Consider the following 231,099-nt stretch of genomic DNA (forward strand, 5'->3'; position numbering starts at 1 on the left):
TTATAGGCGGTATACTTACAGTTTAAATAATTTTATCCTCCGCTTTCACCGAAACGGGGATATTGATTTGGATTTGTCCGTCCGTCCGTAACAGCAACAAATATTATCAGATTTTATTGAAACCTGATAACAACATTAAATGCCTAAATGGCTCGGCCAAGTTTGACCGCGAATTTTCGCGGATGTTTGACTGAGTTATGGCCTCTTGATTAACAAAAAATGTATTTTTTAGAGGTTTCCGTGCAATAACGGCGAACACATATCATCAGATTACCACCTCACGAAAGGGGGGAAAGCGGGGGATATAAATTCTACGAATTAGCTTGTTGTATCTAGTTTATGGTTCAAATTTTCCTATTTTGTTAAAATAGATAATTACTTTTACTTCTGCTTTGTGACAATCTGCGTTCTTACTTTAGTAATTTAGTTACGTACAGTGTAATAATTAATTAGGTATGTGCATCATCGATTAATTTGGGTTAAATGTATAGCCTGGGGAACCAACTTTGATGGCGCAAAGCAATGTATCGGGGAGTTGTCACTAAGTGAAAAAAAAACAACAACATTCAGGCCGACCTCTTTGGGAAATTAACATTGCTGGAAATCCCGCCTTTAGGAAAATTCTTCATGGGATGGCAGTTTGACGGTGTACCCGTATCATACAGCCCTGACTGACCCTTGGGGGCTAATGAGTTGGGACTAAAAGTTTTCGGTTTAATCCTGTTTCTCCCAAAACTGAAAATCCAGGTAAAACTTTTTTGGGAGAAACAGGATTTGTTTACACAGGGGTCTAATTATTAAGTAAACACAGAAGGTAATTATCTCTCTCATTCATTTATTGCAAAATCCAGGTAAATACAGGTAGATAGGTGATAGGACCATAAAAATTTCAATTTAATGTTATACTTTGAGATGTGAAATTATATATTAAATTTCATTGACATAATCATATACATTTTGTATATGTGAATATATATTTCAAAACATATTCTACACTTTGAAAAGTTAAAAATAATGCATATACAAACTGTATATGTAATTTTTACTGATGATATAATACTTGTACAATGGATAACTAATATGCACAATGTATCTTCAAAATACAATAATAAGCGCCACATATACATTCATACATACATTACAAATTAGCACTATTTATATCATAAATAAACCAATAGTTTACTTTCTCTGTACACTATTTGTACTGTATTACAAAAGATGAATTTATATTTAGGATGATACATTGTTAACAGAACTATATGTAACTACATATATGTAGTATGTTTTATTTCACTCCATATGTAATAAATATGTTGCTCGGTCGCCATAGTAGATGTAGTCGATGTCGCCGTTGCGTAGAAGGGTTTTCAGTTTGGTCAGACGGTTGTTTAGTTGTCGGTATCTGCGTCTCTTGGGCATTGGCAGTCCTCCGGGAGCAAGCTGAAGTCGGGTGATGTCGTTTGTAGCCTGGATTTCTTTGAGTACACGAATGAAGATGTAAATGTTTGGGTGTGCGTGTGGGATCCTCTTGGTTGCTGGTAGTGGCAAAAGCTAGCATGCGTTGGTTGTCTGTGTTGTCATCAAAGAGAAGTAAGTCTTCACCGTTATTGGTTCGAGTTCATTCATCTTCCAAAATGATGTCTGCCAAGGGTGTCGGTAGCTTTGGTAGTAGTTTGCTTCTGGAGTGGTAAAGGGATGTCTTACAGGTTGCATAGGTGGGAATCTGCTGAAGTAGTGGTCTGTCAGCTGCCCAGTCCTGTGTCTGTAGTTTGGATACTTCTTCGTCGTAGATGTCGGGTATGGGTTTGAGATCCTTCCTACACCTCTTCTTGATGCTGTTCATTATCTTCTGAACTTCCCCCTGGAAATGGTTGGGTGGGTGGTTGGGTGGGTGGTTGTGTTAATGACCGAATTGTACAGGAATATCGTTGGTAGTGTTGATGGTTGAAGGGCAGTCTTTATCACAACATCTCCAGTAGGTATAGTGTCTCTGTAGTTGTTCTTCGCCATGTACGGTATCCAGCCTGGAGTAGAGTCCTACCACCATGTTTGTTTGCAGTAAACTGGACGTGTACTTGATAGTTAGCCATACTGAGAATGCTGCATTTTCTGGTGATAGACTGCTATATATACTTATTTTTAAACTTGGGTGTTCAGTGCATGGCATGTAGCTTGGGTGTTCAATTTTCTTCATTAGCTTAAATTAGTTACAACATCTCTCCTGAAGATGAACATAGCCTAATTAGTGACACCTCTCCTGAAGTTGATGATTTGTAATATGGGGGATACATATAAAAATAAGTCAATTATATCAAAAATGTTAAAATATAAATAACTTTAAACAATTTATCATCTTATTAAAGTGCACGTTTTATTTTTAAATTCAAACCATCTGTGAATATATGGATAAATCTATTATTTTTTTTATCTATTTGTCAACTGATACATTCAGTAATAGACACCTTAATTTACCTGTACAGGTAACTGGAAAGTTGATTTACCTGTACAGGTAGCAGTTAACTTAAATGTTAAAACAACACTCCTCCTAAATTGTTTACATAAGTTTTTGGGAGAACCAGGATATATATTTTTCAGTTTTGGGAGAAACAGGATGACACCAAGTTTTCATGACCCTGTGTTCTCACGCTTTCCCCGGGGAGTGGGTAAATCACTCTAATCACTGGTTGACATCAAATTAAGTCGTTCAATGTTCAATGTTTATTCACTTTAAGCCTTACGGCTCATAAGCATACTAAAAGATTACATTATATAATTTACAATCCTTAATATATAATACAAATTAACGAAATATGGACAGAATTGATATAATTACTTTACATATACAATAGATCTATCAAAATATATCATATTGAAAATAAATATTAAAGTAAGGTTACAGATGTTTGACATTTCTGAGCGGCAATATCGAGATAAGTGAGTGGAGTATACAATAGTGTAGTCAGGGGATAGACGGCTATAATGCTGGTAAACTGATATGAGTGAAAACAATATAAGCTAAAACACAATTTCAAGTACTTCACTAAATTACAAAGCTCTTTCCTGTTACGTACAGACAACAGCTGGATAAGTTTATTTGATGATGGGCGATTCCAGTAATGACTTTTGTGAAGTATCTTGGGTTACGCGATGATCTTGTGGCGGTACAAATATATTGACTATAGTTTATATCAGAATCACATTTCAAGTACCATTTTCTTAATACCCACTGTAATTAATTCAAACTTTGTTAAAGTTATAAGTATCACCATTCGGATTGCACTTTGATTTAAATGCACACAACAGCCCTGTCAGACTCCGAGGGGCTGATGGGCGGGTCCAAAACGAGCCTGTTTCAGTCAGACCAGAGTCTAAATAACTAGTAGTCAGAGACATATATAGAATATATAGATCTCTGCGTCAGGGAATTTAATTTTAACAATTTTCTTCTCCAGACTCAAATAATTACACTGGACACAAGTATTTTTTTTAATGTTGGAAGGGTATATAAAGATATCACTCCCTGAGTAGAAAGGAGTAATTAAGGTAGTACAGAGAGCAGGAAGACGTACGTTAGGATGCGGAGTAGAAAGGGGTATGTAAAAAAATGAATCGAAATTAAAATATCAGAAATGTCCCTGAAATTTATATATATGAATGCAGAGCTAACTATCGAAAAGGTTGTGTATGGGACGGCACCATCTAGATTGAAGTTACTATCAGTCCCAAAATAGTTAATTATTATTATCTTGGAGAATTTAAATGTTTGAAATTGGGGGGAAAGTAAAGACTTTTCTAATTGGGATAGGCCTTTATCCGGCCACAATTTCTGCCTTCACGGAAAAGGGCACTATTTTTAACAAAAACGCGAAAAAATATAAGCTAACAATGCTTGAAATATAATAATGTTACATTTTTTTAATAAGAGTTGTCTCCCTTAGGATACGTCACATACATTGTGTAAATATTTCTATAAATTTGTCATTAACTCCGACATTTTGCAAATCCAATGTTATTCAATTAAACGAGAATTTTTATTATGTTTTTTCAAATCGAAAATTGTAAGTTAACAAAATATCTAATATATATATTATTATCAATATCTATCTTTCCCCAGTGACATGCAAATATTATTCACCAAATCATAACGAAATAAAAAAGGTTAAATAGATTTCTGAAACAAACCATTAGTAAGATCATACTTTTAGGGATCATTTCTATAGTATGCATCGCCGGGATGTCAGGTAAAACTGACCAGACCGTAAACCACGATGACGAGTCAGAGCGTCCCCTTCTGAGCGTGAAGCGGACAGGGATTGTCTGCAGCACCGCGGACAATGCCCCGTTGTCATTGATGACCGTTCCTCTCTTCCTTCGCGGGGAGTTGGAGGAAGGGGACGCATTCTGAGTGGTTCAATTTCATAAAATAATATAAATGACTATCCTCAGCAAGCCATGTCAGCAAAGGCTGCTCAGACCCGTAGTTATCAACACAGGGAAGTATAGGTCTACATAGTGTTTGTACGTTTTATGGTAACAGTCCATCAGTGATTTATTAATCTTAACGAATAGATTTATAAATATTAGATACGCTAATGGAAAATACCGATACTAAGAATTTTTTAAATCTAATTTTGCTTTGAATTTCATTTATTTATACATAATATTTATATTTCTTATATAATTCAGCATATGCTGATAACAAAATCCGGCTATAAGTCACATACTAGAGTGGAGACAATGGATCCGGAACCAAGAGGCATAACAACAAGCCTAATATGTCCATGTACACGATTGTTTTACACACTTATCCTGGTATATTACAATAGACACAGTTTGCCAGGCTATCCCCTATCACTAGCGATTAAACACCAGCAGCAATGTACTTGAGTATACTGCTATACATGTATAACTTTGGTAGGGGTAATTGATTGGGTTCTGAATGATTCTGGCTTTCTATACATCTTAAATTGTCGCAATCAAATTAAGCACATTTCGAAATTTCAACAAATTAGCATATTTATGATTTAACATATCCAAATATCCTTTACTGTAGATAAACAACAGTATAAAGAAAGCGCAATTATTGCAATCATAATTCAGCTCTCGGCATGAAAAGCGATAAAATAAGATTTCTGCTCAAAATATTTTGTATTTCAGTTGTCAATGTGTGGATCATTTATACTCCTATAACATAAGAGGCCGCTGCATGGTCAGCTCTTTTTTATCGGATATGATTTTGCGTTACACGGCACCTGTCAAAAGTATCTCGCCGGTGTGAAACCTCTAACATTGTTGGAGTAGATCATTTATTGCTTTGTCTCTTCAGATAATGTACCTCAATCCCTCACTTTCAAGGGTTAAAGGTTCTGTATATCTCTTCACATCCACATGATGGTTACTTCAATGCATAAAATATCTGAAATATGCAAGAATACTCAACTATTTCGAACAGAATACTATTTTATTGAATTGAAAATTGACAGGTATGATAAACCAAATACATTCAACAACAACCATATTTATAACAATTGTCCTATTACCAGTAAATAGTATATTCAGCATTAAAATGCTTTCAGAAAAATTAATAAAGTTTGGTGTTGTTTTGGGCGCAGGGACTTTTACATGAATTTTTAATCCTATCATCGGGTCCATTAATCCATTACCAGTATATCAATATTGTATAAATTTGAGATTTCTTCAAATGAACATAAGTTGAAAAGATTAACATTTGTCTTTTAATGTTAGAAAATCAAGCTCACAATCAAAAACCATATATAAAATAACTAATTTAAACAAATTATTTGTTTAGGTATACATCCTTGCTACATAACTAATTTAAACAAATTATTTTTTAAGGTATCCTTTTTACATCTAATTGTACTAAAAGTCCATGTAATCTATCTGACATTTTCACAAAGAAAAAACAATTTTCATATCTGCTCTGTCCAGATTCAAAACTCAAGATGAATGGCATTCAATCATCACTTCACATCCAGGTTTTGTCAGTATACGTATTATATCAATCAATCAACAATCAACCAATTTGTTTATTTAAGTGTCATATATCACAATTACATTGTACAAGTATATAGTTACAAAGTATAAAACATAGTTTTAATATCCGGGATTAGTCATCTTAACCATAATAAAATATAAAATATTGATATTCTGAAAAGAACTGTTACAATAAGTTATTTTTAGATAAATAAAACCAATCACAAAATCACAAATTCCATTCCAGAGAGTAGGTGATTGGGACAGTCCCTACTTACCAAACTCTCTGAAATCGCTCTTACATATAAATAATGATTAAGATTTTTATACCTAGGTACATATAACAAGATGATACGGTGAACTACAGTCCCCCATGCCAGCAGATGTTGAATTTTATGTCAAGGATGCACAGATGATGAATTTGTGTAGGAAATTTGACAGACACTGTATTCAATAATTGCATTTTGTGGTATCAATGTGAATAAATTCAGGAATATCATTTTAGTGGGCGATACCAAAAGTTCCATTCAAGTGTACCAATCCCTCCAAGTCAGTGTGAGGTTCCATTGACAAGTACATTTAGTGTAGGGATACGACCTGCACAAATTGTCTCCGAGTCAGTATGAAGTTTCATTGACATGTAGTGTAGGGATACGGCCTGTACAAATTGTCTCCGAGTCAGTATGAAGTTCCATTGACATGTAGTGTAGGGATACGGCCTGGACAAACTGTCTCCGAGTCAGTATGAAGTTCCATTGACATGTTGTGTAGGGATACGGCCTGGACAAACTGTCTCCGAGTCAGTATGAAGTTCCATTGACATGTAGTGTAGGGATACGGCCTGGACAAACTGTCTCCGAGTCAGTATGAAGTTTCATTTACATGTAGTGTAGGGGTACAGTCTTGACAAACCTTTCTGACCTACTCCTGGTACTTGACAAACACTGCCTCTTGACACATAGGTGATGCCATGCCCCAAGTAGGAAGTTTGAGTTACAAGTAGTGTAAGATATAGAACATGCACCAACTTATGCCTTTATGCAGGTCAAAGTTTAAAAATTAGGTCAGAGTGGCATACTTTTGATACATAACACCACCTCATCTAGATGAACATATGCCCAAAGAATGAAGATCCAGTAACAAGTAGTGTTGAAGACATACTTTTCTTTTCTGTAGGCCAAAGGTCAAAATGTAGGTCAGAGTGAGACAGAGCGACCTACTTTTGGTACATGACACACAGCATCTCATGATCACCTAACTATATATAGCTAGGTGAACCTACATTTTTGTATGCGCCAAGTAGGAAGGTCCAGTGACAAGTAATGTAGGAGCCCGGACAAAATGATCAAGTGTGAAAGGACACAAGGATGGATGGACACAATGCAAAAATATATCCTCCCAGGTTCTTTGTGTGGGACTATGAAAATCAATTCACTATAACAGAAACTTGTTTAAGCCAGCACTATCAGTACATTTAACTATAAAATGTTTCCAGTCCAACAAACTTTTTATATCCCACACAATCTATACCCATTGAAATTTTATATCCTCATTTTGATCGAGATTTGTTCAATATTGAAAATTATATTAGCAATGACCATGGACTTAGATTATAAATAAGCCTGCATGCACTTTGACCAAACATGTTTAAGCAGCATGAATTCTGTATATTTATAAACTAAAAAAGGTACGTGTCTTTGCTGTTAATTATGATTAGTGTATATAGTTTTTGTCTTTTGAGGATCCCTGTTGACTGTATCGCTTGTCTATACATTTAGTCAAATTTCAATGATTTTATGTCAACGCTTTTGATGTCAATTTTTTGGTTACCAGGCAGAGCAAGTCTTAATTGTTACTAAGTAATGTCTGGTTAAAGTTAGTGTGTTCATTGGGATCGATTGTTATTTCTCTGCTTAATTAACAAATTATGTGTGGGAGGATTTTTCACAAAATATACTTAACATGCGAATGACAATACACTATTTATATAAAACATAAGCCAAACAGCACTACAACTGTATATTTTGTACACATGTCCTATTATTAAAAGTAAGAATTTAAAACATATTTATTTATTTATTTTAAAATCCAAGTAGCTTTATATAAAAGACACCTACAAAATTTAATATTCATTCTTTCCACTCACAATAACATTATGGAATCCCTTCCCATAGCAGCAGTACTATTGCACAACACAAGACTGCAGGACAAAAATACCCTAAACCGCCCTTAAAGCCCTCATCACACACTAAAACATACGGCTGTTTTTACCATTTATATACCCTCGCAAAAAAATCACTGTAAATTGCCCCTTTTTTCACGCCTATGCATCAGACCCCCCCCCGAGGGCATAATTGCCAATATATTGAAGGAGCCAACAAAAGAAGAAGAAGAAGGATTTTTATCTTAGATATCAATATAACTGTACATGTATATATATATCTATAACCCTGATTTCTTACAAACATGGACAGATCTTCGTCAAATCAAAGGCCCAGTTGTATTTGTGTTAATTACTACATACATATAGTGAGGTAGACACACATTCAGACCCACTTTATGTTTTGGATCATTCAACATCAGATGGATTTTCATATTCATCACTATCAGTCGCGTTATAATCATCGTCAATCTCGTCGTCAAAATCACCAAAATCACTATGTGGCCTAAGTCTCATGTTTTTATAGAGATCAGTCATGTCAAGCTCCTCCTCTGCATCATCTAGCGTTGCCCAACCCAGACGGACTCTGTGAACAGCTGAACTGCCACCAGAATTTATGTCAATACCAGCAAAACTGTGCAAGTATCCAACTGTTCCATTCGGTGCGACACAGGTGCGTTCTCCTCCACCTGATCCTCCCCAGGGGCCATAACTCTTGCCAAAATTTGTCTCAAATTTGATGCTGTCCATCATCCATCCACTCTTTACGACAACCCTGGTGATGTACTCAGAATCCTGTAGTGCAAAGCTCTCAACCTTAGTGCAATAGTGTGAATCAGCTTCCAAACCACCTTGTAAGACTGTATTGTCGGAGTATTTGAAGGTTAGGCCTCCGACAATAGGGTCTTTATTTGGGTGCTGAGACCAGTATCTCAGATGAACATCCACGGAGGTGACTAAGGCATCTTTACTTGGTCTTGGTATTCCAAAGTTGCTTCTCAGGAAGAAGTGTACCCCATCCTCGCCACCTACTCCATATGACATCTGGCTGTACACATACCCATTGATCTTTGGTCTCCGTGGTGATAGCCAGTTTTTGTTGATTTCCTGATGTTCTGAACTCTCCCGAAAGGTTTTTACAGCATCCAAGAGATTTTCCACAGCTTTGTCTTGGCACAGTTTAGGATACTTTGACAGGTGCTCTGTGATAAGTATATAATCTATGAGGGGAAGTCGGACTGCCTTAAGTAAAGATATGGCAGCCTCAATACTACACATGGTCCTGTCGATGTAGTGTAGTACTCCTTTCAGCAGACTGATTTCTTGTTCTACAGGTGGCAAAATGACCCCATCTCTTGAAATGACCAGTCCCTCCTTTTCCAACATCCTTAACAACATTTTCACTGTTAGCATGGAAATAAAATCCTCTGTGCTACTGATGTATTCAAATTCCTGTGTAAATACTTGCACAGCTTTGTTGTCGAGTGCCATGGCAGTGTACTGGTCAGCGAGACACCAAGCTCTGACGCAGTTATCTTTGTCCATATTGTTCAATAAGAACTTCTCGCAGGAGTCCTTCACAAAAACTACCTGTAGGTAAGATGAGGCTATGAATAAAGAAGCAACATTTTCCATGGATATATCAATCTTTCCAGTATAGCCAAATGACAGGAGTTGACACAATGAATCAAATTCCACTTCATGCAGCTCTGCTTCATCTTTTTTGCCATTCACATCCATCTGTAGAAGGGTTTTGAAATACTGAGAGAGTGAAGTCAGTATCAGTCGATGGGTCTGAATACTGTCCTTACCAACTCGCAGCGTGATGTCACAATATTCCTTATTGGTCCAAGCTGTATAAAATGCTTTCTGGAGAGAACTTCCATGCTCAGCACATACATATTCTGTTGTTTTCTCGGAATCTGGACATGTACTAGTATCCATACTTGGATGTATTTCCGGATCCATTTCACCTGTAAAAATATCAAAGAACTAATAATTTCTCCTTCAAGTAAAAAATCAGTTCCAACATTAAAAATTCTATAAAATATACTCATTTTGAGGTGGTTGCATACTCTGGATCCAGATATATCTCATAGATTTTTCATGATCCCAAGGTTCAACTGTATAATATGTAAAGCACAGCAATATAATCAACAGACATTTACTTGAATTATGGGCTAAAAGTGAAAGAATAATTAAATGTAACAAAAATGTACAAAAGAGGTACATGTACATGTGTATGTTTATATTGTATGTGACACCAGTTTGAATATTATAATTTGTATATATAGATACATAACCCAGTGTTTATTCAAATGAAATGGTTTAATCAATTGGTTCTGTAGCAAGTACAATGTATATATAGAGTTTCTTCCCTTCTTTTCACTCTACATTAGATGGTAATTATAAGCTTGACAGTCACTTGGGGATGAGAATGAAGTTTGGAACTATTGATGGAAAATCTGACAGCTAATTAGCAGGAGATGGGAAGGACTATCAACGCTACCAAAGTCCAGTCTTAACCCTTGGACTAAACACAGGGACATATGTACTGTGAATGTATATAGTCTTTTACAATATTCGATTAAATTAGCCAGAAATACCTATATCTTTATATCAGTATTTTGTTTATTTTATTACTAGGGTAAACAAGACTTTACATGTCCCTGCAGTATCAACCTAAATGACCGATACAGCTTGCTCACAGGTGGTTGTATCTGATCAAGAGTCATGTTGATACCATTGTCTGCGGTTGCTAATATTTTCTACAATGTTTTGATGATGTACTACCAGTTTTAGTGGTGTGATACCGTTTTGCTGCTGTAATAGTAACAGTCCCAGAAAATTGCCAATTTTTTGTTCCATTTACTTATAGCTCTGGCAATTCAATTGGGGTATACAAGTACCGGTGTGACAGCTAGGCTCTTTACATGTATAAAATAAACCTTGTGATTTTTGATCAGACACAACCACCTGTGAACCAGCTGGTTTGGTCACCTAGGTTGGTACTGCAGGGACATGTATAGTCTTGTGTAATAAAATTACGCCTGTTTCTTAACTAACTTCCTCAGATGATGTCAGAATCTATACTTGTTGTTATCACATGATCTCCATCTTTACTCCTATTAACTACATGTACTATACCATGTAACCTGTGCCCTGATGATGGCCAGCTGCCTAAGGCTGAAACATATATCGGCAAGCTACAGTGTATTACAGAAGAAAAATATTAATACTCTTTGGAAACTGGATTCATCAGTTGTTCCTCTTATTTTCATATCTTTAATTTAATGACAACATTGTTGGAGTGCAGGCTTTTCCTGACTAGGATTAGATACTGTAGATTGCATGTAAAACCGGAGCACAACTTTAGTAAACGTAACTACATTGTCTTCCTTTAATATGTCGTTTTTGTGACTATGGTCTTATATATACGGTATTTATAACGAAACAACAATTTAGATATAAATATACAGTGGCTGTTAATAAATTTTAAACAACAACCCAATTTTAAATTCAATATCCATGATTTTTTTTGTTTTCAGTGTGTATCGGGAAATTATTCTTTCTACTGAAGGTGACAATGTTTAATTCTATCTATGTATACATGTATGTTGTGTCTAGAATGTTAACCTGACATTTGTTGTTGTTTAGATTTCCTGTTTGAGGTCAATGTTTTATCTTTCTGAAATCAGTTGCAATTTGAACTTGAATGTTAGATAAAATCGGGGCGTTAATGTTGATACTGGGAAGACCGAGGGATTTATTTCCTGTGTGCCGTCACATATTCACCATGTACTTAAATACTAGCCATCTTGCTATATATATGTCACAGGAAGAAAATGCGGGACATAATAACAAACTCCCAAATTCCTGCTGGTTCTTTATTTATTCACTAACCGGAGACATTTGCAGACGTACAAACATAAAAACCCCTGAAACATAAAAACAGCCGGACTAAGTACAACGTATATATATGGTATATATCAATATATACCGGCTAATACTACGTGTATACGAATACGCGCTTAATGTTGATATTCAATAAATATCTATTACACGGTAAATACGTATTCTGTATAGTATATATTCCTTCCAAGACTTCAGCAGTCTGGTGAAATAGTGTCACATCGTATAATACATCGTAAGGTAGTAGTTGCTGGACCCCGGAGGATACGTCTCAGCCAACGGTTAAATGGCAACTGCGATGATTCGCGCGAGTTATGGAGTTTTATCTAACGTTCTCTCACTCTTGCACGCTTTTTCACACTTTCACACCCTAATTTACATATAAGACATAAACAAGACTAAATAAGGACAATCACGAGACGACCACCTGAACTACAGACAAGATACAGACGTTACTATAAATAGACAAGGTACTTTCCACAATACAAGTAACTCGACGACACATACATATTTGTAAATCATATACACAAATATTTAATTAGTCCCATACTTGTACCGGTGACATATATATTAGAACGATCGAATATTCATACCCTGCCTACATTGCTCTCTGACAACGACCATCTGTCAGAAATTGTCCGTCCGTCGTCCAGAGCTACATTATCGCAGCTATATAGAGAATACATGGTCAGTGTCTAAAAATATAAGCTGTATTTTGGGGAGGGTAAAGAAAGACAAAAGTGGCGAGCCTTGGTGAGCCACTTTTGTCTTTCTGTCCCAAGCCAAAAATACAGCTTATATTTTAAGACACTGACTATGTATTCTATTTATCCTGCAACAGTCATGAAAATAATCATCAAAAATAATCATTTTGAAGTGAAAGTGTCAAATATCACAGAAATATGTTTATCTTTTAAACATAGTTTCACTTTGAAGTAGGTCAGTCGAACTGACGCACGTGCTAAGATTCCAAAATACAGCTGTTTTCCGTCACTGCCGTATACAGCAAAAATATATACGGTGGGTGTATTCCGACAATGCGGTGGCAGTTGCAGGATAAATATATATATATGTGTTTATCCTGTAACTGCCACTGCATTGTCGGAATACACTCACCGTACATTGTATATATTATTGCTGTATACGGCAGTGACGGAAAACAGCTGTATTTTGGAATCTTAGCACGTGCGTCAGTTCGACTGACCTACTTCAAAGCGAAACTACGTTTAAAAGGCGAACATATTTCTGTAATTTTTGACACCGTTTCACTTCAAAATGATCATTTTTATGTCTGTTGCAGGATAAATAGAATACATGGTCAGTGTCTTAAAATATAAGCTGTATTTTTGGCTCGGACAGAAAGACAAAAGTGGCTCGCCACTTTTGTCTTTCTTTACCCTTGCCATAATATATTTTTTAGCCGAACAAAATCTTGTGACAGTTTGAAACTGCGTTTCAAACAGGCGCAACGCAAACCTTGAGAACATCCGGGTCGTATGCAGTCCTCGTTAAAGAAATAAAGAACTAATTATAAACGTACCTAATAATAAGTCCAGCCTTCTTCACCTTGTCAACAGTCCATAAAGAATGCTTGACCTACACATCTTAGTTTTTAGGCCTAACAGATCTATTCAGTATCAAACAGGAAGTGTGATATGGATCATTATCATACAAATGTTTAGAAATATACAGGCTTTACAAACATTTTAGCGAGTTAGAGCATTTGATGATTTTACTTTCGATTTCGCTTTTGCAAGACACGTGCATCTATAGGAGATTATCTCATTTAAAACTTGCAAACCTCTATCCGGGCAAACGACTGTTTGAAATATATATGTTTACGTAATTTGTTCCATAATTGTAATAAATCAAATATTTGACCTCTATATTATAACAACCAGAAACGTTTTTTTTTTTTTTTTTTAAAGCGCTTTATAATCGATTCCAATGTTGTATCGGTGCATAAATAGACAAGAAATGATGTTACAAATTAAAATTGGACAATTCCATTATAACTTTAGTTCCTGGCCCCAAGTACCTGTGGCTACAGTACAGTATAGACTGAAAGTGATGTTTCTTCTACAGCATCTTTGGGATGGGTATCAACTGCTTAATCATGATCTGAAGCATCATCATTCAATTGCTAGGTGTGATTCACACCTACAGTGGGTAGGGACTTTAGGAATATACAAATCGAGAAAATATTTTAAATTTCACAAATGGTGCATAGACGAGCTGAGTGATGGGCAGAGCAATTAATTCAGTTGTACTGCACTGGACTGGGATGAGCATCAGTGGCCAGGTAGCTCAAATGGTTAGAGCGACTGCCTAGAGTTTGTAGGTCCCTGGGGTTTGAGACTCCCGGTCTGGTAGCTGCGTTTTTCCTCTCCTATAGGTTACAGGGTAAGGCTTAACTTTAATTTGGGATAGCATTGGATGGAAACTAGCGAGTCTTGATTTCACTCCAAAACCATGTAACATAACAGGGCATATCTGTCCTGTCAGGAAGGGCTGCCCTCATCATAAATTTAACATGGCTCAAATATACAAACAATTGTATGGGTGAAAGTGACAGATTCTGGAAATAATGAAATTGCTGGTTTTACCGTACCAAAATTCGACTTGGTACATATATAGGGGGAAATACAGTATGTCACTTTTATTTGAATTAAGTGATCTCGGAATCAGACCCTGGGGTTAAATATTTCATTAAGGGTCATAAAAAGCTTCTTGTTAAGTACCATTGTAGTAGCTGGCATCATTGGAATGAACAGCTGTGTTTTCATTGCTGACAAAGTCTACATACTATTTGTTTGCTTCGATGTATCTGCCCAAAGACATCTATATTGCAGAGCTGGGAGACCTAGATCTTTTAACCTTTCCAGATGCGATAGGTTCTGAAGGATTTTAATTTCTTGGTTCAATCCTCAGCAAAGGCATTGAAATATAATTTTATGACCTCTGTTAAATTGGTTCCCACATAAGGACAACAATTCTGAGCCTTACTTTCACAAGTGTCACTTCTACCCCTAGAACATTTGGTAAGTTATTTCCCCCTGATAAGATACCATCTGCTTCCTACCAACTCTAGAAGGGAGAATTTCTCTGAAAGTTGATCAGTAGAGCTTCATAAGGACTAGTGTAGAAGGGATCCCAGGTTCAATTCCTCATCACATGATTATACGGTAGATGGAATAGATCGCAATAGCTCACTAGAGACTTCTGATAGAGTGACCTAAAAATGCTGATAGATGTTGTCTTGGATTTTGATAGTGTTCCCAAGTAAAAATGGTTATTATATTTCACTATTCTGATACATACATCAAAATAGTTAAAAGACTGATCCTTATATTAGAATGAGTCTGAAATGGATACACATACTGCAATACTGTATTTGAAAGTTTAGATTATTTCCCAAAGACATTCCATGCACTTTTGAAGTCTAAATTAGTCAATGAGCCAAACCTGAACTTCGAATGATTACTACAATTATATTCCACCATGAATTGGTACATAATATAGATGGCATGGTAAACATTGATTTATAACAAATCTGCTTCTATTATCCTACAGTGTCAAAAACCCAGAAGTCTGATAACTGATTGCAGTAGTGGTATGTTTGAAGCTACAATGTGTATACAGTCGAACCTGTCTATAAAGGACACCTAAGGGACAAGACAAAAGTGTCCTTTATAGAGAGGTGTCCTTTATATAGAGGTTCAACGAGTTATGTCCCTTATAAACGAAGAAACAAACCAAAGTCTGTTTATAGTACACTATATGTCTCCTGATTTATTATATTTAAACACTGAAACAAATGAATAATTGACAAATGATTAAAGATAAATGCTTAATTAATTAATTTTCAATCATTCATCTGACACAAAAAATTAAGTTGATATTTTAAATAATTTATATTAAGCCTATAGTTTCAAAACAAATCTTCACAATATCATACTATACTGAATATCTATTCAGACAAATACTCAACATAGTCAAAAAAGTAAAGGTAATTCTTATCATAGTATAACAATTTTCATTAATCCTCAATATTTTGGAAAATAAATATGTTTGAAATATCTTTTCTATTACAACATTAACTCTTTATAAATGAAAGTGCATTTTCCTCTGATAATTATAATCCCTAAGCATTTATTTTGAGACATATTTTCTGAAATCCATGTAGGGATTTAATTTAATAAATACCGTTTTCTGGTTCAGTCAATTAGTATAGTGTAAACAAAGACACTCGGAACTCTTCAGCTGTTCTTGATATGTTACGTAGTCGTATTCCGAGGAGTTCCGAGTGTGAGAAAATGGCGGCTGATAACCATGTGCCTGCCCTGTCAGATTTGCATACGGTTGATTTTGTAAGTAAAACAATTATGACAAACATAACTGTTGCTTTGTCCCTCTTTTGTTGGTCTTGATAATGATTTAATTACCCCCTGACCATTCTTGTTGTCTAGGCTATGGTTGAATGGCTAAGCTTAGCTGTCACCGGTGGGGTTGAGTAAACAAACACCTCTGCCGATGGCGATCGGTCACTCTCTTGTAATTACTGCCCATTGTTACAGCAACTTACAGGTAACAGGACAATTAGTGACTGATGAAGTGGCTTCCTAAGTTAGCATTGCTGCCAGGGGAGTTGAGTAATTAATGCTCTGCTTGTTATTTAGAAACGTTTTACACACAAATATCAACACGGTTATGGTTTCACGTATCCGTTATGCGGAATTTTTAACAACTTTACGGACAAAAATAAGTGTCCGCTGTCCGCATTAGGAAGGTGTCCGCTATATACATGATATTTATATAGTGATTTTCATTGGGGATTCCTGGAAGTGTCCGTTATGGACAGGTGTCCGCTATATAAGGGTGTCCGCTATTACAAGTTTGACTGTACTAGTATATTAACAAAACATTTTAATAAAGGGTAACAACACATTAGATTTAAACTTTTATTCCATTTGCATTCAAATCATTCAACCATATAAAAACATTTTCACAAACTTTCATATCCATATTTATAAACGGCTCCACATGGTGTGTAAAATGATAATGAAATGTATAATGAGTGTCAGGAATTGTATAACAATTCAAACTGAAGCAATGACACTGGCTGAGAGGCTGCAGCATTGTTTAGGAAATATAATGATGTGCTCAATGGCAATGAAATGTTAAGTTTGTGGAGAAATCAGTTCAGAATAATCATTTCAGTCTATCATAATGCCAATAGATTGTGGTTATCCACTTTAGCCAGTCCAAATCCTCATGATGCGATGTGTAGATAAAATATATTCAATCAGTCCTATGTCATGTAATCCAATTTCCTGTGAAAATAAAAAAAGTATTCATTGTATATATACCATGTAATACACTGTTCAAAACAGGATATAAGTGAAACATGCATACCCCACTAATAACATATAACAGTGAAATCTCTATCCAAACAAAGGATTTTAATGATTAATTTGATTCATTACTTTTGAAAAAATATTGAAGTCACAGCAGAATTGACATAAAATTGCTGTTGGTGTACCTACTCATTCCTACAGTACAGATCTAGAGCGGTCAGGTGACAAGACTCTCCTACCATAGACTACAGATCTAGAGTGGTCAGGTGACAAGATCCTCCTACCATAGAGTACAGATCTAGAGAGGTCAGGTGACAAGACTCTCCTACCATAGAGTACAGATCTAGAGTGGTCAGGTGACAAAGTTCTCCTATCATACAGTACAGATCTAGAGCGGTCAGGTAACAAGACCCTCCTACCATAGAGTACAGATCTAGAGTGGTCAGTTGACAAGACTCTCCTACCATACAGTACAGATCTAGAGTGGTCAGGTGACAAGACCCTCCTACCATAGAGTACAGATCTAGAATGGTCAGTTGACAAGACTCTCCTACCATACAGTACAGATCTAGAGTGGTCAGGTGACATGACCGTCCTATCATGGAGTACAGATCTAGAGTGGTCAGTTGACAAGACTCTCCTACCATACAGTACAGATCTAGAGCGGTCAGGTGACAAGACTCTCCTATCATACAGTACAGATCTAGAGTGGTCAGGTGACAAGACTCTTCTACCATAGAGTACAGATCTAGAGCGGTCAGGTGACAAGTCTCTCCTACCATAGAGTACAGATCTAGAGTGGTCAGGCGACAAGACTCTCCTACCATGGAGTACAGATCTAGAGTGGTCAGGTGACAAGACTCTTCTACCATAGAGTACAGATCTAGAGCGGTCAGGTGACAAGTCTCTCCTACCATAGAGTACAGATCTAGAGTGATCAGGTGACAAGACTCTCCTATTATAGAGTACAGATCTAGAGCGGTCAGGTGACAAGACCCTCCTACCATAGAGTACAGATCTAGAGTGGTCAGGTGACAAGACTCTCCCACCATGGAGTACAGATCTAGAGTGGTCAGTTGACAAGACTCTCCTATTATAGAGTACGGATCTAGAGCGGTCAGGTGACAAGACTCTCCTATCATAGAGTATGGATCTAGAGTGGTCACCTAGACTCTATAACTACATGTATTATTTAGATTTTTTCCTCCGCACTGATAGCTATTTTAGCTAAGGGTATATGAAACAGATCCTAGAGGGATCCTCTGTGCCCAACATCACTGTGATCTTTATTGTTCTATGTAAGATTGAATTTTTCTCTACTTTTACCTTCTTTCCCTCTTAGTGATTTGACAAAAGTGCATCCTTCATAGGAAATCTAAAAAAGATCTAACAAGAACTTTCTAAGAAATAGCGAAAACAAATTCTACTGTTAAAATCCAAGGTGAATGCCTGTCGAACATTTTGTTTTTCAAATAATTACTGAAATTGTAAGGACACATTTAGGGACTGAGGGTAAACAACATATCAAGCATGAGAGAAATCATCCCAGTACTTTCAAGGAAACAGAGATGACAAACTTCAATGTTTGGTTTGTTTTTGTTTAACGTCCTATTAACAGCCAGGGTCATTTAAGGACGTGCCAGGTTTTGGAGGTGGAGGAAAGCCAGAGTAACCGGAGAAAAACCACCGGCTTACAGTCTGTACCTGGCAAATGCCCCACGTAGGTTTCGAACTCGCAATGCAGGTGGAGGGCTAGTGATAAAGTGTCGGGACACCTTAACCACTCAGCCACTGTGGCTCCCAATATCACAATCAAAGAATATTAGATGGTCGCTCGTTGGCTATTTTGTTGAAACAATAAGACTCAAAGTTAAATGGGCACATGTTGCAACTAGGGACGAAGAGAAACCTACAAATCAAGTTTAAGAGATATTCTTCTAGTATTTCAAGAAATAGCTATGACAAGTACGGTTGACGGACAGATGATGGACCACAGATGCCCTTGAGAAGGGTGATTTGAATTTGATGATGGTAGACAAAAAACATACAAAATGGATTAATATATGGATTTTATATATATATATCTCATTTTCTTAACCAATATAAGTTTGGAAAGTCTAACATATGGTTTTTGAAAGTGTTAACATTTTTTCATTGAAAATAGATTTGATATTTAGTCATTTCCCTATCCTGTCAAAAGCCCTAAGAGATCTAGATAACAGAAACTATACTCACTGATGATCTGGTTTTGTTCTTATACGTCCAGCTACTATCTTTCCGTAGCCTCCCCGTCCTTCATCAAAGTCTGTTCTGTATTCATCTCGTACCTGAAAAATAAAGGAGAAAATCAATACTCAGGGGCGCATGCTTGCATTCCACATTTGAGAAAGGTTTCTTTGAGAAATAGAGAAGTCAATTTTTTAACAGGCAAAATCCAACATGGCCATGCACAACTAGGCTTCAAGGTGAACATACATCAAAACATTTGGAGAAAAATATATCCCGAGTTTAATAGCAATGATAAACTGTTTTATACATAGGTGTATCAGATGTAAGTACTGTCTGTCACTTAAACTGATAGTTAATGTTTTAGATCAGTTGTGAGCTTTTGACTCTTGTGCTTTCAATGACAGATATCTATTTGACCCTTCATATTTATGGTTTGACTCCAGAAATTGTCACATGACAACAAGAAACTGACAGCCTTACCAATGGGAATATTTATATTACAACTGGGAAAGAAGATGACCTCGTTTCAGCCATCTTGTTTATTTCCCTCAGACTCTCAAAAGTAAATGTGCCTAACTAGAGACAAAGGGTATAATCTGACATTTTAGAATGATATACAATGTATCCAGAACTTCTAGAGAAACATCACTTGTTTTAGGACCAACATGGCATGACCAAGACCATTCCAAACAAGCAGCTGATGATGGCCTGAAAATTGGTAATGCTCTGCTTCCACAGAACCAACAACAATCTTTAATGAAATTCTCAAAACCAATGGATGGTTATATCTCGTTATCATTACAAGAGGGTTAACAAATAGGGTTAACACACTTCAACTAATACAAGAGGAATCTAAATGAAATCCAAGAACACGCACAACTAGGGATCAAGGAACCTACAGGTGAAATTTGAGAGATCCGTGAAGAACTTTCTGAGAAATAGCAATTACAAAGATTGTCTACAGACGGAGGGACAATGGGCAACAAACCACAGGGAAAAAATGATTTAAATAGCCTACTTGATGATGGGCAGTGGTGGCCATGGGCTGAAAAGAAATGTTATTTTCAAATTTCTTTATCCACCCCTACGTGGTCAACCATGTCAATAAGAGATTATCTTGACACATGTAAACTAACCTGTCCTCCACTCTTTCCTCTTCCATACTGTCGTCCCTCTTTGAACCCAGCATCCCAATCTGTCCTCACAATTCGGTCATCTAGCCTTGTACCGTTGACGTATCTCAGAGCATTGGCGGCATCCTCACGTAAGTAATATCTTGACGTTGATTAAGGATTACAGGATAAAGACTTATGTACAGCTAATTATGACAGACCTAGCCGTGATAAAATACCAGAATGCTTGAAACCTAAAATCAATTATCATATTCCTTGTTGGTTAGAAATGAGTTTTCTAACTCTAAGCTACTGTATGAAAATAATCTATCGGTAATTTTATCTGATAATCAAAATCTATCCATGCTTTATCCTAGTAATACCTGTACACTATATCATGAGGACTGGTCATCCAGCAGTAACAAACATTAACAGACTCCTTATACCCACTATGTCACCAGGATTGCGGACTAATACATGTACACCCTTCCCAATCCACCCTGACTCTGACTATGTCACTAGAATGACTGACCAATGACCTTTTCCCAATTTATCCTGATCCCCACTCTGTCATCAGGATTGCTGACTAATACCTCCTCCCCAATCCACCCTAATTCTCACTCTGTCACCAGGATGGCTGACCAAACCCTCCTTCCCAAACCACCCTGATTCTGTCTCCATCCTGAACTCAACTTGTAACTGTCACCCAATCATCCCAGATTCCCACTCTCACAAAAAAGGGGAAAACAGCATGCAAAGATGCACAACTTCAATGCACATTGTGCTGCTTACGTATTTTGAGAAGTTTTCATGAAAAAGGGCCATAACTGCCATAAAAATAGCCAATCCAAAAAGTAAGCTAGCCCACATGCACATCTTCAGTGTGAGATGACTAAACAATCCACAAAGTGTACCTGATATGAATTTACATTATCTTTAAAATATGTAAATTTCAATAAGATGTAAGAAATTAAGTGGATATTTATGATGAACTATTAAAAAATAAACAAAAGTACTCTAGGGAGCTCCTGTCCCATGCAAAAATGAAATGCATTATTGCATCATGTGAACACAAATATTGAAAAGCAAAACCATTCATTGTCTAATCAAAATGCCACTAAGGAAGTATAATTTCATTTCATAGCAAAGTCTACAAAGATTGGAAAAAATGGTTGTAAACCAAGTGGGGATCTACAGATCTGTATACAAGCATGTAACTTTAGCAATAAAAGTTGAATCAAAAGGCTCCCCTAGGGAAACATATATAACTTCATGTCATAATTAAAAAGTTTACTTAGTTTCAAGACGACCAGTTGAAAAATGCAAGAGATCTTCAGAGAAAAATCAAATACTAAAACAAAGGGGCATAACTTTTGCAAAAATAGTTGAATCAAAGTGTCGTTCAGGATGTAGAATATCTCTGGACAAACGAAAGTGTACATCAGACAGAGCCATATATAACAAGAGGCCCAAAGGGCCTTAACGGTCACCTGAGATTTGAAATATTTCGGCCAACTAAATTGACCCTTTTTGGCCCCACCCATCAGTCCTAATGGGGTCAGTCTATGAAGAGTATTTGATTCTAACATATAGTAGATAAGAAGATTTTTGAAATTTCAGTCAATTTGACCCTTTTTGGCCCCGCCCACCAGCCCCTGGGGGTCAACTAGGGCCAACATGTACATAACATCAAACTGTAATCCCATGATGATAATTTGAACCAAGTTAGAATGAATTCCAATACAAATCCAACAAATAATAGTCAAAAATGTGATTTCCCTATATAAACTATAGTAAAGTTTACCCCCTCCCCAGGGGCAAACGTGAGACCCCAGGGTCATGAAATTCACAATTTTGGTAAAGCACCTTAAGACCCCTCCATCTATGAAGAGTATTTGATTCTACCATATCTGAGAGTAGGGAAGAAGGTTTTTGAAATTTTAGTCAATTTGACCCTTTTTGGCCCCGGCCACCAGCCCCTGGGGGTCAACTAGGGCCAACATGTACATACCATCAAAGTGTCATCCCATGCTGATAATTTGATACAAGTTAGAATGGATTCCAATACAAATCCAACAAATAATAGTCAAAAATGTGATTTCCCTATATAAACTATAGTAAAGTTTACCCCCTCCCCAGGGGCAAACATGAGACCCCAGGGTCATGAAATTCACAATTTTGGTAAAGCACCTTAAGACCCTTCCATCTATGAAGAGTATTTGATTCTACCATATCTGAGAGTAGGGAAGAAGATTTTTGAAATTTTAGTCAATTTGACCCTTTTTGGCCCCGGCCACCAGCCCCTGGGGGTCAACTAGGGCCAACATGTACATACCATCAAACTGTCATCCCATGCTGATAATTTGATACAAGTTAGAATGAATTCCAATACAAATCCAACAAATAATAGTCAAAAATGTGATTTCCCTATATAAACTATAGTAAAGTTTACCCCCTCCCCAGGGGCAAACGTGAGACCCCAGGGTCATGAAATTCACAATTTTGGTAAAGCACCTGAAGAGCCTTCCATCTATGAAGAGTATTTGATTCTAACATATCTGAGAGTAGAGAAGAAGATTTTTGAAATTTCAGTCAATTTGACCCTTTTTGGCCCCGCCCACCAGCCCCTGGGGGTCAACCAGGGCCAATATGTACATAACATCAAACTGTAATCCCATGCTGATAATTTGAACCAAGTTAGAATGAATTCCAATACAAATCCAACAAATAATAGTCAAAAATGTGATTTCCCTATATAAACTATAGTAAAGTTTACCCCCTCCCCAGGGGCAAACGTGAGACCCCAGGGTCATGAAATTCACAATTTTGGTAAAGCACCGTAAGACCCTTCCATCTATGAAGAGTATTTGATTCTACCATATCTGAGAGTAGAGAAGAAGATTTTTGAAGTTTTAGTCAATTTGACCCTTTTTGGCCCCACCCTCAGGCCCCTGGGGGCTGGGGACCATATAATTCACAATTTTGGTTGACCTTCAGCCATAGAAACTTTCTGCCAAATTTCATTGAAGTTTGTTAAGTGGTTTTGGAGAAGAAGTCGAAAATGTAAAAAGTTTACGGACGCACGACGCACGACAGACGACGACGGACAAAAGGCGATTAGAACAGGTCACTTGAGACTTCGTCTCAGGTGACCTAAAAATCTCGTCAAATTTTGAAAGGTGTATGAAAATAGATACGTTACAAAACAAGAGATCCCAGAGGGATCTTGGCGCCCACCATTGAATGTTCTTTATAGGTTCCATGTCAGATTGATCTTTTCTCTACTTTTCTCTTCTTCTAAGTCTTACTAATCTGTGTAAACTCAGAAGAAACCTCTAGTACTTTTCAAACAAGGGAAACCTATATATAAAATTTAAGATTTAGGCACCAAGGGGAACCTATATATATGGAATTTGAGAAAGATTCCTTCAGTGCTTTCTCAGAAACAGTGATAACAAACTTCAATTGTCAAAATCCAAGATGGCTGCTTGTCGGCCATGTTGTTTTCTGATTGGTCTCAAAATGCAATATGCATAACTAGGCACCTGGGGGAACCTACATATGAAATTTCAGGAAGATCCCTTCATTAGTTTCTTAGTAATAGTGATAACCAGTTTCAATTTTCGAAATCCAAGATGGCTGTCTGTTGGCCATGTTGTTTTCAGATCGGTCTCAAAATGCAATATGCATAACTAGGCACTAAGGGGAACCTACATATGAAATTTGAGAAAGATCCCTTCTGTGCTTTTTGAGAAATAGCGATAACAATCTTCAATTGTCAAAATCCAAGATGGCTGCCTGTCGGCCATGTTGTTTTCCGATTGGTCTCAAAATGCAATATGCATAACTAGGCACCAAGGGGAACCTACATATGAAATTTGAGAAAGATCCCTTCAGTACTTTCTTAGAAATAGCGATAACAAACTTCAATGGTCAAAATCCAAGATGGCTGCCCGTCGGCCATGTTGTTTTCCGATCGGTCCCAAAATGCAATATGCATAACTAGGCACCAAGGGAAACCTACATATCAAATTTGAGAAAGATCCCTTCAGTACTTTCTCAGAAATAGCGATAACAAACTTCAATGGTCAAAATCCAAGATGGCTGCCCGTCGGCCATGTTGTTTTCCGATCGGTCCCAAAATGCAATATGCATAACTAGGCACCAAGGGAAACCCACATATCAAATTTGAGAAAGATCCCTTCAGTACTTTCTTAGAAATAGCGATAACAAACTTCAATTGTCAAAATCCAAGATGGCTGCCTGTCGGCCATGTTGTTTTCCGATCTGTCCCAAAATGCAATATGCATAACTAGGCACCAAGGGAAACCAACATATGAAATTTGAGAAAGATCCCTTCAGCTCTTTCTCAGAAATAGCGATAACAAACTTCAATGGTCAAAATCCAAGATGGCTGCCTGTCGGCCATGTTGTTTTCCGATCGGTCCCAAAATGCAATATGCATAACTAGGCACCAAGGGGAACCTACATATGAAATTTGAGAAAGATCCCTTCAGTACTTTCTGAGGATTAGCGATAACAAGAATTGTTTACGGACGGACGGACGGCGGACGGAGGGACGGACGGACGGACGGACGGACCACGGACCACGGACGCAGGGCGATTTGAATAAGCCCACCATCTGATGATGGTGGGCTAAAAAATAAAAATTGGGATAGGGAAATTTCTGTGACCAAGTGACTTCTGCACATTTCTATGTTTACAGGTAATTAAAGGATACTCTAAAAAACAAAATCCACAAGGAGTTTTCTGAACTTTGTCCAGTCCCATTACGATCCTCTTGACATCTCCACATTTAGAGAAAAGTTCATGAATCTGTTCCTCTGTTGTATAAAAAGATAGATTGCCTACATACAGGGTAGAACTCGTTGCTAGCAATCTCTCTTGTTCTGCACGATTGCCCTGAAATTAAAGGACAGAAAAACATAAAATAATATATTTCAACTATGTCTTGACCTTCTTAAATACTGGTAGCAAAAACGAGAAATCCCAGAGAGATGTTGGTGCTCCTGCTGTATGATCTTTAGTTAATTAACGAAAGTCTCATAAAAGACAAAGATGAACCTACAAATGAAGTCTGAGAAATATCCCTCAAGTACTTCTGAAGAAAAACTAATAGCAGAAATCATTATTTTATTTACTTGCACGTCTAGATAACCACACCTTTTTGCGTCTTACTTGAACATGCAATACTGTACATGTGACTACCGTTTCTTAGTCAAGATGACAGAATGAGTCGTCATTTTCCAACCTTGCCAGATACTGATATTAAAAAGAATTTGATTAAATAGATTCTCTTGCTGACAACACAAGGAATTCAACGAAGTGAGATGGGAAAGTTGTCTTGTCCATCAATATCTGGATGAGACACATACATGTATCTAAACTGATATTGAGGCTTATAATTAAATGATTCCAAGCTTATACATTACAAACTTTTAATTTATTTTAAAAATGTATAGTTGATGTGGCGATGATCCTCTTTTTCCAATAAAATGCAGTCCTCTATTGAGTATTATTGAAGTATTGTCCATACATGCAAAGACAACAAAAGTGAAAATAATTACAAGCGCAGATTAAAAACAGGCTAATGGTGTGTTTATCTCAGCATGCAGACCAGTAACTCCTGCTTAAAAACATACATATAAATATATATTATTTCTTTCTCTAAAAAAATAAATGAATACAAACATAGATATGTAAATGTCAGTCATAATGATGTGTGTATATATACATGTATATACTTCTATACTATACAAATATTCAGGTATGATTACTTGAATACAGTATGTATGAAAGGAGAAGGGAGAAGGCCTTAGTAAGTTGCAATAACTTGTGCCTAATCCCTTTTCCTTAATTGAAATAAAATATGTTTAAAGTAAAGTAAGGAAATAGTATGCAATGGATACTTGTATGTATCAAGAGTGTTTGAATCTGTGTTATGAAAAAAATTGATATTGGAAAAAGGAACGAATGAATTGTCAAATTGTGTACATGTCATGTGTATGTTTTTTGAAAACTGAATAAAAATATAAGTTAAATTTTTTTTTTTAAATCCTGCTTAAATAGGTCCAGGGAGATACTATCCACTGCTCTCCATGGAAAACTGTCCCAGATCATGATAATGTCCAGAAAGAAGGACTGTGAATCTGTGTGTGGCCTCTGCATGGCTGCTGATGATGTTGGACGTAGCTCTAATGGTAGAACTGCTATAAGACCATGCACTATCTTGTACTTCGTATGACTTTACCAGGTGCTTGCAGCTTGCCACTCTAAAAGTGCCATTGATGTTAATTTGTGTGTAGATGTTGATCACAAATCAAGTCAATTGCAGTTGTACTGCCTCCAACTTCTGGAAGTTGTAAACTGTGTGGGGTCCAATACTATACATGCTTACTCCGACAAAGATCTTACTCTTGGGAAGCGGATATATTATGATTACCACTTTCTACCTTCAAAGACTCCAGGAAACTTATGCCTGGAAACTTACCACTGATATAAACTACTTCAAGATGTTTACAAGTGATAACCTCTACAACCGTGATTTATATATTTACCAGATTCATCCAGCACATTTACTTTACTTGTTTCCCTAATTGTGAACTCCACCAAATTGTTCTGGATATTCATTCTTTTATCTTGATGATAAGTATTACTAGCCAACAAACTAAGTAGTGCTTATATATGGACCCAGCATTACCAAAGGAAACTTCTATGGAAATCTACCAAATTAACCAATGATGAACACATATCCAAAACAGACTAACTCTACTGCCTGAAAGTTATTTTGTCACCACATGCCGGATCTCTGCTGCTTATGTACATGTCATTATGACGTGAACTTTACCACACTTCCCAGGATACCTACGGAACTTTCCGTTGCAAGGACTGTTCCTTCTTTGGGACATATCCTGACAGAACTTTCAGTACCTCCTGAAGCCGTCAGATGTCTGATCGATTGCTTTTTTACTTTTCGCAGTTGTCTTTTAACTTTATATCTCTAGAAATCACTTGAACATTTTCATACTTATCATGCATTTTAATACTTTGTATTGTATAATTATTGCTTTATTATTATTTTTCTTAACACATCTTGTAATTTAGGCTCTTATACTACTGAACAAGGACTTGAACTTTACTATTATCTACCTAATTTATGTAACAATCTTTATGCAATTTAGACCAATCATTACGTCAATGCTTTGTTGCTCCCTTACTACTTACTCTGTAACTTATGACGTCATCATGTTGTCCTTTGTTAGTCACATGACCTCTATTGTTATTCAGCTTCAAAATTTAACAGTCACACTAATAAATTGTGTCCTGATACCGGCCTGCCTAGCAGGCCGAAACATGTCGGCAGGATCATTTTCAAACCTGGACTCTGGAGTTGCTGCTCTTCGTTCATACCTTGATTTTTCTACTTTTTAAGAGCGCCCTGAATACCATGTGGTATCCTCCTGAGACCTAGAAGACAAACTTTCCCCTAAACTACACTGAATGAACATTGGTTCTTTCCCCACTTTAATTTATAAAGATCTAACTAGTTATGTTTAACATGTGGCCTTTGTGCTCTGTGTACAGTGTTGTTGGTTGCACACTATGCAAGTTCCGATAGAGTTTGCTTTCTTTGTAATGGTTCATTCCAACTAAGTCTTGGATCTATGGCAGATTCCACTAACGATGTTGTAGATGCTGGCCTTACGACTACATTTGATTGTTACTCTCAGTAGTTGGCATTTACTGGGGTTGAACTCCATCTGCCAGTCTGCATCCCATTGCAGAAGACTATAGTCTTGTGTGTCATTGCCTGATTGGATCTTTCAGTAGAGCAAACAGTCATCGCCAAAGAGTCTCATGACAACTTATGTACATACTGGCAGGTCATTGTTGAAAAGGAGAAACTGTCAGTAACTCGATGTCATGCTTCCCCGAGACATTCCATATTGGACGTAAGGCATTGCATGCTTCATCTCTTCCTGTCAGCTACAACCACAGGTGCCCGACTCGTTTTATAAAATAATAACACTCTCATTTATATGTACTCTATATGTTATTATTTTATAAAACGAGTCAGGCACCTGTGCTACAACCAGCTTCTGGTCTCCAGCACTCAGGAAGTCTCATTGTAGAGTAGACCTAGACTCCATAATGGTGTGCCTGGTAGATTAAGCTCTCCAAGATCCTTACTCTTTGCCCTGTATTGGACTGTCAGAATAAGCTGGGACTCACGGGACATGTTTTTACTGAAACCATGCATATGCTAGCTGTGCATCAATACGTTATAAATCAGAGTTTATTATACGTCAAAACAGGTTACACTCAAATTCTGGAGTATGAATCATAAGGCTATGTATAATATCGTCCCCGGGTCTTAAACATACGATGTTCGTGCTTTTCGATTCTGCGTAAGTAAAAAATGGTTTTGGACTGATGAATTGACAGTACAGTATACGGATACTTATGCGTCAAAACTGGTTACTTACAAATTCCCTTCAACTCGCCATACAGTAGAGACACGGACGCATTGGCTGTCTGTATGCTTACCTTGAAATGTTGATCTCTGTAGGAACTGATGGCGGCAGAGCCTGAAGGCACATACAGTTTTGTTGTCATATTGCCTGTTCCTCTGTCGACTCTAGGCCTAATCGACTTTCAGCTTGCTTTCTTTTTCTTCGTACCGATCGCACCGGATGTTTAAAGCGCCACCCAGTGGCAAATCTAATACCCTGAATATCCAGTCGTAGGTGAAGCTATCATAATGTCAGGAAATGTCAAGTACGTAAATTTTCGGTGTCAAAATGTAAAAAAATTGTAAAAATGGTGAGACGATGAAGCATAATCATCTGATGCATGTACAAGTGAGTATTAAACTTACACATTCTTCATATTTTATTGTCCATTATTTGATAAAGTAAATGATATCAGAGCTAGACAGAGAAAAACTCCTCTCAAGCTTCAGTGGAAGATAATGGAGATTAGTGATGAGCGACACTTTAGATTTTCGGGGGATTTTGACCAACTCGATACAAAATACAGGATCCACTAACGATAATGTAACGAGAAGCAATTATCAGGAAAATATTAAATTTAGGTCGCACGGCCGGAAATATGTTTTCTACAATCTTGCTATGGTTTTGCAGGTGTGACTCACCAGCTTCGAATCATTTAATGACGTCACTAGCAGACGACTCTTTGGTCGGTTGCATTGCCTATTCTATCGGTTTCTAGTGCAAGTTTATGCCAAAGAAGTTCAGGCTTCTAACTATGACAATAGGGCTAAAGAATGTTCTTGTTTTAGTGGATGATTTCAGACCACGATATACAAAATGTTTTCGTATAGGATGGTTTTATTTGTACATAAAACATAATTTGTATCCTTAAAAAGGCCCCATGGACCTGCATTACAGCACTAAGCTTATATCGCTAGTTTAGAAATGGAGTTGCACCATGGAAAATCTTATATTGTTGGAAAAAGAATTGGTGAAGTGCATAGGAAGAAAGTTATCCAGTTGAATGAATGAAATTAATAGTCTAGCCGAGTATTATGATAATAAAACATTTCAATTTTCATTCAATTATCTGCCTCAAAGCAATAAGGATACAAAACTGATTTATAGTTAATTATATAATAGTAAAATGCTACAAGAAAACATGTTTCCCTCAGTTGAAGTGTAGAGCAACTGTCGTAATTTATCACAGTACATAAATTAGTACACCTGACAAGTTTTTGCGTTTTCATCCAGGTGGCAGAGGCCTTTTTTGTTCATATTGTGACTGACCAATGCCAGACTTTTGTCATATTTTTGCCATAGATATATCGCTTCCAATAAAGTTCATTTGGAAAACAAAATCTGACTTGTACAGCTCTCTTCAAGGAAAATGGATAACGAGTAATTAAATATTTTATCAAAAAGATTATCCCAGTTGTTGATTGCAATTGGATGTGCAATTGCAAATATTTAGGGAAAATATCATTTGATCAGAATATAATGAAAACTGAATACGAATCTACCAAGTATAATTGATAACAGCGTTGATCTGCAGACACCCCGTTTACTTTCGTCGCCTTGTTTACATTACCTCCGTAGGGAAATCACATTTTTGACCATCGTTTGTTTGATTTCTATTGGAATTAATTCAAACTTGGTTAACATTATCAGAAGTGGATGACAGTTTGATGCTATGCACATGATGGCCCTGACTGAACCCCAGGGTCTGAGGTACTGGTGTGGGGCCAAAAAGGGTCAAATAACCGGTAACTGAAATTGAAAAAATCTTCTTCTCAACTTCAAGATATGAGAGAATCAAATACTTCACAGATATAAAGGTCTTAAGGTGTTTTACCAAAATTGTGAATTTCATGAAGACCCTGGAATCTCACATTTGACTATCATTTGTTTCATTTCTACCGGTATTACAATTCATTCTAACTTGGTAAACATTATCAGCATGGGATGACAGTTAATGGTATATGCACATGTACATGTTGGCCCTGACAGACCCCGAGGGGCTGATGGGTGGGACCAAAAATGGTCAAATTAGCTTAAATTTCAAAAAAACATCTTCTCGAGTCAAGGCCCAAATAAGGTAGAATTTTTTCTGTATAGATGGAAAGGGTCATAAGGTACTTTAACAAAATTGTGAATTTCATTACCCTGGGGTCTCACATTTAGTGCCCCTTGGGAGGAGTTATCCTTTATTGTACGTAATATAATTATAAGGAAATCACATTTTGACGATCATTTGTGTCATTCCTATTGGAATTAGCAGTTTTTGATGGATGGAGTCAAAATGGATAAAATTTAGAGATAGACTATATATTTCAAATACAGGTGACCTTTAAGGGCTTCTTGTTTTTTTGTCAGAAAAGTCTAAAAATTACTTAAATTTCAAGAATATTATGTAAATGATTAGCATGGAAAGGCATAGTAAGTAGCATCCTTTCATTTTCTATGTTTCAAATGGCTATGTGGACAACTTCAATGCAAACTTTGCAGGTTTTGAATATGTTTTTTTTTCAGTTATACACAATGCAGTTTTGTTGTGCATCACAAACATAGGAAAGTAACAAGATGAGAAAGTGCTATGCTGTGCTATGGCTGGTGCGAGTGGTGCTGGTGCTACTGCCACAGACTGCCTACATCCATCCCGATGAATTCTTCCAGACAGTAGAGGTTGTAGCAGGTAAACTTCACAGATGTAGAAAATAGATATTGACTAATGAACATGGAGGTCACTCAGGTCAGGACTAGAGCAGGTTCCATTGATATGTTTTAAAAAATGCATAATCCTGGCTTTGGGAAAGTGCTAGCTGAACTGTAGAGCAGATTGGCAGGATATACAGATAAAGTATAACTTGTCAAAACCGGTCCCCGGTCCCTGTCTTATCCAGATCCCTGTCTATTCTATCTAAAGTTTGGTCCCAGTGTTTTTGTTCCTAAGTTTTAATTGTTAAAACCTGCACAATCTGTATCCTGCCTATTCTGAAAATCAGCTTTGTTTAACTGACCATGCAGTGATCATAGCAAAAGTATCCTTTGTAAATAGATTTGACCAATTCATGAAGTCAAACTGACCATCAACAAGCAACAATCTAAACAACACTTTGAGGGTATTTACAATTATACTGTAATTACCCATTATTCAAAATCATGGCCAATTATTATATTGCTATTGATTGAGGCACCTACAGGTGATTTACTGGTAATTTTAATTGGCATCTTATAGTGGTCGATGACTTTATAGTGCTTGTAAACAAATTGCAGAAATATACTTACCTGGTATTTGTTATAAATTTTAGTGAAACTTTTCAGATGTGACAATTATAAATTTCTCTAAATGGTCCACCTGTTTAACTGGAAAAAATATGGCATGCTGGTCCTGGTGTCAACCAGTTTAGACTGGTTATAATTTACCTAAATGGAACTTAATTGGTCCCAAACTCCCTACTCAATTGTCTGCATGTGTATATTGATGTAGAGTGGGCTAGGAATTTGTACCAAGTCTTTGTGATAGAACTGTTTATGCCCTATCATTTGAGCTCTGGTTACTGAACTTACTGCAAATATATATAATAAATATTCTTTTTTTATTAAATATTATATATTAGGTATTTTTAAGAGGTATACATGTGACAATTTCCAAATTCTATTTCTTTAAGTTGGACCTCCATCCTATAGATGTGGTAGAGATATATTCAATGTTTGGTCATTTTTTTTCAGGTGACATCCTGGGCCTGGATACTTACACGCCATGGGAGTTCAATTCTACATCTCCAATTCGTAGTGTAACTCTGCCGTTCACAATCCTGGGGCCACCGCTACTCCTTTTCAACTTCCTTACACATCATTTCCCCAGACTCGAGACATCCTACTTCATCCTTGTGCTGCCGCGCCTAGTCATGGTCCTTCTAACTCTTGTCTTGGATCTTTCGGTGTATTACATGTGCCAATGTCTCAGTTTGAATGAGTGGATGGGTCTTATGTTTGTGTCATCCAGCTATGTAACACTGACTTACTTGACAAGGACATTCACAAACAGTTTTGAGACTGTCTTTTTTGCACTACTACTAGTGGTGTTGATAAGAGAATGGAAATCAACTAGAAGTTCAACAATTCTGAACTTTAAAGTCTTGAGTACAGATGTCAAGGACAGAAAGTTAAAGAAGAAGTTTAAACCGAAAAAGAAAATCAAAAGTACTTTCATTGCTGAAATTCCTAGATATAGACAATATGAATGCATCACTAGTAATTTCCTTCCCTTTTCAGCTTTTCTTGTAGGAATGATTGTTGTAGCGGGCATGTTTAACCGCCCAACATTCCTCATATTTTCTAGCGTGCCAATCTTTTTCTGGATTTTATCTTATCATTCCAAGACAAACAAATTCAATTCCATCATGACAATTGTGATATTTTCTGGTCTTGGATTCCTTTTATCGTTTGTTATTTTTGTGTTTGTAGATTCTGTGTACTTTAATCCTCAGATATTATCAACTGTTAAAAGTGATTTTGAAAATTGTCAGTCTTCACGAAAAGACTATATCATGTGCTTGAAAGACACAATAACAAAATATGTGATTGTTACTCCCTGGAACTTTATATCCTACAACACAAAACGTGATAATTTGGCGCAGCATGGCATACACCCATGGTATGTTCATCTGCTTGTCAACTTGCCGTTATTGTTTGGACCAATGTGCATTGTGATGTATTATTATATTGTTAAGTTTGTATCAGACATCTACAAAAGGACATGGAAGAGTCACAATCTTGCTTTGATATTTAGTAACTTTGTTCCATTGATTCTTCTGTCATATTTTCCTCACCAAGAGCCGAGGTTCCTCATTCCGTTATTACCTATTATGACATTGATCACAGTGAAAATCATTAGCACTGTGAACCACAAATCATTTCTTTGTACATGGTTTGTGTTTAACTTCTTGTTGACTTTATTATTTGGATTTCTACATCAGGGAAGTTTGACCTCATGTATACAATATCTTCAGCATAATTTTCATTCCAAATGCAAAACAAGAGAATCCTCTAAACATTGTTTTACTGATAAAGACAAGTTCATATTCTACCATACTTATATGCCTCCACGATATTTATTTTTAAATCAAAATGCAAACAATCAAATAGTTGATTTACAGGGACAGAACTGGTCAAGTCTTAACAATTACCAACCAAAAACAGTGAAACACCATGTGTATGTCATATTACCAGGATCTCTCATCCAGGAGGCCAAACATCATATCAAGTTTGATATCATTACCAGATTTTCATTACATTTAACAATGGAGGACCCACCAGATCTGTCAATATTGTCTAGTTTAAATGACGACTGGACAAGTCAAAATATTTACAAAGTATGGACAGAATTATCATCACAGTTGTCATTATTTGTAATTAAAATAAACAGGTAACATTCTCGTGTTTTTATTATTGTTTCTAGGTCATCTGCACCCAAAGAGTCAGGATGGCCTAACCTATAGCCATCATACTTTGTTGTCGAGTGCTCTGCATCGTGCATCAACTTTTACTTTAAAACACTGCTCCTCTTAAACCACAGAAGCAGATTTAATACAACTAAATTTGGAGTGAAATATCATTGCGGGAGGGTAGTCATAATTTATATAATCATCTGATAATCAACAAAGTTGGTAAAGCAAGGATGACAAAAATCTATTTATAGTAAAAGAGGGACCTAAAATTAGATCCCAGGAAATTAAAATGTAAATTTAGTCAAGAGATCACATAGTTGAAAGTGCATGAAATTTTAGGACAATCGGATATAATCAACAAGGCATCTCAAGCCTACAGATCTACTCCCCTCAACATTGATCAACATAGATGGTAAGAATAGTCTAATCACAATGTCGCTCTGGAAAAGTTGTGACTTTTAGTAACGGAACTATATATATCTGTATATCTGATAACCGATTTATTAATAACAAAATTGGTAGAGCAAGGTCATTGAAAAGGTATTTCTAGTTGATGAGTGTCATCAATGTGGATCCTTAGAAGTTTGAAAAGCAAATTCATGCACAATATCATTATTGTATGTTTTAGGACAATCGGATATAATTAATGAAGTTATGACATCGAATATCTTTTTTTTCCTTTTTTATACTAAACATTGAATATCTGTTGATAGTAGCAGACTGCTAGCAGTGACCTCGACTTTGACCCCAGGAGATTGAAACCAAAATTTACCCAAAAGATTATGGTTGAGCAAGTGTATTGAATTCCAGGTCTATGAGAAAATTAATGAAGTTGGTAGAGCAAGGACATTTAAATCTATTTTTAGTAACATTTGCCTTAATTTGAACCCCAGGTGGGTACAACTTAACGTGTGTAGCAGGCTGAGTTTTAATTGCAAATACTGTACATAGTTGTATGGTCGCCTTCTAGCTTCGGGCTAGGGGGAATTTCCCTTTAGCTCAGTCAGTAGAGTGGCGGACCAGTAAGCCGAGGGTCGCGGGTTCGATCCCGGCTGGCTGCACACTACCACCCCTTGCACTTTTACATTGGTGCCGCAGACCACACCAAGTGAAAGCAAGAGGCTTCCTTGGAGATAGAACCTGGGTTGGTGTGTTCGGGGGCAAACACGTTTGAAGGAGGGAGTAGTGTAGCAGGCCGGGTTTTAATTGTAAATACTGTACATAGTTGTAGTAAATAATTAAATATAAGAAGGAAGTAATAACTGCAACATACTCAAGTTTTCAATAATCTTTCAGTAATTTTAGTAATTTTTTTCACAACAGACGGTTAATCATAATCAACAATGAAATTACTTGCCCTTGAATACATTGTTATTATAACTATTACGTCATAATTAACAATTGAATGTTAACCTCCTGAAGAGTACTTCAGGGGGGATTTTACCTGTAAAAAATTGTCCTGATGAAGACCCTACGATAGGGTTGAAACTAGTAGACAATAAAGTTCCAACTTATTGGTAATACTTGAGTATGTTGCAGTTATTACTTCCTTCTTATATTTAATTATTTACTCTAACTGCCCGGCATACCTATAGGGTATCCATACTCAACGCGAAGTACCACACTTAGAAAACCCACTGATTTCCAGCTGACGTTGGCTCCTTTCTCCTCCTTTATAAGTTCTAATCTAGCTTCTTATATCATTCCAAAATTTAAAAATGAATTCTGTGGAATTAGATAGTGAATCACTTTTGGGCCAGGTGAGCTAAAAAATTGTTGATAATAATATTATTACAAAGGAAAATAACTCTGTAAGTTACTGTCGAATAATTCCTATTTTCGAACTTGTCTGAGATCTTGATGATAAATAGTGACAAACAAAGTTTCATTAAACTTGGTGAATATTTACTCCAGAAATCGCATTCACAAGGTCCAATAATTATATTATTACAAAGGGCAACAACTCTGTAAGTTACTGTTAAATAATTCACATTTTCCAGCTTGTACCAGATCTTGTTGATATCTGACTGCATACAAGGTTTCATCAAACATTGTCATTGTTGAGGGATGCACAGACAGACAGATGGACACTGGGGTATGGCATATGCTCATCTTTGTCCTTTGGACCAGGTGAGCTTATTATGTAATAACTTCCATTAGTTGTGAATGATTGAAAAGCATAAATTATGTTATATGTAAATATACATTGTTTATTGTTGATGTGTCCACAATTTAAAACACATTTGAAAAGCTCCTTGATTGACAATTCTCAAAATCCAACAAAGTTTAATGTTTTTAATCCAAAAAGTGAATCAAATGTCTATTTTCAGCCCAATTCAAGTTTTGCATTCTTTGTTTTAGCTACAGGCCTAGGGTATACACCAATTTTGGTAGACTCGCCATAAGCCTTAAAGTTTTTTTTATTAAACATTGCTCTGCCAAATTCCAATACAATATTATCTCCACAAGTTTGAAACTTAGAATCAGAAATTTTAAGGAAATCATAAAGCTTAATTCTATTTATAATTTCAATATTCTTGAGAAACAGGACCAGTCTACAATTTTGGTGGCTTTATAAGTTCTAGAGAAATTGGGTGTAACAGTGTTGTAGATATGTAGTGGTAATTTCTGAGGAGGCAGAATGTATCCAGCTACTGATTCTGATCATCTCCACTGTCTGTTGCAGTATTGACAAATGATGACAACATTGAAACCAGTTCAGTATCAGCCTGATCTTCCTTCTTCCCTTCCTGAAATATCAAGATGATTAAATATATTACCATGCAGCTTTGAAGTCACACAGTGATATTTTCATGATTCCATAAATAAGGATGTGGAAAATGGGTCAATCTAGGTTTTTATTTACACATGAATGATGGACAATCTGGGTCTGTATAAAATGTAATTTTTATTTATTTTATAGCAATTGTGAAATGAGTTATACCAACTTATATTCTTTTTTATTTAATCTCTTTTGTTGGTCTGGATGGTTAATTCCTTCTTACCTCTTTCCTATCACAGTTTTCTCTGATGTCCTTAAAAACTATGGTATCATGGGAATCTCCAGTCGGGTCTGGGACAGCCGTGTCCTTTTCCTTCTTGGTATCACTAGTGCACTCTTTGACCCCTGTCTCAGTGTCATCCTCCACCACACTAGTCCTACTGTTAGCACCAACCTCTACTACACTAGTACTGCTCTCAACACCAACCTCAACCACACTAGTTCTGTTGTCAATGCCAACCTCCACCACAGGAGTGCTGTTGTCAACGTTAACTTCCATTTCAGTGTACAACTCACTTTTTGAAGATTCATCATCCTCTTCCATCATCACCGAGTCTTGTATTGTGTATCCTTGACCTGAAGTTGATGCCTCCATTTCATCACTAGGACTTCTGAATGTGGAAGATGACCTCTCAGGTATTGTTGTTTTGGATACTATACTTTCTTTTTGAAGATTTGAAGATATATTATTATTTGTTTTCCTAGAAAATAAACTGCTACTCCCAGAGTCTCCTGTTTCAACATGGTTTACAGAATGAAGAAAAAGTGATGTTTGTTGATGAGATGATGCCGTCTTTTGGGAATCTGTTTGTTGCTTTGTTGGATGTAAAGTATCTAGAGATTTGTCATGATGACTATTAACATCCATTTCTGTGTCTGATCGTTGACCAGTCTGGTTGTCCTTACTGCTTCCAACAGCTAGAACCTGGGTCACCACTACTGGGGCTTTCATACACGGTGCACGAGGATGTATTAGTACTTCCAGAACTCTCTGGGCCTCCAAGCAAAACTTGTTCACCTGAAAGAGGAAACATATCTACTGCAAGGTTTTCATTTTTGACACAGTTTTCAGCATTTAAAAAAAATCACAGTGAAATTAAAATCATAGTCCATATCACTATTTCAGCAAAAATTGTGGAAATAGACTATTATTTTCTCTGATTTTTTATCATTAGTCATTTTATTTTTCACTAGTTTATTATATCCTTCAAAACTTAAGAAAGAAACAAAAACTCTGCTGAAAAGAATAGCATTTTAAAAACAAGAGATCCCAGAGGGATCTTGGCGCCCACCATTGAATGTTCTTTATAGGTTCCATGTCAGATTGATCTTTTCTCTACTTTTCTCTTCTTCTAAGTCTTACTAATCTGTGTAAACTCAGAAGAACCTCTAGTACTTTTCAAACAAGGGAAACCTATATATAAAATTTAAGATTTAGGCACCAAGGGGAACCTATATATATGGAATTTGAGAAAGATTCCTTCAGTGCTTTCTGAGAAATAGTGATAACAAACTTCAATTGTCAAAATCCAAGATGGCTGCTTGTTGGCCATGTTGTTTTCCGATTGGTCTCAAAATGCAATATGCATAACTAGGCACCTGGGGGAACCTACATATGAAATTTCAGGAAGATCCCTTCATTAGTTTCTTAGTAATAGTGATAACCAGTTTCAATTTTCGAAATCCAAGATGGCTGCCTGTCGGCCATGTTGTTTTCTGATTGGTCTCAAAATGCAATATGCATAACTAGGCACCAAGGGGAACCTACATATGAAATTTGAGAAAGATCCAATCAGAACTTTCTCAGAAATAGCGATAACAAACTTCTATGGTCAAAATCCAAGATGGCTGCCTGTCGGCCATGTTGTTTTCCGATCAGTCCCAAAATGCGATATGCATTACTAGGCACCAAGGGGAACCTACATATGAAATTTGAGAAAGATCCCTTCAGTACTTTCTCAGAAATGGCAATAACAAACTTTAATGGTCAAAATCCAAGATGGCTGCCTGTCGGCCATGTTGTTTTCCGATTGGTCTCAAAATGCTATATGCATAACTAAGCACCAAGGGGAACCTACATAACAAATATGAAAAAGATCCCTTTAGTACTTTCACAGAAATAGCGATAACAAACTTCAATTGTCAAAATCCAAGATGGCTGCCTGTCGGCCATGTTGTTTTCAGATCGGTCTCAAAATGCAATATGCATAACTAGGCACTAAGGGGAACCTACATATGAAATTTCAGGAAGATCCCTTCTGTACTTTTTGAGAAATAGCGATAACAATCTTCAATTGTCAAAATCCAAGATGGCTGCTTGTCGGCCATGTTGTTTTCCGATTGGTCTCAAAATGCAATATGCATAACTAGGCACCAAGGGGAACCTACACATGAAATTTGAGAAAGATCCCTTCAGTACTTTCTTAGAAATAGCGATAACAAACTTCAATGGTCAAAATCCAAGATGTCTGCCCGTCGGCCATGTTGTTTTCCGATCGGTCCCAAAATGCAATATGCATAACTAGGCACCAAGGGAAACCCACATATTAAATTGGAGAAAGATCCCTTCAGTACTTTCTTAGAAATAGCGATAACAAACTTCAATGGTCAAAATCCAAGATGGCTGCCTGTCGGCCATGTTGTTTTCCGATCGGTCCCAAAATGCAATATGCATAACTAGGCACCAAGGGGAACCTACATATGAAATTTGAGAAAGATCCCTTCAGTACTTTCTGAGGATTAGCGATAACAAGAATTGTTTACGGACGGACGGACGGACGGACGGACGGACGGACGGACGACGGACCACGGACGCAGGGCGATTTGAATAGCCCACCATCTGATGATGGTGGGCTAAAAAATCTACCGGTACTCAATTGGATGACTCTAGGTTCTTCTTTTGAGAGATGTGATTTATCCAAACAGCACCATGAAATACAATGTAATCCAGATTTGCTCTCGCACCTACATCAGTACTATGCATAGAATTTCATAATTTTTGGAGTTCTCCTGTGAGATACAAGTTTTACTGAAATGGCCAGTGTAGTATCCTGTACATTTCTTGATGAAGCCATAAGATATTCTAACATGTTTATCAACAGTAGTCTGATTAAACAAAGTTATTTACAAGTTATAGTTTTCATGTAAATCAGTTTTCTCTCTTCAAAATATCCAAGGATTACATTCTCATTTAGTGATCTAGTGCAGAGATTGTATTGATCAAAACCACTGCAATTAAGAGGATGCAGTTTTCAGTAACAAATTTACAAATATCCATACTAGGACCGAGGTGTCAGTTTCCCACTAATCTGTGACGTGGATGTATCGGATACTGTAGTGGATGGTAAGGGTGTTGACGAGTGTTTCCCACTAATCTGTGACGTGGATGTATCAGATACTGTAGTGGATGGTAAGGGAGTTGACGAGTGTTTCCCACTAATCTGTAACGTGGATGTATCAGATACTGTAGTGGTTGGTAAGGGAGTTGACGAGTGTTTCCCACTAATCTGTAACGTGGATGTATCGGATACTGTAGTGGATGGTAAGGGAGTTGACGAGTGTTTCCCACTAATCTGTAACGTGGATGTATCAGATACTGTAGTGGTTGGTAAGGGAGTTGACGAGTGTTTCCCACTAATCTGTAACGTGGATGTATCGGATACTGTAGTGGATGGTAAGGGAGTTGACGAGTGTTTCCCACTAATCTGTGACAACCGAGGTGTCAGTTTCCCACTAATCTGTGACGTGGATGTATCAGATACTGTAGTGGATGGTAAGGGAGTTGACGAGTGTTTCCCACTAATCTGTGACAACCGAGGTGTCAGTTTCCCACTAATCTGTGACGTGGATGTATCAGATACTGTAGTGGATGGTAAGGGTGTTGACCAGTGTTTCCCACTAATCTGTGACAACCGAGGTGTCAGTTTCCCACTAATATGTGACGTGGATGTATCGGATACTGTAGTGGATGGTAAGGGAGTTGAGGAGTGTTTCCCACTAATCTGTGACAACCAAGGTGTCAGTTTCCCACTAATCTGTGACGTGGATGTATGAGAAACTGTAGTGGATGGTAAGGGTGTTGAGTGTTTCCCACTAATCTGTAACGTGGATGTATCAGATACTGTAGTGGATGGTAAGGGTGTTGAGTGTTTCCCACTAATCTGTGATGTGGATGTATCGGATACTGAAGTTGATGGTAAGGGAGTTGAGGAGTGTTTCCCACTAATCTGTGACGTGGATATATCGGATACTGTAGTGGATGGTAAGGGGGTTGACGAGTGTTTCCCACTAATCTGTAACGTGGATGTATCAGATACTGTAGTGGATGGTAAGGGAGTTGAAGAGTGTTTCCCACTAATCTGTGACAACCAAGGTGTCAGTTTCCCACTAATCTGTGACATGGATGTATCAGATACTGTAGTGGATGGTAAGGGAGTTGACAAGTGTTTCCCACTAATCTGTGACGTTGATATATCTGATACTGTAGTGGATGGTAAGGGAGTTGATGAGTGTTTCCCACTAATCTGTAACGTGGATGTATCAGATACTGTAGTGGATGGTAAGGGAGTTGACGAGTGTTTCCCACTAATCTGTGACGTGGATGTATCAGATACTGTAGTGGATGGTAAGGGAGTTGAGGAGTGTTTCCCACTAATCTGTGACGTGGATGTATCGGATACTGTAGTGGATGGTAAGGGTGTTGAGTGTTTCCCACTAATCTGTGACGACCAAGGTGTCAGTTTCCCACTAATCTGTGACATGGATGTATCGGATACTGTAGTGGATGGTAAGGGAGTTGACAAGTGTTTCCCACTAATCTGTGACGTGGATGTATCTGATACTGTAGTGGATGGTAAGGGTGTTGAGGAGAGAGAACCAGACACTCTACTTACCATGCAGGATTGATCTTGGAGCCCCATCCTGAAGATCCCCAGAGAGCAGTGGAGGGGTGAGGGTGTTGAGGGGTGAGGTATCATACAACATGCCAGCAGCACCCTCAGTACCTGGTGTCTACAGCATGGGTCACTATATGGAATCTCCGAGTTTTTCTTCTTTTGGAACATTGCAAGGCATGTTGAAATAGCAAACTCCTGTATACTCTGCAAAACATTACAGTAGTTCTGATTGATAAAACAATGAAATTACTTGAAAACAACAAAGCTAACATACAATATATATTGTTGGAGGTTATTTAATATAGATAGGCTATTTCTTAAAACAAGAAAAGCTCACTTGGGAAAAAACCTTGAATATTTTCTAACCAGACATAATTGAAATTTTCTATAAATTCTCTTTGGTGATTGCTGCATAGGATTCACAGAACCATCTATCCTTAACAATTTTCTTCTGAGATCTTACCTGTAACAGTTTGTGTGTCACTGGAGATCTTACCTGTTACAGTTTGTGTGTCACTGGAGATCTTACCTGTAACAGTTTGTGTGTCACTGGAGATCTTACCTGTAACAGTTTGTGTATCACTGGAGATCTTACCTGTAACACTTTGTGTGTCACTGGAGATCTTACCTGTAACAGTTTGTGTATCACTGGGGATCTTACCTGTAACAGTTTGTGTATCACTGGAGATCTTACCTGTAACAGTTTGTGTGACAACTGAGGTCCGAGTGCTGTGAGCCACCAGTATAGAGCTGTATTAAGTAAAGAAATTCTGATGTGTTATAATGTACAGAACTACTTTTTTACATATCTCACATCTAGGTTTATGTCATCACAGGGATCTGTGAATTCATTAAAGTCAAGGTGAATATGGACACATCCTGATGTGTTCAAGTGATTATTAGATCCACATTCCATCAAAATGACACCCCTGCTTTGATGTCTAATAACGGTATTTGACAATTTTGACAGGATATTGCAAAATATGCCAACAGGACACATGTTAATTGCTTATGTCTATTGACACATAAAAGTATTGGAACAATTATATCTCGATCCTCATCGATCAACTTTGTTTGTGTCTGTGAATTGACCACTCCCTAAACAGGCCAAATGTTTCATGCATAGACAAAGTTCAGTCATATATAGAAATACTATTGACCGGGGGAAATATTACTGTGAATAAATAATAGAAATTCAATAAGGATACCTGAATGACCAAAACAGAAAGAATAGGTGTGTAATATAATCAACACAATGAACTAAATCTACCTGCTATAGGTAACACTGTATCACAGTAGTCTGAGGGCATACCTGTTTTTCTCTCACTCATTTGGAATGGGACTTTTTGTCTCATTTTGGGAATAAAATTGGTGAAACGGAGAGATTATTTTTAATTTCTAGGAGAAATCTACAAATTAGAGAATTTGGTTTAACTAAATATGAAATACTTTCAATTGGGAATGGGGCCCATTATCACCCTAAAACCCTCTGAAAGATCACTAACCCTCTAATGCTGTGGTGACAAGATCAGCCCCAGCCAACCTGTCAATCTTCCTCTGTGAGCTGATACCCTGTGATATCTCCTGGTAGCCTATCTTCTTTTTCTTGCGAGGAGGAGGTTGTGAGTCTGACTTACTGGTACCATCTCCAGCACCACTGGAAAGCTGATATCAAACCACAGGTTAATAACGACACACATTACAAATTACAAATTAATTCTTTAATTGTATTGCAGGTTCCTTGTCTTTGTGAAGAATTGTTTGTGAAAGAAGCAGCAAAGGATATTGTGATACCTTTTGCCTGTTATAGAGGTCTAAACTACAGACCTACGGCTTCTCTGACCCATCACTTCAACATATACCAGTAAGAAAATTTATATTTGTAAGAAAATAGACTCCATTCTAAAAATAGAAATATTCAAATCAATGGACAATATCATCCTTTGGTTTCGAAAAATTAAAATATGGTGTCAGTTGATTACATGTACCAAGACAAAATACAAGTGCAGCCAATGATTGTAAAGATCACCGACAGCAGCCACTGGAAAATGCTTACAAGATCACATGACCAATGATACAGTTAAGATTTGATCAGTCTCTGATTTAATGTCTTATCACATTTACAAGACGGATCATATCACTTTCATTAATTAGATACAAACTTCATGATCAAATGAAATGTGTAACTGTATACTGGACATCACAACAATGACTATAACATACAAAGTAGACTTATTCCAACTTATCAGTAGAAATATGTACACCCAACCAATAACAGATCAATATATATGTATTACCTTTAGTGTGTCAAATTGCATTCCAGCATCATGTAAAATTTCCTCACACAAGGCAGAGTCTTCCGTGGTCGTCTCTACGAAGGTGTATGACACTTGGAACCATTGAGTTAGACAGCTGTAAACAGTCTTCCTCAGCTCACTGTAATCATAGACAATTCAGTGTAAACAATGAGAGCTGTCTATGTGTTTACAATGAAACCATTAATACATGTTGTTTATTCCGGAACTTTATCCTACTCTTATATCAATTTCTTTGATTATCATACACATTAACACAACTCAACTAGGTGTTCAATATTTGCCTGAAACTCATGCTAGTTATATATACAAAGTGTATGTACAGGTGTGTGGTGTGTTACCTGTAGGGGCATGTCTGTCAGTAGTTAGGTGGGGTGTGTTACCTGTAGGGGCGTGTCTGTCAGTAGTTAGGTGTGGTGTGTTACCTGTAGGGGCATGTCTGTCAGTAGTTAGGTGTGGTGTGTTACCTGTAAGGGTGTGTCTGTCAGTAGTTAGGTGGGGTGTGTTACCTGTAGGGGCGTGTCTGTCAGTAGTTAGGTGTGGTGTGTTACCTGTAGGGGCATGTCTGTCAGTAGTTAGGTGTGGTGTGTTACCTGTAGGGGCGTGTCTGTCAGTAGTTAGGTGTGGTGTGTTACCTGTAGGGGCATGGCTGTCCGTAGTTAGGTGTGGCATGTTACCTGTAGGAGCGTGTCTGTCAGTAGTTAAGTGTGGTGTGTTACCTGTAGGGGCGTGTCTGTCAGTAGTTAGGTGTGGTGTGTTACCTGTAGGGGCATGTCTGTCAGTAGTTAGGTGTGGTGTGTTACCTGTAGGGGCATGTCTGTCAGTAGTTAGGAGTGGCATGTTACCTGTAGGGGCGTGGCTGTCCGTAGTTAGGTGTGGCGTGTTACCTGTAGGAGTGTGTCTGTCAGTAGTTAAGTGTGGCGTGTTACCTGTAGGGGCGTGTCTGTCAGTAGTTAGGTGTGGTGTGTTACCTGTAGGGGCGTGTCTGTCAGTAGTTAGGTGTGGTGTGTTACCTGTAGGGGCATGTCTGTCAGTAGTTAGGAGTGGCATGTTACCTGTAGGGGCATGTCTGTCAGTAGTTAGGAGTGGCATGTTACCTGTAGGGGCGTGGCTGTCCGTAGTTAAGTGTGGCATGTTACCTGTAGGGGCGTGTCTGTCCGTAGTTAGGAGTGGCATGTTACCTGTAGGGGCGTGTCTGTCCGTAGTTAGGTGTGGCATGTTACCTGTAGGGGCCTGTCTGTCCATAGTTAGGAGTGGTGTGTTACCTGTAGTGGGGGGGCGTGTCTGTCCGTAGTTAGGAGTGGTGTGTTACCTGTAGGGGCGTGTCTGTCCGTAGTTAGGAGTGGCATGTTACCTGTAGGGGCGTGTCTGTCCATAGTTAGGAGTGGCATGTTACCTGTAGGGGCGTGTCTGTCAGTAGTTAGGTGTGGTGTGTTACCTGTAGGGGCGTGTCTGTCCATAGTTAGGAGTGGCATGTTACCTGTAGGGGCGTAGCTGTCCATAGTTAGGAGTGGCATGTTACCTGTAGGGGCGTGTCTGTCCGTAGATAGGAGTGGCATGTTACCTGTAGGGGCGTGTCTGTCCGTAGATAGGAGTGGCATGTTACCTGTAGGGGCGTGTCTGTCCGTAGTTAGGTGTGGCATGTTACCTGTAGGGGCCTGTCTGTCCGTAGTTAGGTGTGGCATGGCTCCAGATTAGTTCCTGTACAAGAAGAGTCAGCACAAGCTTTGTGTGTGGCAGCAGGTGACGTTTACAGCTACAAAATAACAGTTTTGGATTTATTGTATCCTCAAATATTTACTATATTCAGCTGTTCCTTCTAATGTAATAACATTGTATGCGAATCAACAACAACCAATCACTGCAGTGTTTCCATATGACGGCGCATGTGTAAATGACGTCTAGTTAGTGTGATGGACAAAGTAGATCTGGTGGTTGAGTAATAGTCGACATCATCATATGCATCCTTACTTCTTGATTCTCTACATAACACAGATAACAAAGTGAATAATATGTAAAAATGAGTTTGTTTCTTGTAAGACCTTAGTCACATAACATATAGAGGATATAGAATGGTTTCCCGTTTAATATAACATATTTTTCAAGAGTATGACAGAATATCAATATTTTCACGAGTGCGATATATATATACTACATCCAGTGTCCAGTCAATTTCAAACAGAGTAAGCATTAAAATTTTGTCACGTATATCCTGTATGAAGCCTGGGATGATTAATATTTTTATGTTCATAGTTGTACGGACAGCGAAGGTCAGAGTCGCCTCAACACGTGTCAGTTCCCTTAAGGTCTCACACAACTAATTATTACACTATATGTTATGACCAATGATTCCATCCCCTCAATCGCTCATTTGAAGTTCAAATGTTGTGAAATTATATCAAAAATAATGTTTAAAAGATTTCCCTACCAGAAAAATGATATCATTACATAGGTTTAATAGCAAATAAGAGCACACCAGTACTTGGAAGACAGTGACCCCGATATTTACAGTGGACAGGGGAATCACCACCTGGGGAATTCCCGCCTTTTTACACCTGGAATCCTACATCTTTCTACATGTATTTATAACAGGAGTGTATATTTTTGATTTTCAAAATCTCATGACCCTACCCTTTATTCTCGTATATAGAAAGTACCTATTGATGTGTTATTTAGTCAGGAAATAGCTACAAACCTAAGAAACACATTTTCTTCAGGGACTTGGTTCAGGTGAAACACCAGCTGATTGGCTGATTTAGTTGTGCTAGACCTATACCGAGTCTGGTCCTATCAACACCAGAGCCCAGTTGTTCAAAAGGTGATTAGTTTAATCTCTTGATAAGTGAATAAGAAGTTCCCTGTTACTTCAAAACCTGTGTGTATGTTTTCATTGAAATGAGCAGATAGGAAGAGACAGATGAGTATTATAGTTTCATAAAATTTTGTCAAGTCAAATTTACCAGAAATGATTTTATCAGGGTTTTGAAATTGTTATTAAACTGTGATTATGCTAATCACCCTTTGAAAAACTGGGCCAAGAAGATTCAAAGACATTGCTTCATAGAATATGGTACAACAAACATGATCCTGACTATTACAACTTCCTTATCATTATAGCTTTCTAGAAGATAGTAATAACGAAAAGTTTTGAGACTTGTTTTGAATGTGTAACAGACAGTATATGGCATTATTACTATAAATAGTTACCATTTGATGAGGCTCTGGAGAAGAGAGATGGCCACCTTGTGTATTGATGGTATAAATCCGGCTAACAAAAGTTGCTGTGTAGAAGGTCTAGAGGTCTGAAGAAAGAAATATCAGATTAAACATATACATATCACTATTTTAAGAGTGTGTAAATACTTTCATTTGAAATTAGGGTACATTAAATTGTAAATGCTATTTTTGTATGAATCAAATAACTTTCTCTATTGATTTTATTTTCAAGGTACATGTGTATTTTTCTCTTTTTTTTTTGGTGTTTTTCCTGCCATATCCTTAAATATCTCAATAAGATATCCCAGAGGGATCCTAGCATCCTACATTAAATGATCTTTATTGAATCTATGTAAGATTTGACTTTCCTCATCTTTCTATTTTCTTTCTTGATTGAAACAAAGAATGGCTAACTGTTTTTTTTATCATTCTTAAAATTGAACATCTTGGGATGGAAGGGAACCTACATATAAAATTTAAGAAAGATCATTTTGGTATACTAATTCTAAAAGAAAAAGCAATAACAAGGATTGTCTATGGACAAATCACCAACGACAAACCACAGACAGGGTGATTTGAACAGCCCACCATTTGTTGAACCTGTTAAGAACACCAATATTAACAGTCTCCATGTTACATTAGTATTCCTTACCACTTTGGTTAGCCTGTTGTCAGACTAATGTGAGGTTACATCATGCTAGCTTTATATTTTTGTGTGATACTACCAGTAGTAAGGTCTTGGGAGGCCTCATTATCAGCAGGCATTATGCAACAGCTGTATGATGATAAAAGTGTGTAGATGGGGTTGTCTATTACTGGAACATTAATAAGAAAAGTCTGACATTTTACTTGATACATCTACCACTGATCTCATGATAAACATGTAGGTAACATGTGGTATCAGGAATGGATGTCAGATAACAATTAAGTATAGACTTACCAGTGTTTTACAATTAACAGACAAAATTCTACAGATGAGATTGAGGATTGCTTGGGATGGAACCTTCACCAGAGCTGGGAAACTCTCACTGTAAACACAAAAGATCAGTCATAGACAGGACAAATCTCAACACTCAATTAAATACACAGTATCACAATTTACAGGTAAATAAATATATTCACTTAGAATCAATTTCATTTTCTAGAAATAAACAAGAGGCCCAGAGGGCCTGCATTGACCACCAAATGTGGACCAAATCCTGTAATTCTTAAAGAAAAAGAAGGATTTTTTTTTTTTTTTAATATTTCCCTATGGGAACTCTTCATTTTATATAAAATTTGATCTCCTTTGCCAAATAATGCTCTTGACCAAATTTCATCAAAATGCATTCAGGGCCGTTTTTGTTTTTGCAGTCCAAATGGTTGGACCAGTGTTGATTGTTTATGAAATAAAGACTGACCTGATGATTTCATATTGTTTTCAACTGAGCCTTGAAAAAGACTTCCAAGGCCTGTATTAACATTTGCAGGTCCATCAAGATATATGTTTGAAATATCACATTTAAAAACTGACGCAACGGTTTGTCCACATAAACGAACAGGCCAGGACAAGTAGCGATTTAAACATTTACCTCAGTGTCCCCTATTGGATCCCTCCACTAGGGCCCCAAGGGAGCCACACCCTCTCTTTATACAACATTAGATCTCCTTTACCCAATATTGCTCCAGACCCAATTTCATTCCGGCCAGGTGAGCTAACAAGATACATACTCAACTGGCCTGTATCACTCACCTGCTACTAATGACTAAAGCAATTTCAAAGTTTATGTTTGTCATTTATGTGGCTGCTAATCTCAATACCTTTTCATTTCAATATGAGAGTAGGCTAAGTGTGCCATTTACTTTGCATTAACCCAAATCTTGCTTTATTTGAAAATTGTGACCATTGTCTCAGAATAATGTATTTTTCTAGACTTTTCTGATCTTCACTGGTAAAATAGGATAAATTTTCATTTTATTTAACCACGATATCAAAATCTAATGCTGGAAAATGTATTCTTGATAATTCTTTTAAGAAGTAAATTATTGCCACCCTTGTTATACAACAGATATATAGCTAACAGTAAGTATTACCTGAGTAAGGCTTGCAGACAGCTACAGTAGGCATGGTACCTGGAGACAAGGCTGTGGTACCTATCTGGGTACGATATTGGAACTTCCCCCAGGGGTAGGGCCCGAGAGCCATCCTCCTCCTTCCTTGGTGGTGCAACTGTAGGGTAGATAATGCATCAATACTTAATAGTTAGAGGCCAGGAGCTCACAAAGGTCAAACATGTCAGAGGTCACAGGTCAAACAAGGCATCACAAGTGATACAAAACCCCTTGATTGCCAAGTATACCTTCTGAAATACCCTGCAATAAACCCTGGTATGAACTGGTTTGAGTAAATTATCTGCATCTTTGACAAATCTGCATACTTGACAAATACAATTATGAAATTTGAACAAAGACTTTTCAGACAAAGATTGCTATAAATAGTAAGATTGACCTTGTTTTGACCTTGGGACCTTGAATCATGAACTCCTTTGAGGTATTCTCATACTTGACTAGTATATGAAGTTTGTCAAAATCCATTTAAAAATTCATTAGCTTTGTTTTTTAGAAACCATGCTACATAAATTTAAAATCCATGCTACAGGCAGCGAGTTTTCTTCAAGTATTACATGTATACCTGTGATGTACATGCCAGACTTAACATTGCCCATGGTTGTGATAACTGTAAAACTGACTTATTTTGTCCGTGCCAGACTTATCATTGCCCATGGTTGGGATAACTGTAAAACTGACTTATTTTGTTCATGCCAGACTTAACATTGCCCATGGTTGTGATAACTGTAAAACTGACTTATTTTGTTCATGCCAGACTTAACATTGCCCATGGTTGTGATAACTGTAAAACTGACCTATTTTGTTCATGCCAGACTTAGCATTGCCCATGGTTGTGATAACTGTAAAACTGACCTATTTTGTTCATGCCAGACTTAACATTGCCCATGGTTGTGATAACTGTAAAACTGACCTATTTTGTTCATGCCAGACTTAGCATTGCCCATGGTTGTGATAACTGTAAAACTGACTTATTTTGTTCATGCCAGACTTAACATTGCCCATGGTTGTGATAACTGTAAAACTGACCTATTTTGTTCATGCCAGACTTAGCATTGCCCATGGTTGTGATAACTGTAAAACTGACCTATTTTGTTCATGCCAGACTTAGCATTGCCCATGGTTGTGATAACTGTAAAACTGACTTATTTTGTTCATGCCAGACTTAACATTGCCCATGGTTGTGATAACTGTAAAACTGACTTATTTTGTTCATGCCAGACTTAACATTGCCCATGGTTGTGATAACTGTAAAACTGACCTATTTTGTTCATGCCAGACTTAGCATTGCCCATGGTTGTGATAACTGTAAAACTGACCTATTTTGTTCATGCCAGACTTAGCATTGCCCATGGTTGTGATAACTGTAAAACTGACCTATTTTGTTCATGCCAGACTTAGCATTGCCCATGGTTGGGATAACTGTAAAACTGACTTATTTTGTTCATGCCAGACTTAACATTGCCCATGGTTGTGATAACTGTAAAACTGACTTATTTTGTTCATGCCAGACTTAACATTGCCCATGGTTGTGATAACTGTAAAACTGACTTATTTTGTTCATGCCAGACTTAACATTGCCCATGGTTGTGATAACTGTAAAACTGACTTATTTTGTTCATGCCAGACTTAGCATTGCCCATGGTTGTGATAACTGTAAAACTGACTTATTTTGTTCATGCCAGACTTAGCATTGCCCATGGTTGTGATAACTGTAAAACTGACCACAGTTTGTACAGGTATGGTAAGTTTGAAATAATTTACTGTACGACACGATCTCCTACCTGTGTCCAGTTGTTCGTAGAGGAGATCAAGCACTGTGTGAAGACCGTTGACCACACGGTTAAGCTGGACACTCCAGCCCTCTGTGTGCTTCAGTCCCATGTTCCCTCCACCCCCGCACCGACTCAGCAAAGCAAAGCATCGTACCACTTCCTAATGGTAATAAAATGTGTGTCACCAAAATTACAATTCAACCTTGTGTACCATTGAGTACCCAGAAGTTTCTCAAATGTTACTCAATCTCATTTTGATGAAAATAATGTGTGCATCTTTAAAAATGGACTTCCTGTTCTTTTACTTTATCTGAAATCAATATATCCAACATTACATTTGTTTTAACTTTGACTTTGCATTATATGTGAAAAGGTGAAAACAAATCATACTTAACTGATGGAAACCTAACGTTACCATAGATACTAATGATGGAAATCTAACGTTACCTTAGATACTAATGATGGAAATCTAACGTTACCATAGATACTAATGATGGAAATCTAACGTTACCTTAGATACTAAGTCGGTAGAAAGCTCCTTCACCACAAATGTATCGATCTTACCCTAAAAACATAAAGAATAATAACGTTATCTTTAAGTACTGGTAAAGTTCAAATGATTTTATTGAATTTGTTTTCCACAAATTTTAATTACCAGATACATAAAATATAATTTTTAATTGTTAATTACTATCAACACACTCTTGTTAAACATGAGGAAATTCAGTAATATCACATTATAGAATTCATTTTTATTACAATATCTATACTATAATAACCCCTGGGACACAACACATGATAAACTCAAAGTACGGGGCTGATATAACATTTTTGAGTATTTTGATAAATTTTGCAATCTTGCATTTGCTTTGACAAGAATGGAAAATACCTCTATATATTAGATACAATTAATGTAACCTTACTTTCATGTCGCACAGGGACATGAGTAACCTACCTTGAATGTAGCACAGGGACCTGGATAGTTAAGTATACAACTGTTGATACAGAGGCATGCTTCATTTCTCCACTGTAACACCAATTATCAACACAAAATATTTAAACAGTTTTTATCAACAAAAGTTAAAACAATGAAAAATAATTAATAATATATACATTCTTATTAAGTCTCATTTCATATCAAAATCTCTTATTCATGTCATCAAAATAAAACAACTGAAAAAGCAATATCCTAATTCTGTTACAAGTCCACTATTTTTTCCACTGATCAACCACAAGAAACTGAAGTCACTGTAATAATCAATTGATATTAAATGATAATAATTTGAAGTTCATATAGACCACTTCATCACGTACAGCAAAACAGCTGTGTCAAAGTGTTTCACAAATTACCTGTGGATATCAGGTCTTTAGCTACCAACCATCATCATTCGTACCTCCCTGGGGAAGGATACAGACTAAGCTGCCATTTGGTGCTAATTATAATGGTTTGCATACATGTACTTATCTACAGCTGACTGGAACACAACAGAGTAAAGGATACAACACAGTGCCTGTGCTGGTACTTCTATTAACGATCCTTTGGTCACCAGTCAAGTATCTTATTAGACCACCATTATTTATTTGAAATACAAACAAGTTTTCAGTTTATATTTTATGTACAAGGTTTATATCATTCTACCAGAAATGACCTTAACCTTGGCCTAGACATGATATTAATAGCATCATGTATTTTTGTAGAGTTACCTCTGTGGGAGCCAGAAGCAGGGCAGAGATGATCTGTGGCACAAGGGAGGTAACCTCACGGCTCAAGGATGTAAAGTCACTGACAATGCCCAGAATTTTCCCACAAACATGACATGCCAGACGCTGTATACTTGGAGGGTCATGTGACTACAAACAAAAAACAATTATGATCAGTGTACAATATTAACCAATATCACCTTCAATTAATCATAGCCACTGGCAGTCACCCTATTCTAGGTTAGTGTTTTAATTGAAGACTCAAAGATTTTGATATGATAAAGAGCGTCCCTGCTTACATGGCTTTTATCCAGAGATACAGTTACATTTTAAACTAAAAGAGAATATATATAATGGTACATATATACAGTTATAAATCAATGCAATTATTTTATTTTGAAAATATAAATATGATTCTGTTACATGGCCTTGACTTCCTGAAGTTCAATTAACTGATAATTACTGATTTAAAATTTACAACAAACACATCTACCTGGGACATTATACACTTACCTGGAAAATCTGTATCATGAATCGAATCCAAGTAAGTGCATTCTGTGTGAAAACCCCGGTCACACATTGTTCCAATACCTTATCAAGCAACAACAATCCTTCCAATCTAAAATGAAATGAACAGATGTTTACATTTGAATCAAACCCATACTGATAATTTGTTTCAGTTTGAATAATTCTCAGATGCAGACAGATAACACAGGAAGGGGGAAACATCACCAGATGTAGAATGGTATTGATAGCTCAAGTCATTACAGCCAGAAACAAAATACAGGTAAATAAAATCTACTACATATGCATTATCTTTACTCAGTTTTATGAAATGTGGATGACACCAGTATTAACTTGTGATGATTATCACTGACAGCTGGGGAAACAAAGTGCTCCAAAATGGTAAGCTTTGAGAAGGGTTAAGACTTCTTTCCATCAACTTCTGCTTTCTATCATATCCATGAAGGAGTTGCAATTGGTTGTTTGAGATCAGACTCTGAGACCTTGTGAATATAGGTATTTACTTTTTTTCTGGCTATTTAGATAAATTACCACATGGAGATACAGATCAGATCCTGACTGTAGCTGTAGATGTTTTAATTGTTGTCCCAGAATAATGCAAAATGTCTCAGATGGTTTCACGTATGAAATATCTATCAGAGTTAGTTTATAGTAGGTAAAGAGTTCATCAATGAACATATTGAACACGAAAAAGTACTATCCAAGAATACTGTGCTTTTTCTGGCTATTTGGATAAATTGCCACATGGTGAAAATTTTAAAAAGGAAGTTCAATTCACAACTTGGAAATCTATATATCATTTTTTTATTAATAAGGGGAGGGTTTGTAATAATTTCATGTTTGATGTATTTTGTGTCTTACGGGGTGCAAAAATACAAGATGAAAAGATTTCTGTGAATTTTGATGACTTCCTTGGGAAAGAATAAAACACAACTGGGAAATGGGGCCTTAATCCGACCCAAACATATAGGCCCTAGACAGGAACAAGAGGCCCAATGGGCCTGTATCGCTCACCTGGCTCTACAGCAACTTTGAAGTTGATTGAGGTCATTTCTAGATACTATGCTGATTATCATAGTAAGCTAGGTTTATTCATATTAATAAATTTTTTAGTCCTTCATTCCAGCATTTTATTGGCCTAATATCTGGTCTAGGAGGCTCTTGGCTATCGCAAAATTATTTTTTACAGATTTAAGCCGATTTCACCCCTGTGACCTTAAATGTAGGTCAAGGGTCATTCATTTGAACAAACTTTGTAGCCCTTCACCCAAGCATGCTACAGGCCCAATATCAAGTCCCTGGGCCTCTTGGTTATTAAGAAGAAGTCATTTGAAGAATATAGCCTATTTGACCAATGTGACCTTAAGTGAAGGTCAAGGCAATTCATTTGAACAAACTTGGTAGCCCTTCACCCAAGCATGCTACAGACCCAATACCAAGTCCCTGGGCCTCTTGGTTATTGAGAAGAAGTCGTTTGAAGATTACAACCTATTTGACCAATGTGACCTTGAATGAAGGTCAAGGTCATTTATTTGAACAAACTTTGTAGCCCTTCACCCCAGCATGCTACATGCCCAATATCAAGTCCCTGGGCCTCTTGCTTATTGAGAAGAAGTTGTTTGAAGAATATAGCCCATTTGACCCATGTGACCTTGAATGAAGGTCAAGGTCATTTATTTGAACAAACTTTGTAGCCCTTTACCCTAGCATGCTACAGGCCAAATACCAAGTCCCTGGGCCTCTTGGTTATTGAGAAGAAGTTGTTTGAAGATTATAGCCTATTTGACCCATGTGACCTTGAATGAAGGTCAAGGTCATTTATTTGAACAAACTTGGTAGCCCCTCACCCCAGCATGCTACAGGCCCAATATCAAGTCCCTGGGCCTCTTGGTTATTGAGAAGAAGTTGTTTGAAGATTATAGCCTATTTGACCAATGTGACCTTGAATGAAGGTCAAGGTCATTTATTTGAACAAACTTTGTAGCCCTTCACCCAAACATGCTACAGGCCCAATATCAAGTTCCTGGGCCTCTTGGTTATTGAGAAGAAGTCGTTTGAAGATTATAGCCTATTTGACCAGTGTGACCTTGAATGAAGGTCAAGGTCATTTATTTGAACAAACTTGGTAGTCCTTCACCCCAGCAAGCTACAGGCTCAATATCAAGTCCCTTGGCATCTTGGTTATTGAGAAGAAGTCGTTTGAAGATTATAGCCTATTTGACAAATGTGACCTTGAATGAAGGTCACAGTCATTTATTTTAACAAACTTAGTAGCCCTTCATCCCAGCATGCTACAGACCCAATATCAAGTCCCTGGACCTCTTGGTTATTGAGAAGAAGTCGTTTGAAGATTATAGCCTATTTGACCCATGTGACCTTGAATGAAGGTCAAGGTCAATTATTTGAACAAACTTGGTAGCCCTTCACCCCAGTATGCTACAGGCCCAATATGAAGTTCCTGGGCCTCTTGGTTATTGAGAAGAAGTTGTTTAAATGAAAAAGTTGACGCCGGACGGCCGACGGCCGGACGGACGGCCGGACGGCCGGACGGACGGACGACGGACGCCGCACCATGGCATAAGCTCACTTGCCCTTCGGGCAGGTGAGCTAAAAACACTAGTATCAATCAGCATTTAATAAACCCTACCTTTGCTTTGTTGAGTTCAGACAAGTGTTGATATGACCAATAATTTCATGTAGTTTTCCTGGTTTCTGTCAAAAAATAATTAAGGTAACATATTAGAACTAGATAATTAAACAAGAGGCCCATGGGCCTTTACTGTCACCTGAGTTTTGAAATATTTCTGTAAATTTGACCCTTTTTGACCCCGCCAATCAGCCTCTTGGGGCCAATACCAGTTAATTACATACCAGCAAATTTAAAACTGCCTTCCAAAACGTTAACTGCTAATTCCAATAGCAATGACACAAATGAGAGTCAAAAATGTGATTTCCTTATATAAACTACAGTATTAAGGGCACCTCCTCCCCAAGGGCAAATATGAGATCCCAGGGTCATGAAATGGTAAAGCACTTAAGATCCATCCATCTATGAAAAGTATTTGATTCAATCTTATTTGGGTCTTGAGAAGAAGATTTCTGAAATTTAAGCTAAAAAATTGACCCCGCCAATCAGCACCTCAGGGTCTGTCAATCAGGGCTAAAGTGTATACCATCAAACTGTCATCCCATGCTGATAATATCAACCAAGTTAGAATAAATTCCAATAGAAATGAAAAAAGAGGCCCTATGGGCCTGTATCGCCTTCGTAGCCCTTCACCCCAGAATGACACAAGCCCCATATCAAGTCCCTGGGCCTCTTGGTTATTGAGAAGAAGTCATTTGAAGATTTTAGCCTATTTGACCCATGTGACCTTGAATGAAGGTCAAGGTCATTCATTTGAACAAACTTGGTAGCCCTTCAACCCAGCATGCTGCAGGCCCAATATCAAGTCACTGGGCCTCTTGGTTTAATATTAAGAAGAAGTTGTTCAAAGATTTCAGCATATTTGACCCCTGTGACCTTGAATGAGGGTCAAGGTCATGGTCAATCATCCCAGCGTAACACATGACCAATATCAGGTCTGAAGGCCTCTTGGATTTTGTGAAGTTGTTTAAAGGAAAAAGTTGACACCAAACGGCCAAATGCCGGACGCCGCATCACGGCATAAGCTCACTTGACCTTTGGGCAGGTGATCTAACAAATGATAGTCAAAAATGTGATTTTCCTATATAAATTATGGTAAAGTTTACCGGGTTCGAGGGACAAATTTGAGGCCTTATGGTCATGAAATTCACAATTTTGGTAAAGCACCTTAAAACCTTTCTACAATGTATCTGTGAAGAGTATTTGATTCCTGCCAAATTTCATTCAATTTGGTTCATTCAAGTGATTTTGGAGAAGTGGAAAATGCAAATTGTTTATGACACACAACACCAGACAAAAGGCAATCCCAACAGGTCAACTGAGACTTCCTCTCAGGTGACCTAAAAATTACTGTTTTCCATTGGATGTGAAATTATATTGGAAGAATGCATCAATGAGAAATTTGTAATAAACAAGGTTGTTCCATTTGACCGCCCAGACAACATTTTTCTCTGATGTTGGTCTGAGGTCAAAATATTGGTTAGCGTGAATATTAGTCTGAATTTTATGACGATCTTACTAAGTAAATCAGCTTTAAAGGCGATATTAAAATCAGAACCTTTTGGATTATGTGAATATATGATAGGGCTTGGATAATTTTCCCTCTGATGTTGCATTGGCGAAAGGACAAAATGTATGTCAGTCATGATTACCTACTTTTGAGTTTTGCCACACCTCAGTGAACCCAAGTCACAAGCATACGTTCTAGTACTGTATGAGGTAGAGCACAGACGATTTTTTCTTTGATACATGTATAGGTCAAAAGTCAAAATGTAGGTCAGAGTGACCTAATTTTGACACATGACACACCATCACACCTTAAGTCCCAAGTGTGAAGTTCCATTGTCAAACATATAGACACTGAGAACACCCAAGATGCAACATCATAGACCTGAACTGGCTTTCAACGATGCCAGCTCAGTGGTTCAGACGTCGTGTCGAGAGTACAGTTAAATGATAGACATCCGATAGAGGTGCCTGCTGATTAAAATAGACATCCAATTAAAATAAATAGTGATTGTATACTAACCTGCAAAGAAAATAGTTTGTTGTCTTCAGCAATATCAACAAGCTGTTTAAGACCCGATTTTGACGCCGAACCGCCGCAAAATGAGGGGACGAATGAGAAAAACACGTTTTCAATCATGGAGTCCGCCATTTTGTAGTTCCGCAGAAAATGTTTTTTAAATTTCTTTTAAGTGGCCTTTTTTGAAGGATATATCATCTCATTAAACAAACGTGTCGAATCTGACGTTAATTTGGCACATAAGTATAGTGAAATATTTAGATTTTAAAGTTTTGCATATTTAAAAAAAAATTCACTCCGTTACGACAATATGGCTGCCTCCATGCGTGCATGTTCAGTATACTTGTTTACGTTTGTGCTCTAACAAATGTGCAGCTTCTGGTACGTCCATCAATGTCAACCGACGAAACATGCTATTTAGTATTCCAATTTTTATATAATTGATATACGCGTGTATGCTAACTTTCCATTTCGTGATATTTGTGGGGGGGAAATGAACATTATTACTATTTGAATGGCTGCCTCCTCATTCTGTTATTGTAATTGTGTTAAAATCCTGTGTTTGCAATCAATGGACCGTGACTGATCACTGTGATCGTATAATCAACATATAGTATAAACAGCTAGCTCTCCTACAAGAGGAGGGATTTCCCACCACTACAACTACGTATATACTGTAATGTAGTAACAGGTGCTGATCTTTCAAAATGATTAATTTTGTAGCATATAGAATATATATATATAGTGGGATTTTAAAAAAAACCCACTTTAATCGGTATGTTTAATGTTGCAGAACCCAGGCACATGCAACCTAGAGTAGGTATAAATATAATTTGAAAATAGGCCTAGTGAGGATTAATTGTTTCTGTTGTATATGCAGATGAATGAATGGGGTTATGTACAGTGAGTGGTTTAAAGTGCAGCTACGGATAAAAGTAGAAAAACCTGATGTATTTAGAAAATAATGTGTAAAAGAAATAGGTCACTCAGCTTGATGACAAAATATATTACACTATCCGTTCTAACATGAGGGTCGGACAGGTATGTCTGGTCCCCTAAGTCTGCATGTCCTTAAAATTCATACTGCCAGTCTTGGTCCAGATCTGTACCTATCATTCTTGTTCCAGGCTCATACAGCTACAATTGTAGCTATTAGCCTATTAATGACTGTCTTGGCATCACACAGGCTCATATTATATGTCATATGTCTATGTAATAGGCAAACAGATTTTGATTCTCCAATCTGACATAAAAGGTATGGAGGTCAGCTGCCTGACCATGTGGGTTCAATCCCACCATACTACATAATAGAATCTTAACAATTACATTGCTACATGACAAAGCAATATTATGTGTCTATGCAATATTCTCTAGATTTTACATAAATAAAAACTGGAGTTTGTATGTCAGCATAATCTCTGATTATTTCCCTACATTTTATTTTCAGATGCACAAAATTACTTATCAACCGAACTAAAGGTTCATATGCTTCATATACAGACAGAGCATTGTGAAGCTAAGTTTTGACTTTTTGTTTTATGGAAGCTAAGATGAACTAGATGGAAACATTTTTAGAATAGTACCGACAGCAACAAAGTAACAACTGATCTGAAATGGAAGCTGACATACCTGGAAATCTAACTGACAATCAAACTGAAGCTAGAAATGAAAATGAAGATTCAACAAGTCAGGGATTTTCTGCAGATCCTGAAAGATTACAAGACCAGCCAGAAATACTTGATAAACAGCACCTGTCAGGTGAATTTTTTTCAAACAACCAAGGAAACTATGCAGTAGGCAGAGGTAACGAGGAAAGTTTTAACAAAGGTGATCATAATTTGGTAGAAGGTGCTAAAGGTCAGAAAGAGGAGGCAAGTGGTGTTACACATCAGAGGGAGGAATTAACTAACAAAGCAGAGGATTTGGAGACATCTAAGGAACAGATGTGTGGTGTAGACTTGATCAGTAATGAAGGAAATAAACTCTCAGCAACGGAATTGGGACAGCAGCAGCTACCGAGTGGACTAATGATAAAAAATAATTCTGAGGAGAGTTCAGGTGGCAGTATTCATACAGTGTTAACAAACTCTACATTACAAACCTGTTCTTTAAATTCAACTCCACAAGGATTGGGTTCTGAGGTAAACGACGATGGGATCAATATTTTATCTAGAAAAAAAACAAATCTTTCAGAAGGTGATTCCTCCCAACATGAAAGTACTGACATGCACAGTAAGGAACCTCCAAGTAAAAGGTTCAGAAGTGAAAATGCTTGTGTATCAAACTCAGAATCTATGACAGCAAAGATGTGTTTGACTCTGATAGAGAAACCAATGGAACAGAAATAACTGTTGGAAATTCTGACATGGATACAGGTTGTGTACAGCCTGAATCGATATGTTCCCAGACAGAAGTGCAGCAGACCTCTACAGCTGATGGTACTGATGGTGAAGAAATTAAAAGTGATGACAAAGTCGACATGTCAAGTGCCGGTCAGACAGATGATGCTTCTTACTACAGGTATAGGGGTTAAAACAACAGAACTGTTTATCACAGATAATATAGACATAGAATTACATAGGGGTTGTCAGTAAACAACAGAACTGTTTATCACAGATAATATAGACATAGAATTAAATAGGGGTTATCAGTAAACAACAGAGCTGTTTATCACAGATAATATAGACATAGAATTAAATAGAGGTTATCAGTAAACAACTGTTTATCACAATTAATATAGACATAGAATTAAATAGGGGTTATCAGTAAACAACTGTTTATCACAATTAATATAGACATAGAATTAAATAGGGGTTATCAGTAAACAACTGTTTATCACAATTAATATAGACATAGAATTAAATAGGGGTTATCAGTAAACAACTGTTTATCACAGATAATATAGACATAGAGAATTAAATCACAACATGTAACTGTGTGTTTGATTTTCTCTGTTAAATGACAAATTTATTCTATTTAAGTGTCTAGATATTTTTCTGTGACACAATGTCAGATTTTGTAAGCTATTTAATAATGTCTGTGTATTGTTTCTGTAAAACAAAAGGGATATATTTTATCGATAATTTCTTAATTTTATTGAAAACACTTATTATTATTGTTTCATCAGGGAAAATGTGACCCGAGGATTTAAATTCATGAAGTGAAGAGAGACCAGTTATACATCTTGCATTTATATACTGTCAGAATAATTTTGAATATTTGATTGACTCTTCATTAATTTAGATTAAAGATGTTACATTGCTGACAGCATATACATTGTATATACAAAATGCATAAAATAACATCCATATCCTCCAGAAAATGAAAAATGATAATAGGGTACCTGTAATGATCACTTATTGAGGCAGAGCATGATAGACTTTTGTTAGTGTGTAGTAGTTGATATTATTAGAAGCTCTAACATTTGAAGGTGGTAATATAGCAAAAAGTTTGTAACTTTTGGTATTGTATATATAGATAAACAATACCTATTCTTGTTTTCAATTGATAATAATCTTAACTTTATCTGAGATGTTGCACTTTTAAGGCACCATTTTCATTTGTAAAACTCACAAATGAACCAATTTAATGTTTGTAGCCAGGAGGGTATGGTGCTCACAGAGAAACCAGAGTATGTAACCGGGGCCAGTACAGAGTTTAACACTAGAGACGATCACTTTCTCAAAGGCTGCAAGTGGTGAGTGCATGGAAAACAAAACAATACATATACTGGTATGTATGTAATCAATCTTGATAGTGTTTAACATACTTTACTATATTATTTATTTGAACACGAGAGTTTTATAATTTCATTTGTAGGTTGTAAATATCTATAAGATTCTGTAAATAAGAGATAATACTTTTATAAAGGGAGGAAAAACAAAATACTTTGTACGCTATGTATTGTTATTTTGCCTTTTGAAATTGATTTATGGTATAAGTAACATATAACATTGTGGATGTTGTTATAAAGTATACGATAATGACATATGAGGTAATTTGGTTATATTTACTTTCTGTATTTTACACTGTTATATCAATTTGATAAGTTATTGATGTTGCCATTGAAAACATCTATTTCTTGAGTGGAATAGAATCCATTTTTTTTGTATATTTCTTTGGATATTAAGTGGATTGTACTCTAGGAAGACTTGTCTGATATTTTTTGTAGTTTTGTATAATATTGGTATTATTTGTGTTCCCCCTTTAGGGCCCCGGATGGGACGTGTCTCCTTACTAATAGTAATGATAACTGCCTGAGACTGTTCAACCTGCCACAACCTGTGTATGAGGCACAGTACAGGGATATCCCTGAAATGGTATTTTGTTACACATATTTAAGTGACCTGTAGTCTTATGTCATTGTCATTTATGCGCATCTGAAAACAATTTGACATTTTTGACGTTTCTCAAAATATATCCGTAACCATTTTTCAATGAAATTTTGCAGAAACCTCCCATAGCCAAAGGTCAACCAAAAAAACTCTTCTCAATACTCGGATTTGGTAGAATCAAATGCTTTTCATAGACAGAAGTTTCATAAGGTGGTTAATCGAAATTGGGTTTGAAGGTTGTATATATAAAAGCCTCCTTTTTTCTGTACTTCTGTAAATGGAATGGAATTACATTGTACAAATGAATTTTCTTAAAAAAGATTTCCTTGTTTGGATCCAGAGTTGATAGAATCAAATACATGTTCTTTTCAGTCTAAATCTGTACACGTATATACTTGATATTAGATAAGGAAGTTTTATTGTTTTTGGCACTTTGAATAATACTAATTTGTTCATGTTTTAAAAACAGCCAATCAGCTACGTATACCCTGTATCTGTATTAAGATATCCGAACTCAGGTGACCATTAAAACCTCCTGTCTTTGAAGTGATGAGATGGCACATTTTGACACATTTTGGAGTGTTTATCCTGAAATGTAGGGGAAAGTGTTGTATTGCTTCAGTTTATCATATATTGATTGTAAATTACCAATATTGGTATAGTGACAGATATTATTGACATGGGTACTAAGTTATACTGTAATTGTGTATTGTATAATACAGAATTAAATTGTAATGATAATATAGAAATACCAAATTGAAAACAAAACTGATATACCTAGGTAAGTCATGTGATATATACCATGTACTTCTTAATTTTAGAAAATTGAATGTAATTTGTATTTTTGTGAGGGAGTCTTTTAATATGAATTTTGGCAATTTATGGGACAAATTGTCTTTTTTGATAAAAAAAAAAAAATCATTAGAAATCATTGTAGAAAGCACTTCTTAATTTTAGAAAAATATTAATGTAATTTGATTTTTTATGATAGAATCTTTTAATATGAATTATGGCAATTTATGGGACAAATTGTCTTCTTTGATTAAAAAAAAATCATAAGAAATCATTGTATAAAGCAAATGAGGTAAAGCATATGTTTTTATTGTAGACATCAGCCTTGAAGTTAACAGAGACTGATACGATCTATGATTATTGCTGGTATCCCAAAATGGTGTTTGATGATGCAAATACCCAATGGTAAGGATTAACACGTATTTAGATAAGGGAAAGGACAAATCTGTAATTTGATATCAGAGACAAGAGATATGGGACAAGAAATGTAATAAATGCAGTGTAGAGACATGTCTGTTAGTTGGAGGAAAAAAATGGATAGAGTCTGGTTTATGGAAACTTTATGTAAGATAGTCTACCATATGTAGGTGTCTGAGTTATGGAAACTTTGTAGTCTACCATATGTAGATATATAGGTGTTTGGATTATGGAAACTTTGTGTAGGATAGAGTAGACCATATGTAGGTGTCTGAGTTATGGAAACTTTGTAGTCTACCATATGTAGATATATAGGTGTTTGGATTATGGAAACTTTGTGTAGGATAGAGTAGACCATATGTAGGTGTCTGAGTTATGGAAACTTTGTAGTCTACCATATGTAGATATGTAGGTGTCAGGGTTATGGAAACTTTGTGTAGGATAGTCGACCATATGTAGGTGTCGGGGTTATGGAAACTTTGTGTAGGATAGAGTAGACCATATGTAGGTGTCAGGGTTATGGAAACTTTGTGTAGGAAAGAGTAGACCATATGTAGGTGTTTGGGTTATGGAAACTTTGTGTAGGAAAGAGTAGACCATATGTAGGTGTTTGGATTATGGAAACTTTGTGTAGGATAGTCGACCATATGTAGGTGTCGGGGTTATGGAAACTTTGTGTAGGATAGTCGACCATATGTAGGTGTCGGGGTTATGGAAACTTTGTGTAGGAAAGAGTCTACCATATGTAGGTTTCAGGGTTATGGAAACTTTGTGTAGGAAAGAGTCTACCATATGTAGGTTTCAGGGTTATGGAAACTTTGTGTAGGATAGTCGACCATATGTAGGTGTCTGGGTTATGGAAAGTTTGTGTAGGATATATATATAGAGTCTACCATATGTAGGTGTCAGGGTTATGGGAACTTTGTGTAGGAGAGTCTTGCAAATTATTTAAGAAGCACATGTAGAAACAATATCTAGATTGAAGTTGTTGATGTTTGTTTTAGTCTGGTTTCTACATCAAAAGATAGCCCGATCCATCTGTGGGATGCCAACACTGGCCAGATAAGGTGTACCTACCGCCCTTATAACCACCTTGTAAGTCAACGGTTCTTAAAACGCTTGTTCAGTTCTTGTGTTATGAAACAGGATAATCAGTACTTTATGTATACATTATATTTTTGTGCTGCCAAATATTAACAAATCATCATCTTTCAACAGATTCACTTATTGATATGCATCTGTATTGCTGGGTTTACATTATGTGAAGTATAACTAAAGATAGGAAAGAACCCACACTCCAATCGTTTCGAATAGTGGTAATCTTCAAAGAAGGATATCTAATGGTGCTCAGTAGCATGTGGTGAACACAATGAATAAATAAAGGCAATGCGTAGAAATAAAGGCTTCTCAACATCCAGGAAAAAGTTGTCTTCTTTATTGTTGACTTCTAGACGACAATAAAAAAATAACTTTTCTTGGATGTTAAGAAGCCTTTATTTCTACGTATTATAAGAAGTAGAAAAACTATCTCTCTGCAATTAGTGCATTTCTAATTAGCTTAAGATAAAATTGTCATGGAAATATTAAAAATAGATAAATCGGGAACATCTTGTGTGTCATTTTATTGAGCAAAGGAAAAAAAGAATGATTAATTGTACCTTATTATTTTAGACCATGAAGTTACTAACGCAACGCAATTAGAGGTTTACAGATGTTTTAAATCCCCAGTAAATAATTAATGACTGGAATCATTCTAGGTGATAATAATTATACCCAATATACGTTTTCCTACCAGGATGAGATCACATCTGCCTACAGTCTAGCCTTCAACTGTGATGGGACCAAACTTTACTGCGGATTCAACAAGGTGATCCGGATATTTGATCTGGCAAGACCTGGTCGGGATTGTGTATCCAGGCCAACATACTACAGCACACAACATTCAAAAAGTAAATACATTATGTATTACTGGTGACGTAAAGAGATTAAATACATTATGTATTACTGGTGACGTAAAGAGATATGCTAGATTACAGTGACTTGTCTGATATTGGTCCAAACAAACAAATATGTAAATCTAACTGGTCATTAGGACTGACTTACAACTAAAATTAGACTGAATGTACAAGTTGTAAGAATACTTGTCATAATAAACGTTTATAGGGAACAACCAACCAATTGAAAAAATATATTTTTGAAACAGCCCCTGTGTATAGAACGTTGAGCCAAGGATAAAATGTCTGGCAGCCACTGATTGGCCAGTATGTTATGAAGTGAGAAAATAGATATGTAGCCTGATATGTAACTATCAATAAGAAATGTTGATATAAATTTCTTAAGTCCGATTGGTTTTTTCCCCAAAAGTTCACGTAAAAATAGTAAACAGGTAAACATTTACGATTTTTGAGAATTTTTACTGCGAAATTCACCTATTTTCAAAATGGCTACCCTGGAGAAATTTGAGCTGAAGGACCCAACTTTTTTTTTTGATTAGGTGTTATATCAGACCCTAAACTTTTGTTATAAACCATAATCGTCATATTCAATTCAAGAATTTGAATGAAATAATCCAAAACGTTAACACTAAGGTCTATGGGAAAACAATTGGTTGGTTGGTCTCTTATATGGCTTCTGTCGAACCTGCCTATAGAAACCTGTCCTGGCAATTGTGACAATCAAGCCTGCCCATGGATACCTGGAAATTGTGACAGTCAAACTTACCTGTAGAGACCTCCTGGCAATTGTGACAGTCAAACATACCTGTAGAGACCTCCATGCAATTATGACAGTCAAACCTGGCTGTAGAGACCTTATGGCAATTATGACAATCAAACCTGCGTGTAGAGACCTCCTGGCAATTGTGACAGTCAAACTTACCTGTAGAGACCTCCTGGCAATTATGACAGTCAAACCTACCTGTAGAGACCTCCTGGCAATTATGACAGTCAAACCTGGCTGTAGAGACCTTATGGCAATTATGACAATCAAACCTGCCTGTAGAGACCTCCTGGCAATTATGACAATCAAACCTGCCTGTAGAGACCTCCATGCAATCATGACTGTCAAACCTGCCTGTAGAGACCTCCATGCAATCGTGACTGTCAAACCTGCCTATAGAGACCTCCATGCAATCGTGACAGTCAAACCTGCATGTAGAGACCTCCTGGCAATTATGACAATCAAACCTGCCTGTAGAGACCTCCATGCAATCGTGACTGTCAAACCTGCCTGTAGAGACCTCCATGCAATCGTGACTGTCAAACCTGCCTATAGAGACCTCCATGCAATCGTGACTGTCAAACCTGCCTGTAGAGACCTCCTGGCAATTATGACAATCAAACCTGCCTGTAGAGACCTCAATGCAATCGTGACTGTCAAACCTGCCTGTAGAGACCTCCATGCAATCGTGACTGTCAAACCTGCCTATAGAGACCTCCATGCAATCGTGACTGTCAAACCTGCCTATAGAGACCTCCATGCAATCGTGACTGTCAAACCTGCCTATAGAGACCTCCTTTGAATCGTGACTGTCAAACCTGCCTATAGAGACCTACATGCAATCGTGTCTGTCAAACCTGCCTGTAGAGACCTCCATGCAATCGTGACAGTCAAACCTGCCTATAGAGAACTCCATGCAAAAGTGACTGTCAAACCTGCCTGTAGAGACCTCCATGCAATCGTGACTGTCAAACCTGCCTATAGAGACCTCCATGCAATCGTGACTGTCAAACCTGCCTATAGAGACCTCCTTGGAATCGTGACTGTCAAACCTGCCTATAGAGACCTACATGCAATCGTGTCTGTCAAACCTGCCTGTAGAGACCTCCATGCAATCGTGACAGTCAAACCTGCCTATAGAGAACTCCATGCAAAAGTGACTGTCAAACCTGCCTGTAGAGACCTCCATGCAATCGTGACAGTCAAACCTGCCCATAGAGACCTCCTGGCAATTATGACAGTCAAACCTGCCTGTAGAGACCTCCTGGCAATTGTGACAGTCAAACCTGGCTGTAGAGACCTCCTGGCAATTATGACAGGCACTATATAGATATCACAAGTCTATAATGATAATCTTTTTTACAGCTAAAACGGGTCAACCTGGTATAATATCCTGTATCGTCCCCAGTCCTCAGGACAACGGAATGTACGCTGCAGGATCCTACTCCAGGGCTAGTGAGTATCTACTGACACTTTACATTATAGTATGATGGTTATTTGTAAAACAATAAAAGGTTAACATGGGATATTTAATTGGACGTTTTAACACACCAGAAGTAATATAAAGTGCCTGTAACCTGATGGCAGAGTGTTACTAACAGCATCTGTTCATTGTTGTCAAACTAAATCATGACACCTGACTACAGTTAAAGCTTCCAGGAAAGGGATGGTTTAGTTTCATGCTGGATTGTTATTGAGAGATTTCAGAAATTTTACCGACCCCTCTTTATATTGTGAATGTAAAACAATAATTACGTAAATTAATACTGTTTAAACTTGAATATGGATTATTGTATGATAAATATATCCCTCATAGTCACTGTACATTTTTTGAGATAATAAAACAATGGAGGTTGTTGCAGATGTTTTACAAATGATGTGTACATTATACATGTAAAACAAAAGTAGATTTTTATGTTCTGTGTATGATGTGTACATTATACATGTAAAACAAAAGTAGATTTTGATGTTTGTATATAATGAACACATTATACATGTAAAATGTAAAAGTAGATTTCGATGTTTTGTAGTTGCTGTGTACTGTGAACCAAAAGGAGAAATGGCATGTATGTTTGATGGCCAGCAAGGGGGAGTAACTCATCTGGCCTTCTCGCCTGACGGAACCAAGCTTTATAGTGGGGGTCGCAAAGTATGTACTTAGCCTGATATCATATCTATAGTTTATTCTTATCATTCCCACTTGAAAAAAATGATACACAATAACTTAACATGTACATGTTTAATAACCTATAACATTTACCGAGGAGGGGGAGGTGTAGAGTCCTGCTGACTTTGTCTTTTCCTTCAAAACATGATTTTCATATCCAAATACACAGATGCTATGTATAATGAATATGATAGTTAAGGTTTTATTTATTGTACATGTATTTAATTGGTTAATTTCACTTTTAATTGATTGATTTTACATCGTGAAGTTTTTTAAACTTTCAGGATCCTGAAATTATTTGCTGGGATTTGCGTTATCCTGGACAGATTTTATTCGTAGCGTTAAGACAAGTGCAGACAAATCAGAGGATTTACTTTGAACTGGACAGGTGAGACAATGGTCCAGTTAATACTGGTTTAATTGAGATACACCAGCATTTATACCTCCAAATGGAAAACCTATGTAGTCACTGTATCGTAAGATCGGCTTTGTTTGTTTGAATATTACAAAATTGAAATATTCTTGACTTGTTTGAACAAGAGTACTTCAGGGCAGACCAATATAAATCCCCTGTATGTCCATCATAGAAGATCTGCATTCAGTATTGAAATATTGCAATCAACACAGAGCATTCACTCTTTCAAAAATCAAACTGTTGCTTTGAAGGAAAACATGGTTGTAAGATAAAGTTCATGCAGGAAAGTAAACTGTATTTTACTTTCCTGCATGAACTTTATGGAAAGTCCAGTGCAATATAGGGAATAGACATTGAAAAAAACAGGGTTACATTAATACTGTAAAAGACACCCTTCTTTCCTCAATAGAACTCTAGGTTCCTCCTCAAAAGGGAGGGTTGGTACAGTAAAACCCTGGGTCCCTCCTCAATAGGGAGGGTGGGTACTGTAAAACTCTGGGTCGCTCCTCAATAGGGTGGGTGGGTACAGTAAAACCCTGGGTCACTCCTCAATAAGGAGGGTGGGTACAGTAAAACCCTGGGTCACTCCTCAATAAGGAGGGTGGGTACAGTAAAACCCCGGGTCCCTCCTCAATAGGGAGGGTGGGTACAGTAAAACCCTGGGTCACTCCTCAATAAGGAGGGTGGGTACAGTAAAACCCTGGGTCCCCCCCCCCCCCCTCAATAAGGAGGGTGGATACAGTAAAACCCTGGGTCCCTCCTCAATAGGGAGGGTTGGTACAGTAAAACTCTGGGTCACTCCTCAATAGGGAGAGTTGGTACTGTATAACCCTGGGTCCCTCCTCAATAGGGAGGGTGGGTACAGTAAAACCCTGGGTCCCTCCTCAATAGGGACGGTTGGTACAGTAAAACCCTGGGTCACTCCTCAATAAGGAGGGTGGGTACAGTAAAACCCTGGGTCCCTCCTCAATAAGGAGGGTTGGTAGAGTAAAACCCTGGGTCCCTCCTCAATAGGGACGGTTGGTACAGTAAAACCCTGGGTCCCTCCTCAATAGGGACGGTTGGTACAGTAAAACCCTGGGTCACTCCTCAATAAGGAGGGTGGGTACAGTAAAACCCTGGGTCCCTCCTCAATAAGGAGGGTTGGTAGAGTAAAACCCTGGGTCACTCCTCAATAGGGAGGGTTGGTTCAGTAAAACCCTGGGTCCCTCCTCAATAAGGAGGGTGGGTACAGTAAAACCCTGGGTCCCTCCTCAATAGGGAGGGTTGATACAGTAAAACCCTGGGTCCCTCCTCAATAGGGAGGGTTGGTACAGTAAAACCCTGGGTCCCTCCTCAATAAGGAGGGTGGGTACAGTAAAACCCTGGGTCCCTCCTCAATAGGGAGGGTGGGTACAGTAAAACTCTTGGTCCCTTTTCAATAGTGATTTAGAAATGAATTATATCAATACAAAATATAGCAATTACCAAGAAGCTCCATTTCCTTAATAACCACAATAAATGTGTTCTAGTTGTATAATACCCATGTTGTGTTTTTAAAGGAGTGGGCAGTATCTGTTCTCTGGTAGCCATGACGGTACAGTGAATGTTTGGGACACAACTATCGCTCCAGAGGAGTTGTTCCCTGGACAGGACCCTGTCCTCAAGGTCATCAATAAATTCCAGGCCAACAAGGACACTGTCAATGGAGTGGGGTGAGTAATCCAGCGGTATGTTGTACCAAATAAATGTAGTTCAGAATCAGGGCACAGAAATACACTAAAAATAACTCTTATAGATGCGAAAATGTATTGAAAAATTACACCTTGTTTATTTAGCAACAATTTTGAAATTGATATGAGATTGGCAAACTTGCATTTGACTTGGTATTTGACTTTTTCAGTTTTAAAATCTTTTTATTCATCCTTTTGCATATTATAAGTACATGAAATACATAGAAAAAACATCAATTATAGACACAGTTTTACAGCAGCACAATATTATTTTTTGAGAAGAGCATCAAGGGCGACAATGATTTGGTATACATAATGTGACTTAATGGCATTAGTGTGGAAGAAAATGTTAGTACCTATGTTAGAGGAATTTTACATTGTTAAAAAGATGATCTGTGGGAAAACTTGCGTACCTAGAGGGAGTTTACACTGTTAAAAAGATGATGTGGTTCCTTTACAGTCATTAGCCATTTAACAAATTTTGTTTTTATTTTGTGAATGTTGAGTTTGGATAAAGCTTTATGTTATCTTTCTTCTTTTTCAGTTTACATCCATACTTACCCATCCTAGCCTCTTCCTCGGGTCAGAGACATTTCTCCTGTATGGATGATAGTGACAGCTCTGATGACGAGACGTCTGATGTCATTGAAAATAATCTCAAATTATGGGCATTTCCTAAACGCTAAATTTGTTATAATGGCAATTGTCATACAACATAGAAGATAGATAGTTTACAGAAGATGTATGAGGGATATTGTTTGCTCATAAATGAAGTATCTGATGTATGACTAAATATTTCATGAACTGCATTGTTGTTTTAAAAAGTCATTGTTAAATAATTAGCATATTTTTGATGTTTAATCTATCTGAAACATCTAGTCTACATGTCTCAGAAAAACATTAAAGGTTTCTTAAAATTCAAAATTGCTCAAATATTACTGAATAAGGTATAATTCAATGTGGTTTTAATGTTGATTCATAATTACAGGAATGATGAGAACAAAATGAGATTATCTAACTTTATAACGGTATCCACGTTCTGTATTCTCTAAACAACAGCTTTCTTCATTGATTTGTGTTATGTTTCTGTTACAACGATGCATTGTTTTAGTTTCTTTATTAGGTCATCTGACCCGAAGGGTCAGGATGACCTATAGTCATCATGTTTCGTCCGTCGTCGTGCGCCGTCCGCCGTCCGCCGTCCGCCGTGCGTAAACTTTTCACATTTCAAACTTCTTCTCAAGTTCCACCAGTGGGATTGAGCTGAAACTTGCCTGAAATGATGCTTGGATGGTCCTGACCAAGTGTTGTTATTTTTCGGGTCAGTCTGAAATCCAAGATGGCCACCATGGCCACCATTTTGAAAACACATTTGAAACTTCTTCTCAAGTTCCACTGGTGAGATTGAGCTGAAACTTGCCTGAAATGATGCTTGGATGGTCCTGACCAAGTGTTGTTATTTTTCGGGTCAGTCTGAAATCCAAGATGGCCGCCATGGCCACCATTTTGAAAACACATTTGAAACTTCTTCTCAAGTTCCACTGGTGAGATTGAGCTGGAAATTGGTGAGGATGTTAAGGAAGGAAAGCCAATAAAGTGTTGTTATTTTTCGGCTTCGTAAAAACTTCGACATTGCAGCCACGGCAGCCATTTTGTAACATGATTGCGCAATCATGGTTCTTCTGAGCAACACCTATTTCAAACTTCTTCTCAAATTCCACCAGTGGGATTCAGCTTTAACTTACCAGAAATGATCCTGAGATGTTCCTGGCCAAGTTTTGTTATTTATCGGGTCAGTCAGAAATCCAAGATGGCCGCCATGGCAGCCATCTTGAAAAACACATTTTAAACTTCTTCTCCAGTTCCACTGGTGCGATTGAGCTGGAAATTGGTGAGGATGTTAAGGAAGGGGAGCCAACAAAGTGTTGTTATTTTTCGGCCTCGTAAAAACTTTGAAAGGGCAGCCACGGCAGCCATTATGTAACATGATTGCGCAATCATGTTTTTCCTGAACAACACGTATTTCAAACTTCTTCTCAAATTCCACCCGTGGGATTTGGCTCTAACTTACCAGAAATGATCCTGAGATGGTCATGGCCAAGTGTTATTATTTTGAAGGTAGGTCAGAAATCCAAGATGGCCGCCATGGCCAACAGTGCCACTAAACCTGCAGAGAATGCATACTACAATATTATAAGGGTCTTTAATTTAGAGTCAGATGACCGTTAAGGCCCCTGGGCCTCTTGTTATGAATTTCATGCACATGAATGATACATTTTGTAATGAAAACAAACATAATTTACTTTAGATGAGGTTAACATCAGGATTTATCAACCCTAGAAGATTACCAATGGTCAAAGTGATTACCAGATTTCTAGGGTTGATAAGTCTTTTTTAACCAATATCCGAAGTTGACAATTGTTTTTATTAAAAGACTAAATAAATACTGTAAAAACAGTGAAAACATGCTTTATTTTGTTTGTTTGGGTTTTTTTGCTGTTATTTTTTTCTCCAATGAATATGGGGCTTTTTTACTTTGATATTCATTGAAGATCCTGACTATTGATAGCATATACCTAAATAGTTTGAGTAACTCAGGAAAATCATATAAAACCCATGTGAAAGGTCACCAGCATAGCATTCAACTGCTTAATTTTGTTTATTTTTTAAAAACATTTATTAAGACTGCATTAACATTTTTTATCTTCAAATCAATAAAAATAAGTGAAACTGAATGAATCAAATAAGTTTACATATGCTTTCAGATGAATACCTAAAAAAAACCCTGTGCACCATTAGATATAAACAAACCTTTAATATCTTTGTGACACCATATTTTATGTTATCTTATTGGATCACTACCTCAGGTTCAACATTATGTCAAAGTGCATGGTTTAACATCCAGAGTGTTGGAAATATGTGTGAATTCTCAAAAATCAAGTCATTTACATGCATGTACATCATACTCTGTTTGATTGGGGTAGGTAAAAAGCAATTATTTAATTAACTCATACTGACCTGAACACTGGATACATGTGGGTGAATTTTATTTACAGACACCAGTGAGGACCAATACAAGCCTGCATCCATTATTTATCATATTAAATTATAAAAATTCCTTGGACCAATCACACATGCAAGAAATTTATGAAAACATGAATATATTGTACATTGCTTATAATGGCATTAAAACAAAAAAGGTGTAGTATCAATAAATCTTCTTTTCTGTGATGCTTTGGACCTTGAATCACTCCAATGAAAAACATTGCAAGCAGAATTTAGTTATCATTCAAAACAGTTAGGGATTGCACATTTAAAACAGTTAGGGATTGCACATTTAAAACAGTTAGGGATTGTTCAGAATTTGGTAGAGTTAAGACACTGACTAACATTACAAATGTGCTAATTAAATTCTTCAAATTATTAATCACATATTAAAGGACAGGTTTATTTTTACATGTAGTGTACTGGGAAGTTATACATTCTTTTTTATCCATGTTAATGGCTTCATCGTAATTGTATAAGCTGCAGGTCATGTAAGTGACACAGGTCAATTAGACCTCTTGTTTATTTACCCTGATATTTAGTGTTGTGCAACCTCCATCACTGTTCCTACCCATAGAGGGCGGGACAAATGTCTATCAACCAGACCCTTGTTCACTGCGAATGTGAAGGAATATATCAAGCGTCTGGTTGAACAAGACTAAATTGTTTACATCCGCACGGCCCATTCTTGGAAACACGTCAAAAAGAAAGTAACATTATATTTATATATATATATACGTAGTACTGGAAAACCAGCCATGAGTAAAACATTCACCAGCAAATCATCTGTGTCATACGCTAGAGGACGTGGTGCGCGACAGACAAACGAGACAACTGGTAGACCCAGGCCTGTAAATAGGGAAACATCACCAGCTCGCGCTCCCCCTCAAGGACAGCCTCCTGCTTACAGAGGAAGAGGTCGGGGAGTCGCCACAAACGGACGTGGAGGAGCTTCAACCGTAAGAGGAAGAGGAATGGATGCCCCAAAGTCTTCCGCGGAACAGAGTGAACCGCCACCACAAGAACAACGAATGTCACAGTAAATTGATCAAGTTCACTGTTATCCACAGGGGTTTGTAACGAATGCTAATAATCCAAGATAGAGCCGAGAAAAATATCAACACAATATACAAGTAATATTTTGATCTCGACTCTATTTTGGATCATTATTATCATCATAACCATTCATTTCAAACCCCTGTGGTTTATCAATTGTCTGGCAGTAAAGTGAAAGTAGGATTTTTAATTCCCATCTTTTTTCCGTGTGTACAAAAATTAATGTAGCTATTTCATGGTCTCATTGATTACGTAATATGTGAATATTGTCGAATATTAATGGTAATGGTACAGGATAGCCCGAGTCTCCTCTGGCCCAGTGTAAACCTGACTTAGAAATTCTGACAGATAGTTCTTTAACATCCTGACAGATATATACCCAGTTATATGATAATGTGTACATAACCTCTTGGAGAGAATCTAAAAAGCACACATTGACAAGTGTTTTAACTTCCTTCTTGAATTTGGCAGGGGTTTTCAACTTCCTTGTAAGACCCCATTTAAAGTTAACTTCGGAAGGAGAACAAAATGGAGAAAATCAATACAATTACCCATATGGTCTGCAGAAAAAATATAGATACTTGCATTCATCTTTCTTTAATGTGCTGGGGAATACAGGGGTGGGGGGGTGGGGGGGTGGGTAAGGATTAACTAGGCCTATAGGGCAGGACTTTTTTGACTGGTTTGGCATGGGGCTGTAAGCTGCAATTGGTTAATCCTTTAAATCGCTACTAGTCATAAAGTTATGAATGAATTTGAACCAAATTTGGTCAGGAACATCCTTGGGGGAAGGGGAACAGAGTTTGTATACATTTTTACTCTGAACCCCCAGGGGCCTGAGGGGCGGGGCCAAATAGGGGAAATAGGGTTAATCCTTTAAATCGCTACTAGTCATAAAGTTATGAATGAATTTGAACCAAATTTGGTCAGGAACATCCTTGGCAGAAGGGGAACAGAGTTTGTATAAATTTTTACTCTGAACCCCCAGGGGCCTGAGGGGCAGGGCCAAATAGGGGAAATAGGGTTATTCCTTTAAATCGCTACTAGTCATAAAGTTATGAATGAATTTGAACCAAATTTGGTCAGGAACATCCTTGGCAGAAGGTGAACAGAGTTTGTATAAATTTTTACTCTGAACCCCCAGGGGCCTGAGGGGCGGGGCCAAATAGGGGAAATAGGGTTAATCATTTAAATCGCTACTTGTCATAAAGTTATGAATGAATTTGAACCAGATTTGGTCAGGAACATCCTTGGCAGAAGGGGAACAGAGTTTGTATACATTTTTACTCTGAACCCCCAGGGGCCTGAGGGGCGGGGCCAAATAGGGGAAATAGGGTTACTCCTTTAAATCGCTACTAGTCATAAAGTTATGAATGAATTTGAACTAGATTTAGTCAGGAATATTCTTGGCAGAAGGGGAACAGAGTTTGTATACATTTTTACTCTGAACCCCCAGGGGCCTGAGGGGCGGGGCCAAATAGGGGAAATAGGGTTAATCCTTTAAATCGCTACTAGTCATAAAGTTATGAATGAATTTGAACAAAATTTGGTCAGGAACATCCTTGGCAGAAGGGGAACAGAGTTTGTATAAATTTTTACTCTGAACCCCCAGGGGCCTGAGGGGCATAGCCAAATAGGGGAAATAGGGTTACTCCTTTAAATCGCTACTAGTCATAAAGTTATGAATGAATTTGAACCAGATTTGGTCAGGAACATCCTTGGCAGAAGGGGAACAGAGTTTGTATAAATTTTTACTCTGAACCCCCAGGGGCCTGAGGGGCGGGGCCAAATAGGGAAATAGAGTTACTCCTTTAAATCGATACTAGTCATAAAGTTATGAATGAATTTGAACCAAATTTGGTCAGGAACATCCTTGGCAGAAAGGGAACAGAGTTTGTATACATTTTTACTCTGAACCCGCAGGGGCCTGAGGGGCGGGGCCAAATAGGGGAAATACAGTTATTCCTTTAAGTTGTTACTAGTCATAAAGTTATGAATGAATTTGAACCAAATTTGGTCAGTAACATCCTTGGCAGAAAGGAAACAGAGTTTGTATAAATTTTTACTTTGAACCCCCAGGGGCCTGAGGGGCAGGGCCAAATAGGGGAAATAGGGTTAATCCTTTAAATCGTTACTAGTCATAAAGTTATGAATGAATTTGAACCAAATTTGGTCAGTAACATCCTTGGCAGAAAGGAAACAGAGTTTGTATAAATTTTTACTTTGAACCCCCAGGGGCCTGAGGGGCAGGGCCAAATAGGGGAAATAGGGTTAATCCTTTAAATCATTACTAGTCATAAAGTTATTAATGAATTTGAACCAGATTTGGTCAGGAACATCCTTGGAGGAAGAGGAACAGAGTTTGTTTAAATCTTTATTCTCAACCCCCAGGGGCCTGAGGGGCGGGGGGAAATAGGGTCACTCCTTTAAATCGCTACTACTCCTGAAGTATTGAATAGCTCTTCACCAAATTTGGTCAGGAACATCCTTGAGGGGAGGGGGAACAGAGTTTATATGAATTTTTACTCTGTACCCCTAGGGGCCTAAGGGGCGGGGCCAAGTAGGGGAAATAGAGATTAGTCTTTTAATTGCTACTAGTCATAAAGTTTTAAATGGACTTAAACCAAATATGGTCAGGAATATTCATTGGAGAAGGGGAACCGAGTTGGTATAATGTTTTACTCTGAATCTCCAGGGGACTGAGGAGTGGGGTCTGATAGGGAAAATAGGGGTTAATCCTTTAAATCGCTATTAATTATTAAGTTACGAATGGATTTTAAATAAATTTGGTCAGGAACATCCAGAGAGGAAGGGGGGAAAAGAGTTTGTATAAATATTGAGGGGCCTGAGGGGCTGGGCCAAATAGGGAAATAGGGGTTACTCCTTTAAATCGTTATTTTCATAAAGTTATGAATGGATTTGAACCAAATTTGGTCTGGAATATCCTTAGGGGAAGGGGGAAAGGGAGTTTATATAAATATTGACTCTGACCCCCAAGGGGCCTGAAGGGAGGGGCCAAATAGGGGAAATAGAGATTTGAGTTTTAAATGGATTTGAACCCAATTTGGTCAGAGACATCCCTGGTGATGGGGGAACAGATTTTGCATAAATGGTTACTGTGACCCTCAATCCCATAACTATGTATAGTATCGCTGGGCATTAACCCTTTCACCCCTACTGACCATATTGGACTTCAACTTATGAAGATTGTTTTATAAATTTTGCTTAAATATGAAATACTTGCAATTGGGAATAGGGCCCATTATTGGCCACCAAAAGCCATTAGGGAATGCCCTAAACTAAAATTGATATAAATAATTCTAAGTTTTTTTTTTCTTTAGTCAAGGAGGGTTTACAATGATTACACCAAATGAGAAGAAACGTCAAGCTGTGAGTGAACGTAAGTTATAATTAATCAAATGAGTTATTAGCTCACCGGTTATGAGTAACCGTGAGCTAATGTATGCTGTACCCCTGGCAATGGTATTGGCATTGGCGTCCCATCCCACTTTAAAGTTTTTAGGGTAAGTTTTTGGAAAACTTAATTTGATTGTAAGTCCAAAAGTATACACCTCACACCCTTATAATTTGGTTGATACATTCAAAAGAGGTCTAGGAGTGATGTTATAACAAAATCATGCTGGAAAAAATATTGTGATTTTTCGCATTTTACCATTTTGTGGACTTTGGTACCAAAAACCACTTTAAAGTTTTGGAAAGCTTGTAAGTCCATACCCTTCTAATTTGGTTTATGCATTCATAAGAGGTCTAATAGTGATATTATGTGACATACAATTTCAAAATGACATACGCTTATACATACCATATTTGACCTAATAAGGGCGCCCCTACCTTTTTTTAAGGAAATAAATCTTTGACTGAGTGTCAAAATGGTGTTCAAAGTAATAATGTGAAAAGTTTTGCTACTTTATGTGTTCAATTTTCTTCAGCAAATTAAGTAATTAGAACACAAGTTTTTGTCACATTTTGTCTATTTCTACAGATGACATGTCAGTGCAAAGAGCACCCGAAACTAAACATACATACAAATAATAGCTTACCATCTTTATTTGAAGATAAAGTAAAAGACTTCATTCTTGTTGATAAATAACTTTTATTCAGAACAGAAAGCTAGTAAAAAGACATTGTAAATCAATTATTAGGTCAAAGAAAACGATGTCTGATATGATCTGGGAAATCACCTGTGTCTATAAATAGAACACAAAAGAGTTCCATTTGAACATAGATGGTGGAACACACGTTCTCTGGTCTAAAGATCAGCTGGCATGGTTTACAAGTTTACAGGAATATGCAAGTGATGTTTAAGCTTAATATATGATAATGAATAGATGTCTTCATCTCAAATATTTTTATGACTGAATATTTTACCGTTTCCACAGCCTTGGGAATTCTGTTATAAGGTATAGTCTGTTTCATAAAACTTCAGAATAACCAATCTTAATAAGGGCGCCCCCACTGTCAATTACCCGCGCCCTGCGCCCTTATTAGGTCAAATACGGTACATAAACAAGTGCAATCAATGATTGTGGAAGCTCACCGGCAGAAGCAATCACACTGTGCATTCATTTTTTTACGTATGTATAAGCATGTCATTTTGAAATTGTACGTCACATAATATCACTGCTAGACCTCTAATTGATATATAACCCAAATAAGAACTTAAGGGTGTGGACTAACAAGCTTTCCAAAACTTACCCCCAAAATCCTTAAAGAGGGTTTTTGTGCCAAAAAAAAATTAAGTCCACTAAATGGTAAAATGCCAAAAAAAAATAACAATTTTTTTTTCTGCATGATTTGCCATAACATCACTCCTGGACCTCTAATGAATGTATAAACCAAATAAGAAGGGTGTGAGTTGTATACTTTTGGATTTACAAGCCTTCCAAAAACTTACCACAAAAACTTTAAAGTGGGTTTTGGTGCCAAAAAAGTTAAGTCCACTAAATGGTAAAATGCCAAAAAAAATAACAATTTTTTTCTGCATGATTTGCCATAACATCACTCCTGGACCTCTAATGAATGTATACACCCAATTAGATGGGTGTGAGGTGCATACTTTTGGACTTGCCCACAAAACTTTAAAGTGAGTTTTGGTCCCAAAAAAGTTAAGTCCACAAAATGGTAAAATGCGAAAAAAAAAAAAAAAAAAAAAAATTCTGCATGATTTTGCTATAAAATCACTCCTATACCTCTAATGAATGTATAAACCAAATAAGAAGGGTGTGAGGTGTATACTTTTGGATTTACAAGCTTTCCAAAAACTTACCCGAAAAACTTTAAAGTGGGTTTTGGTGCCAAAAAAGTTAAGTCCACAAAATGGTAAAATGCGAAAAAATCACAAATTTTTTCTGCATAATTTTGACATAACATCACTCCTAGACCTCTAATGAATGTAGACACTAAATTAGAAGGGCATGAGGTGTGTACTTTTGGACTTACAAGCTTTCCAAAAACTTACCCCAAAAACTTTGGGTGGGACGTGGACGCGGACACAGGGTGACAGCATTAGCTCACGTTGCGGTACTCAAAATCGGTGAGCTAAAAATGAGTGCATATAGCAGGATTGCTGCTGTCGGTGACCTTTGTAATCATTGATTGCACTTGTGATATCGACTGATGGCTATAGTAAGGGCTACAATGACAGTAATATCTTTTGAGCAATTACAAAAAAATATAAATGCCACAATGTTGACTTAACAACTGTACTGTAGCCATCTTGAACCTCAAAATTATACTTTAGGGCATTTGAGATTTAATTATAACAGTTATCCTGATGACGCAGTCTAGTGGTCGAAACATGTCAACGACATCTAGACCACAATAAGGAACTACTATTCTTGAATGTTGAGAAGCCATTGTATTATGCTTGAGTAATTTTTGTACAATACAAATCTAATAAATACTGATGACAGATCAATGTTGCTGACTTAGGTTAATATCTAGTAAAATACTCTAATAGTTTTGTCATTTTACAAAATATCAGATTTTTTTACTTGGAAATAACAGCAGTAAATTAACAGGTATACCAACTGAAAAGTTTTAGGCTCCTGTTTATAAGTAATATTTAGTCTTGCATTTCAAATTGTCACATATTCTGAATGGTTACATGGAAATTGTGTTCTATAAATCTTACCATGTTGAGGCCCAATTTTAGGTTAAAAGCTCTAAGACAAGTTTTATTTTCACTAATTAATAATTATAATCCTCAGCCTGTATATATACAATGTATTGTATTACTAACTAAAAATATTTAAAGGAGTCTTTTTTAATTTCATTTGTGTCTTTGGAACAATCGATGAGTCAAATCTGTCAATGTATGTTTCCTTTTGAGAGTATATTTAGTGATCAGAAATCACAGCTTTTTTTGTCCTCATTTTATATTGTGGCTTGGATGTCATTTAATCAAATTAAAGAATGTGGAAGTTTTAGTCATACAATTTTCTGATATGCAATTTTCTGCTAAAAAATTTGAGATAAATTAACCATACAGGTAATAGGTTCCATTATATATAGGAAATGTATTCAAACATCACATATTGATGCAATACAGGACATTTTGGTGAATTAAATTTGGCACTGCATCAGTGTACAAAAAAAAATGTATATCGACCAGTATAGATGAAACATGCTTATATTGGAGAATAATAAATTCAATACTGCTGTTTTTGTATGGCAGAGGCCAAGCGTGGGCTGGACCAGTACGACGCTCACAAACAGCAACAAAAGCTTGGTCATGTTAGCTATGTTGGGACAGCGGGAGGAGGCCAGATGACTATGGCCGAATCACGACAAAGAATGGTCGACGGAAACCGCTTTGGGAAGACGGACAGACTGGTAAATTTACATCACTGTAGCATGTATTTAGAAAGCATTTTATTTGAAATACACTATTACTAGTAACTCAAAACCCAGAGGGCCAGTATCGCTCATTTGGTTGGATTTATTCAATTTGTTAATATACATATAGCTGTATTTGTTGATGTAGAGCAATTCTATATATGGTTAAGGCTTGCGGATCTCCACTGCTTTAAAGATATAACCCAGAAGTGAAGTCCAGATTCCCTAGGGGTGTTGAAAGAACCCAGGGATTGTTTTTACAACATGATTGTGTTTAAAGGAACTAAGTCCCTTGGGTTGGGGAAAGACCCCTGGGCCTATTTTTACACCAGGATTGTGCTTATCTCTTAATGCTCAACAATGCTATATATTATTATATCCCCGCAACGAAGTTAGGGGGGTATACTGGAATCAGGTTGTCCATCCGTCTGACTGTAGACTGTTTATAGTGACCAGTTGCCATAGCAACCATAATTTTGAAAAAAAGAAAGAAAGTGGCATCCACATCTACACACGATCATTAATATTTGTGTGAAGTTTCATTGGAATCGGCCCAGCGGTTTAGGAGGAGTTGTCTGGACAAACTTAAAGTTATGGTTCTTATTAGAAAACCTGTTTATAGTGACCAGTTGCCATAGCAACCATAATTTTGAAAAAAAAAAAATAAAGTGGCATGCACATCTTACACATGGTCCTCTATATTTGTGTGAAGTTTTTTTGAAATTGGCCATTTAGTTTAGGAGGAGTTGTCCGGACAAACTTAAAGTTATGATTCTTATCGGAAAACCTGTTTATACCGAAGGGCCGATTTCAATAAAACTTCACACAAATATAGAGGACCATGTGTAGATGTGCATCTCAATTTCTTTTTCTCAAAATTATGGTTGTTATGGCAACTGGTCACTATATTACTCGGTTATCTTAGTTAGCCTGTAATTAACAGTTCCAATTCACCATTGACTCATGCAGATTGCAGGGGTATTAGTCAGCCATCCTGGCGACAGTTCTAGTTTATATTTTGGGATGGGGATCTCAACAATTTCAAATATATAACCAAGAAACTAAGTCCCTTGGGGTGGGGAAAGACTCCTAGGGACTATTTTTACATCATGATTGGTGTGTTTATTCTCTTGATGCCCAACAATGCTATATATGGGTATAGGGTGGAGATCTCAACAGTTTCAAAAACATAAATAAGAAACTAAGTCCCTAGGTATGGGGAAATACCCCAGGGCCTATATTTACAACAGGTTTGTGTTTATCCCTTGCTGCCAAGGGATGCTATATGGTTATATGGTGGGGATCTGCCCTTCTGGCCCCAGGGGGGGGTTAAAGGAATTTCTCTCTGTTTCCCCAATTGGGCCCCGGCCCTCTGGCCCCAAGGGGGTCAGTGTCACCATTTATACAAAATCTGTACCCTTTCCCCAAAGATGCTTCTGACTGAATTTCGTTCAAATCCATTAAGACTTCACTTGATGACTAGGAGCGATTTAAAGGAATTACCTCTATTTGGCTCCGCCCGTCTGGCCCCTTGGGGGTCAGAGTCACTGTTTATACAAAATCTGTTCCCCTTCCCCCAAGGATGTTTCTTACCAAATTGTGTTAAAATCCTTTAATAACTTTATGACTAGTAGTGATTTAAAGAAATTACCCCTATTTTCCCCGCCCCTCTGGCCCTGTGGGGGTCAGAATTGTCATTAATGCAAAATCTGTTCCCCTTCCCAAAAGGATTTTTCGACCAAATTTGGTTAAAATCCATCCTGTATTTTATGACTTGTAGAAATTTAAAGCAAATGTTGATCTACGCTACTCCATGGCATTGGCTCACCAGGCCTTAAGTCCAGATGAGCTAAAAATACCCTATCTGTGCTGAGTTTCGAGCTAGCAACCGGTCACTCTCAAGACAAACATCCTACTACAGTTCTAGGCTAAAAGGATGTTGCCGCTTGTCTGAGCTAGTATGATAACCAATACATTTACTCAACTTTTACAAATGTATATTATTCACAGACCCTGATCACAAGATTATTGAAGTTTCAAAATGTTTCGATGTTTTATGTCATATGGCTATATTTCAGATATGTAGGTATGTCATGTGATGTGATATTTGCAGATATTATTTGACGTGTATTTAAATATTTGATGTTGTATGTATTTATATATATCACAGCAAAAACAGCAGCAGTACAAAGATGAAAGAAAACAAAAAGAGGAAACAGAATTTGAGAAAAAGAAAATGCAACAAAGAATGAAGGTACATGCGTAGATTATCACTGAAAATAAAAGTATTATAAAAAAAATATGATTATATTATATATGCATTGTACATGTATTATGAAAATTATTGTATTATATTATGAATTATATTATATTATGAATATTATATTTTTCACTGAAAATGAAGTACATTATATTTATCACTGAAAATGAAGTACATTATATTTGTCACTGAAAATGAAGTACATTATATTTGTCACTAAAAATGAAAGAACACTATATTTGTCAATGAAAGTATTTGAAGAATATCATCAGTGTACAGTATTAGTGTTTCTGCCTATATGATAATTTGTATATAACTGCATGCAGACAGCCCAAGGAAGTATATATAGAATATCAACATAACTGTAATATAAGTTTGTCTTTTTTGTTTGCAGCAAAAAAAAAAATTGTACTTAACTTACAAGGGCTGACTGATATGTTGTGAGCCTCATATAGAAGATTTGAATTTTGCCGGACATATTATATTATTTGTTCAATATAATCCCCTTCAGTATCTATAAACTTTTGCCAGCGGTGTTTAAGGGCCTCAATGCCACTTTTATAGAACTCCTTTTCTTGGCTGTTCAGAAAGTCATCCACTGTATGTATCACGTCATCTAGCTGTTTTCAGTTTTGAAAATAGATGAAAGTCTGATGGAACAAGATCAGATGAATAATTTGGATGCTCAATCAATTTAAAGCCACAACCGTGAATGGTAATGACAGACTTGTGAACAGGAGCATTGTCCTGATGGAATAACACAACTTTAGTGGCCTTTTGTCCATTTTGCAAAAGCTGCTTGTCTTGTTTACTTTAGAGTGCTACCTCGTCGATATAAACTAACCAAATGAGACCAGTCCTTGTGGACACGGTCCTATATAGTCGGAGAATAGTAGGACTTAAAAAGAACATTCTTGAGTACCTCCTTCAATTAGAGGCTCATAATGTATAAATCATCCCTCCTATATCATAATTCTGCAACATGTTACAAATAATTCTTTTAAAAAATCTTCTTTTAGGCTGAGACTAACAAACAAAGGGAAGCAACTCGACAATCACAAGACCACATGAAATATGACGAAGACAGGAGGAGGTAAATCTGATTGATATACAATGTAATAAAAAACAAATTTATAACCCCTTGTTATCAAACTTACCTACTTCCAAAAAAGTCTGTAAATGAAGTATTTCTTACCTATTCCAATACACCGTGTCACATAATCTTGATACTTCTGTTGATTATGAATCGTTTAAAGCATATTGTAGTTAACAATTCATTGTAAACATTATTTTCTTGCATGCAAATGCAAATTTGTTATCACAGATAACATGATTATTAGTGTTCAAAACTGGTGTAGAAGATGTCATCATTAGCGTCTCACTCAGATAATGTTAACGATAACCATTAAAACCATACAAAGTTTTAGCAAAAAAAAATATAAGAAAATCAAAGTGTTAGGTTGGATGTTTAATTATATTATAATACAAATGATTGGTAAATTAAGATTTCATATAAAGGAAATAGCTTTGTTTCGTTAAAATTCCCAGTGATTTGGTGAAACTCCATCTCCCTGATCTATACAGGTATATGATCTTAGTGCCAGTATTGTATTTTGATACAAAAGTAACTCAGAAATCTGAAACAAAGTAACAATTCAACAAAGTCTGGTATTCAACACCATCCAATAATTTTTTTTCCTGAATCCAAAACTGATGATGTAGCTGACAAAAGTATAACCGTATCAAGATATACTGTATAAAGATGGTTCATGTCCTTACCTAAAGGGCTCTTATGTAGGACCTTTTGTAAGGACCTTATGTAGGACCGAACCCAGGTAGAAGTTCATTTACACTTGATACCATACAAAAGGTATTCTAAAAAAATCATTGTAATTGTCTTATTTTATTAGAAAAAATGAAGAATTCCTCAAGAAATTAGAGGGTCAAAGTAGACAGCCAGGTGTATCAACATCAGGTAAGATTTCAATGTTTAAATCTCGGTGTTGTTCCATTAATTAAATGCTTCTCGAATAAAACTTTGTAGTAAATTAGATTTCATAGTTATAATTAAATCAGATACATTTTCATTTAAAATGAGATTTGCAGGAGTTTAGAAAAGTCTTTTTTTCTAGGGTTCAGCTGAGCTAAAATCAATACAGTACATGTACACATAGACTCTTTAATTATCATTTTATTTGATGTAAACAAATATTCTTAAATCTTGTGCTTTATATTGGGTACTTGTATATTGGTGACTATGTAGACCTCTTTTATCTGTAATTTATGTCATGGAAGAATCAGTATACGATATTGTAGTGTGATTCAATAAAAAAATGCAAATTCTTAAACTTTCAGGAAATGTTGCCTCTACTGACAACTCTCCACTACGACTTGCTGCTCCTGCTATATCACCTGACAGTCAATGTCAAAGGTCATATGAACACGTCCAAAGTTCACCAGGAGGGCAAAGTTCATCACATTCCACTGAAAATGAGGCAACAGGAGGTCAAATTTCACAACTGGAGACATTAATGTCCATGTTCCCAATGTACAGTACCGACATTCTCTGTGACATTTTAAATCAGACGGACAACAATCTGGACCAAGCAGTACAACTTTTGACTCAATAGAAAGTGAAGTTGAAATAGAGTGTAAAGGGTTTTACCATGTAATAAAATTGTGAAACATTTGAATAGAAATGATTCATAAATGCTAGTAGTCCAATAAAGGGATTACTGGGAATTCTCGTAAAACAAAACTCCTTAAGATAAATTGGGTTAGTTTGAACCAGATTTATCATGGAGCATTCTTCAATGAAAGGAATTCATTGTAGACAACTCTAGTGATAATATGCTTTTATTGTGATTGGTCTGAAATCCATGTGATTGAGTTTTTTAAAAACAATTTTAAGTTAAAATAATGCTCATGTTGACCTTACTGTTGAAACATTATCATTTGAGATTTCAAATATATATGATAAGCATATAAATTTCTTGTTTAATGCAGATATCAAAGGGAAAATGTAATGGGGACCAATGGGCCTTTTGTTGTGAAGAGTTAACCTTGAAATTATATTCCTAATTTCCCTTGCCACATCGGTCAGCACATTTCAATGCTTCGTTTTATTTTTGTTATTCAATGAATTCAAATAGACTGTGATATATTTATTTAAGTTGGATATTCAGTGTGTTCAACTGGAGTTTTTTTTAGCTCACCTGCCCAAAGGGCAAGTGAGCTTATGCCGTGGTGGGGCGTCTGTCTGTCCAGTGTTAGGTTCTATTTTCAAACAATTTCTCAATAACCAAAATGCCCTGGATACTGATATTGGGTCATTAGCATGCTGGGATGAAGGGCTACCAGATTTGTTCAAATGAATCATATTGACCTACTTTCAAGATCACATGGGTCAAATGTGTCAAAATCTTCAAACTATTTTTCTCAATAACCAAGAGACCTGGGGTCAAGATATTAGGCCAGTAGCATACTGGAATGAAGGGCATTCATGTTTGTTGTAATAAGGTAAATCTTTGAATGAAGTAGTGAATAACTTTAATAGCATCCACATAAATAACCTACATTGTAGGTGAACTTTGAAGTTGTTTTAGAAGCAGGTGAGTGATACAGGCACATTGGGCCTCTTGTTTATGTATTTCCATTAATTTATCCCAAGGTTCTTGTATAACAAATGTTTTGCTGGACATGAGTTGCCACCATAATGTTTTACTGTACAAGTGTTGGCAGTATAATGAGTTTTACTAGATATTTGGTGGCATTATAACAAGGTTTTACTAGGCCTAATTACTTACTCTATTTGTTTAGCCTAATTACTTACTCTATTTGTTTAAAGTCTATGTTTGTACATGAACAGTGATATATGCATATTGAATAGGTTGTATTAATTATAGTTTATGATAAAGGAAATAAATATTTATCTAAAACAAAAGTTGTTGGTTGTATATTTATAAGGAATTATATGGTTTATCACAAGTAGAGAATAACTTACTGTAATGTTTGACAATATGCAGATACCAGTCAACTTTTCTGGAAACATTTGTGCATACCTCTAATATTTTTGAAGGTTATAAAAGGAATTGTGTGGCAATAAAAAACTGATTTTGATCGGTTTAAAGTTATTAGTTTTGACTGGTTTCGATTCTGATTGGTGTAAAGTACTCTAGTTCATATTGTTGTAAACAAATTCCGGATTTGATTTTTGCAATTCGTGTAAAGTTAAGTGTGAAATAACTGGTTGTGATTGGTGTAAGTTGACTGGTTTTGATTGGTGTAAAATAACCAGTTGTCTTCTTCTGTATACTAGTGGGCCATCAATGCTGATGATTCATCACTAGGCGTTCTTTAAAAGACTAAGGGCGAAGATTCCATAGGGCTATAGTTCTGGGATAGAGGGAGTATTCGTAGCAGTCTCTAGACCTTTGGAGATGTTCGAATGCATATAGATTGTGGTGAATTGCTTGAGTGCGGGTGTCGACAGGTGTGAGGAGAATTCTGAATTTCAAATAATAAGCAATCCTACATATTCAAATTGGGGATGGTCAGCTATTTTGGATACATCCAAGATGAATCTTCTTGGTTATTTGAGTAAGATCCAAGAAATACTGTATAATTTGTAACCACAATTAACTTCAGTTGTATAAATTCAAGATGGCCACCTGTCAGCCATTTATATGAATGCTTAATCATCAGGTCTGGAAAATGAACACAACAGACAAAGGACGAGTGAAAACCTACAAATGAAATTTGACAAAGATCAATGGAGTGCTTTCTTAGAAATAGCTTTAACTGTCAAAATCTAAGTTGGTTATATTCAACGATATATAAGGGACTCTGGTGAATATACAAATAAAATTTGACAAAGATCAATGCAGCACTTTCTGAGAAATGTTGATCACAATTTTTGTCAAAATCTAAAATGGCTGTCTTTGAAAACAAGACAACTGTTTAAAAGCCAAACAACAGTCCCTGGATGATTTAAACAGCTTGCCATCAGATGATTGTGGGGCAAAAAATCCTGCTTTTGGGGTACAGAAATATCTCAACTCATGGAAATCGGATTTCATTTTAATAAATTTGTTGTATAAATCTTTCACATTCTGTTATCATTGTCAGTTCTGTGTTATATTAATCACAATATAACACTAATGTCCTATTTTGTTTGTCCTTTGTCCATTTCTTCTGGAATGCATCATTTAAAGATCAGACCATAACACAACTTTCTTCTGTCTTTCCCCGCTGAGTACGTATGATCCAACAGGATGCCAAGAACAGGCAATCACAGCATGGCTGAAAATTAATAACAAAGAACCTATTTATAATGAAGTTTAAAGGTTTTAACCCGATACACAGACAGTACTTCTATCTACAAACAGATTTACCCTGGTCTGATACACAGACAGTACTTCTATCTACAAACAAATTTACCCTGGCCTGATACACAGACAGTACTTCTATCTACAAACAAATTTACTCTGGTCTGATACACGGACAGTACTTCTATCTACAAACAAATTTACCCTGGTCTGATACACAGACAGTACTTCTATCTACAAACAAATTTACTCTGGTCTGATACACAAACAGTACTTCTATCTACAAACAAATTTACTCTGGTCTGATACACAAACAGTACTTCTATCTACAAACAAATTTACTCTGGTCTGGTACACAGACAGTACTTCTATCTATAAACAAATTTACTCTGGTCTGATACACAAACAGTACTTCTATCTACAAACAAATTTACTCTGGTCTGATACACAAACAGTACTTCTATCTACAAACACATTTACTCTGGTCTGATACACAAACAGTACTTCTATCTACAAACAAATTTACTCTGGTCTGATACACAGACATGCAGTACTTCTATCTACAAACAAATTTACTCTGGTCTGGTACACAGACAGTACTTCTATCTACAAACAAATTTACTCTGGTCTGGTACACAGACAGTACTTCTATCTGCAAACAAATTTACTCTGGTCTGGTACACAGACAGTACTTCTATCTATAAACAAATTTACTCTGGTCTGAGTCATTAAGGAAGCCCCCCCCCAATAAATGTATATCTGTGATACATGTATGTACACTTATAATGTGATACTGCAACCTTTAGAAGAGAAAAAAGACCTTGAAAGCTACCATATTGAACTATATTTGTGCCTGATCATGAGTGCTGACCTTGAAAGCTATCATACTGTACTGTATTTGACCTTGAATGATGACCTAGAAAGCTATCATATTGTACTATTTTCGACCTTGAGTGATGACCTAGAAACCTACCTTACTGTACTATATTTGACCTAATACTCTAAAAGCTAGTGTACTACCTTTTTACTTATTGATATTTCATAACTACCATGAGAAATACTATAAATGAATTTGACCTATGACCTTCGAGATTTCAACAATTAACAGATCAGTAAATGTTTTCTACAAACTCAGTCTACTCACGTGTGTTCTTTGAGGACTTTCTCCACTTTGCTTTTTGCAAGGTTCCAGATAAAGAGGGCACCATCATTAGATCCAGCGAGGGCATAGCTACCATCAGGACTGGAACATACAATAACTTAATACAAAATATACTCAGCAATGACACAGCTACCATCAGGACTGGAACATACAATAACTTAATAAAAAAATACTCAGCGAGGATATAGCCACATCAGGACTGGAAACTACAGTTACTAAATACATAACAAACTTCAAAGTAATGATATTAATTTGATGCTTCTTCTTCTTGATTTTAAACATGATACATTGCACAAAATAATCTACTTAATAGAAAGCTATCTCAATTACCTATTTTTTTAAAATTAACCCCCTTAAAATTCCATTTAAGTGAGTCTATAATAAATCAAACTGTGTCAATGGCTGGATTAGTTACCTGAACACAGCTCTAGACCAGTCACAGCCGACCTTGAAATCTTCTGCACTGTAAAGGACAGAACCATGTATAAATAACATGAACCAGTAGGACAGAACACATACAATGTAATGAGATATCTGACAGGACACATACAATGTAATGAGATATCTAATAGAACACAGACAGTGTAATGAGAAATCTGACAGGACACATACAATGAAAATGTACAATGTAATGTGATATCTGACAGAACACATACAATGCAATGAGATATCTAATAGAACACATACAGTGTAATGAGATATCTGACAGAACACATACAGTGTAATGAGATATCTAATAGAACACATAAAATGTAATATGATATCTGACAGGACACATACAATGTAATGATGTATCTGACAGAACACATACAATATAATGAGGTATCTGACAGGACACATACAGTGTAATGAGATATCTGACAGCACACATACAATGTAATGAGATATCTGACAGAACACATACAATGTAATGAGGTATCTGACAGAACACATACAATGTAATGAGATATCTGACAGAACACATACAATGTAATGAGGTATCTGACAGAACACATACAGTGTAATGAGATATCGGACAGAACACATAAAATGTAATGAGATATCTGACAGAACACATACAATGTAATGAGGTATCTGACAGAACACATATGATGTAATGAAATATCTGACAGGACACATACAATGTAATGAGATATCTGACAGATCACATACAGTGTAATGAGATATCTGACAAAACACATACAGTGTAATGAGATATCTGACAGAACACATACAATGTAATGAGATATCTGACAGAACACATACAGTTGATGAGATATCTGACAGAACACATACAGTGTAATGAGATATCTGACAGAACACATACAATGTTATGAGATATCTGACAGAACACATACAATGTTATGAGATATCTGACAGGACACATACAGTGTAATGAGATATCTGACAGAACACATACAATGTAATGAGATATCTGACAGAACACATACAGTGTAATGAGATATCTGACAGTACACATACAGTCTAATGAGATATCTGACAGAACACATACAATGTAATGAGATATCTGACAGAACACATATAATGTAATGAGATATCTGACAGTACACATACAGTGTAATGAGATATCTGACAGAACACATACAATGTAATGAGATATCTGACAGAACACATACAATGTAATGAGATATCTGACAGAACACATACAATGTAATGAGATATCTGACAGAACACATACAATATTATGAGATATCTGACAGGACACATACAATGTAATGAGATATCTGACAGAACACATACAATGTAATGAGATATCTGACAGAACACATACAATGTCATTAATGAGATATCTGACAGAACACATACAATGTAATGAGATATCTGGCAGAACACATACAATGTAATGAGATATCTGACAGAACACATACAATGTCATTAATGAAGTATCTGACAGAACACATACAATGTAATGAGATATCTGACAGAACACATACAATGTAATGAGATATCTGACAGAACACATACAATGTAATGAGATATCTGACAGAACACATACAATGTCATTAATGAGATATCTGACAGAACACATACAATGTCATTAATGAAGTATCTGACAGAACATATACAATATAATGAGATATCTGATCACTTCACAAAATTTGTGATAGAAATTATTCTTTTTTAAGGTATTACATCTCCAATAAAAATAATTATATAATAATAATCAATTAAAAACAATAACTGTGTATTCCAATAGATTCTGAGTATCTATCCAATTAATATACTGAAGGTAATACATTATAGTCAGAATTTCTTCCTATGTCTAGACTTATAGAAGTTGGGGTGATCTAGCCAGGACACACACATCTCGGAATGTTTTCTACAATGTTTGACACAACACAGTCAAAAGAAGAGATAACCTACACAACCTTACATCTATATTTGGACTGTCAATGTCGTACGTTATATAAATACGTCCATCCACTTTCTCTGTTAACATGAGGTTTTCAGCAAGTTGTTTCTATTGCCAGCACATACCCTAATAAGGTCATGTGAGAGGTCATATTACCCACTCCCCACATCTGACAGTTGAAATCACTCTCAGACATGCGCCTCCATGTAGGGAAGGCTCAATTTCACATCTTGACAGTACATTAAAGCAGACAGCTAGTTAGACATTTGGACTAGATACTCTGTCTCTATGTGTTATCAGTACATAACTGTTAATCTTACTAGCAATGGTTTCTAGAAGGCTTTTATCATTTCATTCATTTGATGGTGTTGACAAGATATATATACATGTAATGACCTTAAATAAGGTAGGTCAAGATATCTATAGGGTGGGATGCTACTTAGGCATTTTTTGATAGTGAAGTGTCTTTAAGATTTTAAGTGTAGCGTCTTAAAGATTTTAATTGCAGCGTCATTAAGATTTAAACTTACTATAATGTTTTGGATACTTGGTTCATTCGGAGATCAATCACTTTCAGAGTGTCATCCCGGGTACTGCACAGCAAAGAACTTCGGTCTGTAAAACAGAGATTTAATAGTACATAGCACTTTGATATAACTGGGAAGATGTTCTTTCAACAAAGTTTGTTTTTCTTTTTGTTAATTTATCATTTAGTAAATTAAAAATGAAGGAATCGGAGAAATCTTCTATGTTACAATAAAAAGACATTTGTTCAGATTAGTCAAACTTCGTTAAGTCATAGTTTCTGGGATCTTAAAAAACGAGACTTCGAGTAATCAGAGCATTTGAGTTACACATGTTGCAGGGCTTGGTATACAAATGTATGTTATGCTTTATAATGTTTGAATTTTATAGGAACTAAAGATCTACAAGTTTGAGATGTTCATTTTCTGCTACATCAATTTCTAACAGCCAATAAAGAAATAGAAGAATAAGAGAAAAAAACAATCAATGTAAGCCATTCATTATAATTTTTTGACTTCCGAGTAAGCAGTACTTTTGAAATAAGATCTGTACTGTTAGGGTCAACATTTTACTTTGAGATATCAAAGTTTTTTGAGTTGTAGAGTTCAAAATATCCAATTTTGATTACTAACCTAAAGAGGAATTTTAGTTGAGACCAGAAAAATACTTAAAAGGTGTCTTCACATTATATGAGTTTGAATTAACAAAGTTTAATTGGCACTATATATTTGCGTACACATATTATGAACTCTACCGTATAAAGCATATGGTATTTATTTAAGTGATAATATATTTTTACCACGAAAAAAATATCCATGTAAGCTATGTACATGAAATGTTCTATATAAGGATGGTTGGTAATCAGGACCAAATAATAAACATATATTGTATTCCTTTGACAGAGGGAAATGTCAATTATAAATACCTGGAGAAAGGTCTAGTGATGTGAGTCTGCCTTGAAGGAGAATTTCGTTTGTACTACTGTCTGACCGGCTATCCCAGAATCGCACTCGTTTGTCAAAGTGGCCGCTCACCACGTTTGTTCCATGAAGTGTAACTAAATCATTGCAACTTGACCCAGCAAAAATTGTCTTGATACCTAAAATGAAATAGCAAATTGTTATGAGACATTGTAAACCTTTTACTAAGTCAATATATAACACACAGTCTTCAGTAAGAAACTCCTATTGCCTTACCTGCTGGACCTCAAACTTATAAAACTACATATCAGGTCGGTACACTTGACATGCTTCTGTGTAAAGCCTACTTCACTTTAATGTTTGTCTGGATATAATCTGCTTCACTTAAAAGCTCTGCTTTGTTAAAACTACTTTAATGAGTTACATGCTTGAATGAATATTATACTACATCACTTACAAGCTCTACTATGAAGGTCCCAGATTTTCAAAGTCCGGTCATGACTCCCCGAGACGACCTTACTGGAATCTCCTAAAAACTTGGCTGCCAGTACCTTGCCACTGTGGCCTGTCAACGTATGCTATTGAAATAAAGCAGAACTAGCTTTCATAAGGCCAGCTATATGGATATATGGAATAAACAACAACTTCTTCAGAGCCAAAGAAAAGCATGCTACAAGATATTGCTACTTTTCAAATTAATGTGGTGAAGTGAAAAATTGTGCATGAGTAAGATTTACCTGACCTTATGAATACATCCACTCCCAAAAGTGTATTGCCATGAGGATGGACTATTAAAGCATTAATGCTTACTTTACCATTCTGCATAAATGTCTGTACACTGACAATGGTTTTAAGTAATAAGCACTAATATATATCTCCAAATTACTACCACTTTATTTCATATTCTTTCCTAGAAAAGCCTTCTCACAATTTCCGGTAAAGTTCTTCTAAGGTTAATTAGAGTACAATGTAATCATTCAAGTGGGTTAGAATCAACTTACTCGAAGGCGTTGATCACTCAGTGACCACACTCGACTGGCAAAATCATTGGAGGCTCCGAGTATCAAGGACTCCTGAAATTAGGTCAAATATCACCATCAAACAAGGTCAAATATCAACATCAAACAAGGTCAAATACCAACATCAAACAAGGTCAAATATCACCATCAAACAAGGTCAAATACCAAAGTCAAACGAAGTCAAATATCAACATCACAAAAGGTCAAATATCAACATCAAACAAGGTCAAATATCAATAAGGTCAAATATCACCTTCAAACAAAGTCAAATATCACCATCAAACAAGGTCAAATATCACCATCAAACAAGGTCATACCTAGCTATGAAAGAAGTTCAGACATCAAATGAGCTCAATTAACAACTATTTTTCTGTGAAACATTGTAATGTGTTTTTTATCAAATGTCAAGAAAAAATCTAGCAATATGGCTCTCCTTTTTACAGTAACATTTTCTTCTTGTAACAAAGATATATACAACAAGTGTGTTTCTTTCTTTACATATATATATTTTAGATAAAATCTACGGTATTTGTTGAAATTACAAAACAGCTATACACTATCGCATTCTTAAAACATAAATCAAAAGTTGGTAACAATACTCACCTCAAGGTCAAAGTCCAATGAAGTGATACCTTGGTTACTGCCCATGAGAAACCCTTTACTTTCACATTTACCTATATGATGATAAAAATGACTTCACATCAATTCAGCAGTCAAACGTGCTTGTAGTCTACCTTATTTGTTTAATATTAAGGATCAATATCATACTGATTTTCACAGTCCTTACTTCAGTTTACTTAATCATTCCAAGGAAAATATAACTAAACAGTCTAAATTATTTCTACGCACAGCTATTTAATAGGTATTTACCTCCCATCACTTCCCATAGTTTGATTTTCCTGTCTGTGCCGCCTGTAGCAAAAATAGCCCCTGACGGACTCCATCGGATGGCATTTACTTCACTGTCGTGGGCATCCTAGTGGTAAAGGGAAAGTTATACAAAGCCTCAGTATCATATGTGTCATACATATCCCAATAATGTAATTTCTGAACAATTTCTTTTCATAATTTTCTCATAAATCCAATTTTTTTCAGGTTTTTCTCAATTCTCAATAATTAAATACAAATTATAGTGTCCTATATATTATCAAGACAATTATCATTTCAATTTATTTTTCATTTTAATTAATATTAGAGGTAGCACTGTTGGTCATTGCAAATCAAAATATATAATTTCTGACCATCTGACCACCATATGATGTCCACAATTTTTTCTTTTTCACATCGACTGTGTATGATTATTAGAATGGTCACCACTAAAAAGAATCTAACTGCAGTACAATCACAAAAAGTAAAACCTTTGTGGGAATATTTGTATCAGGATATTGTTTTAATAAATCCTGTGAAACTTCAATGTTACTGGGAAATTCTGACATACCAGTTAACTATACGGGACTAACTAGGTAAACTGCAGGGACTAACCAGGTAAACTGTCGGGGACTAAAAGGTAAACTGTCGGAGACTAACCAGGTAAATGGTTTGGGGACTTACCAGGTAAACTGTCAGGGACTTACATGGTAAACTGTCGGAGACTTACCAGTTAAACTGTCAGAGACTAATCAGGTAAACTGTCAGGGACTAATCAGGTAAACTGTCAGAGACTAATAAGGTAAACTGTTGGGGACTAATCAGGTAAACTGTGCGGGACTTACCAGGTAAACTGTCGGAGACTAACCAGGTAAACGGTTTGGGGACTTACCAGGTAAACTGTCAGGGACTTACATGGTAAACTGTCGGAGACTTACCAGGTAAACTGTCAGAGACTAATCAGGTAAACTGTTGGGCACTAACCAGGTAAACTGTTGGGGGACTAACCAGGTAAACTGTTAGGGGACTAACCAGGTAAACTGTTGGGGACTAATCAGGTAAAATGTTGGGGCCTAACCAGGTAAAATGTTGGGGGACTAACCAGGTAAACTGTTAGGGACTAATCAGGTAAACTGTTGGGGCCTAACCAGGTAAAATGTTGGGGGACTAACCAGGTAAACTGTTGGGGGACTAACCAGGTAAACTGTCAGGGACTTACCAGGTAAACTGTCAGGGACTTACATGGTAAACTGTCAGAGACTTACCAGGTAAACTGTCAGAGACTAATCAGGTAAACTGTTGGGGACTAACCAGGTAAACTGTTGGGGGACTAACCAGGTAAACTGTTGGGGACTAATCAGGTAAACTGTTGGGGCCTAACCAGGTAAAATGTTAGGGGACTAACCAGGTCATCAGATCCTCCACCAAGAGAGCCCAGACACGGGCATGATAACTCTCCCAGATTATATATCAGGATGTTTAGAGGTAATAATCACAATGGAAGTCAACACATTGGAGCTACAGGGAACATACCACTCAGCTGGTGTGTGTATAAAGTTTAGTGAATTTAATTCAAATGGTTTCAGAGATATGTTCTGGAAATGCTAGACATTGTTTCCATGATAACCGAGGAAAAACTAAACTGAAAATTCCTCTATAGAAGAAAATACTATGTTGTAGAGCACTCGATTGATGTATGTTTGAAGCTTTATGGAATAATTTGAAAGGTCTTAGAGACATGCTCTGGGAATGTTTAAATCAGTTATTCTCGCAATTTTATTCCATGGTAACCAAAGAATTATTTAACCTGGAAACTACTCAGACATTACTGGACCACTGGATTGATGTATGTAGAAAGTTTTGTTATCCTAAACAGTTTTGGATATATGCTCCTGAAACGTTACAGGACGGACAGAAGGAACCCGTTCGTTGGACAGGGGACATGTACTTACAAACTTATATTGAGCTTTTTCTGGTAAGGAAGCATGAAGACATATTGCAGTAGTTCCCATCAAGGTTGCCACCGTCCCTCTGTAATTCATACACATGGAGGTTACAGAAAGATTCAAGATAAAAATAGATACATGTCTCGTTCATAAGGACTCACGTATCAAATATGAATATTCCTTACTCAAATAAATCTAAATAAATGCTAACATTGCATGGTTGTGGACAATTGTCAATGTTTATCTCAAGTGAATGGATGATTTGATTTCTACTGTAGGTCAAAACATATAAACAGTACATTGAACAGGAACAGATACTGTAACAATTCTCATGGCAACAAACTTGATTTTCCCAAAGAATTCTTGATAAGTTATCCTTGAAAAAAATCTTAATTCACGATTATTTGGACATACTAAAGGACAATAAATTTTTGCTGGATAACTGAATGTGTTGACAACCCCAGATTGCATTCATTACCTGCTATCTATAGCGATGTTTTCTCTGGCAGCATCTTCTAAATCTTTTTGCAGCTTGGCTTGTCGCCGCCTGTAAGGAGAAATATTCAAGACTAAAAATCATTTTTGAGAACAAAAGCACGCCTTCTTATCTCCTTACTAGGTAGGGTTTTTTTTTTGCCTTCAATTGACTTAAGTCAAGGTCACAATGAACATAAAAGTATACAGCAACTTTCACCATGATCCATGATGCAGCACTGCACTTCACCAGTGGGTGATTAAGGTATACAGCATATCTTTAATGGTTTACAAGTTATGGCCCTGACAGGAAATCATTGTAAAATTTGTACTTATTTGACCCTTGAGGTCAAAGTCACAGTAAACTTATGGCAGTATTCTGCACCGCAGATTTAGGTGATGTAATAAGTATCTGCCAACTTTGTTCAACATATCTTCAATGGTTCAGAAGTTATGGCCTAGACTAGAAATTACTAGAAGAAGAAGACCTAAAAAAGGAATTTTTGGTTTGTATTTGTTTAAAGTCCATTAAACAGCCAGTGTCATTTAAGGACTTGTCAGGTTTTGGAGGTGGAGGAAAGCCGGAGTACCCGGAGAAAAACCACCGGCCTACGGTCTGTACCTGGCAACTGCCCCACGTAGGTTTCGAACTCGTAACCCAGAGGTGGAGGGCTAGTGATAAAGTGTTGGGACACCTTATCCATTCGGCCAAAGCGGCCCCCCCTAAAAAAGGAACCAGAGGAACCAGTACCAATAAAATATTTCTCCCTTCATTTGAAGGGGAAACATAATTAATGTTACTTGTAAATACCTGTGCTTGTACAGAGTTAAATCAAAGTACTGAAAGTACTGTAGGAGGCGTTAGTCAGATGTAAAAGGAGATATTTGAAATAAAGCAAGAATACAAATTAAACTGATATCAACATGACTAAACATTTCCACTTAAATGTGTCAAACCAACCGGACATAATGGTTTTCACAGTCCTGATGAATGTAATGGTTTAGACTGTTCCGATGTACATAATGGTTTTAACCATCTTAAAAGTTGCAAACCTACTTTTAAAAGAAGTTAAACATTTCTTATTTCAATCAAACCTTTACTTAAAAAGTCAAACATTTTAATTTTTTTCAAATCAACGTCTACTTAGGTACATGTCATTAACATTCATACTTTAAACCATCTTTTATACTTAAGTAGTTCAAAATTTGCATTTATGTGTTTAAAACAAACTTATATTTTATAGGCCTGGGTATTAGAAATGACGAAACAATAAGATATGCATTTCGATAAGTTATAGCAATACACGATATGTATTAAATTTGTCTGGGTCTTTCAATAAGCAGTACTTTACCTCATGACATAGTCATTTTCTGCGTTAAGTTTGTCTGCATCTTTTGATTTCTGGTCCATCCAGCGCTCCACCAGTTCACGATTATCTTCCTGTGCTTTACGGTACTTCTCTTCTAGAGCAGTGAATGCCAGCTGCAATGCTTGATGCTCATCCTTCAACATCTGAAGTAAACCATGATGAATTGTATGATCAATAATGTTTATGAATGATTGAAAAAAACAAGAGGAAGAACCTAAAATGACAATAATAACATTTTTCATGTGGAGAGTCCAAATTCGTAAAGACAGTAACACCTAAATTGGTTTTAGTTCCAGCTATACTTTCATGTTTTCAATTATTATTTGCACTTTATTGATAATTTTACACTTGAAAATACAGAAAAGAACTATTTTATTTGTTAAATCAATTTCAATATTGAAGATTATACAAAATCAAATTGATTAAACCCAGGTCTAACTGATGAATACTTCACTATATCACAACCAGTACTTGATTTGATGAAGTTTTGGTGACTATACTCTTATCGCAACAGCTTTTGACCTCTTTACCACAGCTTTTGAACTCTTTACCACAGTTTTGACCTCTTTACCACAACTTCTAACCTCTTTACCACAGCTTGTGACCTCCCTACCACAGTATGTGACCTCCTTACTACAGCCTCTGACCTTCTTACCACAGAGTCTGACCTTAGCACAGCCTTTGACCCCCTTACTACAGCTTGTGACCTCCTTACAACAGCTTGTGACCTCCTTACAACAGCTTGTGACCTCCTTACTACAGCTTGTGACCTCCTTACAACAGCTTGTGACCTCCTTACAACAGCTTGTGACCTCCTTACAACAGCTTGTGACCTCCTTACAACAGCTTGTGACCCCCTTACTACAGCTTGTGACCTCGTTACCACAGCTTGTGACCCCCTTACTACAGCTTGTGATATCGTTACCACAGCTTCTGACCTCCTTACCACAGCTTGTGACCTCCTTACCACAGCTTGTGACCTCCTTACAACAGCTTGTGACCCCCTTACAACAGCTTGTGACCTCCTTACAACAGCTTGTGATATCGTTACCACAGCTTGTGACCTCCTTACAACAGCTTGTGACCTCCTTACAACAGCTTGTGACCTCCTTACTACAGCTTGTGACCTCCTTACAACAGCTTGTGACCTCCTTACAACAGCTTGTGACCCCCTTACTACAGCTTGTGACCTCGTTACCACAGCTTGTGACCTCGTTACCACAGCTTGTGACCTCCTTACCACAGCTTGTGACCTCCTTACTACAGCTTCTGACCTCCTTACCACAGCTTGTGACCTCCTTACCACAGCTTGTGACCTCCTTACCACAGCTTGTGACCTCCTTACAACAGCTTGTGACCTCCTTACAACAGCTTGTGATATCGTTACCACAGCTTGTGACCCCCTTACCACAGCTTGTGACCTCCTTTCCACAGCTTGTGACCTCCTTACCGCAGCTTGTGACCACCTTACCACAGCTTGTGATATCGTTACCACAGCTTGTGACCTCCTTTCCACAGCTTGTGACCTCCTTACCACAGCCTTTGACCTCCTTACCACAGCCTTTGACCTCCTTACCACAGCTTGTGACCTCATTACAACAACTTGTGACCTCCTTACCATAGCTTGTGACCTCCTTAACACAGCTTGTGGCCTCCTTCCCACAGCTTCTGACCTAGTTCAGACTGAATGCTTGACAGACTAACCTTATCAAAGTTTTTGATCTACTAAGACAGATCTCCTTATCACAGCTTCTGACCTAATCAGACAACCTCCCTACCACAGCCTCTGAACTCCTTACCACAGAGTCTGACCTTACCACAGCCTTTGACCTCCTTACCGCAGCCATGCAGCTTCTGATTTTCTTACCACAGCTTGTGACCTTCTTACCACAGCTTGTGACCAAGTCAGACCAACCTCCTTACCACAGCTTGTGACCAAGTCAGACCAACCTCCTTACCACAGCTTGTGACCAAGTCAGACCAACCTCCTTACCACAGCCTTTGACCTCCTTACCACAGCTTGTGACCAAGTCAGACCAACCTCCTTACCACAGCTTGTGACCAAGTCAGACCAACCTCCTTACCACAGCCTTTGACCTCCTTACCACAGCTTGTGACCAAGTCAGACCAACCTCCTTACCACAGCTTGTGACCAAGTCAGACCAACCTCCTTACCACAGCTTCTGACCAAGTCAGACCAACCTCCTTACCACAGCTTCTGACATAGTCAGACGACTCCCTAATCACATCTTCTGACCTAGTCAGACAACTTCCTTACCAGAGCTTTTGACCTAGTCAGACTGACCACTTTACCACAACTTCTGACCTAGTCAGACCAACCTCCTTACCGCAGCTTCTGACCTAGTCAGACCAACCTCCTTACCACAGCTTCTGTCCTAGAGCTTCCTTACCTGGTTTGTTGCCTCTAGTTCCATAATTGTAAGTTCTAGGTTCTTGATTGCGTTCTTCATGGCCAACTCTGTGGCTGTTGCATCACTGAGCCTAGTGTTAAAAGAGAACATCAATTACCAATGATACATACACCAAATACAGGCAGAACTGGAGTGATTTATGGAACATGATGTACAACAAATATCACCATCATGTCTTTATAGCTTAAACAGCTAACACACAAAGAAACACTCTGTTTTTGAAAACTGTAATTGACAAAATTCCATAACTTTCATTTTGGTTCATTTTCAAATATAAATTCACAATGATGACATTGTTGTCTAGACAACTGCCAAACTCAATAATGTTGTGTAAATTAGAGTGTAGGAAATCTTTTTTTATTAGTTTAATCTAGGAAAAGAACTGTCTGTGTTCCGTTGTAATGAAGTCAGTTCTGAGTTCATCCTTGATCCTACTGAAATATAGCTCGGTCTGATTACCATTAAAAGTCTAGCACTGATTTTTCAACAAAGCTCCTTACATTAAAATGTTTATGCATGACAACACAAGTTTTTTTTTTCTTTTTTCTTTATTTACCTGTTGTCTTTGGCCTGAAGTTCCTTCTCCTTTTCTTGAAGTGATGTATTCAAATCTATAATTTGTTGAGCATTCTGGAATAGAAATGCATACATTTTAAAACATATCTATTAAATGTATCATGACCCTCAAAGTTAATTTCATATCTTGACTTTCTTTATCAGAAGTGCATGCATCAGAATACAAAGCTGGCAGTCACTGAATCTTGAGATATAAATGTTATGTATTGAAAGCCCTGATTATGGGTACAGTGTATTATAGTTAAAATATAAAATTTATTATTTTGTTTATGCACAACTATTTGGTGATTACCTATTTCATCGTTAGACGCCTTACTTATGGGTATTATAATGAAAATTTTAAAAATTTAAGATAGGAGGAAATAAAGTACCTTTTTTTTATCTCTTTGGAGAGATAAACTTTAACTCGTTTAAAGCCCAAACTGACACTATTATACTACATATTTTCTGATATCAGAAAATTGATTATTTGATATAACTATATTTGATAATATAATAAATGCTTAAATATCAGAAAATTCTTTTTAATATCAGAAAATGAATTTTTGATAAAAAATAGTGAATAAACACATGAACGGGCCAAATAGATAGGAGGGAAAGAATTGGTTAGTCAAAAGTTTCCCAACCATTGAGCTGGTAGGGGGTAAAGAAGTGGCTAGCCAATTCTTTCCCCCGGGGAAAGATTCAACTGAGGGGGGAAACAATTGGCTAGCTGATTCTTTCCCCAGGGAAACTTTCAGCAGAGTGGAAAGAATAGGCTGCTACACTGGTTATATATGTGTAAGCTATAGCGGCATGTTCATCAAATGGATGACAAATAAAAACAGCCTTATAAAATATCATGTGTCTGTATACAGCCTTATAAAATATCATGTGTCTGTATACAGCCTTATAAAATATCATGTGTCTGTATACAGCCTTATAAAATATCATGTGTCTGTATACAGCCTTATAAAATATCATGTGTCTGTATACAGCCTTATAAAATATCATGTGTCTGTAGCCTCTTCCTGATTTGTCTCTAGATGAATTGGTTAATTAGTCCAAATTCTATATTGGCCAAATTTGACAAACATACATGAGTTTTAATATGTCAAAGGTAATGATTAAAGTATAAGAAATATTTTGTTTACTCAGCAAAGTAAATTTAACAATGATACTTTTTAACCTACATACTGAGCTTGATGATACATATGTACATCATGCACATTTATAAGCTTCCCACTGTGATTGAAGAAAATAATGCTGGATGTCCAAAATGGACATCAGTACTAGTAGTAAAGGCGATTAATTATTCTAGGTACAGCAACTATAACAAAGAGTCAAGGTCAATTTACACCTGACAGTGACCTTGTAGGTCATGGAATTGTATTGGCACATGGGGTAAAATTAAGAATTCTTAAATACATGTACAGTAACACCTATAATGAATGGTCAAGGTCATTTTATACCTCACAGTGACCTTACATGTAAGGGTCCTGGATTGTATCAACATATCATGTATCAAATTATAAACATTTCGTGATTTATTTTCAGTGACAAGGAAGTAAAGAGGACATAAGGAAACAAGATGTACAAACTTGGGAAGTACTTGGGAAGTACTTGGGACATCATTACCCACATATATAGAGGAGTCAAACTCAGGGGTTCAGAACTGATATAAATTTGTAACAAGGAAGCTTTGTTAATATAAATTGTATCAGATAAGCTCATTGTTATTCACGTCAAAAGCAGGATGTTCTTTGGCCGTGCGTGGGCATAAAATACTCTTAATACTTATCAAATCAACATACATGTATACACAAATACATGGAGATTGTTAAGCTAAACAGAGAGTAATCAGGCATAACATATTATACCTCTGTATCACCAAAATCTTACGAATCAAAGTCACTGTATTGGAATTAAGTGGATACAGCCACGGTATAACATATCCTGAATGTTATAAGCATTCAACCATGATCATGTTAGTTAATAAATGTTATTTGTTTACCTTGACCTTTGGTCAACTGACTTACAGTTTGACTCCTAAAAACGTATTTTGCGTCAAAATGTCAGTAACAAATTTTGTACTACATGTAGTTAAACAAGAGGTCTAGAGGGCCTGCATCACTCACCTGCATACTTCAGTAATTTATATTATTGCAAAATACTCTAATTCAAGTGATATTTCAAATATTTTCCTTCTTTTGAACTGCCTCTTCCAACAATGGTTTTAACTACAGGTGAAACAAATCCTGTCATTCTTGAAAAATAATCAGGATTCTAAAGTTTTTTTTTGTTATATATCCCCTATTGCGCCCCTTTCCGCCTCCCCAGAGTGCTACATCCTCCATTTATACAACAATAGATCTCATTTAGCCAATAATACTCCAGATCAAATTTCATCAAAATCCATTCAGTGGTTCGATCAGGACTAGTAGAGATTTAAAAGATATACCTCTATTTCCCTTATTAGGCCCCAAACCTACAGCCCCAGGGGAGCCACACCCTCCATTTATACAATGTAAGATCTCCTTTACCCAATAATGATACGGACGAAATTTCATAAAAATCTATTCAGGCGTTCAGGACTAGTAGGGATTTAAAGGATTTACCTCAATTTCTCCTATGTTGCCCTGCCCATCCAGCCACACCCTATGTTTATACAATGTTAAATCTCCTTTCGCTAATATATATAATTCACACAGCATACACTTGCACCAGTCCACATATTTCATAAAATTGATACAGTACCACATTCAACTATATCTCATCATCATTTTAACATTTAATTAAACTCACATTAAAGAACATTTTCTCATGTGATTAAAAATGTAGGATATAAACAGAAATTAATTTTTTCAGAAATTCAATCCATTTTATTTATTTTTTTAATAAAGTTTAAGACTAATTTAACTCTTTATCTAGTAATTGTCTGGTCAGTACAGGGCTACATAATATGTCAGTGGATTTGGTTTACGTTTATTTTTGTTTAACATCCTATTAACAGCCAGGATCATTTAAGGATGTGCCTGGTTTTGCAGGTGGAGGAAAACCGGAGTACCCGGAGAAAAAATACTGACCTACAGTCAATACCAGGCAACTGCCCCACGTGGGTTTCGAACTCGCAACCCAGAGATTGAGGGCTAGTGGTAAAGTGTTGGAACACCTTAACCACTTGGCCAATGCAGCCCCTGGTCAGTGGAGGCAGACTTAGAAGTCAATCTACTAAATACATTGCCTTGGATAATGTTTTTTAAATAACTTAAAGTATTTAATGTAATTATCCTTGAATTACATTTAAGTGAAAGAAATGAAACAATTTGCTTGTGATACATTTCAATGGAGCTTTATTAATTTATTTCAAACCCCAAAACGACTGCAATATGGAAATACATGTACCACAGTTTGTACCTGTGAGTGCATGTTTAACAGTACAGGATACCCATAAAGTAAATGATGAGGAAGCAATTTAAAGCTTCACAAACTGAACCTTAAGCTCAACAGCTTATTCAATATATATACCAACAGGCAGTGAGCAAGTCTAGCCGATGGGAAAGCCGTTTCATGATTGCAACTTTATAGAGGGAGGATCAGAGTCACATAAAATCTGTACCAATTAATTCACAAACGATGTTTCTAGCCAAATTTTGTTCAAATCCATTCATTACTTAACGACTAGTACCGACTGAAAGGACTGATTTTATTTCCCCTATTGGGCCCCGCCCCTCCAGCACCAGGGTGTCAAAAGTCACCATTTATACAAACTGTGTTCCCCTTCCTCCAATGATGTTCCTGACCAAATTTGGTTCAAATCCATTCATAACTTTATGACTAGTAGCTATAGTGATCTAAATGACTAACCTCTATTTCCAATACTGGGCCCCGCCCCTCTGGCCCCTGGGGATGTCAGAATCAATATCTATACAAATTCTGTTCCCCTTCCTCCAAGGAACGATGTTCCTAACAAATTTGGTTCAAATACATTCATAACTTTATGACTAGTATGGTAGCTATAGTGATTTAAAGGACTAACCTCTACTTCCCCTATTGGGCCCCGCCCCTCGAGTCCCTTGGGGGTCAGAGTCAACATTGTCATTTATACAAACTCTGTTCCCCTTCCCCCAAGTATGTTCCTGACCAAATTTGCTTTAAATCGATCTGTAAAGTATTTTAGACTTGTAGCGATTAAAAGAAAATGTTACAACGGACCTTCGGTCAAGGTGAGCTAAAGATACTAGAAAGATCCATAAGAGTTGACTGATCCTGTTACACTGAAAAAACATTCTTATAAATCTACAGTTTGTGTGCTAACCTCACTCCTTTTTCTGTGAAGTTCTGTCAACTCCTCTTGTAGCTTGTAAAGTTTGTGTTCAAGGTTTGAATTTTTATCGCCTGCATTTCCTCCTCCGCCTCCACCTCTGCAAAAACCAGAAAAGCAAAATAAAATTCTCTACATCTTACACATCATTGTTCTCAGCTCCAATTTATATCTTTGACTTGGGTGCATGGCAGCTTATTTGTCACCACCACCATGGCCACCATCAAGTCAAGCATTGCATCAGAAGCCCTAATTACTGTATTTTTGTGACCATACTCACCCACTTTCCACTTTGATTTGTAAGCCAAGATTTTCTTCTTTCAGCTTCTCAGTCTCTAACGTAAGGTGGACATTCTTGGATTTTAGAAATGTAGCATTTTCAAATAACTTGTTATCTGTAAATAGAAACAAATGCGCACAGTAGATACACAACATTGAATATATCTGGGTTGACTCAAGGATATCTAACAATGTTTCATCTTCGAGTACTGCAGTACAGTTTGGGCAGAAGCTACTTCAACATTTGGTCATATAGCTGTACACCAGTCTATGTTTTATCCGTTTAACAGCAGATCTATGTTAAATATGTCAGATGATCCAGTTAACGTTGTATGCAATCATACAGTTAGACATACAAGGACTGACATTATACATCGCATTCATGTATAAAACCTAGGATGGATGCCAATGCATATGACTGGTGGCTATTTTACTTTTCCTGTCCGTTTCGTTATCCCCAATGTTGAATACTGACATTGACCTTAGACCTCTGACTAAATATCAACAAAGTAGTCCTTTTCTTGTTGGAACAAATACTGTATGTGAAGTTTGATATCTTCCATGACACAATTTTTCCTTATTGTGATATATATATATCGATATTATACCCAGTTTCATTTTAGCCTCAAAGTGACCTTGGCCTTATTAACTTTGATTCTAAAGAATTGTATATATGTGACACTTTCCTCTGATGGAGAGGAAGAACAACTGTTAAAGAAGCGAAATGCAATGTATGCTTTTTAGTTTTAATTATCCTCTATGACATGCTTTTCAGTTAGATCATACTGACAAATAATTTTGTTCAGAATTGTTTACATATATGTACATTGTAGATATATAGTTATCATGTTTAGATAAAACAAGGAAGTTTAGTATATGAGCAGTACCATTTAATTGTTGACATACAAAACCCCAGGTATATAAGTGCAACAGGAGAGGCAAAATGCCAAGCTCATGTTGAAAAATAAGAGGGCTCATGATCACCAACTGATAGTGATACCATCAAATGTGAAACTATCTGCTGACCCTATCGATGGAGACACCGACATAAATGATAACCCCTGTTACAAAGGTTGTTGACAAACTTGATCAGTAAAACGTTCATTAACCATTAATCATTTGATTATTACGCGTACTTAGCTAATAATAATCTATATAATTAGCATCTCGTTAACGTTGGTGTGATGGGAAAAATAAAAACAAAACAAAAACCTAGCAGACCGACAGAATATTCGATTATAATGTACATTATGATTTATACATGTATGTTGATTATTAACATTTTCACCATTTATGCTTTTATTCTTTTCTTATTATGATATAGCTTGCCTAATACCTAATCATGCTAATGGGACTCGGGATGTGTAAAAATGTAAACAAACTAAACCAGTGGTCGTCACAAAAAATGGTTGCCGTACGAAAGAGATCGGCAATGTCAACTTAACGAGGTTAACTGAAAGCTAGAAGTAAACATACGTGATTGAATTAATCCCTCGAAAGGCTGTTTCTGTTTCTTGTTGCGGCATTTTAACTGTAACAACAGGTTTTCCTTCCACGGAATCACTCCAGCAGTCGCCATCTCTTCCGCCTCATTAAAATCAACTTCATTAGTTTCGTATTTTTGTTAAGCAGTGGATTTTCAGTAAAGACAATAAGTGATTAACAAATTATCACAAATAAACACCTAACCAAACATAAATAATTACATTTAAATTGCATAATTATACATTTATGATGTAAACAAAAAAAAGTTTTTTTCGGAACTCTCGTACCATTGTAGAAAAGTAAGATGTATTCCGAACGAGCGAAATGAAAACAAAACAAAGTTGCATTGTGTGATGTTTTTTTAGTAGTAGGCCAGTATACTTCCTGGTTTGACTCAATTAGGAAGTGTGTTCTTGGAAGTCAGTGGCGTTTGAGGTGAGTTAACGCATTTTTGGGTATTTTCACAATTGGTATTACAAGTCTAAAATTACGTTTTTGATCGTTGATAATTATTTTCTAAATATCAGCATTAGCAATAGGCCAGTCTAGCTACTAGCTAGTACTAGCTCTCTCCATCACATGCTGGCATATACTATATACTAGTGTGGTTTGATTTGTTTGACAGAGATCATGATAAATTAATTTGATTTCATAGCCTCAGCTGACTATCAAACCACGGATCTCTGGCTAACTAGCCTTATACTCAACTGATTGAGCTAAAGAGAAGTTCTTAATAGCTGATGGTATATTAAATTGCAGCTTGCAGGGTTACATTTGTATTGTTTAACATCATATCAAACAGCTATGGTAATTTAATGATGGTCTCCCTTTTGTGCAAGATGCATGGATGCAGTTTAATTATGTGTGTGCTTGAGATGTTGCGGTATGTTCATGTTTCAAACATTGTTTGTCTCCTTGTGATAGCACAGAACTTTTTTTGCATTATGTCTTTATTAAGCTTAATAATTAGCTTAAAAGACTTTGACTTAAGATGAAGAGCTTTCAGCTTAAGTGAAAGAAATGTGAATTATTTAAGTGAAGCTGAAATCTTTTTTAACTAAAGTAAAAAAAAACTATTTACATTAGGTAATTTGATAGGCACAGTAACAAACATCAAAACGGCTTACAATACAGAACTGATGCCGACTTTATAGTGTTACCTCACTGGAACGTATTGCTGAAGTCATTGAGCAGGACACCACACCACACCTAGTCCCATTAAACTGACAAGAGGTAAACCAATTGTTCCATTCTCAAAAATGCTGAGCATTAATTATAAGCAGGAGTAGCAACTACCATTTTTATAGATTCAGTTATGTATTGGCCAGGGGACAGAATCCAAAGCCTTCCTCACAGGGGTGAACACTTGACTGAAAGTGAAGAATGAGGCAGTGTTGCCATAATATATTTACCAAACATATGTACATGTAAAGTAGAGTTGAAGATTTTGTGTATGTTAATGTGCATATTATTATATAAGATGAATTCCACTTTTATTTAAGATTTTGTGCATTTATAAATTTCACACATAAACTGTACAGACTATAGCTAGGCCACCATAAACTATATATATGGCAGTACTGTGTGTTACAGTGATTTGACTCATTGGTAGTATGTAACCATATAATATGAGTTACTCCCCTTGGATGCAAAAATCTTGTGGGCTCTTATAAATTTTGTAATAAAATGTGTAAAAGTGTTGTTTATGGAGATTATCTGGTGTGTGTCATCTTTAATACTGTCAATATATATAATTACATGTATAAAGCTATACTGTATGTAAGCATCATGCATTTTTCAGTTTTAATGTAGAATAATCATATACGTCAATGTACCAGTGCATGTCACGTGTTATTGATAAAATAAACTATGCATTTGTAGAAAAAAATATTTAGACTGATGTAATCTTATATATTATATATACATAATATCTATTTCTACATTTGTATATATAAAACGAGAAAAAAGTTTGTCCATGTAGAGTTGGATATATATAAAAAAAACATACAAAAACTTAATGGCAAACTTTCTAGTGCTTTCACAGCTAGTGCTGCTCCTTAGGAAAGTTTATTTTGGAGTTATATATATATAAGGGCTAGTGAAAAGTAGGGACAAGTCATCAAAAAATTTAGATGCTCATGTCAATGAGATCAAATCAGAGCCACTCTTTATCATTATCAATTAAGTTGCAAAGTACATTGTGTATTCTACATTATCATGTGCATTTAAAATGTATATTTGATTAGATTCATTTTATCTAACTGGTTGACCGACTTTTGTGATAATCTAAAAACATGTAATTGATCGCGTTATCTTTTTTAGCAGATACCAAATGTGTATATTTTTCAAAAAGTTACAGGTTATTTAATCACCACAACATGCCTCTGTGCTATAAATCTATGATACAGTTGTATATAAGCATGGCAAAGGTGTACAAATATTCTAAAATTTCAGGATTTTTCCCCAGATCGCTGATAATTGATTGGATATTGTATTTTTTCTGGCATCTAGCTGTCCTATAGAATTTGCTCACACAACTTTCCTAGGTTTTCCTTTGTGTGTCTACACACTTTTTGAGTTGACCAAAGTACATTACCGGTATGTATATGAACTGTCACAATGAAGATTCAACAACTTTATTTCATCTGGCCAGTTTCACATGTTCCAATGTGGAAACCTACTCATTTGCAGGGTTGTTTTTGTTTTAGAATTTTTGTGACAATATCATTATGGGTGCATTAACATCATACATAAGGTGAGTAAGGGAAAAATTGGAATGAACATATATTTCAGGCCATATGCCCTGACCTGGTGTGTCTTTTCTTGCTTTGAAAATACATGTATGTTAAAAGAGCTGCACAGATAAATAAGTTTTAGAAAAGGACAGCCACCTATATCCGATGAACCACTCTCACTTTCATTGTTGTTAGTTTTAGAGCCTTCTAAATCTGTATATCTTCAAGAGGTTGCACTTTTGATGATGTATATGAATGCTTATAAATAATCCTCTCTGAGTCTGAGCTATATGGTTTCGTAACATATAAATTATGACAAAATTACAAAAAAAAATATAGCCTAATATTGATATAATATGAGAAATTGCAAATCAATTCAATTTAATTCAATTTCATTCAGTTTAATTGTAGTTAAGACTGAGAAACTATAATGGGACATCTTTAATGTGTTACTCCACTCTCTATATGTATAAATGAGCTGCAGAAAATATGTCATGCACGCATGCATGTGCAAACCAGTTTGTTTTGAAGAATGGTGGACTGGCGATCAAAGCCACACATCAAAATTCAAAGCCCAAAGTCGATTAGGCATACTGGTGCTGCCGCAAAGGCAGACAAAAGCAGTGGGTAAAATCTCAACATTATCTAGGTGTCAGCGTGAGTCTGTTAGAAAAAAAAAGATAAGTTAAAAGTGAAAAGCCACCATATGATGCACGAATTAGTAGTGAATCCCAGGGGATAAACAAACCCATGCTTTTATTTTTATCATCCAGGAATGCAACTCCACGCACAAAGAGTGCATTTATGTAAATTTTATATTTATAAACAGAAACATATAGAGAGGCTGTAGAATATTAAAACTCATTGACTGAGTAGTGGGAATTTCTGGATTGGCTACTAATGAGTGACATTCTTGCCAAATAGTCTACACTTGTTGTCATGATTTTCTCTCGTGTATAAACCTACATGTATTTCTGTTCCTGTCATAACAAATGCACTATATATATATATACATGTATATGTTCGTTGATTGCTTCAGATACACCATATATAGCTTTTCCTGTTCTTTGTGCAATGTGTATTTTTGTCAAATAGTGCAACCCTGGTTGCATAGTACAAATTTGTACTTAATTATAGCATTTATACAAATTGTCCATATCTTAAGCATAAAATTCTATTACACAAGTTATATTTATATGTATTGAACTTTCAGCTACATATATATACTGTACACATACACCATATAGGTTTTCCCGTTCCTTGTACAAGGTTTATGTCTGTCAAGTGTAGTGCAACTCTAGATCTAGTTGCATAGTTGCTTATAGGGCTTATACAAATTGTCCATATCATAAGCATACAATTCTTTAAGTGATATATATGATATATATATATATATACAGTGTATATTGAATTTTCACCATTCATTGTTAAATCATTTATTTCTTCCGCTTCCACATTTTGGAAAAGGTTTGATATTTTGGAGTTACACAATGTATAAGGAATATCTTTTGCTAGAAGTATACTGCTTTTGGTAAACTCCTTTCAATATATGAATTTGAACTATTTGCATGGTGTCCACTTAAATTGTTTCTGCAAGTCTTGTAAATGTACTTACTCTGAAACTATTTAAAAATCATATATCTTTGAAAAGAAATTAATAAAACACTTGTTTATAGCTAGTTAATGTAGGCATTTAATGTAAAGTTGAAAACAGCATATTTTGAAAATATTAGAAAAACAAATCTAATTGAGCATTTCAGATTTGAACAATCATGAACTGAGCATATCAACATTTATAAGGCCTGCATGTCATTAGCCACAGATTAAAGTCCTACATTCTTACTGTCATATTTGTTACACATTATGTAGCTCACGAAGCCACAGGAGAGCGGAAACAATCTAATGAGATTTCGCTATGAAAAGGAAGTAAAGATTTACACTTTAATCTTCTGTTCTTTTTTTTTTTTAGTTTTATGAAGGACTGATAAATTGTATTAGTGAAACACAGAAAACACTGGTAAAAATCAAATTCAGTTCACGTTGAAGCCTGAACTTATACATATCGTTAACTGAAGATCTTGTCTGAGCAACACTATGTAATTAGGTAAGTCTTTAGAGGGATGAACACGCAGGCATAAAGTCTTATATAACAGTGGCGATGTAATAACTGAAGCCTTATTTAGAAAATCCAGGAAAAATATAGCATTACAGCATAGAAATACACAAGTCGTATTTAAAATAAGATAATGATTGATGGCCAATTGTAGGATATGTTAAATGAAGTAATTCGATCCCAGTAATGTTAGAACTAAATTATGTTATCTATTTGATCACATGTAACATATACTGTACATGTAGTCACCACTTTCCTGGTTGGAAGTATCTGTTTCTCTGTGTGGGTGTATGATAATCTAGGGATGTCACATGCAATGGAGTAGTGTCCCAGTAATTTGATATATGTTCTGGTCATTTGACAATTAAAATGCACACAGCATGTACAGTGGGCTCTTATGATTGTGTGGCTGAATGGATGGGTGATCATTCTAATGACTATCCTCTACATTATATATAGTGGTGTTAGAAGTATCCACTCGTGTGTCCTCTAAAGATGACAACTTTATATTATCAAGTGTTCATTTTATCACTTTAGTATGTGGGTCCTCTATATAGAGGTGTCCACTGTATCATGTGTCCTCTATATAGAGGTGTCCACTGTGTCATGTGTCCTCTATATAGAGGTGTCAACTGTATCATTTATCCTCTATATAAATATGTACACTGTGTCATGTGTCCTCTATATAGAGGTGTCCACTTTATCATGTGTCCTCTATATAGAGGTATCATGTGTCCTCTATATAGAGGTGTCCACTGTATCATGTGTCCTCTATATAGAGGTGTCCCACTTTGTCATGTGTCCTCTATATAGAGGTGTCCACTTTATCATGTCCTCTATATAGAGGTGTCCACTGTATCATGTGTCCTCTATAAAGAGGTGTCCACTTTATCATGTGTCCTCTATATAGAGGTGTCCACTGTATCATGTGTCCTCTATATAGAGGTGTCCACTGTATCATGTGTCCTCTATAAAGAGGTGTCCACTGTATCATGTGTCCTCTATATAGAGGTGTCCACTTGATCATGTGTTCTCTATATAGAGGTGTCCACTTTATCATGTGTCCTCTATATAGAGGTATCCACTTGATCATGTGTCCTCTATATAGAGGTGTCCACTTTATCATGTGTCCTCTATATAGAGGTATCATGTGTCCTCTATATAGAGGTGTCCACTGTATCATGTGTCCTCTATATAGAGGTGTCCCACTTTGTCATGTGTCCTCTATATAGAGGTGTCCACTTTATCATGTCCTCTATATAGAGGTGTCCACTGTATCACGTGTCCTCTATAAAGAGGTGTCCACTTTATCATGTGTCCTCTATATAGATGTGTCCACTGTATCATGTGTCCTCTATATAGAGGTGTCCACTGTATCATGTGTCCTCTATATAGAGGTGTCCACTGTATCATGTGTCCTCTATATAGAGGTGTCCACTTGATCATGTGTTCTCTATATAGAGGTGTCCACTTTATCATGTGTCCTCTATATAGAGGTGTCCACTTGATCATGTGTCCTCTATATAGAGGTGTCCACTTGATCATGTGTTCTCTATATAGAGGTGTCCACTTTATCATGTGTCCTCTATATAGAGGTGTCCACTTTATCATGTGTCCTCTATATAGAGGTGTCCACTGTATCATGTGTCCTCTATATAGAGGTGACCACTTGATCATGTGTCCTCTATATAGAGGTGTCCCACTTTGTCATGTGTCCTCTATATAGAGGTGTCCCACTTTGTCATGTGTCCTCTATATAGAGGTGTCCACTTTATCATGTCCTCTATATAGAGGTGTCCACTGTATCATGTGCCCTCTATATAGAGGTATCCACTTTATCATGTGTCCTCTATATAGAGGTGTCCACTTTATCATGTGTCCTCTTTATAGAGGTGTCCACTTGCTTATGTGGTCTCTATATAGCAGTGTCCACTGTATCATGTGTCCTCTATATAGAGGTGTCCACTTGATCATGTGTCCTCTATATAGAGGTGTCCACTGTATCATGTGTTCTCTATATAGAGGTGTCCACTGTATCATGTGTCCTGTATATAGAGGTGTCCACTTTATCATGTGTCCTCTATATAGAGGTGTCCACTGTATCATGTGTTCTCTATATAGAGGTGTCCACTGTATCATGTGTCCTCTATATAAAGGTGTCCACTTGCTTATGTGATCTCTATATAGAGGTGTCCACTTGTATCATGTGTATTCTATATAGAGGTGTCCACTGTATCATGTGTCCTCTATATAGAGGTGTCCACTTGCTTATGTGATCTCTATATAGAGGTGTCCACTTTATCATGTGTCCTCTATATAGAGGTGTCCACTTGCTATCATGTGTCCTCTATATAGAGGTGTCCACTGTATCATGTGTCCTCTATATAGAGGTGTCCACTTTGATCATGTGTCCTCTATATAGAAGGTGTCCACTGTATCATGTGTCCTCTATATAGAGGGGTCACTGTATCATGTGATCCTCTATATAGATGGTAGTCCACTTGTATCATATGGTCCTCTATATAGCGGTGGCCACTTGCTCATGTGGTCCTCTATATAGAGGTTGTCCACTTGCTTATGTGATCATCTATATAGAGGTGTCCACTTAATCATGTGTCCTCTATATAGGAGGTGTCCACTTGATCATGTGGTCCTCTATATAGAGGTTTCCACTGTATCATGTGTCCTCTATATAGAGGTGTCCACTTTATCATGTGTTCTCTATATAGAGGTGTCCACTGTATCATGTGTCCTCTATATAGAGGTATCCACTGTATCATGTGTCCTCTATATAGAGGTATCCACTTTATCATGTGTCGTCTATATAGAGGTGTCCACTGTATCATGTGTCCTCTATATAGAGGTGTCCACTTGATCATGTGTCCTCTATATAGAGGTGTCCACTTCATCATGTGTTCTCTATATAGAGGTATAAAATAAGGAGTTTGTTTTACCAGATTTCAGCTATGTTATAAAGCTCTGTTCTGAACATCTATATCTTAAATGATGGTCTGTAATATTTGTGTAAATTAGACAAGGAATTTAAGTGATGGTGAAGCTAAGGTCTACACTTTGGCAGTTGTTCAGGTACATAAATATATAGGTACATTTTACCAGACTGGCTGTGATGATCTGTTTAAAAAGTAATTATACAATGCACACCTACATTCCACTTAGACACTGGGAAACTGATGGCAACAGGGGGTACATAAATATATTCATGGAAGAGAATATTTGAACAGACTCCTTCACTCAAGTATAAGGATGGAGAAGATCTCGTTCAAGTACCCCATGTTTTGGTGAATGATAACACACAGCATTAGTGATCGAGCTTGAGGGTAGGTTTTGGAAGAAAGCAGTTCTCTGATAAACAGGTCAGGCCATACTGGAGAAGGAAGAGATTCAACATTACACTTCACACACCGAGATAACAACTTCCTCGAGATATCTAGTACATGTACTAACAATTATTCAAATCTGACGGACATCACCTTAAGTTTTTTATAATGATAAAAATCAGTGTTTATTTTTGAAGTTGATGTTTCTGTTGTGTTGTATCTATCATTCTCAGGCTCTTTGGAAGTTGCCGAGTTTTTTGTGTTTTTTTTTTTAAGTGACAGCTGTTGATAAGACATTGATGAGGTAGAAAGTTTCACTTCTTTTACTGATAATTTCATGACAGGTCATATACTTCATTTTCAATTTTGTTATAAAAAGAAATATGAACAATATGCACTTTATCAACATTTTATCACAACAACCTGCAAGTTTTTATCTTTTCACAGATTTCTAAAATTAGAATAAAGAACGTCAATGTCAGAATATCTCCCTGTTAAAATGGTTTTAAACTCAATATAATTTAAACATAAAAACATGATAGGTAAGGTATACTCTCTTGTTGAATTTTGCTTCTGAATTATTAAAGGCCTGAAGGCGTTAGCAAATTCTATTTACTGTGTTAATTTTCAGATGTACATTTATATGTACATTGCAGACTATTTCAATTAATATTTCAGTAATCCCTTGAAATCTGCTATACATCCATGTATGCTCTCTTCGTCAGTTTTAGTTTGAGAGTGTTAATATAGATATCAAGGCCTGTTTATTCAAAACTTGAACTTGGAAATTTCAAGATGGCCATTTTGAGAATAAACTGGATATTTATAAACACATCCTCTTGAATCCTTCTGATCGTAAGTTTGTAGTTTTGTATTCAGTAGTTTTATAATATAATTGTTAACACAAGCTATATATCTACATGTCTCATGTTTTTAATTATGTTAACACGTTAGATATAATTGGTGATTATGTAGTACCTGTACTGGTGTGTAGGGATAGACAGCACAGTTGCCGATGGCCAGAGCTATATAATTAGGTGTTTTAGCAGTTAAACAATAGTTTCGTACCTATCATTTCTCTACTTGCATGTCTTTGTTATCTTCATCAATGTAAGCTATAACCTGCTTGTCCATCTATCTGTACAACATGATTACTTGTCTTTATGACTTTTTTTACAATTTCACTCAGACTTTTTTAGATATAGTGTTACCCTTTTATGATGTCCCATCCTGATGCAATGTAACTAGCAATCCTCACCAAACTGTGTTTTTTTGGGTGTCAAGTGGCAATGGGGGCATTTATGTCTTACAGACATTTTCTAGTTACTATTTCTATATTCTGTCATAAGTGACCACCTCAGGAGTTATAATTAAAACTTTAACTTTATATATTTTACAAAAAAAAAACAAATATGAAACAGGCTGTATGGTTATATTAAACACTCTTGTTGGGCTAGATGGTAGGCCAAAGCTCAGTGAGATAGTCACCAACTACTACAAAAAGACCTGAGCTGACCCGACCTGACCCCGCCTGACCCTGGCTGTTCACAGGGCATTAATTAGCAAACCAGCAAACATTAATATGGAAGGAAAACGACTGGACGGCAATTTAGATTTTCTTAGTTCCTTGTACTTTTGGCTCCTAACATCAAATGATTAAACAACTATGTTGTGCAATTTGATCCTTTGTTGGATGCATATTTTTGTAAAGTCATCTGACAGCTATTTAAATATGCAAATGTACCAGCTTTAGTGTTAATGCAGGCTACAGTCAAATTACTAGACCTAACAACTATTTGATTAGTCAGGATTGAAGATCTGATATGCTATTGCCAAAGACTGGATATTATATCAGTTTTGTCAGATCTGAGTCTTCAGATATCAGTGCATGAAAGAGCAATATTATCTAAAGGGAGATAACTCTTACACATATCACAGATATATGTAGCATGCAGCCTTAAGATATCTGGCTGACCTAGCACTATAGGTTGCTGATGTCAATGAGGTCAGATTTTAGTCTGTTGATTTTAGTAAATCTAGAATGGAAGTGTCAAAACCATTTACAGATTCTTTTGAGTAGACAGCTACAACAGAATACATTAAGTTTTAAGGATGCTGCCTAAGAATTCACTAGGAGAGTTGTAGACTGGTGAGGAAGCTGGTGAGGGATGAGCTACATTGATTGTTGGGGACCTAGGATATGTATGTGTTGTGGTAGAGTAATATATATTGATTCAGGCCTGTGTGTAACAATCACATGTTTTAGCTGTAAGTAATGATAAACTCCCGACATTGATAACCAGTGTAGCCTTAGCAACAGACCTCAACATTTTTTGGAGATTGTATGGTTTAGTGTGCTAACAGTACTATATAGCTAGCGGATGATTTAAGTTCAGTGACTGTGTCTGAGTTTACTTGGCCATGTAAATGGATATGCTTTTCTGTGGATTTGCTGAGAGCGTTTGGCCATGGGATCGAAGGTAAGATGCTTTAAAAACCTTGTCAAGATGCCATGTATTCAGGTTTTGTTATATAGATATTTTTTTATATGTAAATAGATTCCTGTTTGTAGAAGCTACATATACATGTAGAATATATATTAATCTTCATGCTTTCCATACTTCTTCCCCTAGAGGATAGCACGGGGAACATTTGAAATAATGAGACATTGGTGGTATTAAATGGACATTCAACTTACCTTTCAGGCAGAGATTTCTAATTTCCTCCAAATAGGTTTCATAAATATTTTTTCTTACCCTAAAGGGATAAATTATTTTGCCACTTGATAGAAGCTATTATTTCAGTAAATTATAAAGCTATATATGTAACAGTTTATGGAATGTGTCAAGCCGAAGTTAAATGTCATGTGATTTTATAACCATATCTTTACCATTATGCATATGTAATTCTAACATATCGCATAAAACATGCTAGAGGTTACAGACTCTCTGATTGGTCATTAAAAATTCTCACATTCTTCACAGGGTAATATCCTTCGATTGCTAGGGAAAAGAGAAATTGATCTCACATAGGGAGGTAAAGACAGCTGGCATGCGCTGTATGACACTGCTCACATTAACGTAACGTCATCATTTTACGTCGAGTAAATGATGACGTCATCAAATTTGACCCACGTTCCAAGGAGCATTGCAGATGATGATGCGATGAAAAACTTCCGTAAAAAGTCTTATTTGCTTGCAAGTATGTGAGAAAATTAATCAAACATGGGTCTGTTCCGCGAACAATGATATCTCAACCCTTGTGTAAGAGTTTGGCTGGCCAACACTTGCCAAGCCTCGTATTGACCGGCCAAACTCTTAAAATCGGGTTGAGAAATCCTTGTCCACTAAGAACAGACCCATGATAGATTCAACGTCAAAATCATACATACCCTACCAATATTGTACCTGTCCACAAAACGTCATGTTTACTAATTCAAATATACCTATAGCTAAACTGACACTTCCAGAGTCTCAATTGTATAGCATAGTAAGATCTTGTATTTTTTTAAACTTTTTTTTAAACTTTTTTTTTAATTTCATGTTTTTAGCCCACCATCATCAGATGGTGGGCTATTCAAATCGCCCTGCGTCCGTGGTCCGTCCGTCCGTCCGTAAACAATTCTTGTTATCGCTATTTCTGAGAAAGTACTAAAGGGATCTTTCTCAAATTTCATATGTAGGTTCTCCTTGGTGCCTAGTTATGCATATTGCATTTTGGGACCGATCGGATTACAACATGGCCGACAGGCAGCCATCTTGGATTTTGTCAATTGAAGTTTGTTATCGCTATTTCTGAGAAAGTACTAAAGGGATCTTTCTCAAATTTCATATGTAGGTTTCCCTTGGTGCCTAGTTATGCATATTGCATTTTGGGACCGATCGGGAAACAACATGGCTGACAGGCAGCCATCTTGGATTTTGACAATTGAAGTTTGTTATCGCTATTTCTGAGAAAGAACTGAAGGGATCTTTCTCAAATTTCATATTAAGGTTCCCCTTTGTGCCTTGTTATGCATATTGCATTTTGGGACCGATCGGAAAACAAAATGGCCGACAGGCAGCCATCTTGGAATTTGACAATTGAAGTTTGTTATCGCTATTTCTGAGAAAGTACTAAAGGGATCTTTCTCAAATTTCATATGTAGGTTCCCCTTGGTGCCTAGTTATGCATATTGCATTTTGGGACCGATCGGGAAACAACATGGCTGACAGGCAGCCATCTTGGATTTTGACAATTGAAGTTTGTTATCGCTATTTCTGAGAAAGAACTGAAGGGATCTTTCTCAAATTTCATATTAAGGTTCCCCTTTGTGCCTTGTTATGCATATCGCATTTTGGGACCGATCGGAAAACAACATGGCCGACAGGCAGCCATCTTGGAATTTGACAATTGAAGTTTGTTATCAATATTTCTTAGAAAGTACTGAAGGGATCTTTCTCAAATTTTATATGTAGGTTCCCCTTGGTGCCTAGTTATGCATATTACATTTTGGGACCGATCGGAAAATAACATGGCCGACAGGCAGCCATCTTGGATTTTAACAATTGAAGTTTGTTATCGCTTTTTCTGAGGAAGTACTGAAGAGATCTTTCTCAAATTTCATATGTAGGTTCCCATTGGTGCTTAGTTATGCATATCGTATTTTGGAAACGATCAGAAAACAAGATGGCCGACAGGCAGCCATCTTGGATTTTGACAATTGAAGTTTGGTATCGCTATTTCTGAGAAAGTACTAAAGGGATCTTTCTCAAATTTCTTATGTAGGTTCCCCTTGGTGCCTAGTTATGCATATTACATTTTGGGACCGATCGGAAAACAACATGGCCGACAGGCAGCCATCTTGGTTTTTGACAATTGAAGTTTGGTATCGCTATTTCTGAGAAAGTACTGAAGGGATCTTTCTCAAATTTCATATGTAGGTTCCCCTTGGTGCCTTGTTATGCATATTGCATTTTGGGACCGATCACCAAATAACATGGCCGACAGGCAGCCATCTTGGATTTTAACAATTGAAGTTTGTTATCGCTTTTTCTGAGGAAGTACTGAAGAGATCTTTCTCAAATTTCATATGTAGGTTCCCCTTGGTGCTTAGTTATGCATATCGCATTTTGGAACCGATCAGAAAACAACATGGCCGACAGGCAGCCATCTTGGATTTTGACAATTGAAGTTTGTTATCGTTATTTCTGAGAAAGTACTAAAGGGATCTTTCTCAAATGTCGTATGTAGGTTCCCCTTGGTGCCTAGTTATGCATATCGCATTTTGGAACCGATCGGAAAGCAAGATGGCCGACAGGCAGCCATCTTGGATTTTGACAATTGAAGTTTGGTATCGAGATTTCTGAGAAAGTACTAAAGGGATCTTTCTCAAATGTCGTATGTAGGTTCCCCTTGGTGCCTAGTTATGCATATCGCATTTTGGAACCGATCGGAAAGCAAGATGGCCGACAGGCAGCCATCTTGGATTTTGACAATTGAAGTTTGGTATCGAGATTTCTCAGAAAGAACTGAAGGAATCTTTCTCAATTTTCATATGTAGGTTCTCCTTGGTCCGTCGTATTGCATTTTTGGACCAATCTGAAAACATTGTCGACAGACAACCATTATAGCCAAATCTCAAATTTCATATATAAGTTTCCCTTGTTTAAAAAGCACTGGAGGGATGTTTCTCAATTTATACAGATTAGTAAGAGGAAGGGAAAAAAAGAGAAAAGATCAATCTAACATGGAACCTATTAAGATCATTCAATGGTGGGCGCCAAGATCCCTCTGGGATCTCTTGTTAAACTAAAGTGCTGCAGCATCATCAAAATAATCGGTAACTGTAAAAGAATGGTGAAGATATATACTAAAAACTTTATCTTCTTCTGTTTAGCTGGTACAAAGCTGTTTTCTTAAGAAAAAGTTAACTAATAAAAATCATGGTCAACATTAAGCAGTGACATTAGACATGTTTCTAACACAGCTTTTATGTAAATGGGAGTTGTCAGACTTGTGTTGTGCTATATGGGAGTGTTAAAACTAGCAGATTGATTGTAAGATAATGTCACAATCTTGTGCTCAACACAATTTTCCTCCAACACAGACAATGTCAGATCCAGAAGATAGCTAAAAAGTTGATGTCACAATTTCTCCGAGAGCTGGTGTATAGTCCTCCTTCGGGAGATGAATCTGTTCACTAACAGTCATACTTCAGATTTATACCCTGGGAAACAGTTTTCGTAAGAGCTCGTCTTCAGTGTTTTATATTAATGGATCGCTCAACTTCTCATGAGAATTAGATTTTTTATAAAGTAAATATCTGACTTTGAATGTTTGATCACTTTCTCTGACAAGTCTCCTTCACTTACAGGTATAATTTATGATAACAGGTAAACGATTTTTAAGTCTTCTAGTGTGTAATTAGTTTACAGTGTAAAGGTACAGTAAATAATTGATCCTTTAAGACTCTGACTCTTTCATTTACAGGTAATAGATTTGAAGTCTTCTAGTGTTTAAGTTTACTGTGTAAAAGTATACAGAAAAATGGTGCTATATCATTTAAATGATTGGTTCTAATAGAACACAACAGAGACATTATATAAATGTGGTCCTAATAGAACGCAACAGAAACATTATATAAATGTGGTTCTAATAGAACACAACAGAGACATTATATAAATGTGGTCCTAATAGAACACAACAGAGACATTATATAAATGTGGTCCCAATAGAACACAACAGAGACATTATATAAATGTGGTCCCAATAGAACACAACAGAGACATTATATAAATGTGGTCCTAATAGAACACAACAGAGACATTATATAAATGTGGTCCTAATAGAACACAACAGAGACATTATATAAATGTGGTCCCAATAGAACACAACAGAGACATTATATAAATGTGGTCCCAATAGAACACAACAGAGACATTATATAAATGTGGTCCCAATAGAACACAACAGAGACATTATATAAATGTGGTCCTAATAGAACACAACAGAGACATTATATAAATGTGGTCCCAATAGAACACAACAGAGATATTATATAAATGTGGTCCCAATAGAACACAACAGAGACATTATATAAATGTGGTCCCAATAGAACACAACAGAGACATTATATAAATGTGGTCCCAATAGAACACAACAGAGACATTATATAAATGTGGTCCTAATAGAACACAACAGAGACATTATATAAATGTGGTCCCAATAGAACACAACAGAGACATTATATAAATGTGGTCCTAATAGAACACAACAGAGACATTATATAAATGTGGTCCTAATAGAACACAACAGAGACATTATATAAATGTGGTCCCAATAGAACACAACAGAGATATTATATAAATGTGGTCCCAATAGAACACAACAGAGACATTATATAAATGTGGTCCCAATAGAACACAACAGAGACATTATATAAATGTGGTCCCAATAGAACACAACAGAGACATTATATTAATGTGGTCCCAATAGAACACAACAGAGACATTATATAAATGTGGTCCCAATAGAACACAACAGAGACATTATATAAATGTGGTCCCAATAGAACACAACAGAGACATTATATAAATGTGGTCCCAATAGAACACAACAGAAACATTATATAAATGTGGTCCCAATAGAACACAACAGAGACATTATATAAATGTGGTCCCAACAGAACACAACAGAGACATTATATAAATGTGGTCCCAATAGAACACAACAGAGACATTATATAAATGTGGTCCCAATAGAACACAACAGAGACATTATATAAATGTGGTCCCAATAGAACACAATAGAGATATTATATAAATGTGGTCCCAATAGAACACAACAGAGACATTATATAAATGTGGTCCCAATAGAACACAACAGAGACATTATATAAATGTGGTCCCAATAGAACACAATAGAGATATTATATAAATGTGGTCCCAATAGAACACAATAGAGATATTATATAAATGTGGTCCCAATAGAACACAACAGAGACATTATATAAATGTGGTCCCAATAGAACACAACAGAGACATTATATAAATGTGGTCCTAATAGAACACAACAGAGACATTATATAAATGTGGTCCCAATAGAACACAACAGAGACATTATATAAATGTGGTCCCAATAGAACACAACAGAGACATTATATAAATGTGGTCCCAATAGAACACAACAGAGACATTATATAAATGTGGTCCTAATAGAACACAACAGAGACATTATATAAATGTATGAGCACTATAAGCTGAGGATATGATTACATTTTACTTGGGTCTGAAATGCTATGCTATCATGTAATAGTATCTACCTCCTTTTACAAGAGAGTTCCATGGTAAGAAGACTTAATTATTTATCAGGAGTAGTGACTTGGTGACACATACCTAAGGTATGTTATATATATACATAGGAATGAAGGTATCAAAGATTAACTCTAATTAGATATATTAAGGTGACATAAAACAAGAAATCCAAAGGATTGTTATACAAAATGTACACAATTGTGTGAATTTCAGGAATAAAGCAATATGTATAGGGTCAGCATTGCATGACCCGCCCTCGATGTGATTCACACAAAAGGAACACTGAGATGAGGTCAGAATTAGCATGTTGGTCCATGATTTAATTATTTGATCAGGTAGCTCAATTGGTCAATTGGCTAGTGTTTGGAGGTTCGAACCCCTGTCTGGCTGTGCATTTTCCCACTCCTCTGTCATTTGGTGCCTGTGACCTTGTAAACCTTGTTTCAAGTGAGAATACTTGACAATGGGATATCCGAACCCGAGTTATGAATTGTTTGGTCTTCGGGAACAAAGACTTCAAAAAGGAAGGGAAGGGTGTAGTGAAACTGGACCAGGTCGTCGGCAACCAGGTAGCTCAATTGGTAAAGCAATCGGCTAGTGTTCAGAGGTCCCGGGTTCGAACCCTGGTCTGGCCGTGCATTTGTCAAGCTTCTCATATATATTTAATGAGGTAGCCCAGGGCCCCCATCTACTAACTACAAGGATACCCCATCTCAAAATAGCAGTTGATGGGGCAATATGGCCAGCAAATAGAAAATAAGGAAACTCCCTTGTCTGTACTCCTTAATCTCCTTACACATCTGAAGTTAAGTTCGGTGTCAAAATAACATGTTGACACAGTGTTGTACTATACAATCATGATTGTAATATTTTGGTGTGATGGCACTTTCACATGGCCTCTTCTGTGGGCATCATTGTCACATAAACATGCAGATATATATACGTCCGTTTTTGAATGTTATTAGGGCAAAGATAGGGATTTGAAGACATTTTTTGAGACAAATTAAGAAGTTTCATTCATTTCAGAAGTATTTTTTAATCTTAAAAAGCGTCCGGTTTCTTCTTGATTATTACTTCTGCTTCCGTTTTAAAACTCAGAAAGTCACTGAAAAAAGTCGCTTTTCAGTATTTGGGACACGGAAATGATGGTCATTAGTTGCATCTGATAGCTATATATAGGTGGTCACTTAATTCAGGTCACTAGTATAGTAAATAACGTTGGGAGGAAAAAATACGGTCGCATATGAGAGGGAGTCGTTTAATTCAGGTTGTTGCTAAGGCAGGTTTGACTGTATTATATATATATTACCGAGATGTTAATGAAACTATGTTGTTGCTGAAATGTCATCATTCCTGACTTTGTAATAATTGAAAGATGGCTGTATATGTTAAAAGCTTTACTACACTGAACAGTATTTATTTTTAATGAGTGAGAGGACTTTGTTACATGTATGTATGGAGCTACATGTATATGTAAGTGTTATCACAAGAAAACTGTAAAATATATCATATTATGAGAGCATATTAAGTAAAATTGCTTAAAGCAGTGAGTGACATCACCATGGGAGATGAAGTATAATTATCACATACTTTACATGGTGATCATGTGGTGGCTAGGGGGATGGGATAATTGATCTCACACATGATAGGCAAAGACGACTGACATGCAATATGACGTTACCCACAATTCATTTTATGAAGCGTAACCATTATGTTGCTTATTTCATGGGACATTGCTAATGGTGCAATGAAGAAGGTTTGGCAACACCTTACATACCCATATACAAACATTATATAAACTGTACCAGTACAATACATATAACAGACCTATATATACAAACATTATATAAACTGTACCAGTACATATAACAGACCTATATATACAAACATTATATAAACTGTACCAGTACAATACATATAACAGACCTATATATACAAACATTATATAAACTGTACCAGTACATATAACAGACCTATATACAAACATTATATAAACTGTACCAGTACAATACATATAACAGACCTATATATACAAACATTATATAAACTGTACCAGTACATATAACAGACCTATATATACAAACATTATATAAACTGTACCAGTACATATAACAGACCTATATACAAACATTATATAAACTGTACCAGTACAACATTTATTACAAAGTTTCAACAACATCTATACGGTACAGTTCAAGTTATGCATGCTAAGCTTGTGCAATAGTGTATACGGTAAAATAACTTTTATATCAGCTATTCTGATAAGATAATCATGTATCATATTTAAATCTCAACTTGATATCGTCAGCTTAAATGTTTGTCAAAAGGGATATTATGCATGATAACAGGAAATAGGTGATGTCTGCTGCTGGGGGAAATAAAAAACAAACATTTTGATTGAAACATCTCCACATGACAGTGATCTAGTTAGCTGTTATCTCAGAAATAGTACATTGAGCAAATAATCAAGGTTACAATATTACCTTGTACATGTACATGTACACCACATTAGCATGGTATTGTCCTATGGTGTTGAGAAGTGTGTAATGCAAACTATTTTTTTATATAATTTAGAAAATTCCTTTGATTGTTTTAAGCAAACCAAGGGAAATTATACAGTCTTATAACCTTATTGTAAAATTTTCAAAAATTAAGGAGGGGGCTCAATATATATTCATTAGCATGTTCCCATTGATATTTTTAAATCTTAATGAGGTGAAATGTAAAATTTTAAGAAATTAAAGCTTATTTTGAAAACTAATATAACTTATTTTAGTAAGATTAACTTGAAAAACAGCAGTCACTTGTTTGGAAACCTATATCTAATTTCTCTCCTAATTATCAAGATAAAATTTTACTTTGAATACAGTAAGTCTACTTTCATTCCATTTATTGGGTTAGAGTTGATATTTTGAAATATGCTAGAGTGAATTCTACATGGACAAGCATCGTCTATAGGCTACACTGTGTTGTAGATGCAGCACAGAAACGACACACCAGCATGCAAAAAGTCCTGTGACATTTAAAATTGATTATTAACATGGAATAGACATGATTCACCAAAAATGATAATTTAACGCACACTCAAACACAAATCTATCCATACCCATGTTTATCACATGATTCGCCTGTTATCCAGTGAATTCGTCCATGTAATATTTTTGGCATATGTTACTGATGTAATATACATAATGTATATCCCTGAGCGGTTTTTTTGGCTGTGCCAGTCAGAAATTGACTGTGATGTCATAATATGGGCAATGATGTTACGTCATGATTTGAAAATGGCACAACAAAATGGATGCCTCATCAGTTTACTTTTGTCCTCAAAATTTTGACTGTAAAACCCAGGACAATTTCCATTTTCTGAATTATGTGATAAAAAATAACTTAATTTTGTTTTCATTTCATATAAGACTTGATGAAACTTACTTCAAAGTTTGAATTTTTGCTCATCTTATGATCCTAAAATGTAAGCCTTGGCAAAACATGTCAGATAAAATGTATTTCCTTTAAACATGAACTTTTGGAAATTCTCATATTTAACCACATGCAGCCAGAATTTTGTGTTTTCCTCATAACTTTCCTGAATTGTCTCCCATTTATCCCCTATCTTTGGCCGTTAATTTTACATCTAAACTAAATATAGAAGTGTGTTACAAATTATCTGTTCCAAATAATAACAACGAAAAAAAAAAATGCAAAATTGAGAAAACAGGTTTAATTTACACTAATTGCTTTTTAATTTAATAAGGCTGTAGGCAACCTCACTGTCTTGTTTAAGACTTTGACTTTATTGATATGATCTTACTGGCCAACTGACACAAACAAAGCCAGATGAGGACACGCAAACACAATTAATTTGTTTTATAGATAAAAGCTTGATGCAGGGAGTGACAAAAGAGAGCAAAAAATGTCAAAGAGAAAACAGAATAGATTAGATTCCGAAAGTTAAGTCATTTACGGTATGTGTAATTAGAATGTATTATTTTCCACTGAACCTGCAGAATGGATACATATCATTGAGTGCAGTAAATGTCCTTCAAATTTGACACACTATAAGATCATTTCATTGAGTCAGAGTGCAGTAAATGTCCTTCAAATTTGACACACTGTAAGATCATTTCATTGAGTCAGAGTGCAGTAAATGTCCTTCAAATTTGATACACTGTAGATTTGACATGCTTTTAAACACATTTCATTGACTGCTCTAAATGTCCTTCAAATTTGACACAATGTATGATCGTTTTACTGATGACAGTAAATATCCTTCAGATTTCCAATGCTTTAGAAAACCTTTCATTGATCACAGTAAATGTTCTTAAGACTTGACACACGGTAAAATAATTTCACAGACAGCAGTAAATGTCCTTCAGATTTGACATTGTCAAAATACATTTTGATGGCTGCATCTTAAGTGTCCTTCAGATTTGAGATGCTTGAAATTGCCTTTCATTGACTGCAGTAAATGTTCTTCAAATTTGACCTTTTTTATATACATGTATATATTTCATTGACTGCAGTAAATATAGGCAGCAAGTAATGGGATGGTTGTTAAAGTGTAATATATATGTTACCTGGTATATGATGGATGATAACAAATGTGTATTTCTATTTTGAAGTAATATATCATGAATTGTGCAAACCATTCCCTGCTCAAGGTGAAAATAACATCAAGGATTATTTATCTGTTGACAAGGATGTGGAAGTGTTTGATTGATAGTATTATTAAGATGGTATACACATTCAGTTTCATTGTTTAGAAAATGTTGTTGTATATATGGCTTCTATATTTAGAGGTTTTCATTATGTAAATTATAAAGTTGCTTTGATATGTTAGAAACAACAAGGTCTTTCTACAAAAGTAATTTTTCATAACACCAGAAAATAATTGGACGGAAACAATTTCTGAAAGGCTAACTTTATAAGATATTACAAGGGTTATGAAGGTCAAGAGACTTTAGAGAGGTAGTCTGTTTACAGAGGTGTCCTTATATAGAGGTAGATACGACCACAGAAGTGTGGCACTAAGCTGCTGACCTTTATGGCCGTTTATATATACAAACATTAATTCTGCCTGCTCTATATGCAGACAAGTCTATGAGCCTGTTGCAGGGCTGATTCCTTGAGCGGTTTGATTGTCTCAACTTTTATAGTGAATGTACACATGTTGTATTGGTGATACAGTATAGATTGGGGAGGCGTCTACAGCTGTGGCTGGCCAATGTTACGGTAATGGATAGGCTACAGCCATGTGTTGGGAGACATGCTGGAGTAATGATGTCATACTGTCTATTGTAGTCTATATGTATACTGGACATGCATGAATAATTAATGTACATAATTAACATTTCACTCTTTTTGTGTATTGTACTTAAGTATGAAATAATTTTGACCTGATCTGGAATTGCTCCACTATAGAGGTCAGACTTGTAGTGAGGTTGTCACTAGAATGACCACATATGTATCACCTTATTTTGTCCTCATATATGCCTTATTGCCATAATGTATGCCATATACAATGTATGTATATTATTGTCACAACATTTGCTATATTGTCCTTGTATATATATGCCTTATTATCCTTGTGAATGTCTTATTGTCTTCATGTATATATATATGCCTTCACTTACTGTCCTCATGTATGTTTGACCTAATTCCATGGTATTTATGACCTAATTTCATGGTATACATACCTGGATGTATGTAACCTAATTTGATATGTTTGACCTAATTTGATATGTTTGACCTAATTTGAGGGTATATTGGACCTAAGTTGATGATATGTTTGACCTAATTTGATGATAAGTTTGACTTAATTTGATATGTTTGACCTAATTCGGTGGAATGTTGGACCTAATTTGATATGTTTTACCTAATTTGATGATATGTTGAACCTAAATTAATGGTATGTTGAACCTAATTTAATGGTATGTTTGACCTACTTTATTGTATGTTTGACCTAATTTGATGATATCTTTGACATAATTTGATGATATGTTTGATCTAAATTGATGATATGGTTGACCTGTTTTATTATATGTGCAACCTAGATGATGTAAATGACAGTGTTTTAGCTGTAGGTTTATAGTTTGTGTTACAGTGACCTATATATATTTCAAGGTCATTTTGACCTTTGTAAAGTGGTGATCTTTTTATTACAAACTGATCTTGGAAGTGTTCAGTTTAGACAGGTTTTATTGTGGAATCACCTGTTATTAACTGTAATTCAACAATTTCTATTACCTGAATTACAGTTATTGGAAATGATGTGAATGAATCACTATTTTGGAAGCATGACTGTGGTGCTGTGATTAATTTCTGATTTAATTTCTTTTCATGTTTTGAGCAAATTAGTAAAAATGTGGGAAGATTCTGTTTTTAATATCTAAATTAAATTTAACGAGAAAGTAGACTGCTTTGTCGGCACAACAAATTGTCAGCATCAAACATATTCAGAAAAATGGAGTATGTTTTCATATATTGTATGTATTCATTTAGATTAAATATAAATATTATCTGATCCCCTTACAGACGTGACATCTATATAATTGTATGACTCCAGGTAGAAGATTTGGTCCTGTTGGTATTGAGTGCCAGCTGGTTTTATAGGCCCAGTGCTGGCACTCACTAATTACAATATACAACAGTAATGTGGTGTCATGCTTGAATAAGTTAAACTCATATTTCAGCACAGATTTGTTAAAATAATATTTTTTTAGAATCCTCCCTTGTTTGATGCAGACAGAGAAAACTCCAATCTTGATCAGGATAATGTTTTTCAATGTCTAGAATTCAGCAAAACCTCAATCTGAACAATAACCCTTAAGTTGAGATATAAACTTGATAAACTTGGCTGGAAAAGCCAAGAAATACTGTGTAAATGTATAGAGCTACCATTTAATGATCTGTATAACCATACATTACATAACTGTATGTCTGGTGTAGAGGATTTCCATCCTGCACAGGAATAAATCTTATCGAATCTAATATCTTCTGTGATCATATAATAAGGTTACCACAAAAAGGGATTATAATGATTCCATCAATGTTAAAATTGACCAGAAAACAAAGTGTTAGTTGACAAGGGATGTAAATCTCTAGACCATTAACGACCCCCTACTGTTACAGAATAAATAGATTTGTACATTTGTATGTTGGTGTCCAGATATTGAAAAATGAGGAAGAAAATAAGTGTACAAGGGAAGGAAATGATGAAATTGTTTATGTAATTTAATACTGCACATGTGACCTTATTTAATACTCTTTTGTAATATGCCTATTGCCAGATCATGTTGATGTTTTAAATCTGTAAGCATTAAGTTCCTGTTGATTTGTGGTGGGTGGGTGTACCAATTATTTTCATAGTTGTATTGTATTGTTGCTGTAGCTATATGTAGTTGTTACCATTGTTATATATTGCTATAGCTATATGTGGCTATGTTGATATATATCTAAAGTGATATATTTCTAGATCTATAGCTATTGTGATATATTGCTATGCTATTGTGATATATTGCTATGCTATAGTGATATATTGCTATGCTATAGTGATATATTGCTATATCTATATGTAGCTATAGTGATATATATATATATATTGCTATATCTATATGTAGCTATAGTGATATATTGCTTTAGCTATAGTGATATATTGCTATTATCTATATGTAGCTATAGTGATATATATATATATATTGCTATATCTATATGTAGCTATAGTGATATATTGCTATAGCTATCTGTAGCTATATTTATATTAGTTTTACACTATATGTATATTTCCATCTAGATAAATTGTTAACTTATAAACTTTCAAATCAATGGTTTTACAAGCTTACCTTCACCTGTACAGTCAATAATTGTACACATACAATTAGGTGAATCCATCTTTCATTTAAATTACTGAACTGTAATTTTTTCAGTTTCAAAATGGGAATTTCGGATAAACAAAAATGAGAAAAAAGATGTTTTGCATTAGGAGTGGGGCTGAATTTCGGCCCCAAAATCAGGATAAAAAAACTGTAGCGAGTCATGTTCAGTTTACCTAAATGCTTATAATTATGGTACAGCAAAATCTTACACGAATAAAAAAAGCATCACTGATATGCCTGTTCGGCTGTATATGCAAATTGAATGGACACATTTGAACGCTATCAAATCAGTATTGAAAACGTTAATAAGCCTCTGATCTATCCCTTGCTTTTGCTACTTTATCTAACAATAAAGAAAAATCCACAAACTATATATATGCATACTTTATTCACAAAACGGTTTTGGGAATGAAATGACTAACGATCGATGCAGCCATCTTAGTTTGGTGACACTTGGATATATTGATCAGTTCAGTAATGATAGTGGGTGCTGAGGGAAACACACTCTGGCTGGCAAAATTTTGTCATTTACACTTTGATTGGTTGGTTGAAAGGTCATCTGAAAATGACCCCTCAACGACCACAATCAGATCTTCATAATGTAGTGAATAATGATGATCAGTATTTTAATCAGATTGTCATTTGTGTAGGTTTGTATTCAAACAGCCTTTTTCTTACAACCAACTAACAACTAATTGCCTGAAAACTAATTAGTGAGAGCTGCTGTTAGCTTGGAAAATTATCCTTATTCAATGGCTTTAATTACATTGTTTCACGTATAGTGACTGTTTTATGTATCACATCACATTCTATATTGCTGAGGCCAAGTGACATGTATTACATGGATATGACATCCATGTAATACATTTATCTGTATCTGTGTTGGTAAACTGAAGTAGTATCAAAACTAAGGTGTAGATAAACTCAGGAAATATCAAAACTGAAGTAGTATCAAAACTAAGGTCTAGGTAAACTTGGGTAATATCAAAACTTAGGTAGTATCAAAACTAAGGTCTAGGTAAACTTGGGTAATATCAAAACTTAGGTAGTATCAAAACTAAGGTCTAGGTAAACTTGGGTAATATCAAAACTTAGGTAGTATCAAAACTAAGGTCTAGGTAAACTTGGGTAGTATCAAAACTCAGGTCTAGGTAAACTGAAGTAGTATCAAAACTCAGGTCTAGGTAAACTCAGGTAATATCAAAACTGAAGTAGTATCAAAATTAAGGTGTAGATACACTCAGGTAGTATCAAAACTCAGGTGTAGGTAAATTTAACTCAGGTAGTATCAAAACTCATGTGTAGGTAAACTCAGGTAGTATCAAAACTCAGGTGTAGGTAAACTCAGGTAATATTAAAACTAAGGTGTAGGTAAACTCATAATCAGGTAGTATCAAAACTCAGGTGTAGGTAAACTCAGGTAGTATCAAATCTCAGGTGTAGGTAAACCCAGGTAGTATCAAAACTCAGGTGTAGGTAAACCCAGGTAGTATCAAAACTCAGGTGATATCAAATATCAGGTGTAGGTAAACCCAGGTAGTATCAAAACTCAGGTAGTATCAAAACTCAGGTGTAGGTAAACTCATAATCAGGTAGTATCAAAACTCAGGTGTAGGTAAACTCAGGTAGTATCAAATCTCAGGTGTAGGTAAACCCAGGTAGTATCAAAACTCAGGTGATATCAAATATCAGGTGTAGGTAAACCCAGGTAGTATCTAAACTCAGGTAGTATCAAAACTCAGGTGTAGGTAAACTCATAATCAGGTAGTATCAAAACTCAGGTGTAGGTAAACTCAGGTAGTATCAAATCTCAGGTGTAGGTAAACCCAGGTAGTATCAAAACTCAGGTGATATCAAATATCAGGTGTTGCTAAACTAAGATAGTATAAAAACTCAGGTGTAGGTAAACTATGGTGGAACCCAATCTCAGTTAATCGTTAACTCAGGTAGTAACAAAACTCAGGTGATGGTAAAGTAAATTGCCACTGTGTTTGTGTACTTGTAGGTGGACAAAAGGGGCTCGGCCTCGCCTGAGACAGATCCACACAAGGATGTCCGGGGCCTACTTTCATCGGGGAATTACCAGATTACGGGCCGAGGAACTTCTGCTCGGGGCCAAGGAGGACGGAAGTTTCCTGGTTCGAGATAGTGAGACTTTAGCAGGAGCATTTGTGCTATGCCTACTGTAAGTGAACTGTAAGAAATCAGATAATATATACTTAAACTTGATGTAAGTGCTTCCAGTTCTAATGGTATTCACACATTGAGTGTGTCTGTCATTCACACAATGAGTGTGTTAGTTGACATGTATATTGTTATCAATTTACATACACACGTATATATGCCAGTAAGGTAAATCTACATTATCATAGAACATACATATTGACAACACTAAATAATGACAAACATGTAACATTCAAAAACACCCAACAATAACAAACATCCAACACTCACAAACACCCAACACTTACAAACACCCAACACTCACAAACACCCAACACTCACAAACACCCAACACTCACAAACATCCAACACTTACAAACATCCAACACTCACAAACATCCAACACTTACAAACACCCAACACTCACAAACACCCAACACTCACAAACACCCAACACTTACAAACACCCAACACTCACAAACATCCAACACTCACAAACACCCAACACTCACAAACACCCAACACTCACAAACATCCAACACTCACAAACATCCAACACTCATAAACACCCAACACTCACAAACACCCAACACTCACAACACTCACAAACACCCAACACTCACAAACACCCAACACTTACAAACATCCAACACTCACAAACATCCAACACTCACAAACACCCAACACTCACAAACACCCAACACTCACAAACACCCAACACTTACAAACATCCAACACTCACAAACATCCAACACTCACAAACACCCAACACCCATTCAACACTCACAAACACCCAACACTTACAAACATCCAACACTCACAAACACCCAACACTTACAAACATCCAACTCACAAACATCCAACACTCACAAACACCCAACACTCACAAACATCCAACACTCACAAACATCCAACACTCATAAACACCCTACACTCACAAACACCCAACACTCACAAACACCCAACACTTACAAACATCCAACACTCATAAACATCCAACACTCACAAACACCCAACACTCACAAACACACAACACTCACAAACACACAACACTCACAAACACCCAACACTCACAAACATCCAACACTCACAAACACCCAACACCCATTCAACACTCACAAACACCCAACACTTACAAAATTCAAAAACTCATATAATATTATTTATTTACTGATGAAATCTATGAAGAATTTAATGATGTAGAAATAAATGTAATTAAAACCCCTAGTGCTCTATATTTGATTAAAGTGTTAAAATCTACACATGTCTTTACTATTAGCTGAGTTTAGAACCATCAATTGTATACCAAACACTAGACTTTCCACCAGCTCCTGAGATTTTTGTTAAGAATTGCTCAGTTTATAAATTCTATAACTAGCTCACCTCCGATCCACCTTGTTTGAAACTTAGGTCTAGAATCAGACATATACTCGAGACCAAAATCGTAAAGGTCAATTATATTGATGATTTTAATATTCTAGAGACAAGAGGCCAGTTAACCAAACACTGCCACTGATGTTTTTAATGAAGGAAAAATCTTTTTGAAGGGAACATAAATTGTAGGTGATACATCGTTAAAGAATATGAAGATAGAGCTGCTGCTTAACCTGTAACAATTAAGATATCTGATAGTACTGCAGTAACAAGGTCATATCTGATACAGTAACAAGGTCATACCTGAGACTCACTGGCTGCTGTTCCAAGTTTGTTGGGATAACATTAGAAGGATTTTTTAAGATTTTAATTACTTGGATCCACCATTTCATGTTTGAGGATGATTGATCTCTGCAGGGAAGCGTATCAGTGTTGGAGCCCCATAGTGGGAAGTAATAGTACAGAGAGGTGACGGGATGTATTATACATATGGCCATGTTTGTTTTGACTGGCAGAGCCAGCGCTTAGGTTCAGTACAACTATAGACATTTAGAAGGATCTTGGTTTCTCCAGAAACTGGTAGACCTATCTGTGTTTTGATGACGTTTGTGAGGTCTATGTTGACAGGTTAGAGAGTATTAATGGCCATACAGCAGCCCAGGCGTGGCATTTACCAACAGTAAACACATCACTTGTAGTCTGCAAATTAGCAATTACCATAGTTATTTTGGTGGAGACTATACTCACCCCTACAGTGCTTTGAGTTTACTAGGAATTGTTTGTTACCGAGTTCTGGAATATTTAAAATTTAGAGTAATTTATGTTGGGTTTAATGTCAATAAATCTCTTTAATAACTACCATTAGCTATTAGTAATGCATTAATTTGCACCACATCTGTAAACAGTCTTTACATCAGGTCTAAGCTATCAATTCTCATACATAATAAATCTCAGGCACTTCTAGTTGAGAGGCAGTAAAATATGGAAACTATTAAATGTATTGTTATTGGGGTTTATTCTTTCATGGAATGTCGGTAGTTTGATATAATATCAGAGTATGTACTTAATGTCATTAGTCTCTGATCAGGTATATAATACAGCATTCTCTGATCAGGTATATAATACAGCATTCTCTGATCAGGTATATAATACAGCATTCTCTGATCAGGTATATAATACAGCATTCTCTGATCAGGTATATAATACAGCATTCTCTCATCAGGTATATAATACAGCATTCTCTGTTCAGGTATATAATACAGCATTCTCTGACCAGGTATATAATACAGCATTCTCTCATCAGGTATATAATACAGCATTCTCTCATCAGGTATATAATACAGCATTCTCTCATCAGGTATATAATACAGCATTCTCTCATCAGGTATATAATACAGCATTCTCTCATCAGGTATATAATACAGCATTCTCTGATCGGGTATAGAATACAGCATTCTCTGATCGGGTATATAATACATCATTCTCTGATCGGGTATATAATACAGCATTCTCTGATCAGGTATATAATACAGCATTCTCTGATCGGGTATATAATACAGCATTCTCTGATCGGGTATATAATACAGCATTCTCTGATCGGGTATATAATACAGCATTTTCTGATCGGGTATGTAATACAGCATTCTCTGATCGGGTATATAATACAGCATTCTCTGATCAGGTATATAATACAGCATTCTCTGATCAGGTATATAATACAGCATTCTCTGATCAGGTATATAATACAGCATTCTAATATACTGGCATGATATGTCTAAGCTTTGAACTAGGATTGCAGAAATTTTATTGCTTTATAAGTGTTTTTGTTTTCTAAAAGGATGATAATTATTCATCTTCCTTGGGTGAAATTAAGCTAAGTTGTCATTCAGAAATTGTCAAAACTTATTTGAACTTAATTATAAGGGGTTTTTGGGTCAGAACAATGTTTGTAGAGGAAGGATTACATATTGAGACCAGATGTAAATATTATTACACTACAGATTCATACACCTGTGTTCAACAGATGTCTGTTTCATTGTTTATTTACAAATCCGTTCATATGGCATCAGGGTTAATAAACATACACAGACAAGAGGAATATGTTTATCATCATGCGTACAGTGAAACTTTACTTTACGAACACCGAATGGGGTCTAGTGTACACAACATTTTATCATCATAGGTACAGTGAAACTTGACTTTACGAACACCGAATGGGGCCCAGTGTCCCAGACATTTTATCATCATAGTTACAGTGAAACTTGACTTTACGAATAATGAATATATACATGGGGCCCAGTGTCCTAGACGATGTGTCGCAATACGACAGTGTGTCTATAAAGTCTGTGTTGAAATGGCAGTGGAGCATATCGCAGTTCTATTGGATACCGTCGGATGTTACAGGATGTCGTTAAAGTCAGTGGTCGGTAAAGTCAGGTTTCACTGTACCTATACCAGGAACATCATCATGTACCCTGCATTCAAGTTCATCACTCACAATCCTACTAGATACCATACAATAAAGCCTCATTTCTCATTCCACATTGTCTTATACACCTTCTCAGATCCAAAACAACCAACTTTGTTCTCACCTAGATTTTTTGCTTCTCCAGATTTAAACAAACACTGTATACTTAAAGATAATGATATTTGCTTCTATTAAATTTTCCTCATAATGAGGATAAAGTGGAAAATCAAATGAGGAAGCCACAGATTTTCACTAAGGCCAATCATTTAATGTCATGAAAATAAAAACTGACATCTTCATGTATAGCTGATCTGCTGGCTTAAAGGAATTTGTAAAAACTTCAAACAAAGTCCAAAGCTATCCTTGAAATCTGGCTGGCATTAAAGTATATTCATAAGTTGTGAGATAAATAACATGTATGCTCTGTAGGGGTTTATCTCGTCAAAAGCATTGTCAGCTTAATAATATAATATGAAATGTATACCATTGATTTTTTCAGCAAAATTGTAATTCTTAACAAAGGTGTATGTGTGAGGAATTGAAAATTATAATAGTTTTGATATAAGCTGACAACTCTTGCCCGATAATTTGGTCAACACACATGAGAAAATTAAAAGAAAAAACTTTGTTGATAATGAAAATTTCACCAGTAAGATGATCATGCTATGATGAGCTTGGCCAAGGGTGATGGAGTACTGTGATGTGGTCAGCCAGCACCTGCTACAGATCTAGAGTGGACCCTATCTTTTGTGTCAGTGACTCACCAGGAAATTCTATCTCAGTCTTCATCAGAACACCATAAGTCCTAAAAAGAGCTGACCTTTGATATCTTTAACCTACACATGTTTACATCATTAAGGCATCAAGTTCTATCTTTTCACTCAATGATTAATACACAAGGAGTATAAGATAAGATACATATCTCACAGAGCCGGCTTCAGAGGCTGGAGGAGAGTGAAGGAGGTCGGAGGGCTGATGGCCGGTAACATTGGTGTTAAATTGGAGACCATTAAGAATGAGTGGACACTTCAACACCATATAATATAAAACAGCTGACCAGTCTCAGTATATAGCCATGGTGGTTACCCACCCACTCTCCTGGTACTGCTGTTGTGGTTCCACTTATCTTCAATTCTTCAATTATTTATATTAAAACTGTAAACCCAACTACTACAGAAATCTTGAGGCATTCAATATTCCTAATATTTGTCCCACACAGTGGCACTCTTTAATATGGCAATAAAAAATGTCACAAATAAATACAGAAAAACATATCTAGAATTGCATGGCTTAACTTATGTGTAACACAATGCCATCCTTAACTAATTCATTGGTTTGATGACAGGTACCAGTCTAGAGTACACCAGTACCGAGTTTTACCTGGGTCTGATGGAAAACTCTCTGTCCAGGTATGTAGCCCTGTCTGTTGTAGTTTACATACAAACTGTATTTGTTGTTGCTTTGTTAAATGTTAAATAACAGATAATTCATCTACAGAATAATGATGAATTACAGACAATTCATCTACAGAAAAATGATCGATTGCACATAATTAATGTACACAAAAATGATAAACTACGGATAATTCATGTACACAATTATAATTAAATTCAAACAAAGTCATTTCAAAGCTGTGTTTACTTTCTGTCCAGGCTGAAGGTGGCAATGTAGAACCTAAATATAACAACTTAAATGAGCTCATCGCTGACTACATCAAAAAGGCGGAGAAAAATGGGCTGATCTTTGCAATGAAAGTCCCCGTATCTCCAGAGAGAGGTGATGACCCAGACACAGGTAACTTAGAATCTGTATTACCAGTACCCTATTGTGTAACGGGTAACTTAGAATCTGTATTACCAGTACCCTATAGTGTAACAGGTAACTTAGAATCTGTATTACCAGTACCCTATAGTGTAACAGGTAACTTAGAATCTGTATTACCAGTACCCTATATGTGTAGTGTAACAGGTAACTTAGTACCTGTATTACCAGTACCCTATATGTATAGTGTAACAGGTAACTTAGAATCTGTATTACCAGTACCCTATAGTGTAACAGGTAACTTAGAATCTGTATTACCAGTACCGTAACAGGTAACTTAGAATCTGTATAACCAGTACCCTATATGTGTAACAGGTAACTTAGAATCTGTATTACCAGTACCCTATATGTGTAACAGGTAACTTAGAATCTGTATTACCAGTACCCTATATGTGTAACAGGTAACTTAGAATCTGTATTACCAGTACCCTATATGTGTAGTGTAACAGGTAACTTAGAATCTGTATTACCAGTACCCTATTGTGTAACAGGTAACTTAGAATCTGTGTTACCAGTACCCTATAGTGTAACAAGTAACTTAGAATCAGTATTACCAGTACCCTATATGTGTAACAGGTAACTTAGAATCTGTATTACCAGTACCGTAACAGGTAACTTAGAATCTGTATTACCAGTACCCTATATGTGTAACAGGTAACTTAGAATCTGTATTACCAGTACCCTATATGTGTAACAGGTAACTTAGAATCTGTATTACCAGTACCCTATAGTGTAACAGGTAACTTAGAATCTGTATTACCAGTACCCTATAGTGTAACAGGTAACTTAGAATCTGTATTACCAGTACCCTATATGTGTAACAGGTAACTTAGAATCTGTATTACCAGTACCCTATATGTGTAACAGGTAACTTAGAATCTGTATTACCAGTACCCTATAGTGTAACAGGTAACTTAGAATCTGTATTACCAGTACCCTATAGTGTAACAGGTAACTTAGAATCTGTATTACCAGTACCCTATAGTGTAACAGGTAACTTAGAATCAGTATTACCAGTACCCTATAGTGTAACAGGTAACTTAGAATCTGTATTACCAGTACCCTATAGTGTAACAGGTAACTTAGAATCTGTATTACCAGTACCCTATAGTGTAACAGGTAACTTAGAATCTGTATTACCAGTACCCTATAGTGTAACAGGTAACTTAGAATCTGTATTACCAGTACCCTATAGTGTAACAGGTAACTTAGAATCTGTATTACCAGTACCCTATAGTGTAACAGGTAACTTAGAATCTGTATTACCAGTACCCTATAGTGTAACAGGTAACTTAGAATCTGTATTACCAGTACCCTATAGTGTAACAGGTAACTTAGAATCTGTATTACCAGTACCCTATAGTGTAAAAGCTAACCCCCCCCCCCCCCCCTTTTCTATCTCCTCCCGTTACAAAATGCTTCCTGAATATGGTGTTTACGGTTAGTGTTACATCTAACAAAGATGTATAGACCCTTCAAGTTTGATTAGACAAGTGCCTGGACATTGTGCAATAACAAATTGTCATGGTGATTTTTCTGAGGATTTTACAATATTCTAATGTTAACAGTTTCATAAATTCATTGGTACAACAAGGCTGAACAGGATGTTGCAGTGATTTTCTAGTTCGCTGATTTTAATTGGTTGCATTTGAATAAATTGCTCATTTTCTAACTGAAGGGTTGTCTGATGTATATAAATTGAATCTTTAACTGTACAAATTGTGTTCACTCACTGTACAGGATAACAATCTGTTTACAAACTATTTTTAAAAACTTACCATAGAGCTCTAGAAATGTTCCTATGATCTTTTAAATTTGTTTACCAATTATATTGTCTGTCTGTCTTGTTGTCTGTCTGTCTGTCTCTCCATCCATCTGGCTTTCCAGACGTCATGTCCATTTGAGCATTGTGAACATTTCAGATAATCATTCAATTTAAGGTCATTTGAACTAAAGGGTAAGGATGACCTACATTTCTAGCCATTATGTGCCATCTGTGTTTGGTCTTCTTTTGTCATTCAAATCTTCTCAAGTTCCACCTGTGGGATTTAATACTTGGCTAAAATGATCCTGAGACAGTCCTGACCAAGTTTTATTGTTTTTGCATCCAAGAAGACTGCCATGTTAAAAAACAACTTCTTCTCCAGTTCCTATGGTGCCGGTGAGCTGGAATTTGACAGGAATGTTAAGGAAGGGAAGCTGACAAAGAATTGTTATTTTTCGGCCCTGTCAAAACTTTTACAAGGCTGCCATGGTAGTCACTTTGAAACATGATTGAGAAATCATGGTTTTCCTGAACAACACCTACTCTAAACTTCTTAAGTTCTATCAGTGGGATTCAGCACTGATTTCCCTGAAATGATCCTGAGATTGTCCTGACCAAGTGTTGTTATTTTTCAGATCGGTCTGAAATCCAAGATGGCCATCAAGCCTGCCATTTTGAAAAACACATTTCAGGCTTTTTCTTAAATTCCAACAAGTAGTATTCAGCTCAATCTTTGCCTAAAATGGTCCTGACCAAGTATTGTTACTTTTCAGGTCAATCCATAATCCAAGATGGCTGCCATGGTTGCCATTTTGAAAAACGTGTTTCAGACTTCTCAAGTTCCACCAGTAGTATTCAGTTCAGACTTGCCATAAATGATCCTGAAATGGCTCTGACCAAGTTTTGTTATTTTTTGGATTGCTCTGAAATCCAAGATGGCCACCATGGCCAACATGCAGCATTTCCCAATTCCAATTGTTGTCAGTACCACTATACTGCTACTCTGTATGTATACTACAAAAGTCCAGTTTATATCTTCAAAGACTCCAAAAATTCCTGAAATTTCACTAAGACATATACTGTCGTTATTAACAGGATTGGGCATTCATAAATTAGCAAATCGTAATTCCTATAAGGTCAATGTCTAGGCAACATTGTATCAGTTGTGAGTTTGCTTGTAAATATTCTTGTTTTTTAATGTAGTTTCATATTTGAATAATTAACATGTGTTTGCAATGTCTGTAGATGAAGATGACTTTGAAGATATAGGTGAGATGCAGCAGGTCCAGCAGCACCATCATCAACACCAAGTGAAGCTGCCATCTTATGTGAACATTTCCCTGGCAGGAGACAGTAGCTGTGTGAATGTCAATGGGCCCACACATCGGCTACAGATGGAGCTGCTGAAAAACTTCTCCAAACTCAACCTTACGGAGTATGTACATCTTACCTAACCCACCCTAACAATGTGAATACAAAAATCTAAAGTTACTGGTGAAAATAAGTAGTAATAGTTCAGCAGGATTTCCTTAATTAGAGGTTTATCTTTATCACCTGTCAAATATATCAAACAAGGTATGAATCACCTACCACTTACTAATTGTTTGTCAGATAATCTATCAGATATGTTTAATAAGATACATTTGTTTAACATTGAACATCAACCACAAGTAAGCCATTGTTTCCAAATAGAATCTCATTTGGCAGATCTGGTAAGAAGATCGGGGTGGGCTTATTATTACTGTCGTAGAACCGTATCTGTGGACGATGAATGTATAACACTATTGCGAACAGTATCAATAGTACATTATCCAATACAAATAAACCGCAGCTTTAGACAGTAAAATGTATACTCATCGACAGCTAAAAATGCCTTTCAAGGACACCAGCTGTTTACAAGAGTTCCCCACATAGGGAGAATTGAAACTTGCAGTAATTGCATAAATTATGATATCCATATGATGGAATGCAAAATAAAATTATTGTTTATACCAATGGTTGATAAGTTACTAGAAAGCTTCTTTTAGGTTAGAAAAGGCATATTGATTCACATTCGAAACAAGTTAGACCAAGATGACGAATATTTCTGACAACATTGCTTCGGCTTGAATAATTTGAGTATCCATGCGTGACAAACTTTTTGTAAACAACACCTAGCGGGGCACATACAATGTTAGATGTTATTATAGGGAATTCATGCCAAGTCCCTATGGATGTGACTATTAATAGAAATTACATATAAACACATAATACCCCTGGCAGCTAGGTAAACTGCAACTTCAATGAAATGATGACACCTATGCCGATAAAGAGCTTAGACTTAGTTGCAGCAGTACTAGTACTAACAGTGGTCCTGATCATGGTGGTACACAAATATGTCGGGGGGGGGTTCTACATGCAGACTGAACTCAGTTAGCTGAACGACAAATAGGATATGCTGTCAATATCATTGTTCCACTGGATATTCTGAATCCCTATTTCTGTCATTATTTTGATCAATGTGGATATATGAATACAACATTGTCTACTGAATTTATGTTTCATTTTCCGGTGTTGTCAACATTTTAATTTGAACTCTGCCTACTCAATTAAGTACAGCCAATAATCACTACCACAGTAACACGAGTGAGATGTGGATTACTACTTTTATCAGTACATTCAATAAAATCAGCACTTGTCAAGGTGTTGAAGTAATTATGTTGTCCACAGATAGATAGTGTTCAATGGCAGGAAGTAGTGTATTTCGGTATGATATGATGTATTTACCATTCAATTTAATTATCAAAGTTATAAGTATTTTTGTATACTTTTTCAGTAAGGTCTACTTTGAGATAATTTAAAATGTTGTTTTACATACCTGTGTGAAAAGTTCATTAACATTTGTTTTTACCTGTAGGTGTGATACAGAATTTAAAGATTTACTGAAGGCATACATTGACAAGGGCCTCGACACTGATGTCACCGCCAGTCAAGCAGGGGAGACAACCCTGCCTGAATACCAAAGTATTATAGAGGCCGCTGGCCAAGGACTGAAGAGGTAACACTTTATATTCTTCACAGCTCTGTAAAGTGATTAGTGCAAATAACATACACAATTATAATTAGATATGAAATAAATAATGAAAGAAAAAATGTTATAACTATGATAAATTACTTATAAAAATACCCCCCCCCCCCCCCCCCCCCCCCTGCAGGGTCGGGGTATGTTGATGTCTCCTTGACACCCATCCTCATACGACCCTGGCTGTTGGTCTCTCGGGGCCTTGACACCAGTCCTCATATGACCCTGGCTGTTGGTCTCTCCTTGACACCAGTCCCCATATGACCCTGGCTGTTTGATGTCTCCTTGACACCTGTCCTCATCTGACCCTTGGTGTAACAAGGACATTTAACCCCTAAAAACATAACAAAACAAAAACATATGAATAATTATACCCCCGCAATGAAGTTAGGGGGTATACTGGAATCAGGTTGTCTGTCCATCTGTCTGTAGACACATTGTGTCCGGACAACTCCTCCTAAACCGATGGGCCGATTCCAATGAAACCTCACACACATATTAATGATCATGTGTAGATGTGCATGCCACTTTCTTTTTCTCAAAATTATGGTTGCTATGGCAACTGGTCACTATAAATAGGTTTTCCCGATAAGAACCATAACTTTAAGTTTGTCCGGATAACGCCTCCTAAACCGATGGGCCGATTTCAATGAAACTTCACACAAATATAGAGGACCATGTGTAGATGTGAATGCCATTTTTCTCAAAATAATGGTTGCTATGGCAACTGGTCACTATATTACTGGGTTATCTTAGTTAGCCTCTAATTAAGAGCTCCAATTCACCATTGACTCGTGCAGATTGCGGGGGTATTAGTCAGCCATCCTGGCGACAGTTCTAGTTGGTAATGTATCAGCAATATTTAGATTAACTTTTTTAAAATTAATCCGTGATTTAACATAATTGTTTTCTATCAGGTAATATTGAGACCTAAAATCACACAATAGCCACATTTGATACAGCACATCAGTTTTCCTAATTATGATGAAAACACCTTTTCATGAAATCAATATTTCATACATCTATATACTGTTATATTAACACAGATGTTTATTGGTCGTAAGAGTCGACAAAAACAGGATTTTAATTAAATGTGTACTTACAGGGAACTAGAAAGTTTTATGAAGAAAATGGCCCTCATTGATGACTTAATGGACATTCCAAATGTTTGTGGGGGGATGCAGCAGATGTCGGATAGAGACAAGGTGAGATAAGACTGGTCACTATAATTTATAAAGCAGCCCCCTCCCCTAGTGTAAACAATTAGTATTTCACTCATTCTAAAATAAGCCCCCCTGGCCTAGTGTAAAAGTTAAGTACTGTATTTATCCTCAAATAAGCCCCTCTCCCCTAGTGTAAATGTTTAGTACTGTATCCTCAAATAAGACCCTTCCCCAAAGTTAAGTACTGCATTTATTCTCAAATAAGCCCCCTCCCCTTATTAAAAAGTTAGAGTACTGCATTCATCCTCAAATAAGCCCTTCCCTGAGTGTAAAAGTTAAGTACCGTATTTATCCTGAAATAAGCCCCTCCTCTAGTGTAAAAGTTAAGAACTGTATTTATCCTCAAATTAGCCCTCTTCCCTGAGTGTAAAAGTTAAGTACCATATTTATCCTCAAATAAGCCCCCTCCTCTAGTGTAAAAGTTAAGAACTGTATTTATCCTCAAATAAGCCCTCTTCCCTGAGTGTTAAAGTTTAGTACCGTATTTATTCTCAAATAAGCCCCCGCCTCTAGTGTAAAAGTTAAGAACTGTATTTATCCTCAAATAAGCCCTCTTCCCTGAGTGTTAAAGTTTAGTACCGTATTTATTCTCAAATAAGCCCCCGCCTCTAGTGTAAAAGTTAAGAACTGTATTTATCCTCAAATAAGCCCTCTTCCCTGAGTGTAAAAGGTAAGTATCGTATTTATCCTCAAATAAGCCCCCTCCTATAGTGTAAAAGTTAAGAACTGTATTTATCCTCAAATAAGCCCTCTTCCCTGAGTGTAAAAGTTAAGAACTGTATTTATCCTCAAATAAGCCCCCTCCTCTAGTGTAAAAGTTAAGAACTGTATTTATCCTCAAATAAGCCCTCTTCCCTGAGTGTAAAAGTTAAGTACCATATTTATCCTCAAATAAGCCCCCTCCTCTAGTGTAAAAGTTAAGTACGTAGGGATGTTCAGTTTGAGATCACTTAAAATTCACGACGTTTTTTTTGTTCTATTTAAGATACATGGTTCAGGTATACCAGCGATGTTGGAGCTCATGACTAACTGTATGTCAGATGTCATGACATTAGAGAGTAAGGTAAGGGGAATAACTCTGAAGGTGAGAGGGGTAAGATAGGTAGAGAGCTAGTCAGAAGATGAAAAACTCAAATGTAAGGAACACTAATAGGTAGAGTGAAAAGGGAAAGAGAAGTAAGCATATTTAGACCAAGGGAATAACATTTGACACAATGGTATTATAGCCACTACGTCTATATATCACTACACGGAGGGCCATGATTTATGATATTGTACACTACTTCTGCTACCAGCACATTATACAGTGTAAGGGTGTATCACTGTCCACAATGTTGTATTCATGAGGTATATGTTTTATGGTGCAAGATGTAAAATCTGATCAGATGAAAGGCCAAAGAAATAAATGAATTGAATCGAGTTGCTACAAGTACATGATTCAATGTGATATGTATACTGTATTTCTGTTACAGGTACATGATACAGTACGAAACTATGCTGTGTCTCATTACGATTATGTTGAGATTGAATCAGAAGACAAAGGTGTACCAGATGATCTCACACCTTTCTTATCTCCCCTTGGCAAACCAGTCATTCCACGGATAGAATTTGAGGTAAGATGAAGTGAAATCATAGGTTATCTTATCCACAGGAATTTTCTAGCAAAATATCAACATTTTACAATCTTCTTTGGTCTGTCATCTTTCATCATTGTTTGTAATTTACATTTTCAACTTCTCCTCCATAAATTCGAGGCCCAGGTTCATGATATTTGGCCAGTAGCAGGCTGGAATAAAGAGCTACAATGTTTGTTCAAATGAATGATATTGATCTACTTTCAAGGTCACAGGAGTCAAATGTACTTTTCAAGGTCAAATGTGTTAAATTTATTTGAGTGATATCTTCATAATATTTAACAAAGAGGCCCAGGGTCACAATATTTTGTTGGCAGTCAACATACTGGGAGGAAGGGCTTTTGTTCACGTGAATTACCATGCAATACTTTGAAGATCACAAGGGTCAAATTTGTTAAAATATTTAAAAGCCATCTTTTCACTAACCAAGACGCCCAGGATCACAATATTAGCCAGGTAACATACTGGAATAAAGGGTTACAAAGTTTGTTCAAATAAAAAAACTTTGGTAAGTATAGATATCAGAATGTAAAATATTTACAAAATATTTCATAATGTATTTTAACCTTTAAATTCTTGACATTAACATCAACTATACCTTATTACACGGCAGTGTACTTAAAAATTGCTGGGATCATCGAAAGTAAGCACTAAGACCTAAAACAAAAATCAGTATTAGAGTTTATGTATCAGATTTAAAAATTTTAAGAAATTAAGGAAAGATTTCATATTTCTGTTGATGAACTGTTGTATGTTTGTAAAGCTGCCTATAGATGGATGACATGAATATATTTTACATGTACCATACTATACTATATTACAGGTGAAAACACCGACATACAGGCAGACGGACAAAATCACCACTAAGATGACTCTAACAATAGACATTCCAGCAGGCAAAATGTTTGCCGTCAAACCTTCCAAGGATATCCTTGACTCCAACAGTGTCATCACACATGATCGAAGTACGTCACCGTGGTGATTTAAATTTCTGAGTCAATAAATTGTTGAGATAAGTAGATTCGTGATATTCTAGTATGGATATTGTTACATGACTATATTGTCAAAGCTGACTTTGGTGAGTGTGATGTTATTTTTATGCTCCAGCTACGAATGAGGGAGGGGGGGGGGGGGGGGGGGGGGGGGGGGGCATACATTATTACTCATGTCTTGTCCCGTCCCGTCCCGTCCTGATGCAGTGTAACTAGCTAATCTCAGGAACTGCTGAGGTTTCGGGTGTCAAGTGACAGCAGGGGCATTTATGTTTACATTTTCTAGATGACTTCAGTGTTAATATTCAAGTTTTTTGTTAAAGAAAAGAATGTAAGGCAGGAGATTATTACTATTTTTTTTTGATAGAAATATCTACATATTTTTAGCTGTGGAGCTAGTGCTATACCTCCATAGACAGCGGAGTCCATAGACAGCTAAGTTTTTAAGAAACGGTTAATACTAATGGAAATTTCACATGTATATTTCTTGTGACAAAATCTTTTCATTGGTACTTCATTTGTAGATCTGCTGACCTTGACTATGACCATTGACCTTTGACCTTATTCTGAATTTCAACCCACTCAGCAAGCTATCATGTCTTCTGAAAACTCCTAATAGGTTAAGCTTTATCACACATTAATCGTTTATTTATATTGATCGATTATTTAATTATTACAGTGAGCCATCATATCGATCCTTTGAATTCCTGAATAATTTAGAATTAAATTGATCCTGTCAAATCTGCTTATCAGATACATAGATTCGAATAAAACTCTATGCTATTAGAGAAATAAACTTTTTCCAATTATACTTCTCTATGGTCTAATACAAAAGTAATTAAAAGAAAACTTCAACTTTTAACTGGAAGATTTATCATGCTTGACAAAATTCCGTAACGATTGAGTTTTGCAGCTGATACAGCTTCATTTTTGGCATTTCATGGGTTTTTAGAGATTATATAAATTTCTTAAGATTTACTTTGGGTTTTAGGCATTTTCATGGAATTTCAAGATATTAATTAGAATATATTATTCTTGTTACTAATTACATGTTTTATGGAACAGTTGTACAGTTGGTGAAAAGTTCATCAGACAACTGTCGTCTGGATCTTATCTACGACACGAAGAAGAAGATGACCTACATCTTCAATAGTGCTCTGGTCCGCGAGAACTTTTGTCATCAAATCTTACAAATGAAAAATGTGCATTCCAAGGACATTGAGGTGGACCAGATCTCTATTTTTATAGGAACATGGAACATGGGTAAGTTATGGTATCTAGAGTTTCTGATATGAAAACAGTTATTTCCTGTACAGATAAATCTACTTAGATAGCTTCTCTAATCTGAATTTTTTTAATGTGAAGTCAAATAGGAATTGCTCGCGTATGATCGCTCCCTGGCTTTGGTGTAGAGGTTTTGTTAAAACAATATGTTTTGGTTCTGACAGGAGACAGCCAGCCGTTGAGTGGGATCGCTCCCTGGCTGCGATGTAAGGGCTGTAGTAAAGTAAAAGATCCGCAGGTGTTGGGTATGATTCCACATGACCTCTATGTGATCGGCACTCAGGAAAGTGCACAAACAGAGAAAGACTGGGTCAACTTCCTCAAGAAAAACATCAAAAATCACTTCATGGTGGAAGTGGAAGTGGTGAGTATCTTGTACATTATAGATTGTGAGATCTCAAGTTACTTCCCATGGTCATAATTCTACCTACTGAAAATGTAATAATTCAATATATGTAGATACAAATTTATTTGAGATGTATGATATCAATTAATTAGACAATGAAAAAATATGGCTACATTTGTATATGACATTCTCACCAATACAGTATTCTCTCTGCAAGTGGCTAATTTGCATTTGAAGCCCAAATTACAATTCTAACCGACATCAATTAATGTGATATTAAGGTTAAAATCAACTTGGTACGCTTCAAGTAATTTTGTCATTAAAACAGGTGAAAAATCCCCTGCGTGATCTGAGTTTGGTTAAACTTTTTGTTGATAATTGATGTTAAATAAACTTGATTGTTTTTGACAGGTGGAAGTGTGCACACTATGGGGAATACGACTTGTGATACTTTTAAAGAAAGATCTGATGCACAATATAAACAGAGTTCAAAGGTCAACTGTGAGAACAGGGATCGCAAATGCTCTCGGTAAAGAAATCCACCGTACCCTTGATAAGGAACTCCATTTCATTTCAGTTTTTTTTTTCTTTAAGGAATTCATCAGGTGATCTAAAAACTTAAAATATGTGTATTACCGTCTCAAAGGTGTTGTCTGAGAGATTTTCTGGTGATTTCAATTCTGGTAACTAGAAAATAATCTGTTTTTAAGCATCGAATTAGGGCCATTTCATCACTTCCATCAATATCACATTGTTTGTTTAATGGGTCAGAGAGTCGGCTATCATGAGTAAAGTGTACAATTTGCCTGTTAATTAGATACGTGATTCAGCATCATTTTCGAATATTGTACTGAAAACAAAAAGTTATTTTATGTACATGTTTTGTGTTGTTTCTACTCTACATAGGGAACAAGGGAGGTGTGGGGATCTCGTTTTACTTCAGGGGAACTTCATTCTGTTTTGTCAACACTCACCTGACATCAGGAGACGAACGAAATGCCAGGTAGGTCACAGAGTCAAGGTCACCGTTTTAGGTCAAAAGTCAAATGGCTATATAAAGGTGAAGACATGATTACAGGATCTGAGCATCAAAATAATGATTCAGTTAAAGGTTCTTAGTGAAGAAACAGATTTAAACACTGAATTACTTTTAATTCATATATAGACTTAAGAGGATATTGAACAGTTTCCCGTTTGATATAATATATATTTCACGAGTATGACAGAATATCAATATAATCACGAGTGCGAAGTGAAAAATATCGAAATATTCTGTCAAATGAGAAAATGTGAAACCATTCAAGTTTCTTTTTATTGCATTTTATATACATGAACTTAAAACAAATTTAAAAACATTGAAAAAAATTAATAGTGTAAAAAAGTGCAGGATCCGTAACATAATTCATGATGTCATGTCTTTGTGACGTTACTCTATGTCAACTTGACGCCGCCAATTTTAAAGGAGTGATCTGCGCAATTTTAAATAGGCAAGTCTCAATGAGGTGAATACAAAGGTTCCCTCTGATTGGTCAAAAATGAAAAACTGCTCATCACTGCAGTGAAAATATAAGTTTTATTAGTTTGATAATTTTCTATATTTCACTGGCAAAAATGCAATGAAATGCTCTCCCTGCTGTATTTGTCCAGAATATGCCTATGATTACTGGCCATCAATATCATTTTCCTCAAGAGAAGTTTGAGTTCTGATGTAGAAATCTTGCTCAGATTTCATACACTGCTTTTGTACTTATTAAAGGTTGATTTTCACATCAAAATATTTACAGCCATGGTCCTCATTACATTGCTCTGTGATATCATTTTATCAGACACAGTAAGAGCGCTTACCACGTAACCGTAGTGACGTAACCGTAGTGACGTAACCGTAGTGACAGATCTGAGGTGCGTGGTTCAACGCTCCCTACCCATGTCTGTTTGTGTTTCTCGGGACGCTGAGAAACGGGTCTGTCTCTGCTGTCATGGTTGTGTCCTTGTGCAAGACACCTTTCCCTTATTGCTCTGGATGGCATGCGTCATGCCTTCTAAATGTTGTTCAGTGAGGTAGTCACCCAACTTCTGCAAGGAGACCCTGCCTTAAAGTAACCTGTTCACGGGGTGATAAACTGGGGAAACTAACATTGTTATCAGCCATAGTCATTATTACATATCTCAGTGATACTTTATTATTTGTATATATGCCTGTTTTGATGGGATGTATTGTGGCAAGTATTTTCTGTTCTCATTTGTCTGAACAACTGTTTGTCACTACTCTTATAAGCCTATTTTTGAAAATGCTTAATGATACTTTGTATGGGTGTTAAGAACAAAAAAAAGTTTCATTTGAATTCATGTGTTGTAGACGAAACCAGAATTTTAAGGACATCATTAAGGGATTGTCACTGGGTCAGAAACATCTGGGACTGACAGACATTACAAACCAGTTCCATCACCTCTTCTGGCTCGGTGACCTCAATTATCGTGTGGAGGAAGATGTACAGGTAACTAACACATCATCAGTAGTGTTCCCTGTTGTGAATCGTGGTCACCACATAAACAACCACTCTCTACCTCAGACTGAGTCCATCATCCATCCTTAAACGACCTGATTGACAAGGCATTAAACAATACCAATTACCAATCACACTCTGGTCTATATACAGGTGACATTTTGGCCTATGAACAATGCCACACTTATTAATAGTTATGGCCATCAGATCAAAGGTTAAGGTCATTTGATATCTCCTTACTATAATGATGGCACTATGAAGGATTTGGTTGAATTCAAACAAGAAGTTTAATGACCAGTGGTCAAGACAGTGGGTCAAATGTCAAGGTCGAATTTTGTATGTTCTCATTGGTCAGTATATTATTATGTAATAATGAATCAAGGTTGTTATTACCAAAGGTCAAGGTTATGGATAAACTCAAAGTCACATTTAGTATAAGTTGCATTTTGTTATGGTATTATAAAGCAAAGTTTATGGTAAATAAACAAGAAGTTAACTCACCACTGGTAAAGGTTGTTTGGTCAAAGGTTAAGGTGAATGCTATCTTGGATTTCTGCCCAAAACTCGGGAGCGGAACGCTTGCTTAGATATGTCAGGGTTCCAATTAGAATCATTTATATTTATAGAACTTTTGGGATTCTTCTTGTTTAAAATCAGACAAAGTGTACCTGATTCATATATAAACACCAAGAATTCCTTTTTTGTCAAAACAAAAGTTCAACCATTTCATTTGTGTTTTAGGTGCTGTTACGGAAACTAGAGGAAAATGATCTGAAGAGTTTATTGGCCAAGGACCAACTACGTAGATCTCAAAAAGAACATAAGGGCTTCAATGGCTTCCGTAAGTTACTGGCATACTGTACCCAGTCCTCACTCACTATGGAGGGTAAAATATTCCAATGGCTTGATAAAGTTACTGGTATACCAGTACTGTACCCAGCTTCAGTTACTGTGGGGGGTACAATACTTCATCAGCTTCCATAAGTTACCGGTATACTGTACCCAGTCCTCACTCAGGAGGGGGGTACAATACTTCAACGGCTTCCATAAGTTACCAGTATACTGTACCCAGTTCTAACTTACTGTGGAGGGTATAATACTTCAATGGCTTCCATAAGTTACCGGTATACTGTACCCAGTTCTAACTTACTGTGGAGGGTACAATACTTCAACGGCTTCCATAAGTTACCGGTATACTGTACCCAGTTCTAACTTACTGTGGAGGGTATAATACTTCAATGGCTTCCATAAGTTACCAGTATACTGTACCCAGTCCTCACTCACTGTGGGGGGTACAATACTTCAACAGCTTCCATAAGTTACCGGTATACTGTACCCAGTCCTCACTCACTGTGGGGGGTACAATACTTCAACGGCTTCCATAAGTTACCGGTATACTGTACCCAGTCTTCACTCACTGTGGAGGGTATATTTTACTTCAATGGCTTCCATAAGTTACCGATATACTGTACCCAGTCTTCACTCACTGTGCAAGGTACAATACTTCAGTGGCTTCCATAAGTTAATAGAATACAAAAAAATTATAGATACAAAGGCTTATTCTGATTAACTCTTGGTGATGTCATTCATACTGAAACATTAACAGAATAGTGCAGATGTACTCAGCCTTGATAACTGTTAAACTGGTAATACATTCTACATCTTTATCATTTTATATACTGCTCTCAAACTAATTAATATGGTAGGTGTAAATGCTGTGTATCTTTATCCATTTGTCCATGTATCTGTGAATGTGTCCATGGTAAAACCTTTAATGATATTATAGTAAACAACACCTAAACAATTAACAGATAAAGTTCATACCATCTTTATCTGCAAATTAACCAATACCCACAAATTAATTTATTCCCTCCAGAATATTATAACACCAGACTAAATCTTTTAATAAAAGATAAACTTAAATGTTTTCATCAGAGGAGGCAGAGATTTCCTTTAAACCCACATACAGACTGCCTAGGAGTGAGAGAAAATGGAGCTACGATTGGAAGAAAGTCAAGAAGACAGGGGTAAGGCACTAACAGTATTTAACCTTGACATTTAACAATATTTGTGATATTACAGAAAAATATACATATCACTGTTATTAGCTTACTGATATCATCTGCTTTGATAAGGATGTGTATAATTGTAGGTGAGGATAAACACACCGTCGTGGTGCGATCGGGTGTTATGGCGGTCCTACCCAGGGACATACATCCAGAACCTTGCCTACGGTATGTTATAGTTTACAAATGTCTCAATATCCTGACTGCAAACAATGGCTGATATCTCAATATCCTGACTGTAAACAATTTCTGATGTCTCAATATCCTGACTACAAACAATGGCTGGTGTCTCAATATCCTGACTGCAAACACTGGCTGATGTTGCAATATCCTGACTGCAAACAATGGCTGGTGTCTCAATATCCTGACTGTAAACAATTTCTGATGTCTCAATATCCTGACTACAAACAATGGCTGGTGTCTCAATATCCTGACTGCAAACAATGAATCATGTCTCAATTTCCTGACTGCAAGCAATGAATTATGTCTCAATATCCTGACTGCAAACAATGAATTACATGTATGTCTCAATATCCTAAACGATTGCTGATCACCCATCCCTTGATAATGATAGGTTTAACCTTGTCTGGTCCAACCTCTTTAATGTCAATATAAAAACTGTTCATGTCAGGTTTATTGACAAACATTCTGGTCCATTCCCCATGAAGTCAATTGAGTCTGATCTTGCTGTATTCTCACATAACATTACTTATAAGTTATTATTACAATTGTAATCAGATTTACTAGCTCATATTCCAGGCACATACTATGGCTTTGAGTATGAATAGATCAAAATTTTGTTGTTTTCTTTTAAAGATTTAGTTTCAAAACTTTATTTTTATGCTGTACATAGAATGTATCATACGATCATAGAAACTGATATTTGTAAATTGTAAATCTAAGAATTAATTATTTTTTGTTGAATATTTACAGGTTGTGCCGATAGTGTACTCGGTAGTGACCATCGTCCTGTCTTTGCCTTGTTCAACACTGGGATCGCCTCCGACTTTGTGATGAATCGGGACTCCTTGGCTGAGGAGTCTCCCACTAAAATTGTGTTCCAGCAGATTGAAGCCGAGGTAACTATCTCCTAGACGAAGGATGTGTTGTCATTATACTCAATTGGTATATATATATCAACCCTAGTTCTCTCTCTGACCTAGATTTACGTGGTTCTCATTCTGACCTAGATTTACATGGCGGTTGTGGTATATCAACCCTAGTTCTCATTCTGACCTAGATTACACGGCGGTTGCTTACCCTTCTGAAACACCTGGTCTTATTCTCCTCGTACTTTTTCAAGGATCTCCGTGTAAATCTATGTTTGTTTATATGGTGTCCTTGTTTATTGATTGGAATTACAATTTTGTTTGTATGGAACTAATGTCTGTAGTATTTTAATGTGGCTGTAATTCATTTATTGTCTCTACCATGATACTTCAGGATCTGTTATGAATTATCTCTAAAAATAAATACTCATTGTTTATCAAAGCACCAAACTGATGTGTCCTGGCGAGGAGGGCAGAGTTTGCATTACTTCAAGTACCAATGTTTATTTCTAGTGATTTTAAATCTACATAAATATACCTGTTGCCATATAGCTGAAAATTTTAGCATTTATAAAATTTGGCTATTTGGTCATGAAAACTGAGTTAAATTTTGGCAGGTTAAAATTTAGCGATTTCCTTTAAATCTAGGGTTTTAATTTGGCATTGAGCATATGTATTACCTACCTATATAAATAGATAATTATGATATGTCCATACATCCTATCCATGTTGATTAAGTGTGTTGTGTATTATCGATCCACTGTCTTGAAACCGGAAACTATTACCAAAAAACATCATCAAAAAACACATACATGTAGGTTTGCTTATTTAGTGTTTTAATATGAGTATGTATACGAGCAACAGACAAATAGAATTCAATCAACCGTATGATATCGCCATGGTTATCTATTTATGATGTGTATACGTACAGGTATGTTTAACAATGAGTCTACAGGTAAAGTGTTAACATCAGTTCATTGAACGGTATGGGTAGATGGTTTTGTTTTCACAAAAATTTATTACAATGCGGTATATGTCATATTGTACATGTATCGTGAGTAGTTGTTCAATAGCTATTGGTATGTACCTAACGGCATTTTGGCCGACAGTTGCCAGGCAACAACCATCGTTACGCATCACTCGTTACTCTCGGAGGTATGAAAGGTAAATGACGGTCGGAACGGAAACTCTCAGAGGTATGAAAGGTAAATGACGGGTAGAACGAAAACAATTGACGAAATTGAAATTTGCGCGTCTTTTTAATTGGCTGTGTAAGGATTTGACGGGTTCAATTTTTGCGATCTATATACAAACCCGCCAAATTAAAGCCCCGCTAAAATTTCCCGCTATACAGTATATTGTTATCATTTCTGATTGTTGCAATGCTTAATCTCTATTGGTTAATATAGCATTTCCTATTAACATCATCTACCATCCCAATTTCCAATTCCTATTTCTTCCTACAGCTGATCACCTACTGTCGACAAACCTTCCAATTAGAATTCCAGTCCACGTGTCTTCCAGGTAAGTCGGTAGTTTGTCAGCATTTTGTATTCGGGAAAGTCAAGGCTATTTTTATGTTTCAATAAGCAAATCATACAGAGTCAATAATATGCTTTGTGAGGTCCATCTTTCAGAACCTTTCCTAATAATTTCTTGAAGTAAGGATAGTGTAATTATTATCATTATCAGACCAATGGGTTTTTGTTTTGATATATACATCACTGTCAAGGATTATATACTTTTTTTGACAGACTCTGACTGTATAGATTTAAGAAGAAAATTCTGGTGCAAATTTTGATAAATGAATATTTGTACCATGATCAACCTGTACATGCAGAATACACTTGTAAGTTGGTTTTATTGGTGTACTTGTAGAAGTGGTTACCAGTAAACCTAACAGCCGGTTCAAGGACTGCTCCCAGGGTTTCACCTGTCCATTTTGGGGCAAACAAGAGATACCCACAGTATGTATGGCAGGCCATCTACATGTTACATGATGAAATTGATTTGCTCCAAGTTTTAGCTTAGTTTTATAACATGTTAAACTTCTTTGCCTTTTTGTAAGATTCTATAAATGAGTCACCTCTGTTGAGATTCAATAAATGAGCCACCCCTATTAAGATTCTTAAAATCAGTCACCCCTATTAAGATTCTATAATGAGTCATCCATATTAAGATTCTATCAATGAGTCACCTCTTTTCAGATTCTATCAATGAGTCACCTCTATTAAGATTCTATCAATGAGTCACCTCTTTTCAGATTCTATCAATGAGTCAACTCTGTTCAGATTCTATAATGAGTCACCTCTATTAAGATTCTATAAATGAATTTTCTTTATTAGGATTCTATAATGAGTCACCCATAGTAAGATACTATCAATGAGTCACCTCTATTAAGATTCTATAAATGAGTTTTCTTTTTTAGGATTCTATAATGAATCACCCCTAATAAGATTCTTTAAATGAGTCACCCTTATTAAGATTCTATAAATGAGTTATCTTTCTTCACATGCTACTCTACCTAGAAAATTTAAAAAAAAATTACTGGTTGAATCTCGTATATGTTTATTAATATGTTTTACTGTAATTACCTTATCTAGAAATTATGATGATATGATAAACAATTTTAGGTAATAAAGTCTTGGTGTGACGATAGTTAGTATTTTTGTTACTGTTTATATAGATGAAGGATAGTTACATTTTTGTCACTGTTTATATAGATGAAGCCTTTGTTTGGAGATGAAGATTTTCTCAAGGAACAACACATTTTAATATCTGTAAGGTCAAAATGTGGCGACAATGAATCATATGGTAAGCATTCATTCCTAATGATAAAAGTTGGTGGACAGGAGGTTGAATTTATATATACTGTAATCATATTCTACCTTGCACCATATATTTACTCAATGGCTTCTTCAACAGATGTTACTGAGAACAGAACAAGTATGATATACTTCCAAGAATCTGTTAACAAAGATTCTGTAACATGAGTCGACATCAGTTTCACGCTATCACAAGGAGACAAACACAATCATACTGCAGCCTCCCAAAACACACATATATATAAACTCAACACATGCACATATACACAAGGGAGGCAGGTCTTAAATGACCTTAACTGTATAGGACATCTAACACTACAGACTGAAATGTAACATGAGATTGTATACATATTTTGTGAAATAAAATTAAAGTACTTACATTTGATAAAGTTACCCGTATATATACATAATTTACCAATGATTACCTATATTTAATTACAGGTGAGTGTGTTGTGGAGATGAAAGGAAAGTTTGACCTCATGCCTCAGGTTTTTGAGTTTGAACTTTTACATCAAGGGGAGGTAACTGGGAATCTGAGGTGAGTTTGTATAAGGAATCAGACTTGCATAATAAACAAAATAGTAATTATCTGGTAAACGAGGATGTCAATTGAAGTTGATGAAAAGCTATAAAAACTGCCTGGAGAGAGCTGACATTGGTCCTATAGCATATGTTAGAATAAAGGGCTACCAAGTTTATTCAAATAAATTACCTTGACCTACCTTCAAGTTCACAGGGGTAATGTGTGCTTAAAATCAAGGTCAGGAGACCTGATATTTTGCCTGTAACATATGTTGGGACAAAGGGCTACTAAGTTTGTTCAAATGAAAGAACTTCATTCAAGGTCACAGGGGTCAAATGAGCTAAAAATTGTAAACAGCTACTTCTCAACATCCAAGAAGCCTAGAGACCTGAGAAAGGGCCTGTATCATGCTGGTATAAATGACTAGCAAGTTTGTTCATTCAAGTTACTGGTCAAACATGCTTAAAAAAGTTTCTATAGAATAACAAAGAGTACCTAGATTAATCAACCATCTCTAAAAAGTCACCTACATAAAATTATCCAAAAATGTATTGTCGTTACCTAGTATATGTACTTGCTTAACAGGTAAGTGAAAGAGATCCAGTAAAGTAATTCTGTTAAAAGTACCGTCTGTTTAACAAATGATGATGATTTTTTGTAGGGGCCAACTTCAGGTGTTGACAGGTCCTCTAGCTGTGGGACGCAAAAATTCAAAGAAGAGTTATGGTAAGAATAAAATCAGTTATGTTGTAGGTACACAACTAAACATATAGTGTAGAGGTAGCATTGCCATCATAGAGTTATAACAAAATAAAAAAGGGGGGGGGGGGGGGGGGGGGGGGGGGGGAGAGAGAGAATGTAGGAATGAGAATAATATGGGAGAGAGAGAGAGAGAGAATGTGTTAGTGAAATGGTGAACAGACCTGGTAACAGCCATGCATGATCCAGTATAGATCTGCCCTTGTCATGGGGGAGGTTGTACATACTGTACTTCAGTCAGGAAATGTTAGTAAGGAGATGTTAGTAAGGAGATGTTAGTCAGGGACTGTTAGTCAGGAGATGTTAGTCAGGGACTGTTACTCAGTAGATGTTAGTCAGGGACTGTTTGTCAGGAGATGTTAGTCAGGAGATGTTAGTCAGGAGATGTTAGTCAGGAGATGTTAGTCAGGGACTGTTAGTCAGGAGATGTTAGTCAGGGACTGTTACTCAGTAGATGTTAGTCAGGGACTGTTTGTCAGGAGATGTTAGTCAGGAGATGTTAGTCAGGGACTGTTAGTCAGGAGATGTTAGTCAGGATATTTCAGTCAGGAAATGTTAGTAAGGAGATGTTAGTCAGGGACTGTTACTCAGTAGATGTTAGTCAGGATATTTCAGTCAGGAGATGTTAGGTTAGTCAGGAACTTATTAATCAGGAACTATTAGTCAGGGACTGTTAGTCAGGGACTGTTTGTCAGGAGAAGTTAGTCAGGGACTGTTTGTCAGGAGATGTTAGTCAGGAGATGTTTGTCAGGAGATGTTAGTCAGGAGATGTTCATCAGGGACTGTTAGTCAAGAGATATTAATCAGGAACTCTTAGTCAGGGACTATTTGTCAGGACATGTCAGTCAGGAGATGTTAGTCAGGGACTGTTAGTCAGGAGATGTTAGTCAGGGACTGTTACTCAGTAGATGTTAGTCAGGGACTGTTTGTCAGGAGATGTTAGTCAGGAGATGTTAGTCAGGAGATGTTAGTCAGGAGATGTTAGTCAGGGACTGTTAGTCAGGAGATGTTAGTCAGGGACTGTTACTCAGTAGATGTTAGTCAGGGACTGTTTGTCAGGAGATGTTAGTCAGGAGATGTTAGTCAGGGACTGTTAGTCAGGAGATGTTAGTCAGGATATTTCAGTCAGGAAATGTTAGTAAGGAGATGTTAGTCAGGGACTGTTACTCAGTAGATGTTAGTCAGGATATTTCAGTCAGGAGATGTTAGGTTAGTCAGGAACTTATTAATCAGGAACTATTAGTCAGGGACTGTTAGTCAGGGACTGTTTGTCAGGAGAAGTTAGTCAGGGACTGTTTGTCAGGAGATGTTAGTCAGGAGATGTTTGTCAGGAGATGTTAGTCAGGAGATGTTCATCAGGGACTGTTAGTCAAGAGATATTAATCAGGAACTCTTAGTCAGGGACTATTTGTCAGGAGATGTTAGTCAGGGACTATTACTCAGTAGATGTTAGTTAGGATATTTCAGTCAGGAGATGTTAGTCAGGTGATGTTAGTCAGGAACTATTAGTCAAGGACTGTTAGTCAGGGACTGTTTGTCAGGAGAAGTTAGTCAGGGACTGTTTGTCAGGAGATGTTAGTCAGGGACTGTTTGTCAGGGACTGTTTGTCAGGAGATGTTAGTCAGGAACTGTTAGTCAAGAGATGTTAGTCAGGGACTGTTAGTCAAGAGATGTTAGTCAGGGACCGTTAGTCAAGGACTGTTTGTCAGGAGAAGTTAGTCAGGGACTGTTTGTCAGGAGATGTTAGTCAGGGACTGTTAGTCAGGGACTGTTAGTCAGGGACTGTTTGTCAGGAGATGTTAGTCAGGGACAGTTAGTCAGGAAATGTTAGTCAGGGACTGTTTGTCAGGAGAAGTTAGTCAGGGACTGTTTGTCAGGAGATGTTAGTCAGGGACTGTTAGTCAAGAGATGTTAGTCAGGAACTATTAGTCATGGACTGTTAGTCAGGGACTGTTAGTCAGGGACTGTTAGTCAGGGACTGTTTGTCAGGAGATGTTAGTCAGGGACAGTTAGTCAGGAAATGTTAGTCAGGGACTGTTTGTCAGGAGAAGTTAGTCAGGGACTGTTTGTCAGGAGAAGTTAGTCAGGGACTGTTTGTCAGGAGATGTTAGTCAGGGACTGTTTGTCAGGAGATGTTAGTCAGGAGATGTTAGTCAGGAGATGTTCATCAGGGACTGTTAGTCAAGAGATATTAATCAGGAACTCTTAGTCAGGGACTATTTGTCAGGACATGTCAGTCAGGAGATGTTAGTCAGGGACTGTTAGTCGGGAGATGTTAGTCAGGGACTGTTTGTCAGGAGATGTTAGTCAGGGACAGTTAGTCAGTAGATGTTAGTCAGGGACTATTTGTCAGGAAATGTAAGTCAGTAGATGTTAGTCAGGGACTGTTTGTCGGGAGATGTTAGTCAGGGACTGTTACTCAGTAGATGTTAGTCAGGAACTATTAGTCAGGAGATGTTAGTCAGGGACCGTTAGTCAGGAGATGTTAGTCAGGAACTATTAGTCAGGGACTGTTAGTCAGGAGATGTTAGTCAGGGACTGTTAGTCAGGAACTGTTATTCAGGAGATGTTAGTCAGGGACTGTTATTCAGGAGATGTTAGTCAGGGACTGTTATTCAGGAGATGTTAGTCAGGGACCGTTAGTCAGGAGATGTTAGTCAGGGACTGTTATTCAGGAGATGTTAGTCAGGGACCGTTAGTCAGGAGATGTTAGTCAGGGACCGTTAGTCAGGAGATGTTAGTCAGGGACTGTTAGTCAGGAGATGTTAGTCAGGGACCGTTAGTCAGGAGATGTTAGTCAGGGACTGTTATTCAGGAGATGTTAGTCAGGAGATGTTAGTCAGGGACCGTTAGTCAGGAGATGTTAGTCAGGAACTATTAGTCAGGAGATGTTAGTCAGGGACCGTTAGTCAGGAGATGTTAGTCAGGGACCGTTAGTCAGGAGATGTTAGTCAGGGACCGTTAGTCAGGAGATATTAGTCAGGGACTGTTTGTCAGGAGATGTTAGTCAGGGACTGTTTGTCAGTAGATGTTAGTCAGGGACCGTTAGTCAGGAGATGTTTGTCAGGAGATGTTAGTCAGGAGATGTTAGTCAGGAACTATTAGTCAGGAGATGTTAGTCAGGAACTATTAGTCAGGAGATGTTAGTCAGGGACCGTTAGTCAGGAGATGTTAGTCAGGGACCGTTAGTCAGGAGATGTTAGTCAGGGACCGTTAGTCAGGAGATGTTAGTCAGGGACCGTTAGTCAGGAGATGTTAGTCAGGGACTGTTTGTCAGGAGATGTTTGTCAGGAGATGTTAGTCAGGAGATGTTAGTCAGGAGATGTTACTCAGGAGTTATTAGTCAGGAACAGTTTGTCAGGATAGGTTAGTCAGAAACTGTTAGTCAGGAGTTATTAGTCAGAAACTGTTTGTCAGGATAGGTTAGTCAGAAACTGTTAGTCAGGAGCTGTTGCTCTGGAGATCTTATAGGAGATGTTGTTGATGAAATTTTAGTCAGGAGATATGTTACAGAAAAACTTATCCTGTTCAATCATATATCTCATCTCCTTTATCCCACAGAGCTCATCGCTTTGGACACCGAATATCACGACCCAGAGTTGTGGCATCCAGAGTCACCAAAGATGGAAAGGCGTGAGCGTTTATCAGGGCAATTACCTCAACTGGACACAGCCCTTCCAGTGTATGAAGTGATTGATAACGACCCAGTAACTGGTGCTCGACTTCCTAAGGGGAGTAAGAGTCCTGGTGACCGCCCTCCAGCACTCCTACCACATCGTATGCAGGAGGAAACTCAGGTATTTATTTACGAAAGGCAGTAAAAATATAACAACAGCAAACAGGACGACACAGTTTGTAACTTTGTGATACAACCATAACGTATAATGTCAGTAGGAATGTTTTTACAAAAATGAATTTCAAAAATATTTTGAGTAGAATTTTCAGTTGACATTGGAAACAACAGGCAGTAGTAAAAAGCTGCTGTGTTGTGGTTCAGGATATCAACCGTCAAGGGATAATGAAATGAAAGATCGTTACCTAATCTTCATAACAGATACAAAATATGAATGGAATATTTAGATATTTTATAAAATGTACAAGTTGAAATTATTAAATCATTCAAAAGTGGCTAAAATCTAAGTTTCCTGTTCTTTTTGATATAAATATCTACACTTGACTATTATATTCCCAGTACAATGCTGTGTATGTTTTGTGTATTTATAGAATTCTTGGTCCAAGACACAGCCCTACATGGGACAGGCCAGCCTCCAGACTCGACAGGTGTTACCGGCCAGCTCAACACTACTGGGGTCAGAGGTCACCTCACACACGAAACCACCAGACATACCGCCACCACCTCTTCGCAAGAAAAGTACAGTGTTGACATACCCGGTATGTTGTTATCCGAGTTACATTTCATCATTTTAGGACAATATTGTTTAAATAATCAGAAGGAATCATAAGAATAGCTGGAGCTGTTTTTGAGAAAGGTCTTTATATTTATCAATAATTAAGTACATTGATATGTATTTCTTTTCAGTAGACTATTAAGATGTTTAATTCTGAATTTCAACGTTTGATCATATACTTAGAAATGTTCTCTTTGGTCCCATCTGTTATACTTAGTGACCAAGGTGCCATTTCACGATGCTTACACAATTTACAGGTGACCGTAACTTGTAATGTATGCATTGTAATACCTATAAAAAAACCTTATTCAATACAGTTTTTGGCTGCACTCATAAATTCACTTATGTGTTAGTTGTGAAAGGGTACCCAGTCCATTAGATACTACCAAGTACGATGATGAAACACTCGATACATACAGAGATGAACTAACTAGACATATGTTACAGGACCATGGCATGAGGTACGACTCACTCAAGAGGCCCACGAGTGTGACTGACTGGTTACTCGGGCTGAGCCTCCCAGAATACATCGAGAGATTTATCAAAAATGGATTTGATACCATGCACTTTGTGACCAATCTTAGTTGTGATGACCTGGCAGAAATAGGAATCGACAACCCTCTACACCAAAAGCGTATCATCAGCAGTCTCCGGGACATGAAGTGACATCATGTGTCAGTCATGTGACTGTTAACAAAATGGCTGTTTGTTGACTGCAGTAACAGTGTATATGTGAATCATAAGATCAGTTTCAACTTTTGATACTCCGCTTTAGGACTTGAGTGGTGTAAACAAGCTGTCTAGGTTTTCATTTTTGTTTTAATCCAGCAGTTTACATGAGCTACCGAATTACTCTCGGTTCCTTTGCCTTGCTTCTCAATCAATTTTTGATGTAGTTCAGATATACATGTATCTCCACTTTGATTTAATGCTATAGATAGAAAACTGATAAATTTGTTATTTTTGTGTATATTATCTAAATGACATGCAATTTTTCAATTTTAAAGTCATTGAAGATCGCCTGAAGAAACATGTTCATTATCTATTCTGATGATTTTTTTTTGTTTTTTGAACGTTAAAAAATTTGGAAAACACTTTTGTAACCACATTCTGTTTTATATGCTAGATATGCGATTCCAGACAAAATGGATGGCCTAATGATGTTTCTGATTGCCTGTGATGAACTCTTGACCTTTTAACCCAGGCAGTGTATGATAATATAAGGATATAGACAATAGGAAAGGTTTTCCTTCTGATCTTGTAAGGAATTTGACAAGGAAAACATGAAAATTAAACAATTATCAATTCAATACATTCCTCATAGTAGAAGTCATTAAACATGAAAGTCTATAATACTCAAATGTTAGTTCATCTGACTTTCATCTTCTCACATGACTGTTTTTCGCACCTAACATGACATTGATTTTTGCTATAAAATTTTGGTAGCATTTTGAGTAAAATAAGTGGGCACTGTGACAGAATCAACCAAGGCCCAGTGTCTGACATTTTATCTTGTTACTTCTTTGTCAGGTTTTCTTTATGAAATATATATATAATTAGGTTTGAAATAACTCTCATCATCATTAGCAGTAGATCCTTAGAGAATGGTTTGCGTTGTTTATTGAGACTGGATGTTGACAGTAACTGAGATTAGGCCAGGGTAACCTCTACACAGGGATGTTTTTGTTTTTACATTATCATTTTGCCGTAGCTAACTTTGTTATCAGTTTGTACCTTAGATATCGCCAGATCTGGGTTTTTTTTCATTATGTAGAAGTTGTTATCGTGGACTTTTATGGTAGATACATATTGTATGATCAGACTATGATTTATAATGTAGGAGTTGTTATAGTGGACTTTTACAGTAGATACATATTGTATGATCAGACTATGATTTATTATGTAGGAGTTGTTATCGTGGACTTTTATGGTAGATACATATTGTAAGATCAGACTATGATTTATTATGTAGGAGTTGTTATCGTGGACTTTTATGGTAGATACATATTGTATGATCAGACTATGATTTATTATGTAGAAGTTGTTATCGTGGACTTTTATGGTAGATACATATTGTAAGATCAGACTATGATTTATTATGTAGAAGTTGTTATCATGACTTTTATGGTAGATACATATTGTATGATCAGACTATGATTTATTATGTAGAAGTTGTTATCGTGGACTTTTATGGTAGATACATATTGTATGATCAGACTATGATTTATTATGTAGAAGTTGTTATCGTGGACTTTTATGGTAGATACATATTGTATGATCAGACTATGATTTATTATGTAGAAGTTGTTATCGTGGACTTTTATGGTAGATACATATTGTATGATCAGACTATGATTTATTATGTAGGAGTTGTTATCATGACTTTTATAGTAGATACATATTGTATGATCAGACTATGATTTATTATGTAGAAGTTGTTATCGTCGACTTTTATGGTAGATACATATTGTATGATCAGACTATGATTTATTATGTAGGAGTTGTTATCGTGGACTTTTATGGTAGATACATATTGTATGATCAGACTATGATTTATTATGTAGAAGTTGTTATCGTCGACTTTTATGGTAGATACATATTGTATGATCAGACTATGATTTATACAAATCATTGACACGATCATGACCCAGATCTAGACCACTGATTGAACTAAAGTGGTAAAGTTTACAAACATGTCTTGGTAATTGTTTTGTTTTAAATATCCACAGAAATGTTAATACATGATCATTTCAAAATCCATTTCTTTGCTTTGAATATGTGACACTTTTGACATTTTTAATCATTTTATGTGATTTGTATTGAGTAGACCTTGAAATACAACTTTAAAAAATAAAGGGAAATAACTCATTTATTAAAATGTTTGAATACTACAGGACACTGATGGTTCATAGTTAAATATTGTGAATATATTTAACTTTTCCTAGTACAAGTCTTGCTATAAAAGAATATGATTCTGTAATAAGTTTAATATTTTTTTTTAAATTTCATCAAGGTGTGATTATTGAAGGTACTATTTTATATGTAAATATTTAATATATTTGGAACATTTAACAAAATTATGAAAAAATTGTAAATCCTTTGTGTTATAATGCATACAGATACTTTGTTAATGGTAATGTTTTATGTTGATATATATACATGTATGTATTCTATTCTGATACCTATGTTATGAATAATATATATATTTTTTATTATTATTTCCTGTGCTAATTATAATGAATTGCCGCAGTGCTACAACATATAATATATGCTTACCGCTCAGTGCTCTGCTGCCCTCTGACTGTCAGAGTTAAATGTACCTTATAATACTTTAAAGTTGAACTAACACACTCCTTTAATTTCCTATATCTTTGAAACTTGGGTGATTTGCATCAATTAGACCTAAATATGTTGAAAAATTCCCAGCATATTTAAAATCAAGAACGTTTTATTTTTTATTTTCAGTTTTTTTTCTTTAGCTCAAGACTGAAGCCAGACTAGTTTTAAATGACATGTACATGTATCTCACGAGAGCAAGACTACTGCTACTAGCAGGTCTGGTCATATTACAATGTAGGCTTGTGTGATATCCATATTACATTGACAGACTTGTTAGCATACACCAAATCAGTGGGTGGTACAAAATCTAGCAATACAATCTGATGTAAAAGAAAAAGACAGTTGCTGTGAATAGTTTGAGTTCAACTGTACTTGGTGAAGGATAGTGCTCAGCTCAAATATCTACCACAGGTATAGAACCACACACCTCCAATCTTACTTGTAGTAGTTTTGCTCAAGTCCAAATACAAAATGAAGAATTGATCAGGAGCCAATTGATTCAAACACATGCATGATGTAGATTGAAGGATATTGTCAATGAATACAATCGAAGTATTGAGTAGAACAATCTGGAAAATAAAATCTGAATTTTTACATTATTTCGAAGATCAAGTTGACCATGCTTTGATCTTCTGTGTTCCTATGCTGGATAGTGCATATGTTATTTACCTTGTGTCCTTGAATGGGTCACACGTTTATTGTATGATGAAATTCATCAACCATTGTCTCCACAATTATGTGGAATTTATTATTTTGTTCAAGGCTGAAATTTAGAAATATTTTTGTTTAATGTGTACTTAAGGTTATATGCTGCCAGTCATTTACCTATGATTATGTAGGAGTTTTCTCCCTTAAAATGGTACATTTTCAAAAGGTTTTAAAAAATATTAATCCAGGTATAAAACCAGGAGTTAATTAGTATTCATAAACATAACAGAACTGTTCAGCTTAGATTTCTTGAGTTAGATAATTGAAATGATTGGTGCTAATTTAAGGTAGCATATGGCCTTAAACAATGCTTATGAAGTTGTGTTTTTTTCTTCCTTTCTGTTTGCAAAGTTGTTTGATATAGACTAGTGCCATGCAGTGCCAGTCGAAAGGTTTATTATTTTAAGATTGTCTCAGTAAAACAAGACTTAACTCATATTTTTCACAATTAATGATGACATAAGTTATAAGCTGATATTTGTTCTGTGTTTGTCCCAGTGGAAGTAAACAGGATAAGTGGATTTGACAGCCGCCTCTGTTACCTCTGAAATCTGATCTGATTGGGAATCAAACAGACCCTCGATAACTATGGTCATTTTAGGCCAATCATTGTAAAGAAATCCATAACTCTGTTGAATCTCCTCATTCAATTATTGTCACAGAAAACTGCAAAACAGACAACGTTTTCTATTCTTATTCTGACAGGGTTGGGTTATTTCCCTGTGATTCTTTACCTGTATTACTGTGATGTAAATTCCATTCTTCAGGGTTGGACATCATTCTGTGCCATACATAATCTACTTTTTTTTCTTTTTTTTTTTTATAAATGCTCAGTTACAATGTTCAGGGTACGTGAAAAGGAAAGCATAATATTTTGGTTGCTATCTACATCTGTGATATAAAATGTCTCAAGTCCCTGTAAGTGTCTCACTCTGGAAAACTATAGATAGATTTGTGTAATGTTTCTAATTTAGATTTCATTATAAGACCATGAGAGAGTTAAAATTCATGAGTGATCTTTTTTTTATAACCAAACATTCAGGGTACTTCAAGGGTGGAAATCCAGTTTTCAATTTGGTATAAATGTGCCCCTTCTGTTACAGATTTTTCACTGACTATATACATATACAGTAACTATGTGTGAGTTCTGTATGATTTTACTTGTTTCTGTCTCATATCAAGGAACTGTAGCATTTCATCATATTGATTTGATGAACAAAGTGACATTATCGGTGCCAAAAGTTTTTAACGGTATAATTTTTTTATCATTTTTTGCCCAAATGTAGAAGTACAGTGCTGATGTTTTTGCAGCATAAAGATAAACAAGATTATACACCAGGAACCCTGTGAAAGTTTGTCCTTCTGATAGAAAATATTAGACTTAACATTGAACGACATTAATAAATATCAAACACATGAAAGGTGCAGGAATGGGGGGTTTATGTGCAGGGAAGGGATGGGCAATTTAGGTGAATTGATGGACGATTTAGATGAAGTGATGGGCAATTTAGATGCAATAACGGGCGATTTAAGTGCAAGGATAGGTAATTAAGGTGCAGGGATGGGAACGGGAGATTTAGGTGCAGGGATGGGTAATTAAGGTGCAGGGATGGGTAATTAAGGTGCAGGAATGGGGACAGGAGATTTAGTTAAAGGGATAGTGACTGGCGATTTCGGTGAAGTGATAGGGATAATGATATCCATGTAGTACGATTGTTATCAACTTGAGGACCACTAGGTAACATTGACATAACTAAAAGATTCTCAAGTACTTACTACTGATGAATTTGCTGATAGTTGGTCTCATCTGAATTGAAAATTTCATAAACTTGATTGTCTTCCTAAAATTGTGTGCCATTTCCTATTGTTCTATTGTGATATCATCTTTACTCTTGTGGACGCCATGTTGGTTTTAGTTGTTACTTAAACTGCTTTTTACATCAAATACATCCTTAGGAAAAATGATTTGTGAAAGATGTTCAGTGTGTACTTCCCTAGATATAATATGTTCTGTTAACTCCACAATCCATGGCAGTGTGACCAAGATCTGTTTTGTTTAGTAGTAATCTAATATTTCTTTAATGTCAATATATTTTGTATGAATAAGAACTGGAATAGGCCAACTGTGTTTTGAGAATTGTGTTGGAGTGTCATGTTTGAATACTGTCACAATTAAGTATCGGTTTTCCCGCCGAATACTCCAGTGTTGTCAGTAATATTTGTTTAGCAACAGTAAAATAAAATTAGTCACAAAATATCAGTACTGAACAACTGAATAGATAGTACAGTTATCACATAATTATTCCAGAAAATGGTTTTATTTCATCACTGAACAGCTAAACTAATATGACGTCCATATTTGAGGACTATTTCCCATGGTGCTCTGGAGTTCACTTCACCATGACTACAGTACTGTATAGGAGATTCCAGTATTATTCTGAGTCTAACATTTGTTAAATATCATATTGTTAACCTTCATTAAAGATACTATTAACATAACAATAAACAAATCTTATAAGAATCAGTTTGTTGTTTATTTATTATTATTTCACCAGAACAACACAACAGTGTTGATTCCTGTTACTTGTTTTGATGAATGATCTTATTGGCCTTAATTTGGTCTTCTACAAAGTTCTCGCTACATTGTTAAAATGTTTATATATTAATTTAGATTACAGAGGAACTGACCCTCAATTTAAGAAAGTTCTTGATTAAGTGAAAATTTCAACTCTGGCATTACTAAAAATGTTTCTGTATCATTGTCATAAAACACATATACCCGGTATATATATATATGCCAGTAACCATTGATGAGACTGTATTGAAGACAATCTTCTTTCGAGCACATATACATTGACTGCATTTTACGTCAAGCAGACAACAGACTATGGAAGATCTGACATCTGTTAAGGTAGTTTCGGTGCGGTTCTTTGAAATTGTTAGGGTCTGTCAGCACAAGCAAACTGGCAGTTTTCTATACCCCACAGAGTATAACAGTGTGTCAATTAGTGCCGGTGAACTGTTTGGGTTGGTTGTGATGGTACACAGCTCTGCCTTTTGTTGCATCTGAGTTTTTCTCAGTCAATGTTTGGGACTCCTACAGTGTCCCATGTCCATGCATCTCTGACACATATAACCATAGACTATGCCACTGTAGTAGGAAACTTCTCTGACACATATAACCATAGACTATGCCACTGTAGTAGGAAACTTCTCTGACACATATAACCGTAGACTATGCCACTGTAGTAGGAAACTTCTCTGACACATATAACCATAGACTATGCCAATGCAGTAGGAAACTTCTCAACCACAAATAACCGTAGACTATGCCACTGCAGTAGGAAACTTCTGTGATTTATCAGTTTTCTTTTTTACCTCTTCATTGGCAAAAGTCCAGTCATGCACTCAAGGGCATATAACTCAAATCATTAGTTTATACATTAAGTCAGAGACAAAGTCCCTAGCTGCCATCACCCATCTGCCCTGGAACATTTGGGCCCTTGGTCATTGAAAGTTGCCTCTGTGCCTGCTGGTGTTCAATATGTAGTTTGCCAAGATCCATCAGTCGACTTCTGATGTGGTCCATACGATGGTAGGCCAGTGTGAGGTCTTTCTGGGCAGCGTAGGATGACCCTTCATGGGGCTGACCTGTTCAGACAAATGTAGAAATTAAATAATATCCTTTAACATCAACTGTTTGTTATTCAACTAAATTTTCTTCAGTTCTAAAAAAATATTCTTCAACTTTGACACTGATATACAAGGAGTTTTATCATAACTCAGACCAGAGATCCCAGATTGATTGTTCACCTTCTGTGGCCAAAAATATTTTGTTTAAATAAATATCTAAACAATTTTCTTGCATTTGTTTTCCCCAAACTTTTGTTTATGATTACCAGGTAATTGTTTTACTATAAAACGAAAGTGGAATTTTCCTTCCAAAACATTGAACATTAATTATATAACCTGCATTGAAAGGTGAACACATTTTATGATTTTTTTTACCAATTACCTAATGACCTTTGACCCCTGGTATCTCGATCATATAACACAACAGTCTACTTTGCATCAATCAAAGTTCAAAAATGATTTTATTCCATAACCATTATCATATTTATTGATTGTTAAATGTTAAAATGACCTTGACCTTTCATCTAGCAATATCTGGTGTAATTTACTACAACATTGGTTTTACTGGTAATATTACAACACCATTTCATTTTATTTATTCCGACCTATTCATCAGTAAATGAGAGTGTTTAGACTTGACTTTGACCTGGCAATGTTGTCTTTTTGTTTATGTAACTCCTTGCTCAATGCAAATCAATTTTACTTCATAGTTTCTTGACATTTGACAATATGACTTTCATTCATATAACTTAACCTAAAATCAACTTTGCCTCATGTTGTGGTAGCAAAATATTTACCACTTATAATTAATTGATGGAAAACCCTACCGTGAACTTAACCCAATTAACTTGACCTTAGACAAAACAAAAAATTGAAAGACCAACTTTCAAAATATGAGAAAGATATGTTCCTAGATATCTAAATTCATTTTAGTGATAAAGTCAGACCCTCAAGATGGCCTGATGTCAGCAGTCAGTGTGAGGATGCACAACTCGGCCCCATCAAAAAACCTGTATGAACAATTTGACAAAGATCTGTCCAGTACTGTAAGAAGTAGTGATAACCATGAAAAGTCTGTGTATCTTCTAAAATGTATATTTCCTATATATTCTATACAACTATATCTCAATGCCATTTTGGGAGTTACGTACACTATCAGTATTACAACATACCAAATAGTAGAATCACTGTAATGTATATATGTACCTGGATCATGGTCTTGAGAACTTACCTGTAGATACCTGAGTCAGGTAGTTAATCTGCTGTGTTAGTTTTTTCTCTACCTCCATCAATATCTTCATGAAGTTGGTAGTGTGAGTCTCCACTTGTTTTAATACAGGCTTGTCCTTGGATAGTTCTTGGAGGGCCTGACCTGTAACATGTACAAACATAACAATTATCTGTAATTAATGATTAATCATGAATAATCCATTAACACTTATAAAGGATATTTTACCTGGACACATGTCAGTGTAGACTATATCATCAGCCTTTGATGATTTGTAATGGGTAAATGAAAAATACCCTCAGCCTCGGACTAGCGACCTCTCACACTCCAGGAAGACATCCTACCACTTGGGTAAAGGGAAATCAACTACTGGTCTGACCTTATACTCAGTCTCCTCACTTTTAATTTACACTATATATTCCCTCCTTCACAAAGTATTTACCTCCGAAGACAACCTAAGCTCTCTGGCTCCATGGAAGCCTATCAATATCCTAAAGCTGACACTTGGAGTGTTCAACAGCACCAAATCTGTAAAAAATAACTAGTCCTAGGCCTGCCCATGCTGGGCCTTGAAATATATATATAGTGACCCCTGGCTCAGTGAGTGGATATGCTACCACTAGGCTAAACTGCCCAAACGAAAATTCCTGCTAGCCTGAGCTATCTTAATATCCTGCTAGCCTGAGCTATCTTAATATCCTGCTACATTTAGCTATCTTAATATCCTGCTTGCCTGAGCTATCTTACTATCCTGCAAGCTCAAGAGCTATCGTAATATCCTGTGAGCTTGAGCCATCTTAATATATTAAGGTAAATATTTGCTGGACTCTGTGCACACACACATCAGCAAAAAAGTAAACTGTACATGTACAGACAATTACCCGTATACTGGGAGCATCAATTCAGCAGAAACTCAGTGCCACAGCCATTAACTTGAACTTAAAAACATGTATGATTTAACAGCTGAAGCTTGTGTTCAATGGCAAATAAAAGATCCAGGAAGAGACTAAAGTGAAGTTTGGTGATTGTCAACTAGCGTACATACCAACCGACTGATCACAGGTACACCAGGGACATTTGTGGGAACTTATCAACCTCAAATGTTTCCAACCACGTTGTGCCCACAGTAATTCAGTATTTGCATGACTGATAACTGCACCACTTTTGTGTATATACAGTTGAGTGTAGACTAAAGGTTACACCCAAGTGCACTCCGAGTGGACTCCATTTAGACTTGGAGTGCACTCCGTTTGGACTCCAGGTAAACTTGGAGTGCACTCTGAGTGGACTCCGAGTCTACCTAGAGTCTATAAGACACCATGTCTGCCGCGGGTCTAATATAATTTATATGTAGCCCTTGGGCGCTCGGGACATGCATGTGTCAACTACATGTATGTCCCGTGCGTGCAAGGACTCTTCTCAAACGTCATCGTATGAGAGAGGTTCGATTGGATGAGAGTGTTGCACGGACTTTTCGTCCTATTCCCTGCACATATCATTCCTGTTCCCCGCTCCCTGTTCATTCTCCATCATGCCATTGGACAGAGCAGACAACATTGTAGCTAGCCCTGGTAAGTCTGTCTTCATGTATATTTTATATAAATGTAAATTTCTATTGCATAATTGTAACCGTGGTCGCGTTGTGTACTATTGTCGCTTAAATATATTGTAATTGTTCCGGTCAATGTACTACGTCCATGTTATATGTTTTGTAGGTCTTTATGCATAATAAAGAACCAATATACTGAACCTGGTGTTTCCTTGAATTCCTCACCAACGGTTACATATATATATAAATAAATAGATTTTTACAAATTACTTTAGTTCTGTTAATATTACTATTAACATTTGTTTAGTCTACAAGGAATATTTGTTTTATTGTTAATACATGGTCCCCAAGAGACAGTTATACACACAATTTATGCTATAATTAGGTTTCTATGAAAGTTTATTGCTTATATTATTATTTCATATTTTATTAAAATGTAATTAAATTATATTTCATTTTATTAAGGAATTGAAAATAAAATTATTATTTCAATATTTATTTCTGTATATATATCATGACTTTAAAGAAAGTTTAGATAATGTGTAGATCTATATTATGTTATTAATGATTAATATTGAAAGTTTACAGTATTTAATGAATAATGTGTTTTTTAATAAGAGCGGAACTGGACTAGGATGGACGCCTGTGACCAGGTAGCTCAATTGGTAGAGTATCTGGCTGGTATTCCGTGGTCCCAAGTTCGAACCTCGGTCTGGCCGTGCATTTTCCCTGTCCTTTTAGTTTACATATAGATTCTATAACTTTTATTTGAATAGATTTCGTTTTTGCCAATTTTCACAGATTTGGTTTTATTTTGTTCAACGTCCTATCTACAGCTTATACACTTTATTGTAAAACCCAACCTGTAAGAGACAAGTCTGTCTTATACACTTTATTGTAAAACCCAACCTGTAAGAGACAAGTCTGTAAGTGTAACTCCAAAATGAGGAATACAACATGAAACTGTAAATAGAGACCTATTACGTATCAATGACATACTTAACCAGTGGTGAATGATCCCCTGTGTAAATATACATAAGTGCAAACCATTGTTTCACAATCTATCAACAGAAAGCAGCAAATTGGTCATCAACTCTACTTACCGGCACTTTGAATTGCCGTCGCAATATCTTTCTCGATGTTCTCCAGTTGTTGCAAACGTGCTACCGGTCCTTCCGCCATTGTTACATTGTAGATGGCGCTTTTCTTACCGACGACGGATATCTAAGTTGTGCTTTACATGATAAATGGAGCATCGTCTAAGTAGCGATTACTCGTCAAACAATCAAATGCGATATTGTAAAAACAGGATTTAACATTAAAGACATCGAAACAGACTAAATACATCTACTTTCACATTGCATACAACTTACACAGACACATGAAAATAACCGAAACATTCCGAAAATAAACTGCTTCTTTTCGGAAACTGCTTGCACATGCGCAGTCATTTACGTTATTTGCAAGTTGAGCAGACAAACCGTCAAGTGGAATAATTGAATCGGAAAAATGTTTCGATCAGTGCGGTACCTTCCATCTTTGATTCAGAGGAGCACTTGCAGCAATTACAGGAATGTGGTTGGGTTAGTTTTCGAGTGTCATTTGAAAAAGTTTAATTCAAGTTAACACTGTTTTCCCAATCCGTGTTTTTGTTACACAACACTGAACTGTCACTGTCCTGGGCTGGCAATGATCGCTTGGACTTTGACCTCGAAATAACTGTGTATATCTATAGGGAACTACATGTATACAAGTCTGACATACATACTGTATAGAGCTAGATAGGTCCAGGAGACAGAAGTAATCAATTCCTTGTCAATCTCACAGTCTAACTTATGATGATTAAATAATTCTTGATACTGCTACGTTTACATATGGAAGTGGTTTATATATAACAGTATATATAATCTAATTTTGAGTAACGTTTGTAATATATAGTGTGACCTATTCACAAATAAAACTGCACGCTCTTTTGACCTTACCACTTATGATGGGGAACATATATAGCCTGCATGGGTTTTCGTGAGTTCACAATGATAATGGCACCAAAATGTAAAATAATATTTCATGTAAGCTTTATAATCTGTCGTTTGCCTGACAGGTACATGTATATATAACAACATTGCAAGATGAGAACGAATTCATGACTGTTGCTTTAGCCTGTTTTATTCATGAATCCTCAATTGTAAGGTCAACTACAACATGCAAAGATAATTAATCCTAATTATATCATCACTGGAAGCACTGGTTGACATTGATAAAAGTCATACTCGTAATGACTTCTGTGATGTATCTTGGGTTTAAATGTAAATGTATTATAAATCTGATCAAATCAGTCCTATTCAATGATGAATAATCTATCTATGCACCAGTTGGATCAGGCCGGGGTCAGTCTTTGGACCAAGTTTGTTTAGCACTATATCAATGACATGCCATATGGTCTGACTTCCTCGGTTATGTTGTTAGCTGATGACACTATTGTGTAAATCACAGTAAAATCAAAGGAAACATAAAGAAACCTATACAGAGCAATCTTGATGAACTAGCAAGATGGGAAAAACTTTGGAGGATGCAATTCCGTTCCCAGAAGCTTATAAATTAAGTGTAATGCTGTAAGATCCTACAAAAACTATTACAAAATTTCTACTCATTGTTATTTTTCCTAATTGATGAGTATGTGTGTGTTTCAGGCCATGTTCACAAATACAGAGGTGGGAAGCCACACCATGTGTGCAAATGCAGAAGAGGGAGGCCAGTTCAAAAGTGGAATCAGCAGTAAGTTCATTTAATTCTTTTGTAGACTCTTGTTCTCATGTGTTTGCTGAATTGATATCTAGCTTTATTGTAACATTTATGATAACCATGAAATATTTTCCTGTCAAAAGAAAATATCAAATGGACTTTCCTTCTTATAATCACAATATATGTATATTTTTACAGGAGATGAACTCTTTTGCTATGAACATATTCAGGGGCGACATCAAACCATCAGCTATATTTCCTTTTCCAGAAGGTAAAATTTCAAACAAGGTTATGATTAATGTGCATTGATTCTACATGTACAGTCAAACCTGTGTATAAAGAACACCTAAGGGACAAGGCAAAAGTGTCCTTTACAGAGAGGTGTCCTTTATATAGAGGCTCACCGGGTAATGTCCCTTATAAACGAAGAACCAAACCAAAGTCTGATTACAATAATCTTAACATATATAATGATTATACTTTATAGACGTTGTGATCATGATGCTTACACTTAAGTTACAGACTAAATTAATTCATTGATAATTTGGATATGATCTTACACAGGGAAGGCAATGTTCTTTCCAGTTTGCCATCCACCCCTGCTTTGGTGAAGCATAGGGCCCAAATATATAAGGAAAGTTTAAATAATTTTACCTTCTATATTTATATTGATGAGAGGATAAAGGGATATGATTTTAACGAAATGGTCCAGGGAAATTTCTTGTTCACCAGTAGCAGATCTAGAGTCCAAAAATGGGAAAATGAAATTATTTGTAATATTTTCTAAATGTCAACTTTTGCCATCATTGTAGACCTAGGGTTTTGAGGTCATCTGTGCCTATTGTTAGAATTATAGATGTGGGGAAGATTCAACTTGTTTTACATTTAAGCATACATTCAAAAAGTTCTCCTTTTACAGTGCTAGATGAAGAACAAGAAGAGATGCTGAAAATGCTAGTTGATCCTTGTGCCAAATTCTTTGAGGTAAAAACTCTATTAAAGCAATACACTTTTATTTTGTATTTGTATCATTTTCTTATTTTAAAGTCAAAGTTCTGTTTGAATATATATATTTCAATTTCTACTCAAGTTGGACTCAATGAAACTACCAGATTTAATCTGTTGCATTTGGTCATGAATTTGACCACATTAACATAAAACGTTCTGTTTAATGATGACTTGTAACACTGCATTGCTGGGATGTTTGGTTGAATTCTATGAAATGTTGTAGTTATGCTGTGAATTTAAAATTAAACCATGTTCCTTGAAATGTTGTAAAATGTTTAGACATAACATTGTTTAATGTGATGTGAGACAGCAGTAAGAGATTGACATTAACATAAATAGTATGAATTTATGCACAAAATTTATAATTAACAAGCTCCTATGTTGTGTCCTTGTCAACAGGATGTAAATGACCCTGCAGCTAATGATAGTCTAGAGAAGGTTGAGGATAACTCATTGGAGGGACTCAAAGAAATGGGAGCCTTTGGTCTGCAGGTTTCTCAGGAGCTTGGTAAGTGTCTCTGGTGATTACTCTATTTCTGTCAGTAAACTTGTGCTTCGTAAAACCTTGCCCGTGTTTCTTGTATCAAAAGTTGTGTACACTGAAATATTCTGGAAATGCTTTTGTAATGAGATTTGAACAGTTTAAAAACTTTGAAATATATCATTTATTAACTTGATTTTACCATACTCGCCAGGTGGTCTTGGCCTTACAAACACACAGTATGCAAGGTTGGTAGAAATAGTCGGCTCACACGACTTGGGAGTTGGAATCACACTTGGTGCTCATCAGGTATGTGTGATGTATTTCTGTTCAGTAATTTTTTGATGATGCTAACTTGTTTTGAATTTGAGATGTGGCTTGCTAAAAGTATCTGTTACTTAAATGCCTTTGTAAAAGGATATGCCATAATTAATCTTTTGATTAAGTAGTTAGGGAATGATTTCTGATATAGCTGTTCAATCTGCTACTTTGATACTTTTGATATTTGAGGTACTTGTCTAATTATGGTTGTATTTCTATGTTTCACAGTCCATTGGCTTCAAAGGAATCCTCCTGTATGGTACTCCAGAACAAAAACAGAAATATTTGCCCGATCTTGCCTCAGGAAAAAAGATGGCTGCATTTTGTCTGACAGAACCTTCCTGTGGATCTGATGCAGCTGTAAGAGAAAAAAATAAAGATTAAGTGGATAAAGTCAAGATTTTATGCTTTGGTATCAGGAGAATAACTCGTGACAAAACTAGGATCTTCAATATTGTAAAGGGGTATTCTAGTAAAAGATTCCAGGGACTTAAGGTTTTGTATCTCTCCCAACGCAAGGACTTTCCGTTATGTATTATTCCCACCCCAGGGTTTTCGGTTTTGTATCTCTCCTACCCCTGGGCTTTCTGTTTTGTTGATGTTACCATCCCTAGAACTTAATTAATTGCATGCAATAGACAGGTAACCCAACCTTGACATGTCCTAAGTCCTGTGATTAGGTAAATTTCTTACTGGAATTACAAATGGAAATGTAGCAAAATAGAGCTGAAAAGATTCTGATAGACGTACACACTGCTGATAGAGTTATGATGAGGGCATGAAGCATTTCCTGATTGAGTGTTAATTAACTGATACGTGGATAATTGATATTTCATAATTATGTATTATTTTGTAATACTGTATTTATTAGTCCTCTACCGGTGAAACTGAGAGGAGGGGGTCTATACTTTAAGATTCTTCGCCATCCATCTTGTACATTTGTACGCCAATTAATTCAAAAGTTTGTCAGCGCTTTAGCAGCCTCATTCCTCAAGGGATTTTGATTAACCTTAACAATGATAAAGGACCATAATATCTTGGACAGGTTTAAGTTTCAATGTTTTTGGGTCAAGGTCACTGTTACTATTTTTAGCAGCGGCCAGTAGGGGCCATGTATTGCTTTAGCATTACCAAGTTTACTTGTTTATACAATATTTATTTAAAAGTTTGCTAAGAATTTCAGTGTGTTTAGATAATTGGTATCATTAATTTTTTCATTAAATTGTGCATTCATGGTGAATTGATCCATTACTTTTCCAGATCTAAATTAACTTATTTGTAAAGAGGAATACAAAACAACACCAATTAATACTAAGTTATTTGATATTGTGTATATGTAGGGCATCATGACACGAGCAATTCTCTCCCCTGATGGAACTCACTACACCCTAAATGGAGGTAAAATCTGGATCAGCAATGGGGGTGTGGCTGATGTGTTCACAATTTTTGCAAAGACGCCAATTATTGATGAGAAGACAGGAAAAGAAAAGGACACCTCAGTGGCTTTTATAGTAGAGAGAGGCTTCGGAGGTATAACACAGTAAGTATCTGTAAAGATTCTGAAGACTTCCTGGGACCAGTTAAATATTTTCCCGCCCAAGGTCTCTATGTTTTGTTGAATATCAGGGATTTAATTTGGAGCCACTACATCAGGAAGATTTTTACCTGAATAACTGTGACTTTATATTAATTTCTAAATGTGTTTAATTATTAGTGCTAACCTGTAGCTTATGATCATAATTAATCCGAATGTTTCTGATGTTTTATCGGTCTTTTAAAAATCTGATATGGGCCGACTTACATCAGAACTTCTGGCATAGTGAAAACAGGGTTAAACGCGGCCATATTTAATGTGAACCACATGAGGTATCAAAGGAAACTATTTTCAGAATGAGGATTACCGTGTGTCAAGCAATATCTCGGCAGGTCACATGATAGCTTTCAATACAAATATGACCACAAAATGTTTGGAGTTAAATTATAAAATGAGTGCACTGATCTGTTTATGTGTGGTGAAATGTATGTCTGTATGATCAGGTATGTCGAAACATTATCAATGTTTTGATATATGTGTGTTTTGTATTCACATAACGGTATTGAATAGTCAAAAACATACATAGAAGTGCCGACCTGCCCCCGGGTCAGTTTTTTCCCCGTTTTCTCTGTGGCAGGAGTTTGGTGTTAGCTAGCCCATATAAGATTTTTAAAAGGCTGATAAAACATCAGGAACGTTCTGATTAGTCTAGAATATTATTGCCATCAATGAGGTTATAGAGTTGTTGGTGGTTGAATACACAAACGCGTTAGGAGTATTTCATCGTTTGTTTCCATGGATTACATGTATCCTGCTGTTTCCATTTTATATACATTGTCTTAATAGATCAAAGAAACATTCTAGAACATGTAATCCAGTCTTAATAGATCAAAGAAACATTCTAGAACATGTAATCCATCTTCTGAAAGAAACTCTCATGTAGATTACAACTTGTCAGTGAGGCTTATAATCACCAAGTGCTTTATCTAACAATTTTGCCTACCTTGTGAATGAAATATTTATGAATGAATGAAGATTATTGGAGATGCATCCTCATTTGATTTTAACAGTGGTGCTCCTGAGAAGAAAATGGGAATCAAAGCCTCTAACACTGCAGCTTTATTTATAGATGACTGCAAAGTACCTGTGGAAAACATGTTGGGAGGTCAGTAAATAAACTAAAGTACAGTCTCAATAGAAAATATAAAGTATTGAAGTCTAGATACCGGTAGTGGGTAGGAAAATAAGTACAGTTTCACCAAAACATGTTGAGTATAGGAAATAAGAAAATATCAAAAAACAATATCAGCAATGCATGCAGTCTCAATAACAAATTCAGCAAATATAATCTCCAAAAACATCTTTGATAATAATGCCATTAATTTCCCCTAATCTTTCCAGGCGTTGGTGATGGATTCAAGGTAGCCATGAACATCCTCAACAACGGCAGGTTTGGAATGGCTGCAGCCTTGTCTGGCACTATGAAGTACTGTATCAATAAGGCTGTAAGTGACCAGTGTCTGATACAAACAATGATACTGATATCACTGTTATACATGTAAATGTAGCTCTACTCCTACCCTCAATGGCAGAATATCGGCACAGTTATCAGGAAAAGCCTTCATTCTAGATCTTTATATCATCAAACATAAGAGGTCTTAAATAATTCTTTGTACAATTCATTCAGTGGTCAAGTATTTTTTGTCCTTATTACATGCACTTTAAATATGTATGAACTAAACTATTGTCATTTTTGTTGTGTACAACATTTAAGTTGTTCATGATCATGATTGCATTGTGAATTTGTTGTTATTTCCATGCTTACAGATTGAACATGCTGGACAACGTGTGCAGTTTCGGACAGAAATTTCAAACTTTGGAGCAATTCAGGAAAAAATAAGTCGGATGGTTATGAAACATTATGTTACAGAGGTAGGATTTGGATTCTGTTCAAACAATGCTTGTCTCTTTATCAGAACCCTACTGGTGAAAAAGAGGGGACTATAGGTTTCCTGTCCATCAGTCTTGTACACATGTGTGCATAATGCCAAAGTTTGTCAGCGCTCTAGCAGCTTCATTCCTTGAGGGATCTCAATCAACTTCACACAATGATGAAGAACCCTTATATATTTAGACAAGTTTGAGTTTGAGTTGATTTGGGGTCTGGTCAATGTCACTGTTACTATTTTTAGCAAGGGCCTTTAGGGGGACATGTATTGCTTTAGCAATGCCCAGTATGCTTGTTACTTAATCAGAATGGTGTAACTTACAATACCTCTTTCTATAAATTATCAAAAAATAAATGTGAATCTGCAAAAGTTTTACTTTCCATAGTGATTAGGAGGACATAATTAAAAAATAACCACATGTCGAAATGAAAGTTGTTTAAAGAGATCATTGAAACATGACATTATAGTGCTGTATCTATGTATTCCTACTGTTACCTCAGTTGTTGTGTGGACATAAAACCAGAAACCAACATGTTTTCCACATTGTCAAATCTTGTATTTAATTCATTTTACAAAAGGAAATGCCATTTGTTCAGGTACAAATGTAGTTTGTTTTCTCTTCAGTCGATGGCCTACTTAGTGTCAGCTAACATGGACCAGGGTATCAAAGAGTTCCAGATAGAGGCTGCCATCAGCAAAATTTATGCTTCTGTAAGTCACAATAAGTTGTAATACACTGTACTATAAAACTAAAAAAAAAAAAAAAAATCAGGATTATTCAGAGCTCTTTACATTTGCATGTCTGGTGCTAGCTAAATGTGTGACAGGTTATCAATAATGTATTATAAAGATAAGAGAACACTTCAGTGGTCATAAGTTTTGTACCTTGTACATGTAATATTTAAAGGGACATCACGGTAAACCAATTTTTATTTTGCATTTTTTCATATTATTGGGTATATCTTTAAAAAAAATATCCTTATGAACAATAACCATTCGAATTTGATGATATATGTATATAAAAAACATCAATTATTAATTATAAAAAGGTTATCACAATTCGTTGATCAATAGTCTGAATATGCAAATTTTGTGACATATACGTTATTATACGATAACACGCATGCGCACAACACACTAAAACACCTGAAAACAAAAATGGCTTCCAATGTGAATCGACTGCGGTTGACAACGATAACAGCTTCCGCAATGAAGAGAATAATTGGAAAATGGGTCAAACACAATCCTAGAATTAAACTGGGGAAGCAGTACAATACAGTTCAAACATGAAAACAGCAGTAATACGGACGCTGCTCGTATTCTGCTTGATTGCTGGATAGTAGGTCATGACAATCTCGGTAATATTTACACCAACTCGGTAATATTTATACAGTCTGTACCAGTACATCGCTACTGTCACTATACTATATGTACGGTGTTTACACTTATTTACACATAAATATAAGTGCCGGAATATATACAGAACGTGTTATTTAACATTTAAACCACTGTATAATATCGTTGTCCAACTAATCCAATTCGCCTTGTAAACTATCGTGTGTTTGTGTTGCCTCGATTTCAAAACAGTTACGTGATGATTTAAAAATAATTTCCGCGCTAAATTTAGAGGGGGATTCCCAACTAAATCAAGTGGTCAAGCTGGACATGCGGATCGACTGTGAACATTGGGACAGCACAGAAACATAACTGGAAAGGAACAAAACACGTACATTCATTGAAAATTACAACGTTTTTACCGTGATGTCCCTTTAACCCGTTATCAACACCTTATTTAATTACATCAAAATCAAAACACTGTTTTTTCCCTATTGAATTCTTTATTAAGAAGTCTTTTATTGATGATTGTAAAAATGTGTAATTAAGACATGTATGTTTAATTGCTCCGGTTTGTATTTGTGATAGGAGGCAGCTTGGTACTGTGCAGATGAGGCGATACAAGTTCTGGGAGGGATGGGCTACATGAAGGTATACAACAAAAGGATCAATCTATTGTTTATTATATATCAGGCATATTCTGTCATGTCATTGTAAAACACATGTGATAACACTATTGTGACACTAACATGTGATAGTCTTGGTTATATTCAACTGTCATACTCTAACCATTACCAGTAGACAGTGAAGTCCTATTGCTACAAAAGGCTATAAATGTGAAGGGAATATATTGGTTAAAATTAACAGCACACAAAAAATCAAATTTAAAAAAAACTGAGATTATGAGTAAGGAAGAAAAATTGGTTTCTGTATCTGACTTTATTTGTGTTGTTAAAGGAATGTGGATTGGAACGCGTCATGAGAGATCTGAGAATTTTCCGTATTTTCGAGGGAACAAATGACATCCTGCGTCTTTTTGTTGTCCTGACTGGAATGGAGGTAAACGTGACTGGTAGTGGTATCAGGAATGGTTCTGATGTATTAACATGGTGCAGTAAACTTCATTGTTTTTAAATTTCTTTAGCAAATATATTTTATATTATTGAAAACAATTTTAACGTCTCAATGCAAGAAGGGCTAACAAATACTTTAGATATGTTTGAGAAAGTAATAAAGAATACAGTAATACAAATGTACAAGTTGGGTGTATATTTGGGCCCAATTGTTCAAAAGATGTTAAGGCTAATCACAGTTTAACAGCAATTTTAAAATCTTGATAAAACCATTTCTGGTAAAACTAACTTGACAACATTTTATGAGACTACAATACTTGTCAGTCTCTTCCTACCTGCGTATCATAAAGAATACACACACTCAGGTTTTGAAGTAAAGGAGAAATGAGATTTTCACTAATCAAGTGATTAAACAAATCATCTTTTGAAAAAAATGGGCCAAGGTGTTCAAATCCATCATTATGAAGAGAGTATTAGATTATATCCAGCAGTAAGCCACTATTATGCAGAGAATTTTTATATACATCTTTATTCTTTAGTATGCTGGTCGTAGTTTGAAGGCTGCTGGGAAAATGGGTGTAGCTACAGACATGCTGAAAAGGTGAGCACAAATTCCTTACAATCATACTTTGACCCAATTCTGAAAATACTGATATTTGATAGCAATTGTAGATATTTCTCCTAACAATACTGGTATGCTATGTTAAAATTATTTGTTTTGCCTACATGTTTTTTGTTTGCTTCATTGGTATTTTTAGAGGATTTTGTTTTGCAACAATCTCTAAATAGTTTAACATATGTAAAGATGCATATCACCAAAATATAATTATATAATATACATATAAAGATATGTAATAGAAATATAGGTGATTTTGGATTATGAAATTTCAGATCTCAAGGTGGCATATAATTAGTGTCCGATAAATCATTTTAATCGATGGCTAGTCGTTTTACCTCTGACTATGACTAATTGATCAAGACTTTTTGTGATTGATCATTGGTTTGACTATAACATGGATATTTTCAAGATTTACAGCCGACTTCAACAATTCAATAAATGAAAAGGTTCACTGGTAAATTGAAATAAAATTGCATTAAACGACATTTTAAAACAGCTAGATGCCTTAAAACATACCCACAACAATTCCCCCTATTTTGGTTGATATATTTGCAGATATTTCTATTTCTGTTTATGATTGATCAATAATCGATCATCGGCCATTTAAGAAATGTGATGATCGATTATGAAATTTATAGTGATTCCCAACACTACATAATAACTTTGTGACAAACAAAAGTGATCATATCAGAAATGGTCCAATTTGATATAGATTTTATGCATTTTCATCACCTTCACTTCTATACCATGATAATATAAGACCAGGATTTGTTATGGAAAATGTGTAACCAACTATACTAAGGGTTAAGAATGTTTACTTTCACATTTAGACGTCTAGGATTTTCATCTGGCGACTCCCTGTCAACGCAGGTACATGGAAGTCTGAAGGAGTCAGCAGATCAGGTATGGCATCGGACATGTTATAAAGATATCTCCTTAGAGTTTAACATACTCTTAATCTTTCTTTATGAATTGATTAATGACTCAACAAACAACAATGGAGCGACTGATATATCAGTTTTAGAAATCAATGTTTTGATGTCTACTTTCCCCAGAGCAAATGCTGATTTTTCCCCCTCTAATGTGAGGTACGGGAGGGTAATTAAGATATTTTTTCACAGATGAACACTGTGAAAAGACTGCTTTAACCGTAGAATTTGTAATTACTATACTATTTATTCTTCTTTTCCAGGCCTCTAAATCAGTCAATGACTTCGGGTCAACAGTAACAAATCTACTGATTAAACATGGCAAGAAAGTTAAAGGTATGTTTAAGACTTGGTGTATAATCCTTGAGGGCAACACATTTAAAGTAAGGTTTATTAAAAGCAGAACAGTGAAATGACATTTGCTATTATTTTACATATCAGCAATAAATTTGGATGGGTTTATTACTGAACATACGTTTATAACAAGATAAATATAGTACACATTTTGACAACAAAAGACATTTCTGTTTGATAATTCATTTTTTGTTAAAATAAATGTTCCTGTTAACAGATGATAATAAATGTCTCAAGCTAAAGAAAATGGCTCAGTGGAATGTTTACATCCCTCTTAATGTTTAGAAGTGATATTCAAATTAAATGTGTATACTGTATATCATTGTAATAGTTCAGGTCGTGCTTATTAATCCCCTACTGGTGAAACTCTGTCTTGTACTTAATATGTACATACATAATATGCCAAAGTTTGTCAGCTCTCTAGCAGCTTCATTCCTTGAGGTATTTTGATCAAACTTCAGACAATGATAAAACACCATAATATCTTAAATGAATTTTAGATTCAGGTATTTTGGGTCAATGTCAAGGTCACTGTTACTATTTTTAGTGGGGCTGATAGGAGACATGTAATGCTATAGCAATACCCAGTATGCTTGTGGACTAATACCTTGTTGGTGACATAAGAGGAGTGGACGTTTGATCGTTATCACTGTATTTAATGTCTATAATCATGTAAAGCAGATTGTAAACAGAGCAATGGGATGTATAATAGCTCCATTACATCAGAGTCTGGTTCACTTTTATTTCTCTTCCTTACAGACCCAGAACAACAGTTTGTATTAAATCGTGTTGCTGAGGCAGCCATAGATATTTACGGAATGGTTGCAGTTTTGTCAAGGGCATCCCGTTCACTTGAAAGAAACCATAGCTCCGCCCAACATGAGTTGGAATTAACCAAAGTCTTCTGTGATGAGGTAAAGACTATATTAACTTGCTCTGTCTTTCTGTCAAAGTTGTCGAGAAAAATTATAATCTTTGAAATTAACGTTCTTCAGGACTTTCAATATTTCAGCAGAAAGATCTGATGCTCCAACTTGAATGTACTCAACACAATAAATATGAAATTATTTAGTGTTTATCGTGATGAGGACATCTAAGCTTGATTGTCAGATCAATCTTCTCAAATATGTAGCCTCACAACGCACAATTACATGCGGACGATTTCTGGTATAATAGATGTTTTCCTGCTGATAGGTTTTCATCCAACATACAAGACATCAGTTGTTCCCCTTGGCTTCCTTGTGGAGCTTTGTTGTTTATTGAACTTGTTAATCATGTTAAATGAAGGTTTATTAGTCCCCTACCGGTGAAACCGGCGGGACTATAGGTTTTGCCTGCGTCCGTCCATCCGTCCGGTTAAAGTTTTGGTTAAAGTTTTCTAATGGCACACCATTCACTTAATAATGGTATAAGGATGCTGATTCTTTGCATAGAGGTTCTTTTTGTGTGTGGCATTACTTTCGTACAGTTAAAAATGAAAAAAAAAAAATTCTTTTTTTGAAATTTTTGCCATATTATGGACTTAACTGCTATTGCTGTATTCTTGAGGTTAAAGTTTTGGTTAAAGTTTTATAGTGGCACACCATTCACTTAATAATGGTATAAGGATGCTGATTCTTTGCATAGAGGTTCTTTGGGTGTGTGGCATTACTTTTGTATGGTTAAAACTGAAAAAATTATTTTCATTTTTTGAAATTTTTGGCAAATTATGAACTTAACTTTTTTCTCTGTATTCTTGAGGTTAAAGTTTTGGTTAAAGTTTTATAATGGCACACCATTCACTTAATAATGGTATAAGGATGCTGATTCTTTGCATAGAGGTTCTTTTGGTGTGTTGCATTACTTTTGTACAGTTAAAAATGAAAAAAAAAAAATCTTTTTTTGAAATTTTTGCCATATTATGGACTTAACTGTTATTGCTGTATTCTTGAGGTTTAAGTTTTGTAGTGGCACGCCATTCACTTAATAATGGTATTAGGATGCTGATTCTTTGTATAGAGGTTCGTTGGGTGTGTGGCATTACTTTTGTATAGTTAAAACTGAAAAATTTATTTTCATTTTTTGAAAATTTTGGCATGTTTCAGTTTTAGCTAAACTTTTTTACTCAAATTTGGCTAAAGGTTTAACTTGGGGGCACCGGTAGGGGACATGTATTGGTTTAGCAATACTCACAGAATGCTTGTTTTCACTTGTTTATTTGAATTTTCAGGAAGTGTTTGGATACCTCTTCTGTATGTACACATTTGGTCTTCATTGTTTCAGGCTTCAGAACGAATCGCTATGAACTTGAAGGAAGCGAGTGACAGTAAGGCCTTAGAGAGACACAACAGTCTAGCCAGAATCTCAAAGGATGTTGTCGCCAACAATGGACCTCTACAACAACACCCTCTAGGATTTTAATCATCCCTGTTATACTTCATCAAATATTCTACATTGTTGAAAAGCACAGTCCATTTTAAATGAATGGGGGTAGCAGGTGCATGACTATATAAGTTTATGGGAGGGAGTGGTGTTAACTTTATATGACAGTAGGAATAATTAAGTTTACAAAATAAACTGTGATAGATGGCTTTATTACCAGATGTTTTTCTGTGTCCATGTGTAGATCGATTGATACAAAATGTAATCTTCCTTAGGCATTTGAGAAATACACTGTGGTTTGAACAAAAATTGCAATAATTTTCTGCATTTGCTATGTGCGTAGAGCTCACAATGTATGTTGAACCTAATGCTATACAGCTTCATCACATACTACATGAAGCTGGTAAAAAAAACTCATATTTCCTAACAGCATTTCCTACATTGATGTCCAGTTGAAAACAACACTGGAGACCCAAACCCAACCAAAAAATTGAATGTTTGTTCTCCTTAATGATGCTATAATTCTCTGCTCTTGACCAGCACAGACATAAAACTGTCCAAAGTATTTTCTCTAAATGAATACACATACAAATGTATTGTTTTTTAGTCAAATAGTTTATATGTATATGGTCTAGGAGGCTGCTTCAGTCAAAAAAAGTTGGCTTATACATTAAGTTGCTATCCTGAATTGATGCAATTAGATTATATGATTTCAAAGACAACAAGGACAGTTAGATTTTCACTTTCTTCATCTACACAATCAGACATATTAGTTTGGTACACCTAGTCTTATACAATTCTGCCTCGTTCCATTTGATTTCATTGTGATTTTCTGTAAAATTGATAAGTAATGTGTAGAACTTCAAAATTCATGTTTCGTAGTTAATAGTGATGGAATACAACTGCCTCAAAAGCTTTAATGTACAGGAGGTTGTATTTGGTAGTATCTGTATATAAGATATTAGATTTTGTATGCAATAAGAAATATAGCTTGTCCTGACACTAGGTGATATCACAATGGTTATTTTACTGCACAGTGGATTGCAAGTACATTTATATATATTGTATATATTATGTAAAATTCCACAACATACATCGGTTTCATTTTCCAGTCATTTCTTTTAATGCATATCATCTTAAGCATAATTTGTCATTACAAATCTTTTTTAGCTTGAAGTTATACACATCAGTTCTTAATACATAATACTCATATTTGTATATAAAAACATTCATATCATGTGTTTCTTACACGTTAAATTTTGTTTGAAAACTGCTAACATGAGATGATAAAAATTGCCTCCAGTGAGTAAGACTACCGATACACCCGGCTGGCATACCTGGAAATGTGATTTCATGTGTGATTTGGAAATTTAATGAATAGCTAGCTCATGCATCATATTAATCACCATTTTATTCAACGTCATCAGCTAGAACAGGCCTTTATTTATAATATCCTGTATAGAATGGGAGATAGAGAAGTGACTACAGTATAGTTGTGTGCCATTCTTGATTATTTTATAAGCTCTACTTACATGTTATGACATTTTGTTTAGCAGTATCTTATTGGACTGGGTAATTCTGTTATATTTTTGAAGTTTTTTGAAGATTGATCTAGTATTTGGGCCATTGCCTTTAAATCCCCTGTCACACTTAAGCTTGTATCAAGTCATTATGAGTTCTGTAATTAAAAAAAATCAATAGGCAGCTGTTTGCACAAAATTTGAATTTTTTTATTACTTTAACTGATGTTTGTCACACATTGAGCATAAGAATAATATATTCAGCTGATTCATCATGTATTAGGTGCACATGCAGTACGCAATACAATTTTTCTTGCTGGAAGTAGCTGCTTATGCAGTGCACATGCTGGTGTCATCTGACAAATGTTTTTATCACCAGTGCACATTACGAAGATGAACATCAACCTTTTGTCATCATTGGCCACCCAAAATGTAGATCAACTATTACCAGTGGTATCTGTGTGCTTGTCATTAGTTACAAATAATCAATATGCGCTGTCCGATTGCAGGACAAATGGTACAAATTTGTACAATATGTCCACATTTGCTTGGAGTTTATTCAGCACAAGTTGTACATGCAAATGCATTACAAATACACTGGCTGATATGTATGCATCCAATATACCTGGCTCATAGCCTGTGTTTGGAGATTAGCATATTACTGCATATGAAATGCTTATCCCTGGTGTAAATACATACCATACTCGTACAGTAATCGGTCAATGGGAGACCAATGTACTGCATATTTGTAACTTATGGCCTACATTACAGTGTATGCAATGTAATATTGTGCATGGCCAAAACTTAATTATCAGGCATAATGTGTCATACTTGTATGCCGGTGTACCCTGGTATATAAACTTACAAAACAATTGAGATGCCTATGAGGTGCATACAACTGTATGAAAGAAATGCCAATGCACAACTCATGTGGAATTATGATACACAGCAGTGTGACAGTAGCTTTACTTATGTTGAATTATGATACACAGCAGTGTGACAGTACCTTTATCTATGTTTTAGGATGCTCTTTGAGGTTAATTAAGTTTAACTTATTTTAAAAAAGAACAACTTTACTTACAAAGGGTGCAATGTTAATTTATATTTTGTTAATGAGCTATGCAACAAGTTCTTCTAATTAATGTGAAAGGTTTGATTAATTGTTACCTATAATGCATTTTGTGCATTCAAATCTCTTGGAACTCTCAATAATTTGATACCCAACTATACCAGAAACCATGGCGATGAGTTAGTTTTACTTTTAGTGTCCAAACAATGACTCAAGTATGAGACAACGAATCTAACTCAAACTCTTTATGCTGCTCTCTCATCAGGATTGCTTGTACTTGTGCACGTAATTTTTATTCCGTCAAACTGTCAAAGAGCTGCTTACAAATGTTTAGAGATGTAAATTGAAAGTTCTGTTTTAACATACTATCATTATAATGCCTAGATTCATGAACGGGAAAACATAAACAATTTACTGGTGTACATTTATTGCTGTACTGCTATGATAAACACTCAACTAGTGAAGACAATTCAGACACATAACAGCTTTTTAAAACCTGAAAAAACTTCTTTTTTTTTTTTTTTTTTTTTTACAAAATATATTTGTACATGTATATTAATAAATCTGAATGAATTTTCCTATTGAAAAGATGTTCCAGATGGAAGGAAAATTAGGTTTGTTTCAGGGAGCATTTCTATGTGTGAATTAAAGGCATTACATAAATGTTGAGAGGGAATAATTCTACATCAGCAATCATCACTCAGTTTTGAAGCCAGTCCTTCCATTATCAATTATTATATCCGAGTTTGGTGATAACGTTTTTTCTTTGTGACGGTTATTTTTTTTGCCTGTAGTATATTATACATTGGTTTGGCACAATATTTTACACTTGTCAGGTTTGTTGAGGTCTTTTCCCCACAAAAGGAAAAAGTGTCAATATACCTGGTACATCTGTAACAGATCATTTTTCACTTTTTCTACCTGTGACTAGTGTCTGCTGTGTTGAACACATGAGAAATCAATTGCAGCATTAGTTGACAAATAAAACAATTGAATGAGTGTCTTGTTTTAGTGTCTTTTCTCGGTCCCTGTTCTGAAGCAAACACAACAGTATGACTATATGACTCCGACAAAAATTTTCAGACAAGTCCAGACCCTTGGACAATCTTGTCCATGATTGTGTTAGTTTCTGTATATAGAACTGAAAAATAACATTTTCCAAGTTATGCTAATTACCAAGTTCCTAATATAAATGCTGGTTGCCCGACAAATCCTGGTAGAATGATTGTGATATTATTAGTGCTTCATTACAGCATATATTTAAATATACAAGTAAATGTCTTCACTGTTTCTAAGTTATGACTTCAGGGTCCAGTTGTTAAAAGGTGATTAGACTTATCATAGCTAGTATGACAGCAATTTTAAAATCCTGATAAAATCATTTCTAGTAAAACTAACTTTATCAAATTTTACGAAACTCTTTAGACTAGCACTCTTCATTCTCTTCCTACCTGCTTATTTTTAAAAATACACACTCAGATTTTGAAGTAAAGGAGATATGAGATTTTCAATAATCAAGTGATTAAGCTAATCACCTTTTGAACAACCTGAATCCAGGACAAATTGTCTATGGTTGGGTTAAAGATTACGTCCCAAGTATAACTCCAGAACCCACGTAACCTTGGAAGATAAATCAAGGGTCATTGATAGGAGTAAACAATACATTATTTATCGCTCTATTTCAGGTATCTACTGGGTAAATGTTAAAACAAGAGGTCCATGGGGCCTGTATCGCTCACCTGGTTGGATTAGACCAAATGTCAAAAATAATGTTCATGTTTAATGTGTTTTATTTGTCAATCTCAAACAATGCTATATATGGTTATGGTGTGGAGATCCCAACTGCATTAAAGAAATAACAAAGTCCAGACTCTCTCTAAGGATCTGAAATACCTCAAGAATTGTTTTTAGAACATCCATTCATAACGTTATGACTAGTAGTGATTTAAAGGAATTTCCTCAATTTCCCCTATTGGGCCCTGCCCCTCAGGCCCCTTTGGGGTCAGAGTCACCATTTATGCAAAATCTGATCCCCTTCCCCTAAGGATGAGTCTGACCAAATTTGGTCAAAATCCAATAAGAACTTTTTGACTAGTAGCGATTTGAAGCAAATGTTGACGGACGACGGACGACGGACGCCACGCCATGGCATAAGCTCACCAGACCTTCGGTCCAGGTGAGCTAAAAAAAAGACCAAAAGCAGCCATTGATGTTTTGTTCTTTATTTGTCTTATTTCATTTTTCCTTCCAAATACTTGCACCATAACCATAGGGGGCTAGGAAATGTAAGTAGTAGAGATATTATAGGACAACTTCCATTTAAATAGATGCAAATATTTTGAGTTTCACAATTACAAATGTACAAGTAGAAGATGAGTAAATTGACAAAAATTAATTTGTTACTAAATTAAATCATGGTTAAACAAGGCAACACATTTGTAGTGGTGAACTATTTGGTCCTTTTCCCTGCATGGACACACTAAGAACCTGACCAAAGCCTGTTGTAATCAATTATCACTTTTGCTTCTACCAACAAATTTAAGCTGCATTTCTGTAGCACCAACTTGAACAGAGACTTTTAAGTATTAGACTTTGGAGTCATTTAATATAACTAAATCATTTGAATAAAAATAACAGCATACCAATGTCCTATAGTAAGCATCTGGTGTTCTCATGCTTGATTAAAAATGTATTTTAACACGGTTGACACCTGTAACATTGAGTATGGGTCAAGGTCATATAAAATCACAAGCTTGGTAGGGTGTCATCATAGGAACCTTCCAGCCAAAAATCTTGATTTAGGCCTTTTGGTCAATCAGAAGATTTGTTTTGAGATGTTTGCTGTGTTGCCAACTCATGATTTCTCCGGGTTGACTGGTTATTTTAGACCACACAAGAGTAGTACAATTGATGTATAAGATTTTCAAATTTTATGCGTTATCTTGAATAAGTGTAACATGTAAATTGTCAAAAATAATCCCACCAAATATACAGTCAATTATAGAGAACTCTACCATTACCACGAGATAGAGAAATACAAAAAGAAACTCCCATTGAATATAGATAGCCTTAGCCTCAACTAATAGCCTATCCTTATATACATAGCCATAGCATAAGTTTATAGATCTGCTAATGTTAAGCCATATTGTATATATACAAGGTGTAAAGACTGGGATCTCAATTGTGTCCCCAGGACTTGTCACCATATATAATTCTTCATAATTACAGATTCATGCCTTGTCATTACACTTACTAATACAAAAGTTGATCAACAAAGCATTCTGGGGGGAATGATAAAAGTATGGTACATTTGAAAAAAAAAAAATTAGAAATATTAATTATTCTATGATATAAAAATACCAGTAGCAAAATGATCACTAGTGTACAATATACAAACTTCAATATCACTGTGATAATCATTCTCTGTGTTTTGTAAAATACAGGTAAATCTGATTCTGTTATCTGAATAAACTGTTTATATTTTGTGTGATGTAAATAAAATCAACCATTCATTACATAAACATAGTGCATAAATCATAATTTATATAACCATACAAAATAGCCTCTGTCACATGGTACCGAAATGTACCACACAAATTATCAACCATTTATAATCATTGCACAAAATAGGCTCTGTCCTTAAGTACCAAATGTACTGCAGACAAATTATCAACCGTTTATAATCATCACACAAAATAGGCTCTGTCCTGACATACCAAAATGTACCACACACAAATTATCAACCTTTTATAATCATCATACAAAATAGCCTCTGTCATATGTAGTACCAAAATGTACTGTGTACAAATTATCAACCATTTACAGTCATCACACACCTCTGTCCTGCAGTGCCAAAATATACCACACACAAATTAAACTATCAACCTTTTATAATCATCGTACAAAATAGTCTCTGTCCTGTAGTAACAAATGTACTGTACACAAATTATCAACCTTTCTTCATCATCACACAAAAAGTCTCTTTCTCAAGCTTGTACCTGGCCGGTAGTACTAAAATGTACTGCGCAAAAATTATCAACCTTTTTTAATCATCACACAAAATAGCCTCTGTCCTGTAGTACCAAAATGTACTGCACACAAATTATCAACAATTTAATAATAATATAGGTCAAACTATCACTTCAAATAACTTATAAATTGAATGTGACAAGTAGCTGGCATTAATAAGAAAGCAATATTAATACAAAAAACCTTGACTTACATTTTTACCAGTGAAATATAGAAAATTATATACATCCTATAAAAGTGATATTTTTCACCTGTGAAAAATATCACTTTTTCTGATTTGACCAACCAAAACACTGCTTACAAATGACAACGGATGAAATTAAATGATGACCCAGTTATTTTTTGCTATAAAAAAAATAATAGAATATCTAAAATGATCTTCAGTAGATCTAATACCAGATATATTTTACTTGTGTGGCTGATATTTTAATATTTTTCACTCGTGCTGTGCACTCGTGGAAAATATCAAAACATTAGCCCAATTCATGAAATATATTTGGTATGACTGAAGACATTGTTAGATATTTCTCTTTATATCTTGCCACTTTTAGAAATTAAAAATGTTTACTTCAGTAATTTACTTAATTTACATTTACTAAATACATTTATTGTATTGTATATTGTATATTCTGGTTCATTATCAAACTGATTATCAAAACAATATTTTATACAAAATGAAATATATACCAGTATTCTTGTCTATGTTATTAAAATTATATATGCACACTACAATATTATTATCAATATAGAGATGATGTTTCGTCTCGCTGCGATAACGTATATGTAGCCCTGGATGATGGACGGACAATTTCTGACAGATATTCATAGTGTAGGCAGGATATGAATATTCGTTCTAGTTTTTGCATGTTTTTGAGTTTATTTTAGAATGATTTAATCAATGTTCTCTTACCATGTTGTACTCAGAACATTCAATAGTTACATTTACATTCCAGGGATTCTTTTGAAATAATTTGTGTGTAATTCATCAAATTATGATTTTTTTTGTAAGTATTTTTGAGCAGCTTCCTGAAAATCATAATCAGTTAAATGTGATATTCTTGAGGCGACATACAAAGGAATGTTCTAACGTGTCACAGGTCAACAGGGTTCCAACATCACATATCATTGCGCGCTATGTCATCCAGAATATATCTATCCAGTGAATGCCATCAAAATCAACATAGATTTTAATGAGAGACTACACTACGAAATCATCAAAAATGTAATGATGGTTTGTTCAAAGTCCTTTGTATAGTTTTTCATTATATGATACTCTCCAGACGAGGAAGGTACTGGATCGTGACCCTTGGTAAGCGAACATTATATGGATTATCTATCCTGATTTAACACATTCTCTTATAAAGAACTGATCAGAATTCTTTGTGAAGTTTATCTGTATACAGGGTTACACTGGATGTATGAGGAATCTTCATATTGCACTGTTCACACAAAAAATATCCTGTTAATAACTTTAAGAAACATCCTGCTTAATATTTTCAAATGAACAACGAATGATTGAAGAACATATTACACAAAGTTCCACAGAGGTAATAATTACAGCATCTGGCTAAAAAGTATTTCAACCATATTATACTATATATATGGCACTGTGCAACTTTGCTCTGTAATGGTTACTAATAGAAGCTTGAGATTTTCAAATCCTTCATGAGAGTAGCTTGGAAAAAATGAAAGGTAACATACAGTGATTTTACCGAGCTTCCAGTTAACCCAATGGAAATAAAAAATGGCATATTTAAAACTCAACAAACTGAGATTCGATAATTTATATGATCTCATTGTTGTGAAAATCAAGGTTTTTGATTGGTGGTTATTTGACTTCTGCCTTTGTTAAAAGTCAAGGGTCAACTGGAAGCTCTACCAGGTAAACAATATGGAAACCTGAATTGAAAGTACCTAGCTTTCAGATCAATGAAATAAATTGTGAATCCTATACTACAGGTAACATATCTTAGCAAGGTGCAAATTATAGCTAATTTAGCGACTTGTTTTGAAACACAAAAAATATGAATTGCTAAATATACATTTGCTAAAATAAAACATACTGGAAAAAAATGAGTAATCTTACATTCACTATAATAACCTGATATACAGTATACACGTACTTTAATACAGTATACATGTACATATATACTGAGTAGATGGCTAAACTATACAAGAGATGTTTCGCAAATAAAATTTACATCAGTCGTCCTATAAGTGTACCAAATGAAATGAATACAACACACATTAACAATTCCTCTTTATAACAGATCTCAGAAAGCTTCATTTCTTTTGATTTGGCGTACTTATAGAGTAGATATAACGGAATAAAAACATGTAACAGGTCAGGAATCATGAGTCCAATATTTCTGGCGTTCTGGAAATGAGAACCTCTGCGGTAAATAACATGTTGTATAAACTGGTCAGAGCCTTCCACTGATATGTGCATCAGGTTGATACTAACAATTGCAAGTATCTTCCAGGAGATGATTTCATTACGACTATCACACAGATTTAACACAAGACATGTAGCGATGACTTCGGTGATGGTGAACAACATGTGATGTCTGTAGTAGTCGTAGAAATCCTCATTGTAGTAACTGAAGTATGACCACCAGGAGTAATAGTGGGGATACAGGTTCACAACATACAGTACAAACATGGAACGTCGCAGATTACCTCGACGAATCAATGGAATAAGGTATTTTACACTCTCGTATGCCAGGAGTATGAAGATCACGGTGAACAGCCAGATACGCATCGTTTGCCAGGTGGCATTGAAGTAGACATGTTTGTATGTTGTTGCCCCAGGGTCTTCATATTGCCCTACAAAAAAAGACATTAATTAACGAATAAACTTTGACTGAGATGTCAACACAACAATACTAACAAGATACTGTCGCTGTACTCTCTTTGACAGACAGGATAGCTACAGTTACCCAGAAAATGAATGCACTCTTCATGATCACTTCTGTTACTGAAGTATGAAATGTGATTTAATAGTGAAGTAGAGAAACTCTACCAACATGATGTATAACGGTTTATTCACTTTCAATTGGTACACAAATATGGATGATACAAAACTTGTAATTTTGGTCCTACCTCTAAAATTACAATGACCACATACCTGGTAGTCATAATAAGCTGTACAGATAACAGGTATATATGGTGATATAACTCCCTATAGTCTTTATCAACAGGTATGGTCATTTAATGATCTAACCTTTAAGTTTGGCCTCATCCCTCTAAAATTACAAGTGACTATATGTGCACAATTACAATTATCATCAACAGGTATACAGTGTTTATGGTGTTGTAACCCCCTATCATCTTCTCTTTAGGGGACAATTATAATTTAATTGTTTTCCATTACAGATATATTGAATGTTAATCGATATATCTAAGATGACACTAGAACACAAGAGAACCCTGAGGGAGATTAGCCTTTAGATAATCAGGCTTATCCTCAGTAATAAGTATATCATTATTATCATTAACACTGGCAGGTCAGCAAAGGCCCCATTATGTGGCTATATATCCACTATAATCATCAAGAAGCCATTTTCCCATATTTCCTAGGTTGACATTTGATATTTGGACTTTTAAAACAATTTCAAGAAAGCAAAGTAAATACAGTGGACCCGCGATAATCCGGACGCCGATAGTCCGGAAAACTCGCAGTCCGTACGGAATAGCACGGGAACGGATTTCCGTAACGTTGTACATACCGGGTCTTTTATTTCAGGTTTTTAACTTACGTAAAAATCATTGAAAAAACATGGACTGATGGTAAGTTGTACATACCGGGTCTTTTATTTCAGGTTTTTAACTTACGTAAAAATCATATAAAAAAGCATGGACTAATGGTAAGTTGTACATAGTGGGTCTTTCATTTCACGTTTCTGATTTACGTAACAAACGTACATTGTACAGAGCAGTTCGTTTATTTCAGGTTTTTAACTTACAGTAAAAAAAAACCACAAAAACACAGACTGTTGGTAAGTTGTAAAAACCGGGTCTTTCATTTCAGGTTCATAATTTACGTAAAAAAACGTACATTGTACATAGTGGGTCTTTCATTTCAGGTATTTAACGTATGTAATTTCTACTCGTTTGTGAACCTCTGGGACGTAACCCATATGTGTTGTTTGTAGGTCACATATGCCCGCTATAAATAAAACAACTTTCACTTCACATGTTCTTTTAAAAACATTGTTTATTTTTTAGTTTCTACAAAATAAAAGAAAACAAGAATCATATCAAGAACATAAGTATATTCATTTTTTAAAAAGACTGACAATTAGACGTATTTATGAAACGTCATTAAAACGTCCCGTATTGTATAGAGTCAAGGGAGATAACTCTTACACAACAATTTTTTTTTGACCTGGTAGACGAAATTCGGTAGTCCGGAAAACTCGTAATCCGGACGGTTTGGGCTGGGAACGAAGGTGTTCGGATTATCGAGGGTCCACTGTATATATATATATTTATATAAAATTGATAACTGACAGTCTTCTTTTTTCAGTTATCAGGTTTATTTTACTTGCATCTCCTCAACTTCAACATTTTCTCTCTCTATATACAAATGTATATATATTGTTGGTTAGGTCATACTTACATGTATGTTCTTCCATGGTATTGTATTGTTTTGTTTTACGACCCAACGATAATTTGAGTAATTTAGCATGAAAAAGCATATTGATATTTTGTAACAAAGCAACGATCAATCATGTCAGCTTTCATGTCATCGCTTCATCATTTCCTGACGTATTATACATGTACTATGATGTGACAATTGTTTCCTTCCAACTCCATATTTGCTTGGCAGGCTGTATTGGAAATTTATGGAGGTTTAATTTCTCCTTTTCAAACCTTACATTTGTAAATACTCTGCATTCTGGGAATGGGATGCCAGTTGATAGTACGTTTAACCATACAAAACCAAAACCTTCCATCCTAACAACCAGGGTAATTGTCAGAGATCCACTTTATCCTCAATCTCTGGACCCAAATTACCTTGACTTTTGACCCAGTGACCTTGAACTTTGATAAATGGACTTTATATTCATTTCCAACCAACTTTACTTCATAACGCAAATCAAAATGTTTATCAGTACAAAATACAAAATTTGATCTTGATATTAAACCTTTGGACCCAGTGAGCTTGACCTTTGACCTGGAGCTTTGACCAAGACCTTTGATCAGTTGACTTATTTCGACCAACTTTGGTTCATAATGTCATAACAAAATGTTTATTAGTTTGGGATTCTGGACTGCGAGATATATCTGGAAACGAAAGTGCCGACAGAGAGATTGACTGACACAGTGATCGCAATAGATTTATAAGTATGCAACAAGCATTTGGAAACCATTGAATATATTACATTCTGAGAATGCTTTAATCCCTCTTGCAGAGTTTCCCCCTCCCCTTATACATGCATGTAAAATTATTTGAAAACATACAATGAGAACTTTGCAGATATTTATAACACGACTGCATGCTAAACTTACCTCTGAATACAGTATCAAAACAGGAACATGTACACTTGTTCTTGTCCACCTTGGGTTTTCCAGGCACCCAAATTTTCAGATGGATTATACCTGAAAAACATCACATGCCAATTTATTACATTACTGATAATCAAACCATCACAAGAGGATATAGAACTTCAGTATAAAGAGGATAGAACTTCAGTATAAAGAGGATAGAACTTCAGTATAAAGCATGTTATACTCCACATATGTGTGGCATGGATAGAGCAGTCAACACCCTTTGACCTGTTTCAAACTCGACTTAAAACTAAGTACAGAAAGGGTATTGAGAATGATCTACCATATCCAGCTTGACCATCGAAATCTCTGTAAATACATCTCTTACAAGGCAAACAAATGGCCATTACTCTGTAAAAACTGGTAATTCAATAACAATAATAATATAACTGGACGCAGGCAATCTAAGCCTACATGTATAAACTATATACTCAGATCGAAGCTACAATGAGTTTTCCCCGAAATATGGTATAATAAATGTGATGTCCTACCATTCACTAACTGTAATGAATAGATAGGTGTTCATACTGACATGATAGACTGCTGCTATTTATGAAAAACTCTACCTGTCCAAATTTTCTATAATCAACCACATATTGATATCATTCTGATGAACTGATTTACATTCTGACACTAAGCCCATACCACCACAAGTTCAAATCAGATCAATAATTGGAGACATGATCAACACCACAACAGTGACAAACAATGTGTTATCAGTGGCCTTCATTAATCCAGGATCAGAGTGGAAACCACTAAATAATACAATATTTATCAATTTTCTTTTGGAAAATGGTATGATTTCGAAAAAAAATATGTAAATGTAGATTTTGGCTTTAAAATTTGAGCATCAATAATCAGCCCTATGATATTAATTGCAAGAAGTTGGCAAGAACGATAAGTAACATACAGCAAGCAAAGGGCCATTACTCTATATATGTAGGGTAAGGAGATGAATTTTACCATATACCATAAAGAAACATATTAGCATTTGTAGCCGATATACTTAAAAAAGAGGCCCAGAGGGCCTGTATCGCTCAACTGGTTTTTTGAGCAAACATCAAAATAATGTTTATGTTCCATTTGCTAATAGTTTTATTTGTTGATGTATGGTTATGTTATGGGGATCTCAACTGCTTCAAAGATATAACCCAGAAACGAGGTCAAGATTCAACATATTTCTATTTAAAGAAACTATAAGTCCCTTGGGGTGGAGAAAGACCCCTGGGCTTACTTTTTACATCAGGATTGTGTTCATGGTTAATGAGCTGGGATCTGAATGGTTTCAAAGATAAAACAAAAGAAATAAGTGTTCAGGGGTGGGAGTGGAGGGGGGGGGGGGGGGGGGGGGGGGGGGGGGGGGGGGGGGTCAGTCCCATTATTTGTATAAAGAATCCTAGCCTCCTGGGGATGTTATATAATTACCACTGAAGTATCAATGTCATACATTGCTAAGTTCCAGAGAAGAAGTCATTAATATCAATATTGCCATATGGACCCTTTTGGCCCCGCCCCTTAGGCCCCACGAGGGTCAGGCTGTCATCCCCACCATCTGTACAATTTTGAATCCCTACCCCATAAGGATGCTATTGCTACCAATCAAATAGGAGCGATGTACATAACTCAGTTTCAGAGAAGTCATTTATATATCTTTAGCCAAATTGACCCCTTTTAGACCCATCCCTCAGCCCTTTGGGAGTCAGCTGGATCATTTTTAGTTTTTTGAATCCCCAACCCCTTGGGATGCTACCAGTCACATATGATTGATATCCATGCTTATATGACAGGTAGAAAAGGGACAGTTTGTTAGATCAGAAAAGTAAGAAGATAGTAATTGAAAAGATATTAAAAAGAGATTGAGCTATTAGCAGAGCAGGCCACACACAGTGGTAGGAAGTCAAAGAGAATGAAGAGTGTGGTATTGTCTGTGTGAAGGGTTGGTGGACAATGGTGTGTGGATGTAGGGCTCATTTAGACTAATCAGTTGATGGGTGTAATCTGGAACCTTCGACAGGGAAATGGTCATCAAAGACTTCAGTCCCAATAAGTAAGTCCCGCCTCCTTAGGGTATATTTAACCAATAGAATTAGTGGATTTAGTAAATGTAGAATTAGTGACAGTAGTTTGTAGATATATATGAGAGAGAAGGAAATGTGTAGAGAGAAGAAACGGAGAGCCAGAGAGAGAAAGGATAAAGTATAAGTCAAGTACAAGATGTAACCTGAATGAATAAAGGAAGTGGAACTGGAGTACACTATCGTTGAGTTCTGATTCCCGAAGAGATAGCATCACCAGAATTATGTGGTGGTGATAAATTGGTGGAGATATCCGGGTACCAGGGCGAAAACAACTATGCCCTGGTAGCATTCAAGAAAAAGAAAATGGCAGCAAAAGACAGCATAAACAATTTGGAGAAATTTGATGGGCAAAGTTGTGCCAAAATCTGGCTCTCAAAATTTGAGAAAGTGTGCAAAATTAGGAAATGGAAGGATGAGGAGAAGGCGCTACAATTTTCCCTACTCCTTAAAGGCAAGGCTGAGAAGTGGCTGTACACGCTGCAGCCAGTTGTACATGAAGACTTGCAACAACTACTGGAGAAGTTTCAAGATAGGTTCTTCCCTAGTGAGCTGGACAGGCCAACTCGAGTGAAAGAGTTTCTGAACTCGAGTCAAGGTGGAATGGACATACAAGATTATGTAGAACAAGTGGTGGCCAAGGGCAACGAATTAGAGAGGACGGACAAAGAGGTGTTTGACGTGCTCATTAATGGACTTGACCAGAAAGTAAAAGGATTTGTACTGGGTAAGGAAGCTAAGACGATAGCAGACCTAGTTAAGTTTGGATCGATGGCCCAGTCAATTGGACATTCAGACCATAGTGATGTGTCAGGAACAATTCAAAGTCTTCAACAGGAACTCGCTTTGTTAAAAGAAGAATGTGAAACCAGTAGGAAAGAACTTGGTTTGTTGAAGGACAGCAGAGTGAATAGTGTTAGGCCAGATGACAGGAGAAATGGACAAGGAACAAAATATCCATGTGACCACTGTGGTAAGTACCAGCATGATGCACGCAAATGTTGGTTCCGAGATGCAGTGTGTTACCACTGTGGCAAAAAGGGTCATATTAAGGCTATCTGTAGATCTTTGAAAATGAAAAAGTCCAAGGAAAAGCAAAATCATAGTGAATAGGGGTACGCGCCTGTCTTTAAGGACGGGCACAATCATGGAAAGCTTTTTGACAGCAAGGAAAGTAGTAAAATAACTCAAGGGAACAGTAAGAAAGTAAGTTTAGATGTAAAAGATTATCAGATACATGCGAGACTAGGAAATAAGACATATGACATACTGGTTTTCTCTTCAACTTTTGAAGATCACTTGGTCCATTTAGTTCAGGTATTCCAGAGGTTGCGTCAGGCCAATCTCAAACTAAAACCCTCAAAATGTAATTTTGCAGTTACAGAGGTAAAGTACCTGGGTCACATTTTCACAAAGAATGGTATCAGTGTAGACCAAGAGAAAATTAAGGCAGTATCAGAATACCCCACTCCTAAGTCAGTGAATGATATCAGGGCATTCTTAGGGTTATGTAACTACTATCGCAGATTTGTTAAAGGATTTGCAGAGATTGTAGCACCTATGAATGAACTCCTGAAAAAGGATACAGCATTCCATTGGACAGAACTATGTCAACAATCATTTGACAAATTGAAACAGTGTTTGACTACTGCACCTATACTGGTGTACCCAGATTTCGATAGAGAATTTATCCTGTATGTTGATGCTTCAACAAAGGCAATAGGATACATGTTGGGCCAGCGAGATGCTGAAGGAAAAGAGAAAGCTGTGGCATATGGTGGTAGAGCTTTGAGAAAGGCAGAGAAAAACTGGGGCATAACAGATTTAGAGGGTCTAGCATTAGTAGAAGGTATTAGACATTTTCATGTGTATCTCGCTACAAAGAAATTCACTGTGCTTACTGATCATATGGCTATAAAAACGTTACAAAGTTCAAAACAGAAAGCAGGTAGGATTGCAAGGTGGGCAGTCCTGTTACAAGGATACAACTTTGTGATTGAGCACAAAGCAGGCCGTAAACATTCCAATGCAGATGGTTTGTCTAGACGTGATTACCCTGAGAGGTCCAACCCAGACCCAAATGACCCCGTACATGAGGTCATAGTAGCCCCTATATCAAGAGAGGTTGAATACACACTACACTGGTCTGAGAGCATAGCAGGCAATGTTACTGTGTTAGGCACCAGAGGTGAAGGTCATGTTGAGTCAGAGCAGCAAAGCAGCCCTGGTAGTGACACCCCAGTGTTAGACAGGACTCCAGACAACCTTAGGGTCAATCAACTTAATGATCCTGATTTGGTTCACATCATTAGATATCTAGAAGATAGAGTTCTCCCTGATGACAGGAACTTAGCACATACAGTGGTTAGGGAGTCTAATGACTTTTTGATGGATAAGGGTGTGCTTTATCATTTGTACTACCCCAGAGGTAAGGGTCCAAAAAGTGAGAGAGTTATTAAGCAGTTGGTAATTCCCAAGTCATTGAGAAATGACATACTTCTTGCTTATCATGACTCAATAACAGCAAGTCACCAAGGCATAGAGAGAACATTCCATAGCATCAGATTAAAATACTATTGGCATAAAATGTTTAAAGACATACAGTATTACTGTAAATCTTGTGAAGTGTGTGCCAGGACAAAACGTAATGTACATCACAGAGATGCACCTTTAAAACCTCTTCCTATTGAAGATGTGTTTGGTCGGATTCATACGGACATTCTTGGTCCTTTACCAAAGACCACACAAGGTCATAGGTACATTCTTCTCATTGTAGATTCCTTCTCAAAGTGGTGTGAGGCATTTCCCCTTGTGTCATATGAGGCAGCAGAGGTAGCGAGGGTCTTGTACAATGAGTTTATCTGTAGATATGGAGCGCCTCGAGCAATTCTTACAGATAGAGGACAGAACTTTATGTCAAAATTGGTCAAGGAACTGTGCAGAATATTTCAAATTACTAAGTTGAGTACCTCTTCTTACCATCCACAAACCAACGCAACTTGTGAGCGTATGAATGACTCTATTGCTACGACACTGAGAGCATATTGTAATGAAAAACAAAACAATTGGCATGATATACTCCCAAGTATTATGCTGAGTTACAGAGCAGTACCATCTACTCAATCTTCTCAGTTCTCTCCTTATTTCCTTTTGTTTGGTCGAGAGTGTTGTTTACCTATTGATACAGCATTGATTCCAAATCCATCACTTCCCAAAACGGTACAAGACCATGTTACTAAGATTATACAAAACCAGGAAAGATTCAGGGACATTGCAAAAGAGAATATAAAGAAGGCACAGAGCAAATATAAGAACCAGTATGACAAAAAGGCAAAAGATCCAGACTTTGTGATAGGACAAAGAGTGTGGTTACACTGCAAAAAGGTACCAGTAGGACTGTACCCCAAGCTTTGTCAAAAGTGGGTAGGACCTTTCTACATTACAAATGCCTTAGAGAACCACAGATACAGACTTAGGGAATGTAAGACAAACAAAGTTGTAAAATCCCTGATACATGCTAATAGAATGAAGCTGTATATCAGTCCTGAGCTTAGACCAACAAACCCCCCTCCCCAGACACATGGTGAGGAAACCGACCAGAATCCAGAACTAATTGAGGAATTAGATGAGCAGGACAGTGTATCCCAGACTACAAAGAATGACCCCAACCCAGAACCCAGAAATGATATTGATACACCCACAGAGGAGGTGTGGTTCACAGTAGATAAGATTCTATGTTGCAAGCCTAGCAAGGGTGTCAAGTGGTACAGAGTAAAATGGGTAGAAAAGAAGGAGACTTCATGGGTTAAGGGAGAAGTGCTTCCGGAGCATTTATTAAGAGAGTACCATATAAATAGAACTCTCAAAGGTCATAGTAAGAAAAAGGGTAGGACGTGCAAGTAGCGAAAAAAAAAAAAAAAAAAAAAAAATCAGTTCCCTTCCAGATCTTTGTAAATATGGTGTTGTAGTTAAAAATTGATTGGGATAAGTTTACAAGCAATATATGTAGGAATAGTACACATTGTGTATTAATTAGAGCTTCTTATTAGACTTCGGTCCTTTTCTTTACTGAGTTGGATTTGTGAGCTAACTTTTTAGTAGATGTTTTTATGTTTCTAAGTCAAAATAAGTAGAAATTCATATTGCTGCAGCACTATTTGGAACTTTGGAAGTATTCGTTTTTTTTTTACTAGATGCATAGAGATTCTTCTGGGAATAAGGTTTACGAAACACAAGGTAAAGATCACGACAGTAAGAGCCCCTTGAGCAATACTTTTTAGTATTAAAAACTGTACTAGTATATACCATTTTCAGGGATTTAACCTAGAGGGTTAAGAATTATTAACAGATAATGAAATGATAAATAGGTTATCATTCAAGACATGTTAAAGAGGTAAACGATAAAGAGTCTATAGACAAAAACTGAAAAAGGGGAATTTACTACAGTTATTGTTTCATGGGCAGTTGAAGTCTTGGGTTGAGTATTTAAGGATGGTAGGATATATAAGAACTACTTAAATAGAAGCTAACCAGTTGGATGTGTATAATTGACACAGACTGGCTTGTAATCCATTTTTCATTAGGTGATAATCAAGAGCCTCAATAATCAGAGGACGTCAGGTGAAATGACTGACAAAATATTTTGATTTATCAATGAAAGCCTATTTTGCTTAATGTTTTACATGGAACCTACATTTGTATGTGCAGTGTGTTGGTATTTACAATGAAATAATTTTTGTCAAAGAACAAAAATGTGGACAGTATTTTTTTTTTATATGTAAATGTTATTTGATATGAGTTAATGTTGTTATAATGGATTGGACATCAATATGGACATGAAAAAAAAAAGTGATGGCATTACAATTCAAATCGGACAATCACAATATCCAGGAGATGAAAAAAAAAAAAACAAAAAAAAAAACAAAAAAAAAAACAAAAAAAAAACATTGACAATTTATTTTACATGAACAATGTATTTGTACAAAATATGAAATGGTAGTTACTGTACGTATAATTTGTTTTTGCTTAATAATGTAGTTGCATACAAATATCATGAAGGTTAGTATATGATATTTATCTTTTGATTCAGGTTATGAATTTATTAATGTCATTCATATTAGGAACGTTATTAATGTAAAAGTTTGTGGAACAAACTTAAGGAGGAGGAGGCATATATGACAGGTAGAAAAGGGACAGTTTGTTAGATCAGAAAAGTAAGAAGATAGTAATTGAAAAGATATTAAAAAGAGATTGAGCTATTAGCAGAGCAGGCCACACACAGTGGTAGGAAGTCAAAGAGAATGAAGAGTGTGGTATTGTCTGTGTGAAGGGTTGGTGGACAATGGTGTGTGGATGTAGGGCTCATTTAGACTAATCAGTTGATGGGTGTAATCTGGAACCTTCGACAGGGAAATGGTCATCAAAGACTTCAGTCCCAATAAGTAAGTCCCGCCTCCTTAGGGTATATTTAACCAATAGAATTAGTGGATTTAGTAAATGTAGAATTAGTGACAGTAGTTTGTAGATATATATGAGAGAGAAGGAAATGTGTAGAGAGAAGAAACGGAGAGCCAGAGAGAGAAAGGATAAAGTATAAGTCAAGTACAAGATGTAACCTGAATGAATAAAGGAAGTGGAACTGGAGTACACTATCGTTGAGTTCTGATTCCCGAAGAGATAGCATCACCAGAATTATGTGGTGGTGATACTTACTTCCAGACAATTAATTGTTTAAAGCAATTTAGCCAAATTGGCCCTCCGCCCCTCATGATCAGTCCCCAAGGGGGTTAGCTCCACCATTTGTATAATTTTGAATCCCTACCCCATAAGAATGCTACCAGTCAAATATGAGCATTATCCATTGCTTAGTTTCAGAGAAGAGGCCGTCTGTATCAATTAAGCCAAATTGACCCTGCCCCTCAGGCCCCTGGGGGTATCAGCCCCACCATATATATGTACAATTTTGAATCCCCATCCCATAACGGCACTATGAGAGTAGCAGTCCTTTATATCAATTAAGCCAAATTGACCCTTTTTGGCTCTGCCCCTCAGCTCCCATGGGGGTCAGCCCCACCATATTTACAATTTTAATCCCCAACCCATAAGGATGCTTCCAGACAAATTTTGTTCAATTCCGATCAGCAGTTATATGAAGAAAAAGTCAATTGTTGACGGAAGGGCGGCACGGTATGGCATAACCTCACACATTGGCCCTTTGGACCACGTGAGCTAACAATATATGGGATAAACTCAAGACAAAAATGTGACATGCAGACTGACTCTAGTCCCTCTAGGTGTACCAGGGAGTTAAAAAAACATCTATTAACTTTTACGACAAATCTGTTAAGATGTTTACACGGTTTGTTGTACTGTCAAATTACATACATGCTCAATAGTTATACCTCATGAAGAAAACAACTGAACTGTTTAATTTACTGTCAAAAAGTATACAACTGAATGAAAGGGTCAGGTCTGATGTTGGAGATAACATTAATGTTGAAAACCTCCACAATTTCAAACTTGTTTTTAAACAATGTATACCTATGTGGATATAAGGAAGGAGAGTGATAAAGATGACACCACTAAGGAAGGCCATGACTTTGTCCTTGTAGCTGGTGACAGACGAGGAACTGGAGTTGTGGAGCGAGGTCATCTGTTTTTCCATGTAGTTTTGCATCATGTTACCGCCAGGGGCTGACCGAGATTTGTTGAAAAACATTTTGTGCGTAGCTCTGAAGAAAAGAATAACCATTATGAATAGGTGCATATGGCGCATAGAAATGGTTTCAAAATTATCTATTGATATCATGTCTTGTTTCCAAATTTGATAATGCTACTTTGCACCACTTAACACATAGTCACCAGTGATCAATCCACAATATATTTTAATGAGTCCTTTTCAACTTTAACAGTACTACTAAAAGCAATGAGTCAGACAATGTTTAGTTTTTAAGTATGCTTAATGTCCTATTAACACCCAGGGTCATTTAAGGACATGTCAGGTTTTTTTGGAGGTGGAGGAAAGCCTGAATACCTGGAGAAAAACCATCGGTCTACAGTCAGTACCTGGCAAATGCCCCATGTGGGTTTCAAACTCTTGACCCAGAAGTGGAGGACTAGTGATAAAGTGTCAGGACACCTTAACCACTCAGCCCCTCCAGAAATTCTGAAAGTCGCATCACTATTCTATGAGTACAGAACTCCCTTGTAGATTTATCATCGGAGCACAGTAAAATGATTGGGATTGAATTACACAGGTTGAGTAACAAGCAATAAGTGATTTACTCAAATGCAGGATAACTTGAATGAGAAATACATTTGAGAAATACATTAAATTCTTTTAGGAATTTGCAGCAAAAAAGGACATCATCTTTTTGACATGGCATAATAACAAATGTGACTGTATCTGCACAAGAACCCTTCATTTTTGTTATCTAAGTTTGTGCTAAAATGACCATCTATATCACAGACTTTGTTCTCCATTGGCTACAGAATACAGTCATTTGTAGCACCTGAATCTGTATACATGTAGTAAACGTTGTTTATCCTAATACTGGTAACCGTTTTACAATGGATTAGAGAGTGCTGGACCATGGACTTATTGCATTTTTTTGTTAGCACACACCATTATCTAAAAATATTCCTTGGAATTTGCGTTTAGAAAATATTTTTTATGGTCTAGATTTTTTTCTATCAGGTGAAAACACAATTATAGACATCGCATGGCACTTGCTATTTTTTAATGAACAACATTCAATACTTTGAAATGTTTATTCTGGTAGTTGGTATTATTAAACTCGTAAATTGATAGTCTACAAACAAAAACGTTATCTTGTTATGCATTCTAAGACTCCATATTTTAATTAATATATCATATGCAAACACAAGAGCTTATTTATGAATGCTTTTTGTGAAAAGTGAACCGATTTGGGCACTGTCAACTTATGGTTGTTTATATAATATAAATTAGTAGTTTTCATACAGTCTGCAAAACTATAATAAACGTACGTATGTACCCTGGTTCAGAGGACTTTTGTACTGTTAACTGCATACTATTATCTATAAGTAAGTTTTTGCACAAAGACGATCAATAACACATACCCAAATAATAGCCTGAGGTGGACTTTAAGTATATGTACAGTAGATATACCTGTCCCTTTGATTTATTGCTAATCACGCTAACACTAACAGCTAGCATTTCCTGTGAACCGACTTTCAGCACTTTGTATCAGGTTTTCATTCTCTTGGAAAAAACACACCCATATATAACAATAGAAATTTGGTCAGTAAACGTTTGAAATGTGTCGGTAATGCTGTTACCAACATCACCACTTACCTGTTTCCTAATTACTTGTGTCCGACCTTCACTCAAACTCACCCTCCAATTTTTGTCGTCGCAGTCAAGAAGACGCTTGTGATTTAAACGAATTCAGAAAACGCATACAAGACCACGTCTTGCGGTTAGACAATTTACAGGATCGGGCAGAAACGGACAGAATCGGGCAGGATCGGAGTTGAATCGGACCGTTTCGGCTATGCTTTTGCATTTAGTTTGATTTTAAACGAGCATATTTTAAAAATTATGGACTAATTTTAACAAAATAATATGAATTATTTCTCAAATGTAATAATTGCTATTAAAAAGGCAAAATGCCTTTCAGACGCCCTGTAGTAGGAAGACATTCAGTCGTGTAGGCCGACTGAGGTAGAAAAACTAATTGTATAGCGTCTGAAGATTTGATATGAAAGTGCTTATGCTTAACTAATCAGTGTTTCAAATTTGATAATTTTTCGGCTAATATATATGGAATGGAAAAATCAAGCTAAGGACTTATATTAATTCCTTTTCCAAAAAATCTTAATATGCATCATGTCGTGCCGCAGACCTTGTTTCTGTCATGTAATTTTCTAAATGGGATGATGCAAATAACGCATGCTTCATGATATGTGGATCATATATATTTTGTGCAAAACCCATATGCAGTAATAGACATGCAGGATGCCATAGGGACGTTTGTTTGACTTGCTATATATCTCTGTTAAGGGGCATCTAAACAGCAAATCAAGCCAAAACAGTGATATTTTACAAGGCTATACATCCCTACTAGGGTGCAATTTAATAGAAGTAACTTGATAAAATTTTTATATGTATCATGTCAAACTGTGGGCCTTGCTGTTGACATTTGATTTGTTCAGTAGTTCGTAAATTTCAACAAAACATGAGAAAAATGCATGTTTCAGGGGGACATAATTAACTCATTTTGTATCGCATTTATTGTGCAAAACAGTCATGTCGTGTTGCTCACAAGGGTCTAAAGCACAAGATAGGAGCATTGGTTTGACTAGATTGGACTTTGTGATATGTGTTAACACTGATTTTATTAAGACCTTGAAATGCAAATGGCGGTTGTGAATAATATCACACAATTATGGAATATAAGAAGGTATTTCAAACGTCAAAAATGCTCATATTAGCGTTGAGTTTGGGGTAAAATATATATATTTCTGAAAAAGGCCCAAAAACTCACCAGTTTGATAATTTGTCTTAAAAAGGTCATTCTTACTATAATCAGATGTCTTAAAAGTATGATATAGGAGCATTTTTAATGGCTGAAATGAACTGTAACTATTAAGATAAGTATATTTTGTCGTGTCAAATAATGATGTTTTACAATTCAGAAATGTGGTAGTGCGCCAGTAATGGCGAATCAGTGGAGATACTGTGAGAACAGGGAATACCGATATTAAAATGAATGCAGAATCATTACAACGAGAGCGAAACACAAACAAAACAAAGATTTACATGGAGACCCTTGAAAATGTATGATTTTGGTTTTTGTATTTTTAACGTCCTAACCATATCTATGGTCATTTAAGGACGGCCTGTGTGCAAGATGTATGCGTGTGGTGATTGTGTTTGTATGTAAATATTACCTCACTGAAGCATACTGCCGAAAACACCCAGCAATAAAAGATAAAATATCAAATTTAGTTGCCTCTTACGAATCATTCAATGGGGACAACAGGTACATTTCTTAAACACTAAATTACAAAGAGGAATAACACCAGGTGTTCCAGGAGGGAAAACGTCTTCAGCGATGGCATCCGTCATGCAAATCTAGCTAGGTTGAATCACATTCTCAAAATGAAAACTAGGGCGGTTACAACGGAACCACCAGGTATGACAAAGAGTATGAATCTCGTCTAAATTTATATCCCACAAGGCGACGTAAATGTAAGGAAGATAACTTCATTTTATGTGATAAAAATAAGAAAACAAACACAAAATATTATATAAACTGATAACTGACAGTCTTCTTTTCTCAGTTATCAGCTTTATTTTACTTGCATCTCGTCAACTTCAACATTTTCTCTCTATATATATATATATTGTTGGTTAGGACATACTTACATGTATGTTCTTCCATTGTATTGTATTGGGGTTTTTTTACGCTTCATCATTTCCTGACCGTGTCGTATCCCCTTAATGGCCCACGAACACCGAAAAGCTCATTAGGGCCAATAAATGGTCAGTAAAAAAAGTGTTAAACGAAACAACATTAAACAATAAATATCTTTTAAAAAAACACAAACGGCATAGTTTTAATACTGGTGGTTATATTGTAAAACTGCCGGTGAAATGAATTAACGAACTAAATGCGTTTCAGCACGGATAACAAAATTATATCAGTTTGAATCGTTTTTGGTGATAATAAGACTGCATTGAATCAGGCATATAATTTTATGAATGTGTCATTTGAAAAGATACATCCACTTATTCAGCTTTCATTCAATCTCAACTTTGATTCGTTTTTAACTGCATGTCTGCATTTTGCATTAACCGCTACATTGACCAATCAGATACTTCATCTTGACCAGTAACGCCACCTGTCGCGTCATATACGGGTCCAAAAGAATATGTTTAAAACAATCTTTGGTACAATCATGAATATAGTTCATAATTACAGATGTGGCTATGGTTAATCATATCTTATGGCACAGCCTTGCCGCTTTTAGATAATTCAAAATTTTGCTGATGTGAACAGTTTCGACTGAGAGTTTGAGATATGTTATGCTGTTAATCTGTCTCTTATAGATAAACACAATCCAATAAGATGTGGCTAACGGTCCATTGCTTGCAACTGAGACTGGTTCTCACACTTCTAAAAGTGAGAATACCTGATATATGTATGACCAATCCTAATCCATCGTCGGATACTCACGGTTGATTGCACTACACTAAAATATATAATTCAGTTATTCACCAATATTTTGGTTCAAGTATGAGTGGTATTTTTTAACCCATACATATGTAGTTATTATTGTATCTACAGAAAGACACTGTCCTAACTTTTTGAATACTTGTCATATGACAGAAGTTATATTGATATAAAACAAAAGGCTAAGAGGGTGTTTCAGTGATCATGGGAAACACATTTTCCCTTATCAATTTAATCATATCGGCTAATATTATTAGCAATGTGATACAAACACATTTAAACATGCGATTAAAAAAGAAACACGTGGCATCCTATGGGTTATGATTACAAGACAACCACTAGGGCATGAAAGCATATATAAATAATATATAAAACATTTATATAAGCATTATCATGCGTTATATACACATTATCATGTGTTATATACACATTATTATGTGTTTCATGTGTTATATACACATTATCATGTGTTTCATGTGTTATATACACATTATCATGTGTTTCATGTGTTATATACACATTGTCACGTGTTTCATGTGTTATATACACATTATCATGTGTTTCATGTGTTATATACACATTATCATGTGTTTCATGTGTTATATACACATTATCATGTGTTTCATGTGTTATATACACATTGTCACGTGTTTCATGTGTTATATACACATTGTCACGTGTTTCATGTGTTATATACATATTATCACGTGTTTCATGTGTTATATAAACATCATCATGCGTTTCATGTGTTATATACATATTATCATGTGTTTCATGTGTTATATATACATTAGCATGTGTTATATAAATATTATCATGTGTTTCATGTGTTATATATACATTAGCATGTGTTATATACACATTATCATTTGTTTCATGTGTTATATAAACATCATCATGCGTTCATGTGTTATATACATATTATCATGCGTTTCATGTGTTATGTACATATTATCATGCGTTTCGTGTGTTATATACACATTATCACGCGTTACATAAATATCATGCGTTATATAAACATGGTTATATGTTTAATAAGCATTATCATATGTATTATCATGCGTTTCATGTTTTATATAAACATTACCATGCGTTTCAAGTGTTATATAATCATTATCATTCGTTATATAAACATGATCAGATGTTATATAAACATTTTTGACTATCGCATGTTATAATAATTATAAACCTTATCATGTGATTTAAATGTTAATCTTTTAGTAAATGAACAAAACACCATATACTCCTATCATACTATCTGCTATTTCGAATGTTGTAGTTCCGTGTATCTCAACGAGATAGTGATGAGGTCGGTAGATATGATGTATACATTCTTTATGTCTTCTGTCGAGTTGTGTCATATATTGCTTTTTACACCAGCAGAACATTTTGGACATGTGCAACTGGCATTCCTTGAATCTCAACACGTACAATAAAGGGTTGATGAAAGTGCTCGACAAAAATATAATGTTAGTTATGTTTCGAACTCCTCCAGTTTCAAAGAGCCACTCAGGGTGCAAGTAAATCACAGTCCGGTAAATTCCCGTTGGCATGTAACACAGAATGAACACCAAAACCAACAGAAACAGTATGATGGTAGATCGATATAGACGTGTCTGGGAAGTGTTTGATATGTTTCAAAGCTTTTATATTCCGTGCGTGTTTGGTAACGTTAAGATATACACCTATATATGCCCCAATGATGACAAGGCCGCACACCACGCTTAGTATTAGGATAACAATAAATCCATGTGTCTGGTTTTCATTTAAGCAATCGGCGATGAAGCTGATCTTGTCTGCATAGGTTCCCAATGTGATGACAAGCGATGTCACCCACGTTACCAATATTACGATAAAGATCATTTGTTTGCTCACATACTTCAGATACCAATTGGCTAAGTACAGACAAACGGAATCTCTCAACTGCAAGAATAGAAACTGAAAATAATTTAGTCAATGTCATAGTACGAGCAAAGACCAGATGTACAGTGCAGCCTATAACAGTATTCGAGAATCCGAAGTAGTCACTTATCAGTGACAGTGCTGGAGAACATCCCAGGAACCCGTCCGCCAGAGCAACGTTACGAACCATTAATCTGATTCGTTTGTCTATTGTTAAACATTTTGATAATGAGATGATTGAAAGTATGTTAATTGTGACGGCGAAACAAGAGATCAGTATTGAAGCTACAAACGCTGTTTTCACAGACGGCTTTGAAAATTCTGTGTCATTCATTCTCGAATGAACAGGAGAGTCACGATGGATTGGAATATATAGTCCTTTCCATATAATATAATGCCTTATATCTTAAGGAGTAAATCCACAACTCTCCCCTAAGAATGAAATATACTCTCGATACTGTCTCGGAACCACTGAAGAGTACACGTGGCCACTCTGTCTATTGAGACTGACTTATATATTAGCTAATTATCATATTATGCAAATCAGTTCGGCAGCGTTAAATATTGGAACATAATGATTTTTTCAGTGTACTGTATCACGTGAATTCATTAGCTATTGTAGTTCATTTCCATGCCACCTTGTATACAATCGGGCTTGTTGGTATTGGTTAACACGTTACTCCCAGAGACGCTAATTAATGTATCGTCGCGTGTACCTTCGAGTAAAAACAACCGGTTCCTTTCCGTTAAATCCTTCAGCCCTGGTGAAAAGTTTTCTTAAAGTTTTCTGGGTGACGTTTACGTTGAATAGTGTTCACTGCTTGGACCAAATTGCACATTTTTGTGTATTTCTGCACCTTTATGAGACATGGAACATACGTTTAGTCACTTGTACCATGTTATTGTGGCAGGGATTATGGGTAACAACATATAGAATATTGTCCTCATTAAGGGACATATAACTTCGCTTCCTTTCCTCCACTGGTATGGCTTTGGCTCATTTTTCAATATCAAAATCTCTAGATTTGTTTGTGTTAGTGCGACGTGTGTTCCAACAGCAGTCCAGAATAGTTGGATGAAATATTTCCAAAGTAGAACGATTTGTTTTCGGAGAATTATATGAAAGATATAATCTATCAAGACATAAGTACTGAATCTAAAAACGCTGACGGTTTTGGAAAGTCCGTGTCATTCATTTCCAAAGGCCAATGACAGTCTAAACGGAAAAATCCTTTCAAGATTAAATAGTACCTGTCAGCGAATATAAATATTGACGTAAACAGTAATACACTCTCGATGGACCAAAACTGTGAATTACAACAGAAAAGTGTTTTTCTAAACTCGTTGTACGTCAAACATTTCGTCAGCTTTGAATAGGTTATTAGTGACTGCTTTCAATATTGGATTAGTTATTACGCCTCGATCAGATACATTGGCCTTTGGCCGATAATTTTATCAATAAACTTGCATAGACATATACTTCTGCAACTTTTTATTAGCTCACCTTGACCGACATCGCCGGTATTCACGCGATCTGTCTTTGCATAGCTCCGATTGATCCAATAGGGACACTTGCACAAAAAGTCTCGATTCATGAATTATTCTGAAACCAAATCCAATAATCTGACTTGTTCCGTAGAAAATGGCTACTGAAAATCTTACCAATCAGAAACGTTGTTATGGAAACTCCAAATGGGAGCCATTATTTCCCCAGTTCAAAAATGATAATATGCCTGACTGAGATTCAGTCTTGTGAACTTTTTTCCCTCAGAGTAGCATACAAGTCCTCAGTCTTTGGTATGGATTAATTGTATAGCTTTGATACTGCATTTACTTATTATCACCACGAATCCAGATTGGTCCTTTGTGACGACGAGTACAATGGGTGCGGCCAATTCTTAGACTGGTTCAATAGTTCTTTCCCTCTATAGCTGTCCAAATTCCTCCTCATTCTTATCACAAATTGCACAAGGTAGGTCTAGCTATACACTATTTAGGATTAGCTTCAAAATCCACATATAGTTTGTCTTTGACAACTCCCAGTGTTCCTAGGCCATCTTTAAATGCCTCTGAATGCTAGTATTTGTCCACTATAATATTCAAATTAGGAACGATCTCTTCAGTTCCCTGTGGTGCATTGTGTGGGAATTATTTCCCCAGTCTAGTTTTAAGTCTCGTAGCTAGCTGTTTACCAATAAGACTATAAATTTTACCAACAGACTGAAGATGCGACTATTGTCTCCCAAGTCCGACGTAGCCAACTTTTTCATGGAAGAGTTCGAGGATTTGGCATTTAGGACCTTCCAAGACAGGTAGTGGGAGAGATACGTGGATGATACTCTGGCAACCATACTGACTGTTGTGGAAGTTGAATTCACGCCATCTTGGTTTTTTTCTGGCTTAAAATTCAAAACCATACACGTGAGTCAATGTCATCTTTCCAGTTTAAGTCGAAATCTTCGATAATGGCCGTGTTTTTGTTTCATATTTTCGGGCAGAAAAAGTCCGTATTGACGTTATATAACTATAGTTCATTAAGCCTGATGTCTAATCCTAATGACCTTTTCTCTTATGTCAATAAATTTGTTTAAATTGAAATTGAACAGTTGATTAATAATAGAACATAGTACATTATATGTAATTATATCTGCGTACTTGTCGCTAGATCGCGTGAACTCATTAGCTAGCGTAGATCATCATCACACGACCTTTTATTCAATCTCTCCTGTTTGTTAGCGGTTTACCACTTAGTCGGGCAGGGACCAAAAATAACTTACGTGAAATATATTGTAGATGACATGATTATCATTCTCGACCCTAATCAACGTTGTTTATGATCTAGTTTTTGTTTACGATCGAGCTCGTTTACGATCGAGTTCTTTATTCTCCGATTTGACAGCTCAACACATGTATAAATGGCATAGCGTAGCGCACAAAGCATACTGTATATGTACTGTAGTCTAGACACTGAGTCATCACTATTCAACACTACCCTATCTGCCTAGGATAATTTCAAAACAAGTAGAAACGGCTTGTGGTCAGCTGAGCAGACGTGAGTCTAAATGACCTACAAATGGTAAGAATGACCAGCAAGAGATTATAACAAAAACAGTGATCAATCATCTTAACGACAAAATAATAGAATTTGGACATCAATCACTGGATGTGAACTACAACAGAGACAATAGCAACAAATTATACAAAATATATAGAACACCACACCCTGTAACATCAACAAACACGTTAACAACCTGCTCACATACCAATAGATATTTATTGCATTTTTGCCAGGGAAATATAGAAATTTATTGCATTTTTGCTAGTGAAATATAGAAATTTACCAAACTAGTAAAACTTATATTTTCACTGCAGCGATGAGCAGTGAAGATATAAGATTTCGCAGTGAAAATATAACTTTTGCAGTGAAAATATCAGTTTTCCGTTTTTCACCAATCAGAGCGAACCTTCGTATTCACCTCATTGAAACTTGCCTTTTTTTTCCAATCGAAGCAAAGATAGATAACTTAGTTATTTTGCTGTATTTCTGAAATATTCAGACTAGTTTTTGACAAAACTATCGCGTTAGCTATTCATGCACACATTCTCCGAAAACAGCAGAAAACGTTTAAATTACGTTGATCAGTCCTTTCAAAATGGCGCTATCAAGTTGACGTGGAGTAACGTCACAAAGAGATGACGTCAGGAATTATATAACTGATTCCCGCACTTTTTGACACTATTAACTCTTCAATGTTTGTGATTTCGTTTTTTAAGGATTAACATAAATTATTTTTTCTGTTATACAGTCATAAAAGAAAAAACTGGAGTGTACTCTAAATAAACCGCGAAGCGGTTTATGAAGAGAGTACACTCCAGTTTTTTATGTTATGACTGTATAACAGAACAAATAATTTATGTTAATTCTTATAATTTAATTTCGTCTTATACACACCAAGATATTTCACTTTCTTTGGCGAACTCTTTTCTGTGATAAATTATTACGCAACGTCAAAAATTTTGTTATGGAGGTATAACAAAATTATTTCAGCCAATGAAAATGCGTGTTTCATACAAAATTAAATTATAAGTATATAAAATGCAATAAAAAGAAAATCGAATGGTTTCCCGTTTAATATAATGTATATTTCACTCGTATGACAGAATATCGATATTTTCACGAGTGCGATCCTCTGTTTACAAAATTATTACATTTAAAGCCCCAATATACGTATCATTTAGCAAATATTCGTTATTCAGAAAAAAAGAGTTGGGGGTGAAAACATATACAGAGAAGTGATTTACCATATAAGTAGATATAACGTGTTACACGGTATCACATTGTACAGTAGGAGGGCCGTTACGTGAGAATACACATTGTACAGTAGGAGGGCCGTTACGTGAGAATACACATTGTACAGTAGGAGGGCCGTTACGTGACAATACACATCGTACAGTAGGAGGGCCGTTACGTGACAATTCACATCGTACCGTAGGAGGGCCGTTACGTGACAATACACATCGTACAGTAGGAGGGCCGTTACGTGACAATAAAAGTGTTGGTCCAAGCTTATACATCATGGCAATTTAACATGCATGCTTCGTCTCTGATCGTGAGATACTACAGTAATACACGAGCTTGTGACATACAGCACATGTGCTTGATTCGTTTTATAAAATAATAGCACAAGAGTACATAATTATATCTACTCTACAATGGATATGTTATTGTTTTATAAAACGAGTCAGGCACATGTACGTACAGCGTATACACTGTACGAAACTTTGTCACAACAATGGTTAGACAGCTAGTCGTTTCATAAACTAACATGCGTGTAAGTCTATTTTCAAAATTCCGATCTCTCAATGAAACGTCAACGGATTTTCTGACTTCGGTGGCAATGATTAAAAATGAAGACATACTCACAAAGAATGAAATTCAACCGCTGTCACATCAATACTTACGCATGGTATCGTCTTGATTATACCAGTCACGTTTATTTTTAACTATATAATATACAAAAAATGTATATTTTTCTCCTGGATGGATTGTGAGTGAAGATCACTTATGTTCTGGGAACTTTTCTTGACAACTAGTCGTAAAACTACGGAAAAAAGAAAGCAACAAACCCGTGGTCAACGTCTGGAACAAGAAAAGAAAACTCAGAAAATGAATCCAGATAAGTTGCACAGAAAGAGAGATCTCGGAGTGGATCCAGAAAGAGGAAAATCCCATTTCGTCAGAACAACAATCAACGACTAACCTACTCCGGTATGGTTAAGAAAGAAACTGGAAAATTTCACCATAAAATAACCAGAACAGGAACGGTCCATCCAGCGGACGAAGCAAAGGAGACCTGACATGATACAACCCACTACAGCAACAGAACGGGAAGGAAATCTGAACGACGCCTTTAAGGGGAGGACCAACCGCAAACATCCCGAGAGAAATTAGCACATCAGCAAACAATACCGAAAGCAATTCATCAAGAATAGATAAAAAATAATAAATTCATCCAGTAAAGACTTAAACGAAAGAGGAAATTTACATGATATCCAGAAAAAGACAAACAATAACTAAACGCTGATATCCTGGAATTTGGTAGACTATTACACCTTTCCGCTGATAAGTTTGAAGCTGATTCTTTGGTACGAATTAAATATATTCTCACCTGGATCAATCTACTGATACACAACTGAAGTATGCTTCAAATAACTATCGATATAACATAAAACGCAAAAGATGCAATGCAAGTGTTAACAAATGAATGAGTCCATAGTTTCAAAAGAAGTCAACAAAGGCGGTGCTATTTTCAAAATGAACTACTAAACGGAAAGCATTCTAGCGCAACTGAACGGAAATCGACGGAAATGAAGACACCTTATCTTTCAAGAAAATCAATCAATTGCATCTCAGCTAGATTATTAACAGAGAAGGAACGGGAATAATCATTTGTAACAAAGTGTAGCAACCAAAACCCTGTAACATCAAAAGTTATTCAAGAGAAAATCACAAACAACAAAAAATACCGCCATGATAGCGAAACCATAATAATCCGCGCCCCGTTAACGAAATGGGGGCTACCCATACGTGTATGAATTTGGTTGTTTGCAAAAGTACGATATTTAGGTGTTAAACAATTCATTTCCATGACAACAGGGAAATTATGAAAAAATACAAAGCACTCCATACCAAAAAAGTACCACTAAAGTAATGTGTGCATCAGGTTTCGTGATTTGGCTCGCATTGTTTAACGTTTTATCAACAGCTTAAGTCATTTCAGGAGGGCCTCCCCTGTGTGTTGTTTTAAAACACCCTGGCTATCTACATAGAGATTACATTACACAGTTACCTTCATAGACTGATGAAGATGCGTTACTTGTAAGCTTCGATGTCACAAGCCTATACCGGAGGTATACCAATATACCGCATGAACTTGGTATGGAAGTTATCTGTTTCTGGATTAATAAGCATCCCGAAACAATTCATTCAAGATTCAATTCAAGTTTTATCATTCAATCGCTACGAACTATCTTTCAAAATACTTCATGCAGCTACTCGGGACTGCTATAAGTTGCCAAATGAGCCAAAGCTATACCAGTAGAGGAAGCGAGTAGCGGTATTTTCCTGAATGAGCAAAATATTCCATTTTTTGTTATAATTCTTGTCACAATAAGATATTACATGTGACTATGATATAACTCCTCATCAGAGCTAAATTTGACGAAAAGAAATCAACTATCAGTGTAGTTATTTTTACTCGAAATTACGCACGATGGTACGTTAATTAGCGTTTTCGTTGAGAATATTAATTGATGAGTATGCTATTGACGGTCCCCCGTCCGAATAACGAATCTGCCAAATGGCAAGCGAAGTTGTCATTTATTCACGTAGCAACGTTGGTCCAGGATTTAACCAAATTATATAATATATCTTATATAACTATTCAAGATATCTTACAAATTCATAATATATCTTATATAATATGTCAAATATGTATATCTTATATAATTTTCTGTATAAGATATCTGATATATCACAAAATATATCTCATAAAAGATATAAGATATCTTTTATAATATCTCATATATGTCTTACAAGATATATAAGATATCTCATTTAATTTTCTTTTTAAGATATCTTATATTTAGATATATATACTATATAAGATATCTTTTAAAGAAACGTTTATGAGACATCTTCTATCTTTCATGAGATATCTAATATGATTTATGAGATATCTTCTATCTTTCATGAGACATCTAATATGATTTATGAGATATCTAATATGATTTATGAGATATCTTATATATTTTATGAGATATCTTATAGATTATATAAGATATCCCATAAATTTTAAACAAGATATCTTATTAAGATATTAGATATCTTATAAAAATATTAGATATCTCATAGATATATAAGATATCTTATATATTATACAAGTCGTAAGATATCTTATATACCGGTAATTTGGTAAAATACTGAAACAACATTGCTTCGCGAATAAATGACATCTTGGCTTGCCATACTGCCAGTACAAAAAAGCCAGATTGAATACAAGGTCGGATGGAAATGGTCTACAATAGCTAATTAATTTACGTGATACATTACACAGAATTATCATGTTCCAATATCTAACGTTGACGACATGATTAACGCAATGTGATGACGAGTTAGTATATAAGTCAGTATCAATATAGTGGACCCGTGTAGTCTTCATAGATTCCCAGCCTTGGTTCATTAGGAGTGTACTGTATTATTGTTTGCGGCAATATTTATATTCGCCGACAGGTACCATTTCGTCTTGAAAGGATTTATCCATTTTGACCGCCATTGGTCTTTGAAAATGAATGGCACGGACTTTTCAAAGCCGTCTGTGAAAACAGCGTCTGTAGCTTCAATAATGTTATCTTGTTTCGCCGTCACAATTAACATACTTTCAATCATCTCATTATCAAAATGTATAACAATAGACAAACGAATCAGATTAATGGTTCGTAACGTTGCTCTGGCGGACGGCTTCCTGGGATGTTCTCCAGCACTGTCACTGATAAGTGACTATTTCGGATTCTCGAATACTGTTATAGGCTGCACTGTACATCTGGTCTTTGCTCGTACTATGACATTGACTAAACTATTTTCAGTTTCTATTCTTGCAGTCGATAGATTCGTTTGTCTTTATTTAGCCAATTGGTATCTGAAGTATGTGAGTGAACAACTGATCTTTATCGTAATATTGGTAACGTGGGTGACATCGCTTGTCATCACATTGGGAACCTATGCAGACAAGATCAGCTTCATCACTGATTGCTTAAATGAAAACCAGACACATGGATTTATTGTTATCCTAATACTAAGCGTGGTGTGCGGCCTTGTCATCATTGGAGCATATATAGGTGTATATCTTAACGTTACCAAACACGCACGGAATATAAAAGCTTTAAACATATCAAACACTTCCCAGACAAGTCTATATCGATCTACCATCATACTGTTTCTGTTGGTTTTGGTGTTCATTCTGTGTTACATGCCAACGGGAATTTACCGGACTGTGATTTACTTGCACCCTGAGTGGCTCTTTGAAACTGGAAATGTCCGAATAATAACTAACATTATATTTTTGTCGAGTACTTTCATCGATCCTTTATTGTACGTGCTGAGATTCACTGAGTGTCGGATACATATATACAAGATTTTCTGTTGGTGTGACCGACAATATCTGAGACAACTTAATAGAAGACAGAAACGAATGTATGCATCATATTTACCGAAAGCATTCCAGTTACGTGGAAATAAAGTGCAGCCAGAGATATTCATTTGAAATAGTAGACAATTTCATATAATTAGATATTTACACCTGATTTTTATATAACATTTTATTATGTTTATATAACTCATGATAATGTTTATATAACACGTGGTCATGTCTACACTGTATAGAACACATGATTATGTTTATATAACACATGATCATAATTATATAACACGTGATAATGCTTATATAACACGTGATAATGTTTATATAACACGTGGTCATGTCTACACTGTATATAACACATTATCATGTTTATATAACACATGATTATTTAAGAAATAATTAACGATGATTCGTGTATTATTGCAGGATATACAACGAGGACGAGGATATTTTGCAATTAAATTAATAACGAAGGCCGCAGGCCTGAGTTATTAATTAAAATTGCTAAATATCCAAGTCCGAGTTGTATATCCTGCAACAATACACGAGTCAAAGTTGATTATTTCTATTCTACCATGTACTGTTTAGTTCTGAGATCGACCTCTTTCTAATAGAAAAACAGCAAAGAAACCCCGGGAAAACCTTGTAATTTATTTCTTGAGTATTGCATTATTTGTTGATGAAATATACAGGCAATACAGTACTACGATCAAGAGCATCTATCATATGGCATTGATATTGAAAATTAAAAAAAAAAGGATAAAAAAAAAAGAAAAAAAAGTGGGGGCCTCCGTAGGATTCGAACTCGCGTCGTGATAAAAATATATTGATAGCCCGTTCGGCTATAGTAACCTTTTATGAAACGGGTGAATATTAGATATTTAAAATTGTAACAGCCGTGACTCACGAGCGTGTATTATTGGCACGAGCGTGGGTTATTGGAAAATAATACATGGTTTTTAACCAATCAAAACTGGCGTTACATAGCAAACATGGTAGAAAATAACATAACACGTGATAATGCTTACATAACACGTGATAATGTTTATATAACACGTGATAATGCTTATTTAACACATGGTAATGTATATATTTTAAAGTATCATGATGACTTATCAGCAGTGTAACTGTATGTGAGAGCGAGTGTGAGAGTAAATACGTTGTAACTTCTATATCCCTAAAGGAACTCTCTTGGGATGTAAACTATATCCGGCTGTCTAATCTCTTTGTTAAATACATATCTTGTCAATTTGTTTATATTGTAATTACTAAATGTACAATTGGAATAGGTTTTAACACAATAAAATATTCAGCTCGGTACCATGTATACATACATTGTCTGTGAACCAGATCAAGTCGACCATTCTGAAACCGAACAAAATTCATCGGATGTCAGCGGTATCACAGCCAAACATCTGAAGATACTGCTCCGCTCATTAATAACATCATAATGTGTGCGAGTTGAGGGTGTTGCTAGAGTGCCTAATCTGTACTCTCATCCCAGAACTATATAGAGGTTGGTTTGCGTTATTTGTTGTCTAGACCATTTAATATCGTCTGGTCGATACCGTACGTACGGGTCCATGATTTCGGAAAATGGGGTCTTTAAGAGCCTTTAAGGCGATGGATACGGCATTGTCCAGGATGTGGTTTTCCCGTCGGATTCCTTCGCCAGTAGCCGACTGGACATGTTGGCTCCAATTGAGCTTTCAATGGTGGGGGATGCTGTGTGAAGAGGCTACCTAAGTTTTCCATGGTTGGGGATGGCTTATACCTCCAACACATCATTAGGATTGATCTTGTCGAGACTTTTGTTGGGCTAGTGGTTCCCAATGGTCGAGAAGCTCTTCTTCCACGTGTCGATATGTGGCGTCGTTTGTTGAGTTAATGGTTCCCAATGGTCGAGAAACTCTTCTTCCACGTGTCGATATGTGGCGTCGTCGCACTTTTGCTACCTTGGTTTCCTTAACTTAGTAGGCATATCAGCAAAAATACTTTGATGAGATTGACAGCGGCGTTTACTGTGATATTGACGAGAGGATGGTCTGAGGTATCCACCCCGCGATGGTTGAGTATCGTTGGGGCTTTATGAGCCAAGTTGATGAAGATTACTCAATTGTGTCCTTTGTTAATGTTTTGTATTTTTTCATTGATTGTATAAGTTATGAGCTTTGCATTAAAACCGAATATGTAAAGAAACTAGCTGTATATTCTCTAGTTTACTTGGCGTGTTAAGTCTGGAAAACACCATATTTGGAAGTATATTTTGAAGTAAACAGAAAATCACGTGACAACGTGATACCCAAACGCAAGATGTAAGCAATTACAAGAACGAAGAAGTATAGACACGTACACAGTGTTACTACGTTTTTACTTTACACTAACACGTGTTTTGTACAATACGTGGAGTAACCTCCACAGGACGTGGTTTTACGTTAACCATTTACATATAAGTCGTCGTTTTAATCGACTAAACAAAATGTATAAGATTTGTATTTCATATATGTTCTGTTATTATGTTCATGTACCTACAATGTAGCGTACTAGCTAGTATTATTTAACACAAAGTCATAACTTGTGTATACATGTACTAACACAAAACTTAGGCAATGAAGGAAAAACAGAAATTATCAAATATTTTCACGGCAACAAATCTTTTAAAACTGAATATATTTTACTGAAGTTAGAATTGAGGATGCCTGCTTAATTAGCACTGAATGACAGATAAGAAATTACAAATAATCATTAACAAATAAGGAATAGACAAATAACAAAAATGGACCTAAATATTTTCCAGGCTTTATAGTACTCGGCGGTACTCCACAATGGAATATAGACAAGAAAAGATGATTCATTCTTGATATGAAATATCAATAGTAATATAATAATTTATTGCATTTTTGCCAGTGAAATGAAGAGATTTATCAAACTAATAAAACTTTTATTTTCACTGCAGCGATGAGCAGTGAAAATATAAGATTTTGGAGTGAAAATATAAGTTTTGCAGTGAAAATATAAGCTTTCCTTTTTTGACCAATCAGAGAGGACCTTTGTATTCACCTCGTTGAAACTTGCCGATTTTTCCAGTTGAAGCGAAGATAGATAAATTGGCTATTTTGCTGTATTTCTGAAATATTCTGACTAGCTTTTGACTTAATTCTCACTTGACGTTAGCTATTCATGCCCAGATTCTCCGATAACAGCAGAAAACGCTTAAAATGCGCCGATCAGTCCTTTCAAAATGGCGCCGTCAAGTTGACGTGGAGTAACGTCACAAAGAAATGACGTCATTACTGATTCCCGCACTTTTTGACTATCAATTTTTCGATGTTTTTAATTTTGTTTTTAAGTTTATGAAATGCAATAAAAAGAAAATTAAATGGTTTCCCGTTAAATATAACATATATTTCACTCGTATGACAGAATATTTCGATATTTTTCACTCGTACTTCGCACTCGTGAAAATATCGATATTCTGTCATACTCGTGAAATATATGTTATATTAAACGGGAAACCATTCAATATCCTCTATACATCAATATTAATATTTAGAAATTAGTATGATATAATGAATTCCTATTAAAAATAATGAACAAGCATGTTATAACAAATGATTAGTATCAAATAGATGATAACAGATAAGTGGTAACTGATGCATGTATGTTTCTCTTCACTATGCGTTTTGAGTATGACAACAAAAATCTAGATAATAAAATCCT

The 231,099-nt window shown here is 36.0% G+C and overlaps 11 protein-coding genes, 1 long non-coding RNA gene and 1 other non-coding gene across 13 annotated transcripts; 6 read left to right on the top strand and 7 right to left on the bottom strand.

The window, feature by feature from the left end:
• The first annotated feature begins 4,189 nt into the window (after window positions 1-4,189).
• Window positions 4,190-4,410, top strand: LOC117343036. Its single transcript, XR_004535952.1, has one exon. It is a non-coding gene; the product is annotated as a small nucleolar RNA U3 (small nucleolar RNA).
• A 1,032-nt stretch (window positions 4,411-5,442) lies between these two features.
• Window positions 5,443-13,831, bottom strand: LOC117342251 (kelch-like protein 28). The gene is made up of 2 exons (XM_033904317.1): window positions 13,608-13,831; window positions 5,443-10,128 (listed from the first exon to the last, which is right to left on the bottom strand). The coding sequence occupies exon 2, from the start codon at window positions 10,121-10,123 to the stop codon at window positions 8,564-8,566; it is 1,560 nt and encodes a 519-aa protein (XP_033760208.1). The 5' UTR covers window positions 10,124-10,128; window positions 13,608-13,831; the 3' UTR covers window positions 5,443-8,563.
• Window positions 13,832-17,014: 3,183 nt separating this feature from the next.
• LOC117342350 (nuclear cap-binding protein subunit 2-like) lies at window positions 17,015-29,508 on the bottom strand. The gene is made up of 5 exons (XM_033904493.1): window positions 29,334-29,508; window positions 25,507-25,688; window positions 20,790-20,928; window positions 19,660-19,751; window positions 17,015-17,400 (listed from the first exon to the last, which is right to left on the bottom strand). The coding sequence occupies exons 1-5, from the start codon at window positions 29,400-29,402 to the stop codon at window positions 17,379-17,381; spliced, it is 504 nt and encodes a 167-aa protein (XP_033760384.1). The 5' UTR covers window positions 29,403-29,508; the 3' UTR covers window positions 17,015-17,378.
• Window positions 29,509-29,529: 21 nt separating this feature from the next.
• On the top strand, window positions 29,530-34,720 carry LOC117342349 (GPI mannosyltransferase 4-like). The gene is made up of 3 exons (XM_033904492.1): window positions 29,530-29,647; window positions 31,811-31,973; window positions 33,011-34,720. The coding sequence occupies exons 2-3, from the start codon at window positions 31,862-31,864 to the stop codon at window positions 34,711-34,713; spliced, it is 1,815 nt and encodes a 604-aa protein (XP_033760383.1). The 5' UTR covers window positions 29,530-29,647; window positions 31,811-31,861; the 3' UTR covers window positions 34,714-34,720.
• A 1,894-nt stretch (window positions 34,721-36,614) lies between these two features.
• On the bottom strand, window positions 36,615-58,890 carry LOC117342535 (proline-, glutamic acid- and leucine-rich protein 1-like). Its single transcript, XM_033904715.1, has 17 exons — window positions 58,723-58,890; window positions 56,694-56,758; window positions 54,035-54,140; window positions 53,525-53,671; window positions 52,776-52,847; window positions 52,332-52,385; window positions 51,830-51,980; window positions 50,013-50,148; window positions 48,880-48,967; window positions 47,931-48,025; window positions 46,372-46,479; window positions 44,706-44,844; window positions 43,914-44,073; window positions 43,103-43,158; window positions 42,406-42,612; window positions 37,737-38,531; window positions 36,615-37,481 (listed from the first exon to the last, which is right to left on the bottom strand). Exons 1-17 carry the CDS (start codon window positions 58,849-58,851, stop codon window positions 37,383-37,385), a joined length of 2,607 nt encoding a protein of 868 aa, XP_033760606.1. The 5' UTR covers window positions 58,852-58,890; the 3' UTR covers window positions 36,615-37,382.
• A 131-nt stretch (window positions 58,891-59,021) lies between these two features.
• On the top strand, window positions 59,022-72,390 carry LOC117342723 (telomerase Cajal body protein 1-like). The gene is made up of 12 exons (XM_033904939.1): window positions 59,022-59,100; window positions 60,167-61,239; window positions 62,318-62,416; window positions 62,930-63,038; window positions 64,162-64,250; window positions 65,267-65,357; window positions 66,058-66,211; window positions 68,346-68,435; window positions 69,011-69,129; window positions 69,432-69,535; window positions 71,104-71,256; window positions 71,819-72,390. Exons 2-12 carry the CDS (start codon window positions 61,085-61,087, stop codon window positions 71,958-71,960), a joined length of 1,305 nt encoding a protein of 434 aa, XP_033760830.1. The 5' UTR covers window positions 59,022-59,100; window positions 60,167-61,084; the 3' UTR covers window positions 71,961-72,390.
• Window positions 72,391-74,988: 2,598 nt separating this feature from the next.
• Window positions 74,989-88,436, top strand: LOC117342230 (epithelial-stromal interaction protein 1-like). The gene is made up of 7 exons (XM_033904286.1): window positions 74,989-75,358; window positions 78,717-78,775; window positions 82,073-82,230; window positions 84,404-84,487; window positions 85,513-85,586; window positions 86,404-86,468; window positions 86,849-88,436. Exons 1-7 carry the CDS (start codon window positions 75,078-75,080, stop codon window positions 87,121-87,123), a joined length of 996 nt encoding a protein of 331 aa, XP_033760177.1. The 5' UTR covers window positions 74,989-75,077; the 3' UTR covers window positions 87,124-88,436.
• Window positions 88,437-89,560: 1,124 nt separating this feature from the next.
• Window positions 89,561-109,700, bottom strand: LOC117342229 (autophagy-related protein 16-1-like). The gene is made up of 17 exons (XM_033904285.1): window positions 109,523-109,700; window positions 108,048-108,162; window positions 107,762-107,867; window positions 103,445-103,518; window positions 102,868-102,958; window positions 100,439-100,599; window positions 99,091-99,159; window positions 98,619-98,697; window positions 96,670-96,775; window positions 96,403-96,473; window positions 95,782-95,853; window positions 95,238-95,358; window positions 94,786-94,959; window positions 93,866-93,950; window positions 91,398-91,445; window positions 90,965-91,063; window positions 89,561-89,794 (listed from the first exon to the last, which is right to left on the bottom strand). Exons 1-17 carry the CDS (start codon window positions 109,623-109,625, stop codon window positions 89,701-89,703), a joined length of 1,668 nt encoding a protein of 555 aa, XP_033760176.1. The 5' UTR covers window positions 109,626-109,700; the 3' UTR covers window positions 89,561-89,700.
• Window positions 109,701-109,855: 155 nt separating this feature from the next.
• LOC117342227 (phosphatidylinositol 3,4,5-trisphosphate 5-phosphatase 2A-like) lies at window positions 109,856-172,721 on the top strand. Its single transcript, XM_033904283.1, has 27 exons — window positions 109,856-109,966; window positions 135,891-136,070; window positions 141,235-141,298; window positions 141,542-141,683; window positions 144,721-144,910; window positions 146,372-146,512; window positions 147,642-147,741; window positions 148,745-148,822; window positions 149,232-149,372; window positions 150,217-150,358; window positions 151,451-151,648; window positions 151,834-152,033; window positions 152,427-152,544; window positions 152,922-153,018; window positions 154,372-154,510; window positions 155,261-155,360; window positions 156,455-156,546; window positions 156,672-156,753; window positions 157,519-157,664; window positions 159,101-159,158; window positions 159,513-159,601; window positions 160,358-160,448; window positions 160,901-160,997; window positions 161,644-161,708; window positions 165,303-165,538; window positions 165,966-166,133; window positions 166,598-172,721. The coding sequence occupies exons 2-27, from the start codon at window positions 135,937-135,939 to the stop codon at window positions 166,814-166,816; spliced, it is 3,327 nt and encodes a 1,108-aa protein (XP_033760174.1). The 5' UTR covers window positions 109,856-109,966; window positions 135,891-135,936; the 3' UTR covers window positions 166,817-172,721.
• Window positions 172,722-173,268: 547 nt separating this feature from the next.
• LOC117342231 (mediator of RNA polymerase II transcription subunit 11-like) lies at window positions 173,269-178,000 on the bottom strand. Its single transcript, XM_033904287.1, has 3 exons — window positions 177,711-178,000; window positions 175,062-175,202; window positions 173,269-173,848 (listed from the first exon to the last, which is right to left on the bottom strand). Exons 1-3 carry the CDS (start codon window positions 177,787-177,789, stop codon window positions 173,661-173,663), a joined length of 408 nt encoding a protein of 135 aa, XP_033760178.1. The 5' UTR covers window positions 177,790-178,000; the 3' UTR covers window positions 173,269-173,660.
• Window positions 178,001-178,032: 32 nt separating this feature from the next.
• Window positions 178,033-194,901, top strand: LOC117342228 (very long-chain specific acyl-CoA dehydrogenase, mitochondrial-like). The gene is made up of 19 exons (XM_033904284.1): window positions 178,033-178,190; window positions 179,298-179,382; window positions 179,548-179,620; window positions 180,269-180,333; window positions 180,757-180,865; window positions 181,053-181,147; window positions 181,388-181,519; window positions 182,500-182,699; window positions 183,764-183,858; window positions 184,095-184,198; window positions 184,521-184,625; window positions 185,267-185,353; window positions 186,566-186,628; window positions 186,935-187,036; window positions 187,590-187,651; window positions 188,500-188,572; window positions 188,862-188,934; window positions 189,712-189,866; window positions 191,215-194,901. The coding sequence occupies exons 1-19, from the start codon at window positions 178,117-178,119 to the stop codon at window positions 191,350-191,352; spliced, it is 1,890 nt and encodes a 629-aa protein (XP_033760175.1). The 5' UTR covers window positions 178,033-178,116; the 3' UTR covers window positions 191,353-194,901.
• A 1,207-nt stretch (window positions 194,902-196,108) lies between these two features.
• Window positions 196,109-198,571, bottom strand: LOC117342282. Its single transcript, XR_004535776.1, has 2 exons — window positions 197,901-198,571; window positions 196,109-197,815 (listed from the first exon to the last, which is right to left on the bottom strand). It is a non-coding gene; the product is annotated as an uncharacterized LOC117342282 (long non-coding RNA).
• A 233-nt stretch (window positions 198,572-198,804) lies between these two features.
• LOC117342281 lies at window positions 198,805-213,955 on the bottom strand. The gene is made up of 4 exons (XM_033904375.1): window positions 213,895-213,955; window positions 212,100-212,290; window positions 203,446-203,535; window positions 198,805-200,757 (listed from the first exon to the last, which is right to left on the bottom strand). The coding sequence occupies exons 2-4, from the start codon at window positions 212,275-212,277 to the stop codon at window positions 200,129-200,131; spliced, it is 897 nt and encodes a 298-aa protein (XP_033760266.1). The 5' UTR covers window positions 212,278-212,290; window positions 213,895-213,955; the 3' UTR covers window positions 198,805-200,128.
• Between the last annotated feature and the right edge of the window lie 17,144 nt (window positions 213,956-231,099).

Source organism: Pecten maximus, chromosome 14 (assembly GCF_902652985.1).
Source record: "Pecten maximus chromosome 14, xPecMax1.1, whole genome shotgun sequence".
NCBI lineage: Eukaryota > Metazoa > Mollusca > Bivalvia > Pectinida > Pectinidae > Pecten > Pecten maximus.

Bases quoted from the DNA above. Each gene is read 5' to 3' on its own strand.
- LOC117342251 (XM_033904317.1), bottom strand. From the start codon at position 10,123: ATGGATCCGGAAATACATCCAAGTATGGATACTAGTACATGTCCAGAT.
- LOC117342350 (XM_033904493.1), bottom strand. From the start codon at position 29,402: ATGACAACAAAACTGTATGTGCCTTCAGGCTCTGCCGCCATCAGTTCC. The intron at 19,752-20,789 runs GTTAGTTTACAT...TTTATTTTTCAG, and splicing joins GAGGAAAGAGTGGAGGACAG to GTACGAGATGAATACAGAAC. The intron at 17,401-19,659 runs GTGAGTATAGTT...TTATTTTCACAG, and splicing joins AGAACAAAACCAGATCATCA to GAAATTGGATTACATGACAT.
- LOC117342349 (XM_033904492.1), top strand. From the start codon at position 31,862: ATGAGAAAGTGCTATGCTGTGCTATGGCTGGTGCGAGTGGTGCTGGTG. The intron at 31,974-33,010 runs GTAAACTTCACA...ATTTTTTTTCAG, and splicing joins GACAGTAGAGGTTGTAGCAG to GTGACATCCTGGGCCTGGAT.
- LOC117342535 (XM_033904715.1), bottom strand. From the start codon at position 58,851: ATGGCGGACTCCATGATTGAAAACGTGTTTTTCTCATTCGTCCCCTCA. The intron at 52,386-52,775 runs GTAGGTTACTCA...TTATGTTTTTAG, and splicing joins GTCCCTGTGCTACATTCAAG to GGTAAGATCGATACATTTGT. The intron at 48,026-48,879 runs GTAAGTCTATAC...TTCTTTCTTCAG, and splicing joins CTGTTAATTGTAAAACACTG to ACCTCTAGACCTTCTACACA.
- LOC117342723 (XM_033904939.1), top strand. From the start codon at position 61,085: ATGGATACAGGTTGTGTACAGCCTGAATCGATATGTTCCCAGACAGAA. The intron at 61,240-62,317 runs GTATAGGGGTTA...TAATGTTTGTAG, and splicing joins GATGATGCTTCTTACTACAG to CCAGGAGGGTATGGTGCTCA. The intron at 62,417-62,929 runs GTGAGTGCATGG...TTCCCCCTTTAG, and splicing joins TTTCTCAAAGGCTGCAAGTG to GGCCCCGGATGGGACGTGTC.
- LOC117342230 (XM_033904286.1), top strand. From the start codon at position 75,078: ATGAGTAAAACATTCACCAGCAAATCATCTGTGTCATACGCTAGAGGA. The intron at 75,359-78,716 runs GTAAATTGATCA...TTTTTTCTTTAG, and splicing joins CAAGAACAACGAATGTCACA to TCAAGGAGGGTTTACAATGA. The intron at 78,776-82,072 runs GTAAGTTATAAT...TTTGTATGGCAG, and splicing joins ACGTCAAGCTGTGAGTGAAC to AGGCCAAGCGTGGGCTGGAC.
- LOC117342229 (XM_033904285.1), bottom strand. From the start codon at position 109,625: ATGGCGACTGCTGGAGTGATTCCGTGGAAGGAAAACCTGTTGTTACAG. The intron at 107,868-108,047 runs GTGAGTATGGTC...TGGTTTTTGCAG, and splicing joins CAAATCAAAGTGGAAAGTGG to AGGTGGAGGCGGAGGAGGAA. The intron at 91,446-93,865 runs GTAAGTTTAAAT...TGTCCTTTACAG, and splicing joins CAAGTATCCAAAACATTATA to TGCAGAAGATTTCAAGGTCG.
- LOC117342227 (XM_033904283.1), top strand. From the start codon at position 135,937: ATGTCCGGGGCCTACTTTCATCGGGGAATTACCAGATTACGGGCCGAG. The intron at 152,545-152,921 runs GTAAAGAAATCC...TACTCTACATAG, and splicing joins AGGGATCGCAAATGCTCTCG to GGAACAAGGGAGGTGTGGGG. The intron at 160,998-161,643 runs GTGAGTTTGTAT...GATTTTTTGTAG, and splicing joins GAGGTAACTGGGAATCTGAG to GGGCCAACTTCAGGTGTTGA.
- LOC117342231 (XM_033904287.1), bottom strand. From the start codon at position 177,789: ATGGCGGAAGGACCGGTAGCACGTTTGCAACAACTGGAGAACATCGAG. The intron at 175,203-177,710 runs GTAAGTAGAGTT...TACATGTTACAG, and splicing joins GACGGCAATTCAAAGTGCCG to GTCAGGCCCTCCAAGAACTA. The intron at 173,849-175,061 runs GTAAGTTCTCAA...TTGTCTGAACAG, and splicing joins CCTGACTCAGGTATCTACAG to GTCAGCCCCATGAAGGGTCA.
- LOC117342228 (XM_033904284.1), top strand. From the start codon at position 178,117: ATGTTTCGATCAGTGCGGTACCTTCCATCTTTGATTCAGAGGAGCACT. The intron at 179,383-179,547 runs GTAAGTTCATTT...ATATTTTTACAG, and splicing joins GTTCAAAAGTGGAATCAGCA to GAGATGAACTCTTTTGCTAT. The intron at 180,866-181,052 runs GTAAGTGTCTCT...CATACTCGCCAG, and splicing joins GCAGGTTTCTCAGGAGCTTG to GTGGTCTTGGCCTTACAAAC.
- LOC117342281 (XM_033904375.1), bottom strand. From the start codon at position 212,277: ATGTTTTTCAACAAATCTCGGTCAGCCCCTGGCGGTAACATGATGCAA. The intron at 203,536-212,099 runs GTATACATTGTT...GATGTTTTTCAG, and splicing joins CCTTCCTTATATCCACATAG to GTATAATCCATCTGAAAATT. The intron at 200,758-203,445 runs GTAAGTTTAGCA...CTTTTTTTGTAG, and splicing joins TTTTGATACTGTATTCAGAG to GGCAATATGAAGACCCTGGG.